At 37.1% G+C, this 243,793-nt stretch overlaps 8 protein-coding genes and 1 long non-coding RNA gene across 19 annotated transcripts in view; 6 read left to right on the top strand and 3 right to left on the bottom strand.

Annotated features, from left to right (window-relative positions):
• Positions 1-3,287: 3,287 nt before the first annotated feature.
• mybpha (myosin binding protein Ha) lies at positions 3,288-25,476 on the bottom strand. 4 transcript variants are annotated; one of them, XM_042750721.1, is made up of 14 exons: positions 25,222-25,476; positions 23,021-23,065; positions 22,728-22,793; positions 21,781-21,912; positions 20,322-20,489; positions 16,936-17,024; positions 16,657-16,852; positions 16,331-16,470; positions 15,000-15,159; positions 10,350-10,519; positions 7,039-7,225; positions 6,722-6,770; positions 3,754-3,800; positions 3,288-3,518 (listed from the first exon to the last, which is right to left on the bottom strand). In XM_042750721.1, the coding sequence occupies exons 1-12, from the start codon at positions 25,415-25,417 to the stop codon at positions 6,736-6,738; spliced, it is 1,584 nt and encodes a 527-aa protein (XP_042606655.1). In that variant the 5' UTR covers positions 25,418-25,476; the 3' UTR covers positions 3,288-3,518; positions 3,754-3,800; positions 6,722-6,735. The 4 variants fall into 4 exon arrangements, with proteins under 4 accessions (XP_042606655.1, XP_042606656.1, XP_042606657.1 ...); XM_042750722.1 differs by having other exon boundaries at positions 10,350-10,486; positions 25,222-25,474; XM_042750723.1 differs by lacking the exon at positions 23,021-23,065 and having other exon boundaries at positions 25,222-25,474.
• A 7,877-nt stretch (positions 25,477-33,353) lies between these two features.
• On the bottom strand, positions 33,354-140,036 carry LOC109057838 (neuron navigator 1-like). 5 transcript variants are annotated; one of them, XM_042750748.1, is made up of 32 exons: positions 140,001-140,036; positions 139,837-139,924; positions 129,653-130,417; positions 113,423-113,525; positions 107,617-107,982; positions 66,164-66,302; positions 63,206-63,503; positions 54,107-54,881; positions 52,665-53,096; positions 50,509-50,550; positions 50,248-50,387; positions 49,696-49,875; positions 48,522-48,574; positions 47,616-47,639; positions 45,628-45,705; positions 45,019-45,102; positions 44,071-44,182; positions 43,862-43,980; positions 43,747-43,755; positions 40,805-40,989; positions 40,490-40,652; positions 40,051-40,255; positions 39,824-39,921; positions 39,640-39,735; positions 39,041-39,209; positions 38,593-38,828; positions 38,346-38,500; positions 37,705-37,776; positions 37,364-37,560; positions 37,086-37,204; positions 36,055-36,264; positions 33,354-35,633 (listed from the first exon to the last, which is right to left on the bottom strand). In XM_042750748.1, exons 1-32 carry the CDS (start codon positions 140,019-140,021, stop codon positions 35,550-35,552), a joined length of 5,817 nt encoding a protein of 1,938 aa, XP_042606682.1. In that variant the 5' UTR covers positions 140,022-140,036; the 3' UTR covers positions 33,354-35,549. The 5 variants fall into 5 exon arrangements, with proteins under 5 accessions (XP_042606682.1, XP_042606683.1, XP_042606684.1 ...); XM_042750749.1 differs by lacking the exon at positions 43,747-43,755; XM_042750750.1 differs by lacking the exon at positions 43,747-43,755 and having other exon boundaries at positions 39,640-39,732.
• A 1,918-nt stretch (positions 140,037-141,954) lies between these two features.
• On the bottom strand, positions 141,955-166,950 carry LOC122141925. Of its 2 annotated transcripts, none has more exons than XM_042750754.1 (2): positions 166,720-166,950; positions 141,955-142,880 (listed from the first exon to the last, which is right to left on the bottom strand). In XM_042750754.1, exon 2 carries the CDS (start codon positions 142,859-142,861, stop codon positions 142,025-142,027), a length of 837 nt encoding a protein of 278 aa, XP_042606688.1. In that variant the 5' UTR covers positions 142,862-142,880; positions 166,720-166,950; the 3' UTR covers positions 141,955-142,024. The 2 variants fall into 2 exon arrangements, with proteins under 2 accessions (XP_042606688.1, XP_042606687.1); XM_042750753.1 differs by lacking the exon at positions 166,720-166,950 and adding an exon at positions 158,248-159,388 and having other exon boundaries at positions 141,956-142,880.
• A 7,058-nt stretch (positions 166,951-174,008) lies between these two features.
• Positions 174,009-175,060, top strand: LOC109091637. The gene is made up of 3 exons (XR_006158267.1): positions 174,009-174,504; positions 174,775-174,833; positions 174,921-175,060. It is a non-coding gene; the product is annotated as an uncharacterized LOC109091637 (long non-coding RNA).
• Positions 175,061-176,823: 1,763 nt separating this feature from the next.
• LOC109048632 (cysteine and glycine-rich protein 1-like) lies at positions 176,824-184,832 on the top strand. Its single transcript, XM_042750650.1, has 6 exons — positions 176,824-176,981; positions 180,635-180,744; positions 181,760-181,928; positions 182,610-182,739; positions 182,870-182,963; positions 184,145-184,832. The coding sequence occupies exons 2-6, from the start codon at positions 180,636-180,638 to the stop codon at positions 184,219-184,221; spliced, it is 579 nt and encodes a 192-aa protein (XP_042606584.1). The 5' UTR covers positions 176,824-176,981; position 180,635; the 3' UTR covers positions 184,222-184,832.
• Positions 184,833-200,845: 16,013 nt separating this feature from the next.
• LOC109048631 (pleckstrin homology-like domain family A member 3) lies at positions 200,846-204,109 on the top strand. The gene is made up of 2 exons (XM_042750908.1): positions 200,846-201,593; positions 202,752-204,109. The coding sequence occupies exon 1, from the start codon at positions 201,208-201,210 to the stop codon at positions 201,589-201,591; it is 384 nt and encodes a 127-aa protein (XP_042606842.1). The 5' UTR covers positions 200,846-201,207; the 3' UTR covers positions 201,592-201,593; positions 202,752-204,109.
• A 6,532-nt stretch (positions 204,110-210,641) lies between these two features.
• On the top strand, positions 210,642-217,486 carry LOC109067418 (troponin I, slow skeletal muscle-like). Its single transcript, XM_019084363.2, has 8 exons — positions 210,642-210,786; positions 211,734-211,755; positions 211,839-211,845; positions 211,943-211,984; positions 212,317-212,448; positions 212,857-212,946; positions 214,289-214,465; positions 216,819-217,486. Exons 2-8 carry the CDS (start codon positions 211,742-211,744, stop codon positions 216,921-216,923), a joined length of 567 nt encoding a protein of 188 aa, XP_018939908.2. The 5' UTR covers positions 210,642-210,786; positions 211,734-211,741; the 3' UTR covers positions 216,924-217,486.
• Positions 217,487-219,775: 2,289 nt separating this feature from the next.
• LOC109067417 (ladinin-1-like) lies at positions 219,776-232,597 on the top strand. Its single transcript, XM_042750923.1, has 13 exons — positions 219,776-219,928; positions 220,911-221,036; positions 221,851-222,151; positions 225,666-225,745; positions 225,919-226,087; positions 227,092-227,178; positions 227,452-227,495; positions 228,871-228,913; positions 229,006-229,049; positions 229,134-229,200; positions 231,383-231,511; positions 231,617-231,733; positions 232,510-232,597. Exons 1-13 carry the CDS (start codon positions 219,891-219,893, stop codon positions 232,579-232,581), a joined length of 1,317 nt encoding a protein of 438 aa, XP_042606857.1. The 5' UTR covers positions 219,776-219,890; the 3' UTR covers positions 232,582-232,597.
• Positions 232,598-234,933: 2,336 nt separating this feature from the next.
• The window catches only part of tnnt2a (troponin T type 2a (cardiac)), a 12,988-nt gene continuing 4,128 nt past the window's right edge, over positions 234,934-243,793 (top strand). Inside the window, exons 1-12 of one of the 3 annotated variants that reach the window (XM_042751296.1) lie at positions 234,934-235,070; positions 235,259-235,297; positions 235,580-235,590; positions 236,150-236,203; positions 238,762-238,812; positions 239,785-239,814; positions 240,226-240,250; positions 240,333-240,396; positions 241,828-241,944; positions 242,247-242,324; positions 242,716-242,823; positions 243,224-243,333. In XM_042751296.1, the coding sequence (XP_042607230.1) occupies positions 235,266-235,297; positions 235,580-235,590; positions 236,150-236,203; positions 238,762-238,812; positions 239,785-239,814; positions 240,226-240,250; positions 240,333-240,396; positions 241,828-241,944; positions 242,247-242,324; positions 242,716-242,823; positions 243,224-243,333 (680 nt within the window). In that variant the 5' untranslated portion in view covers positions 234,934-235,070; positions 235,259-235,265. The remainder of the gene's footprint in view (positions 235,071-235,258; positions 235,298-235,579; positions 235,591-236,149; positions 236,204-238,761; positions 238,813-239,784; positions 239,815-240,225; positions 240,251-240,332; positions 240,397-241,827; positions 241,945-242,246; positions 242,325-242,715; positions 242,824-243,223; positions 243,334-243,793) is intronic. The other 2 variants (XM_042751297.1, XM_019084365.2) reach the window with 2 other exon arrangements.

Below are 243,793 nucleotides of genomic sequence, written 5' to 3'. Positions count from 1 at the left end.
AAGAGTCCACTGCCATTATTAAGTGTACATACCACAATGCATGTGAGAAGAAATCATTGAATAAAGTTATTTTCAGAGCACTCTCAGATTTCCTAATTTGTGTTCCGAAGATGAATGAAGGTTTTAGGATTGGAACGACATGAAGGTGAGTAATTAATGACAGAATTTTCATTTTTGGGTGAACTATCCCTTTAATTGTCAAACTCAAAGAGACTCTTTCACCTAGATATTGTAATATCGAGACTATGTCTGACTCTGTAACCTAAACAAGGAAATACCTTCCAAACCCATTTAAGGGTAATAACTGAATTAATAGCCCCTTTCACACAGTAATACCAGTAAATTGCGCTAAAATTACCGGAACGACTTTACCGGTAAATTCAAAAAGTGAAGTGAAGTGACGTGACATACAGCCAAGTATGGGGACCCATACTCGGAATTCGTGCTCTGCTTTTAACCCATCCAAAGTGCACACACACAGCAGTGAACACACACACACACCGTGAACACACACCCAGAGCAGTGGGCAGCCATTTATGCCGCGGCGCCCAGGGAGCAGTTGGGGATTCGGTGCCTTGCTCAAGGGCACCTCAGTCCTGGTATTGAGGGTGGAGAGAGCACTGTACATGGACTCCCCCCACCTACAATTCCTGCAGGCCCGAGACTCGAACTCACAACCCTTGGATTGCGAGTCCGACTCTCTAACCATTAGGCCACGACTTCCCCCAAAAAATGGACTGTTCACACAGGCAACGTTGTTCCGTCTTTTTTCCAGAAAAACACCATTCACACATCAGTTAAATTAACCAGAAATGACCTCTAAATGGTTGTTCCCTCAAGAACAACACAAGTAATTTTTTCCATCCATCTTACCTCTCTCACTACCTGGAATGTGCATGCACACATTTTACGTCTAACTCAACACCTCGACAAAGTCTAAACTAGCTAATTGACTTCACTGACAATGAGCCAGTTCCCTTCTGCCCTTGAGCATCCTCCTTCCCTGCTGGTCCCATCCCACTGTTTAGATGTTCCAGTCCCATCTGAATTCCTTTCCACTTCACTGGTCTGTTTCGCTGATGATGCTCCCACCCAGTCTGCCACTCCCACCTCCTCCACCCATGCCATCCAGTAATGCGGCCCTGTCTCCACTGCCTACCTTCAGCGCTTTCTTTGATGGCAGTGCCTAGCAGCTTGGATCTGCCTCAGGCTTCCTGTTCACCTGCTCTGCCTTGGTTTGTTGATGCTCTAGCTCCATCTCAAATCTCAAAGCCCATCAATCCACCTCAGTCTGTCTGCTCTGCCTTGGCTCCTCCCTCCCTTGGCTTCAACTGGGGACATTGTCCTTTTGACTCCACCAGGCTCCCTTGTCTCTCTGGCTCCGCCTTGATCAGTCATTTTTCTGCCTTCAGCATGGACTTCTGGGCCTACATCTGCGCCTCATCCCTCTAACCCTTCAGCCCTGTTGGGCTCCTCTTTCTATCCAGCTTTGCCTTGGTCCTTAGTTGCACCGGATTTGCTTTAGTCCTCCTGCACCCTGGCTCCACCTCAGCCACTTGTCACTATGGGTCCACCTTGGCCTCCAGATCCTTCGGTACCAGCTGGTCTCTTCAGTTTTTTGACTCCATCTGGATCTACTGTAACACTCGATGATCTGACAAGTGTTTGCCATCAGTTAGGAAACTGGGTGTGCTATTTTGTGCAATCTTTCATTTGAAAGCCACAATTCTGTGGTTTTTACAACCAGGAAGTATGATCATATTAGCCTGGTTCTGTCAACACAGCATTGGCTCAGTATAAAAACATTGCATATACTTTAAAATCATGCTGATTATTTACAAAGCTCTAAAAGGTTTAGCTCCTCAGTACTTGAGTGATCTCTTATTGCATTATAGTACTTCACATATATTGCAGTCTGAAAATTCTGGCCAGCTGATAAAACCTAGAATATCAAAATTAACTGTGGGTGGTAGATCCTTTTCCTGATTAGTCCCTGGAATTATCATTTTCCTGCTTACCACCTTAACTCCGGAACAAACTTCCTTGCATTGTTCGGAAAGCATACATATTACAGTATGTCAGTTTAAGCTCTGAATGTCAGTGGAGACCGTGGCAACTAGACAAGCCCCTGTAAAGACCTCATCAACAAGAGCCATTGGCTCAGACAGTGACCACGAGAACCAGACAGGTCCCTTGCACAGCCCCTGCGGTCAGCTTCGATTCCATTACCATGTGATGTATGTTGGTTCACCATGTTGGTTCATTTGTTCAGAGGAGAACAGCTTGACTTGACTTAGTTGTTGTTGTCATATTAGAGAGTTTGACTCCTAACCCTAAGGTTGTGGGTTCGAGTCTCGGACCGGCCATACCACGACTGAGGTGCCCTTGAGCAAGGCACGAACCCCCAACTGCTCCCCATGACGCCGCAGCATAATTGGCTGCCCACTGCTCCGGGAATGTGTTCACGATGTGTGTGTGTGTGTGTGTGTGTGTGTGTGTGTGTGTGTGTGTGTGTTCACTAATGTGTGTGTGCACTTTGGTTGGGTTAAATGCAGAGCACTAATTCTGAGTATGGGTCACCATACTTGCCTGTATGTCACGTCACTTTCACTTTCACTTTTTTTTTTTAATATATTTAAATATAGAATTTTTGTAAGGCCTCTAATTGATATATGTGCCAAAGGGAAGTTTTTTTTTCTGTAATTATATAAGTTAATAAATTATCTGTCGTCAGTACAACAAATTAATTTTTAATCATTCATATTTAATCTTTCGCAGATGTGAGTCATGGGTAAAATGATTTTGCAACTCTCCAGTGAAAGGCGTACTGATTCTGTATTAAACCTTATTATGACCAAAGCTAATGCATCACCATTGTTAATCGAGAGACAGAGTAATAGTTTAGAGCATATATGACATTCCACAATATCAGCGAATGGTGAATAGCACACTATTAGCAGTCTATGACTAACGGTGCATATTGTCACCAGTGTTCTTATTAAATGGTTTCATCGGTAGTATATTTGCTGAGAATATCAGTGAAAGATTGTTCAAAAATCTATTTAAAACCTTTGCCTGGGCAGATAAGACCACATATTACATATTCAAACCTGTCTATGCCACTGTTTGGTGTATTAATTCAACCATCCTGCTGGTTTATCAGAAACAGACCAATGATGACAGCATATGATGCAGGACTCAGGCCTATTTAAAACACCTCTGTTTAAGTATGTTAAAAATGGCACGATATCCTTTATCATTTACACTATTATATATAATTTCATAAATATAGTGAGTTTATTCTTTTATTGGAAACACTCAATTACAACAAGGAATTTCAGGAATAAACTACAGTGACACCTGAAACACATGCAACAATATAAAACTAACTTATATGGTGTTGCTACTTTGAAGCAAAATGGGAAAATGGGAAACTATCCAAAGTTAATCACAGAAGCAAGTCGGAGACTTCATTACTGTGCACACATCAGTTCATCCACCCACACCACTGTAAACATCTACGACAAAAAGAGAGAAGAAAGTGTGTCAGATACCAAGAAACGCCACTACCCAGAATTTATCTGTTAAACCACACCACATCTACTGAAACAGCACTAGTGGGCACTTATTGACATTTCTAATAGATAAGGCATGCTGTTATAGTTTTCAGCATCAGGACACAAGTAATACAGTACAGATGATCCAAAATGAAGATGCTTTATGGATAAACAGGGAAACCGTATCTTTTCTCACCATTGTCATTCTACAGAACTGTGTCCTGCTGCTCCTCAACAGGAGAACTGCAAAAGACAAAGACTGATTTTTGACCATTTTCAAGACTAAAAGTACAGCAATATCCAAATTACTAAATTACTACATATACACACAGTACACATACTATGCTGATCAAGAAGTTTCTCACACAGGCTGTATGCAAAGATGAATTTCAAAAAATCTCCTCTATCCATAGTATTGCTTTTTGCAGATAAAAGTTCTCCAGTCTAAATGAAACATGCTCAGATCAAGTACCACTTACAAGCTAAAATAGTCCAAAACAGTCCTGAAAAATAAATAAATAAATAAAGTATATATATATATATATATATATATATATATATATATATATATATATATATATATATATATATATATATATATGTGTGTGTATGTGTGTGTGTGTGTGTGTGTGTGTGTGTGTGTGTGTGGGTGGATTTTGATGTGAGAGGACAAGAGGAGATGGACTTTTTTGCTGAAGGAAGCATTATTATGGCTTATGGAGTTGTAGTTTAGCCAGGAGAAACATAGTATAAAATGTCTTGATGGATTTGTTTCTTACAAGCACACAGCTTTTCACTTCACAAGATGCTAATTTACTGGAGTGGTGTGGGTTACTTGTGGATTATTGTGATGTTTTTATCAGCTGTTTGGACTCTCATTCTGACGGCACCCATTCACTGCAGACGATCCATTGATGAGCAAGTGATATAATGCTACATTTCTCCAAATCTGATGAAGAAACAAACTCATCTACTTCTTGGATGGCCTGAAGGCAAGTAAAATGTAATTTTTGGGTGAACTGTTTCTTTAAACATAACTACCACAAGGATGTGGGTTTTTTCATGCTTGATAAATTACCACCGTCTATCGTTTGGAGCCTGGCTATGTGCAATTTACACAATATATTTTAATTTAAAAACTTAGTGTGTCTTTGGGGGCTGATTGTCAAGTGAAAAAAAAAGGTATAAAACTGTTTTATATTTATATATATATATATATATATATATATATATATATATATATATATATATATATATATATATATATATATATATATATATATATATATATATATAATATATATATATATATTCTTACAGCTCCTAGGGCTTAGGTGTTGTTTGTATGGTATGTTAAACAAGCACAAATATTTCAGTGCTTGGAAACCAAACATACTGTAAGGCGTCAACTTAAGGTGTTGTCCAGCAGTGTGTTTCTGTCAGAAGTTATAGTGATGTGCTGTGTTCCGTTCTTTGCTCTGTGCAAGGCCACAGTTTCATTTTTAGCCCACACAGCCACTAACAGACATCTTTGAGTGTGAGCGGCTAAATTCTCACAGTTTGCAGGCTCCACCATGTAAGGGAGTCTCAGAGGGGGAAACAGCTGCAGTCACATGTCAGAGACTCACTGATAGGCAAGTCAGACATGCAAAGTGTACAAACAGATGTCAGCCATGAAGTTTCATCAGGTTGTTTTAAGCGGGTTTCCACCTCAGGTTGCTGTATTTTGTCAGTTGTAGAATATTACGTGACATTATGTATGTGAGTTTGTTTTAGTTGCATGTTGCAAATGAACCAAGCCTAAATCTATATAAAGTCAAAAAAAAAAAAAAAAAAAAAAAAAAAAAAATTCTGTCTCATGTCTGGTGTTTAAAACCATAACTATTTACTGTCACTTAAACCTCATGCTGCTTATGCCTTTCATAGATATGAGTGGTGAAACAGTGAAACCTTCATGAAAGCTTGGTGTGAATTCAACAGGATTTACAGACCTTTTAAAAACCATGTCACTACATAACAGACATGCTTTAGATGCACATTTAGAATTGTGGGATCAGCCCTTCAGAGTTATTTCAGTATGCAACTGCCACTGCATATACTGATATGAAGGCAAGTAATATTAATATTAAAGTAATATTGCATTGTTTTACCATTAGTGCTAATAATAAATAATAATAATTTAAATTTTTTTGTATTATTTTAAAAGGGTTAAATAATAATTATAATTCCGAGCGCGGAAATGGTACAGGTGACAAGGAGCTTCAGTAGAATGGCAGTGAACTGCGGTCAGATGAGATGTTGTCAGGCCATTTGTCAGTAAACATGAATTTTCCTTTCCTGTCAACCACTATACTGTGCTCATAGTGCGTGCTCTTCAGTCACACACACAAATACGGCAGCGCGCACTGTAGTCTGTTCATATTAAAGTGTGAATGAAACTGTGTCAGATCCACATCAAATACATCAGCGGCAGCTTTTACAGTAATAGCAGTCAAATAACCTAATAACCCAGCTGTTGTGATGTCTGTTAATCAAAGAACAAAAGAAAAAAGAGGAAATCAATAACTTTTGTACAGTAGCTTTAATGATTCATCTATATTTAATTTAGAATTAAGTGTTGATAACGTGCTGTAGGGCACAGGTGAATATGACATTTATTATAATGGGTTTATGTGTAGATTGTTTTAAGTTCAAATTAGAAGTTTAATAAATGTTAAAATTGATAGCTCTCAATTTTAATGTAATGTTGAATGGCTATAGTCAATGGTTAAATACTAGGGAAAAAAAAGAACAATTTCCTAGAGACATCAGTAATATTGGTATCAGTGATACTCACCTTCAGTCATAAAAAAGATGCCACTAAACAAATATTAAAAATATACTGTCTTTATGTTGTTTCTACATTAATTTGAAGATTGAATGGGAAATTATTGCAATATAAAAGTATATTTAAAAACGTTAAAATAAGGTGGGATTAATCATGATTAATTTCAGAAAAAAATGTGCAATTAATTAGTTAATTTATTTTAATCAATTGACAGCAATAATATTTATATGATGCATGCATATATATATATATATATATATATATATATATATATATATATATATATATATATATATATATATATATATACAGATTGAAAAAAAAATTATATACTGACCTGTGCACATAATTTTATTTCCTGTCTTTTTCATCTGGGATGATCACCTCTAGTGAAAGAGAAAAGCAGATGATCATCAGCATATCTCTGTAAACATCCAGTACACACACACGCACACACACACACACACACACACACACACACACATAAATACATGCTTAAAACCAGCTCAAATTAATCATAGTCAGCACAAATAATGCTTGCTTTCCATTCCTCTCCTGGATAAACACCTAAAGGGTCAATGTCACTATAATCAGCTGAAAATGCACCTTGTAGCATTAGCATGTCAAGCAAAGTGCAAACGATCCTGTACTTACGTTTGACCTCTAGCTTACAGGCAACTGTAGCCTCACCAAGGGCATTCTTGGCCCTACAAGTGTAGACGCCACCATCAAAGCTGGATGGTTTGCGGATTTCAAGTGAGCACACTCCCTGGTTGTTGATCTGCCTGTATTTAGGATCATCTCCTATGAGCATCTGATTCTTCAGCCACTCGATCTTAGGCTGCAAACAAAATACATATCATTTCAACTGACGTGACCACAACCAACATTAACATGTAATTCACAATTGGACCATTTAACACATTAACATTCAAACACTCCCTCAATTAAATAAAATAAATTTTAATAAGATGTAATTAATACACAGACAACAAACAGAGAGGCATTTATTAATCCACAGCAATGCTGTCAACTTCTGTAACTGAAGCTATTCCCAACTGCAGTGCTAATGCTCCAGTTGCCTCATTAATTTTATCCCTCACACACACTTAGAGGTGTCATGGTTCTTATATAAAATGTCACACGTCTCATTCACTGAAATTCTGCCTACTCGAGGTTCACCAGCAGGAACAGCATGTTACTGCACCTCATGGGTCAAGTTTACGGAAGCATTTCAGCATTCTGTTAGGACTTTAACCTTATGATGCTAACTGATGTCCCATGGAACTTTTAGCTGGTCTTCCAGTCTGGTCATAGCTCATTTGCAGGCTGGTTTTAGAGGGGGTTTGACCACTTCTTTAGCTGCTCAGACTGAGAGACTAGCTAAAACCAGCCATTTCCATCTTAAACTTCTCACACAGAACAACCACCTGGACAGCAACCAGTCTGGTTTCAGAAGTGGACATTCCAAAATATATAGCCATTCAACATTACAGATTCCAAATCTTCAATACTCATCTTGCTGGATCTGTCTGCTGCTTTTGACAATGTTAACCACCAGATCCTCCTGTCAACCCTTTTGGCAAAGAGTATCTCAGGAACTGCACTTCAGTGGTTTGAGTCTTAAATCTCAGATAGGTCCTTCAAGGTATCTTGGAGAGGTGAGGTGTTCAAGTGGCAACATTTAACTACTGGGGTGCCTCAGGGCTCAGTTCTTAGACCACTTATCTTCTCTGTCTACATGGCATCACTAGGTTCTGTCATTCAGAAACATGGCTTTTCATATCACTTTTATGATGACACTCAACTCTACCTCTCATTCCATCCTGATGGTCTGACGATAGCTGCTCACATCTCATCTTGTCTAACAGACATTTCTTGCTGGATGAAGGACCATCACCTTCAACTCAACCTTGCCAAGACAGAACTGCTTGTGGTTTCACTTAACCCATAGTTTCATTGCAATTTCACCATCCATTTAGGCATAAACCATAACTCCTTCAAAAACAGCCAGAAACATTGGAGTTATGATTGATGATCAGCTGACTGTCTTAGACCACACTGCTAAAACTACCTGGTCCTGTATATTTGCTTTATTCAACATCAAGAAGATCAGACCCTTTCTTTCGGATCATGCTTCATACCTCCTTGTTCAAGCTCTTGTTTTGTCCAGGCTGGACTATTGCAATGCTCTCTTGGCAGTTCTTCCAGCCAATTCTATCAAACCATTACAATTAATCCAGAAGATTAATAATTGATTAATTTTTAATGAGCCTAAAAGAATGCACGTCACACCTCTATTTATCAATTTGCACTGGTTACCAATAGCTGGCCACTGGCTCTACACCCCTTTACCTACTGTACATTTATTACTTCAGACTTATGTGCCCTCTAGAAGCTTCATTCTTCAAGTAAACATTCCATTAATGATCTATCCAAAAGAGGCACAAAATCACTTTCACAGACTTTTACATTAAATGTTCCCTCCTGGTGGAATGATCTGCCCAACTCAATCCAAGGAGTCCTTGGCCATTTTCAAGAATCAGGACTCTCCTGTTGAGTCAACCAGTGGACTTTCACATACTGGCAATATTAACAAGCCAATCACAAATAAGACTGTCCAAGTCATTAATCTGGACAAAAATATGAGCATCATTTCCATTAACTCATGAAAACTCATTCCATTAACTGAGGAACAGTTCCAAGTGCATTTCCACTTGAGCTTGGTCTGGCACAATATGATTACAAACCATTTCTCAGCACAATTCTCAACCATCCTGGTAGAATACTTGTAGCAGGGGTGGAGTTAGGGGCGGAAAAACCATCCCAACAGTTCTGGGACCTAACCTGGCTTCCCCTATGAAAACACCCAGGCTCCACCACTGGCTTGTAATGATGCAATAATGGTTTTGTAGTCTAGTACATTACAGGAGCCTGCTTACTCCAGTGTTTACTTACTGTCCATTATCACACTGTCAAGTACTCTTGTGTCTCAGACATATCCTGATTTTTCAGCACCAAAGTAGAAAAAGAAGGCATAATTGTGTTAACTGACCCGGATAAACATGGAACAGAATGAGGGTGAAAAATAATCTATGGCATCTTTCTATGAAGTGTATCTTGGGGTTCTCTTATGACTTTGAAGGTTATAGGTTTCCAACTCCATCCAAAAAGCTCAAGACACCATGGAACTCTGTTGGTGCCAAATGGAAATTGGGCCCCAGCACTACAAACCAGAGCAAGGACTTTTGAGTGTCACAGTCCTTTATGAGTCCCTGACTGCAAACTCAAAATCTGCCCATGTGTTACTGTATTGCTTGAAGTATGTTGTAAATACTGTAACCTTAGTCTTGCGGAAGCCATTATCGAGTTGTTCTTCTGTGAAACATATCACGTTCTATTGTGGCTTTGAAGGTTTTACATTTTCATTTGCATCCCATTGCAATCAACATGCCCTAGACAGCTCGGACATCTTTGGAACTTTGTTGAAATAGAAAGCAGGTCCCATCACAGCTAGATTTAATGAACAAGAATTTTGGAGTGTCCTAGAAGGCTAACTCACCAGGATTTGCATTCAGCCCAGATTTTGCATCCATCTCAGCTGTTCTCGAAACTTGATTCTCTATCCCCCTCCTTGGGAATGACAAGCTAACACAGTCTCCACATGACTGTCTAGCAGCTGGCCTCCTTGGTCAGCAGGAACAGCCGGCACTGGGCTTTTTGTACCTTATGACTACAGCTATTGGTATAATTAACCTATTTATTGAGCTTGAACTCAAGGATGTTTGGATATGTTGATACCATCATTGGATTATTAACAGCTGTTGTTGAATTACAGTGATACTCATCCAGAAGTATATTTGTAGCAATACATCAGCTAATTCTTGGCTACAAACATCTAGCCATGATAGACAACATGGAAGAAGGACAAGGAGGACTATACCAAATCAGCAGATGATCCGTACCTTTGGACTGCCTCGCACTGCACATAGTAGTTTTGTGGTGTAGCCCACAGTGGCAGCTCTGTTGCTGAGAGGTGCTGTGAACTTGGGAGCCTCGCTGAAATCGTGCTCCTTGTACTCCAGTGGTTTGTAGACAATACCTACAGGACAAGGGACAACAACCTCAGCCGGGACTGACAGTTGTGCAGAGTGTATAGCTGTTACATGGCATTAGGGATGGACGATTGGACACCCATGCACGATTGGACACATGGCTTGCAGGAAAAAATAGTAGGCTAAATTGTGCGCACAATTTACTTATTAAAATTTATAAATTGTGCACACGATTTAGCAATTAGAGGGAACAGAATAGTAATTGTGTGCACATTCTAGTACATCGAGGGAACAAATTATTTTTTTCTTGCATGTCATGTGCGGGGCTCCGTAGGGATGTGCAAAACTACAGGTTTTAAAAAGCGATTGGTGGGTTCCTAGTCGGCTAAATAGAGCCCCAGTCGGACCATAAGCGGACAGCAAAAGATGTCCGTCTGAATGTTTTTATTTGTAGCAGCTATGAATTTAAGGCATGGTTGTCCAATCGTGCTCCTGGAGGGCAACCATCCTGCAGAGTTTAGCTCCAACACATGTAGTCCACTTGAAGGAGTGAATGAAAACAAGCAAGGGGACTCTGAATGTGCTGGAAATGCTAGACACAGGAATTTATTCTGACAGTGCATGCATCTAGCTGTTGAATGTACATTGGTTGTAGACCGATTACTGAAGTGCATTATGGGATTTAATGAGTGCACTCAATAATGTTCACTATGGTCTTGGACACCACTAAAAATGGCAGTTCCCTCAAATAGTGGCCTATATATGAGTATAGTGGGCAAAGTGCCCTAAATAAGGGCACGGGGGCAATTTTAGACAGCCTTTAATTAGCTGGTTCAGGTGAGGATTGGAGCTAAAATCAGCTGGATAGTAAATCTCAATGGACAAATTTGCCTAGCTCTGCTTTAGCTGTTATACAGTTTGCATGATTATCGGTGAATCATTCTCTTCTGCCCTTAAATCAAGGGTGTCCAGTCTTGCTCCTGAAGGGCTACCTTCCATGAGCTAAAGCATAGCAAGCTGCATGATGCTAATTAAAGCATTCCAGCTAAACATATTAAAACTAAAATAAAGAGAATTCGAAGTAAACTAGTCAACCTGACTGTAGTTTGTTGGGTGACTAATTGAATAGTTGACCATTGTGATTCATCCCTAATTAGAATTTATATGAAATTAAGGCAGTGCATAGCAAAAGGCCTTGTGTTTGCAATGCTTTTGAAATTACAGGATGGAACAGAAATTTAAAACAGGCTGTAAGTTAAGAAACGTAACCAGTTCAGTGTCCACTGCCTCGGTGTAACAGTTAACTGATCTTATATAAACTCATGTCTAGAGCTGACTGATGCATGTTGCTAAATTATTGTCAGTTTTGCAACACTGCAGCATAATCCATGTTATGCAGATCCCATGTAGCTCTGATGTGAAGAATGAGAACTGTCATTAGCACTCAAGGCAGAGCCAAGTCTTATCTTCACACAGTGAGTACACTTATGTGCTGTCACCGTTTGCTGCCAACAAAATGGCCTCATGTGTTTACAGTTCACTAAGTATCATTTATTAATATCAATTATGTCAATTAATGTTAAGTTAAATTGTAGGCTGTTTGCAGTTGCCATGCAGTGTAACAACTTGGAACATTTACTATTGACTGTGAGGTCGTTCGTGCATTTATGTGCCTTATGGAGTCAGAACTACATTACTACATTGTGAGAAACAGTAAGGTCTGTTCAAGGTCTGTTTACTTCTGTCTGCCGTCAGCATTGTTATGGTTTGCATCTTGCTTTGGACTTGACTGACAGATTGGTACTCTGGCATTCACCAGCTTCATGCTTTCTTACAATATCTCTTTTTTCAACTTTATGTCTGCTTATTGTACATATAAAATACAAGAATTTTATATCAGTAGTACTATATTCATAATAGTGGCCAAACAGTCTGATTACATCTACCAATGTCTGTCTGTATGAGGTGACATTAAAGTTGTAACTTTAATAAGAAATATATATTTATTTTTATACAGTGAAGAATATGCAGCGTTTTTATACATTTTATGACTTTATACAATGTATGTAGCATTTCTTAATAATTAGTATTAAATTACTCCATTTCTACTAATCAACAACTACCTCTAATCTAATAAATACCTTTAAACATGCCAACAGTAGTTTTTTGTGATACTGACATTGGTATGTTGTTACCATGATATAAAACAGTGATGCTGGCACTGGTGACAAGAATTATGAATTTTTTATAGTATAATTTATATATATATATATATATATATATATATATATATATATATATATATATATATATATATATATATATATATATGATAAAGACCTTATTTAAAGCAAAACTATCTACAAACCCAATTCCAACAAATGTTGGGACACTGTACAAATTGTGAATAAAACCAGAATGCAATGATGTGGAAGTTTCAAATTTCAATATTTTATTCAGAATACAACATAGATGACATATCAAATGTTTAAACTGAGAAAATGTATCATTTTAAGGGAAAAATAAGTTGATTTTAAATTTCATGGCATCAACACATTTCAAAAAATTTGGGACAAGGCCATGTTTACCACTGTGTGGCATGCATTCTTCTTTTTATAACAGTCTGCAAACGTCTGGGGACTGAGGAGACAAGTTGCTCAAGTTTAGGAATAGGAATGTTGTCCCATTCTTGTCTAATACAGGCTTCTAGTTGCTCAACTGTCTTAGGTCTTCTTTGTCACATCTTCCTCTTTATGATATGCCAAATGTTTTCTATGGGTGAAAGATCTGGACTGCAGGCTGGCCATTTCAGTACCCGGATCCTTCTTCTACGCAGCCATGATGTTGTAATTGATGCAGTATGTGGTCTGGCATTGTCATGTTGGAAAATGCAAGGTCTTCCCTGAAAGAGACGACATCTGGATGGGAGCATATGTTGTTCTAGAACTTGGATATACCTTTCAGCATTGATGGTTCCCTTTCCAGATGTGTAAGCTGCCCATGCCACACGCACTCATGCAACACCATACCATCAGAGATGCAGGCTTCTGAACTGAGCACTGATAACAACTTGGGTTGTCCTTGTCCTCTTTAGTCCAGATGACATGGCGTCCCAGTTTTCCAAAAAGAACTTCAAATTTTGATTCGTCTGATCACAGAACAGTTTTCCACTTTGCCACAGTCCATTTTAAATGAGCCTTGGCCCAGAGAAAACGCCTGCGCTTCTGGATCATGTTTAGATATGGCTTCTTTTTTGACCTATAGAGTTTTAGCCGGCAACGACGAATGGCACGGTGGATTGTGTTCACCGACTATGTTTTCTGGAAGTATTCCTGAGCCCATGTTGTGATTTCCATTACAGTAGCATTCCTGTATGTGATGCAGTGCCGTCTAAGGGCCCGAAGATCACGGGCATCCAGTATGGTTTTCCGGCCTTGACCCTTACGCACAGAGATTGTTCCAGATTCTCTGAATCTTTGGATGATATTATGCACTGTAGATGATGATAACTTCAAACTCTTTGAAATTGTTCTCTGAGAAACTCCTTTCTGATATTGCTTCCACTATTTTTCGCCGCAGCATTGGGGGAATTGGTTGGTGATCTTCTGCCCATCTTGACTTCTGAGAGACACTTCCACTCTGAGAGGCTCTTTTTATACCCAATCATGTTGCCAATTGACCTAATAAGTTGTAAATTTGTCCTCCAGCTGTTCCTTATAGGTACATTTAACTTTTCCGGCCTCTTATTGCTATCTGTCCCAACTTTTTTGGAATGTGTAGCTCTCATGAAATCCAAAATGAGCCAATATTTGGCATGACATTTCAAAATGTCTCACTTTCAACATTTGATATGTTATCTATATTCTATTGTGAATAAAATGTAAGTTAATGAGATATGTAAATTATTCCATTCCTTTTTTACTCACAATTTGTACAGTGTCCCAACTTTTTTGGAATCGGGTTTGTATATTGTGATATATTGTTACCGTGACATAAAATTACAAAATAAAAAGTATAAAATTTTGGTCATATCGCCCACCCCTAATGAATGTTTGTGTATTTTTATTGATAGGTTATATATTTTCTTTACATATGAGCCCCTGTCCCCAAGAAACTCTCTGCACATTTGATTAATTTTAATAACTTTATAACTTCAATGTAACTGAAAAGTACATTGAAGCATGGCAGCTGGTTTATGCTGGTTATGTGATGGTTTAAACGGGTCATGTGCTGGTCCTAAGCAACTAGCTACTGCTCAGGACCAGCTCAGACCAGCTACCATGCTTCAAAGCATACCTAACCAGCATATGCATTTTTTATTATTATTTTTTTTTAACAGGGTAATTTGCTACATTGCTTGGCAACAGCAAACAGATAATAGCTAGCATAGTGAATGAACATGGGTGTATTTTATTATATTACTTATGCTGCCAGCAATAAGGCACTCAAGGCCATACTTAAAATTTTTTACCACCACTAAAATATGTTTGGGTTAATTTTACTTAATGAAAGAAGTCTGAAGTGCTGTAGAGTTAAAACAATGAGTTGTTGTGATCTTACCTGTTTTCTGAATATGAGCAGCATCTTTTGTTACAGCAGCAGTCTCACTCCTTCCAACCTTGTTTTCTGCAAAAACTCTGAAGGTGTATGTATTTCCCATCACAAGGTCAGAGACTGTAGCGTTCAGCCTGTGGAAGTGCTCCAAAACCATCAACCACTCCTGCCAAAAACAGCAATCCTCTCAGTATTTTCTTTTAGCAGATATACTGTATGCATTTAAAAAGAGAGGACAGAATGATAGGATAGTGATAGAACTGAATGTTGGCTTTTAATCAATTTTGAACAAGACTGAAAATATTTCTCTGTGGGTTTCATCCAGTAAATAGATCGTAAACAAGCAGATTTTCATTACAATGTTAAATATCAACAAGAACCAGTTGTGGTTTTGCCTAAAGTGTGTTTACATGATTAGATGTGTTTCTGTACTTTATGTTCTCTGCACATCTTGTATTCACATCAAGCTAGCTGTTTAGTATCATTCACATCATGACAGTGAGAGTTATGAGATGTCATCATAGAGCTCTCTCTCTATCTGTCAGCACTTTACACCTTCCCAACCTGATGATCTCCTGCCAAGAAGTCATCTGACCCATGCCTCGAACACCCAGATACAAACTTATAGATAGACACGTCATGTCCATATTCAGTGTCTCAAGACTCTTCATTTAGATTTACAGGTCTGACAGGTGGCTAAATTAAGCCTCGCTGAAGTATGACGATATACATGCTAAAAAATAATAACAAAAAAAAAAAGGCCTAGAGCATCACATCTTAATTTGTGTTCTGAAGATGAACAAAGGTCTTACAGGTTTGGAACGACATGAGGGTGGGTAATTAATGACATAATGTTCATTTTTGGGTGAACTATACCTTTAAGGATATGATTTAAGCTCTGCAAATTACTAGTGCAATTTTATTGAAACTTGTTTTTTTCAGTGTGGGATACTGATAAAAATAATACTAAACTAAATTTACCCATTGTGAAATATGTTTGGGAAATACTCACTGTGTAGATTTCTATTGAAAATTCAGAATTTTGCCCACAAAAATGTGTATGTTTGATGCAGCTGAGAAGATCTTAGATATGGGACAGATCATAATCTCCATTTGGGGGCAGGAATCCCAACATGTGATGTGTTTCATTTCACACTGTTATTTTAGATACCAGTTTCTCAAATGTGCAATTTTTCTCACCCTCAAATAAAACTGTTCCTTAAATAAAAAGGGAAGTGCTGTTAATTTTCCGAGTGGGGAACTAATACTGTAGATGAAGTGCTGACATATATTTCTTGTTACTGGCAACATTAGCATGACAGTAGGCAGTTACTTACTCCAGTTTTCTTGTCGGCCTTCTGAATGGTGTAACCAGTGATCTCAGTGTTGCCGTTGTCTTTGGGAGCGGTCCATTCCAGAGCTGCATTGAAGCCCCAAGAGTCCACTAGCTTGACAGAGGCAGGAGGACCGGGCAGATCTATACACAGATGGCCGAGCATTAAAAATGATTTAGCTTTCTTAGTATAGATCATTTTACACTGTGAGGTCTTACTTGGTCAACAGAGGTGTCAAGGTATGAACTAAGAATGAAAACAGGACACAAATAGACAAGGTCCAAGAAGAGCACTGAAACAAATGGTCTCTTGATCATAGCGCGTCTCACCGACAATCTGAATTATGAGGCTAGCCTTGTCCTCGAAGCTGTCGACCTTCACGGTCATCTCATAGCTGCCGGAGTCTTCTCTCTCAGACTTGCGGATGAACAGGATGCTATCCTTGTCGCTGTTGCGGATGTTTACCTTCTTCGTATCCAAAGGCTGGCCATCCTTGGTCCATGATATCACAGGTTTAGGTTTGCCCTACAAAACAGAGAATTATGAAACATATCAGAGCCTGCAGTGAAAGTACAGCTCTGTTTGCCATAAAAAAAATCTGAACTTACAATGAACGGGATGACAAGATTGATCTGTTCTCCAACATGCTTGACACATCTTGATCGCAGGGCACGGGGCAGGCGGACCTTGGGCCGATCTAGGGAAAAAAAAAGAAAAGAAAAAAAAACCCACAAGAGCAATTTTAGATGCACAAATTGCATGTTTATTTAGATTTCCATTATTTAGATTTAGAATATGGTCTTAGTTTGAAATAACACAAACTTCTAAAATGAACACTTTTCCTCAACTTGAACAAGAAAAAAAAGAAAAAGTGACACTCGTCCATGCAGTACTCACTGTCACAATGTTAAGCTCAAAGTATACTTCAGTTTTATGTGTACGTTTGCATGTTGTAAATATAATTATTAGCATAATATGTGAAGTGTCTTGTTCTAATTGTCTGATCTTGTTTTCAGGGTCTAAAAAGAAATGGATGCAACGGAAGAACACCAACAATAAACTAAACTAAAAAAAACCCAACATCTGTTGATGGGTGCTTGTGTGAGGCGGTTAAGAGATAAGAGAAGTGTGAAAACATTTCTATTGGAAAGACCCTCTGGACAGAAATAGTGAAGAAACTGGATGAAAATAAACCTTTCTAGCACGTGTGAAACGCCTATGTTTGAGCACACTATCAGCTCTCTTAAAAATAAAGCTTCTTTATTTGCAGCTATGGTTTCATGAAGACCTTTAAGCATTCATGGAACCTTTGCAATTCACAAAAAGTTTCTTTAGATTATTAAAATGTTCTTCACACTAAGAAAAAAAAAAAGCTTTTAAAAGCCATTCACTTAAAGGTTCTTTGGGAACCTCTATTTTTAAGAGTGAAATAGAGATGACATATAGTAGGCCATACCATGGAAATTAGTTACAGTAGCAGTTTAGCAAGTCAGTGTTTTTTTAGGGGGGGCTGGGGGTGGTTAAATGCCTGAAATAAGTTTTGCATTTAACACAAGCTGTGGATATTTTCACATTTTGTCTGTGACATAAAAGTCAAGATTAATACCCCACTGTGATGTTTTTTCAAAGCTTGAAGTGATTTTTCCAACAAGTGTCTAAATACTACATATGACCACTATGGGACTTTTTTATTTGTTTTGTTGTTGATTGTTTGTTGTTTGGATCAAATCCTTCTACTATAGTAATAGTTCATAATATATTAAAAAATAAATACTGGATAAATCCAGCATGTGCGTAAATAAAACACTTTCAATTTTTACTTTCTCTCCCTGAACAACCATGTGTCAGCCAGAATGTGCCATTGACCTCTCTGATCTAAATCTCTATTGGCTGTTCTCTCACAGCACAACTGTTACTATCAGAGTACAGCTTCCCAAATCTATAGCCCTCCAGACCTCTAATCCTCACTTCCCAGGACTCCAAAGAAACAAGTTCATTAATTATGACAATAAACAACTGACACCTGTGGAGCGACACACGTTGCTGATCCAGAGCAACTGCTGACCTGCTGACACACTGCTTGATGGGACTCTGAGTGCTCAGTTGGCTTTGAAGGTTCACATTCAGCTCACCTTCAGCTTACCTTACAATACCTGACCAAATTACCCCAAAGCCTGTGCTAGTACGTGTGAAAGACCTCATCCTTGTTCTTCAAACCCTTTTTACAGTCACTGTTCTCATATGTAATCTTGTGTGATGTCTTGAATCACTGCCATCCACCACATCATCCACCTGCTAAACCCAAATGGATGAACAGTCTGTTCTCTTTGAATCTCTAAGCCAACAGCCAGGCTTGTTTGACCTCATTACAACATTACGTAACAAGAATCATTTTATTCCAGGATCTTATTTGGGTTATTAATAATAAGATAAAAATGATGTTTGGTTAAAATGGTCCTAAGATTACAGTGGCTTGTAGATGCACAACACAATGGCCACAAGGGGGCATGTTGACCTGGAAAATATAAACACACATTAACACACACACAAACACACGCACACACACACACAGACACACACACGTATATATATATATATAAATAAAAAAAAATATATATATATATATATTAGTGCTATCAAACGATCAACTGCAATTAATCGCATCTAAAATAAAATCTTTTGTTTACATAAAAAATGAGTGTGTACTATGTATATTTATTAATTTATATAAATACAAACACATGCATGTATATATTTAAGAAAAATATGTTATGTTTATATATGAAATATATTTATATATAATATAAAGTATAATAATCAAAATATATAAATGTAAATGCATATGTTTGGCAGCACTATAGATACATTAATTTATTTTAAATTATTATATATTTAAAAAATATATTTCATAACAAAAATAATAAAATATTTAAAATAATTTCATATTGAAAATACAAATGTATAAGTAAAGAATTAACAACATTTTAAAGGGAGATAGTTCACCCCCATTCTGTCATCATTTACTTTAAGGAACATTATAGTTTATATTATAAGAAAATGGAAGTAAATGGTAACCAAAACTGTTAGGTTTTAAAACACTTATACATATCTTGAATATATTTTGGTTTTAAATATATTATTCTATGTTATGCAGAAGAGAGAAAGTCATACAGGTTTGAAAAACATAAGAAACTTATGACAGAAATAATTTATGACAAATGAATTGTTTGCTCTTTATGTTGATTATTTATGCAATAATATATTGCCATATAATAATTTTCACCTTTTAACAGTTAATGTAGAATCACTCTTGAGAATACTGCATTACCCCATATTAAAAAAAAAAAACTGTCTTGATCCAACCAAATAATAACTGTTTTACTTGCAAGGGTTATAACTATAGTAATAAATGAGTCAAGGTCAAGTTCCCCTAATGAAAGTGTTGAAGTGCAAGGGCAAAGAACCAAGCATTGAATATAAACACGTCTTGACCCTGCACCTGTCACCAAAGTCATACTAGCAACGAAAGCAGTTCATATGATCCTTTGATAAAAAATCTTTAAAAAACACATTTATATAAGTACCTTCGCTCTATTTAGGAGATAAATGTATGTGTTTACAGTGTTCCTCAGCTGTGAGCTCAGATTGCACTGACAGTCTTAGGTCTTTATGTTTATAATTTAAATGCTAATGAAAGCTCTTGTCGGCACAAACCAATGGGATTTATATACCCACAGCTGTTGAACCCATTGAGGGCAGGAGAGGTTGGCTAGCTAGCACTTCCACCGCTCCCCTCGCGGTGGGGAAACACATACTGTCATCTGAGCTCACGCAGTAAGCCACATGAGCCAGGGCTCAGAGAATACACTCAAAATGTATAACACTATGAAGTAATCAGTGTTTGAAGTAATCAGACCCTTGAAGTAACCAGAGTCGTCCCTTCACTTTCATCTGTCCCCCACACATGCAGGTCTAACAGTGCACAGACACTCACCCACGACCTCCCGGACGGTGACGGGCTGAGCCAAAGCGACGGGCTCACTGCGGCCTCCGGCATTCACCGCCACCACACGAATGTTAAGTAGGTCTCCGGTTGTCAGGCCGCTGATAACAAACCGGTTGTACGTGATGAGCTCTTTATTGGCAAGCACCCATTCAGAAGCTGTATAGTGTAAAAATGGACAGATGACGAGAACTTATGAGATTTAAATCCTCCTAGAGATCTGAACAAAAGTACACTCATAAATATATTTATATATAAGAACATATAACTGGTTATAGACTGACCAGCCCCGTACAAAAATGAAAAGAGTGATATTGCAGTATATGTTACCTATAAGGCACTTTATAATTTTCACATATGTACATTCTCTGGGTAGCTGAAGATATAAGATCATAAAATCACCATAGTAAAATATGTATTTGTACATATGCATATGATTGTTTTATATGGTATTATATGGTAGCAACCATATTTCAGCATTTATATATACAACTTTAACAAAAAATGCAAATTAAAACAACATATATACAAAAAAAAAAATCTGTATGTTTATATATGTTTTTTTGTTATTAATTTTTAAACATGTCAATTATTTATATTTACTTATATAATATAAATGTTTATTGACAGGATTTAGGATGGATATACATGAACATGACATATATCTCTTTTTTTATAGGTTAGATATATGTGCTATTTGAAATTGTTTCAATTATTTTTACTTCATATGATGATATGTTTCATATATGGTAATTTAATATATGTATATAATAGTAATAAATAAACTTTTGACAATATAAACTTATATATAGTATTACAATGTTCATAGAACTTAATATAACTAGGAAATAAAGGGTATATTTAACTGCAGTTTGACAATTTGAAATATTAATGGAAAAATGCTATATTCCATGTACAATTAAAAATATATATATTTTAAGCAAATATATAATTTTGCGCTAAAAAAAAAAAACCACAGCAACATATCAAATCCACTAGTAAAGGCAAAAGGTGATTATAAATTATGCATTACATTATTTTGATAATACATTTTACATCCTTAAAAAATTTAAACCTAAAATCTCGTTGTTTATAATAAAAACTTGTGGATGTTATGCGTCAACAACCCAGTTAAACATCAAATATGAATTTCCCAACAGACTAGTGGTGATGTCAATATACATCCACAAATCTAAATGTGGGGTGTGCAGATATGGTGACAGTTGGTTGAAAGCATCCCTTCCTAATAGGGAGACCTAGAGGAGCTGGCTATAAATCAGTCTGTGGTGACATCTCAAAGACAGGTGCTATAACAGACTGTCATATAACCCACTTTTCTGATGACATCTGATAGTTCAACATGGTTCAATTTCAAGAAGAAGGCACGATGATTGAAACACTATCCCTCAGCCTAAAGAGTTTATCAGCAATACTGAGAGAATATACGCACATCCTTCCTTGCAGTATTCCACAGTATATCCATCCAGCCCAGAGCCAGTATTCTCCGGGGATCTCCACTTAAGAGTGACTGAGGTATCATTGACATCATCCACACTGAGGTTCTGAGGGGCACTTGCGGGCACTGCACATTCATTAGAGACATATATACAATAAATTCATAGAAGAAAAACACATGCATTTCTTCAGTATTGAAAATATTAAAAGAAAGATATGATGGATGGATAGATGGATTTATTGATTGATTGGGTAGATGGATGGATTGATAGAGCAGATGAATGGATGAATAGGTGGGGTTGATTGGGTGGATGTATTGATTGGGAGGATTTGGTGGATGGGTGTGTGGATGAATGGGTGGATTTGTGGATGATGGATTGTTTGGGCTGATGGATGGATGAATGAGTGGGTAGATTGGGTAGATGGATGGGTGATTGGGCAGATTCAAGGATAGATGTATGGATGGATAGAGTGATTGATTGATTTATTGTTTGGGCAGGTGGATGGATTGATATGAATGGATGAATAGGTGGGGTCAATTTTGTGGATGGAGATTGGGCGAATGGATGGATGGGTAGGTGAGATTGGGTGGATGGACGGATTGAGTGGAGGGATTGATTGGGTGGATTTGGTGGATGTGAGCATTGAATAGATAGATGATTGAGAGGATTCGTCGATAGGTAGATTCTTTAGGTGGGTGGATGGATGGATGGGTAGATTAATGGATGGAAAGATGAATGAGTGGATAGATTGGGTGGGTGGATGGATGGGTAGATTGGGTGGATGATTGATTGACTTAGGGGATGGATGCATTGGGTGGATGACTGATTGATTGGGTGGGTGTGGGTATTTATGGGTGGATGGCTGAATGGGATGGAGGGATGGATGGATGCTTGGGTGGGTGGGTGTTGAATGGATGGATTTGGTGGATGGATGGTTTACCTGCTGGAGGAGGTGGTGTTGGTGCTTTAGGTGGCTCTTCTACAGGGGCAGCTTCAGCAGGAGCAGCTGATGAACAAATATGCAGGAATATTAGGATTCAGAGTTTGATTCATTCACATGCATCAATGATTTCAATGCTATATGTCAATAAAATCAAAACAACACAATCAAAGCATTTGAGAATGAGCTTTATGAATTTTCTTTTTCTGATGGGTGTATCTCACATTATAAAGTGTATAGATCCAAACTGAAATGGAACATTTAAAACTCATGACTAAACCAAAATGATGTAACCACAGCCGGAGCATCAGTGGAGGGAGCAGCTTCCTCAGCAGGGCCTGATAGCAAATCATTAGACTTCCATTAGCGCAGCGCCACTCTGGAGAGTTCACTAGATTAGTACTGATTATAAAAAGCATTTTTTTTTTTTTTTTTTTTTTAGTAATGGTAGTTTAGCGTCATGGAGCAACAGTTGCAGCTATACTTACTTACCGTAACCTAACATCCTAACATAACCTCCCCCTCATGCAGTGGTCACACTGGTTTCCTTGGCAGCAACTGAAGACGTTAATGAGTCAGGTGAAAAGTCACGCCATTTTATTTCAGCATGCAGTGAGGCATGCTCATCAACCACAGCCTGTTCTAGTAATGGCAGACATCACGCATTCTTGGTGATCAGTGGTTTTTGCACTCAGCAGGCCATCAGTTTCCTGAAGATGCAGCATTTCCTCTGATAGATGACGGCTTGATGAATCAGTCTTTGTAAAATGATGAAATAAGAACAATGTTAAGGTGTCAAAATTGGCAAAGAGATCAAACAAAATGCAGAAGGGGAAATGAGTTTGTTTTGGGTTAATGTAAAATTTGAAAACTGAAAATTAAATGTGATTTACATATTGTACAGGGGAGAAGATAAAATGTTATTTGTACACTTATGCAAAACCTAAATCATTTCAACAGGGTAATAATCATTCATATAGTCTATGCTGAGGTTCCGTCTCAAGGGGCAGCAGTTTAACCCTGAGCAGCAGGGGCAGAGGCTAGTGTTACATGTTAAATAAATGTTAGAAGATGTTAGTTACACGTTAGAGGAAGGTATAAATTACAATGCTGTTGTAAGACAAGGTTCAAGGATCAAATCACAGGTGCTTCCTGTTCAACTCATTTGCTTCTGAGGAAACACGGGGTTAGACACATATTAGGGAAATTTCTACACACATCTATAATAATTAGTATATTTAGTTTTGTAATAGTTCAGGCTATCTATTATAAGTAATTATTGTAATGCCGACACCTTAGTTAACTTTTTACAAGAACTTATCTTCTAGCATTATGTGGATTTGTAGAAAATTCAGTTTTCCTAAAAATATAATAATAATAAAAAAAACGCTGCACAAAAAGGACGTTTTATTCTTATAGCCTTAGTCTCTGCCAAAAATAATAGATTCTATAAAATAAAACTTTAGTATTTTGATATACTATTAGACACTTGCAAGTAGTTAGTAAATTAATAAATATATTATATGCTACCAGTAAAAAAAAAAATCAACATTTATTTTATAGAATTTTTTTCATTATATATTATTCATTACAATTTTGCAGCAACTAAATAGTATATATATAGCCTATATATATAGCCTATATATATATATATATATATATATATATATATATATGTACATATACACACACGCATACACACACATGTTTGTTTTTGTGAAAAGTGTGGACATCCCATAGGTGTAATGGTTTTTATACTGTACAAACTGTAAATTCTATCGCCCTCACAGGAAACTTAGTGCATTTTTACTTTCTCAAAAAAACTCATTCCGTATGGTTTATGAGTGTTTTGAAAAATGGGGACATGGGGTTATGTCCTCATAAGTCACCCTCTCCTTGTAATACCTGTGTCATACCCATGTCATTATACAAAGTTGTGTCCTGATGTCACAAAAACACGCACACACACACACACGCACGCACGCACGCACACACACACACACACACACACACACACACACACACACTATATATATATACACACACACACACACACACACACACACACACACACACACACACACAATACAATCTAAAAATAAAAACTCATTGTTGAATGAGAAAACTTAAATATTAGTAGGCTATCTCAATAAACAGCACTGGTAAATAACACTCTAAAATAACTTTGTAGTAACTGGTGTTTTGGCAGATTACCATGGTAAATGATAAACGTGTCAGACAGTAGCGCATGTAGTTCATTAGAGGGCGTGTGTGAGTCCTCGACAGAACTGATGATACTTTTATTCTTTCATTCAAATAACAGCTGATAGACGTCCAAGAACAAAAGCATTTATAACCGTTAAGGTGAGTAGAAATTTTACAGTTTACATTAAAGTGCGACGAATTGTTCTTTTAAATGAGATGTTGTTAGGGTTAGGCACACTTTGAGGTATGTGTTGTTTAAATAAAGAGCGGCGTTCAGATGCGTCGATACCTTCAGGAGCAGGTGCCTCGGCAGCGGGAGCGGTTTCCTCCACGGCCGCTCCAGCGGAAGCTTCTACCGGCGCCGCTTCAGCGGGAGGCGCCTCGGCGGGGACAGCCTCGGGCACGGGCGCCGGCTCTGCTGGCGTCTCCTCTTTTGGAGCAGCCTTCTTGGCTGACTTTTTGATAGGTGCTGGTTTGGCTGGCATGATGCTTGGGAAAAACTCAACAGGACGGCCGGTCTTTGAAATGACAATGTCTTTTGGGACGTTCAATTTATACCGCCTCTGAGTATGGACCTTCGAGACTCCTCCTCTTCTTTAAATAGCCTTGATAAATCTGGTCTTTCTTATCAACTCAGGGATAACCCTAAACGGGTCTCACCTCATTACTCAGACTAATAGTATTGCTTAACTCAGTAGGCTATCATATAGCTTAGGCCTATTTCGTGCCTTAATATTTCTGATTGTTCTTTTACTTAACTTTTCTCATTTTTAATATCACTTCTCAATGTCTTGAATTTAATCCAAGTTTTTTTTTTTTTTTTTTTTTTTTATTTATTTATTTTTATTTGGCGCCCTCTTTTGTCTAAAATTGCAAACGCAAAGTGCGGTCTGTACTGACGTTACAAAATTTAGGCAGCAGAGGGAGACAAACCTCAAAAAGAATTTTATAATAGGAACACATGAGTTGAGAATTTAGTGATGAAAAAATACAAACAGCTGTCATGTTTTGTATGCTGGTTCAAGGTTGGCATCATCTGAGGTCCTCTGGGGGGTTGGCATCATCTCTTCTCAGGTGTTCGGTCACCTCAGATCTTCTTAAGGGATGAGTCCAGACCATAGACTGTAAAAAAATATGGACGTAGTGTCCGTGACGTCATCCATAGACTCCTCAATAGCGGTTTTGAAGCTCAAAGTGTGCAGAAACGGATGAGTTATAAAAAAATTCACCCCCCTCACAGTTGTCACAAAGGGCAAAATTAGCAATATAGACCAAAATCATTTTTTGAACCAGGCTGTAAACATGTTTTTTTCTGCTGTAAAGTTGGGCATTTTAACATGGGGAGTCTATGGGACTGACTCCCTTTTGCAGCCAGCCTCAAGCGGCCAGTCGATGAATTGCAGTTTTAGTCACTTCCTTGTTGGCTTCACGAGAGAGAGCGCGAGGTTGCCGCTCGGTCCAGACTGAAGCTTGTGTAATTCCTAGTTACCTTGGGTTGCCAATCCCATGGCAGAAACAGAGAAGCAAAATAGAGAAAACATTGCGTATCCTGCTGTTCAAAAAAAACAAACAAAAAAAAAAAAAGGCAAAGAATGGCCATTTGATCAGATATAACTGAAATACAAGATTATGAGATGCATTATGTGAATGCTTGGCTGAAGAGATGTGTTTTTAATCTAGATTTAAACGGAGAGTGTCTGAACCCCAAATGCTATCAGGAAGACTATTCCTGAGTTTGAGAGCCAAATGTAAAAAAGCTCTACCTCCTTTAGTGGACTTTGCTCTTCTAGGTACTACCAGAAGAAAAGAGTTTTGCGACCTTAGGGATTGTAGCATGATAGAAGACTAGTACTAGAAGAAGTACTTACTTAGGGCCTTATAAGTAAGTAGTAATATTTTGTAACTGATACAGAACTTAATAGGTAGCCAGTGTAGAGATTGAAAAATTGGGGTGATATGATCATATTTTCTTGAAATAAATTAATGATTAATGAAATAATTATGACTTATGTAGATACTTCATTTTAGGTTCAAAGGACACTTTTATAATGAATAATAACATACATAGGCAACTTGATCTAGTTACTTTGTGGCAGTTAACTTGAGAGATAAGTGAGAGATTCTAGTGTTCAGTTTAGCTGAAAACTGCAGTGAAATGTATGTGTATGTATGTTTTTAGAGGTTTGCCAAACTGTAGAAGTATGTTTTCCCATTGAGCCTAAGTGCCACACAGTTAATTACATAACGGAATAAAAGAGAAAAACAACAACAACAACAACAAACAGGGTATTTAAAGCTGAGGACTAAACAGCTGTTTCAATTCAGTCTCAGAGAAACATTGTGAGCTAATTAGTCATTGTTTATTTTTCCTTCATTTATAGTAAGACATGGCCCCCTCTACTGGTCGGAAAGCATATAAACTTGCACAAAAGTGGCTGATGGTTTTGTAATACATCACTCACTAAATCATTTTGATAAAAAAGGAACTTTTAATATTTTATAACTTTTGCTGTGTTACAGTTTTTGCCTATTGCTTACACACGTTTTGTTAAATTTGGCTCATTGTGTCAAAACTCTACACAAGCAAATAAGACACAACACTGGGAAATAAACCATTCACATCTATGTCGAACTGAAACTCTGCTATCAAAACCTAACAATCCTTTGTCAAAATGTCACTCTGATGACAAAATGATACCCACTTGCATCATATGAATACACTTTCACATCAGCAGCAACACACTAGTCTACTTTATATAAAAAACTCCAGTCTTTTGTTTTCAGTTTTTGTTTGTTTTTCAGTTCCACAGAGGGCATGTTTTCACAACAACCAAAAAAAATGAAATACTGATTTCAAAATCACATTAGTATGTTTTACAGTACAGTAAATTCAGTTAAATCAAAAATAAAACAAACTATACACTACTGTAAACACAGAAAAACACAATTGTGCGCAAGTGGGCTTCTGGATCCTGCCGTCTGTTGGGGTCTGGCCACAGGATCTCATCAACATCACAAGCAATGTCTTCTCTCACTAAGCATTGGGGAAAATATCCCCTTGTGTGTCGAATCCATCCCCGGATAAACCTCACCTCAGTTCATACGGGCAAAGGCATACGGGCATGTGGTTGGCGGTCATATACGCGCCATCTCCAAGCGGAAAAAAATTCCTCTATAGGATTTAGAAATGGCGAGTAAGGGGGCAAGTACAGAACTTCAAAGTGATCATGGTTGTTGAACCAGTTCTGGACCAGAGCAGCCCGATGGAAACTAACATTATCCCAGACAACAACAAACCTGGGCTGCTCTGGTCCATCTGGTCCAACTGCATCATGAAATGTGATGTGTTGCGCATTATAGGGACCCAGTTTGGCATGATGGTGCAGTAGGCCTCAAAGACTTATGGCAGCACACAATGTGATATTTCCCCCGTGCTGCCCCGGGACATGCAAAATTGCCCTTTGGCCAATTATACTACGTCCCCGTCATCTGTTTTTGCTAAGGTTGAATCCAGCCTCTTCAATGTAAATACATTCATGTGGCTGGGCAGCTCCATCCATGTCCAAGATTCTCTGTAACAAAAAAATACATATTGTGGATGGCTTTACTCAAAGTACACACTTACACTACTACATATACAGAACCAACCCACGCCACCACAAAGGTACCTGTGTAGATTTCTGAATGTATCTATGTGGAACTAATCCAGTGGTACATATTCATCTGTTACTGGACTGCACCCATTCTTTATTGTAAATGTAAAGGACTGAAACGCTTACCTGTACCTATTCATGTCGAAGTTCTTTGACCCTGACACTGTTCCTCTCAAATGGGACCCTGTACAATTGCTTCATGGTCATGTTGTGCTTTACCAAGATGCGTCTGATAGTTGTAATGCTTACTCGATTTGTGTTGTTGAATACTTGCCTATCTGCAAGTATTTGTTGCTGTAGCTGGTGGAGACGGATTGCATTGTTTGCTCTGACTAGGTTCACTATGGCAAGTTCCTGCTGTTGGGTGAACAGGCCTTGGCGTCCACCCCCAGTAGGTCTTCTAGTCATTCTGTAGAAAAATGCAACCACAAATTGTTCTTGTTTGCTTCTTTTTTACAGTACTGTGTATACTGAACTTTACTGTATTTACCATACACAGTACTGAAACATCTCAACACGTTATCACGGTATGTTTCACAAAACTACCACTTTTGTTGGAAAAGGAGTATTAGCCACCCTGGAATACAATACATGTAATACAGTAACGTGATATGGTACAGTACTGTAAATACTCTAGATACAGTCTGAGTAGAGTAGAGAGTTGAAGACATACCTGTTTTCCAGTCGGAATATCGTTATTATGGATGAAACTGTGAAATGACTTAGATTAGGATGGACTCTCTGCCCAGCTTCCCTCATAGTCAGGCCATGGTTTATGACATTGTCCACCAAAGTTGCTCTTATGTCATCAGAAATAATGGTCCTTGCGTGGCCTCTTCGACCACGTCCTCCTCTCTCTCTCTCTCTCTCTCTCTCTCTCTGTCTGTCTGTCTGTCTTGAGTCTTCCTCTTCCTCTTCCTCTTCCTCTGCCTCTAGCTCTCCCTGCCTCCATGCTTGCAAAGTTCTCAAAATGGCTTAACTGAGACCTTTTTGTAGCTGGCTGATTGGTGTTCAGTTTTGTAAGTAAGTGTTTTCAGGTGTGTGTCAACGTCTTTTCAATTAACCAATGTGAGTTGTATTTTGAATAGATGTGTTTTCCCAATGGTACCTTGAGATTTAATTTTTGAACTAAGTGTCTTATGTATGAAATAGTGTGTAGTGTCTAGGAGCAAGTGTGTTGCAGAATTGCAACTAAAGTGCAAAGCAGTGCTTAAGATATGGTTACACTTTGTTTAAGGTATAGTAACAACAACTTCAAGTTATGTTACTTTGGTTAAGCATGTGTCTATAGTGTTCAAGCAACGGGCAAAAACTGTATTGAAACTTTGTAGATGAGCCTGTAGGCCAACTTCCCTCATGGTCAGTCCATGCAGAAGAATATGGTCAAAGTGTGCTTTGTATTTCATCAGGAACAAATTACCTTTGACCTCATCCTCTTCATTTTTATTTCCCCTTCCTATTCCTCTTTGATTCCCATTAGCAGGATTCATTTTGACTGCTGTGTCATTAGTTTTGCTACTGAATGTTCACACATGGATAAATGTGTGCAGTTTGAGTTCATTTTTTGATGTTTGATTAATTATATTGTGTGTTTGTGTTTTCTGAGTGTGAACATGCTTAAACCTGTGAAAAATGATGTTGTTTTTGTGTAGAGTTTTGCAGAAAACATTGAGCAAATTGGAGCGTGTGTGCAAACAGGTGAAATGTGTTAAAAGTTTTGAGAAATATGTCTTTGTTTCGAGAACTGTATGAATGGTTTGGAAAACTGGACCAAATGTATCAGTAATAGTGTGTTAGCAATCGAGAAAAACTGTAATTCTTAATGTCTTTTTTTTTTTTTTGGCGCCCCCTTTAATCTAAAATTGCAAATGCAATGTGCGGTCCATACTGCAGTTCCAAAATTCAGGCAGTAGAGGAAAACAAACCTAAAAAAAAAAAATCCCAGTAATAATTCCCAAATAGCATTTTTTTAACTTTAATAAATGCACAAATCCAGTGTAGGGATGGCACAAGTTTATTGGAAACGTGAGTGAATATTTGATGGAAGAAATTCTCTCAGATCAGCACATGCCTTTACAACCCCTTTCCAGCAGACAGTTTGCAAAAAATAAAAACAATAACAAAAGGTGTCTCATCATAGGGCCGGATCTTTTCATATTTTACTGTGATTGTGGTCGCAGATGAGTTTACTATTTACAATGTTTACAGTTGCAATGTTCTATACAAAATAGAAAGATTTCTTAAAGAAAGCAAGGAAAAAAAGGAGAAAGAAGAAGAGAAAGAAAAACATAGTATTTGTTTAAAATCCCAGTGGGACAGGTAGGTCCAATGTGTTTTTCCATTAAAACATTAAACATTAAAACATTTTCAAACCTGCACATTAGCTTATCACATATACCATTGTTTTCTGTCATTGGTACTAACAACTCGGCTCTACAATGTTATTCCAACGCTGCATAGTGACAAATCAATCTGTTTTGATTAAACAATATTGAACCGGTTTCATCTAAAACAAGTGAAAAAAAAAAAAAAAAAAAGTTTATTTATAAGAATTATTATTGTGCCTGTTTGAACATTCAGCGTTGTTAGTCGTAAAACAATAAAAATAATGAATAAATTAATCAAAACTTAGATAGACACTCCATTTTAGGTTGTCCAAACTTTATCAGTTCATATGCAAGACAGCAGATATGATAAAGCGCACTATAATATGATGGCAAATATATCTGTGAGATGAGAAGAGACGGTGGGAAATGGCTTTAGTTTGTGCTAGCTAAAGCTGCCTCAAATTTCCAGGACATCTGGAAACGAGACTACCGGCGAGCTCAAATCTCAAAGTTATTTTATAAGCTAGTATAAAAAAGGATAACACGTTCGCTCGCATTCTTATCCTACTCAGCAAACAATCCCTTGCAAAACATAATAGTTTAGGTATTGCAATGTCCAACGAGTTGGCTTATATTAGGCACATTTTCATGACAAACACCAGGGAATCTTCCCCAAAGCCCCAAACTATCCTTAAGCAATTAAGGGAAGTTTATGATCATACGATGAGCTGTTAAGACAGATTTTGAGGTACTTGTGTGATTTGAAGCACCACTGCCACTTATTTTTTTACTGTTTTTTTTATGGGTTGTTATGGCCAACTCAATCGTAAAAGCCATTCAATACCTTGTACGATCCGGAAGAGAATATAGAGGACACTTCTATAGTGAATAACGTACATAGGCAACATGATCTAGTTACTTTGTGGCAGTTACTTTGTAACTTGCCTCTACAGGAAAGGCGATAAGTGAGAGATGACTGCGATCCTTGCTGTAATGTATATCTAACCAGACACATTCAGTTTATACAGTAGTTGTTATATTTTATCCTTGCTCTGTTTGTTCTACCATAGATCTTTTTGTTTGCTTTTTTTTTGCCTTTTTTTTGTTTTGAAAATCTATTTACAAATGTCAGAATCAGATCTTTTAGTATTAAAAAAACAACAAAAAAAAACAAACAAACAAAAAAAAACGGAGAAAAAAAGACCTTTAAAAAATGCTCCTCTGGTTATTAATTTGGAGAGCTACGTCTGACAGTAACAGGACACGTAAACATGAGCACAAGAGTCAGCAAGCATCATCAAGAGCACTAGGTGTGTTGGCAAACTGAAGTTTTGATCCAATTTACATTCTCAGATTACGTTTCATCTGACATTGCTATAGCGCTAGTACTAACCGGTTAGTACATGTACAAAAGAAATTCAGTTTCAATTTGGTAATTTATGAAAAAGATCACTTTGCTCTTGTAGACTGGTTGCCAACACATCCTTTGGCGTCTCATGATAAGGTGCCTTTTTTAGCTAAAATTTTCCTCAGTTAAAGCTTTCATGCACATACAATTCTGGAGCACCTGTAATCAGCCAATAGCAAACATATTAATGAGTTACAATCCACCATTGATATTTTTAGGGTGTGTTGAATTGCAAGATATTCTGTCATCATTACAATTGTCACTGGAATGATTTTAGAGTTTGTAAAAGACCCTGATATGGGGTCATCCTGTGACTTAAAATGACCAGAAATAATAACAATGAAAAACAATTACGTATTTCCAAAACTGGCTACATTGTTACAGAAGACCAAAGGACATAAGTGTGTGTAAAACCATGAGCTAACACTGATGTGATTTAGCTTTGAAACTCTAGACATAACAAAGGCCAAACATAAATTGCTAAACCTCCTCTAGACATAACAAATTGTTTAAACCATTTTGGCTTTGTTCACACTGCAAACAATCCTGATTTGTTTCCAAAATCAATCTTATTTTGCAGGAGCTCAAATTGGCTTCATTTGTTCAGGCAGTGGAGCCAATATCCAGCATATTTACAGCCCTGTTTCCACCTTGTGTTAATATGCATTTCTGGTGATCCAATCACAAGTGTTAGGCACTAAATGCAGGTGTAAACATGGTCTAAAACTGTAATTGGATCACTGAAACCACATACGAGGTTGTCAAAAATGCATGTGACCACATCACATTAATACAGCCTGTCCTCCAACTAATACGCTCGTATAGGTCGTTTGTCCAAATCCCTGAAATACGACCCATCAGAGCGTATACTACAATTGCGCCCCTATCGGCAAAAGGTCGTTTTCATATTAATGTTTTGTACTCTTTTATTTGCACTTTGATTTGCATTTCGTGTAGCTCAGTTGGTAGATTATTGCGTTATACCTTGATATGCAATCATGCTATCATGGGTTCGAACCCAGAGAACGGACGTGCACGTAAAATGTATATGCTCAATAAATCATAATTTAGCATGATTTCTGTGAGGGTTAGGTTTAGGGGGTGGGGTTAGGTGTGGTCATTCGAACGAATAAGCCACCTAGTAAAATATGTACGAATTAATGTGAGATCGTTGTAAAAAGTCCATACATTGCATTTAAATAAACGTGCGTTTTGATTGGTAATGACGTTATATGTCATTTCATGACGACAGACGCAACGCGACTGTCATTATTTTTACGCCCGCTAGAGGCCGCTTAACTTTAAAATGTAAATATAGGTTGTAATAAGGTGCTTGCACAAACGACCTATATGGTCGTTTGTTGTTGGAGGACAGGCTCCATTAATAATATGAATCCTTATTTGTCCTGGATGTGCTCCGAAATGAAGTGAAGCATCACCTTCTTGCCACCTGCTCAACTAACACTTGATTGTTCTGGGACGTGTTGAGAGAAAGTGCACCAAAATAAGTAATTAAAACTTACTTGCAAAAGAGATGTTGAGTATCCCAAAATAAAAGGGGAGTTTCTCAACAAAACCCAAAAACAAGAGATCAAAAGAGATGCATTTGAAACATGTTAATACCAGGTGGGAACAGAGCCTACATTAGTTGCTACATCAGAACAAAGCCAGGTGAATTGGGTTTGGGGTGTCAGTGAGAACAAAGCCTTTGATTATCTTGATGACCTATGAGCACCTTTGGTACTGGATCTAAAGCTAAAAGTATACTTCCCTTGCCCATGTTCCACTCTGGCTCACACAGTCCATGTTAAGCAATTCTTGTCTGTGCACAACATCTGCGTGTAGCCCGTTTTTTTGTGTCTGCATGCCATGGACTTGTGCATGGACAACAGCAATTGCGCAAGAGATTTGAGTGCTTGAAGGCCCACTAGAACATGTTCACGGTCACAATGCTCAAGTTTATTTTGAAGGGCTTGAATGCTCAATGGTGTGTGAGATGGAGCAAAACATGGAAAATGAAGTATATCTGTACCTCAAGGTCAAAAGCACTGGACGCACATAAACGTTTACTGAAAGTAAGATGTTGCATACTGTTCCTATGCACCGGTAACAGCACCTTTGTTATAACTGACAGCAATTTATTCGCCTGAGGTCGCCCTCCAACTGTATCAGGCGGTGGATCACATGAACATCACTGCAGTCATTCCCAGCTTTACAGCATCTCCAAGTGCCACCTTAATCCAGCAACTTTTTTCAACAATATCAAGCGGCAGATCACATAAGCTTCATTATCTGTTCTCCTATTGGTAGACATTTGCATATAATTGAACTTCATCCATCGCCAACAGTCTCCCTCACTCATGTCGCCTCAAACTCTCACAACTTCTGGTGGTTTTGTTGCTGCAACTCTCCTTTGGAACGAACAACCTACGAATCTTGAACAGCCAGTCAGTGCTCTTGATTGAAAGCTACGAATCAAAGTGCATCCTCTCAGAGATCTACAGTAGACATCTGTCTGATGTCTGCGTGTTTGATAGGAATGAATGCAACCTGGTTATGGGTATGTACTGCACCTTGAAACTGCATCACTATGCAAACTGTGAGGTAATATAGATTAATATTCTGATTGCTATGGAACTGACTTTATGATATATGGAGGGACATCATTTAAGGCTGAATTCTAAGCACCATCTTATACATTACATTTTGCATCCATGCGAGTTGGTCTAAATGTAACCGCACCTTTGTGTACAGGGTTCAGGTGACTTGATCTTGATGATGGAGTGTCGGTACTTTTGCAAACAAGAATAAATAGATGTTTGGTCCATATGGTCAGATATTACTCAAAGCAAAAGTAATATCAAACAACTGTGGAGCACATTTTGTTCCCAGTATGGTAGACAAGAACATTTCATCTTCACAATCGTCCAATCTTCACAATCCCCAGTTGCAAGTATTGCCATGCCACTTGCAGGTTAAATAAGCAAAGGAAGGACCGGTTAAGACAACAGTGCAAAAAAGATTCTCGCTCAGATCTGGCAGGATCAGTTCTTTTGTTTTTCTTTCAGACTTAAGAGTTTTGTCTGCCTTGACATGGATGTTCTCGAGAGTTTCTCTTCTTGACTCTCACAAGCCTTTCGAAGGAGACAAGAGGTGCAAATCAGCTGTACAGAACAGTGTTTTGTAACAGCACTAGCCATTAGTAAGCTCTCGAGTCTTTTAGCTCAGCCTAGAAAGTGGGGTTGCCAGAAATGTCCCGTTCAGGCGATTCGATGTAGTTGGCGGACTCCTGGAGTTTCAGCAGCATCGCCATCTGAATGAGGGACAGAACAAGGTGAGCGTGATTTAACCAAGTACAACATGTTCCTGGATCAACATCCTTGTTTATCCTGGAACAACATTCCAATCAACCAATCAGGATTAAGAAATTACTTTTCAGGAAATGGCCATTTTAGGTTTACAATCAGGGTTAGGTGCTTCTACACCCTTGTTAATCAGCTATCATTTTCCTCTGATATTAGGAATAAATTATGGGTAAGGTTAGGTTTAGGGGTAGGGATTGGGTTAAGTCTGTATTTTTGGACAGTAATGTTAATCCAGGATCAACAAAAGATGTTGATCCAGGAACATGTCTTACTTGGCAAAATCACAGCGACCATAGAAGAAGGACAGCTTATCACAACACATGCAGATTTGTTCACAAAGGTTCTGGTGTAGTTGTACAAAATACTCACCAGTGGATCGGACTCCATTGTGGACAGAGATGTGTCCTTGTTGGACGTGTCCCTGTCATCACTGGGCTGCTGTGTTGGAGCAGAATTGGGGCCAGTGGTTGGCGGAGGGAGGTGAAAGAGTTTGGCCTGGTCCTGTTGAGCTGAAGGCCAGGGCAGCGTATCCCTCACCCACTCCACTGGATCCTCCCATGCTGATTTCTGACCATGGACCTGAAATATACCCATGCAGAGATTGAGGTTCAAGGCTCCACTGCACTTAGAGAAGATACAATATGTATCATATGATCCAATAAAAAGCAACTCTTTTAGTAACAGATGAACTCTGCTCTAAAACCTAGTGAGTTGCCTCATTTTGGCCTAGGTGTAAAAGCCACGACATACCAAGCGGACTTCAAAGAACTAATGCCAATTAAAGTAAACTTTTTGTCAATTCGCATCAGCGGTGTCTGGACCAAAATGCTATGCTTCAACACACAGCATAGACTACACCTGCATGTAAGGAGTTAACTGTCTATATCAGCACCTATTCATCATTCAAAAGGAGAAACCGAAACAAAGATATACACAGACATACGAAATGTAAACAAAGCAGAGCTTGCTTATCATTTTGAATATCAGTTTTGTTGATAACTTTCATCATTTTAAGCAGTTCACGTTGTTATAAAAATATTCACATATTGGAATGCTCAGGTAAAATACTGTAACATTACAGTACAATACAGCCATTTTGACTGACTTCCTAGCTTTCATCTCGTTTGCTTTAGTTCTTGTGCATTAACTTTTTCGTTAAAGTGAACATCCAATCAGAGTTCTCAAACTCACTGATGGCCATGGTGCTGATTCAACATTCAATTTCAAGTTTCAACCATCTTACTGCATAATCTAGCTCCTAAACACCTACAGTTTCTAGTGATCCAGAAGAGCTTGAAGTGTTTAGTTAGTGTTGGAGCTGAACTCTGCTCTATGGTGGCCATCCATGAGCAGGGTTAGAAATCTCTGCTTCTGTAAACAGATGCCTATGAGCAGCTTACCTTCACACCATCCTTAGCTCCCTCCTGGAGATAAGGAATAATGGACTGGTTCCAGAGGTCGATAAACCAGGAGCGAAACTCTGCTAATGATACTGGGCAAGACAAGAAGAAGCAGGGACCTGCAAAGACAGGAGCCAAAACTTAAGTTGCTATAGGTTATAACCTAACCTTTGAAAGGTTGTTCTGATTCATTTGCTAATATAAATGGTTAAATGTGCTTTTTTTTTTTTCTGAAGAGCACCATGTAAAACAGACATTCAGAACATGTAAAGCTGTACCTATGAGGAAGTCAGAGGTGCTGTGTTTCTCCAGGAAGGTATGGAGATGGTACCAGAGTTTAGGCACCCAGTCCAGAACCCTCAGCACCTCAGTGCTGTGAACTGTGCTTTCATCCTCCGCCTCGATCAACTTCCTGTGCAAGTAACGCACTAGGAAACCATTTGCAGGCTCCACGTTGTTGGAGAAGGTGACCATCTTCAGACAAACAGAAAATTACAAATAGTTAGCATATTGATATGGGATTTCACTTTTTTTTTTTCTTTTTTTTTTCAGATTTTATGTTGTCTTGCTACAATCTACAAACTTGAATGAAACAGTGCTAAAGAAATAAGGAACTTACCTGAAGCTGAGATGCAGGCCATGATTGGATGACATCTTAACACATTGATTGGTGGTTCCAATGACGTAAGGACTGAAACAAATAACCAAGGTATAAAATATAATATCAAAGAAAAATACTTCCCAAGAAAACGTGATTTTGAAAAAAAAAAAAAACCCTGTCAAAGAGTGAATCTCACAAAGTTTGTCAAGAAATTCTTCCAGGTCATTTTTCTATATTTTGCAAAAATATAATTATTATTATTATTATTATTTTTTAATTTTTTTTTATCATTTAAGAATTAATGACAATGACAATTAAAGAAAATTAAGAAAATGACAATTAAAAATATTTTCCACCACATTTTCTTTTCTTTATTATTTTTAGTAAGTATTTATAAAGTTATGTTAGCATTTGTTATACTGCCTCTAATGTATGCAGGTTTTGATTTTAATATGATTTGTATTATGTACTGTTTCACATTACAGTAATGAGACTTTGGGCAGAAATTGTCTTAATTGCCACAAAAAAATAAAAATAAAATTAAATTAAAAATAAAATCTTAATCGTAAAATTGCTTAATTAAAATATGATTGTGACATTTTTTTAAGAGATACAACATACAATACAATATTGCCTCCTTAACATAGGAGCTTCCTCACCATTTGTGATATTTGCAGGTCAGTGCACTATTGACCAGGTCAGTGATGGAAGACGCGTCACTGATATCGTCCAAGATAATGACCAGTGGAATGTCCTCAGTGCCACAATCTCGGTCAATCTGATTGGCCAGATTAGACAGGTACAGCTGGAGGTCCTGAGGGAGAGAAGACCAAAGTGAGGCATTACAACTGCTGGTCACACCAAACCAGTCAGTGTTTCCTGGGAAGTGTGATTTCTAGGCTTCACCTTGCAGGTCTGTTGGTGCATGTTGAAGGTGGTGATAAGGCCAGGGCCGGGCTCACGGCCGCTCCTCTCCAGCAGGTACTCAGCCAGTCGGGTGGTGAGATAGGTCTTCCCCGTCCCACTGGGGCCCGACAGGACCAGCCGCCGGTGCTTCAGAAGCAGACTTATGTAGTGTTGCATCATGGGCTTGGGGACGAGCGTCTCAAAAACCAGACTGTCCACACACTTCTCCTTAAAACCTGGAATGGAACGAGATTAGTTGAACCAGAGGTCAGTGACAAGTGCTATGGAGAACTGCACGTTTTTCATATAGGAAGTCAGAGATTCTAACATTATAAGGCAAATGAAGCACAGCATCTGTTCTGATGCCAATTCAAACAGAATTTCACTCTTAGTGAGGACACCTCATGTTGTGCCCGTGTAGGACAAGTTGAAAGTGTAAGTTTTTCACCTTTGAGGGCGACAGTGACGAGTCCAGGACCCTTTTTTAAACAGTCACAGGGTGAACTTTCTGGGGCTTCGTCTCCAAGCACCCTCCTGCTCTGATTAATACTGTAACTGTGGATAGAGTCGACAGACAGTCCCATACTCGCACTGGGATCCACCTGCGAAATATAGTCCTGATGTACGAATACAAAGAACACATTAGATTCATTAAGTATTATAACAAATACATTCATTTAAATCTATCTATCTATTACATAGTAAACACCTTCACACACACATATATATTTTAAATATCAATTGAAAATAGCAATTCAATAATTAAATGTCAATTAAAAAATAGCAATTAAATAAACAATTACATTTATTCCATGAATCATTATCAAAATCACCTACAGACTTTTGATAATATGTCTGCTATTAAATATCATCAGCAATCACAGTATTATTTGCATACTAAAACGTTATTAGATTTTTTTCATACATCTTTTGCATACTACATTATGGTTTTAAAACTATGACCTTCCTTTTTTTTTTTTTTTTTTTTTTTTTTTACATATATTTAAACATTTTTAGCGGTCTTTACACCACAGAATGAGATCTCACCCTGAACGCTGTGGAGATGTCCGTGTCTAACATAGACCATTCAGTTTTCCCATGAATCCTCACAGAGCCAATGTAGAAATCCTGCTGCCTCACCTGCTGATTGTACACCAGTTGGCTTATTTAGTGCATATGATCTAATGTTCATGTATGTAAAGCCATTTGCAATATGTTTTCATGTATTCACCTCTCTGGACACTTGCTGGTCAGCTATACGGACCACCACACGCGTAAAGACCTCATTCCTCTGAGATGACAGGCTCAGTAACTCCATAGGAGCAATGTCTGCTTGACAGAAAAAAAATATTTGACTTAATCCACCAGTGACATTTCTAGATCAGTACTGGGATGCAATGCTTGGAGCTAACAAGTTTTTATGTTTAAGTATGATGTGGCATGACTAGAGGAACTCACCAGTGTTGGAGCACTCACTGAGGCTGAGGCTGAAGGACTTGGTGAGGCTCATTGGTGGTTTGGTTTGGTTGGAGTTCAGGAGGCTGGCCAGACCAGATGGCTGGGAGGTGGAAGTAGAAGGTGGGCTGCAAGGAAGGACAAGGGATGATGGAGCACTTCCTGTTTTCAGCTGATCGTTCTCTGCCTTCAGACTCTCCACCATACTCTACAATGAGAGATTTTGATTGAAGTTTTGTTTTTAATGTAATGTTTGACATGCAAAGTCATGAACTGCAGTGAAGATATGCAAGGTTTCACATATTTGTGAAATTTCACAGGCAAGATATATCCATCGTCTACTGTCAATAGTGTAGTGATGTATGCTCACACAGAGGTTACTTGCCCATGAAAATTCGCAGAGCAAAGCTAACACCAAAACATTACTAAAGCAGTCACTGACCTGCATGTTGTTCATGGTCTCTTGTAGCTGCTCCAGCTGGTGTGCCGAGTTCAGCGCTTCTAGCCGAATGTCTGTCAGTTTCATCTCTTTCTCCCACAGCTCAGACCGCAGCTCTGACACCATCTTCTCATCGCTCTCGTTTTCCTCGTTGCTTTCATGGATCCTGTTAGAATGCAATGTCATTACTGTTTAAAAAGTGCTAACACTTAAAAGCAGTCTAAGGGGTGTAACAGTCCTATTGCTTCTGCATTTCAAAAGTGAAATTGCCCAAATTTTTGCCTGATATTGTGATTGGCACATGAGGACTTTACTCACACAGAGGAAGTGGCTGATTGGCTGGACGTGAGGGAAGTGGGCGGATTCTCTCCATCTTCATGACCCAGTTTTGGTGAGTTGGGTGCAGAAGAGTCTGGAGTGGCAATCTCTTCAATATCAGAGTACATGGAGCCACCTTTAGCGCCCTTCTTAATGCTGAATGCCTTGCCAAAAGAACTTCGTAACTACAGAGAAATCGAGAGAAAGGCAGAGAACTTAAAACACACGGAAGTAATTCACAAATATAAGAATAAATGTTTGTTTATTCTGATTTTTTCACTCATTTAAAGTTGATTAACTTTCACTATTGTTTAAAAATTCAAATTTGAAAGAAGCCTTATTTGATCAAAAATACAGTAAAAAGTAATTTGTGGAATATTATTACAATTTAAAATAAATGCTGTATGTGAATATATTTTAAAATGTAATTTATTCCTGTGATCAAAGCTGAATTTTCAGCATCGTTACTCCAGTCTTCAGTGTCACATAATCCTTCATAACTCACACCAAAATTCCGAACAAAAGCACAAAAACAATATCTTATAAAAATTAAAACATTATATCAATATAATAACACATAATTACCATTCTTTGATTAATAGAAAAAAAAAATGCATTTCTGTAATAAAAAATCTTTTGTAAAATTAATGTCTTTACTGACACTTTTGATCAATTTAATGCTGAATTGCTGAATAAAAGCATTCATTCATTTATATTTATTTATGTGAAAATGTTATCAGCTTCTTAATCATATTGTATAGTGATGTAACATTTGAGGTTAATTTTACATTCCGCAAACCTCCCTAGTTTATCAAGTGCTGAATTCAAGCACTTTTTATGAAGATACTTCAAGCACAAAAGGAAAAACACTTCACAGCACAAGAGAAAAGGACAGATATTTTTCTACAAGTGCACTTGAAACACTCAGGTGTTGGTGTGGATAGTTATATCTGATGCAATCATTCCTATAAATGAGCTTATAGACTTGAACCACAAAAAATAAAACACAGGTAAAATACCAAAGAGATGTAACAAATTATTTCAACATGCAAAGTGATGTGTCTCTACTATACATGCCAGAGTTAGTATGAGTGTTCAGCTGCAGCTTCATTCTTGTATGTGTGACAGAGTTAATAACTGCTTTTCTTCTTCTTCCATCATAGCCATATGACACATTCACAGTGTTACCACATGTTTACAGTATTAGTAAAATAGCATTTTAGAGGGAATTCACTAAGAATGATAGAGCTGGTCACTTGCACCACTTTATAAGTTGCTGATATACCTGATGCGCTGAAGTAATCAATGCAATTTAGGTTATGGCACAACTGCAAAATCATGTGGGTCCCCATTTTGTCAGTTCTTAGCAGCTGGTGCTAACTAGAGGTTGACCAATATGCATGGCCAGGGGTGCAACTATCCAGTGTTAGGGGGGTATGCAGCAAAAAATCCTACCTTTTGCCTTTCACCATCCACTTATTTAGCTGCTGTTGCATCCCCTGACATGTCATCTCCTTTTCCCTCTTTCTTTTTCTATTTTTAGCCCCCGATAGCTTTTTTGCTTTATCCATCCTTTTTGAGATTCACCGACAACTCACTAACGTTACTGCTGCACACTCAGCGCTCACGGCGCCCCGCCCACTCGCGATATTACCCTTCTATGTCTAAATTCTATGATGGAATCTTATGAGGGCACCGGCGCCTAGCCTGTTAGTCCTCTAAAATTGATATAACTTTTTTTATATATAACTTTTATATAAATTTTTATAACTTTTATTATTTAAAAAAAAAATGTTACCATCGCTTTTGCAAAGAAATGTATATTTGTTGTACAATATATTTATTAAAATTAGAGATAAATCATTTGAAAAAAATAGATAAATCTGTAAAATGAACAAATTTAGATTTTAAATAGCATCTTAAAGGGTTAGTTCACCCATAAATGAAAATTCTGGCATTAATTATTCACCCTCATGTCGTTCCAAACCCGTAAGACCTCTGTTCATCTTCTGAACACAAATTAAGATATTTTTAATGAAATCCGAGAGCTCTCTGACCCTCCATAGACATCAAGGTAATTACCACGATCAAGGTCCAGAAACGTAGTAAGTAAAATAATCCATGTGACAACTGCAATTTTATGAAAATTACGAGATAACTTTTTGTTCGCAAAGAAAAAACAAACAATGACTTATAAATATTAAATATCAAAATATCTTAATTTGTGTTCCGAAGATGAATGGAGGTCTTACGGGTTTGGAACGACATGAGGGTGAGTCATTAATGACATAATTTTTTGTTCATTTTTGAACAAATTTCAGTTTTGGGTGAACTAACCCTTTAATGTTATTAAATAGTATTTTTCACAGATAAAGAAATGAAAAAAGTAAACACTGTGAATAACTACATTCAGTAATCTGTTAAGTCTGTGTGAACTAGGAATCATATTTTCTCATTTCACATACAGTAGGCTACACAATGAATATAATATAAATATAACATGAATTTGATGTAGCGGAAAACTGGATATAGTACTGAAAATTTGCGGATTTTACATGTTTAATTTACAAATATTAGAGAGAACAACGACACTAAGCCAATAAAGATGGAGAAAGACAACTTCTGTCTCTGCACTCGCTTGGATTTCAGTGCTGTCAAAATAAAAGTCCTGCTGTCAACACTCATTGACCAAATAGAAAAAAAACATAATGGCTGATACCAGTAGTTAAAAATGACAAATATCTGCATTTGCGATTTATCGGTCAACCACTTGTGCTATCCGCTTATTGAATTCACCTCTTAACATTTATAACATAAAGTATTTTACACATATGAAAGTATAAGCGGCAGTGACTGTCAGAGGAGCTGCACCGATGATAATCTTTATAGAGCGGTTAGAAACAACAGATGAGGAACATTCCCTCAGAGAGACATAAACTTACCTCATAGACCTTAGAGATTTACAAAAGAAGAAGAATATGTGAAAATTGTGGTTATGCACTATAGCAGATAATAACAGTCACTATAATTCCATCTTAGGCTCTTTTTTCCTCTTACCCAGCTCTTTTTCTTTTTCTTCTTGGCGTCGTCTTTCAAGCTGCCAACACTGGAGTGACTGGTAATGCTGTTCAGACTAGAGATGCTCTCGGATGAGTTCTGCCTCCTGAGTCGCAACTCTGAGAGAAGAAATAAAGAACGTTTGTTTGCTAACATTCTTTGTATATTGAGCTAAAACTCAATTTGAGGTGCATGTTTGCTGTCTTCACCTTTGGGGGCCACATCTGGGTTATTGAGTGCGACTTGGATGACAGCTTGCGCCTCCATGTTCTTGGTTTTTAGGCTCTCGATTGTTTCTCTAAGGTCCAGTAATTCACTGTCCTATAGAGAAAAAACACAGATGTATTTAGTCTGTGCTCATCCATTTAAAGCATAAACATTGAAATAGCATTCCCCAAAGCGCTGCTACTGACGGTTGTCCAAACAAATGTAGGTTAACTTCTGATTTACTGCCTGCACTTGACCAATGACATTTACGGCAGACAAAGCCACAGGGAGGGACGTCTACAAAAGCTCCTCCAGCTGTGCATCACTGGTACATCAACATCATGTGCTTTCTCTGAATCACTGAAATGATCTGTAGGGTCACAGCCACTGAAAGGAATGCATGAATCCGTGTCGCTGGCTTGCAGCGTAAGCTCTCTAGACCGGCTGCCTCTTTCACAGAGGGCAATGTGGCATGAAAGTCAGCATTGCACTTCTAAACCCTTTTGCATGTGCGTTAATTTAGCCAAAGGCTAAAGTATTGCACAGATAAACACAGTGACCCCTTGACAGTAAATTAAAGCCAACAACCCCCAACATCCATTCAGTCATAATTTGACCCAGATTTGCTCTTTGGCTCTCTGTGACTCTGTGAGGTTACATTTATTGATCTAAATATGGGCGGTAAAAAGGACAGTTAAGGGGTAATATGTTCCAAACACATGGTCCAGTAAGATAAAGAAATTAGAAATACCCCCCCCCCCACCCCCCCAGCCACCCGGGAAAAAAAAAGTTAGCTTTTTTTATTTTTAAAACATGTTACTACACTGAAAGAAATGGTAAAGAATTCACTTTGAATTTATTTTTACTCAGAAAGTACTAGAATATTTGAAAAGAAAAATGACAAAGAAATGTCAAGTAATGGGAAATTAAAGATGAAATGAATATCATACCTTCTGCACAGCGCTGACAGAGAGAGACTGGAGTCGAGAGGTCATGAGGGCCAGACTCTGCTCAAATGCTGCCACCAGGTTGGCCTATAAATAAAAAAATTTAATAAAATAAAATAATAAAATCCACTGAATTGCATTACATATGATCATCATATAATTAAAGTAATATTAAATAAAGAATGAATGTAAAAAAAAAAATTCACACTACCGTTCAAAAGATTATTTTAAGTTTCAAAAAGAAGTCTCTTATGCTCACTAAGTCTGCATTTATTTGATAAAAGTAAAACTGATATTGTGAAATATTATTACAATTCAAAATAACTGGTTTATATTTGAATATGATGTAAAATGTAATTTATTTCTGTGATCCAAAGCTGAATTTTCAGCATTACTCCAGTCTTCAGTGTCACACGATCCTTCAGAAATCAATATAATATGCTGATTTGCTGCTTAAGAAACATTCATGATTATTGTCAATGTTGAAAAAAGTATTTTTGTGGAAACTGATTTTTTCAGGATTCTTTCATGAATAGACTGAATAGAATTACTGAATAGTGTACTGTACATACAAAATAGTATGTGTGTTCATATGTGACAGTGTACACTTACATTAGCAGACAGCTGTGAGGTCAGATTGGCCACCTTCTCCTGGGAAGACTCCAGCTCCCTCCTCAACTTCCGGATTTGCTGTGCAGAACCGCACAGAATTATTAACCAACATATAATTCAATGCATAAATCTGCATCAAATTTAGAGCAACAGTTCACCCAAATATGAGAATTCTGTCATCATTACTCTTCCTCATGTTGTTCCAGATCTGTATGACCGAGGACTGTCAAGCTCCAAAAATGACAAAACAGCAAAGTAAAAATATCTTGAAAGTACTCCATTCTTTTGAAGTACTCTGAAGTCCTATGATAGCTTTATATGAGAAATGGTCATTAATTGACTCACAATGTTCTCTAAGAAATTCTACAGTTCTTATGGGCTACTTTTATATTGTCATTTCTGAGCTTGCCATTGGATTCCACTGAATAAAAAAGCAATACACAGTAGACAAATAAATAAATAAATAATCTGATTAAAAAATTAGATCTGATCGTCTGCTTTTGTGGGAAGAAAGCAAATCATACAGGATTGTCGTTATGGGATATTCATAGACATTGCAGCAGTAAATGATGACAATTTTCATTTTTGGTGAACTATTCCTCTAATGATCACATTATTTACTCTGACATAAAAACATAATAATTTTTTTTTTCCCTAATTGACAGTGTTACAGTCAGACTGAACTGCTGAAGCTCACTGCAGCTGCTGGAAAACTGTGACAGATGATATTTAGCACTCCCAACAGCAACTGTGTCTGTTTATATTATCTCTGTTTGGAACAGGCTGATAAACTCTATACATGCAACTGAAGACAACAGAAAGACAAATGGTGAGTATATTCACATACTATGAGGCACAGCAGACCAGAACAACACACACAACGAGTGAAATCAGACTCACTTCAAGCCTTCAGGCTTGGAATGCAAAACTTCACCAAGTCCACTTTTTGTCCATCTCTCTAAGAGAGTTTTCTAAGTAACTTGGTGAGATACCTTCGTTTTGCATCCAGAGATCAAGTAGACACATCACGAAAAAATGAAGGCCTTTTCTCATCAGGATATGAAACAATAGCACCACAACTTGCAATGTGCCAAGTCTTAAAGATCATAATGCAGTCTAAAAGATCATATTACTTATTTTACTTAATCATATATATTCACGTAATCACATTGTTATTTTTTAAACTAATTAAAGATAAATTATAGATACAGCGTATAGATATAAATCTTTATTTAAATGACATACTTTATTTATAAATAAATTTAAACTCAGCAATTCGATAAATGTATATATTGATTTATATTTTCTTATTTGTTTGGATGCTGATTTTTTTTTTTATATTTCTATTAATATAAATTCTAGATATAAAAGTTTCATATAAAATGACAAACTTAGCAATTGCAATTTTAATCCAGCAATTAAATAGAATTTTTCATACTGAATAAAGGTAATTTTCTTAATTGTTTGGATGCTGAAAATCTGTTTATTAGTTTTATTCACATAAATGAAAGATATCCAAGTTTCATATAAAATGACAAAAATGTGGCAATATATTGCAATTTACAATTTAATTCACCAATTGAATGTGACTTATTTTTAATTATAGAATATTTCATTTTTATTCTGTTTTTATTATTTGGTGTTTGTCTTATCCCGTCTGATGTGAATATGCCTTCACATTATTGTTATGAAACACAGAACATGGAGGCAATTATAAATACCAACATGTGGCAAATGTTTAGCTAATGATTTCCTAAAGCCCAGAGATTGACAAAAACACAGCAGAGGAATCTCATAACAGCCTTCTGGACAGCTAATGGCAGTTAAAGGCTTTGAATCAATGTGTTAGTTCATTAGCTCCTAACATTAGCTGTCTTCAGCTGTTATGATCTCTGAGAACATGTATGACAAAAAGAGGTTATTAATATGACTGTCATTAATTTCTGAATGACAGAGAGGGAAAATCAGAGAGAGAGACAGACACTCACCTCGCCCTGTATTCTCTCCTCCGCCTGAGAGAAGCACGGAAGAAAAGAACGACAGATAGACAGTAAGATACTAAAGAAGTGGAAGTTTATAGTGATGAAAAAAAAAAAAACAGGAATACAAATGAAACGGTCTAAAACAGGGCTGCACGATTTGGTTGATTTTTTTTTTTTTTTTTTTTTTTGGACAAATATTGTGCTTTTGAACTGCAGCATAATAAAGATTTAATATTTCATCTAAGATGTCAAAACTAAATAAGCACAAGTTTGTTTACACTTGTTCTCTGTAAAGGAACCAAATTGAATTTGCTTTCAGCTTACCTAAAATTCTGTGGGGGAAAATATCACATTATACACACTAATATATATACTGTATATATACTGTATATATTTGTGTATATATATAGTTACATTAGACTTGATTTAAAAATAGACCCGATTTTAATTTAATTAATTGTGCAGCCCTAAATAGTAATGACATTAAATGCATTTTTAATAAAGCATTGTTTTACTATTTATATGCCATGTGGGTTAAACAGCTGTGCATGATAAAAGTAGTATTACTTATGAGTGAATCAGTGAATGAAATACATATTTGACACATTTTATTTTTAAATATCGTAATGCTATGACTTTTTTTGATTTGTTTATACTGTGGTGAGGACCTACAAAAACAGGTCTGCCCTTCATCCAAGCTATAGCTCACATCAGCACCCAGTCATGTGCAGCAGTTCAAGTAACAGCTCCATTTTTAGTAAGGAAAGCAGAGAAAGCTACTCTAGTTTTCCTGCTGTGAGGCTCCAATAAATCAGCAGTTCCAGCCGAGCGGCAGGCTGCACTCGTGACAGTCTAGCGCCGAAACACACGTGTGTGGAGCTCTGGAGGGAAGAAAATTGCTGGGATACTTACTGAGGAGTAGCTGGAGGAGGCATTAGACACCAGTGAGAGCACTGAGCCATGAACTGCAGGTGGAAAGAGACACACAGAGAGAAAAACACACAAGTGTGAGCTTAAAAGCAATTCAGTTGCTAAAAATTCTACATTTCAGCAAAATCTGATTATTTATTGTAACTATCCTGTGTTGGTTTATCATTTGTTGAATCACATATAGTTTACATAGCTATGTTTTAGCATAAAATTAGAGTTATTTTGATTCAAGGCCTAAGGCAACAATGGTAATATATTTGTTCCTTGAGGGATTCGAACTTGCAACCTTTACCAGTCCAGATATTTCATACCATATGTACCATATAGGGGTTGAAGAACTTCAGATTTTTTTAAAGTCGACTTTTATGTGATGAAAGTCGAGTCGAAGTCGACTTGTTCCTGATGACATCATTAATGGAAAAAACGAGTCTGGAGCTGTAAAAAAACACCTTGTGCTGCCCACGTGGCTATTGCTCGTATAACAGCAAATTTTTATCAGTTCTTTTGTCTTTGGGTCATTATACTTCTCTCAAATTTCTGCTCATTGTAAATCAGATATAGACAAAGTAGCACAGTAAAGATTACATTCATATGAATGCATTAATGAAAGCAATTGCGTGTGTGAATTAATTCTACCTGGCAGCGTCTCTCTACTAGTGAAGCTGTGTGATCTAGTTATTAAGAAATATATGCTTGAACTTTTCAGTTTCTAAGCTATTTTATTGAGAAATCACAGAACAGTGTTTATACATTTCCGCGCTGAATGATTCTGTGTGCGTGCGATCTGCGAGTGATGTACGCGCTACTGTCTGTAGCCTATGTATGTGCGTTACAGCGCAGCAGCGCATTAGATTAGAACGGCGATTAACTTACCTGTACAATAAGCGGTTTAAAACGCGCTTCTCCCATTCAATTTCGAGCATCCAGTAATATAATCACACATATCTTGTTGAGCGCTTTCAGAGTATGCATTTATTCGTCATTTTAACTGTTTGGAAAAGGAGCGTAAATGTGGAGGTCCTTCAAAGATTTCTTATCCTGTTGCACCCTCTATAGGACCTGCGACTAGTTGACGTCAAGCTTAAAGCGTCATGGCAGACCATTGAAGTCAACTAGTCAGTGCAACCCCTAGTGCCATATAAATCCAGAGTCTCACCGTCATCGCCAGCATCTCTGTCTCTGAAGGAGCCGGATCGGATCATGCTCTTGGGCCGCTCAGCGAGTGATAAGGTGCTGCCCAGCGGAGAGGCCTGATACAGCTCAAAACTGGCTTCGTGAGCGGGGATGCTGTTGGATCTGGTCATTCTTGGTGTTCCTGAGGTGGGACTGGGTGCTACTGCACATAAAAGACAGCAGAGGGAGCCAGAGGTTATATATGATATAAAACAGATAAAGGTGCCCAGCATACTGCCTGACACAGACAAAGACAATGCTTGAAATGCAAATATAAAAAAAACAACATACAAATATAGCCATTAATTCTGCTTAATATATTTTAAATTATGGAAATTGTTTAATAAATGTTGTTTAATCCTGTCTTTAAAATATATGTTCTTTAGAATATTTTTGGTTAAAAAGAAATTTGAAAAGAAACCATATTTTTTACAGTGATCAAACCCACTGAAATTAATAATCATCAACCATCTTGAGAATGTTCCAGAAATGCTCAGTCATCAGAGTTGAGACACTGAAGTGTTCAGTCACTTACTGATGCTCGTCAGTGGTGTTTTTCCTGTCAGTCTGGGTGAAGGGAACTGCGGCGGGCTGTTGGTCTCAGTCAGGCTCACTATAGTGTGCGAGTGACGTCTCTCTTTGCTGTCCTCCTCAGCCTGCGAGGACATGTGCTGGCTGATGGGACATGAGGGTGTGCGATGTTAGTTCATGGATTTATTACAACAGATCAAACCGTTTGCCCCATCAAGAGGAGCACCATCATGAAGCAGTGGAGGTGAAGTGAAATGAGAAGTACCTTAAGCCTTTCTTTGGGAGAGTATTTCTGTCCCTTTGTGAGCTGAAAGAAAAAAAAAAAGAGAGAGAGAATGAGAAACGAGAAAGTGAGAAAAAGTGCATTATTCAAATGAAAGGGCGCTTATGCATGGAAATGAAGAGATCAGACTCCAAAAATAGATCACAGTAATTTGTAAAGCAAAATGAGCAATTAGTAGGTCAGTCAGAGGGATTATTAGCAGAGATATAATCACAGTGTTAACATAATAGGCAATTGTTCAGCTTTGATTTTCAGGTGGATGTGAAGTGCAAATGTGCTGTAAAAAGATCAAGAAGCTGAATATTAAACTTCGGTGTGTATTGTGTAAGGTAAGAATGATTTTGATTGATAATCACTGAGGGAAGGTGTGCTGTTACTTTTTAAGTGATCTGACATATGATTCTTGCCTGGTAGACAACAAAACAGATGAAAAAACAGCATAGAGTTACATTTAAAAGTGCAGTATGTAATATTGATAGCTAGCGGTTGACATGGGTACTGAATGCTAAATTTAAAACATGGCAGAGAGTTGTTTCTCCCCAGACTCGTCGCTCACATGGGTTGCCGGATTGAGGACACGCAACAGGAACAACCACAAATGACAATAATATGCCTCTGGTCATAGAGCTTTTTAGATGTGTGCTGAAACTTTTTAGTTCAGGTAGAATCTGCGATCTCTGAACCAGTTTGTTTGCTGGCTTCCATGGCTGCAATACGCTGCGTTTTCCACCAACTGGCAACCCGGGGTGTCGGGTTGACACCAACAGTGACACCAAATATCCAATTTGGTAAACTGGCAGTGGGCGGAGTCACATAGACCAAAACAAAAGTGGATTGAGTGGGTTTGCCAACCACCATTAAAAGGAAAAGACGACGCTCAAATGTGCGTGTGACCCACAAGAAACACTGAGGTCAGTTCCAGCGTTCCATGTATCTGCCGTCAGACTTTCTGAGACACCGTTGTTATAATGCATTGCTATAGGTTGTGTCTTGATTTGGTCTTAACTGACAGACTGGCATTCTGACAGCACGAGCTTCATGCTTTCTAACCTTATCTCCACTTTATGTTGCAATTATTCTGCTTATTGTTCATATAAATTAAAAGAAGTTTATAGTGATTTTATTGAGGGATACATCATCCAACTCTTATGGCCACTAGACACAATTCTGTGCAACAGATATAGCCAAGTCTTCATTAATAACTCCCCAGCGAAGAAACAAATAAAGAGAGCTATAGATCAGAGCTGTGATGGAGGGAGATGAGCCGCTGAATTGAAACAATGTGAATTAAACAAATGGGAGACTTCCTGGCTCCTGACCCTCATTAGTCTTCAGCTCTGCACCGAGGCCCAATATAAATATGAGCAAGATTAAGGCCATGAGCTAATGTCCAGTTTTAATATGACTAAGCAAGCATTAACAAAATTTGGTGGTGGTTTTTATAAAGGAGACCACATGAGAACAGAGAGGTCATGTGTGGCAGAGAGCTGCATGAACCTTGTGGTGAAAATAACATCGGTATAACAGGAAGACTGAGCTGCTTTTAGATGTTTCCACTGGCACACCCAGTGATGAGCTGCTGCTTTGAACACACCACAGAATATGTTCGTTTTGGTCATTTACGTGGGAGGCCTGCTGTTTTAGGCCAGAGACAGGAAATGACCGCCATTACTGATGAAAGACGTCATTTGGTTTGTTTCTAATTTTTGGTTCTAAATAATATAATATAATATAATATAATATAATATAATATAATATAATATAAGTATAATATAATATAATATAATATAATATAATATATAATGTTATATATATATATATGGATGATTTTTAATAAAAAAAATATAAAATGATTTTAGTTTTAAAGGACAGATTATAAAAAAACTCTTTATCATAATTAAATTAAGTAATAAATTTTATATATATATATATATATATATATATATGTATATATATATATATATATATATATATATAAAACTAATGATTAGAAACAAGCCAAATGAAGTCTATTATGAATATAACAATGTAAAAAAAAATTATATTATATTGTATTGTATATTGTATTCAAATGTGTAATTGAATTTTTGCAGTATTTAGGAGTAGACTAGCATAGCTCAAGTGAGCACAGGCCTCACCTGTCTGTCGTGAGCGTGAGCGAGACCCTGCTTCCTGTCGACCAGCCACCATCCGTCCCTCTGTCCTCATTTCTGGGCCTGGGCTCCGTCATGCCACCCCCTGCTGGAGACACGCTCATCTGCAGAGACAAGGACTCCATGCTACGGTGCAGCCCAGAGAGGCGGGGGTAGAGCGAGGGAGAGCCGCCAGCGCTGCCCCCTCGGCCCACCGTGGCGCTGGGGAAACACTCAGAGGAGTTGACGTTGAGGATGGGAGCCGGACTGGGTGTCAGACAGCTTGTGCTGCTAATTCCTGATAGTTCTTGTAATTTGGAGAAGGGTGGCACTTTGGGAGGAAGCTGGTCCTCCACGTCGACTATCGCACAGTCCAGACTGTTGGAGTTGACCTTGTCCAGGTGAGCAGGTTTGGGCAGAGATCTGGCACTGGAGGGCCTGTGAATGCCATGATACACAGATGAGTTCAAAACCAGATGCACAAATAACTCACACGATAGAAATGGCAATGACGAAAATAAACACATGAAAAAAAATAAGATATATGGCTGATTTTTAAAATAATAAATAAATAAATATTTTATAAAAAAATAAGTACAGATAATACCACCTTTCAACTTTTGATTGTAGTTAAAGAGAGTTTTTAAGAGTGCTCAAAACTATTTTTTTTGTTTGTTTGTTTCCCAAGTGTTCAAATCAAATAAAATATATGGTTATCATGGAAAATGTCTCTACCATAGCAACATACTTACAATTTGAATAATTAATTTAATAGAAAAATAAATGAATAAGTATGATCTCAAAATATTAGAATATTAAAATTATTATTACCTGTACTATTTCAGTATTATTTATATATTTTCCGTTTTAATTTTACTTTTTGTTCAGATTTTAGTAATCTTATGTGCTTTTGTCATGTTTTATCTCAATAAAAATAATGCAGCTTTATTTCAATAAAAAATAACAGTTTTAGAAAATAGTTTAAAAAAATAATATTTCGGAAATAATTTCTTCCTTCTTCCCTCCCTCCTTCTCTCTTTCTTTCTTATATATATATATATGTGTGTGTGTGTGTGTGTGTGGATTCTTGAAATCCTGTGACATTTTGCACTTTTTGGAGAAAAAGCTTGTTAACTGGACTTGCTAACACAAGAAGTTAGACTGACTGCAAGATAACTTGTGTTAGAAAGTCCAGTTATCCATCTTTTTCTCCAAAAAGTGCAAAATGTCACAGAATTTCAAAAATCAACACAATGTACCAAAAATGTAAAACCATGATACAAACTTTATTCCAGGACACTGAAAAATTGTTTTAGCATAGATGAAACTGAAGAAGTGCATTTTTCTGTCCTTTCTGAAAGAATATCACCGTGTGAACGTGAAAAACCACAGCCAATCAGAGCAGATGTGAGGTTTAATAAACAGTGTGTGGAGGAGGTTCGTCTCACCTCTGAGAGTTGGGAGAGGGCAGCTCTGAATATTTGCCCAGGCTGGATGGCTGCCGAAGCCCAAGAAGTTTGGAAGGAGGCTCCAGCGTGCTCTGTGTTGGTGTCAATGTGCTGTTCTTTAGCGGGCCGCCTCCGCCGCACTCAGAATCAGACACCACTGCCTTGGCTTTGGCCTTCTCCTTCTCCCGGTCCGTCTGGTTGACTGGAGCACACCCTCCTGTACTAGCCCGATGGGAGCTCTTCACACTGCCTGGTTCCTTCAGTCTGGACGGGGCGGGCACTGTTTTTAGGCCCTGCAGACCAGCGTCCATGTTGCTGCTGACGGGACGAGCGCCCGGCCGTCCTCCCGTCAGACTCAAAGTGCTGGACTTGGCGGGTCTCGGGAGACTACGATACTGGATGTTGTTGCGTGCGTTCGGAGCCATGAAACCTTGATCACAGTTCGACACATCAAGACTGGTCTTGCGTCCTCCACCTCCCCCACCGGCAGAGGGTTTCACTGGGATACCAGAGGTTTTAGGAGTTTTGTTGACAATCGCAGAGTTTTCGGAGACGGTGTTTCCACTAGTTGTTAGCACAGTGGCGGTGCCGGTAGTTGGAGCGGTTTTCTTGTACCCGAAGGAATTAACTGTGCCGGCGGAGGGACGGACGAGACCGGAAGGAGGTTTTCTGTGCTCGCCACGATCTTTCCCTGCATCCGAACTGGAGCGCTGTAAGCCTGATGATTTCACTGCCATTTTGGCTTTATCCACAACTCGCTGATCGTTCTTTGGAACTGCAGGCACAACAATAAATACAATCAGACTTGAGTAACCAGTGGAGGACAGTAATGAAGCATTTTTATTATTTTACTTTTTCTTGAGTACATTATAAGGCATAATACTATACTTTTTACTCCACTACATTTCTTAAAAACATGCCATTCCTAGTTATTTTGAACTGGAGAAATCGCCACTTGCTCCAAGATGCGATAGTGGTGTCCGATTCATGAACGAGCTGATACTTTTCAATGAACCTGTTAAATCAGTTCACACACTGCACTGAATGATTCATTTGCGATTCATATCTTCTCAAGTCAACAACTCATTAATTAATTCAACAATTTACTAATAACTAATGCCGAATTTTAGGATTTATTATTGTGAATGAAAATCATATTTAGTTCACCTCTGTCAGTTGTTTGTGAACTAAATTTGCTGTAAAAGGGTGAGCTGTTAAAACCCACTCTATGAAATGCTTGAATTTGGACATGTTTATATTTGTACATCACCTCAACAGGGAAGGTTTTAGGTAAAACTGAAAAATAGCATAAAAAATAACGTAAATTAATGCCAGGCATCATCCCTACTGACAAAACAGTTTCAAAAGAGTTTCAAACTAGTATATTTGCATAGCGTTCTTCTTAAAATTAGATACATTTTGCCCTATGTGTCATCGGTTTATTAGTATATTGTTTGTCAACACATTTTGTTTTTCCTCTTTTTTTTAAATACTATATATTAAATATTTCATTTTTACTTGTTTGCACACATGAAATGTCAGTAACCTAAATTGATATTTAATTTATTGATATATATATATATATATATATATATATATATTTGTGTGTGTGTGTGTGTGTGTGTAAATATTTATTATTTTGATAATGTATGACAAGCCCCACCTGCTCCAGAAATTTTGAGTAGTAGAATTACATAAAATGTATAATATAAAATGATGCAGTATAAAAAGTATACAAGTTAAAATGACAAAAATAAACATTCATCGACATTTTAAACTTATACTTTTGTACTTTTACTTGAGTAAAATTGAAAAAGAGCACTTAATACTTCTACTGGAGTAATTTTTTATTAGGGTACCTACACTTTTACTCAAGAAATTGATTTGTGTGTGTATATTTGTATGTGGAACTATAATCAAGAAGAATTATTACAAACATCAGGCTATGATAGAATAGCTCTTGGGTCTTGAAGTTTGTTTTGTCACATTCCTGAACATACACAGTTTCAAATGTGATCCCATTAAACATAAAATCACACTGCAAATTAGAGGAGGTGCAAGAAGAAAAACAAACATTCATTACATGAAATCAGTGATACAGACATGAATAATGCCACAATCACATGTCTAATTGAGGAGAGATTAGATATGACTTTTATATGACTCAGTGATCTGATTTACAGTAATCACCCATAAGTTCAAAGCCACCTCTCAAAACACCTTAGTAACCACAAAGCAACCACTGATCAGCCACCAAAAACATCATATCAACCACAGAACAAACGCAGCCTTGTGTCAATGAGTTTCGCACCATTCACATTTTCTTTAGACAATTAATTAGTTCACTAAATTAATTTTACTCTGAGGGTATTGTGCAAGGTTTCTTAAGAAAGACAGATTAATGCAACCTCTTACCACACCCAGCTTTAAGTAAGCTTTTACACTTCATTTATCACCACATTGTATATGCAACACATGAACACACACACACACACACACACACACACCAACAGATGCACAAGTCCTCTTCATTAGAGTAATGTAGTATATGGACACAGTCCATCATGAGGTAAATGACTTTCCTGCTTATGCTGCTGACTTTAATTCACTCTGCTTGAATATTTAAGACGTTAACTTAAACCGAGGACCCCTGAAGTCACAGAGCTATTTAAGAAACAAAGGGAGTGGGTACAGCACAACTGTTACAGTACTGACAACATGAAATGGGTGAACTTGCAAAGCCCACCCTGACGGCCATCTGGATCCTCTCAGAAATATTTATAAATAAGCATCAAAAATGAGGCGAAAACCCTAGCGCAATCATGACTCGATCTCCAGGCGAATGGGAAAACACATACAGAAGAGATTGTTCACAAACTTGAAAATTGGCTTTACTCTAACAACGTTCCCCAGTGTATTGGAAAACACACTGCTGGAGTAACTTAAGCATTTAAACGGCTCAATTAGCATGATAAATAAAAATAGTGTAATTGTGAAACACGGCATGTATTTTGTCTGTCACGAGGCGTTGTAATTCACACCGCTGCCACCCAGGATGATGGCCAACACAAGTAAATACAACTGACATTAACTTGAGATGGAGATTAGATGTGAAAAGAAATGTGTTGAGTTGGAATAATGTAGGACATTAGCAGACGATGACTGTATTAAAAGCTAGCATGATCATATCAAAGGATACAAGGGGGAAAAGACCATTTTTTACACATTTGTTTAGACTGGAGGGAAACAGTAAAAGTGAGTAAATGGAAACCGGAAAAACTGGACAGGGAGGAAAAAGTGGCTAACAAAAAGAATGGCTATCAAACTGACAGAGATGCAGCTGTGAGAAGAGGAGTGGAGATAGATGTCATTTGTCTTCCTGATACTACATGACTATAACAGCAGGCTTGTACAGCAAAATACATGCTTTGTGTTAAACATGGTCTTATTATACAAGACTGTGTCTTAGAATAACAACATGTCAGTGTAGTGTGACATAATAAAGATCCATTTCTCTGACACCAAGGATTTGACTGTTATTAGCTAATGCAAATGCCAAAAACATGCAACCTCTCATGTTCATGTGGTTTTTTGTGTAGAGGGAAAAGAAAAAAAAAACGCAAATAAGATTAAGGCCATAATAAACCAAGAGCTTTATCTTGGAAATAAGCCAAAATATCATGACCTGCGCCAGCATACTTTAATAGCTTCATAAACCGGATAGCTTTATGAGTCGAGTCCAAACAACAACCCAAAGTCACTTAATAAGCATTGCTTATAATAAGTGGACATGGCAACCCTTGTACATGACACTGTGCAAAACACAGTGGCTCTGTCTACAATGGTTAAGTTAAAATCACCACACATAATGAGTCTTTGTTTGCTGTAATGTTACTTTGATCAAAAAATGCAGACAAGACATTAAAACATCGATATTGTTACAATTTAGAGGATTCACTCCTATATTTAAATATGGTTGTCACTCCTGAGATTTTACAGTATGTGGCCTATTCTAAAGCCCAAAGAATACTTCTGTTTTAACGTGAACAGTTATTTCACAACCAAATACATAGCCTTTCAGCATAGGTTGCATGAACACAAGTGATTCACAAATTTTCCTTCTAACACAAGCAATTGTCAACTGTGACACAAAAGTCATGTAAGAAATTGTATTTTAAGGAGGAAAAATCTGAATAAAAACATACTATATAAAATGTTTTATTCGAGAAGATTCACTCTAGATTTTCTCTAGTCTTGCATAGCCAGATCTTCAGACTAATGGCAGAAGGTCTGGGAACCTTGGCCACTCTGAATGTCCAAGGACCCCCCAAGAGGCCATACGACTGACAGGTAAAGCAACCAATCACGTTTAATTTTTTGCCACGTCATGTTTATGGACTTGGAAATGTCGCAACAATAACAGACTGGTAAGTAAAACTTTTGGACTTATTCAAATAAATGAGTCTATGCTGCAAACTTTACAGTTTTCTTCTTCCATGAGCATCTTTGTTTCCAGGCAGAATGTTAAAGAATGCGACACACATCTCCCAAAACTACTGCAGAATTCAACCAATCAGATGATGACTTCGAAACTCCTGAAGTGTTTCTAATTTTGTGTGCCATATGCACCCGGCATCCGGTCCATGGGTGTGACGTCTCAGGCTGAGACTACCTTTTCTCAGGTTACATCAGCAGATTAGTAGACAATGATTATCTTTTGAGTTCACTCAACTTATTCAGTGTGGTATGAGTGAGTCATTCTTAAAAAAAAAGTCCTTTTGTCTTCTTAATTGTATCATCATTAATTTTTATACAATCACTATTCTCCTATATCCTTTATCACGTTGTAAACCAGACTGACTCACATGATGAACTGAAGGAATTACATGTCCCTTCTCATACAGACATTCAGAATAAACAAGATTCACGAACAAAGTTCACGAACAAGATTCAATACAGGTAACCTTCAAGATGCTATTTACAGTTGCATGCTTCACAAGGGACTTCTGTAAATGAGTCAGCACAGCGAAGTGATTCATTCACTTGAATGATTCATTCTTAAACACTGATTCGTTCTTAAATACAGGGCCCTTTTACCACAGCCCAGAAAATCCATGAGATCAGCTTGCGCTGCAGCTATGGGATTGATCAGTCAGAGAGAATTACCATCACTCTGTCTGAGGAACAAGATCCCATAATTAAGATTGATCGGTTCATTTCTCTTCCAGTTTATGAGAGGCTGTATTTCATACACATCTTGCATGACAGGGATTGTGGTTTCCAATTCTCTAACTATATTTTCAAATATGGAATATTTGAGATCCAATTCCATCATAAAGACAACACTGAATAAAACCTGGAACTAATTCTCTCTGTTACAATATTAGGGTATAATCATGTTTTTCCAGTGCCATCTTGTGCGTTCAGTCTGTCCAATCAAAGTGTCTGTCCACAGGGAGAGGCAGATACCGCTGACATAGACGTTTGGCTTGCCAGTCGGTAACATCTACACACTCGCTGAAAGACTAATGACTGCTTCTGTGCTCCACTGTCTCTGGGACAAACCACTCCACAAGCGTTCAGCCAGTTTTCACAGTTCTGCTTGCTGTTGTTTGGCTGACAATGACTTTGGGACCTGCATGTGCATTCCTTTTTTTTCTGTGGATTTGAGAACTGGCTCTATTGGAAGCTAATTTTTTTGCCACAGAATTAAAAAAATAACTAAATAAATAATCATAATCGTGACTGTTTATCTCACTATTTTGACTTTTTTTGTTGCAATTCTGAGAAGAAATTTTAGAAAAAATAAGATAATAAATTAGCAATTAGAAGAAAAAAAGTCAGATTTGTGTGAAAAAAAAAGTAACTTTGTTGGTCCATTGCTGAACAAACAAACAAACAATCAAACAAACAAAGCCAGAATTGCGAGATATAAACTCAGAATTGTGAGATGCAAACTTGGAATTTAGAGAAGTAAACTCGAAAAAATGTCAGAATTGTGAGATCTAAACTCAGAATTCCAAATAAATTCCAAAAATGTGAGATTAAGTTGCAATTATTATTTTTTTTTAATTTCACAGGAGATACAAGCTTCCATAGGGTTTTATTCAAAATACCTAAACAAGATAAACAAGAAGTACTTATGAAAAAGAACTACTAAAAAAGGAGAGTTCACCTAATAAGAATGAATCAGTGTTTAAAGTGCCCCTGTTATGGGTTATGAAAGGTTCATATTTTGGTTTTGGGAGTCCACAACAAAAGGTTGACATGCATGCAAGGTCAAAAAACACTTTCATTGTCTTATAATAAAAACAAGTTGACGTCCATGACAAGCGGAGTCCCACAAGGCTCGATTCTTGCAACGCTCTTGTTTACACCTTTGAGCTACCATTGGTCCGTGGCGTTTACGCAGTCGGTGGGTGTGTTCTGGAACTCCACCTTATTTTACGTGCGATTCCCCCCCCCACCCACGTTCGTTTCTCAATCCAAAAAGGTCAGACAGGAGAACACATCTCGGCGACTATCTTGCGAGCTGTGCACGGTTCAAATCTTAAATGTTTCAGCCACACTTTGTTGCGTGGCCCCACAAACTAGTACTCGGAGTGTCAAGGCCAGCATCTCCGTAGAAATATATGCTGAAATAAGTTTGAATTTACTTGCATTGGACAGATAAACTCTTGCCTTCATAAAAGTAAAGATGAAAATGTATCTTTGCATCACAGCAATAAATAACATTTTAAAATATATTAAAATAGAAACGTTATTTTAAATGGTCATAATATTTCACAATATTACAGACTGAACTTTTTTATTTTCAATAAAGTAAATGCAGCCTTGGTGAGGACAAGCAATTTTATATTAAAAACAGGACAGGACAAGCTACTTTTGCTTTCAAGAAATTCCCATTCTTTGGTTCTCCTGAAAAACTGATTTCTTGTAGTAGCTGACATATTAGTTTCACTGAAGCAATAAAAGCGGATCGGTTTGCGCAGTTCACTGGGTGCAATTGCTTAAATTTCATCAATCTGTCATTCATCCTCTTCTGTGCGTTTGAAAGCTGGACCGCATTGGCCACCACATGAATGGTAGACATATGCACAAGTGTTGACATTCTGGCTACATGTCAACACACACTGACTGAATGAAAGGCTAAACATGGCTGCCTTTCATTAAAGTGACATCATGATGTGTTACTTTTCAGATAGATGGGTTTATTTTCCAACAAGTACAGTACAGCATGCATATGGTTTCTTTCAGGTCCAGCTGCATAAACGCTGTGCTCCCTACCACGTCTCTCGCATTGTTAGAAATGATAAACAGACCCCCGCGAGATGGCATTAAATGCACAAGAAAAAGAATCAACTGGTTTCTTGGAGCTCTTTCGATTTGAAGAGCTCTATGGTCATAAAGTGCGAATGAGACTGGGTTTAAAAACATTAGCTGGGGTGATGCATTCGCAGGAAGAGGAATAGGTGTTGGGTGATTTAGGGTTTTTAAGAGCTATCATCATACCCAACCCCCCGCCGCCACCCGGTGGAGGACAACAGCTGGCGAGATCTGATGCCAATCCTCCACTCAAACAGGGCGTCTTTCTCTAGCAGCTATTCTACCCATGCCAGCGGCAGAATCAGGCTTTGTTGGAGCTCTGCATTGGATGTAATGACCCAGCACTAACTGCCATCAGCTGAGTTTGCCATTGAGACAGAGGACTGCATTCAAAGATGAAGCCGATTAGAAGAGTGGCTTTGTTTCTAGATGAGGTCAAAGCCATTGATACTGGACTCTGTAATCACTTCACGGTTTGTTGACTCAAAGGTCACCTAATACTCTCAGATGATAACATTAAAACCCAATAGAAAAGAAGAATCACCAAAGAGATCTCTTTAATGCCTTAATTGTTTGCTTAAGCCTCATGCTTAGATTTTTCTCCAAAGAAAAGACCTACAGTTTCATAAGAAATATCAACAATGACACAGATTGTGCTATAAATCAAAAATCAAAAGTGAAAGATCCCAGTGTGAACTCAAGCATTCTTTCATTACAGTTTTACATTCAATATTACAATTCTTGCCAACGTGATGATAATTACTTGTATTGTTATTGCTGATGATTTTTTTTGAAAGATTAAAATTTCAGTCTACTATTTAGATATAAAACACTGAATCATAAGATCAATGACAAAATGCATATGCATTTGCAGATTACATTTAACTGTGTTATAAAATTTTCAGTTCTTAAAAATTTAAGTTTAAACATAAATGTAAAACACAAGATATCTGCTGAAATAAGTAATACCTGTATATCATATTTAAAAAAATATATTTAATAATTATATATTGGCTAAAAACATTAAATCTTAATGTAAAACACAAGATATATGCTGAAATATCAAAATTAATAAATATCTAATATTTAAATTTAATATTTATATATTGGCTAGTAAATATTTAACTAAATATATAGTTATATAATAAAAATTATTATATATAGTTCAATATTAAACCAAATCTTCTTTTTTACAACATAGTAAAATAATTAATAGTGTAGTTTCTTGCACAGACCAATCGTTTTGCTTCACAAGACCTCAATATATCGTCAGGAGTCACAGGTATTCATTTTGTGTTGCCTGATATGCTTTTTTTTTACTCTGACAGTGACGGTAACTATTGACTTGCATTTTACGAATCACCAACAACCACAGTTTCAGCAAAAAAAAAAAAAAAAAAAAAAAAAATCTTCTTTACTATTCAACTGATGAAAAAAAATGTGACCTACATCTTGGCCTGAGGGTGAGAAAATAAACAGCAAATTTTTATTTTTTGGTGAACTATCCCTTTAAAAAAAATTAAATAACTAAGAACTCAGTTTATTCTCCTGAGCTATGAATGAGTAACCTCTGAGCAATAAAAATTACCTCTGAGACAGTACATTTGGGTCATATTTGTTCATTAGATAATTTATACCGGTGTTGGCAGGATTTGGAGACTGGAACGTCAAGAATCATGGGAGATTAACGTCATGTGTTGCATGTTTCAGGATGTGTTTCCGTAAGATGTGATGTGTGTGTGTGTATGTGCTTGTGTGTGTGGCATCACTAACCTCCTGGCACTTTGAGCATGCTCTGTGAGGTGTGCGTGATGGGGGAGGTCACGCCTACAGGAGGGTTACGGCTCTTCTTCAGTCCGCTGGGTGGGTGGCCAAGCGTCTGCGGTTTCCTCAGCTCACCCTTGACTCCCGTGTCATCCTGAGATCGGCTTTTTTTCCACTTGCTGGACGACTCCGCCTTAAGGCTGCCCGTGTCATATCCTCCCTCATTCCGGCATTGTGCCTTCCCCTCCTCGCTGTACCAGGAAAGGCCACTTTCAACCAGCGAGCGCTTCTCAGCATCGGTGCGCAGCTGTGGGAAGAGTTTGTGTTAAAATAAACAGTCAGTGACCATTTCAGTGTAAAATATTGAGAAGAAAGGACCTAAGGCACTAAAGTTAAAGGACATTTTTTTTCTGTATAAATTTGCTAGACAGATGATTTCTTCCCTATTTGGAAACTCTGTTATTCCATAAATAATATAAAATTAATATTAAACACAAGACAACATGATACAAATTATTTTTGTCATTTTTTGTCTAAAAAGAAAAACACAATATAGCACACTAAAACCTATGGAAGCCCGTTTCCACCAAAAATAAATGATAGATAAAAAAAAAAAAAAATGACAAAAAGTCACAATCACCTTTATTATTATGTGGTGGAAACAGGCTTCTATAAAAATCAGCATACGATGAGAACCACTCCGGTGAAAGGAAAAAGAAGCAACTGTTTTATCTCAACACAAGCCACCAAACATGGAAGTTTTGTTTCAGGGTCCTGCTTTGTGAGATGTGTTGTAGTCACATTCCAACACGAGCAGTGGAGATGAACAGACATAACACACGCTGAGATAAATCAGCACACCACAGAACATCAGAGCAGTGTTTCTTCTCCAGAAGAACCGTCTGTTTAGTTTTGGCTCCATTGATCACTGGGTTTAAGTAAAAGACACAAAACTAGCATCTATCTATCTATCTATCTATCTATCTATCTATCTATCTATCTATCTATCTATCTATCTATCTATCTATCTATCTATCTATCTATCTATCTATCTATCTATCTATCTATCTATCTATCTATAGAAAGAATCATCTATGTCTTGGATGATTTGAGGGTGTGTACATTTTCAGCAAATTTTCATTTTTGGGTGAAATATATATATATTTTTTTATGTAGATCAAACCTTAAAAAAAAAAAAAAAAAATTGATTTGGTGAAAGTTAACCATGGCAAAAGAGCATTTAAAGTAAGAGGAGTCTGACCATGTTGCCAGGTCCAACGAACCATGTCCGGCTTAAGGAGAAGCTCTGTGGAGGGGCATATCTGCTTTATTAAATGTAAACAACCCTTCGTGAAAGGTCCATGTCATTTGAGGAATGTCTGCTCCCTTATACTGGGACCTGTGGGATACGGCAAGCTCACATATTTGACCAATTAAACCTGTCTGAACTTTGATGTTTGTATAACTGTGATATTGACATGTCATTTCCTTCTTCTGGCTAAGGCAGCCGCGTGGGTCGGATCAAGAAAGAAGTCAGGGATTGTTCCCTCATTCCTTCTTCATACCTAAAGAGTACAATAAAGTCAGCTGAGGAGGAGGGCAGGCTGGTATGAGAGTCTGTGGGGGGTTTAGAAGAACACTGTGATCTGTTTGATGGAGAAGATATTGAAAGGGTCCAGCAGAGCATGTGTGGTGATGCTGTAACCTCTTGAAGCAGATTACTTCATGAGAGGTTCATTTAAGTTTGGAAGGATGACAGGGACACAGTCCTCTTGATTTACTTCTAGAGAAGATTCCTGGGATTGCACTGGGAATGCGCAAATTCTTAATCTTTGAATGAAGCGTTTTCTGCTTTTTGTTTGGAATACATTGATCAAAAGCATCAAATTCTGTTTTTTTGAAGTTTTGATTCATAAAATAATTTTTGAGGAAACTGATCTCTTTTTTTTTCAAGATTTCTTTCAAGCATCTTAACTGTTTTCAACATTGATAATAATACAAAATGTTTCTTGAACAGCAAATCAGCATATTATACTGATTTCTGAAGGACCATGTGACACTGAAGACTGCAGTAATGATGCTGAAAATTCAGCTTTGCATCACACAAATAAATTACATTTGAAAATATATTACATTAAAAATGGTTAATAAACTGTAATAATATCCCACAATATTTTTATTGTACTTTGATCAAATAAATGCAGCCTTGGTAAGCATTAAAAAAAAAAAAACACCAACCCCAAACTTTAGAATTGTATTACATATATTTTCAATATTTCATCATCTGAAGGATGTTGAACTTTCTCTGCACTGTACCTCATAATTTTTTTTTTTTCATTTGCAACAAATTATTCATGTTAGAATCAACATAAGAGTGAATAAATGCTTTCATTTTTGTGCGAACTTTGTGTGTCGGATCTAACTAACATCTATAATGACATTCAAAATAAATACAGACACTGTGGCCCATTTGTACTGCAATAATGTGGTAAATGTTTCTCACAACGCCAAGAGACTGTGATTTTAGGTAGCCAGAACAGCTGAAATGAAACCAAAAAGCGGTGTGGTCTTCAACAAATGCTAACCAACACAAACACACATTCACACACAGAGGACTGAACCCGTCACTCTATATGGGAGTTCATCCTTGAGAATGAAACCAGAGACTCCCTGAAGACTTCTTGGCCAGGGAAGAGTCACATCACTGTCTTTGGGTGGGATAAACTGTGTCGTCTGTGTTGTGTGGTGATAGATTTCAGATGAGTATCGACTGAGTCAGTGCGCACTCTCTCACTCTAAAGCGGTTAGTGGTTTGTAACACATTCATCCCATTAGCAGTAAGTACTGTGTGCTCAGGCTAGACTGATCCAGTATTGTGTGTCACAAATTGGCCAACTGATGCAACAAACCTTGAAGTAGAAACACAGACTGAGCGAGCAATATTTCTATCCAATTAAAGTGAATTACCACAATGGCGGAGTTTCGTCGGGAGCCAATGGGAGTTGTTGGCAGGGAGTTGAGGGAGGAGCCTGCGTTGAACTCCTCTGAGCTGAGGTTGTCTGAACCGTCACTCAAACCGCTGCTGATGGAGCTGCTTTCATCCCAACTGCAAAGAAAACATGAGAAATACCATCACTGCACTGATTCAGGTCATAACTAAGTCGTAATGAATTATTAATTGTTTATGCAAAGCAGGCAAATGAATAATGAATTGCTATAAAGGAACATATCTTGGAAAACATAGTATTTCTTCTAAAAGAGCAAGAAAAAAAAACATGTACTACATTGACCTACATTGAACACTCAGCAGCCAATCCAGACTATTTATGAAAACTAAAAAGCAAAAATAAGTCATTATGATAAAGATAATCATCATAATCATGATAACATTACCGTGAGTGTGCATGTACGCATAACATACAGTATTTAGTATTTGAGTAATTAGTATTCCGCAGATCTGGCCCACCCTGATGATCAACAATGTGAATTACATATCTATAAACATATTAGCCAATCATATCAGAGATCATTTACATAGAGGTCTTAAAGGACGACACATTTTTGAAAAGAAGACAGGTTATGTTTTTGCATACCTCTACATTAAAATAAAGCACTGTGGCCTGCATTTGTCATTTTAAAACACCTGTTTTGGGAATAAAGGCCTTAATCTGAATATACTGTGTTTGCACACGTTGTCTGTGACACGACCTGCTACGAGAATAGAGTTGAGATGATCTCTGCCTATTCTTACATTCAACGGCAGGATTTCAAAGTAACTTTCAATGTTTTTCAATCAGAACCTTTTTAAAGATTCACAAGGATATCTGTTTTTTGTTTTTTTTTTGGGCCTGGTGTGTCAGGATCCTTAAAAAGCAAATGCTCCAGGATGGAAGGTGACTTTGAGATAAGAACACATCTTGTCACACAAGACCTGATAAACCCTGAGAAAATGATAAGGCCATCCTCACATCACTGAACATGTATGCTTAAAAAAGACAGCTGCAACCTTTCCAGTCAGAAGCAACAATTGATAAACTTGTTGAGCCACAAAGGAACCTGACCGGTTCCTAGCAGATAAAATTTGTGTTGTGTAACTGTTATCAGATATCAGAATAAAACACACAGTCACAGGGGTTCCTCATTTTTGTGAGGCTCTCAGCTCAGCTGTGGAGACCTATGGAATGAAACAGCTGACTTTGGGAAGACATTCTGCAATGTTTCTTTGAAAAAGGATTCACTGCTGAACCACTCAGATGTTTTGAATTTTATGGAAAGACATGTGGCCCCATCAAAGTGTTTAATGCTGTTTAATGTCTAATGAAACTGTAGCACTGGATGCATTTAAAAAGTCTTGTGTAGAATATTATTTTCTATTGATATTACATCAGACACAGATGAAAAAAAAAGCAAAAGCAAAACAAAAAAAAAATCAAAGCAATACAAAACAACAAAAAAGAGCAAAAAACAAATCACAAAACAAAAAACAAAACAAAGCTAAGCAAAACAAAAACCAGCAAAGAAACAGCAAAAAGTAAAACGATTAAAACAAACAAAAGCATAACACAAGACAACAAAGTAACACAAAAAAGAAAAAAAAGCAAAGCAAAGCAAAATAAAAAAACACAAAACAAAGCAAAACAATAGAACAAAACCATTGAAATGTAAATTAAGCTAAACAAAAAAATCTAATTATTCCACACAATTCTTCAGTGCCTTTGAACCTCATCCACAAAACACAATAGTTTCCACACTTTCCCTCTATTTCTACCTCCAGTCGCTATTTTCCAGATGCTTTAAATTCCTCAGATGTCCCGTTGACACCTAAATACTGGATTAAGTAGCAGCACATTGTGAGGAGTCTGTCATTATAAGATATCTAAGCACATTCAGCTGTTTTGCGAGACGGCCAGCCCTGAGGTGAAACACTGACGGTCTCTTTATGAACGATAATGATCAGGGTTCAAGTTTCAGGGCTGTTTGGAGCACCTCAAGCATCAAACTCTGTGATTACACTCAAAATCCTCATCTCCAGACCTGAAATGACAGCACTCCAGTGATGGATTTAAAGGATGAACGGCAGTCTCATGTTTACCTCTACAGCTGGGAATATTTGTGAGATGTGATGTCTCATTTGACAGCTGTTTTTTTGCTTTGATGCCTTGCAAGCATGCCATATGTGAGACTTAAAAAACTACAATCTTTCTTCAAGCCTGTAAACTCAACAGATATGATGTGTCAGTTGAATCACAAGCAACATCTCATCTGTGTGATCTGAAAGTGTCACTTTAATTGCGCAACATGACAAACAGAGCCTCCCTGCAAAATTTCTGCCGCAGGTAATGTGGAAAAGGAGGACGAGGACACCTTGAATATCTCTGCTTTGCCTACAGCATCCCACAGACACAGGCCTCACTTCAAAGGCATGCCACAGACACCATGCGGTTTCCGATAAACCTGGACTAAAAAAATGTGTGATTGATGTTGTTCTGTGGAAGGGAAAATGCAGATAATCACAGCGACCTTTTGGAGATGCTGCACTCCCTTGACCAGCCCTGTTCATAGTGTCAGTGGATGTGAATTTGGGATTTATTTTTTTTATTATTATTATTTTTAAATCAGATGGACTTCATAGGGCTTTAGTTCTGGTGGGAAAAAAAGATAATGAGCAGCAGAATCTCAGCAAGATTAGGCTTAACCAGCACTAACAAATACTGTACCATAACACTATGTGACCTCAGATTAAAGGATTATAAAAACTGCTACTGGAAGCAAAGGATTTATATTCAGCTTTAAAAATGACAAAAAACAACATTCACAACTTATTTCACCTTCATAATATGTATTTCTGAGTGAAACAATATTTAATGAGAAAAGTAGAGCCTTATGAAACCTGTTTTATTTATTTCCCCAAATTCCATTTTATTTCTTCAAAAATTCCCTTTTTCCATTTGAATTCTTGATGTCTGGATCCTGTTTTAGTGGTTAAATTACATTTTAGTTATCAAATAGCATGTGTACTAAATTAAAATGCATGTCTAATTAATTAAAACAACAAAACATATACATTTAAACATTTAACAACAATTTACTGCATTAAAAGTTAAAACACAAATAATGTTTAGGGCCTTATGCTTGAGTCCTATAAAAGAGTGTATGATGTAAAACGCATAGGTAAATTTTTATGTATTTGTGGTTATTACATTAGACAGATATATAGTAAAGAGTTAAAAGACATTTTCAGGGACAGAGCATAATGGTCAGGACATGTTGCAGTCTGGACTTAAAACTAGATAACCTGCATGAGCAGCAGAGCTCAACACGAACTGCTGCCCTACGGCTCCTACTTTAATTTTAACATAATTTTAGAGCCATATTTAATCAACTTCCATAGTATACCTTTTCAGAAAACAAATACAAAGTGCATTCTGTCCATTTTAAAGAAGAAAACAAAAGCCCCTGCTAAACAAAATGTGTCCGTGTGATCTTTCTCAAGGCTAAATAAAAAAAGACAGCTAAACAGAGACATCCCTGAGCTAATTGCGCTAGTGCTATTAGAGCCATCTTTCTCCAACTGAAGCACACTCCTCTATCTGTCCTCCCTTCCCAGAACAGGGCTCTGAAAAAACACAATAACATTGTGTCAAGGTTGCACTGTAATTGCAGCCCGAGCCCCGCCAGAAAAAAAAGAGAGAGAAAAAAAAAACATTTGGAGATAAAGTGTCCTCCTACCCATTCCCTCCACCCTAAACCAAACATTAACTTTAATTGCATGGATGCAAGGCAAGCAGATAACAGCAATAGTGCATTTCTAAAGAAGGCATCCACTATCAAAGTGCTATTTGAGGGTTTTTAGGGTAGTATGAATGAATTCTCATAACGTCTGTCTGCACATAGGCCTATATCAATCACAAAAAGTACACTAGACCAACATAAACAAATAACAATGAACAGTCTATACTTGGTGTTTTTATGTGGTGTTCCTCAAGGTACTATCCTGGGTCCTCTCTCTCTCTCTTTTTTTCTCTTTTTTTTAATCCAGGAAGTAGTTGATGAATCCAAAATAATGGAAATTATCCATAAACAGTTACCCCTGACTTAAAGCTAGTTGTTATAAATCAAATATTTACATATTTTGTTGCAGATAAATTTAACTAATATTAACATAATTTAACTAATATAAAGTCACAGCTTTTTTTTTTAAATAAGTGAATAAGTCCACAAAGATGTCAAGATATATATCAATATTACTAAAAGGCTGCAAAAAAGTAGTGTCCAGTCCTGCTTTTGACTCCACGTTTCTTTTATTTTATGCACATACTAGACAGCAACTGCATGTCGCCAGTAGCATATGGCCTTTATCTTCAACACATACATAAGTATATATCAATTGCCTAGATGTTCTACATAATTCGTGCTTTGCCCATCCCAATTTGCCCAGCTTAGCAAAATACTTGAATGCCAAATGACAGGTGGCAGATCCTCTTTCATCAGCACCAACTGGTCACACGCAATCCGCAGAGGGAGTGACGGCTCAGAGCGAAAACGACATGCGTGTCCAACACTAAACACTACCATGTAAACCATAAGAGTGTTCTTTATCAATCGTCTAGACTCGCACAAAACCAAAAGGACACAAGGCACTCTGACCACACATAAAAATGTGTTCAAGTAGATTTGAAAATGGATCGCTATTGCGTGAAATGCACCGTCGTTAAAGCAATGCTACAGTTGTCCCATCAGGCGAGAACAAAGGCACGGTTAAAGCCAACATATACTGCCAAACTTGGCTCAGGTGAACTGTAGACTTGGCTGCCCATCAAGAATTTTTTTTTTTTCATTAAGATAGCAATCTGTATATTAGGGAGGGTGTAATATGTATATAGACATACACTATTTACAGTGTACAACTCTGATGTGGTTTCTATATAAATAAATTGATAGCTGGCATAAAATACTTTACATGATCTTTACATGATTATGACATGCTATATTCGATCGCTAAATATTTTATACATATATATATTTTTTTTTAATATAATTATTATTATGTATGCGGCTTTTGCAATCTCATATTATTTGTCACCTGTGCCTTTGTTCATAATCTCCCTGTACAATATCCCATTTATTTCAACCCTCATTAAAGTGATCTTGAATTTAATATGCATTCTGATTATCATTTGTCTACTGTAGCAGGTACACTGTGTGTGTGAAGTGTTGAAGAGTGGGCGGAGAAATGGCTGCGACTGGCGGCACAGATGGTCCACAATACGGGGTGCAGGACCACCTAACCAGCTAAGCTTTGGAGAACAGATTGGCCTGACAACGCTGGACCAAGACAGCTTATCAAAGACGCCCTGCTTATGAAAGACGCATGCATTATAATTCAGTTTTGACAACATTGATTACGTTTCTGCAAAGCTTAACATGTTCAAATGGGTTTGACGGTAAATTTAATGGATAGTTGGATGACCTTTAAATGACACAGACACCTTATCCATATTCTGTTGTATGTTAAACATATGGAGACAGGTCGCAGAGGGTCTCTTTCTGCCAAAAGCTGTCTGTGGCCCAACAGTGTTACGCTGAGTGCTGTTCTCACCGGGACCAGTCATTTATCTGATCGGCCAGCTTGTCATGTGAAAACAGAAATGTATTTCCTCCCCAACATATTTCCATTGCACATATTAAAATGAAAAACAACATGATAGAATAACAGGCCCAGTTTCGCAAGCCTACCAAAGCAAATAAGCCTTACAAAAGGGATAAGTGAGGATTATATATCAAGTTAGAGCAACTTCCAAATAATGACACTACATACTCCATCTGTGCAGATTATGACAGATGTGTGTAAGTTCTGAGAGGTGCTTGAACTGTTGAAAAGAGGGGGAGTTAATGAACTACAGATAATCTCTCTGTGGATGCAGTGCTAGCTATCTCCTCTTTGAAAAAATATTGATGGCAAAACTACATATTTTCAAAATTAACTAGTTATTGTGCTGGCTGGATGAACAGCCAACTGGTCATTCTTAAGAAATCCTTGTATAATTCGGCTTGCACAGCAATCCATCAGACAACAATAAGAATTGTTTTTTCAAAAATTTAATAGAGTATCTAATAATGGACAAATATTCAACAAGTTAACAAATTTCACATAAATTTTACTTATTATAGCATAAATCATATTATTAATAAAATGACTTCTGAAAAAAAATATTTATTGTATTTTCTATTGTAAGTTATTCCGGTGATGCAAAGCTGAATTTTCAGCATCTTTACTCCAGTCTTCAGTGTCACACAATCCTTCAGATATCATTCTAATATGGTGATTTGCTGGTCAAGAAACATTTCTTATTATCGACTTTGGAGTTGTGCTACTTCAAATTTTTGTGTCGTGTCAAATTTTTTTATGCATCCTTGCTGAATAAAAGTATTAATTTCTTTTAAAAAATAAACTGAAAAACTGACCCCAAACTTCACAAATCTCAATAGATTGAGCAAATTCTTATTTAATGTTATCTAAAATGACTAATATGACAGATTTATACTGACTTAATGAGGATACACCAATAAAAGTCCATTTTAAGGGCCACAATCTGTTAGAAATCATTAAGCAAACAGTTCCTTATTTTCATTTTAGATGTAGATAAACTCACTTCTGTCTAGTCAGTTGCTGGATGACCATCCTTACCCATTCCTAATTTTTAAAAGTTATTATTTTAGACTAACTTCATCCATGTAATGTAATTTGCATGCAGAACAATTATTAGTATGATGCTGAGCTCCTCAATACCACAGACATGAGTCAGTGAGGTCAAGCTGGATATCCCGGCCTACATCTTCTCACTGGATTTCCTGTAGGCCCCTACAGATTCTCCACAGTGGTCCATTACTCAGTCTCTTGAACTCTGGAAAGCTGATGACAAAGTCTGTGAACTCAGATCACGTGAACCAGACTCTAGGTATTAAGCAACAGTCTGTACGGCGCAGAAAGCCAGGGAAAAAATCTAAATATTGAGCAAGCAGAACTCTGGAGACTCAGTCCAGATTTACGGTCTGCAAGTAATTCATTAATGCTGTTCTGAAGCACGATCCAACCTGTAATCATTTTCTGCTTCTCTGTCTATAACATACTCTCTTCTCATAGTGTGAATTTGGTGCTTAAGGGCTACCAAGATTAAGACTTGTTTTGATCTACAATTAATTGCTGATTGGGATTTTTGTGGCCATTTTCCCAGGCACAGATTAAGCTTAATAAAACTGCTCAGAGGGGATTCGCTATTGAAAATCCCTTGCGGTTTTGGACTAGGCTTAATCTGGGTCTTATAAACTAACTAAGCTATTCGTGTGGACGTCTTTTCCACCGTTAAATTACTTAAGAATTAAGGCCATTCCTTAAATTTGAGCACCCTGACACACAAACTCACTTTTTGTATATTTACTTCAAAAGATGTCCATGAGAAATGTCTATAAAAGACATAATACATATTATATTAGTGGTCAGTTAATACTGATGCTGATGCCATGTTGGCAGAACAGGGGGACGAAATGCCTAATATTTTAACAATAGCATATATAATACCCCCAAAATTGAAACTGTAAAAACTTACACTCTTAAAAAAAAAAAAAAAAAAAAAAAAAAAAAAAAAAGGTTCTTTATTGGAATCAATGGTTCCATTTAGATTTTTTTACATCCATGGAACCTCTCCATTCCACAAGAGGGTCTTTACAGTGGAAAAAGGTTCTTCAGATTTTTTAAATGTTCTTCAAACTAAGAAAAAAAATTGTTATTTTAAGAAATGTTCACTAAAAGGTTCTTTGGCGAACCAAAATTGTTCTTCTATGGTAGTGTGGAGTGTGGAAGGGAAAAGTAGCAGGCAATTATTTGCCCTTCACTTCAGCAGCTTATTTTATTCAACTTTTAGAACACAACCTGAAGGAATCCAGGGCATCTTAAACAATGAGCTCCATGACAAGTATACATGTGCTTTGAGTTCAAGTTTCCCATGGCTCCACTCCAGTGTTGTCGGTTGATTTAACGGACACACTCCCGTTTGAATCCAGGATGCTGAGGGAAATGTTTTGGTTTGAAAGTGGGGGACTGGTAAAGGGGAGGACAGAGAGGTAGAGTGAATGAAGCGCGCTCCTCCCAGACCTCGGCCTAACTCATAGCAGCTGTGGCCACTGTTAAACCCAGCGTGGCCTCTTCCTCCTCCTTCTCCTTCTCCTTCTCCTTCCAGCTGCTGAAGACCAACTGCACGCACTCCACCATAACAATACACAGGCACGGATTCAACTAATCCTCCTGTACCCCGCCACGGCTTCAGGGACACGAGGAAGCAGTGCTGCTGAGGTTAACAAGAATTATGAACAGCAATGGTCTAAAAACTGACTGCTGACTTCGGAATAATAAAAGTCAGTTGCATGTTTTGCAGAGGTTATTAGAGTCTCATGAATAAAAATTTGCCATGTTCCTCATTCTTCAATGCCAAATGCATGACAGTGACTAGTGTAATGGAGTGTTTGGTATCAGTACAGGTTATATATAGATATGGCCATTAAAACTTGGCCACCAGTATGGGTTTATAAGAACAGTGGCTCTTCTTATAACAACATAATACAATGAAACTAGGACTGCACAATAAATTGCATGCGATATTTAATGTGCATCTTGTCAGTAAAGCCGGTTCTGTAATCAGCTGTTAATCTGCATCACCTGCGTGGTTTCACATGGTGCAGCATTTACTACACAGAGCCGTTGTTCACTGACAAGCTGCGCAAAACCATGATCATATTTTGCGCATGTTTTGTGCAGCTTGTCAGTGAACAATGGCTCTGTAGTAAATGTTGAATCCTGGACTTAAAATGGACAAATACTTTTTTTTGTTTTTATTATACTTTTAACACTTTTATTTTATAATGTTGCAGAATATTTCTATTTCAAATACATGCTGTTCTTTTGAACTTTCAATTAATCTAAGAATTAAAAATAAATAAATTAAAAATAAGACATGTTTCTTGAGCAGCAAATCAACAATTTTAATAATTTAAAAAATAATATTAAATGAGGATTTGTTTAATCTGTGGATTATTGCAATTTTATTCAGCAAGGGTGCATAAGCCTAAATTGTACATAATTGACAGTAAATGCATTTTTTTAATGTTACAAAATTTTTGTTTCAAACAAATGCTGTTCTTTTGAACTTTCTATTCATCAAAGAATCCTAGTTTCCACAAAAATATGAAGCAGCTCAACTGTTTTCAACATTGATAATAATAAGAAATGTTTTTTGAGCACCAAATCAGCATATTATACTGATTTCTGAAGGATCTTGTGACACTGAAGACTGGAGTAATGTTGCTGAAAGTTCAGCTTTGATCACAGGAATAAAATACATATTACAATATATTCACATAGAGATATTATTACATGAATTGTAATAATATTTCACAACATTGCTGTTTTACTGTATTTTAATGGTAGTACACATATGAATTAAACACAAATGATTGTGTGATATATACATTATAAACACTTCAAAATCCATTCAAGACTAAACTGATACATCAATCTATTTTAAAGATTACAAACAAATCCTCCATAATCAGATGTCATGTCACAATGACAAACTGTTCAAAAATAATCCACTCAAAACCCAAAAAGATGCCAAAATGTGAGATTTCATGATGCACCATAAATGATTGCAAAAGACTCTCAGAGCAATATCCAAAACAGGATGTAGCGGGTGCTCTTTTCTTCCTGATGCTGGAGATGATCAGACCAGCATGTTGTTTGCAACAATAGCAAACAGGACAAAAGCTTCCTAGTAACTTTATTTGCTTTAATGGAGTAGAACATCCTCTCTACCCCCTGTAGCTACAAACAGTTCACTGCAGGAAGCTCATCCATGACAGCAGTAAAACTCAACAGCTCAAGAACAGAGCCTGATTTAAGCACGGTTCAATGACTCAAATCCAGAACCCACAAAGCCAGTTTGTGTCAAACAGGTTTGGTTTGACTTCTCAGGAAAGACTGACAGGTCCAGACAAAGCAAAACTCCCAGAGAGTGACTTATAGAGCAACTGATCTCTTTACACTGGCATAACAAACTGGCGCTTTGCATAGCACAAAAATAACTAGTCAGAACAGAACCAATAACTCTTATTCCTGTACAAATGACACACTCTGCCAGCTGCCTGACAGTATATCACCTTCTGGCAGTACTGTTGTTTGATTTTAAATGGCGCAACAACTTAAACAAACAGATAAAGAGGCTGAACCTGCCAACTTTGGAGAGACTCGCTCATGATACAACTGATAAGGCCGACAGTTGAGAAACTGGTCTTTGTCAAAGACACAAAGCAAACTTTTGCATTCACAATGGCTAAACGCACAGAGCAGTAACGGCTCGATCTCTTTGTTCCTAATGACTTTACATAAGAGGTCAGCCATCTAGAAAGAGCAAAAACAGGGTTGTGCATTTCAAGGTCAAAATCAATAAGGACAGCAGAGAAAGCGGGGGCACCGTCTGTCAGTATCGTGGGAAAAAGTCAAATTTTAAGTTAGTTAAGAGCTCCTCATATGATCACAGCAACTGGGTTTTAATAAGGGGGCGGAGATGAGGTCAAAAAAGTCATGTTTATTTAGATGAATGCTTTTTTTTTTATGTAAGTTCCTTTCTTGTGGTCTGATGTGTAAGATTGAATGGCAGGAACAAAATTAAGGACATTATTAGTAATAGACCAAAACATATTGGCCGGGACTAATTTTAAGAGTTGACCAGAAATTGAATTATCAGATTAACAAAAGTCTGAGAAGCAGCAACTTGTTTTCAAATCTTTTAATATTGTTAACTATCAGTTATACTTTAAAACAACAGTGAAGAATTTAGACAGAAACACATGTAAAAATTAATTAATAATTTACATTTATATAAATATACATTTAAAAATATATAATTTATCAAATAATTTTATATTATTGTTAAAATCTTATACTTTTTTAATAAATTGTTAGCACAATGTTTTTAATATAGAGTAAATTGTGTGTATGTATGTGCGTATACATATAAATCTGTTATTGAGAGTTTATTTTACTATAGAGTAAATAATTGTAGCAGAACCTGATTTTACAAAGTATGACACGTTCCTGGATCAAAATCTTTGTTGACCCTGGAACAACATTGTGATTAACCAATCAGACTTGAAGAACCAGTTTATAGTTTTTGTGAAGTTTAGGCCTACAATAAGTGTTTGGTGCTTGTACATCAGTGTCATTCATCTATCATTTCCTCTGATTTTAGGGAATACTCATGGTTAAGGTTAGGTTTAGGTGTAGGGATATAGTCAAGAAGACTTTTTTAATTAAAATGTTGTTCCAGGGTCAACAAAATATGTTGACCTAGGAACACATCTAACTCAGCAAAATCAAGACATGCAAATAATGTAAATATATATCACAAATTTTGCAACATATATTACAAATATACTCTCACACACAATATAATCTATCTATCTATCTATCTGATAGATAGATAGATAGATAGATAGATAGATAGATAGATAGATAGATAGATAGATAGATAGATAGATATTATTATTATTATTATTATTATTTATTTATTTATTTTTAATTGGCCAAATTAAGTCTTAGAAATAAAACCCACTCTTGGAAATGTTCACTTGAGACGTGACAACTAGCCCCGGTGTTCCTTATACAGACCTAACACACAGATGTACAGTATAGAATCATAGATTCTACGCAAATCTATCATTTATGGAAAACCACATCAATCCACCGCTAGTTATTAGCCCACTAATTATCATTCCCTTTGTGAAAAGGATGCTCTACTATGACAGCGGACACGCCCCCTGTTGAATCTGAATTCAAGAAGAACGCTAGAACGCATCTATAATGTCCAGATAGACATCTCACGTGGTTTTGAGACGCAGCCACCATACAGTTATTGAAAATGTGGAGCACTGGCTCAGCAGTACCCCACTCGCATCCTCTTATGTAGGTCAGATAGGAATTCAGCCCACGTTCCAGCCTACTGTATATAACGAAACACAGTGAAACAAGCACACCGCACGTCCTCGTCAGCGAAGAAACCTGTGCTTCGGGCAATCCACTAACAGTCATCAAACAAAAGGAGAATACTTCCTCCTGACGCGCGATATCCGCCTGTTACCCCCCTCCGCAATGCACCGACGCACACCTCCATTCATTCCCATTCAACGCCTCTGCCTGCGACACTCACAGACCGGCGGTGACACGCAACTATTCACGCACTCAACACTTTAACACAACTCACGGACACAAAGACATGCATGTCTCTCGCACAATATGCGCGTAGAAGAGCGAAATTAAACGCGCGTTTAAATATCAATTAATTATGGCCTGCTGCGAGAGCTATCAGGTAACAGGCAAATTTAATGAACACTAAATTATATTGACAACGAATGTTTATTTAGAAACGAATTAGCGCTATTGAGTAGCGCATACTATGGTAGCCTATATAATAGATCGATATTTAAATTAGTTTGAAGTGCACTGACACAGCTGAACTCTCATGCATTAAGAATCAATAAAGGAATCGCGTTGAGATTCAGATTCAGAAGTGTATCCAGCGTTACCTTGAGAGATGATAGTGCATTGTCCGTCCTGCTCTCTGACCCTGAAGCTGCAGCATTTTCCCGTTGAGAACCCGCCCGCTCATTATGTCTCACTGCGCTTTGTTACTCACATAGCCTACTACATGCAGTATAACATCCTGCGGTCGCTTTCTGTGGCTCTTTGGAGGTTTGAATGAGAAGCGGCTCTCTGCGCAGAGCTCCGGAATAACAATCATATATTTGAGGACAGACAAACACATAAAAAGAGAGAGAGAGAGGAAAAGAAACACCCCCTTCCCTCCCCTTCTCGTCTTTCTCTCCTCAGCTGTGAGTCTCTCACTCAGACTGACTCAATCATCAAACCGCTAATGACAGATAGCAGTGCTGTGTGAAGCATCCTTCAGGTCTTCAGAGATTTCACTGTAAAAATTTGATTTATATGGAAACAAATGGCCTGGTTCTATTCAAGTCAGAAATACCATTAGGACTGAATCGAATGTATTTAATATGATTGAATTAACTTAATTTCACGTAATCAACTGATATGACTCAATCAAATTAATCTGACTGAATCAACTGATGCAGTATGACTGAATAAACTGAAAACAATGGCATTTAACCGGTTTTAACAGTGCTACAGGCGGTATGGTGCAACGGGGCTAAAGGCCCACCTTAAGAAAAAATGTGCAATTCATTGCGCCTAAAATGTATAATTGCATAAAAAATATATACGTTGTTTTGAACATTAATGGAGCAACATATTTTGTGTGAAAATAAATCATTCAAGTTTTTTATTTTGTTTAAAAATCTTAGAAAATGTATGAAGTGGCAAGATGGCCACACACGGGGTAAAAGGCCCATGGCATTGATACAAATACTTCAGCTAAAACAATCTATTTTTTAATAATGTCTAAGTTAATACTTGTTAAAAACAATCACTTTAGCCAAGTTTGTATTATTTTCTGCTTATTTTGAAAAATAAAAGAATTAATTTTTGTTCAATAAATATACTCTCATTAAAATATGTATATAAAAAAATCAAAAATCATTTTAATAAGTAAAGATTCTGAAAGTATTAAAGGAGATCCAATAATAATTAAATTTACAGTAGTAACAACAAATGATATTTTTATTATACGATATGATTAATATTATGTTTTTAAATATGATGGTTTCATTCTAAACATGGTGATTATCTCTAATATGGACACCCAACATAATATATGATATTTACCACCTGAATCTAACCATGTCATGTTAACAAATGGAAAAGTTAGCCATCTATTAATTATCATGTTTATTACTGTGCGCCTGTAGCCCCAACAGCAGGGGTGCTTTTTACCCCAAATACAATACTTTTACATATTCTTTCATTATTTAAAAACTGCTACTTTAATTATCTTAAACAAAACTGAAAATCATAAAGTTGACCTTTGTCTCAAAATACATGCATTAATTTTAGCAATTCTCATTTGCTACTTAAATCTAAAACATTTTTAAAAACATAAAATATTAGATCAGTTAAGCACAGAATCAGCTTTGGACTGCTGCGCGCGATCGCATCAAGGATCAGACAATTATACACGTGCATCTTGAAAAGCAGATGTTTTGGAAAGTGCCACGCCACGTTTTTGTGCGATCTAGTGGTTTAGATGAAAATAATATCAAAGGCGCTTTTTACCCGGGGCGCCTTTAGCCCCATCGTACCCTACACTAATGTCTTCACAGTTTTCATGTCTAGTTTATTAGTTTATTTATGAGGAACTAAATGTTACAAAATTACTTATAAAGGAAGTACAATGTGCAATTTCAATCTGCACTACTTCTCAAAAAATTTAATGTAATAATTCAATGCACAATGCACAAGTAATAGCAGGTATGTGCAAGAACAATTCAGTCCTTAACTTCTTTAGACAACAAGACAACAAACAGCTTAAATGATAATTGTAAGATATTTATGAAAAATAATGAAAAGAAAACTCATTTGAGCAAGTCAGATGCCCTCATGAGTTTTTTTTTTTTTTTTTTTTTTGGTTCAAGGCAACTTTATTTACAATAAAATCATCACATCCTGATATGCAAATCTCTCGTGTTTTTATATATACAGCTTCCTCTAAGCTGGTGCAAATAAAGGTCCAGGACATGAAGGATGAAAAACCAACATGAATTTCCATAACCGTTCATAATGTGAATGCAGGGTGGATTTAAATTTTGTTTTTCTTAATTTTACTAATAATTCATTAAACTATATAATTTCCATATCACTCACATACTTGCTGTAGGGTATACAGACAAAATTTTGGAAATCGGTCATTGACAAACCCATATTGATTAATCACTAATCTTATCATCAGTGGGATTTGTCTCTCTCAAAGTCAACAGTCCTGCTATAAAACGTGACTCTTTCTTTATAAATCAGGATAAGCTTCAAATCTAATCACTTCAGCTGCCATATCCTGCCAGCAATTTGAATACTTTAAACTGTCGAAACGACATGCAGCCGGCTTAGCTTTAGAAATAGTTTATCACTGAAAAGATAACAGTAGAGAGAGGCACATTTCTCTGAACATGAACAAACCACACAGTGAAAAGACACTCTTCTGTATAGTCAATAGACTGCATTTCTAAATGAACAGTCTGCTTGAAGAAAGCCAAGACTCTGTTGGAACCAGTGAGACGATAGCATGAATAAACCTTTAAGAACAGAGGACAGGCCAGAGAGAAAGGGACAAAGAGGGTCTTCTTCCATTGCACACATGCACACACACAAAGCAGACTCACACATCCCAAGCATCAAGCAGTCAACACATTGCTGGTGGCCCTGATGTTGTTTAGCGCCTAGCCAGGTGTGTGTGTGCGTCTCTTTTAAGGATGTGACAGACATGCTTGATTGGACCTTTGGCAGCATGCACAAAGACAGCAACTGCAGGTGTGCCAGTCTCTTGCCCGCAGTGTTGCCTGGCACCAGTAGATGACAGGGAGAAAGGGCAAGAAACAAAAGAGACACTAATAAGCAAAGAGTCCTGTATAATGAATGATTTCCCTCCCTTGCCTCTCTGATCTCCCTCTGAGACGAGGGCTGTGGTCAGAGCCAGCATATCCAACACTGCTGTAAGCAAGTCGTTGCGGTTTTATTGCACTCAGTAAATGTTTGTGGAGAACAGTGTGTCTGGTTTTAGCAATTACGGCTGACCTGAGTAAATGATGAAGTTGCGTAATTCCAATAAACACCAGTATGTAAATGTACCAGTGCGTTACTTGGCACCAAACACTGTACTTTGAGGTGAAGTGGGTAATTCTGACTAAGGGAAAAACATCACTATGACTAGCTATTGCTCATATTTGGCATTAGAGATTTCAACAAGTCCCTAATAAGCATTAAACTGTGTTGTCCCACACACTTGGACATGAATGATACCTCAAACTGTGCTGTTTCTTGAGAAGACGTGTGCTTTTATATTTCTAAGAATTCAGACTAAGTTGTCCCATACATTTGGAAATGAATGAAATCTCAGTTTGTGCTGTTGGTTGGTTGCTTTTATATTTCTAAGAAGTATAAGTACAGGGCGCCCCCCTAATATAATGGCAGGGGAAACACTGCAACACACCAAAAACCATGCAATAACAAAGTGTGGGCACCCAAAACAGAATCATCATCAAGGCAGCAAGTTTTGCAAGGGCAACCATGACATTGTTCCTGGGGTCATGAAGAATTTGTTGCAAAACACCTTTGTTTCAACAGCATGCCTTTGAAGGTATCCACAGTTCAGAGGTAGCACGCTTCTCATCTCTAACAGTCTTTCCATACCCCCTACTTCTCCCAGAATCTGTACACTAAGCAGTCCTAGTGGTTGACTTAATTGGCAACTGTGGTGATTGTTACGGCCCCTTCCTCAACATAATGGCTGGGCACCGACTGGAGACTTTGATTTCCCTGGGAAACAGTCAGTGTGTGAGAGATGAAAGAGCAACTGAGCAGACCTGGGAGCCCTCATCCACCTTATCTAGAACTCATGAGCCACCACTCCCTGACTTATTCACTCCTTTCTTTCAGGAGCCGATCCCTTTCACAGCATTCTAAGGAGCAAACAATGCATTACTCAACTCGTGAGGATGATCAGGAGAGGATAAGGTAAACTTGAGTATTCCTGATGTGAAAGTATGCGAGTGGACTGATTTATCCCATGCGTGACTGTGCGGGTCAATGGACTAATTCACACCTATCCACATGTTGGCTTTCACTGCATGAGCTAACATTTCTCTACTGTCAGTCACCCTCCACAGTGCACAATGAGATCCATTGTAGGAGGGCACAGTACCGCCTGACGAAGAACAGACTATATTTTATTAACATGTTTCCCTAGATACACCCAAAATCTTGGACTTCTCTGGAACACCCCAAATGGAAGTTCATCACTTGAAAAATCCTAACCATTCAGCCCATAACTCCACCTTGAGCAAACTTGACCACTCACATACTGATAAAGTACATTGAAAAATATGGCCCCTGCATATTTGTGTTTATCCTCCCATGAGATCTGTACAGTCTCAGAATAATGGACTCAAGAACCTGCCATGGTTATAGAGAGTTTCCACATCTACATTACGTGCGTATCATTAACAGTCAATGTTTTCTTTGGATCCTCTGGGTCCTCTAGTGTGGCCCATGACTCAACAGCACAACTAATGTCCACATATATTTAAAGCTCACTTCCTCCACTGTATGATGTGGTCTTAAACCTTCTATTAGACAGTTCACTAATAGCATCTGTTTAATTACATCAGTGGCAAAAGCAGCATTATGCCTTCTGGTAATAATTAGCTCCTTTTTTTCTGTCAAGAATCGCAGAATGTTTTATACCAAGATACATATTGATATGGCATGATTATTTTAGATAAAAAGGAATGAATGTAGGAAAAGGAATCATTGGTATTTGTTCAAGTCGCATGGGACTTCTATGAGGTAACTTGCGTGGATGCTACGACCCAGACTGCTAAAAATGCCAAGCATCTATCCATCTGAATTAAACACAGCTGTATGAAACAAAATATTAAGTTATTTTACAATAGAAAGACAACACGACTTCAAAGCTGGCTCAGATTTTGGAGATGGAGGTCATACAGCTGACCATATTCCACAACATTGGAAAGGAATTATTGGAGAATAAATTTAACAAGAAGCTATTTCACCCTAATTCCCAACTTTCCATTGTAAATGACAGTAAAACTGACCTCAGGGGCAGGGAAAAAAACTTGCACCGCTCTCTTTAAACACTCTAATCTACTAAGTCTATTGCCACTGTCTATGCTGTGGTCAAGCAGAAGAGTCAAACTCAGGGTTACTCCAGAACACACCAATAGCTTTAGCAGGAGCCGCTGCACTTCAGTTGGTTGGCTTTTCTGCTTTTCCAGCCATTTCTTGTCCATTTAGTCCTTTTATAAGGGAAAGGGGAGCTGATGTGACTGAGTGGCTCTCCCACAGGGTATTTTAAAGAAGGACGAGTGTGAGACTGGCTGTAACAGGTGGACGGAAAGGAGAGAGAGGGAATGATGCATGACGGCTTACAGGGACCATCAGAGAGCCCCAGCAGGAGGGAGGGGAACCTCTGGTTTTCATATGCATTTCCGACCCCTTTAGATCTCATTGTTTGACCCTGCAAGTGTGAAATGTTGTGTTGAAATGTGTATTTGTGAGTATTCTTTCACGAATCCTTAAAAACTTAAACACTGGGCAATTTTTGCAGATTTGTATCAGCGGGAAAGGCACTCATTTCAGTCTGTTCCTTGCACAAAGTTATCACATGGCTTCAAAAGACTTGAAATACAGAGTTTCAAAAGCTACTTTTTTGTATGTATAACTTTTTGGCCCCTTGGTCAGTAGCTGTGCTTGCATTAGCCTTCAAATTACACAAATTGAAATTGCAACTTGAATATCTGCCTAATGGAAACACAAAAACTCAAAAAATAACAATTTCCCGAAAAAGTTTTACGCTCGCATGAGGTGGTTTTTCGGGCAATTCAAAAAAGGAATATATTGCAACACTGCAATGGAAACAGGTTTTTGGCATTTACAGGTCGCCTTGCATATGTAAAAGTCACATGATCATTCTTTAATGTACTATGACCTTCAAGAAACACCTCATACGTGGCCACTCTGTGACTGTCCATGTTGCTTCACTTACACGCATATGTCTCTGTCGATTAAAAATAATGGCTAGTTTCCTGGCAGCAATATACTTAAACCTACGTCATATGTAATCCATCGCCATGACTTATCGCGAATAAAAAACAAAAACATTTTAGTTGCATAACATCGGTTAATGGAATCGCAGTCAATTTGCAATAGGATTTTATTGACATTTATAAAATATTGCAAAAGTTTTGAACAAATCTGTAATGGAAACCCTGCTAGTGCCTACAATCACTGGAACTAAACTCCATTAGAAAGTGATGGGTGAGTAAATGATGACAATTTACATTTCTGACATTTCTTTAAGGCACATTGCCATGGCACACACTTAATTTAAACTAGAAAAACACATCCGCAAACCTTGAAAGTCTTCCTCTTCAATTTCACTTCCACTCTCCCTTGCACAATATTTTTTTTGCGTGGCCCCTCCACCCAATTATTCCCCTGGCCCACCCAGATAGCTTGGACCAGAGAAGTGGTCTGAGTGGGACTAGTTGACAGAGACTAAATCCTTTTGATGTTGTTACAGCCTTGAAAACTTCAGTTGAATCTGTGGCCATTCTGCCCCACTTTGGCCTCCTCATATTTTAAAGGAATAGTGAAATTCCCCTGAGCAAACTGTTAAGCTGAGGAGTGACAGGGGCTGATAGATTGGGTTTCTTCACTGAGTGCAGTAAGGTTGAGTTGAGAGTTAGAGATACAGAAAGTGTGCAATTCCAGTTCACCAGAAGAAATCTAAGGAAGTTTGTTTATTTCATAGCCTAAATCTCAAGTCTAACAGATGTCTTCCCCAAAGAGAGCACCGCTGAGGTCAAAACTCTTTCTGTATGAACAACAATTGAATATTTTGGTTCCATTGGCAACCCTTCTCCAACAAAAATGGAGCCCCCTGCTTCTATCACAACATACATATGGATTTTGAGCATGTGAAAGGAAATGTAGAACTAGTAAACTCATGTCTTTATCCACTTAGGAAGAGTTTGTTTTGATTGCAAAGGTCAGAGCATTTAAATGAATGGCCGTCCATCTCAAACTGGGCCAAGACAGAGGCCAAGTCACTTTATTAACTTCCTTCTCGGTTCTTCACGTCGTCACCATTGTGTCTAGTCCTCCAAAGCAATTTGCTCTCACATTTAGATTTTGTTGGCATGTCGAGAGATTTGCAGACTACCCCCCAGCCCCCCTTAACCACCATCTTTCAGGACATTCAGTTGTGCCAGCTTCTCTAATCACTCTTGACCCCTTCTATTCAGATCACACTCCTTTGGTGAGCTGAGAGGAGATTAGAGACCTTCCGGATCATTCAGTTCCAGAATACATGCGCATTTATTTCACAAGCTTAGAAAAAGGAGCATGGGTAGTTGAGGAAGGGAGGGGGTGGGATTTGGAGGGAACAATCGAGGCAAGACAATTTCAGGCAAGATTTGCACACTCCCAGCAGGAGGGTGTCTCTGCCGTACAGGCAGTCAGGCAGGCAAACTCATATACCCCTTTTTTTACTCCAACATGAGGCCATACCTAGTGACTATTTATGGTGTCCCTCTGGAGTCATGTGGATTAAATTTCCCCTTGAAAGTCTTCCTCTTCAATTTCACGTCCACTCTCCCTTGCACAATATTTTTTTTTTGCGTGGCCCCTCCACCCAATTATTCCCCTGGCCCACCCAGATAGCTTGGACCAGAGACCGTGGTCTGAGTGGGACTAGTTGACAGAGACTAAATCCTTTTGATGTTGTTACAGCCTTGAAAACTTCAGTTGAATCTGTGGCCATTCTGCCCCACTTTGGCCTCCTCATATTTTAAAGGAATAGTGAAATTCCCCTGAGCAAACTGTTAAAGCTGAGGAGTGCAGGGGCTGATAGATTGGGTTTCTTCACTGAGTGCAGTAAGGTTGAGTTGAGAGTTAGAGATACAGAAAGTGTACAATTCCAGTTCACCAGAAGAAATCTAAGGAAGTTTGTTTATTTCATAGCCTAAATCTCAAGTCTAACAGATGTCTTCCCCAAAGAGAGCACCGCTGAGGTCAAAACTCTTTCTGTATGAACAACAATTGAATATTTTGGTTCCATTGGCAACCCTTCTCCAACAAAAAATGGAGCCCCCCCATGCTTCTATCACAACATACATATGGATTTTGAGCATGTGAAAGGAAATGTAGAACTAGTAGTAAACTCATGTCTTTATCCACTTAGGAAGAGTTTTGTTTTGATTGCAAAGGTCAGAGCATTTAAATGAATGGCCGTCCATCTCAAACTGGGCCAAGACAGAGGCCAAAGTCACTTTATTAACTTCCTTCTCGGTTCTTCACGTCGTCACCATTGTGTCTAGTCCTCCAAAGCAATTTGCTCTCACATTTAGATTTTGTTGGCATGTCGAGAGATTTGCAGACTACCCCCCAGCCCCCCTTAACCACCATCTTTCAGGACATTCAGTTGTGCCAGCTTCTCTAATCACTCTTGACCCCTTCTATTCAGATCACACTCCTTTGGTGAGCTGAGAGGGGATTAGAGACCTTCCGGATCATTCAGTTCCAGAATACATGCGCATTTATTTCACAAGCTTAGAAAAAGGAGCATGGGTAGTTGAGGAAGGGAGGGGGGTGGGATTTGGAGGGAACAATCGAGGCAAGACAATTTCAGGCAAGATTTGCACACTCCCAGCAGGAGGGTGTCTCTGCCGTACAGGCAGTCAGGCAGGCAAACTCATACCCTTTTTTTACTCCAACATGGAGCCATACCTAGTGCCAGAGCTGGTGTCCAATCTGGAGTCATGTGGATTAATTTCACATTAAAGTGTCCTTTTTGGTCCCACTGACTTTCATAATATGAACTGAAACAGCTGAACCTGAACACTCTTCAAATATCTCCCTTTGTATTTCAAAGAAGAAAGAAAGTCAACATGAGGGTGAGTAAATGATGACAGAATTTTCATTGGTTGGGTGAACCATCTTTTTAAACTAGATGGTCCCAAATCAGGGCCCATTAATGTCAGTGGCCAGGGGGCTAGATAATGTCTACAATTGACCTATCGGTAAGCCCCACCCCCTGTCAGTGTGAAAACCTTGTCACAAGATGTTCTTGAACAATTTCGGACACAGAAGGATCACCATTCAAGTGGGAACTAAATATGCCAAGGAGGGATATATAAAAGATTTTAACATATGCATGGTGGGTAATTCTCAATTAATTAATTCGATTAATTCGGAAGTGAGGGTTTACAGATCACAATGCAAACAGGAAAATGCCTCATGTTACGGTCATCGCGATCGCGGATGACAACATGCAGGATCAACACTGTTCATGTATAGCAGGGTATGATTAAATTAATTTACATTTAACCACTTTAATATGGAGAGGCACTGAAATGTAGACCTTCGTCTATGTGTTTTTAACCTACACTGTACATGCCGTGAGAACAGTCTGCTATTTAGGTTTGTACGTTAGCATGGACTCATTAACTTTAACGTTAGCTACTTTTGGCCAGAGATACCTTGCTGAAGGACAAGATAACATTAATGTTCTGCTTGAGCAGATGAAAATTGTAAATTAATAAGAGTATGACAACCAGAAAATGAACATTTGGATTAGGGTTGAATGCTTACGGACATTTTGCTCTGTTTTGTTGGGGTTTAAGAAATGGAATAAAATAAATTTTCATCGCCCAGCCTCTCAGGATACCTGGAATCAGTGTTACAAGTACTGCAGGCCAACGTTTTTCCATTTTTGTAGCACAAAGACCATCAAACCGATGCTAGCTTCAGATCTTCCAATGTTTATCTATGGCGCTGAAACCTTAAGATGTCCGAGTTCCGCTCCCTGTGGAACTGATACTCGACTGCCATTGGCTCATCCGTGTTCGGGGGGAGGGGCTTACCGATAGGTCAATTACCAAAAAACAGCAACAGTAACTTAGTCTGGCTGTGACTGCATAAAAGCTGCAAAGTCCTACGTTTACTTTTTCCAAGCAGATGTACTGTATCATTACAAAGAAACTTGCCATCCCAGCACACAAAATATATTTATCCCTGCTTCTCCTCTTTTGCTTTTATATTTGAGTTCTTTTTGTGTCTAAAGCTATAGCTTTGGAATGGAATGGAATGGCGAATGGAGAAGGAATCACTGGTGTTTAACGTGGCAACCTTGAAAAGCCCATAATGATGATGCTGGAGGAAAAGCCTTCTGGGTAATGAATAAAGCAGCATGATGATGCAATAGCCGCAGTATAGTACGGACATAGAGAAACACGCCTTAGAGCCATTTAAACACAGCTGTTGATAGACCAACCAGACGGTAATAATATAGTAGAGCCTGTTCTTTTCCATTTGAGATTTTTTTTCACTTTCACGTTTCCCCAAAGGTCAATTTCTTTAGGAGGAACACCAAATCCCATTGAAGAACCTGTCACAATTTTTCTCCCCAAAACTCTGGTCCAAATTCATAAATCTCTATGGAAGCATATATGATTGACAGCATTCCTGGCTAATGACAGCACTTCCATCACTCAATCCCCATGTCTCACAAGTCAGGACATGTTCTAGACAATAGGGGGTTGTCAGGCTTCATCCACACGTAGCATCAGCTTCCCACAAGTCTTTGCTGAGCGACGACTTTCAACCCATGTGTAGGAGTGGTGGGTTTGTTAGGGTCACTTGACTCCTTTCCAGAATTCACCTGAGATCGTGGGAGAGATGTCAGAGGAGTCGTACCTCGGGGCATGATGAGAGGTCAACACCGCTGCATCAGCAGCATGCCAGCACAGCAAAAAGCTCCAGGAGAATACGGGAAAACAAACCAGAGAGTGAGACAAAGAATCTGCATTTTATTGCACTTGAGGAGCTGTAAGAGATGAAGCCACTAGATTTCATACAAAGCGTGAGAGGTTCTGAAGTACTCAATGCGAAGTGTGCAACACTAATGCATTTTATTAGCTCTGTTACAAAAGCTACTTTCACTGCCTGAATAGGCAACATCATGGTGAATGATTTGGGGCAATCAAATATTGCTTTTCATGGAAAAACCAACTCAGAACTGTGAGATGGCTTGTTTTTCTACTACCTAAAATCAAGTATAATTAAGATGTCTAGCTTTTGTAACCATCTTTGCATCATAAGCATGAATTTGATGTGAAAACTCACTATGTTTTGGGACAAAGCAATTGTGTGACTGGCACAATGTAAGCAGGTTTGACACAGCAGCACCGCTCTGTAGAATCATTATACTATAGTAGAGGAAAAAAAAAAAAACAGAAAAGAGAGTGTGGGAGAAAAAACAGTGGAAGCAGACACCACTGATATAATATTATGACATGTCAGCTGGGTTTGAACAACAGCCAGAGGCAGACGGCTCACAGGTCAACTCCTCAACACAGATAAGAGCTTTGTTTGTCTGCTCGTCACCACTTCTGCTCTACCTCCATCTCTTCACACTCTCATCTGTCACTCCCACACCAGCGATTGACTATTTCTCAAGCCAGTGGACATGGCACAGTAAAAGAAAAAAAATAATAGTTTTTCCTTACTGTGTCTAGACAATGGTTTTGGAAATGTATGATTCATTACTGGTGTTTACTAAGGCATGTTTTACTGCTACTATTGCTTACAAAATGACAAAATGATGTCTCAAGCTGCTACACTATTGACAAAAGACAATGAACCTTCTTTGGTGAAACCACACCTTTATGATTGATTTTAATGCCATTTCAATTGAAGGAGGGACTAGCAACTGTCTAGAATCATCATAGAAACCACCCAGAACATTCTAGAAATTCCATTGAAATGTGATAACAACCACCCTGGCAACCACACATAATACAAAATACATAATACAATATATATACATACAATATATATATATATATATATATATATATATAATATATATATATATATATATATATATATATAATGTTTGCAAGGTTTTAGGAACATTCTTCTGGGTTCCCTCTCTTTTTAACTGCTGTAACATCCAAGACCGTGAGAACCCTGGTTTTTCAATGGAACAAAGAATAATGGAGGGATACATTAACATATTACATGTTTTGAGTTACTTTAGCATATTTTTATGCTTATTTTAAATAATTTTAAGCCATTTTGGGGCCCCCTTAACTCTTTCAGCTCTATTCACAGAATTTTCTGTAATTTATGTTACAACGCTTCCCTGCCATTGATGGAATTTTCCGTCTTCAGTGTTCGCACTGTTATACGGTAGGGGGCGCTATTGCACATCATCTGAAAGAATACAGAATCTATGGATCAAAACACGGTAAAGAAGAAGCAGAAACAAGCAATGGCATATGTAAGCAGATGCATATGTAAGATAACGTGATCAAACAACATTAAACAGCATAAATCAAAACTGCTTTATGTTACCCAATAATACGCTGACCCGGGAAGTGGTATTGGACTGTGTAAGCTTAGGAGGTATTGATAGAAATTAATTTATCCGAATCTGACTATCAAAAAAAAACAAAAACAAACAAAAAAAAACCTGGCGGGAAAAGAGTTTAAAGTTTGCATTTATTTATCTATTTATTTTGACTGTAAACAATGTGGCCAGATGGGACATTTTGCTCAAAGACTCCAGACAAAAGAAAAGAGGACAAAGGCAGAGAATAAGAATTATTAGCCAGGACCTCAAAAATCCTTACATAAGAAAATAAGAGTTTTGCTTAATTTAGTTTAAAATACTTTACACAATGTCACAAATGTATCATTCACCTCTATTACAAACTATATTGCTAACATACACAGCATGACTCCTTAATCCACCTCTCCAGGCTCTAATGCACACTAAATGTACACCGCTCTGAGAACAGAAGGTCACATGACCGTGCCTGTACATCTGTATCCTTGCAGAAGCAAATCTCCTCCGAGTTTCTTGGAGGGGTTGAGCAAGAAATCCACATAGTGCTTTTGGTTTAAAAGGTTTATTTGAACAGAGATGCTCCACTGAGCTCGAGCACCATCAGGGCATTCTCAAGCCACTAATGACAAAAGCATTCACAGCATGAGGAGTTTTAGTCTGGAAAACCAAGCCCGGATATTTGCTGCGGCTTCCGAGGTGGCAAGAAAAGCAGGAATAAAGAGGAAAAAAGTGTTGGGTTTGGTGTGCGACGTCTGTAAAAGTCGGTTTAAAAGTATTTTTGTTTCCACGACAAGTGGCAAAATGACTAATGTAGGATTTTTGCAAATAATAAGGTATACCGTTACTGGAATATATACATTGTGATGAAAGATTCTTCAACATCAGAGCAGCAGATGGGAGGAAGATCAAACTTTCCTTTATTACATTTTCAGATGCATAGCCAAGACAAAAGACAATGCAGTGAAATGTGGGTTAATTGGACAATTAATTAGCTCTCCTATCTTCAAAACTAATGACTGAAAGAACTGCTGAAAATGGACAAAATGTTGATAATTAATTAATAAATAAATACTCTGTTATCCTAACAAAAGCTGCAATTGTTATTTCCCTCCAGTGTTGACACGAAGAAGAAACCCAGCTGTGCATTACAACAAAATTACCCCACCTACAATTTCTGTAATTATATTCAGATGAAATATTAGATGTGATATCTGAACAAAGACCTGTTCTTACCAATGGAAATGCATCTGTGTATTACATTTACACTTTTACTATCATCACTAAACTGGACAACATTAACTGCTGCTTCCTGCTCTTTGTTATTTTTCCTCTCAAAAGGCAGTATTGAAATTTTCATTAAAATTGCATGGGTTTCAAAGTGATTTCCCTTCCACCTGAACACATCATCATAATGACAGGAAAGAGAATTGATTTCACGGTGACATGAGCAAAGCAGTGGAGACCCCTGGGCAGGTACACAAAGACCCTCGGAGATGGGCACAGTAAAGACAAAGGGCATTTTAATTGTGAGAAAATAAAATTATATTGCTGAATATTACAGAATATTGATGTTTTTACTGTATTTCTGATCAAATAACTGCAGTCTTGGTGAGCAGAAGAGACTTCTTTTAAAAGTACATAAAGACCAACTCCAAACTTTTGATCGGCAGTGTATATAGGCTACAGAATAATAATAATAAAAAATATTATGAATATATTTTACAATTATAATAAATTAAACGCTTTGTAACACATTTTCTTTGTTTGTTTATGTCTTTGGAATTGATCTTTGTCCTTTTTCCAGTCAAATACACATTACTGTAGCATACATTTACATATACACTTGTTTGATAAAAAAAATAAAATAAATAAAAAACAGATTTTGTAAGTCACACAAATTTGATTGTCCCATGTGTATTTTCCTCTAGCACACCCACTAGCCATCCCCTCCATGTCTCCACAGGGGTAAAGAGCGCTGGCCAAAGAGGGCACGCGACAGACAAAAGCTCTCCAAGCTTATGGTCACTTTAATGACAGCAATGAAGCTGTTCTCCCGCGTCACCCCTGCTGATCCCACAGCGTTTACTGTTAAATTAGAGTGCTCTTGTCCTGTGTCCGCTGGACAGTTGTTACCATGGCAAATGTGTGCCCTTTCCAGTGCCCCGGGGACCTTTGTCCATTCTGTGGTGATTGGTGACGGGGGTGGGAGAGAAGAGATAAGCTTTCTTGCCCACAGAACTACCTTAAGCTTTACCTCCATGAAATCTGAGCCCAGTACTGGCCTTATAACAATAGAGAACAGTTACTGTCCTGTAACGCTATTGCACTGCCATTGCCATCATGCCCTGAAGCTAGCAGAGCAGTTTGGAGACAGAACTGGACAAAAAAAAAAAAAAAAAAAAAAAACATTTCAGCTAGGATGCATTAAAATGACCAGAAGTGACAGTAAAGACATTTACATTTTTATTTCTATTTAAAATAAATAAATGCTAAATTAAACCAGAAAACAGTTATTTTATATTTCAAAATATTACTGTTTTTAATGTACTTTTGGTGAGCATAAGAAGCTTCATTGACAACATTATATTAATTATATAATAATATATTTAATGGCTATAATAAATTAAAGTATTTGTACAGTAACAGGCTTTTTTCTTTTACTAAAGTTTTTTTTTTTTTTTCAACCAGACAAACATTATTTTTAGAATAAGTTTACTTATAAACATTTTTACTTTTTAAAATTAATTAATTTATTGATTATAAAAAATAATTAAATGAAAAAATAATAATTGTGATGAAAATAAAGGTCAAGAAATTTCATGAAAATGAATGTAAATCCTTTTTCTTTTTTTTTTAGCCGTTGACAGTATTTTCAGATTTATGGAGGGATAAAAAGGGATATCCTAAACAAATGAAAAAAAAAAAAATAATAATAACCTGTCTTTATCCAGTGTTCATATTCAGTATTCATAACCTCTCTTTATAAAGTGTTCCAGTGTATGCAAATTTGTGCATATTTAATTAGAGAATGCATTATTTACATATTTAAACATTACATTTCAGAAAACTTGTAATACAAAACAACTGTCTTAATGTACTTTGATTAACTAGGTGGTGAAGTATGGTGATAGATATCTGTTTATCCTATTATTTATATCCTATTCACCTGCAGTGTTTTGCCTTAATTGTTCACAATAAATAAATTATTATGCATACCATGCATCCATCCATCACATCCATGTACGTGTTTATATCTAGGTTCATGCATTAATAATCAAGTGTTTGCATGCTGTGGTGATTTATTAACATTCGTGATTGAGACTCTCCCAGATGAGAGACTGCAGAGCACTGCTGGAAAATTAGCTGAAGTCAGAGACGGACAGGTTACACCCTCAAAACACACCTAAAAACAGACCCCAGAGACTGTCCGGGGGTCTCAGTGTTCCCGCTCCGCTTCAGTGCAGAAACACACACACAGACACACACGCTGGGTGGTAGTGCATCACGCGTGCTGGTTTACATTAGTGTAGGTCTGATCGTGGGTTTGAGTCAGGGAAAGCTTGACTGAGTCCAGCTGTTGAAATGAGCTCATAACCAGCAGCTGTAAGATAGCACAGGACCTAATGATTCATCACGGTTACGCCTCTTTACTAACAACCCTAATTACCCCCCACAGCTCTCTGCTCCCACTCACTAAATTAACTCTGACAATGGCACATTACAACCAAAATCACCAGCGAACAACATCAGAACGCCATTGTTAGACCTCCATTAACCTCCGGACAGGAAACATTTTGAAACACAGCAGAGATTCAAATGTCATTTGTGAGCAAATCAGCTGATTCAAAAAGAATGAAAACCACAAATACACAGATGGAGTCAGTGACAGCTAAACCTCTGAAGAACATGTAAGTGCTGCTTGCCTGTAGAAAACTTTATGTTGCGGTCTTTAGCACATTGTTAACTGGCTGTTCACCAAGTTGAAGTGTCTCTAATGCTCAATTAGTTTTGTAGAGATAGAAATACACATACTAGTCATTCAAAATTATTAAGTATTAAGTAAACAACACATATATAATATATATATATATATATTATATATATATATATATATATATATATATATAATTATTATTATAAACATATACAATGTGACAAGTGCATTTACAGATGTTGTCCTGTAGAGGGAGTAGGAGGCAAATTATGGAAGCCTGACCTTTATAAAGCCTTTGTCTGGTCTCTGACCTCATTATTAACCACAATGACAGGCTTTTTTATCTATTTCCACAGCACTACAAGACTGCTTTTCTTCTTCTACTCTGAGAAAAGGAGGGTAGGATGTATGACACCCACAAACAAAACTCACAGCCGACAGTATTATGAATATCCTTGTTTGGCTTCAAGCTAGAGCTAACGCTGATATTCTTCTCATGGATGAACAGCCTCACACAACAACAGCATCACCGCTGACATGTCTGGACCTAAACCAGATGCAGGAACTCGCACGCTAATGTTGTCCCTGAAATGCAGGAATAAGAGCAGCCATGCAGAAGAGACAAACACACATATGATGTGTAATCAGCGGTGAATGATTCCTGGAGGTCTGAGGAGTTCCTGCATGCAGTCACTCTCCTCTTCTCCATCCGCTGATGTCTGCCTCCATCTTTCCCAGCTGTGTCTCATGTCACGCCTCAACATTTTCAAAACATTCAAGTTCACGCTCTCATTGTTTTTAATTCAGTCACAACATTGGTTTGGACTGATTTACAGTTATACAGTTCCATCTTAAATATAAATGTATTAGATCAACTTGAAGAGTTGCCTTAGACAACACTAGACTGAATTATTTGTCTTGCTGAAAAAAAAAATGTATTTATTCATTTTTTATATTCTCAGTTAACATTTTTATTTTAGCTTAAACTTCTATCTCCTTATCTGTTTTTTCCTTCTTTTTTTCTATTTATTAATATCATTATTTATTTTTTAATTTCTATTTAGTTTTTCTTTTTTTCAGGTATGGTAATTTTAGTACTTCAACAAACTAATTTTATTTCAGTTAGTTGCCAAAGCAACATTTTTAATTATCATTCTAGGTTTTTCATGTAATGTTTATATATTATTTCAGTTTTGTACATATGATTTTTGATCTCATTTGTATGTTTACATTTACATTTAAGGATGGACATTAATACTCGTTTTCTCATGAGATTATGTTGAATTGAACATATCTCCTGGTCTCATTGTCTGTTACTTTTTTTTTATTTTTATTTTTTTTGCTCTACAACACGACTTGCACTACATTTTGTCTCCAAAAACGGAAAGATCTTTATTTAGACATGCTCTTTAAAGTAAGCTGCTGCTAGACTTCACTGATGTGTCACTTCAGGTGTTATTATTCATCTGTGTCTTTCTTTTTTTCTCCCTGTTGATGTTGGTATTATTATTGTGGTGATTGCTGTTATGAATGATGATGATGATTATGATGGTTATGTTTCCCAAAGAATTTATAAAACCATTTTAAAAAGTGAAAAACTGATTACAATGCCAAACATTACATATGTTCTGATTGGATATGACATTTTGGCCTTCAGAGTGGACAGGTAAATTGTTACAAGAGAAGCATGTCACGCACAGAAAGGATATGTTGTAATGACCGAGTGGCAATAACAAAAACAAAGAGATTGAATTCAGCGTGCTTCATGGACTGAAGATTTTTTTTTTTTTTTTAATTAAGGGTGCGTTTACATAAAGATGTACTAGATTTTCCAGAAGTAATTCCAGTACTTCTGTGACTCAAGTGCTCATGGTGAGTCAGGATGATTTATTTGACACTAGTGTATAATGCCAGTCACAGCAGAAAGAGGCTTCAGTCTCTGTGCTGCTGGAGTAGATGGGGTTTCAAAGCAGCATGTAGCGTTTGAACGATGATTCAGATGGGTGAGTTAGCTGGGGGGTCTCTAAAACATATTTACTTTCCTTTTCAGCCGTATTTTTCCTTTTTACTACCTTCTCTTCACTGCTGGTCTCCTGACGGATCAGAGACCCCCTAACTGACTAATAACGACTGCTTCAGGTTACTACAGCCCCTCTGCACTGTGACCTTTTGACCCCACAGGGATCTTGGGTTTCTACCTGCTGCACAGGACGTCCTGTATGAGGTATGGCTGACTGTCTGTTTGTGTGTATGGAGGTAAAAGTCTATCCGGTGACTACATGACCCTTCAGGTGCGGGAGAAGGGAAACAGGAAATTTGGGATTATGTCTTGACTATTAATATGCCAGAGAAATGAGGTTGGCTGAAGACAGTTTGAGTTTGACCATGTGACATCTGGTGTATAATGATGAAGTAAGATATAAATATACTATACAACCTGAAAGAGACAAGTTTCAAGTGACAAGTCTTTTGTCTGTCCGAACTAAAAGTGAAAATGGCAGTTTAAATGTTTACTTATGTAGCACTAGAGTTTGGACCAATCATATTTCACTGTGGGCGGGGCTACACAGCACAACGCCACAGAAACAGAAAACAGCTAGTTTGTCTACAGATTTCATAATTTGCTTTAATACATCACATCTGTTTGCAACAACCTCTGTAATCTTAGTCTATGCAATAGTCAAAAATTAAGTAGTATTTTATCATTTAGTTTTCTAATATGACCAATGAATGCAAATCAACCAATCAGAACTTTTTTTTATCATGACATGACAGCTATATTTCAAAGGCCATGTTTGATATAATCAGTTGCATGTAATGACCTCATAATTATTCATTTCGTTTAATAACCATATCCGCTGTCATTATGCAGATTTCAGAATTATGCAGAATTAAAGAGAAGAATATTAAGCACATATACCCAATTTTTTAAGTCATGACAGTTACAATAAAACATATTTTTTGCATTACAATTTAAATGAGAATGCCTTTTAAATTTCACTTCTAATAACTGAATCAGAACCGAGTAGATTTAGATATTAATATTTCTATTTAATATTTCTAATATAATATAGTTAATATAATAAATCTATAATAAAAATAAACATTTTAACTATAATATAATATAATATAATCCAACATTATATAAAATATATATTTTTTATTTATATATTATAATATTACTGAATTTATATTTATATTGAACTCATTTTCATTGTATGGACCACTGTGGAACAATTTATCTGAATGCTATAATTTACTCCAAATAATATGTCTGTATTTATTTAATCAGTTGTGATGGCTGTGAGAATAATTCTATTTACTTGTTCAGTCAAACATTTCTAAGCAGTTTATTCAACCTACCGGGGAGCAAATTTAGTTCCAATTAATGATGCAAATATTTACATTTGATTATATGACTGTGTTGAATTCCTCTTAACTGCAATTCAGTCAATTCCACTTCCTGTCATTCCATCTCAAGTGTGACAAATTCAATTCAACTTCCAACTCTAAAACTGATACGAAACCAATTCTTGAAATTCCTAGATTTACCCAACCCTCATAGACTTGCATTAGGACAGTACAGAGACAAAACAACACAGAGGGAATGAAGTGGAGTGATGTGGTATGTATTATAAATGATGTAAAATATACATGATGAACCCGAGGGACGACCGTCGATCCGGCTGATAGAGAGAGAAGGAAAAAGGCAAAGAGAAAGAGAGAGCCATTCTGTGTCTCATCCTAGAATGCATTAGTCATCCTTACAGCAACCAAATCTCTCAATTACGCCCTAAAACTTCAGATATGATGGATGAGCGTGCAGCGGGGATCGTGGGATATTTTTACCTCCCTCATAGCTGTGATTTTTCTGCAAGCTGACAAGTTTCCACCCAAGCCCTGTTCAGCTTCACCTGGCTCTGTCCTCACCTGAGGTTACAATCAACGGGATTTCCTTTATGTTATTGAACAGGAAAAAAAAGTGTATTCTTCAGTGAATGTGATTTAGCTGAAGGCGGGCCGCTGCACATGCTCAGAGTTCCGGGCCAATTTGATCAGCATGTGGCACGTCATAAATCATTTAGCATTACTGACATTGTGCAGGTAGTTAGCATAAGGTTGTGACGGGGTGGACTCGTGGCTAATGAAGCTCTTAAACAGTTTCCTCCTCCTGTGGGAATCAGTTACTTGATCCTGGAGAGAGGGACATTTTTTTTTAGCATTATGCAGTTTTGCTGTATGAAAACAAAACAGCTTGAACATTCTTTGAATCATTTTTTGTGTTTCACAGAAGTCAGTCAGTAAAAAAATACGCTTTTGGAATGAGTACATGATATAGAAATGTTAATTTTTGGGTGAACTGGACCTTTAATTTGGACTCACACACACACACACACGCACGCACGCACGCACGCACGCACACACACACACACACACACACAAACACACGCACACACACACACACACACACACACACACACACACACAAACACACGCACGCACGCACGTACGCACACACACACACGCACACACGCACGCACGCACGCATGCACACACGCACCAACCAAACAACACACACACACACACACACGCACGCACGCACGCACACACACACACAACGTTTTATCTGCTTTTACCATTAATACATTCAATACTAAACATCATGCCCCAAACATTAAATATAAAAAAGAACATCCATTTAAATGTAAAACTCTGTTCTGCAGGATAGATGTTGTGTTTCTGCCCTGAGGGGAAGTTTTGTCCAGAATAAATTGATTTCCTGCTGGGCAGGTAGCATTGTCATGGTAACCACGGAGACGAGCCAGCTACAGCTAAAGTTATCTCACTGCTATGTGTTTGGGTTGTCATCAAAATGCTAAAATTAACAGTTATGAGGTACAAATTTTTGTGCTGTTGATTTTGTAATGAACAAACCTCAAACACTTTCCCTTTTGTCCCTTACAAAAAGTAAAGGCCCGATCACACAAAGAATGATAATTATAACAATAACTGATTTTAACACTGTTTATTATAATGGTATGCTGCAGTTCTGTCATCTGTTGCTTTAAATGCTCGAGCTCTTTAAAGTCAGGTGGATTCTGATTGTCTGTTGATGTTTTTATCATGTATGTAAAAAAAAAAAAAAAAAAAAAAAAAAAAAAAAAAAAAGGTTGATTACATTAGTATAGCTACTTTGTTTTAAGCATATTTGTCCTGTTGACCAATAGAAAGCTGCTTGGTTTTCATCACTACACTATCAACAATAGACAACAGATCTTTTTTGCCTAATACAATGTATTTCGGACACTACCATGATGGAAATACTACAGAATGCTTAAGAATATCATTTAAATATTATATTATGAATTTGCTAATCAAACCCTAGATAGCAAGCAGACATCGATTCAGCATAAATTTTTGGTTGTAATAAGAATGTTGAAATAAACATTCACTATTTGGTTGGGTAATTGGAATGTTATTAGGTCAAAAATAAAACATCCATTCAACACTGAAATAAGGTTGACAATCCACATGTACGGCCGCCCCATTAGGTCGAAATCATTGTTTGCGCTATGTTGAAACTTGACTGGAGAAATCAAAGCTGTCAGTTCTGCTCATACACATCATTATATTCGTACTTGACTGCCACTCTACGCCGCTGAGGTACAATTAAGCGATAATGTCTTTTAATTGGTCCTTTTTGCATATTTAAGGGCTGGGTCAAAAATATCGATATCTTGATATGAGTCGATTCTCATTTTTACAGAACGATATTGATTATTAAATCCCAAGAATCGATTAGTCTAGCTTGTTTTCAGTTAATGGATGGAACGTTGAAGGGCACTTCCCATCCAATAAATCGCGATAAGCATTGTGCTTTGGTATTTTTAATATGAAACAAAGTCTCAGAAAAATAAACTGTAGAGAGGGGCATTTTGCTAAATATATGCACCATATAACATATTCGTAATATGTTTTACTGTTCTTCAATGTTTAATTTATGTTTGAATAAATCCAAGAAGTTTTTATGATAGCCACCATTAGGTTTATATTTAAAAAAAAAATGAATTTAAATAGAAATATTATTATGTAATTGTAACTGTATTATTTTAAAAACTTCATTAAGTGTAATTTTAACAAATCAGTCAATTTTAACCTTCAATATTATAGTAATGTAGTACCAACTGACTCTCATGTATATTTTACAGCATTAGTTGAGAGATTTTTTTCCTTGAGAAAATCTGAGAAAATTAATTGGTAATCGAATCGAATCACAAGCTTGTGAATGAGAATCGAATCGTGAAATTTGTGCCAAAACCCAGCCCTAATATTTAATGTAAATTGTCACGTAAAGGGTTAGTTCACCCAAAAATGAGTAAAGTTCTGTCATTAATTGCTCACCCTCGTGTTGTTCCAAACCTGTAAGACCTTCATTCATCTTCAGAACACGAATTAAGATATTTTTGAAGGAATCCGATAGCTTTCTGAACCTTATTTTTTATTATGCACACAAAAAGTATTCTCATAACTTCATAAAATTACGGCTGCACATACTGCTTTTAATTCGTTTCTTATTCTTATTTAATCACTGACTGCTACTTGTCTTCAGTGAGCTAAAGGTTTTTTTTTTTTTTTTTTGTAGGCTAGTATTAGTTTTTTTGTGATATTGACAGTGGTGACAAGAATTATGAAACTTCCATGGTATCAAACATTTTCATATTATAAAGACCCTTATGTAAAGCAAAAATAACTATATTGTGATATAAATTGTTATTGTGAAATAAAATTACTCATATCATGATATAAAATTTTCGTCATATCGCCCAGCTCTAAGTGCTATGGGACACACAAATGGAATCTGAACAATACAAAATTGTATTTAGACTGATAGTCTGAACAAGCTGTAATTGTTAATATTTTAAAGCATTTAATACTCTTTTGCTTCATCATTATTATCATCTGCATTATCATCTGATTCCATTACTGAACAGTTGATTTCTGAAAGGCCAGTGAAACATTCCTGATAAAGACTAACTTCTTATGTTTTACATTCTAATTCAAATAGAAGTAATTGAAAAACCACTGCATGTGCATTACCAAGATGTTGTTTTGATCTATTAATTAAATAGCGAACAGTGTTCGTGTCACATCTTTTATTCAAAATTAGAGCTAATTGAAACGAGGGCCTTGATATGTTGGTCACAACAATGGCTGTTCCCACTTAAAACCACTGACCTAAATACACACACACTCCCACACGCTCTCTCTCCTACGAGATGTCTTTGTCTAGTTCAAAACCAACACGCAGCTCTGCTGATGGCTTTGTGGGTCGGTGTTGCTATAGCAACAGGCGAGCGCTGCACACGGTGGCGCCAGAATTCCCTGGCCTGCTTCAGTGAGCATGCCCACATATGAGGGACCCCCTGCTGAAGCTGAAACATGTCCCCCCCACGACACTTCACACATGCCTAAATCATGGGCGGCAGCCGTATTTGTTATTATCTGCCCGAACAGCCCACGTTTTGTGGAGTATTTCTGACATATGAATGAAAACGAGGCGAGCAGGCAGAAATTCCCTCACTGCAAAACAGAATTTGGCATCTTTATGTTCCCCAAAAGTCTGGGTACTGGGGTTAGTTTAGCATGAACTCCCGGGTCTTGGAGAGGAGCGCTTATGTGTGCAGTCCTTTGTCATGCACACATATACTGGAGCCTGTATAGGGCTTTATGGGGGGTAGAGTTATGACCCCTGTCCAGAGTATGGGGGACACTCGTTCCAGGCTGCTATGAGGCTTTTGAGCACCATGTAACAGGAACCCAATATAAACAACATCATATAAGAGTCACAAATCTCTCTGTGACACCTCTCAGTTCTGCTCTAAAACCTGGAAATCTGCAAGCTGAAAGCGAACTTCATAGCATACAATACAGGCTGCAACTCGGCCGTCTTTTAAACAAATTTTATTCACGCAATTACAACTCAAATTTATTTTATATAATTATTTATATTTAGAATAAACATTTCTGAATTGCCTTCTTCTTGAAAGACAAGTTTTGGGACAAAATTTTGCATAATAGAAGGCAACATAAAAGTTTAATTTAAAAAATGTTACACACTAAAAATCATATAAATCACACTACATAACATTTGAAAAAAAAAGTTTGTCCCTTAAAATGCTGTCTAGGTAGGGAGCTCACTATGTTCTGGAACACAGAGCACTTTTTATAGCTCTTTCTCTATGAGATGTGAAAAAAAAATCATTCCACTCACACTGTGACTTAGAGCTCAGTATTTGATGGCCATCTACCCCCTGCATATTTTGGAGCTTCTAATTAAATTGCAAATAATATAATCAAACTGCTGTTTTGTGTATAACTTGGCCCAATGGATATAAATTTTAAGATCTAATAATAAACCTGGGAAATGTTCATGAACTGAAGTCTCTGTTTGTAAGATACAGACATGTGACTCTAAATGCATACAAAAAAACAACTCTGTATGACAAAGCAAAGGATGCTGATTCTGTTTAGATGTTATGAATTAAACTTCAACATATAACTCATCTCACCCAAGCAACCACATACCAGTGCACCAAGAACACCTCAGCACCACCTTTGCCAATTTAGAGCAGTTTCATGTTCATTAATCCTCATACCCATCATCCACTGCATTCGCCGCATAACAGTAATGTGCTGAGCAGACAAAAGACACTGAGTTTTCAAACTCACTCCGTTTCCATGGCAACACACACACATATACACACACACACACACACACACCTGGGGAGGAGATATCAGAAGGGGTTTAGATAACCAAGCTCCTACACAGCTTACAGAAATGTGCCAGATTTGCATCTCTACATGTGCAGCACTGTGTATATTCACATGAGTGTTTTATTCTAAGAAGCTGCATAGCATTTACAAAACCCAAAGTAGGCTGAAACAGGCAGGTTGTTGTATTTGCACGTCTAATAACTAACTTCAATTCATAATCAAACGGAAGTACCTTTGAAGTACAATTGTGCATTAATCATGTGGGGTCAAATGCGGGCACACATGAGGATGTTGTTCAGTGTCCTGCATGTGCTCTAATGAGCTGATAACATTCATGGCCTGTCTGTGCTCAGTCACCTTGGCAACTCCAGACAGACCTCAGCATGCCTCGCAGAGGGACAGCGGCGCGCTAACAAATACAAATCAGCTGCTCATCCCAAACGAGTCAAGCCACACAGATGAATAAACCTCTAGAGCAGATCAGGTCTGAGGAAACATGCACAGAAACACTGCAATGACAACAGAAACCTTATACAGGAGAGAAAATCTCATTTCAAATTTGTCGAGAACAAGAAACAAGAAATTTTCTTCACAGTATTGATTGTAACAACATTTCCGAACCAAGTAGGACACAATCTCTTCGTGTAAAACTGAGTTTCTGTCTTAACCAACCAGAAACAGATCTTTGTTGTGAGCTTGGTAGAGTCCGGTATAAAAACAGATTTCACTTTTGAGATCTTGATTTGATTCTGATTCATCTGGGTATACTGTATTCCTGTCCAGTTTGCTTTTCTGTATAAATGTCTTTGCTAATGTTGTGAATTATACAGGACAGCCTTGCAGACCGATTCAAATCATCAAATGTTATCTACTGAACTATTTATCATGGAAATCGGCTCATAGATCATTTGTTTTGGGAATCAGACAAAAGTAGTCATGCTGTTTGTTTTGGATTCATTTGTTCATAATTTGTTTGTGACTCAGAACAGAAGACACTGGATGCACAGTATATTTATTTTATAAATAACAGACATATGTTTTACCATAATCTTACATTTTTATTGTATCCCATTCAAAACATAAGACTATAAGGCAGTCTTCAGTGTCACGTGATCTTCAGAATTCTTTCTAATATGTTGATTTGCAGCTCATGAAAAATTTCTTATTATTATCAATGGTAAAAAACAGTTGTGCTGCTTCATATTTTTATGGAAACGACAAGACGTTTTTAAGATTCTATGATGAATAGAAAGTTCAAAAACAGAATTTATTTAATGTTAACATTTTCTAACGATATAAATATCCCTGCTGTCAATTTCGATCAGTTTAGTGTGTTCTTGATGAATAAAAGTATTAATTTCTTTTTTTTTTTTAAATCTGACCCCACACATTTGAATGGTAGTATATATATATATATATATATAATTAAAAAAATATATATATATATATATATATATATATATATATAGTTAATTTACATTAAAATATGATATTTTAACCATTTTATTTACGTAGTATATGATATCAGCAAAAATGCATGACATTCAATACAGATTGCAAACTGAAATCTGCAATATGGAAGGTTCTGCACAAATACATTTTCATGCTACTACCGAAAATAGTTCATATTTGGGAAAACAGCTTGGGATTTTAAGATCATTCAAATATAGATTAATCAGAAAATCAGCACTGTAAACAGCACAAATATGCACTGTAAAAAGTGAATGTCTGAAACTTAAAAATGAAGCAAAGTTTCGGTAACAAAGAAAATACAGTAACACTTTACAATAAGGTGTAATTTGATAACATTAGTTAATGTATTAAGTAATATGAACGAACAATAAACAATATTACACTGTTTATTAATATTTGTTAATTAGTTAGTTAGTCGTGTGGCTGTTTTATGCATGCTATAAAAATAAAATAAACTTGAACTTGTTTATTTTTTTAGTTTATTGCTGTTTATAATTATTTGTGAAATTTACTAGCAATTTCTGGTTGAAATTTTTTCTACACCAATTTTTTGTGTGTGTGTTTGCTTAGCTTCATCACAATGAAATACTGCTGGAAAACACATGAAGGCTTGTTATTGTCTTCATCCAAGCATAACGTATTCATTTTGTTTTATGTTAGATTGTAAAACTGTGATCTGCTGGAGTAGCTGGATCTGAAGTGATGTCAAACCAACACAAGGTGAAGTGCTTTCAGATATTGAACTTTCTCACTTCGCAGTGACTCTGTGGCTGTTGACAGCGATTCCCCATCAGACTAAACCAACAGCGCAGGTTAAGAGAGGCCATCATCAAAGCCTGGCTGATGGTTTAAACAAACACATCTCATTTCCTCTGCAACTTCCTAGTTTTGTGTTCACATATAAACACACAGACATGCACATGAATTTAACACTGCATCTGCAACAATGAGCTGTCCTCTGCGCACAGCAGCAGCTAGCAGAAGGAAGGCTGCGTTCAGCAACATCAGGTGTTGTGACACTGAAAATGAGAGCCGGCTCCACGAGGGGCCCCTCGGGGGACATAGCCAAATCTGATGAGAACCTGAAGATGGCTCCAAAATGAGACCCTCAGCTGATTGTGACATGATTGTTCATTGGGGGGCCTTAGACTGACAGTAAATCAGCCAATGAAATCTTTCACAATGCCACTCGTTGGAGATTAAAAGCACTTAATCATTGCTCAAAAGACTTCCATGTGTAAAACATCTATCATCTTTAGAATTGTGCAGCTTTTATTAGACACTATTAATATAACGAGTTCTGCATTAATATTAAATTATTATAAATGTTATATATTTAAAATAAAATATTAAATGATATAAAATACAAACTACCTTCAAAAGTTTAGGGTTGCATTTATTATATTATTGTATTTATCTATTACATTATATTTTAATTGAAATAAGTCACTTATGCTCACTAAGGCTCCATTGATTTGATCAGACATTCAGTAAAAAAAAAAAAAAAAAAAAAAAAAAAAAAAAAAACAGAAATATTGTGAAATATTATTACAATTTAAAATAACTGTTTTCTACTTAAATATTTTTTAAATTGTAATTTATTCATGAGATGCAAAACTGAATTTTCAGAATCATTACTCCAGTCTTCAGTGTCACATGGTCCTTCAGAAATCTTTCTAATATAAACATTTACTACTAAAAAAACATATAATATTAAAAACAAAGATGATCAAAAATTTCTGCTGCTTCAATTTTTTTTTTTTTTTAAAAAAAACATTTTTTTTAGAATCATTTGTTGAACACAAAGTTCAAAAGAATGGCATTTATTTGGGGGGAAAACATTATAAATGTATTTATTGTCACTTTTGATCAATTTAAAGCATCCTTGCTGAATAAAAGTATTAATTTCTAAATAATACAATTATTAATTTTTTTATTTCTTAATTAAAACCCAAACATTTTAATGGTAGTTTATAATTTATATAATATATGCAATAGTTCACGTACATTAAAATACAATCTATTAAGCATTTCATATATATTAGCAAACAGCAAAACAAGTAATAAACACTTACCCATTGTCTAGGTCATCATCATCAACGTCTACATCAACGTCATCATCATCATCATCTTCATCTTCTGGTTGGCTCTTGCCCGTAAGGTTGCTGTCGCTGAGGTAACCAGACTTAAGGTCGGCCAGGTCATCGTCCACGGCGTCCAGGCCCTCCATGAGCTGGATGTGCTGCAGGTGGCTGATCTGCGATGTCGCTCGGATGGGCAGCGAGTGGGCGGTGACCCCGGAGGAGGGGGCGTCACCAGCCTGCAGCCGAGGGCTGGACTGGCCTTGGCGCCAGGAGAGAGGAGAGGAACGGTTGGACAGGCTAGAGATGCTGCGGGCGTTAGTCTCATCGCTGTCGTAGCACATGCTGTTCTCTATACAGCTGGAAGACAAGAAAAAGAGAAGGTTATCAAAGTCTAAATCAAACATTAATAACATACTAATATAATTATCAATCATATTTTATTAAAATTTTTTTTTCATAATTACATTTTTACATTCATAATTTAAAATTTACTAATTATATTTTCTTATTTTCATTTTATTATTTATTTAAAAATATTTTAATACATCATTTTAATTTGTTTGTTTTATTTTTAGTTATTTTAGTACATCATTAAATTAAATTAAAATGAGAACAAGCTATCCTTGGCAACTAGCTTAAATTAAAAAAAAGTTTTTAATATTTTATTATATTCATATAACTTTTATTTTAATTTAAGTTTAGTTAACTATAATAACCCTACATTGTTGTGATGGTTATCGCATAAATGTTTGAGATGGTCATATTAGCAAAATTTTGGCTTAATTTTGCTAACAAAAAGGTCCATTCTCTACTCAGTATTGTTGCTACTGTGTGTATGAAGCACAACTCACACAGCAGTCACTATCAAACCAAGTGTAAACTAAGTCAAAATGTGATCCATGTAACCAAGTTGAACCCACTACGAAATCTGTGTGAAAATCTTTCGCCCTCATACAAAATTCCCTATCGCATGGATTCCTATCGAAATGATTGGATTTCACTTGCGGAAACTCGCTGAACAGTTGTAATGTTGTAATTAGCAAATGTTGTAATGTTAAAATTAGCTGACTAATGTGGTCGGAGAATAAAAGCTTTCTCAATACATTCAAAATAAAAGTCCCATTTCTGACACTATAACTGCAAAAAATATTGGCCAATATATTTGTGGATATACAGCTGATTCCTCTTGAAATGACTGGATTTCACCTACGAAAATGTATCGAAGAATTGTAAATGTTCACCTTTAAAATGCTCGAAAAAGACGAGCAAAACTGAGTAAGTGAATTCACAATTGTAATAAGTTAAAAGGATAGTTCACCCCTAAAAAATTTAAATTTTGTCATTAATTACTCATCCTCATGTCGTTCAAAACCCGTAAGACCTCCGTTCATCTTTTTTACACAAATTAGGATATTTTTGATAAGATCCGAGAGCTGCATATACAGCAATGCAACTTAGAAGTTCAAGGCCCAGAAAGGTAGTAAGTATGGTTAAAATAGTTCATGTGACATCACTGGTTTAACTGTAATGTCACGAAGCTACGGAAATACTTCTTGTGTGCAAAGAAAACTAAATTAATGACTTTATTCAACAATTTTTTTTATTCTGCGTCAGACTGTGCATTCCTCTGCTTGTAAACAAGCCACAGCGCATCCGGTTCTACGTCGGAACACGGCTCTTGCGTTAGCAGCACCACATACATGCTGTCGCGAATGAGTGGCGAAGACTGACACGGAAGAGATCATTTTTTTAATAAAGACATTATTTTTGTTTTCTTTGCACACAAAAAAGTATACTTGTAGCTTCATAAAATTATGGTTGAACCTCTGATGTCACATGGACTTTTTGAATGATGTCCTTACTACCTCTCTGGGCCTTGATCGTCTCAGTTGTGTCACTGTCTATGCAGGGAGAGAAAGCTTTCAGATTTAATCAAAAATATCTTAATTTGTGTTCCAAAGATAAACAAAGGTCTTATGGGTTTGGAACCACATGAGGGTGAGTAATTAATGACAGATTTTTTATTTTTGAGTGAACTATCCCTTTAAGACATGCATTACAGTGTTCATGTAGTGTTGGAATTACAGTTTCTCACTAGAAAAAAAAAATAATCAGAATTTTATAAAACTCACTGATGATTTCAAATTTCACCAACCATTGGCAGATATGGCAAAACTTAATTTTGGACTTTGTCTAGTCAGGTTTTCAGCCTGGAATTGACGTGAGAAAACCTCTTTAACTCCACAGAGATGTTTCTGAGAGTGCAGGCGAACTCATTCGTCATACTGGATATAACTGTAGGCTTATCACACACCCCCATTTCATCAACACATCACAAAACTCATCTCATTCTCTCACATCTTGTGGATGTATGTCTATAGTCTCTGGTAAGTGATACATCACCCGTGGGGATTTGAAGGTAAAACATGTCTGAGGATGTTTAATTTCCTTCATGCCTGCTCTACACGCCGCTCAAGCTTTCTACAGGAAGTCAGTCGCGCACACGCTGACCCCTCGGGTGCCTTTCTCTGATTTTAAAATAGTAGGTCATGCTTTGGGCAGCTGGAGGAACTGGCTGACCTTCTGCTGATTCAACACCCACCCATCCCCGTCCGAACTAAAGCCCTCATCTGGATAAACTCATATCCTCCTGAGTTGTGACTGCCCTGCAATGATTTTAATGCTCTTATTTAGTTTCCAGGTGTCCAGGTTTGGTTTTAATACTTTTAAGCCCAGCGGATGGATGGAGATTATTTTCCGTTGACCTTGAGCTTAACTTTCAAAGTAAAAAAAGCTTTTGAATAAAGTTTGCTCCAATTTAAAAGAACTGAACCATTTAAAAGGGTTTTATCTGTGGCACACTGTCAATTGCCACAAAATAATTCAAACTCAATCAAAAACAAAAATAACAACAAAAAACCAAAAACATAAATATTCTCATATTGCAGATATCATTAGTCTAATTCAGACCCTCCATAGATAGCAAGGGTCCTACCAAGCTCAAGATCCAGAAACGTACCAAGAAGATTGACAAAATAGTCAATAGTATCAGTGGTTCAAATGTAATTTTATGAAGCTATTTTTTGTGTGCAAAAAATTACAATAACAACGCCATTTTGGAGAGTATCTCCTCTGCGTCAACCCAGCGTCATTTTGGAGAGTATCATGATGCATGCTCATGCTTTGCATCCATGTTCTCCATCAGCAGCATGCGTTGTTTACGTGCAGATCAAAGCATGCATATGCATTATGTTACTGTCCAAAATGGAGCTAGGATGACACGGGGGAGAAGAATACATACAGTAACATACAACATTGGTGTTGTTATCGCCATGCTCTACTGTTCAAGTTACAAAAACGCTACCATTTGATATACAGGAATACAACTTACAGCTCATCACAGCATCTCACTCGTTTTGAACTCAAATAACCCAAATAGCCACAATGCACTGCACACTTGTGGTTATCACAAATTCCTGTAGAATTTTTTTTACGAATAGCAAAAGGCTGAGGAAAACATCCCCAGAAAAGACGACAGTGGCTTTCAGAGCATTGACGTGAATGTGAATTAATCTTCGATAAAATGCCAGCCGCTTCTGTTTGCCTGACTTTTGTGCTGATTAACGATAATGATGGCTAAATGACAGTGATTATCGTTCCTTTTATCCTTCAACGGGCCTTTCTGTGAACACTTCAATCAGAGGAAGAGAACATGACTACTCAAGAAAGTAGCCATTGTTATGCATCATAAAGGAATGGATGGCCACACAAAACACTGACACACAGTATGTCTATTATAGAGTTTGGGCTCAGCACATTACAGACTTTCTCTCGACAGAGGCATTAGTGTTTATGTGCAGAAGATGCATTAAATCAGGCCAATTAGGTTAAGGTTTTAATAGAATGACTTTAAAGCTGCTGAGGCAGAGTAATTTTATACTAGGAGGCAGTACTAAAATCACTCAGACACACTGAAGATAGAGTGCTAAGATACACTACGCTGATGAAACTCTTATAGCTCATCTGTTCAAGTCTGTCTGAAGAGCTGGATTTGAATTCACATTGCCCATATGATCACCTCGGCTCAATGCGTCAGAGCACCTGCGTCCACCAGTAAGCCACGGCTCTGACAGCTGTTACACAACAGATTTAGGGTTTAGTTTGCAGGGATGGACTCTTTCCAGGCCTGTTGGTTTATAATGCACCATTAACAGCTTCCTTGAGCGACTTCCTCTGGATGCAGGAGCGCTTATTGCTTCTTTAAACAATACTCTAACAAGAACATTGCCAGTAGCTCTGGTTTCTAATACACTAACACAGCATACTGTGTGAGGTCTAGCAGAGGTTTGTGGTTATGGGTTTGTGATGAGAGGCTAATCCATCCTTTTGCTGTAGGGTTTGTATGTGTGTTTGTAAACCTTGGACATCAGGAAACAACAGGGGGAGGTGCTGATGTGAGAAGGACAGAGAAACATCTGCTGCTCTAGTCCACATCTGCTGACTGCCTTCCGTGATGTTTAGACTGAATTCAGTTGGAGATATGTAATATTCCTCTGAATGACATTTGAATATGACTTAAAAAAATAAACAATTAATTTAAAATAAACTAAAAAAAACAAAAAAAAAAAAAAAAAAACAAGTTTTTAATAATAATAATAATAATAATAATAATAATAATAATAATAATTATTATTATTATTATACTATTAATATTATAATATTAAAAATACATTATTATACTATTTTAATTGAATTTATTTTTAATCATTTAAAAGCTAAATATCTATCATTTAAATCACAACATAATAACAGTACAGTATGAGAAATGGATATTAATTTTAAGTTTTGGTAATTGTTTTCTTCATTTGTAACCTCAAATGAGCATTAAATTACAGATAAGTTAAATATAAATAAATACATAAATAATCCAATAAAGGAGAAGTACTATTAAATAGCCCAACATATCAATAAATCAGCCAATATATCCAATAATGACTAATATGATACATTTACAAATCTCTAATATTTTTATATGTTAAAAAAATTGCCAACCCTAAATTTTATTATATCATTACCAATTTGAGATATTATTTTAGTTTTAAAACCTGATTTGTGTGATTTACTAGCATTTAATAGCAAAAAAAAAAATAAAAAAAATAAAAATAACAAATAATAATAATAATAATAATAATAACAAAACTTTACAATACACAAATAATAATAATAATAATAATAAATGAAACAAATAAAATAAAATAAAAACCATAACAAAACTTTACAATACACACACACAACCACACACACACAGATAATAAAATGGAAAAACAACAAAAAAGCACAAAACAAAAACAAAAAGCAAAAAAAAAAAAAAAAAAAAAAAAAAAAAAAAGCAAAAACAAACAACAACAACAACAACAACAATAATAAATGAAATCAAATAAAAAAATTAATTAGCCAAAATAAAAAGGGAAATAATAAATTGGAAAAAACAGAACAAAACTTAACACTACTACTGCTACTACTTAAACACACACACACACACATACACATACACACACAAACCAAAATAGCAAAACAACAAAAAAAGAACAAAACAAAAACAAAAAACAACACAAACAGTAACATAGAAATAATAAAATTGCAAAACAAGCAAAAAAGCACAAAATCAAACAAAAAGCAAAGCAAAAAAAAAAACAAAAAAACAAAAAACAAAAGCAAAAGCAGAAATCAACACACAAAACCAAACAAAAAGCAAGGCAAACCAAAAAAAACAACAACAACAAAAAAATGAATGTACCTGTGGCTGAGCTGCGACCCCCGTAAGCTGGACATGGTATCTTCCAGGTTCTGCCGGAGGTCGAGGACATTCTGAACGGTGCGTTTCCTCTGGGACTCGGGATCTGCAGGAAAAAGCATAGAGGAGAGGATGAGCGGCCGGTTAATGCAGGCATCTAGCAGCGATGTGACCATACTTGAACAAGCACACCCATGTGCATTAGGATTTAACGCTTTGTGGAGAAGAGCCAAGAAAAACATTAATGTATAGATTGCATGTTATCGAGCCATGGCCCATGTCTCCACTCACACACGTACAGTATCGCAGTTTTCAAGAACAACACACAAACCTTTCTCTTGCGTTGTAAGAGTGCAGAGCAACGTAGCATTGGAATATGAAGATTCAGCAAGTGGGCAGCATTACAGGCAGTACTAGAATGAATTAAACATTACATCTCCAGCTTGCCAAGACGCCAAAAGCTCTTTGAGCTACTGTACTAGCAAGCTCACTTAAACAGGACTTTAGTATTTATAAAAGGTCTCCTTTCAGTTTAATTGCTTTCTTTATTAAGGCAAATGTGCTTATACAGATTTATTTGACATTCTAGTTGTAAAACTGTGGGGAAATGCATTATACGTCTTAACTCTGACATGCTGAGGACTGTTTTAAAACTGCTGACAGTAAAAGTGCTGTATTTCGTCTAATCAGCCTCCCTCCCTAAAAAAACAGTGCCACAGTAAGTCTCAGATCATAAAACCACATAGCGCAGGTTCCCCTCCGTTTATCAGTTCATCAGTTTGGCTTCGCACACACAGACTCATATGGAATGAAATACTAGTGTAATAATTATCAGATACTGCCTACAATTTATGTTAAAATGATGTGAAACTGAAGGAAATATACTGAAAATTTTATACATTAGCACACTACATTGTTGTCAAATTACTTCACTATGTTTAACTTAGCAAGTCCGCTCATAACTTTGGAAATAAAAATGTCTTTGTAAAAATGCCTTAGATTTTGACTGATCAAATAATAAAAAAAAAGAGACTCATTAGTTGATATTGCTTCATTTACACAGTTCATTTGTCACAATGGTAATTTAATGTAGAGTGCTTTACACTGTGGGATAAAGTCTTCAGTACAATCTGCTCTGGACGTATACAGCACATTTGAGCAAATGTGTTAGGTTTACTGGGTATTCTATACATATTGATCATTCCCATACTATATATATTATAGAAATAGTATGAACACATACACACACAATAAATCTCCTTTGTACCTCCCACCCTACTAGTGGCACCCTGTTTTTGCAAAATGGTTTTGGAGGGAATTTATTACTGACCAAAACAATTAGTGCTTCTCCGATAACATGTTTTGACTGTTTAAAGTCTCTGCAAACAACATTAATAATTAAATAAAAAATAAAATACAAAAAGTTTTAGCCAAAATGGTTTTGGAGGGAATGACTGACCAAAACAGTTGTCTGATCACACACTTTGACTGTTTGAAGTCTCAGCAAAAAAAAAACAAAAACAAAAAAACAAAAAACAAAAACATTCCGTTTTAGTCGAAATGGTTTTGGAGGGAATTATTTACTAACCAAAACAGTTCTCTGATGACATATTTTGACTGTTTGAAGTCTCTGCAAAAAATAAATAAACAAATAAATAAAATAACAAAAGACAAATAACAAAATAAAATAATAAAAGAACAAGACACACTGAACTGCATCAATTACCCAATTAGCCAGCATTATTAATTTTACCTTTTTAGGCTAAATGAAAGAAAAAAAAAATCTGTGAATCACTAAAGCCCCTTTCACACTGCGATTCCAGAAAATACATGGGTAATTTGTCCTGGCAAGTGTCTCTGGGTCGGTAGATTTGGTTCATTCAAACTGCCAGTGATTTCCCGGAATATGAGCATGCGTTCACACACAGCATGTAAAGGTCCCGTAATGACATGTGACATCAGGAGGTGACGTTTAATGTGCGAGTCAAAAAAGCTAGGCACGTTAAGTTTCACTTAAGCTGGCGAACAATCTCAGCTTCAGCGCGGATAGTGAGGAGCTAACTGATCTCTGCTTCATTACAGTTTGCACATATTTTTCGTTGCAAATGTTGATCTTCCTTCAAAACACCTTCATCACTACGACACACCCTTTATGGCACTGGCACTGGCTTTTGTTCACATAGAGCTCGTTCTGGGACTCCCCCCGGCAATGTTACTAGGTCCCCAACCCGGTGTGTGTTTGTGAGGGTGTGTGTGAGGGTGTGTTTAGTGGCTCAGCACATGGAGGTGGCCCATGGTTTTGTAATGAAAATGGAGAACCCCCCATGCGGCCCCCTGTGGAGTGTCTCTTCATTCAGGCATAATCTCATACAATTAGACTCATGAAATACAATGAGTCTCCCAGAGTTGTTCAAATGGGCTGCTCTGTAAGTTAGGCTGCTAAAGAGGGTGGTTTAATTTACAGTTGGCTTATACTGTACATAACTGCGGCCTTCTGCATTGGTCATAGATATGTCATGCTATGCTCTCTCTTAAAGGCTTTAAATACTAATGATAGTATGACATATAATACTGCATATATTGATCTGAGCAGAGACCAAAAAGGACTTTATATATAAGAAAATATCAACAATGTATTCTGCTAAAAAAGTGTGGTGAACAAGCCATAGTATCCATTCATGTCTCTATGTTCTCCTGCATAGTTGGATCTGCGACAGGGGTAAATAGCTACAACTCTGATGATGCAAATGTACCATGGTTTGGAACCAAAAACACTTTATGAACAGAATCTAGAGGCAGCAGGAGAGGGGGATCCATCAAATTTGGGTTCAGACCAAGCATAAGTGTGAAAGCAGCCATAAGTCTTGTTCAGGACATTGTTAAAATAGTCTATTTGTCATCAGTGGTTCAACCTTAATTTTATGATATTGTTTTAACAATGTTACTACCTTTCTGGGCCTTGAACGTGATATTTCTAATGCTGTCTATGCAGGGTCAGAAAGCTCTTACACAGCAGCACTGGCTCAACCAACAGTGTAATTTTGAAGCAGGCTGTCAGTTTGGCTAACCAATGACAGCTTGGAATCATGTTGCAAAACATTTGATTTCATTATTCTAGGCCATTCCTTTGGATATTACATACATCACCATTAATTTAGCAATTCTTGTGTCGTAAAAGCAAAGATGAGTTGAATTTAAAGCAGGCTTACAATATTCCCCTATTGACAAGATGACAGTGATGGTGTCTACAACAGTCTGTGGCTGAAAGGGCCATTAACTCTCTGTGATAGCACACAGCATTAAGCCATGATAGGGTAATTACCAGAAAATGGACAGATTTGAGAGAACATGTTGGATTCAGTGGACCTTTTACACCCAAAATATGCACTGCGGATTTGCTTCCATTCCTCACTGGATTCAGGTTTCATATCTCTCACAAAAAGCATACATTTTGAAGCATTTTATGCGTCCAAAAACAACATGTGTAACTGTAGCCACAGAGTTTCCTCTCAATAATATGGAACCGTGCAGGGATCGCTCCAGTTGGCAAGCGGATACATGTGAACTGTCCTGTTGAGCTCTAGTGTAACGAAAGGAGACTGAGAAGATCATCACACTTCCACCCCCACGCCTACGGACCCCTACGGATCAGTCCAGCTGGCCAGTACTGGAATGACCTATGCAGTGAGAGAGAGGTCATGAACCGGTGAGGAACCGACCATCAACCTGATGGTTGTAGACTAAGCACGGCCAGTCTGGCAACACCACTCAATGCTGCGGTGATGGCCAGAAACACGCTCATGAAAATATATCACATTGATTTCACCGTTAAGAGACGTGACATATAAGAACTATTGATTATAGTGGCTTTGGGAATTAGCTCAATACTGAGATGATTGAGTCGCTGAATGCACAGGAGCACTGCAGCCATGTGCCGATCAAAGTGGTCAAGCTGTTTGAAAGGTTATCTCCAGTTGAAAGCGAGGGGGGTGCCAGATAAATATTCATTCAATCATTTGTGGTGTTTGCCTAGAGTTTGAGCAAAGCCCTGATCCTAAATATCAAATTTCAACACATCAGAAACCCCATTTGTGCCAGCAACCACACCATAACAACAACCTCAGGACTCTGGCATCTACCCAGAACACCATGGCACTGGCCTGGAAATCACTCACAACAGTCTAGCAACCATGTACCAACAACCTAACAACCACACACACACACACACACACACACACACACACACACACACACACACACACACACACAAACACATAGCAACTGACAACCATGAACAACCACCTATCAACCACCAAAACACCTTAGCAACACCCTAGAAACCACCTTAAACACCATAGTCTGACCTGGCAATCACCCAGAACAGTCTAACAACCATGTAGCAACAACCTAGCAACCACAAAAACACATAGCAACTATCAACAACATAGCAACCACCAGAACACCTTAGCAACACCCTAGAAACCACCCTAAACACCACTGGCCTGGCAATCACCAAGAACAGTCTAACAACCATGTAGCAACACCCTAGCAACCAAACAGATCACCACAGCAACTGCAGAGCAACATCTTTGGCAATCATCCTCAACACATTAGCAACCACTTAGCAACCACCAAAGCTAAGTAACTAAGCCTAACACACTAATAGCGACTAAGCAACCACAGGAACACCTTAGCAACACCCTAGGAACCACCTTGAGCACCACTGGGCTGGCAGTCAACCAGAACAGTCTAACAAATATTTAGCAATGCCCTAGCAACCACTAGAACACCACATCAACTGCAGAGCAACGTCCTGAACCCCCATGAACACACTTAACACCTCTTAGCAACCACCAGAGCACCTTAACAACACCCTAGATACCACCCTGAGACTGGTCTGTCAACACCATAGCAATCACCACAACACCATAGCATCTGTATAGCAAAACCCTGGCAACCACCCTGAACATACTAACAGCCACTTAGCAACCACTGGAAAGCTTCATTAACACTCTAGCAATTAACCTGAACACCATTGGCCTGCCAACACCCTAACAACCATGTAGCTAAACCCTAGCAACCAACATATCACCACAGTTACTGTATAGCAACACCCTGGCAACCACCCTAAACATGCTAAAAGCCACTTAGCAACCACTAGAACAACTTAACGACACCCCAGCAACCACCCTGAACACCACTGGCCTGGCAATCACCCAGAATACTCTAACAACCATGTGGCAGCACTTTAGCAACCAACAAAACACCATACTAACTGCATAGCAATCACCCTAAACACACTAACAACCACATACAACCACCAAAAAAGGAACCACATAGCAATACCTTGGCAAACATCTAAAGGGCTATAGCATCCTAGTGCCACGTTTTATATAAGCAAACAAAACTCACATGTTAGTCATCAATCAGATGTGAATTTTTAGGATCATTCAGACTCACAGTATTGCTTGGGTATCATGTCTGATACCCTACACTAGATGGCACACATGCTTGGCTGGATCAGTGCTTTAAAGATTGGCACTCCATCCAAAATGCCCAAGAGTCACATTCATTCTCTGAGCAGTAGTAGTTAAAATCATATTAGACACACTTGAATCGACCACTCTAGGACAGCTCATTTCATTTGTGCATGATTTAAATCCGTTCCTCTCTACATTCATCCTGATGAATGTGCCAGCAGGGCAACCAAAACTACCAACAGAAAAACACTGGGGGGTGGGGGGGGTTTCCAGTGTTTATTAGACTATAATAAGCGGAACTGTTATGTCTTAATTAAAGGCGTTTTCTCAGAAAAGTCAAGGGAAGTAGTTTCCTTTAAAATCTGGATTTGGAAATAATCACTGAGAGGAACTTATAGTCACTCTCCAACAGACAGACTGCTTACAAAATAAACAACTCACAGGACTTTACCTCATTTCACACACCACTAATCTCAATGCTATGAAAGTTTGGTTACATGGGTTTTCTGTAACACTGTCTGTGTGTGCCGTTTGAAGCAGAATGAAAAGCTCTGTAAAAATCCTTTTTGTCCATGTTCAGTCATGCAACCACCTCTGATCTTTAGTCATATGACTTAAAGTGTAGACTGAAGAGCATTAACTAATTATTAAGCATTTCTCGCCAGCTTTAGCTGGTGGCCTTCCTGATGCAAATGTCTGCTCTTGAATCCAAAACAGGGATGTATAACACACTACATCCTGAAACAAAAGACATCAGCCGGTGTAGAAGGGGGGCTCCTCTCCAATCCCTCCGCTGCATCTAATCGATTCCACGCTGTTGTTAAGCACAACTCTCATTTATGGTAATTAAAGCCTCCCCACTACAGGGGTGAGGTTGATGGAAAGGTCCAAGGCCATCAGACTTCCTGTTTTCCAAATCGGCCCGGGCCCAGAGGACCCAGCTGCAGCCGGGGCGAGGGAATGAGGAAATTAGGGATGCAAATTTCACCCCCCGTCGCAAGTACATTCCCAGGGGGAAAGCTAATGAATCAAGGCTAGCTGGTTAAATGCGGCTGGGGGGGACTGCAGTACACCTGCCTCCCCCTCTTTACACCCTCATCTACTTGTGAGAGAAAGAGTTGAAAGCAGCCGCTACCAGCAATTCAGCCGTTTTCTTTTCTCAGTCTATTCAGGAGTATACAAGCTGATTCAGGACTGTCCATGGAAAAGCAGAGACTCTGGGAGAATTCTAATGGTACATGCTTTGAAAGAAAATGTGGAATCAGGCCGACGAGCAGAGAACCAACAGTAGCTTAGTTGGCGTGTTACAATAATATTGCCATGACAAAGGACTGGGAGAATGGAAGCTTCTAAAGGAATGGGAGGATTCTACTGTATATTTAGCTTAAAAGAGAACACAATAAAACAAAGGCTGTGAAGTGTGTTGCATTCTAATGGACTAAACACTAAACCCACATAAAGGACTTGTCAAATGCTTGGACTGGTGTAGTCACACCTCATTTAATGGGGTTTAAAAATTACCCTCTATCACAGGATGAAAGATTAACAGTAATACCATAATTACAGTTAGCGTAAAATTGGGATTTATGAGGCTCTAGAACTTGGACTATCATTTCATGGTCTCTATTGTTTGGAAAAGTTCTGGGATATGCAATAGATCACTGCCCAGTGGATAGCTAGATATAGTTTCCAAAATGTGGACAATGGGCCCCGCTGAGAACACAGCTCAACATTGAGGGTGACCTCACACAAAGGGTCAGTTAAATGAGATCACAGATTTTAATGAAAAGTAGTAAGTCATGCATGCTAACTATAATGACCAAATCTTCTGGATCTGCTCCAAATTCTTGGACCTCTAGAGTCTCCTGAGGAGATGAGAGTCGAAGACAGCGAATCACAGTTAGAGATTATGGGGTCTTCAGAACAACCGAGACATTGATGCAGAGAGTCTAACCTAATATGAAGTGTTTTCATCTCTGAAATGCACTACCAACTTAGAGCACCATCCGAATCTGAGACTGCCACATGGTTAAAAGACAGACAGTGTCTTCCTAATTAGCAACTGAAGCATAGCCTGTCAATAAAGAAGCTAATAGTGTGAAGACAGATGCTTACGGGAACCATCTTCTGCCTTTCTGAGAATGCTGTAAGAGCAAGAAGCAAAATGGACAAAGTAAATGGACGTCATAGAGTGCTGAAAGCTCTGAGAAGAATTTTTTGGCAGAAATAGGCCACTCTTCTAAGAGGTCTTGTCTGGAAAGTGTGCGAAACCAGTCACAGCATGGAGCTCTTGCTGGATTCATCAGTCTTTACAAATGATGATCAATTTCCATCCATTAATGTTTTCATTTTCCATATTTTATTACCAGAGCCGAGGAACAGATGATGTTTAATTGGTTAATTAGGGTATACTGGGTGACAGGGATCTAAATAAGGCCAAATGAATCCCAAAGGGATGTTAATAGAGTTTAATGGCGTAGCATTGAGCCAGAGAAACATTTGTCGCTACTTTGACAAGCTGGCTGATATTTTACTAACAATACACTGCAATGCTCTTAAATTACTCTGAGTAATAATCCATTTCAGATTCATTTGTGGTTTAGGGGAAAAGGGTATAGTTTCCAGCTTCTCCACCACAAGTTTGTTTTATTTCCAGTTTACCTTATGACTCTGTGTGTGTGTGTTTTTCAGTTCTCCTCCTCTACTCAAGTCAGGGTGCTTAGAAACAGAGTGGTGACCTCGACAACATGAAAACAGGAAGACATACACATGCAAGCATGCTGCATCTGGTGAATGAACGGACTCTTGAATAACAATAGAGTGTCCTGCAGACACTTCGGCCAAATGGTAGAAGACACACTGCAGGAAATGAGAAGACAGACTGGAATATCCGCACAAAAATCACAATAATGTCCTTGGGGAATAACTACAGAGAGGAAAGAAAGCTGTGATGCTCTGGTCTAATCATGCTGGTGTTGTTTCCAGAAAGTATTATAAGACTTCCTTATCTTGCATCACTCATGTTGCAATCCCATGACACTTTTTCAGAAGAAAACTGTTTGCAAAATCATGCAAAAGGCCAAACTGAATGAGAACAGCTGAGAAAGCGTCGCCAATGAAATAGACCTACTGCCATGACAAATCTGATTTGAAGTTCAGAGGCATTCAGCCAAGAAAGCAAAGCGAAGGGATTTCTCAAAACACTAAGGCTGGGAAAATTTTAGGGACATTTAAATATAATAATGTCAGACACAACACTGCATCCACCCTTCTGGACACAAAGTCTGGGCCCCTAACAAAAATAACGCCTTTTTTACTGTCACCTTGAAGAAGATGACTTCCTCTTCATGAATGCATCTGTCACAACGAAGGGAAATTCCCTTTCTAAACTTGTTTTAAGTCAGAGAGCTCTCTGCGGACTACAAGAATCTTTTTACAATATGTATTGTTGTTGTTGATGTATTATTATAACATGCAGTCAAAAAATATGTCATCAAATGGTCAAACTAAAAAGAATATTACAGATTCAATACAAGCTAAAATTACCACATTTGTATCATTTGTGTCAATGTTGATTACAAAATAAAATGTAAGAAATTTTTTTTTTTTATTCTGAGGCATTTAACAGTAAAAAGTAGATGTGAATGGGGCCAATTTGGCCGTTTAAATAATTATTTTTTGTTACAGTTGTTTTAGGGTCATAGAAATAAACTGGACAGAAAAAGTAGTACAATCGTAAAATGCATCATAAAATGCATAGTTTATTTCTTGCGTCTGTACTGAAACAGTACTTTAACATTAGATTGGCCCCCTTCACTCCCATTATTAAAGGAAGGACCAGTGGATTTATTTATTTATTTGCGGTAATAAACATTATTCAAAAAAATTGGTTGATTATGCTTAACTTATACTGAACTCAAGGACTTTAATGCATTGTGTGTGCCATTACTTGACAATCATGGTTATGAAAAAGTTCTGGTTATGCTAAAACATCTCCCTGCTCAGTAGAAGAAGTGGAATTGAACTTAAAATCAAGTTTTTTTTATTTTCCCCCAGGAAAAGTTTATTCCACACCACCCACAACTGACCAGAAGCAGTCCAGTTTGGTGAGGAATCCCTTGATACCCAGGGGCAGGGAAGTGTGAACTGGGAGAGATGCCCAGACAACTGCAGGGTTTATATTCTGACTGGCGCAGAGAAGCCTCCAACATCACAGCTGCATCTCTGGCAAGCCTCTCAGGAGCTGAGGAGGTCCACCCAGCTATTGTTGTCAACAGAGAGAGAGAGAGTTGTAAAAAAGGACCTTGTGGAACAATGTTTTCTTGCCAAAAATTGAGCACAAGTGTTGCTTAATGTCTTCTGAAGCTCAAGGAGGCAAGAGGTGGTGCAATGCTGTGTGACAAACAAAAACAGCATAACTCTGAAATGACCTCAGGCCAGAGTGATACTATCACCTCCATCACATGGAGGGCCAAAGAGACCAGCTGTGGAACTGGAGAACATGTGTGGAGGGAACACGAGATCAACTGCTTCTTTCTGCTTTGGGGCGGATGTTTGCTTTTAACAAGGGCTCTCCAGTCTTCTTCTCAATGCAATGATGAGGAGATTTGGCAGGTCTGAAATCGGCTAAGGATAGTACACATAGTTGTATTCAACAGAGAGGACACAAAAAAAGTCCTATCATTCCTAATTGCCTGTTATTCTTAATGTTTTAAGAATCCCTAAAATGTTCCTACCTTATGTATAAAGAACATGATAAGATAGGCCATTTTTAACACTTATTTGATTAGTCAAAAAGCTTTTTATTTGCAAAAAATCATACAAATTAAACCTTTATGCTGTGCATTTTCGAAATAAACTTCTTTTAAATAAGTTAAATAGTTCTGCTGTCTCAAAAAAAAATCAGGCCTGGGGTAAGTTGAGCCAGTTTGAGTATTGAGAATTTTTATTTAATTTAATTGAATTCTAGGCAATATCATCAACTTAAAGTTTTAAGATTTAAAAAGGAAACCACCTAAAAGATCCTATAAACAGCAGTAACTCATTTTACCCTGGTACAGACGGCGTGATATCAAAACCATTTTGGATGAGAATAAATCTGGACAAAGCTGCTGGCACTGAACGAATGTATGCAGAAATATTTGTCAAAGGGGATTTCAAGCAAATCTTCAGAATCTAAAATATTCTTCGATTGGATTCGATGGATTCTCATCATCTCAGATGAGTCATCAGATGTACAAAGAATCTTTTTAAAGATATTAAAATAAGAAACAAAAAGAACATCTTTATACTTACATTTCCTTCTCAGGCCATTGATTAAACAGGCCTGGAACTTTATAATCGGAAGACAACTTTAAGCCTCAACTGACATGCTAATGCATGGATATGGATGTCTGTGAGAATTCAAATAAAGTCTCTGAGGTGAACTCGGTCTGAATCTGGCCAACCTTGCATTTTGTCCTTATTCGAACCTAGAATCTGATGTGTTTGCTGCCACCATTTTGCTCATTGTTAACGGAGAATCAAGAGGCACTGGGATGTTTGACTTTATAATGGCTTGTGTAAAGATGTGGTGGCAGCTGTGTGGTGTGCCTTTATTGCTAGTGACAAACAACACATCTGTGGCAAAGGCCAACAAATCTCATTCTCTCAGAGCCTAAGTGTTTACTCTAGACCACTGGATGTGATCATTCATAATGAAGTTTCAACTGACTTGCTCTTCTGCTACTTCCAGACCCTAGTGAGCATCCAGTTTCATTCATTGGCAGCTAATGTTTAAGTAATTCCTTTTTAACAAAACCTGGCAATTTGAGGAAATATTAGCACTGGGTACCATTGGCAATGTGACAAAGCAGAACAGAGTTTGTTTGAATGCTATAGTTGCCTATTATCAGCAAGCACAGTGGCTTTTAGCACATTAATAATTAACATCGCTTGTTTCTACAAGAGCAATGAGAATTTTAGTAACCACTAGTGACTATTGGTAAAAGAGTTGATTTCTTGCCCTTTATTCACACAGGCGAACCCAAGATATGTCCTCACATAGAACTGAGAAAAGCTTACACAATCATTTCCCCATGACGGCTGAGGCCGTCTCAGCCGCAAAACAATTATGGCCTTCAAAAACACAACTGTGCCGCTACTGCACATAAACCACCACTTGACTTCAAAAACTGGACATTTGAGGGAGATCCACAAAGCAGCTCTCACTTAACTGACATAAAACTGGCTAAATATGAGCATGCATCCAAGAGTTGACCATTTTACATGGAAAAACACTGGAAAGTATTGCTCTTTTGAGAGTTATTTTACAACATGCTTAAATATAGGGCTGCTTTCAAGCACATGTTTGTTGACGACTAAAATTGTGCTTAACAGGCTGAAACTGCAGACATAAGGACATAAACAATATACATTTCGTAATATTTCTGGATGTTTTAAAAGATAAATTTACATTATTTCCATGTTGCATACTTGCATAAACGAGCGTGTTCCTTCCTCTTCTCCATTTTGCAGACATGCAGAAATTCGATTAGGACTTAGATTGCATTAGTCACACACTGCATGCTGAGGCATGGAGATGTTGGTCATGACAGTAATCACATTATGAATCTGTTGGCCGTCAAAACAGCACACAAGTCATTGTCTCCGTGCTCACATAATGGAGGCAGCAGGGTTGTGCATGTTTCCATGTTAACAGAGGTGTACGGACCAAAACATGACCTTTATTTGCAGTTCCTCTTTCAATTCCTGTTTTCACTGTGTTTTGTTATTATGTGCCATTTAGTCAGATTCACATTTTGGTGGATGGACATTAAAGCATAAATATAGCTAATTCTAATGTGCAAACACATCCAATAAACAATAAATGCATAAAATCTGATCAGATTTTTTTCATCAGAATTGTTTTTTTTGTTTTTTTTGCATTACTCATTATACAATCTATGATCCACTTGCTGTTCTGAATCTAGTGAGCTGCCTAAATAATCAGTTATCTACTAAGGGAGCATCCTGAAATGAAACTTCATAAGCAGCAGATTTTGAACATCATACAGTTGTGATGAAGAACCATGAGAATAAGATAATACCTTACACATAGTAAATAGTATAAATTTTGTGTAAAAGTTTACCATTTTCAACAGTTATAGAAAATTAAATCTGTCTTTATAATTATTTTATTTGGCCGAATAGCAGGTGTGTGTGTATACACACAATATATACTGAGCTTGTTGCAATACTGGTTACAATGTTAGTACTGCCTTCTTCCTTAAGTATAAATGTGACGTTACATTATAATTTTACTAAAACAGTATCTTGAACATATCATTATGCTGCCTACCTTTTGTACATTTTGTGTTGGACGTGTGACTACGATGCCTAAACTGCTGCCTATGTAGGCAGGTCACTAGGTTTGGGAATAAAGAACTAATGATGACCGGTCACTGCAAATAAAATATACTTCATACATTCAAAATGTGAATGTATGCATGGCTGTATGTATGTCTTCACACAGTATGTGTGTTTGTGTGGTTTCCCTTGAGATCTGCTCTTACACAACCAGACCTGGTTGAAATGAAATCATGCAAGCTGTGAAGAGAAGGCCTGCAGCATGCTGAGATGTCAATCAGGTTGACTTTAACCCTTGCGACAATTTCCTGGCTTGTCAAGCTCAGGCATACATAATATACACTGCATTTTAGTGATGGTTTCCGTTTAAAAGGGGCTGCTTGAATTTATAAAACCATTTCCTGCACATTGTCATTTCTCTAACTGCCCAATGCTCAATTCTACAGGCATTTTAATGCGGACACACACATTTATCACGCATAACCCAACAATAATCAAATACAGGAAATAAGGAAATCCTGTGCCATGACTTACAAAATGCTTCCAGGTCATTATGCCTTATTCCAGAGGAAATCGATTGTATTGACTGCAGTATTAATGTGAATTTGAGATAAGTGTATTGTCTTATTGTATCCTTATCACCACATTCTACTTTTCTTTTTTGTAGATCAATTCAAGCACAGCAACCTCGCTCTGAATCCAACTGTCAGCAGAAATCATGTCCAGTGTATCTACTGCACCACTAACCCAGACCAACCAGCAAGCTTAAGCCAGACAGAGATGGGAATGATGATGACGAAGATAGTAGTAAAGTGCCTCTGGTAAGGAGGCTCTCAGCTCTGAGACACACCCTTCAACAGCAGAATAAGACACTGAGCACCAGTTGTCTCAAAAAATCTAATTTACTTGCTAAGACCTCATTTTATGTCTGTTCCACTATAGTGTGGATTAAAAATGAATAACAAGATTTAAAAAAATTAACTCTGTAATTTAACAAATATCCAAAGGAAAATGGATATTCAATGCAAAATAATAGAAGGTGGGGCTTGATTTCATTCATCATAGAGAAAGAAAGAAATATCAGTATATTTTACTACAATATTTTAAACTAAACTACTGTACAAATATTACTGAATCTGGCACTTAAGTTGTAATTATATTCATGCTTAATTAATCCTCAAATCCAAAAGCTGTGGTTTTATTTATTTAAAAGGAGTTATAGTGCACGCGATTGGATATTTGGTTTGATAAAGCTCTTATCAACACAAGTAAGAAGCATCTGTCCTTAAGTATTTAGAAAACACTTTGGGGTTTTCCATCTGATCTTAGTAGTGATTCTCTTAACCCTCTGCTGGTGGCTCTCAACTGTCACTGTCTGATACCAAAGGCTTCTAAGCCTTTTTTTAATGTTTCTTTATTACCAAGTGGAGATCGAATTTGTATAATTATATAGATATGGCTTGACTTGCCAGTTATACTAATTACCCCATCATTCTGTCTATCATTTCCATTCTCATTTCTGACTATAGTTATCATTCAAATGGTAAAAATATTGCATTGCAAACATTTTGCATTGGGCAGTACTTTATATTCACAGAACAATCACTCACAACAACCAGTGTCACAACAGCACTGACTGGAGGAACAGAGTCTGGTGTAATTGAGTTTGTGTTGTGAGGTCAAAAGCAGAGGAAGGGGACAAGCAGCCCTAATGCATTCAGTCACACAAGCATAATAACACAGTGTTTCAAACCCTGGAGGGAAGCTTTGAAAACCTTTGCCTGCACAGCTAACCCCGATGGGCAGCACAAGCTAAAGGAATCAACAGTAATGTATGGCAGTCAAGAGGTTGAAAAGAATATCAAATCCAGATCATCCGTACAATATAAGACAATTTTTTTTTCAATTCTGCCCACCCCCACTTCTCAGCAGGTGCCATGCGGCAAGGTCAAAATAAGCTCCAGGGAAGGAGAGGAAATGAGTATAGCTAGCTAACAGACTGAATTCCATTTTCTAATATCTCAGCTCAGTGGATTCACTTCACACCACATCTCTCTGGTCACCCTAACATTAAAAAAAGCAATACACTGAACCGCTAGCTAGGCTATTGTTCAGTGGTAGATTGTTGAGAGATTGTTAATAGCTAATCATGCTCAATTCATCACTTACTATATTAAATATGCATTAAAGTACCATGCACAGGAGCATAGCTGACCAATCCCATAGCACAAAGGTAAATCGCTAATAAGTCACCGCACTGTTCATGTATTCTTAAATAAAAACAAAACACACAATGTTCATGTGTCGGTACTGCCTCATTCTGAGTCACTGACCTTCTCAAAGAGTGTGACACCCCTATTATTCTCTTTTGAAGTCCCCCGGTAACAGAAAGAGGGAGAGGGAAAGGGAGAGAGGAAAAGACAGGGGGACCATCTGTCAACTGCCCCAGAGATCAATGGCACCAGCGGCAAGGCTAAATATGTTGCCCACCATGCCTTGAAAACAATTCAACCCAGCGATGTTTATTTTTAAGTTCCTGCTACGACATCATCATAATTTATTTGACTGTTTCTATTGTGAACTTGCTCACGTTATCTACGATAATGCATACTGAACTAAGACGTATCATTGATGTAAAACTGGTAAAATATCAACAAAAACATAAGTAAATTATCCTAGCCATCCAAAACAGCTAATGCTGAGTTCACACTGTATGATTTTCAAAATCATCAGATCACCGTTGTTTTCACACTGGTCATCGCTGGTTCACATCGCCGGCATGCCAAATATTTCACAGGCATTGGCAACGCATCTATGATTCTCTCAGATCGTGCCTTTGATAATTCACTTTTGACTGTCAAAATTTGACTGTCACTCACGTGAATGAGCACCGATTTGCCTCCGATTTTGAAAATTTGTTGGCAATTTTGCAAAACTAAAATCATGCAGGGTGAACTTGGCATAAGGTGGCATATTCTGGAGATTAGGGCAGTGTGTCAACTCTGCTACAATGGTAAGGCAAATATACCCCTGGATCAACCCCCTTCCCCCCGACTGGAGCACAGATTGGTCTCACCCAATACGTGCACAGATGCAAGACATGAGCTTGCAATGTAAACAAAAAGGGATGCAACGATTGTTCAATGAAACCATGCAGTGTTTGAAATAAAACGACATTCATAATCATAAACGAGCAGAAGCAGCTTCAAGCCAAGAACAGATATATGAATAAAGTGTGCATAGTTATGTGAGAAGCACAGGATGAATAGGAAATACAAAGCGAGGTGGTTGCTAAGCAAGAGCAGGGCTGGGTTGAGCTACGGAAGTGATGCTGGATCCGTCAGCCAGGCAGCATTGCTCATTCTTCGGCATTGCAAGCGGATTAGTGGAACTTGTTATTACTTACCCAACATCTGACTGAAGAGAAGCTGCTCCAGGTCCCCAAGTACCGTTACAACCAGTTCAGGGTCCACCTTTAGGAAGGTCTTGTCCCCTTCCTCTGGTTCTGGTGCATCTTTGCCCCCTCCGCCCCCTCCTGGGGTGGCTGCCCCTGAGGTACCACTTAAAGTTTTCTTACCATTAGCTTTAGCCTTGCTGGACAAGATCTCATCATCTGACTTGCTGTCATCTGCCAGCTCTTGAGCCTTGCTGATGGGTTTGACCTCAGCGTAAGGACCCTTTGGTATCCGACTGGGTTTGCCCAGTTTGGAAGGTGGGCTAAAGGGTTTTGGCTTTCCCTGAAACAGTGAATGCTCTGACTTGGAAAGATTCTTGGAAAGTGGGATACCCTTGCCTGTACCCCCTCCTGCATCTTTGAGCTTGCCGGACTTGTTCTGACCTGCCCCTGGCTTTTCCATGTCGTCCGACCACTTGGGCTGGTACAGGTGCATCTTCTTCTCGGCATCCGTAAGCACGCATAAATTGGTCAAGGACTTTTGCTTGCGTAGGTTACTAGGCACTGGAAGACGACCCTCTGAGTTTCCCGCTCGGTAGACCTTTAGCTCAGCACGAGGAGTAGCCTGTGGGAGCCCTGACTTGCCCCTTTTCGCAGCCATGCCCCCAACTCCGTTGGCTCCCACCTGGCCCTGGGGGGTCTTGGCTTTGGACGTTTTGTCAGCTTCAGTCTCGAGATCTACTCCTTGTCCTCTTGGGCTACCCCCAAGCATTCCTCCTGCGTGAAACCATGTAAAAGCATCAGTGAGTCAAATGGTTTTACAATCGAGCAAAAGAAGAGAGCTCTGTTGCTTGCTGCCAGATCCTTATCACAGTGAGAACTATCTCTCCAATAACACACGCAGAAAGACCAGTCGCTAGATCCTGTATTGAAGAGGTAATCCGTATGTCTGGTGTCTTTAGCATGTAAATCCAGCATCTGGCTCCTCTCAGTTAGACTGCCTCAGCTGCAGCTGCTCTAGTGCTACCCAGTAACTCATTTTCTCTCACTCTCTTTCTTTCTCTCTCCTCTCTTCAGCAGAGTGTCTCGCTGCTTTGCTGTGCAGCAGCAGAATGACAGAGAAGACAGACGCAGGAACGGCCCCTCCCCTTGCTCCCCTACGCTCATTCAACCACACACACACCCTCCTCCCCCTACTCTTCTGGCTCTCTCTCTTTTCCTCTTTCTCTCTCCAACACACCCACTCTAAAGATTCTATACTGATCCCCTGCACAAGTATTACAGTATGAGGGACCTGTGATAAATTACAGTGTCTTTTTAAACAGTTGCCTGCCAGCATGCTTCCTCTGCTGGCCCTCTTTGGTTCACTAAAGTGCTCTGTTATCATAAAACCAATAATGTTTTCACTGCAAGGATATAATCACCAGTAAAATCATGCTGTCAGACATGTATTCAATTTAAAATTTGAACTTAAATGACTTTAGGATACTCTCTAGAAGCTTTGGGAAAAATTGTTTGCTGTTTATTGTCAAAATGAATCTTAAACGGTTTCTAATGGATTTGACTTGAAGCATTAAGTTGCACAATGTGGCAGAAATCACCCTAACTACATTTGGTCAGATCTTTTGGTGTGAAATGAAAAGTTCTTTTTTTTCACTATTCTTTAGTCATATCTTACCAGGGGAACCAAGTTTGCCAGGACAGCCACTGGTGGGCTACATGACACTCCAGGCTCTGACCAATGTACAGACAATTAGGCCTTGATTCTGATGTGCCACACTGAATTACCCTCAAGAAGAAAAGATTGAGCTTTGGAAGCAACAGCCTCCATTCTATCAGAGGATGGACCTAATTTTTCACCAGCTTTGGGAAGGGGATGTCACAACAATACGATGCACACAAGACCGCACACAGTTCCTTCCTCTGAAGCCGAAAGGGATCTAGGCTTGTTTGAATCAATTTTGAGAGTGCTCTACTTAGTTCTGTCATTTCAACTCAATAAGGCCAAGCTCTACCAAACAGACTATCCAAGTGGAAATAACTGACCTCCTACAAAATCTTAGCTCAAGGACACACTGTTGATAAAGCAGGATTAAGAGGAACAACTCAATTTAGTACCCTTTCTGCATTGTTAGTAAATTTGAAGGCACTACTATTGCGCTTTATTAAGATAAACTCAAATATTTCTCAACATTTATCTGTCATTGAATCAATAGGCTCAAGTAGAGTACATGCTTCCATGGTGGTGCATTACCTTATCCATTAATATGCTGGTGTTAATACCTCAGTTTTTTCCCATCATGCACTTGATGCATTAATTCCTGATGGCAACTTAAAACACAGTACTGAACAGAGTAGATATGAAAATCGTTGAACCAACGTCTATGAAAGTTCCAGAAATATCTCTGCAGATTCTGGCGGAAATCCAAAGGGCAAACGGAAATATTAAAATGCAGCACATAGTTTAAATGAAAACACTGTTGAACCAATATAAGCAGAATTCAAAATATCTTATTTGCATACCACTGCTCAGTCAGTTATTTTTATGATAACTTGTTTCCAAAACCTTACTGAAGACAACCAAAGCATTTAAAAAATAAATGACTTTTCCACCAAATTTTCTGAAGAAATTTCTACCGAAATGGTCTGGATGGTTTTAGCATATTGCTATGCAGCTGCAATGTTTTGGGTAGTTGCTTACTCAAAAAGCCCACCACAATGATACTTTGGTCTTTAGATATGGCTTTAGTAAGAGATTTTTTTCTTTTCATCAAAACTAGCAACACATGATTTAAAGTAGCTTTTAAGTCCATCTTGCAAAGCGTTAAGGATGACACAAAGAGTTTACACCAAATGTGTTAACCTCTCTTCATATTTCTAATAACAGCCTTTATACAAGGAAGCAAACAGATCTAAACCAGCAGGCTAGTCCAAAGTTCCTCCCAGTAGACACATTAATGTCACACCAGACATAAAGTGGAAGGAATAGCACACAAAGCTGGATCTGTTCATGGGGGAGCCCTTGCTTATAAACAGCACTCTGTTTTGAACATGGGCTCAGGATAGCTCCACTCACGTAAAATTCACCACAGGCCGCCACCTCGTCTCTCGCTCATGGGACTTCAACACTGAGCCGACTGTCTGGTGCTGATGACCCAGACACTGTTGCAAAATTGCTGGACAAACTTCAGAGTTACCTGAGTCAAATATTCAAAGTGCAATTATTCGTCCCATTTGTCATTTTGATAAGTTTCTGAAGAGACTACTGTACAAAAAGTATAGTTTCTAACATGTATCAAATTATTTTTAGTGGAAATTATTTTTAGCCTTGATATATACTGCAATTTCTCTATAGGGACAATAGAGATACCTACTACTAAAAACAATTTTCCAGCACAAGACTGCACTATAAGCTTTACAGAATCATTTCATAAAATGTATTTCATAATAAAAGTAGCTATTATTTATACCATTGCTGTAAGTGTCTAAAGCTCCCAAAATGTGGACGTAATATCATAAGGAAAGGAAACAAAAACAATTCTTTATGAGGTGATAATATTATGCTTTCATTTCATTCAGCTGTGTCTAAAATTTCCGTAACACTTAGTTAAATACATTTATGTTTACAGTTTCTCAGTTGTTAAACCGTTCATAAAAGGAAAAGGTCTATTACTAATGGCTAAACTACACCACACCCGAGTATGACTCAGTCCAACGGCCAAGCTTTCCAAACAAAGCCACAGAGACCAGAGAAACTAGCTTTTTACAAGCCAGACTAAAGCTGGACCATAGATTCGTGGCTTCTATTTCACTGGCTACCAACACATGTGTTCTCATACGGCCGTGTGTCATTGAGGAGAATTTCTGTAACATCCTACACGTACTACTACTCCCTCAAATCATTTCATGTCTGTAAGAGATGACTATGATAAGAAATAGCACCATTTCTCTCTACTCTCCCACTCAGCAGAGTAAAGTGTTAACTGATCATGACATGGGTCTGCTATTTGTTTTCAAATAAACTATGATGTTCTGCTGAATTCAAAAATATACTCCCGCAGGCTGTCAGGCAATGTTCTGAGCCAGAAACCAGTTTCCTTTCCAAGATATGAAGACAATTCTTCTTAAGACAGCTGCAATGAAATCATATAATTGTAGTCTTATATATATATATATATATATATATATATATATATATATATATATTACGGATTATTAAAGAAGCCTTTAAGTGTGTCCTATGTCACTCTTATACAGTAGCATAAAATGGAAGTGATGTTAATGGCTAATCATATCTATCACTAAAGCAAACAGAGGAAATTCCCATCCGTGCATGTGAATCCTAATGAATAATCTCTATGTGTCTCTTTACTGTGTTTGTTTAGCCACATTTTGTAAGACTAGGAAGCATTACTGCAGCGTTTTTATCTGATCAACCTTATATAACGTTTCCTGATGGACCCTTTTAACAAATTACCACTGTGATTACCAGTGAATGATTTAAAAGGTTGACAGAACTCTTGTTATCAGACTTGGTGCAAAAAAGCATTAAACATCAATAATATCTCCAGATCAAACAATATAAGTATCCACAAAAAATTAAAAAGAAATACACAAAGAAACACACAAAAAAATTAATTTAAGTATGCAGGACAGAGAGACCCACCCAGAATTTTTTTTTTTTTTTAAGGCTGTACATAAAACAAAGATTATTGGAGTATGTTTTACAAGAAAATACTATATCATTCTTTCTGCTTAATTTTAGGTTTAATTCAGTGTTATTTGTTTCTTTGTAATTATATGTTACATTTATTAATCATTTCTTACACCTATTTTTTAATTTAGTTTAATTTATTAAACCTATTTTGTATTTTAACAAATAAAAAAAAGGTTTATGCTGAAAACAAAAACGCATAAAAATAGCAAACGCACATAAAAAAAAGATAAAATGTAAACAAATTGAAATGAAAACTCAAAATTAAAAAAATGACTGATACAAATAGTAAATAAATAATACTAAAATAACACTGCACAAAGCAATGATCTGATACCAGAACCGTAGACACAAAATAGCACTTTAGTAACCACATCCTGGAAACCAAACACAACACCCTAGCCAACATACTGATAAATATATATATATATATTAAAATGTTCTTTACACTATGATAAAAAAAAAAAATAAAAAAAAACAACAACTCTACACTCTTAAAAAAATACATTTCTTTTAAAGGGTTTTCGACATCACTTTGAAAACCCTTTAAAAGAAATGTCTTTTTTTAAGAGTGTAGAGTTGTTGTTGTTGTTGTTTTTGTTTTTTATCATAGTGTAAAGAACATTTTAATGATCTAAATAACCTTGTTTCACTATATTGAACCTTTTGTGGAATGGATGTTAAAGGTTCTTCATGAAACCATCAATGCCAATAAAGAACTTTCATTTTTGATAGTCTAGCAACCACCTAAAAAAAACAAAAAAACAAAAAAATACCTGTGAATACCTTAATAAGTACATTCGAACAGCCTTCCAATCACTTTTGCATTTTGAAAATAACATCTGAAATGCAAACACCATTTTGTTTTTTCCAAAAAACACAAAAACCTAGCTAGTGTGACAAGTGTCCATGTCAAATTGAGCATGAGGCTACACAGCCACACACAAATGCACAGCACTCATGTGACACTATTACACTTGTCCCTCCTGGCATCAGGGCAATTAGCATTTATAGTGGCTTTAGCTTGAGGTAAAAGCTTCCCAAGAGCACCTGTTTTCCAATGCCCAGTCTCACGTCTCATCCACTGGAAACATTATGATTCTATTTAAAGAAATGAATGTTCCTCTTTCTTTGTACAAGCAGTCAATGAGCTTTTCACAGAACATCTTAGCTTTGAAACGGGTTCAAAACTATACTTTTCAGGAAGAAAAACACGCATTAAAACAGTGAGCGGTTTGTGTGCCAAAACAAACGATTAACAGGCAACAGGGATGATTTCCTTCAATCTGATTTTGGATGAACGTGCTAATAGGCTTTGCTGGCATAAGTTCATCACTACGTACTGTATGTGTGTCTGTGAAGCAATCCATCTTTATTGTTGATTTTATTTCACATGCATTCTACTTCACTGCGGTTTCTCAAATTCAACAGACAAAACGTGCATGCTGGAGAAGTCAGATCTGGAGAGCCAAATTGAAAAAGAGGCCAGTACTGATTTGCGATTTGCCTTAAAGCCAGCGGGTCAGTTTGTGCCTCCCTCTCCTCACCATATGCTAAATAATAATTTGGCCTTGATCTCTGTAATCTGTCAAAAACCTGTAAGCATAAACGCTAAAGATTTTCTCCCAATTAATTGCCATAAACCAGATCTGGCAGCATTTGGTCTTCTGTCTGGGAAGCATTAATAAAAGCTGCCATAAGCATTTTGACAATCTGCTCTTGAACAAAGGTATTACACTTCTTATAGACGGGTCACACAATATGTGACTACTGTATATGGTCATGCTTATGGACTGACATAAAATCAAATGTGCAAAATGGATTTTGCATTTGTAATATTATAGACGATGAAATCCAACATCAGCACCACAACCTTGCACTCAACCTAATTATTTTGTTAAGTATATTACTTGATAATCCATACATTATTTTTTTAGAAAAAATAAAAACAACATCATGTTAAATTATGTATCAATTATGATCCATCAAGCTTTTGAGGAACGTTTTTTTATTCATCTCTCAATCATGATTATATTGCATTGCATTAATAAAAACTACAGATACTAAAACTAATCATTTAAATATCATCTTACTAAGACATGTTATTAGAAGATATAGAGTGACAACTGATATTTCTATGCGTTTTATTTTTATATATGCTATAAAGATCTCATTCATTTAAATTACAAGCGATCAGAATTTCATCATACTTTTTGCCATATAAATATGTCTCTGTGCCAAATTGTATATTTTTGCTCAGTTTGTAGCCTGCTACTGTACATTGTTGTCACATAACAGGATGTGACCTTTGGGTTCATTCATCACACTGGAAACTGAAGGTCATGTTGAGTGCACAGAATTGTGGGATACAGTAACAGTATTCAATGCATACCAAAAATGTCATTCTTTGCATAGTATGCATACTATTTACTAGTATGTATAATATGAAATTGTATGTGTCAGATGCTACACTATTACACTATTAGTGTATGAGATGTGGTGTTAAGAATTGTTTCCAAACTAGTTTTTCATTACACCTAAAGTATCAATAATTAGCTAATTGTGCTAAGCACATTTAAAATTAAGTTAAATTAAAAATTTGTGTCGACACTTGTAATATTGTTTTATTGTTTAAACATTTTGAAACTTTTTTGAAGAAAAATGTATAACAAATGCTAAATAATATAGTGGATTTACAGTGTAATAATTTATAGCAATAGTAAATAATACAATGATTTTTTTTTTTATCTTTCTTGCAAAAATATTTTGTCAGATGCTATTACCTTATACTTTTGAAAGGTCAAAAAAAAAAAAAAAAAAAAAAAAAAAAAAACCATTAAGAAACATGCTTCTTGCAGCTAAATTGTTTAGTTTTAGCAACTACTAGCAGATATAAACTGTAACCAGAAGAAAAACCTGGCCTGCTAGTTCCGAACATAACTATGTTTACATATTGCCCGCTCTTATACAGTACAGCAGCCTTTTTGAAAACCTGGAAACAATTTAGCAATTTAGCACTTCTAGTTCCATCTTCCCAAAGTCAATGGGTTTTCTAAATAGGTATTTGGTCAAGATATTTTTATGTTTTTTATTTTTTTGTTTTTTTTTTACAACATTAAATACATCAGTAATAGCCACAGTAACAGTGTGTTTTTCTTTTTTTTTAAAGCCTTTGCTTTGTCTTGAAAAAATAGCTAAATCGGACTCCATTAACAAGCATCAGACTCTCTGCTGCCCCCAACAGCTCTGGAGATCCAGCTATACCCACATGTTTACTAACATAGTCTGTCATGTGACCTCAACATGGTGGCTACTATGAGGAGGTGAGATCATGATAAGACAGACACTAGTGGAACAGAAAAAACAAAAACTTCAGGTTTAATGCTTCAAAAAAGCCGAGATAATCAAAGCACATGTTCAGTGCAGTTCTTGACTGTGTTGTGATGTTTCATTGTGATTGTCTCATCTGCTGTGCTGGGTGTCGACACATCGTAGTCATAAATAACTGCTGTCTCTGCCTACGCTGGTAAAGATGTGATGTCTCTGTGTGTGAAAGATGAGGCAATGTAATGTGTCAGTGTACATTTGTGTGTGTTTGTGCGTCAGCCATCTGAGGTGAAGGTAGCCGGCAGATGTTGAAAAGGGAAAAGTGTAATTCAATCTGCAGATGGGCTTTTGTCGATTCTCAGGGGTGGATCTGATCTCAAACCCGATGAAACCCATGAGCCCACTTACTATAACGCTTATGCTCTCAGATCACTCATCACTAACTCACACACTCAGATGGTTCATCACTAATACACTTACAGATCACTTATCACTATCACACACTTATACACACATTCTCAGGTAGCTCAATGCTAATACACACACACACACACACACGCACGCACGCACGCACGCACACACACACACACACACACAAACACACACACACACACACTCTGACCACTCATCACCAACAGACAAACATACAGTATATACGTTCAGATCGTCTGTCGCTAATACACACAACTCTATGAGACTACTCATCATCACTAATATACCTACACACTCTCAGACCGTACATCACTAACACACACACCGTTAATGACTCTGGACCACATGCTACTTTGCAGGGAATTTTTACACAGTTTCCATTACAAAAGTGAAAATTCTGTAATCCTTATCAAGCTTAGGTCTGTCTAATAGTGCTGTCATCTGAAATATACAGAAAACAGAAAGACTTTAATCCTAAAGTACAGCAAAGACCTGTTTGAAAGCACATGTATGCACATACTCTACACTGTTGATATAGTCTGCGAGAGTCTCTCTCTAAAACCTCCAGGTTATCAGCAGCTGCATGTTAAACCAGACATTTAATCAAATTCAGCAACATTCTTCAATTGTTCTTTACAGTAGATTAGGTTTAGCAAAGACTTGTGAATCAAGAGTTACTTATATACTTGTTGAGCAATTGCTAGGTGGTTGGTAGGGTGTTCTGGATGTTTGCAAGGGTGTTCTTTGTAAAATAAATACTTTAAAGCAACAACATTGTCTTTGGAGCTTGAAGAGGTTCTTCTGTGGCATCAGACTGTAAAACTCTTTTTTTGTAACCTTTACATTTAATAGTTTAAAGCGTAACAGCTGAACTCTCTACAGTTGGGGGTGGTCTGGTTGGCATAAAGCCTGTCTGAGTGAGGGTCAGACTAGGACAGTGTGTGTCAGAGCTGTGGGGTGAAGACTGTCTTTGTGACTGCTGTAATCACTCTCTCTTTCGTGAATGGAAAACCTGCAGCCATCACTCTCTTACTGCACTACGCACCCACCGCCATGGGCAAAAGGGCACTTAGAGATGGAGAATTAGGCCAGAAAGTAGATGGAAGTACAGATGTAATACTTTCTGTCTTCAACTGTTAGGATTCCAATCAAGCCATAGGAAAGATCTAAACCTAATGTAACTGCATGCTTGATTTACCCTGGCATGAATGTTAAAGTAATTAACAAATCAGACTTTATGAAATATTGCACAGAGATGAACAAATATATATTTACACAAACACACACACACACACACACACACACACACACACACACACACACACACACATATATATATATATATATATATATATATATATATATATATATATATATATATATATATATATATATATATATATATATATATATATATATATATATATATACAGGTATAGTGATGTCACAAATGTGACTCTTGCTTTGAACTGTGTCAAACACATATATTAGCTAACTTTTACATTTATGAAAGTAGATTATGGTGAATGTGCCAGGCTAGTTTATGTATGTAGTTCAGTTCAGGAGCATCTCATATTGGACACATTTAAAAGGTCACAAAAATTCAAAATTCACTTTGTGATGTGTACATAACTTAAAAACATAACTGGTTATTTAGATTAATATTAAAGTCTATCCAAAAGGTAATAAAATGAGAGTCCAAATGAGAGTGCCAAGAACTCACCAGTATTGAGGTCATCACAGCAGACTTCTATTGAGTCAGAGGAACAGTCGCTGAAGTCATCCAGAGAAATGTCTTCCTGAATCTGCAGCTTCAAAAAATAAGAAGGATTAGTAAATTAGACACAATGCTTGCTCTTTCCAAGAGTCTCATAACCAAAAACCCACTTGGAAACATGTACCAAACATTCATTGAACGTCAGCCTAGAAGTTTAGACGTGGCATAATTCTTGGTATTTTTCACTGACTGATAACAATCTAGAAATACCAATTTGAAAATAATCAATGTTCAGTGCTATTTTCAGACAGCAGCTTTGTCCCTGTAATGCCTGGTTTATATTCAGCTACGCTAACATGGCAGTCGCCCTGTTGCCAGTGTATCCCATGCCCACCGGGTGTCCACTGCACTGAGTCATTAGAGCAGATAATTCAGAGAGTGTTTGCGCTGCCAGGAGAAGCTTTTTAAGCATCTACTCTGCCCCAGAAATCCCAGCAGGCATACAGAGGGCAGGAGCGACACAGTCTCTGAGAGCAGGACAGAAACTTGAACCGCATGACTGATTTGGCGCTGGAAAGATTACGAGTGGAAAAGGAGGCTAATCTGTCAGCGTAAATGATGGACTGTCAAAGTTGTCAAAACTGGATGAAATGGGGAGAAAAGGACAGACAGAGGAAAGACAAATTCTGCAGCAACAGAACTGAATTGCTAGAAAGGTAATGAACCATGTAATACAATAAATGTGCAGCAGTTAAAACAAGTTAAGACAATTTCAAAAACACTTGAAACGCTGTAAAAACTAATAAAGTTTCTTTCAGTTTGTTGCACACTAGCTTGGTAGAAAGATACAGTGCATTTTCACTGATCATTTATTCAAAACAGATCCTAATGTAATCTTGGGTTATCTTGAGTGAGCTGGATCTATCCTGGCTTAATTAAACCTGACACATGTAAACCCTGGGTTAATTATCTTATTTGCATATTTACATGGTTAACAATATTATATGCATTAAATTTAACTGTCTTGCATAGAGGACCTAAGTGGGCAACCCTCTTGACCATGGATCTGACTGTGAGCAGGACTTCTTATTACAGGTGTAAAGTGAAATCTTAGAAAAACTACTTTTTGAGATATAAAAATTTAGACCTTGGGAAGTACCCTCTAAGTGATTTTGTACCTTATTTACACCTACAAGGTTTATAGTAGTACCTTAATATCACTACTCAGTGGTACTAATATGCATCTTTTAGGGCTATACAAGGATACTGCCCCAGTGACAAACTGTTGTATCCCTAAAAGTATAATATCTGAATAAAATTGAACCTTTTAAAATTACATGTGTGAAACTTTGCTTAACCCAGGGTTAAAAGCACCTTTAATATGTTAGCCAAGGGTTAACTGAAAGGAATTAATGTGAGGTACACCTACTGTATGAAACCTCCTTGCTGAAAAGACCAACATAGCTAGTCATTAGTAGATATTGCGTTTAATATATTGGTCTCAAGCATGAGGTGCTGATGTCCTCTTTAGATGGCTTAAATAACAAGCCCTGCTTTGGTCATCTTTACCAGAGAAGACATCATGGACAGTTAGTTCTATGCTACACCAGGGATTCTCAACTCTGGCCCACAAGGTCCACTTTCCAGATTAGCTCCAACCTTTATCAAACTCACCTGCCTGTAACTTTCTAGTGATCCTGAAGTCCTTGATTAGCTTGTTCAGGTATCTTTGATTAGGGTTGGAGCTAAACTCTGCAGGAAAGTGGACCTTGTGGACCAGAGTTGAGAACCCCAGGGCTACACTACACTGGTCCATATTAAACTAAATCTGGACTAACCAAAATACTCCAACTTGGGGTGCATTTCCCAAAGCACTGACCCAACTAACTAATACCCAACAATGACCAAAAGTTCTATCCTTTCTAACGATTCAGCATTTCCTGAAACCATTGTTCAAATTAACCTTCACAATCAACATTGCAAATGTGTGCGGTTGTAATAGTTCTCCATCTGTGGTTTAAAGCATATTTTGTTGTTAATTTCTCCACTGATGTATCATACTATGGTTGTTAAGCAGGGAGTTACATAGTTGTATGGGAAACGCATCCCTGTTTTGTTTTTGTTTTTTTCGTACTGGTCTAAGCTGATTTTTTAATCATAGTAGCGCTACAATCATTCAAAAAAATTCCAGAACTTACCTGTATCTGAAAGGTGCCACAGCAGCCATGTTGACCTTTGGTAACTGTTTGGTTTTGAGCATCTCAACACTAGAGGTTTCCTGTTTTGGGACTGCAGTAGTCTCGGGGGGTGGCTTCTGTGGGACCTCGGGACTGAGGTCATCTGGAGTGCACATCTCCTCATCTGAAAAACTACTGGAGGCACTGTTCTGCAGGGACACTCTCTCTCGACGGACTCTGAGGAGACCCGTATCTACGGTAGTGGCCGCTGGACCAGGCCTCAAGTTTTTGTTACTAAATCTGAATGAAGGGATTCCTGTCTTGCTTTGACTGCTTCCAGAAGCAGCGCTCTCCTCGTGGCATTTGAGTTTTTCTGAGATCAAACTGTTATCGTTGTCCATTCGTCCCATCTGGGAATGAAAGATTCCACTCTGGAAGTTCTTGTTGCCATTGGACCGAAGGTCAAGCAAACTCTCTGTCCTGGACCCATCCATAGTACCCCTCAAAAGTGGGGACTCTTTCCGTCGAACTTGTGGACTGCTGTGGGCTGATCTAGAGTCTTGGGTCTGTATTTGAGAAGTAGTGGAAGCTCGTTGACTAGGAGGACTGCCTCTTAGTAGCAGATGCTGGTTTCTGAGGGTGGTGTCCCTTAGCACGTCTCTGGAGGAGACAGCTGTAGGGCTGCCACTACAGGAGGTTCTGTTGCTAACGGGGACATGTGTGGATGGTCTTGGAAGGCCACTGCTGGTGCTCTTGGGCTCAGGTTTTGGGGAGGGGAGTCTGGTCCTATGCAGAGGGATGCCGGAGCCCGGCTGGGCTCGTGGAAGACTCTTCACATTCACTCCCCCACTCATGGCTGCACCAAGTCAGAAGCTGAAAAAAAGGGAAACAAACATCATGAGAACCAGTGATTGTTGATAAATTGCATGCAACACTTTGCATGAAACACAATTTCAAGCTCAGTGAAAACTTCAGCAATATAAATGATACTAATAAGGACAATTATACATGTAAGACACAGGAATGTACAGCATTGGATGTCCAATGTATTATGCACTTTCGGGATCCATATTGGAGTTACAATGGTTTGAAGAACCATTTCAACCACATTTGCAGCTCTATACATGCAGTTCAACAATATGACCACCTTTCAAAGAAGATTCAAATTGTAAGCATTTTATGAATATGTGTTGCAATTGAACAATCTGATAGGGTGAGGTTTTGGGATGAGCAGTTATTTTTCTGTCATATATGCTAAAGAGGTGAAAAATCTTTACATTTCCTGAATAAACTGTTAAACTCTTGGACAAACCAAGGCTTTAATAGCCTACAGGGTTTCTCTACAGGGGGTTCACAAACTTTTAGCGGCTCATGATGGAACCGCAGGGGGTTCTCGACATTCCTGAGTAACAGAAATGCCAATACTGAAGTGAAGTGAATGTGCAAGGCACTGCTCAAAGTAGGTGGAAACTACTACAGCGCAAACTGTCTTTTGGCGTTAAAATAGTACTGTCAGATTTACTAAAGAAGAGCAGTGACGAATTAGCGCTGAAAAGGCATGGACAGCTATTTTTGTGCCTGACCTTACTGAATATGCATTTGTAGGAGTTTCCCTTTCAGACGCAAAATTTATGGGAGGAGACTACTCAAATGAATCACGCAATGAGATTTACTAACGTTTGCGACTTGGAACCCTCAACTAGGAGTCACGCAATACCAGGTCTATCAAAACTTCATGCAACCCTTCATTTTTTGGCCTCCGGTTCTTTTCAACATACTGTGGTTTCTTTATTTCTTAATTCTTTATTTGCGACTGTGCTAATTTGCACTACACTTGGTATATTGCATTGGTCGATATGTAAATGAGATGTTGCGTCTGTGTTCTTTATTGTGTGCGTTGTTAGTAAATTACCCGCAGAAATCCACACCCATCGGCACTGTTTTGGAATTGCACTAATATGCCCTGTTTACTAAAACTGCCCCTAAATGTCCTAAATGCCCTAGGAGGGTGCATAAAATGTTTATTTTGTTATTCTTAATATTAAAATCTGTGAAAAATATTGATATTTCATAAAGATCCTAGGAACCACTGGCCAAAGAGTGTCAAAGAAAGAGAAATGAAGTCTGTATAGAAGCTCAGAGTGACTACTCTAAACGGTACTTACAAACACATTGTAAATTCCCACCTGTTGAATTTGAACATAAATGGCATGGACTGTTCAACCAAATCTGGGAAAATCTACTCAAGAGCTTCTCTAAGCAAAATCCTGCCAAGGGGAAGGATTTGGCACGAGTGGTTAAGAGTCTTGTGAAAGAATACAGGAGAAAGGGCAGTCGTTATTTGAAATACTTGCTTTAGAATCAAAACGAGTGATTATATCAATCTCATTTTGTTAAGCCAACAAAACTCTTCCTAAATACTGTAAAGCTCCATCTGGTCACCAAAATAAATCTACTAGCAACAGCAATGCAGAGATTCACTGTGGTTCAGTCAAAGACCTTTAAACCCCTGCCAGTTCAGTTAGTCTGGCAGATATATCTGCAATTTAGTGCCCAAATGTCCTAAAGGCTTTCATCCCAGCCCACAGACTGGCCAAGATGGCCAAAACCCATTCGGTTTACTAATAGTCCCATGGTAACTATTGACCCCCAAATGTACAGGCAAAACTCAATCCATCAAAATCAGGGCCCTGCAAACAACAGGCAGTAATGCTTTCTGGCAAATCAGAATCAGAGCGAGTGTTACAACTCAGAGCCTGTGGGAGACCCCACGAGTGGAGGTGGGATGCAAGCCGAGACGACTGTGGCCTGAATTCAAGCCACAAACCAATCTCACATTGAAGAGAGAACGTAATACAATAGCCCTGCTTTAAAAGCTTTACACATTTTAAATTGTTAAACATTAGACTAGGGTATGTTCAGTTTTCCCTCAGAGATCTGATAGCACCATGGCAAAATCAAACAAGAGAACAACTTCACCTACAGGGAGGCAGTAAATATTTCTTCTCGCTTAATTTTCTTTTCTTCATCTCTTTTTTTAATGCTTGCAAAATTTAGTTGTGCAGTATTTAGCCACACAACTAACCAATCACAGTTGTCTAATCAACCAACATAAAAGAGCAGGAATTGGGCTCATTTTAAACAGTTGCGGAGGTTCTTTACTCCCGTGGGTTACAGGTTTGAAATATTGCATAAATTACATTTGACAGCTTGTATTGAAACATTTTGCATTCTACCTATGATAAAAGTTAGATGATGTAGTAGATGTTATGTTTTGTGAAGGATGGCCACTAGGAAGCTTTGTGTTTTTGATTAATCTGCATAATAGTGACTGTAAAATATATATTGAGTTTTGATATATATTGGAAACCAAAACCTTTTTTTTTTTTTTCACAATTTTGTTATGTTGTCAAAGGCATCTCTCCCTATGGTATACAGAAATGGAGTTTAATAAAATAAGCATTAAAATATTCACTGGAAACGGAAAAGTGTGACAACTAGCCACAGCCCTAGGCTCCACTATTTCTACAAATAGACTATCAAGAGCAGAGAATGTCTGATAAAACACAGCAAAATTTCATTACAGCCTTATCCAAATCCTGCTGTAATGTTATTAGGGTTGCTTTCACCCACAGTCCTGTCACAGCAGGGTAAGATCCATCCACATAAAGAGCAATAGGAAAGATTTCACAAATACACTGACACATAAGAATAAGGCCATTGTTCAAACATTCTAATCCAATAAATAAAAACTAGGATAAGCAGTTCATCTCATCATATGTTTCTTAGAAAACCATGTAAGAGGTTTCAATTACCATAATAAGCAATACAACTCAAATACTGTACATGTCTCTAAAATATTTAGTGTATCATTTAGTTGTTCAGCTGTACAGTAAATAATTTGCTTAAAATGATTTTAAGAGACAACATGAACTAATATTCCCCAATAAACTTAAGCAGACTGATACAAATAAAGAAAAAGTTAACATTAGGTCTATCAACTCAAGCCAGCATTATGTCCAATATTAAGTGACACATATTACAGAAACATGTAACCTTCACCTAATGATTTTTACAAACAAATCATAATTAAAATGCAAAGTGGATCACCAAAACAACTGGACAGAGTTGGAACAGAAACGATATAATAAATTCTCATCTTTACCTGATCACCTGACTTTGGCCCACAGCAAACTAACCCGATGTCCTTAATGTTTCTTGAGCTTCTGCTAGAGTAAAGAACTGAGACAGTGTGTCTACCATGTGAGTTCTACAGTCACATGATGCTCAAAACTCAGACTAAGAAGTTTGTTTTCACCGATTAAAGCATTAACAGATTGGCCTTTGAAAGCAGCTACTGGTTTTCATAGTGTTATATAACCAAATAAAGACAGAGTTTCCAGAAAACTCTAACAAAATTTCACCATGGTATTCAAAGATATGGCCAAAATAGTTGCTACAATTAATGTTTTTCAAATAGTGTTAGAATCTCTCAAAATCCTTCTTCCATTTTGTTACATACTGTACATTTTTTTAAATAATATAATTAACTTATAATTTTTTTATTTTATTTAAAAAAAAAAACCTTGCTATGTGTACTGTGTTAGGCTAACTGAGACTTGTCATAGCACTTGCATATTGCTCTTTTGTTGATTTTGATTGCTTCCATTTTCCTCATTTGTAAGTCGCTTTGGATAAAAGCATCTGCTAAATGACTAAATGTAAATGTAATTATAATATAATTTACTTATAATTATAATACACTAATAATTATACAATAAGTAAATATCAAGTGTGTTTAACAATTAAAATATAACCCAATTAACTGCATGATGTGCAGATTATTTAATCAAATTAAGTCAACTGAAATGACTTTGAATGTGACATGGGTGTTGGTGCCAGACGGGCTGGTCTGAGTGTTTCAGAAACTGCTGATCTAGGATTTTCACGCGCAGCCATCTCTAGGGTTTACAGAGAATGCTCCAAAAAAAGAGAAAATATCCAGTGAGCGACAATTCTGTGGGTGAAAATGCATTTTGGTTCCAGAGGTCAGAGGAGAGCTGATAGAAAGGCAACAGTAATGCAAATAACCACTCATTACAACTGAGGTATGCAGAAGAGCATCTCTTAACAAACAACGCTGAAGCAGATGACCTACAGCAGCAGAAGACAACGGGTGACACTCCTGTCAGCTAAGAACAGGAAACTGAGGCTACAATTCACGCAGGCTCACCAAAATTAAATAGAAGATTAGATGAATAGAATACAAGATCAGATGAGTCTTGATTTCTGCTTCAACATTCAGATGATAGGGTCAAACAAAATGAAAGGAAGGATCCATCCGGCCTTGCATCAGCCTTGGTTCAGGTTGGTGGTGGTGCTAGGATTCACCCACCCATTTTGCTATTTCCATGAATTACCAGTTCCATGAAAGGCCTGTATCAGTTCCTCTAAAAGCAGCAGTTGAACTGTAAATACCTATTATCACAGAGAAGAGCTGCAGTTTAATTGCCACCAAGAAGCATCATTTATTTGGGCCTTCATACGCCTGTGTCTTCAAACTCTATATTAGTCCAACCCTCAGCAGCACTGTGTTGGAAAGGAAAACAAGATATTGCTACTTCGCCTGAATGACTTTCTTACTGTGACAAGCCACAAACAGTCCAAAATAGATAAAGTGATGGGATGGAGATCCTTTTATGTGCACGGCATCTCTGGCTCTTGACCTTGTAATAAATCTCGGTCTCTCAAGTCAGTCCGGTATCTCTGAAGGAAAGGTTATCCAATCTAAGACAGACATTACAGAAACACTGTTGCGGGTCAGATCAGAGGCTAATGTGGAGTGAGTGTCTGTCTCTATTTGTCTATTTTCATGTTATATAATATTTCAATTCAGATCGAGGAAGTATGAGCCACATAGCTCGTAATTGACCGGCAGACGGACACTGAGCCCATCCATATCCATCCTTTTCTTTGTTTTTTAATAATCCTATAAATGTCAGGGGAGGTCTGGGGCTCTTCAGATGCCCTATTAATAATCATTAGGAGTCCAGCGGCAGCAGATGGGACCCCGCTCTGGTGTGTATGCCAAGGAAATTTCCATTCAGAAGAAAGTCAGTCAGACACAAGCCTAAACACAAGGTATGACACCGAGACCACCAACCTACACATACTCAACACCTAGAATATACAGCACGTTTATTAGCAAGAAAACAATTGTAAAAGTGAAAATCACAGGATATTTTTTTCCCCAGGTAAAACTTTAATCTATTTTTAAAATGTAATCTCTATTTAACTTAATACACAGTTTTATTGTGATAATAACTAAAGTATTTGGGCAGAGGTTATAGGTACCATGCATGTATATAATGGTATTATATATATATATATATATATATATATATATATATATATATATATATATATATATATATATATATTAGTGCTTTCAAACGATTAATTGCGATTAATCGCGTTCAAAATAATAGTTTTTGTTTACTTGTGTGTGTGTTGTGTATATTTATTATGTATATATAAATACAAGGGTTGGGACGATAGATGATGCCCTCTTCCGTCGCCAATGGCTGACAGACATCACAATGTTGAGCCGGCATCATGATCTCACCCCCCTCCCCCACCGCATCCCAACTCCGTGTTCGGAAAGGAAATTAAGTGTACTACGGAACCCCTAAAGGAAATAAATAGCCTATGAGATGGGAGGATTTATATCATTGGTTAATTATACTGTATATAAATTGTGGTCATCAGGGAGCCGCTACTAATATGCAGGGCATTGAAACAGCTTTTGAATGCGCACTTTGATTTTATTCTCATCTCACTTTCAAGATTTGTGATCACACGGACTCTATACTACGGAGCGGCAGTACTTACCACACATTTTACAAGATTAGATATTTGTCAGTGGTGCAGTATCTACAAATCATTCGCCATCGTCCTCAGTCATCTCTCTTTACTCGGTGTATGTGGTAAGTGAACTTTCATGGACTGTAAAGTAATGTTAGCAAGTGGCTGACCATGTCCCTTTAGTGGCTCCGTAGCACCCCCAACCCCATCCCCGATGTCATCCTCCATCACAATGTTTCACTGTAGACATCATCCGATGCTAATTTGGTAGACATCGGCCAACCCTAATAAATACACAAACGTTAAGTATAATATAAGAAAAAAAAACCATATAAAAACCTTAATATATTTATATTCATATAATTTATATTACATATAAACGTGTATGTATATATATATATATATATATATACACAGAGCTGGGTAGTAACGGATTACATGTAATCTGGATTACGTAATCAGATTCCAAATCTCAAGTACTTGTAATTAGAGTAAACTACTTTTTAAAATACTCGTAATCAGACTACAGTTACTTTTTTATGGATTACATGATTACATATTATTTACACAATGGTAATAAGTTGTTCAAAATTAATTGATTCTCCTAAATTTCCTTTTTTAACGTTTATATTTTTTCCTATTAAACCTGCCACTTACATACGTTCGTGATTCTTCAAGTTTTCCAGCGGAGAGGGAGAGGGGTGTCAGAATCGCACTCAGAAGAAATCAACAACAAGATAACGGAAAATGGAGGGGAACGCAGCCTTTAATCACTGGATGTACTGACATCATTTAATTTTTAAAGAAAGACACGGGAAAATGTCACTGTTCAGTGTAAGATCTGCCTACCACGGATTAATTTGCTGTCCACGGAAATCTTTGACCTAGCAAAGTTATTGCTGGGAATTTCATGTTCTTTAATATATTTTTTGTAATGTTGATTTTTCTTAATTGTTACTACCTTATGCACTTCAAGGCCCCGTCCACACGGAGACGCATTTCGCTGTATATGCATACATTTTGTATAGTATAGGTGTTTCGTCCACACGGATCTGGTGTTTTGGGAGAGTGAAACCGATATTTTTTAAACCGGGTCCCAGAGTGGATAAATTTGAAAATGCCGCCTTTGCGTTTTCATGTGGACAGCAAATCCGTATATTTTCTGAAACGATGACGTCATCAGCCCACTGCTACGTCACGTAAGAGCAACAAAAACATGAACAAACACTGAACAATTGTTTTTTTATTAATTAACATTAACACAAATGAATAAATGTATTGTTCCATGTTCGTTTTTATACCGAGCGCAAGGTTTATCCGCATAGTCCATGTCTTCTCCGTTCTTAGTGTGTCTCTGTGACAGAATTTCAGTGCCACATGCTGGTCTGGCATGTGTACTACATCGTTTTGTGTCTTTTCCTCATTAGTACTATGCACTTAAAATGTTTTGAGATGGATAGAAATGTCATTGCTGTGTGAATTTAGTCTTTTTTCAGAATTTATGTTTGCAATGTAGCTATTGTTTGATGTTTTTCATTGATACAGTCATATACACTTCTAGTGTTTTTTTTATTTTTTATTTAATATTTGACCTAGCAGGGATATTGCTTTTAATTTCATGTTTTTCAATATTGTTTTTTGTAATGTAGCTGTTTTTCTAAATTTACTTAATTCTAAGTAAATATGCTTTAAAATCATAAGATCTGATTTTGTTTTATTCAGTGTTACTAGCAAACACTTACAGCAAGGTACATTAGTGTTAGTATTTTTTTAAGTATTAACTTTCCATACATTGCACTTGAAAAAGAAGCTATTGTGGCTCTTGTTGGTGAATTAAATATATTTTTTGGAATATATATATATTTTTTATCTGTCAAAATAGCACAAGATTAGGGCTAATTCATTATATGTGATATCAAATAAGGGTTAGCACAAATGTAATCTAAATGTAATCCAAAAGTAATCAGATTACGTTACCAAAAATGTGTAATCTAAGAGATTATATTACTGACTACAAATTTTGTCATGTAATCTGTAATCAGTAACTGATTACAATTCATAAGTAATCTACCCAGCTCTGTATATATGTATATGTATATGTATATATATATATATATGTATATGTATATAGCATAATACAGCAAGTCAAACATATTTGACAACTGGGTGTGAGGTTATATATATATATATATTTATATTTATAGATAGATAGATAGATAGATATATAGCATAATACAGCAAGTCAAACATATTTGACAACTGGGTGTGAGGTGTCCCCCTCAAAAAAAAAAAAAATCGCATTCGACGTTATCCAGGTAAAGAAAAAAAAAAAAAAAAAAAAAAACCCTAACACCAGGCCCTTGGAATCGTCCTAACCTTTCCCACTCTTACGGCGCCCCTGGTGGTAGCAAATATTTATGTTTTATTTTTCTTTTCTTTTATATAAGATGGTAGCTAATATAGGTTTTCTTATTCATTTATTTTATGTATGTACACGTTTTTTTTATCGTACTTGTTGAATTTTAAGATAATGACATTAGCTAATTGTATATTTTTGTTATATTTTATATGTGATAGTAGCTAATATATTCATTTTATGTTTGTTTTACACATAATGTTAGCTAATATGTATCCTTTATTTTTGTTTAATATATGGTAGCTAATATTATGTTTTTATTTCATTTTATATACAATGGTAGCTAATATGCATGTTTTATTTTTGTGTTATTTGTATTATTGTAGTTAATATATATTTTTCTTTTTGTTTTGGTAGCTAATATGCATGTTTTGTTGTTGCATGTTTTAAATGTCCATGATGACAGCTAATAGGCATTTTGTCTTTCTTTTATTTTATGTATGGCTAATGTTGCATTTTTATGTGTGACATAAGCTAATATGTATGTTTTATTTTTGGTTTTGGTAGTTCATGTTATATTTTTGTTTTACTTTATACATGATGGTAGCTAATGTGTTTTGTTTTTGTTTTTAATGTATGATGTTAGCAAATATGTGCATTTTATTTTTGATTTATTTAAAGTATGGTGGTAGCTAATATGTGAATTTTATTTATATGTATGATGGTAGCTAATGTGTGTGTTTTAATTTTGTTTTATTTTATGATGGCAGCTATGTGTTTGACTTGTTGTATCATGCTAGCTAATATGTATGTCTTATTTTTGTTTTATTTTATGATGGCAGCTATATTTTATCATGTTAGTTAAAATGTACGCATGTACACCACAGAGACCATCAAACTATACTGTTTAGACTAGTCTTACAACTTGTCTCACAAGTCATCTAATTTTTTTTCTTTAACACAGAACTTTTTCAAGACAATTGCATAACATGCAGACTGGTCAAATCTGAGTAAAGCAAAAGACTGATTACCCTTTGAATAACTGTTAGATGGTCAGACACAGTCTTAACATAGTAACTAACTTTATTCAACCGGCCTTAGGAATAGAGACCTGGTTTATTAGCAAGCAAAGATGCTCATAAAGGTGAAAAGCACAGGATGTTTCACATGGTGTTTATCTCGGGCTGAGCTGACCATCACACCTGATGTCAACCTCCTTATCACAAGTCAACACATGGACTGATTGGACTGTTGACATGGAGGCAAACAACATTCAAGGCTGACATGCCTGCTAAACCTAACAGCAGACCCTCATCTACTCTCAGAGAACACATGAGAAAGTGCATCTGCAATCTGCTCCCTTTTGTCTTCCCTGCACTGATTACAAAAGGAGATATGGACAGCTTTTTAGCTCAGTTTGAATCTGTGTAAAGTCTGCCACCTACTGCTTGGCATGAGAAGTTGCACAGAACAATGAATCCAAACATGACACTTTCATTTAATGTCAGTATGTTCCCTAAAATACAATATGAGTGTGACCACCAAACAGTGAGTCTTCAGCACTTATCTGCAAGTGCTGTGAGTCCACAAACCCTGTTATCAAATGTAATTTGCATTTCAAGTAGGTCCTTGTTCCCTCTGGATGGCATAAAAACAACACAGAATTAGTTAGTTAGGTGGTTATTTGTGGTTGATATAATAAAAATTCAGAAAGTAGATGTGATGTATTATTGTGATGTACTCTTACAAAAAATGACCATGGCAACAATAATTTCCACCAGAAAACCATAGCCTACTTGATGCAGTTATTGTCACAGTAAAACAGTAATCAGATTTAATTGAATTTAAAATTTAATTTAATGTCAAATTTAATTTAAGTATTATGGTGACTAATATTTATGTTTTGTTTTATTTTATGTATTATGGTAGCTAATATTTATGTTCTGTGTACGATGGTAGCTTATATATGTTTTTTTTATGCATTATGGTAGATAAAGTTTTTTTTATGTTAAGTAGCTAAAGCTCTATTTTTGTTGTATTTTTTGTATGATTTTAGCTATTAAGTATGTTTTATTTCATTTGATGCATGATGTTAGCTTATGTGTATGTTTTATTTTTATTTTATGTTTGACAGTAGCTTATATCCATGTTTTATTTCATTTCTGTTTCATGTATGATGGTAGCTAATATGTGACCTTGGACCACAAAAAACAGTCATAAGGGCTAGTTTTGTGAAATTGAGATTTTTACATCATTTGAAAGCATTTATTTGGGGTAATTTGTTAGAATAGGACAATATTTGGCCGAGATACAACTATTTGAAAATCTGGAATCTGAATCTGGAGCAAAAAAATAAATAAAATAAAAAAAAAAATAAATAAATAAATATTGAGAAAATCGCCTTTAAAGTTGTCCAAATGAAATTCTTAGCAATGCATATTACTAATCAAAAATTAAGTTTTGATCTATTCACGGTAGGAAATTTACAAAATATCTTCATGGAACATGATCTTTACTTAATATCCTAATGATTTTTGGCATAAAACAAAAATCTATAATCTTGACCCATACAATGTAATTTTGGCTATTGCCACAAATATACCCGTGCGAATTAAGACTGGTTTTGTGGTCCAGAGTCACATATATATGTTTTATTTTATTTTTGCTAATTTTGTGTGTTATGATAGCTAATATGTATGCTTTTTGAATGAAGGAAGATAGTATATATGTTTTTTAATTTTATTTTTGTTTTATTTTATGTATTATGGTAGCTAATGTGTATATTTTGCTTTTGTTTAATTTGACTATTTTTTTCTTAATTTTTTTATCTAATATCTGTGTTTTGTTTTATTTTATGTATTATGGTAGCTACTAAGCATGTTTTATTTTTATTTTATTTCATGTATGATGGTGTCAAGATTATGGACCTGTTTTGTTGTGTTTTCCCTCCCCATGTGGTCCGTGACCCAGTTTCTTCCTTGTTTGATTGTGTTCATGTGATTCAGGTGTGTCTTGTCAATTGTCCTCATTACCCCACGTATTAAGTCCCAGTCTGTGCGTTCTTTCTTTGTCAGGTCTTGCATTGTGATGTACGTGTGTCTTCTCCCATTCCTGGTTTGGATTGCCCCTTGTGTTGATTCATTAAAGACGTCTCCCGATCTAAAAAGAAGTTTAATTGCGTGTTCCCCTCTGTTTGTTTTCTGTGGTTTGTACAGTGTGTCCCCCCGCCCCATTTTCCCCATGGATCCCTTTGACCCTTTATCCCATCCTGAATACCTCCTCCTCCAGCTGGAGCAGGGGGAAAGATCGCTCGGTGCCATACCAGAATGTTCCTAGCCATTGCTCCGCTTACCAGCTACCCACTCTGCACGTTCTATGACAGAAGCCTGAACCATGCGTGCAGCGTGCCGTTGTCCAAAGATGGCCCTCGAGCAGATTTCACCTTTATGGAGTGGATACTGGCGAGAAATGGATCTCCGTTTACTGTCTGTCCTGATGATGATCTCGCCAGTTCCACTCCTGACACAGAGCCCAGCCCACCATCACCCCGCTGCGCAGAGCTTAAGCCTGAGCCCACCGATAACAGAGTGCCCACCGTGACCGACAAGCCATCGCCGCAAGGAGCGACAGAGCTGAGGATCACCGCAGATCTGGAGCTGCTGATGACATCAGTCCAGGTGCGAGAGCCGGCTACAACTCTTCCCACGAGGGAGAATGCAGTGGACAGCGAGAGTGCGGCGAGGAGCTCCCCTTGCACGATGACTGAGGGTGAGCTTAATGTGGATCTGGGACTGCTAGACTCATAAGAAGAGGTTTTGGATTTATTTGCTGACCTGCCCCCTCTCCTCCCTCCTTCGTCAGAGCTCTCTGTCAGTCCTGCCTCCACATCTAGCCGAGAGAGGGCTGTTATTCCCATGTCTGGTGATTCACTCCCAAGCCCTATGATGACAGCAGCTATCTCCTTCATCTCAGCCCAAAAGAGGAGAATGAATAGAAAAAGACTGTTGGCTCAAGCCCCTGACCAGAGTTGAGAGATGGCTCGAGCCCCTGACCAGAGTCAAGAGATGGCTCTAGCCCCTGACCAGAGTCGAGAGAGGACTTCAGTTCCTGAGTTCAGCCCAGAGAGGGCTTCTTTTCCCGAGTACATCCCAGAGAGGGCTCCTGTTCCCACGTCCACCACAAAGAGGGCAGCGGTTTCCGCGTCCGGCCCAGGGTGGGCCTCAGATCCCAAGTCTGGTCCAGAGAGGGCTCCTGTTTCCATGTCCAGCCCAGAGAATAAATGAATGTATAAATGAATAAGGCATTTATATAGCACTTTTATTGTGTATTGCTGTACACCGAAAGTGCTTTACAATCATATGAGGGGGTCTCTCCTCAACCACCACCAGTGTGCAGCATCCACCTGGATGATGCAAAGGCAGCCACAGTTCAACGGTGCCAGTACACTCACCACACTCCAGCTACAGGTGGAGAGGAGACAGAGGGCTGCAGTTCCCACATATGGCCCAGGGAGGGCCATAGATCCTGAGTCTAACCCAAAGAGGGCTCCTTTTTCCTTGTCCAGCCCAGGGAGGCCTCCTGTTTCCACGTCTAGCCCAGAGATGGCTTTTATCCACGAGTCCAACACAGAGAGGGCTTCCGTTCCCAAGTTTGGCCCAGGGAGGGCTTCTGCTCCTGTTTACAACCCTGAGAGCCCAGAGGCTCAGAAATGATCACCCACCCTCCCACTCCAGCCTCCTCCACTGCTGTTGTCTGGCAGCCCCTCTGCTCACCCTCAGCCCACCATCTGTTCGATGCGAGCACCGCGGTTCTACCAGTCTCCATTGTCGCCGTGGCTGGAGAATCCCTTGCCTCCAGCCTCTGAGTCCCAGACTCCGCCTCGGCCCATCGGCCCAGAAGCTTCACCATGGCTCCTAGCTCTTTCCTTTCAGCCATGGCCCGGCAGTCCACTGGCTCCACCAGGCTCCCTCGTCCCTCAGGCTCTGTCAGGCTCCTCCTTCCCTTCAGCACCTCCTCGGTCCTCTGTCACTCCATCAGCAAAATGTCAGGATTATGGACCTGTTTTGGTGTGTTTTCCTCTTCCCATGTGCTCTGTGACCCAGTTTCTTCCTTGTTTGATTGTGTTCATGTGATTCAGGTGTGTCTTGTCAACTGTCCTCATTACCCAATGTATTTAAGTGTCTGTACGTTCTGTCTTTGTTGGGTCTTATATTGTGATGTATGTGTATTTTTCCATTCCTGGTTTGGATTGCCCCTTGTGTGGATTAATTAAAGACTGTTTATTCTAATCTACATCTCTGTCGTTTACTCCGACACAGTGCGTGACAGATGGTAGCTATGTATGTTTTGTTTTATGCATTTGTCTTAAATTTGCCATTAAATTGGTCTTAATTTGCTCAAATAAGATATGTTAATTAAAAAATTAACATATTCTAAAACAAATTAGTTGCTCATTAGTCAGCTGGCACATTAAAAGCTTTTATCTTTTATTGTGTCTAAAAAATTTCTAAATGTTCCTCCTATTTACTTAAAACCACATATTATTTGACCAGTTAGATAAAGTATGAGTAACACAGCAGACAATGAGCGGGTTAATCACAAACCAGTGTGTTTTCACTTGTTGAGTGACAGTGTGACTCATGAAGGCAAACACAATGGTCACCCGGTCAGAGGTCCTTCTCCCTTAAACTCAATTAACTTCAGTTCAGCACATCTGAAGAGACTCAGAATGAGCTCTGACCGCCTCCACTGCTCACCATTGTCATTACACACTCAGTGTGTGTGGGAAGTGTGTGTAATGATAAAAGGTTAAAAAGTGTTTCCCGCATGTCCTCATCAGCTGGTCTGAAGCTCTTCTGCCACATCAGAGCAGCATCTGACCCTGTCATTCACCAATTATCATCACTCCATATTTGATATTGCCACAATGTCAAATGCTTAATACAAACAGCATGTGTGACAGCATTTTAATTTAAAATGGATGGATACAAATATTTATTCTTCAAACAATTAATGGCTCATAACAAACAGATGTCGCTGTATAGCATCTCACTGTCAGGATATTAGTATGTAATTGGAAATGTTTGCACTCAATCTGTCACTTTTCCCTTCTGTGAAGAATTTGAACATTAAATCGAATCATAATAAAATACCTGAATAATATAATATAATATAATATAATATAATATAATATAATATAATATAATATAATAATATTTGCTGATTTCAAAAAAGACTGTGTCCAATCAAAATCTACAGTGTTTTGGCAAAATTGGGTAGAAATTACACAGTCAAAGTAGCCAAATGTAAAGCTGTTTGAACAGGTAGCTTGACATGCCCTCATCTTCAAAAAATCTGAACAAAATTACTGAAGGCAAAAGAAAATACGACCCACAGATCACATTAACACATTTAGATGTGGATAAACATGGTTTGTGACGACCATTCTATGGATTATTTGGATGCTGTGACCATGAAACCATTCAAATTCAAAAAGACATTTATAAACCAAATCCTCAAACTATAAAGACAAGCCTGTTGAGTTATTCAAAAGAAATCATCGGAATCTGAACACATCAAACAACCAAACTAAGCCTCAAATAAGTGTGCACTAAGCTACAAAGTCACTCATCACACCGCAAAGCGCAAAAGCCACATAAAAGAGTAGAATTAGTCAGATTCTCATGTAATTTTTTGATAAGTAACTCAAGTAGTTAAGTAGCCCTGAGGCAAAAAAAAGCACTTGCGAAGCACTGAAACAGCTGTGGATATTATGCCACAGTCAAGTAAGAGTACAGATGCTGTAAAACACATCCACTGCTATCACAGACCCATCAGGTATCACTGCAATGAAAAACCACACTATCGCCTGATGTGCATTTTTTAAACATTCACTCTTTCCTAAGAGAGTCCCCTTACTTGAGAAACTGTCATCATCTTCCCACACCACAGTAGCAATCACTCTCACACATTCACTAACTAAAATTACTGTAAATTACATGTCAGTGCAAAATCTCTTACCTTACAGCTTCACTGTACAGTGCGTTTCTTCGTAATGTCGTTGAGAAGCGCGGGCTACGGATCCGTGTGCAATCCTAAGAAACAATAGGATGTGTTTTTTCCTGGATTACACTTGCATCCTTTGGCGTGCTTGCCCAATGAAACACAAAGTCCACTTGGAGGAAACAGGAAGTTTTCTCGCAGGGCAGCAAAGCCCTCGGCCAATCAACAGTTCCCAGTTCTGTTAATGCGAGGAAGTCTTACTCATTCACAAAAGTTATTGAAAGCTGACCTAACTCTTCTGATATATGACACACAATGACAATCTCAAAAGAGAGTTCAAAAACCCAATAGCATCCAGTTAAACCAAACTAAAGTGAAGCAGAATGAAAGCATGGCTCTCTGGGAGTAAACACACTCTCTGCAGTCCTCAAACTCACTGTCCTGTCACACATACCAGGTCACTAACAAGTGCCACACTGACTCATCCATAGCCCTGACTCAGAATGACATGCTCATTACACCGCCAAACACAGCCGACTGATGAAAAACTACATCCACTTCTGGCACAAAGCGCTTCCTGTTTGGAATCCGAGCATCTCTGCTGCTTCTCTGCTACAGAGACTCTGCCTGAGGGTTGTATCTTGCCATCTCTCTCTCTCTCTCGATCACGTCACACCCCTCCTGCCGCAGTCCGCCTGCAGTCCGGATCCTCCCCCTCTCCCTTATCACTCCCTTTTTTGCTTTCTCTCTCCTCTCTATCTGCCAGTAAATGGACCCATTGGCTGGGTTCCTGCTTGGCGTGAAATATTAGCTCTCTCCTACAGCAGTAGCTACCTGGGCCATTAAGAGGATGAAGCTAACGGACATGAAGAACAAATTTGGGATGCGGTTGAAAGACTCTGATAAAGACTCCTGATGCTGCAAATACGAATGTGTACGTGGGGGGCTATAAAAGCAGTGGCAGAATGTTAAGGTTGTAAATAATCCAGGCTTAGTCTATCCGTGGGTTTTGAGGTTAAACACTACTGTTTGGCTTTGACATCACTTTTATGTTATAAATATAGCTGTGCACACTTTCTGAGTAGCTGACATTAAATACTTTTGGGAAACTGACATGCTTTAGACCTTAGTCAGGGTGGTGCCATATTTAGAGGCTGTGAGGGAAAGACATGCATTCAATGGACTGTACTGTTGTTTATAAACAAGCCAGTCATTCAACCAAAAGAATATTCTTACAAACAACTTCTAGCAGACAAAAACTCCCTAAAACAGTATTAAAAATTGTGAGTTGTGGAATGTGATCTAGGAACTTTATACAGTCCCTTACAGCCTCAATTTCGTCCGCATAAATCTGCATAGAACTGATAAAATGTAAACTTGTACCATGAATTCATACATGTAAAATTTAATTTAAAAAGGCCTATTCACATCAAGAACGATAACTATATCGATAACTAACTGTATCTGCTTCCAAACCAGTCCAAGGTACAATAATGTTTTGTTTATTATAAGCACACAGCGAAATTATGTCACCTGCCACTTTAAATGCTCTTTTAAAAGTGATTCAGATGATATTGTTTCTCTGTATCATTATCGCTATAGTTGTTTGAACTCTGCTATTCTTTCAAATTTAGAATGATTTTTGAAACTATAAATGTATGGTTATAATTATCACTGTCAATTTGCATTATTGACACACTGTTTTCCTAATTATTGTTGTTCAGTTGCTTTGACACAATCTTTTTTGTTTAAAGCGCTATATAAATAAAGTTTACTTGACTTGATTTGGTGTGAAGGGGCCTTAAGGGGCGTTCTCGCAGAACGTGTTCTACATTCCGCTGAGTAGCCTAACTTCTCTCTGTTGTTTTTCTATGTGGACATGGACAGAGGCATAACAATTAAAAAATGCAGTGCTTAAGGTAAAAGTAGTTTAACTTTTAAAAAACACAACTCAAGAAAGACCTTGCGCTTTTTCCCAATTTCAGTGTTCATGTCTAACATTTCTCAAAGCAAAAACTGCAAATGGCTCCTTGAATATTTGTAATCGTAATATTTGTACTTGTAATTCATTTTTCATACCACAACATCATTTAAAGCTTGCTCTACACAGTAGGGCTACCCTCAACTAATGATTTTTCTAGTCGACTAGTAGTCGTTCATTTTAAGCATTAGTTGACTAATCGCACACTTAAACCATTTAATTCATAATGCACAGCCTAATAAGTGCACAAGCGCATGCATAAAGCTTGCCACAGCACACAGAATTATTATGAATGTGTCAGGGAAAAACAAGGAGGCTGCATTAACATTTTAATAATTTATTAGTAAACTAGTGCTTTCTTTATTTTCGGCTTAAGAGATGAACTCAGGGACACTGACTTGTCCTATCTAGATATATTTTTTCATGTCTGTAAGGCAAATATACCCGGAGACTGAGACGGCAGAAAGCGCGTCCTGTTTGCTTTCATTATTTTAGCAGAAGCTTAATGTTTTGTTGTTATTGTGAGGGCACGCAAATAAACGTAGAGTCTTTACATATTCGAAAGATGTATTACTCTTATCTGTATGACCAAATATGAAGGAGTATTTTAAGAGCCATTAATAGTCTGACCATCATGGACTGCGTGACTTTGATTTTATTTATTTATTTATTTATTTTCTGCGACTAATACAGTTGACCAAGCTTCTTCTCATCGACTAATGGTTAGTCGACTATTAGAGGTCAGCCCTACTACACAGTATGATTTTTTTAATCCTTTAAGATAATGCAATGACACATTTGTGATACGTCATTAACTTGATAAACGTGACTAAACGAAAGCTTTCAAGCAAATAAGAAATGAATGAAGAGCAATGTTTTTCGTAGGCTTGAGGTATAAATAAATTAATTCATTTTGTTTGTCATCTAGCCTACATTTTATAGCCTGACATTTGTTCATGGCCATGAACAGTAATGTAATTGTTAGCATAGCACAGAGAACATATTAAGCTGTAGCTCTCAGAATCAAAATCCTCCTACAATCTGCAGGATTTAATATACAACATCTTCATCTTGTGAGTACACTGAGCAACATATTGTATCTTAGCTTTGACACTGGTCTAAAAAATAGGGAAGAATTAGCCTCCAGGGTGCAGAGCGAACAACCAACAGCCTCTTAATCTTGACATACTTAAAATATCCACTTCAGTCACTGTAATTCTGCATCAGAATCAAGTAAAATGTGCTGAAATAAGAGCAGCCTTTTTTAAGTGGGGAATAACAGTAATTTAGGCCCGTTTGATGGGGACAGAGTGTAAAATCCAGGCAATGCTAACTAGCTGTTAGCGACAGAGGGGATGTTTTAATGAGGACCGCAGGAGGGCTTTGTAGAGACACAGCTGTGCTTGTAAATGGGCATCTTCTTCGTTTCATTGAGATATGAGCTAAATAGGGTGCAGGAAACACTAATTAAAACAGTGGGTGATGAAGGTTTACAGAGAAATGGGCAGTCATTTCTAGCTGTGAGACTTGGATACTTTATCAACATACTTACAGGCTAAAGGTTAGAAAAATACAAAATCAAACAGTGCTTAATAACAATGTGGGAATTGGCCTGCTTAGATTACAGGGGTTAGCAGAGTGCACTGTAAAAAAAAAAAAGTGCTGTTTTTAAGATAACAATTTCAACCAAATGTGATATTTAAAGGAACAGTACATACAAAAAGAAATACTGCTAACAATGGATATTGACACTTTTTTGACATTTTCATGGTATTTTTGTCCATATCAGGTTTATTGAAAAAAACATTTTTGCAAAATCCTATTAAGCTGTTTCTTGCATGTTTTGCAATACTGTCAAAGTGAAACATCTAGTGAGTGGAACTAAAAGTGCATTTGGTTTTGTCCGAATCAGATGAATGTGAATCTGGCAACGTTTGTTGAATGTATTGCAGCTCTACAAGGTTGTCTTTATTGTCAAAGTCCCTTTAAGGCAAGTCATGTCACTTGGCTCCTATCTCTTTGAATGGAGAATCAACAAATTCTCCAAAACTGTTTGCAAAGCTTACGATTACATTTCATATTTGAAATCACCAATGAGATCTGATAACAACTGTCTCATAAATGTTGTTTATTTTGCTCAAAAAGCGTTTTAAAAAAGCTTATTTCTCAGGCTAGTTCAGCCAGTGCGCATGCACAGTCCTAGCCGCACATCTCAGAGCGCCGACTGTTTCTATAGCAACCGGGACTTCTAACGGCAGCTGCAGTGACACGCTGAATATACTGATTAGCTATTGGCTTTTTTGCTCAGAAGGCGGGGTTTCGTTCGATAGAGTGGCCATATTGAGCATTGCATTATTCCACATTCAAAACTATACGAGTGACACCTCTTGGGTTTTCTATAGTCTTTGTGTTCCAAAATAACATACAAATTACACTTAACCCTACTCTAAACCTAACCAAAATTGTTAACAAAAGCAAAACTGATATATAAATGCATTTGCTGAAGACATTGTGCCATTTTAACTTGTTTACACATCTTTGAGCTCTTTTATCGTGACTTGTGTTTTACGGGATTCATACCAGAGCACTTCATTTTACAAGGGCAATGCTGTACCAGGTGTGCTACCAAGCAAGTGTACTACTAAGAAAAGCCACAAATATGAAGCTGGTTATGTGATGCAAACATCAAAATGTATGTTTACAAATCATGCACTTTGATAAAAGTGTGCAAAAGCTGTGCATGGAATTGTGTGAAAATAAGTATTTATTAACTGATAATCTGTGAACAGGATTAAAGGTTGTGTTTTACTGCCACTACAATTCATTTCAGCTTGAAACTGCAGTGAATTATATGAACTGAAATGTTTTTGGAGTATGCAAAAATGTAGGTAGAGGCACATTTTTCCCAAAGAGCCTGTACGAAAATAACTTATTTTGGGTTTAATATACAGTAATAAAGAAAACATTGGGGTTTCAAAAAACATAAAGGTGATTAAAATATTTTGGGTGAACTATTCCTTCAAAGAAACCCCACAAAAGTCCACAAAATGCTGAGATTAACTATATTCATTAAGATTACTCAAGTATTCCATGCAGCCATGTCATAAAAGCCATATGGGTAGGTGACGCATGGCAACATGATGCTATCTGTGGTTGTCAGTCATTTATAGTCTAAACAATATTGTGTTCACCCGAAAAAGTAATTTTAACCCATGAAGAATGTTTTAATAATGTATTATTAATGTATTAATATTTCTCAAAAAAAAAAAAAAAACTAAGATAATAGATTAAAAACACAATGAAGTGACAATTGGCCGAGATTAATTTTAGATCATAAACACATCACATATCTATTTAGCTAGTCGTGCACAAACACCTACAGGAAAATAACTGCATAATTGTAGTTTACGATTTCCTCATTGTTGGAGAGGGTGATTCACTTGACAATGTTGAGTCAGACAGATATGAGTAATATTATTCTATAATCTATCGATCTATAAATAAGTGAGATACTGACAGATTCCTTTGTTTTGAACAGATTGTGAAGGTCACTGACTGAATCCCTAGGGATCTAACAATAGACGCTGCGCTCACTCTTGGATCATTTTACGGGCAATATCACCGGAGACCAATTTATCCCAGAAAGTGCTTAGGTGACTCAGCAGCTGAGTAACCGATCCTAATAAAATGGATCAAATTGACCGAATGGCTGTTTGACGATGACCAAACTGTTTGGTCATCAGAATATAAAATGCATCAGCAGAACATGCTTAAGATACACAACAGGGGAGCTGCCACCACATGCTGTACATCTATCTAAATGAACAAACATATACAGATACACACTTGTAGTCTGCATGGAGCAAAGAAAAGCCAGTAAACAACATCTATCTCGCAGACAGCTGTCTGACTGTAATTTACGGTGGCATTCCTGGGAGTCAGAGAGAGAATAACATGTCTTGTGCAAAAAACAGGACAGCTAACATACATTAGATATACAGAGAAATGTAACATGATATGCTCAAACAGCATTTAAATAGAGCAGAAATTATAAAATAACACAATAAAGACCTTTGTTTTGGTCTCTCTGTTGCCCCCTACATGACAATAGTGGAATTGTACACCCTGAGATGATTTTAAAATGATATCAGATAAAGAAAATGAAGAAATAATAATAATAATAATAATAATAATAATAATAATAATAATAATAATAATAATAAAAATAATAAAAAGTCTCCTCAAATTAATAAAATAAATATATTTTGGGATAATCTGAACTTCTGTTCGATGAACATAAATACATATTTCTAAGCCATTAATTTAGGGTTGTAAACAAGACTAAAACAAGTTGATTTAAACAAATAATGTTTTATTAAAATTTCACTTCTGTTTATGTGTCAGATAACTAGCTAGCAATAGTGGAAGTTGACATGCTAAATATAATTTAATTTGGATAGGAAAAACAGTTTTGGAGTTCCTCCTGTCATTAGCAACAATGTGATTTTTAACAGCAGAATGGAAAAAATTAGTTCTTCAGATCATATTTTATGTAAAATGTTAATATGTTATGCTTGGGGAATCTTATCAAGCAGGAAAAACTACAAATGGCTCTCTAATCTTTGGTGGTAAACATTTTGCACATCACAAGTTTTCAGATAAGACATAGCCAAACATGCCTTATCTTCAATTTCAAAAGAGGCGATCCATTAAAGAGACACAAAGCTGATCAAAAGCAATGGCAGTGACTAATCATCTCACCACATGGCATGAAGCTCTTACAAATCTGGCACCTCCTGACATGATGTGGCATCAGTGTTGAATCCAAAATGAATGTCATACAATGAATACGTCACAGCGCACAGCACGAGAACACAAGATGATTGATGAAAATCAGCACTCACACTCATTTAAAATGCTAAACTGACAGCAATAAAGCCTACTGCTCAAGTATTATGCACATTTAAACAGAGAAATGGTGAAAGTTCAGTCTTAAGAACATTTCTCCTTGTGGGACAAGCATCCTCTCGCATTGCATCAACTGAAACTCATCCATGATACATTATTGTGTAATACGGCACTATTGGATCCGTTTCTTCATGACATTGAAGGTATTTTCATGCACACTGTGAAAAGTTTCAACGTGCAGTCATATTTCTAGCTGAGCTGACTCTTAATGCTATCTAATCTAAACAACACGATTGCAATTCTGACATTGCTTTTATACAGTATGACAAAATATTGAGTAACGTACATTTTAGTCACAGTATTGCCAATTGTGTATGCTCCAAATAAGAAATCTATTCCAAACAAAGCCACTGCTGACTCGCACGCGCTGTTCATACCTGAATGAATTTGTTTTTGAACGAATCAGTTGGGTCTATGATTCAAAAGACTCACTCATGTCACTTGCTAAATCACCAAGTTTTTGAACCATTCTGTTTGGTTAATGATTCAAATGACTCACTCATAGCTATCGCTTGATAAGTTCTTAAATGAATAATTTTTTGAACTAATCCGTTGAGTAAATGACTCAAATGACTCATGAAGACAGTCGCTTGTCGACACCTACTGGCGTAACATTGTAATCCTCAGAAATAATTACTGAACCGTTGTCAGAAACACCTAAACACAGATGTGAAAACAGTGAATTAAAAAAAACAGTGAAACAGTTCAGCTGTTGGACTATTATATGAGCACTCGACCAATCAAACTGGAGAACCATAAGTATTGTATAATGTGGTGTTATATAAATAATTCACCCAAAAAATTTATATTCTGTCATCATTTACATAATTTTACCCCATTTTATTACAACCAATAAAATTTTCATCTGCAGAACATCTGAAGAATGTTGGTAAAAAAAACTATTTGGCTACCATTGATTTCTCAAAATATCTTCTTTTATATAAGAGAAAAAAAAGTCATGTTTGAGTGCATTTTTAGTTATTTCAGGGTGAACTATTGCTTAAAGGAATCATGTCCAGTAAATCATGCTTATAATTATTATAAATATCATCTTCTTCAGTGAAAAGTGATGTGACATACAACCAAGCATCCAAACCCAAAACAAAAATCTCAGCTCTCCACCTTTTAGCGCAGTGGGCGGCCTTTTAACACAGTAGTGAACACACACACACACACCATGAACACACACCCGGAGCAGTGGGCAGCCATTTATGCAGAGAAATAATAATAATAAAAAAAATCTGCTATGTACTGTACCTACAAATCAACCTTGTTGGTCCACACACAGCACATATATAACCATGACAATCATCAGTGGATAAAAGTGTGCAATAAAGAAAAAACAGTAGCTGACTGATTTCAGATCAAGCTAAAAAGGCTGTAAGGAAATATAGGATGATATATGGATGACTGTATGACTGTAACAGTTCAGAAGGTATCGATGTATTGATAAATATTAATACAGTTCAAGCATGCTACCAAACCGCAAATTAATCAGTCTATGCAGATTTGAGAGTTGTAAATAATAAGGAACTACTCACATCATGAACGCTGTCCGTTCACTGCAGAGCTGTGTGTGTTTCCACTCTCCTCTGAAGTGTGTGTGAGTGTGTGTGGAAGCAGCAGCTCTTCAAATGAAGGACGTGCTCACAATAACACATATGCACACACTGAAATATCTGTTGCGTAGCACCAGAAGGCTCTTAGGCACAAAGACGAGGCCTATAGAGTGGCTTCTCCACAGATTACACACATTCCCATATGACAGTGTGCAGAGCAATGGGTGGGACGCTGTGTGTGTGTTGGGGGTAAAGTCGGCTGAAGCCAAACTACTTGTAGCCCCCAGGCACGCTTTATGCCAGCACTTTTAGGGGAAGCCCGGCAGACGCCACCACAATGGTGAGCCTGTGCCAGTGTCACGCCGGGCCTTTGTAAGGGGCCCCCGCTTCGTTTTACAGCCCGCTAATGATGCCGTGAACACGGCCATCTGTGTGCAGGGGGCCTTTTCTGAGCACACACAAATGAGCAGATAACAAGAGAGTCAGACAGATTAAGGAAGCAGTACAAAGCAAAGTTGGTTTGAGATGATTATACGGTTCTTTGTCGTGCCCTTTTAATTGTTTTCGCAGTATTATGCAAATGACATGCAAATAAGGCAAGGATTGACTGAAGGAAATGAAATGATATTTTTGTCATAAGAGGATTTCACACAAACACTGACTCATATTTGAAAGTGTAATTCAAATCAATTGAATGATTCAGACATTTTTTCACAAAGCCTTCCTTACGACGCAAATCTCCTACCATATGCCACATTTACGCACAATTATCATCAACAGGGATTAAAAATGTAAATTCTGTCATCATTTACTCACCCTCAAGTGAAAGAAGATATTTTGAAGAATGTTGTTGGTAACAAACAGTCGCCGGTAGCCATTGACTTCCATAGTATTTATTATAATTATTATTATTTTCTATACTATGGAAGTCATTTGAGACCAGAAACGCCTTTTGTTTTGTTACCAACATTTTTCAAAATATCTTCTTTTAAGATTTGAAGTATACTACAAGTGCTCGATCAATAGGCCTACAGCCAAGCACACTTCTTTTTCATAAATGTGTATTAGGGTGCATCCAAAATTGCATACTTGTATTTTTTAAATAAGTAATTACACTTTATGAGCGCAAAAAGACTATGTTGTCTATAGTATTAATGTTGAGTAGTATGAATGTAATTTGAAAGTACTATATTCACCATCTTGTCATTCTCACATGACCTAATCCTCTCCCGTGGCCTCATGGGATAGTAAAGTGTTCATCATATGCACACTTCAGAATCTACTTGCTTTCTTTGCCTATTTTTATGAGTACTGTGAATTCAGGCATACTTCTTTTGTCACATCTTTTTTGCTTACTGTATAGTAGGGAAATATGCCATTTTGGATGCATCCTTAGACTTTTTGAAGTTTGTTTGATGGAAGAAAAAAAATCATGTTTGACACGTCATGCTTTCAGGGAGTTAAGATCCAACTGCATAATTGGAACATATCCAGGAAAACAGTAAAAACTGGAAAAAGCTATTTGAATCACAAACTCTTACAAGCTTGATATAATCTCAAAATTATTAATTTGATGCCAGAAGATGGCGACAGCGAGCCTTATAAACATGAATGAGCGGAATCAAGACAACATCTTTCACCAACAGTAGTTTAGATGTGATGTATAACTAAGATGTAAAATTTGTAATCTAATGTGACTTTTATTTAATCTCCAGGTCACAGTCATCAGATTTTGCATAACAAATGACCTCTAATCTACATAAATCCATTTTCCTATCGATTTCTTGTACAAATACACAATGAGGAAAGAGAAATTATGAAATCAGGACCCTGACAGCATTCACTTCAGGTTCAGGAGCAGATGTGGGAGCCAGCCGTTATGTCTGATCTTCAGTTTATGACATGAAACCATATGGGCCAAATTTTCACCACATATTTTGTCCATTAGGCCTATAACTGAAGGGAATTATGGATTTGTGTGTGTGTGTGTGTGTGTGTGTGTGTGTGTGTGTGTGTGTGTGTGTGTGTGTGTGTGTGTGTGTGTGTGTGTGTGTGTGTGTGTGTGTGTGGTTAACATTTGGTTTAAAAACAGATGTTTCTTGCTAAAATAATGCAAATAGCCAATATATTTGATTTTCTGATAGGAACACCTATGTTCAAAATACCCATACTTAATATAAGACAATGCCTTTACTAGGTGTCTGTTGCAAACTACAGTGTATGTTTTAATAAATGACTGCTCTGAATTTCCTTTTTGTTGTAGCCTTGAACATTTCAGCCAAATGAACTTTCAGTTATTATCTAAAACTGCACATTGCTTTCACTGGAGCTACATGTAATAGCCCCTTCAAAAACCGTCGCGCTCACAAAGGTAGATCATTCTGACACTGTAATTACCCTGGTACAGGAAGAGATGCTCTGACAACAGCAGTGCCTAATGTTAAATTTCACCCGAAGAGGAACAGTACATTGCCCACATGCTCGTGGCATTTCCAGACCCACCCGAGCAATATAAAATATGAAGGTCAGAGCTGCTTCGTTGGTTTTTAGCAGCTGGACTCCATCTGTTGATGTAATTGAACTATAAAATAACAGACTCTACATTATCAGCAAGGTCACTTAGCAAGAATCTTGACAGCACAAGTTCACAATTAAGCAAAAGTCTATTCCACAAGACCATTTTATAACTTTAAAGTCAACAAATATACTATTATAGAAAATATAGTTACTATTAAATATTTTATGCGCACTACATCAAAAGTTAGTCAGTAAGATTTTTTTTAAATGTTTTTGAAAGAAATCTCTTATGCAAGGCTGCATTTATTTGATAAAGAATACAGTAAAAACTGTAATATTATGAAATATTATTACAATTTAATATTTTTACATTTTAATTTTTTAATGTTGTCGAAGCTGAATTTTTCAGCCTCACTACTCTCAGTGTCACATGATCCTTCAGAAATCAGTCTAATATGCTGATTTGCTGCTCTGGAAACATTTACTATTATTATCAATGTTGAAAATAGTTGTGCCATTTAATATTTCCATGGAAAGTGTGATAAATTTGAACCCTTTGATGCACAAGCTATGAAAACCCCTTCTAATGCACAACATGGGTTTAAAATGACCCGTATTCATTGCCTATGTTATTTCATACTTCGCTGGGATTTTTTAAATCTTTTGAAATAAGTTTATTTCAGCATTTAAGATTTCATAATCTATAAATTCCATGATCCATGAATATTCAAAATACCTTTTTACAATGATCACAAAATATTATTTTTTTTTTTTTCTTAGGTTTTGTGTTACTACATCAAGTTTAGACACATGGGTCAAAAATGACCCATCTATGCAAGCATGAAAAAACAAAAGAATAAAGACATTCTGTTAAAATATTTTTTAGCAGTTATTTAGACCAACATATTTAACACTTTAAATGTTTATTTGCCACTTTGTAGGTCGCCGTGATTTTGCCAAGTAAGACGTGTTCCTGGATCAACATTATTGTCCAAAAATATAGACTTAACCCAATCCCTACCCCTAAACCTAACCCTACCCCTAATTTATTCCTAAAATCAGTGTGGATTGATAGCCGATTAACAAGGGTGTATAAGCACCTAACCCTGATTTTAAGCCTAAAACAGATATTTCCTGAAAAGTTATATCTCAATTCTGATTGGTTGATTGGAATGTTGTACTTGGTGAAATCACACTCACCCACTTTGTCACATATAACATAAACATATCACTGATAACCTATAACTCTGAAATTGAACTGTCTGTAGTGCAAATGCATCTGCATCTAGCTTCCTAGTAACCCTTAGACCTTGATTAGCTTGATCAGGTGTGTTTGATTAGAGTTTGAGCTGAACTCTGCAGGACTGTGGCTCTCTGGGACCACCCCTGGTGTAGGCTGTGATGGTGGTAACATCCAGCACATTGCACCACAGGCCACGGGCCACCTCCATGTTCTCTGCTTACATGGCTAGCTGCAAACCAGTTTTACTTAATCTATGGACTGGATCTAAGTTTCCTCTTCAGAGTACTCATCGGACAAGTCTTCAATGTCATCACAGAGTCTTCTCCATCTTGGAGAGCTGGATTTAAACCCACAACTCCAGATTGACCCTGTGGCACATAGTCTAGGTCATCAGCATCAGATATTACATACTCTGAATCAGGACTAAGAATTGCCTGATCTTCCTCATCATGCAGCATCTCTGTCATCTCAGTCATTAATCTATAATGTCTGGGATCAGCCAAACACTTTAGTTAAAGCGTGCATAACAAGCAGTTGATTCATGTATACACTGATTATATATTTTCGCTGTCAGACAGAAACCTTGCATGTCCAAAACCATTACTTTTCAGGAACACTGACAGACATAAAGGGTGACTGATTTAGGACAAAAAATAAAAATGATGAAATGTGGAGATACAAGGTTTCTGCCTGACAGTAATGATGTACACTGGTATGTAATAACATTACTTTGACTTTTATTTTGTTGACCTTTTTAACTTTAGCTAGCTAAAATAAAATGTCAACAGAAGCTAGCTAATAGTATTGGACATGTTTCTCTGTCTCACTAGTAATGGTCAAGGTAACCTTAGACTAACATTCAAATGTTATATCCAGTTATCTTTGACAATATATCAAATATTTTCTGTTGTTATAAATTATAAAATAAGACTAAATGCATCAATTATACAAAAGCAGTCATGTTGAGTTGTGAAATATGGGGCAGGTGAAAAAAAATTCTGCAGTAAATATGTTCCTACCTGCAAAAAAATATACAAATATTACAGGTTTCTGTATGGGTCATTTTTGACCCATGTGTGTAAAATTGATGTAGAAATACAAAAACAGTTGTTGTTGTTTTTTTATAACGTGAAGAAAAGAAAAATAAACATAATGATTTGTGGAAATCAAAACACACACACATACAGTGGGTACAGAAAGTATTCAGACCCCCTTAAATTTTTCACTCTTTGTTATATTACAGCCATTTGCTAAAATCATTTAAGTTCATTTTTTCCTCATTAATGTACACACAGCACCCCATATTGACAGAAAAACACAGAATTCTTGACATTTTTGCACATTTATTAAAAAAAAAAACTGAAATATCACATGGTCCTAAGTATTCAGACCCTTTGCTGTGACACTCATATATTTAACTCAGGTGCTGTCCATTTCTTCTGATCATCATTGAGATGGTTCTAATCTACACCTTCATTTGAGTCCAGCTGTGTTTGATTATACTGATTGGACTTGGTTAGGAAAGCCACACACCTGTCTATATAAGACCTTACAGCTCACAGTGCATGTCAGAGCAAATGAGAATCATGAGGTCAAAGGAACTTCCTGAAGAGCTCAGAGACAGAATTGTGGCAAGGCACAGATCTGGCCAAGGTTACAAAAAACAAAAAAAATCTGCTGCACTTAAGGTTCCTAAGAGTACAGTGGCCACCATAATCCTTAAATGGAAGACGTTTGGGACGACCAGAACCCTTCCTAGAGCTGGCCGTCCGGCCAAACTGAGCTATCGTGGGAGAAGAGCCTTGGGGAGAGAGGTAAAGAAGAACCCAAAGATCACTGTGGCTGAGCTCCAGAGATGCAGTCGGGAGATGGGAGAAAGTTGTAGAAAGTCAACCATCACTGCAGCCCTCCACCAGTCGGTGCTTTATGGCAGAGTGGCCCGATGGAAGCCTCTCCTCAGTGCAAGACACATGAAAACCCGCATGGAGTGTGCTAAAAAACAGAGAAATAAGATTCTCTGGTCTGATGAGACCAAGATAGAACTTTTTGGCCTTAATTCTAAGTGTGTGTAGAAAACCAGGCACTGCTTATCACCTGTCTAATACAGTCCCAACAGTGAAGCATGGTGGTGGCAGCATCATGCTGTGGGGGTGTCTTTCAGCTGCAGGGACAGGACGACTGGTTGCAATCGAGGGAAAGATGAATGCGGCCAAGTACAGGGATATCCTGGATGAAAAAACCTTCTCCAGAGTGCTCAGGACCTCAGACTGGGCTGAAGGTTCACCTTTCCAACAAGACAATGACCTTAAGCACACAGCTAAAATAACGAAGGAGTGGCTTCACAACAACTCCGTGACTGTTCTTGAATGGCCCAGCCAGAGCCCTGACTTAAACCCAATTGAGCATCTCTGGAGAGACCTAAAAATGGCTGTCCACCAACGTTTACCATCCAACCTGACAGAACTGGAGAGGATCTGCAAGGAGGAATGGCAGAGGATCCCCAAATCCAGGTGTGAAAACCTTGTTGCATCTTTCCCAAAAAGACTCATGGCTGTATTAGATCAAAAGGGTGCTTCTACTAAATACTGAGCAAACGGTCTGAATACTTAGGACCATGTGATATTTCAGTTTTTCTTTTTTAATAAATCTGCAAAAATGTCAACAATTCTGTGTTTTTCTGTCAATATGGGGTGCTCTGTGTACATTAATGAGGAAAAAAATTAACTTAAATGATTTTAGCAAATGGCTGCAATATAACAAAGAGTGAAAAATTTAAGGGGGTCTAAATACTTTCCGTACCCACTGTATATACTAAACTTTTGGACTGTGGTAAATAATTACTTTAATATTTTATTTAAACGTTTTCCCTCATTAAACTCATAATCTGCTCCTTATTTATAGTAAGTAAGGTTGTTGTTGTAGTTATGCTTTGGTATTCTGTGTCGGGGGTAACACATAACAAGTAATGTGAGTTACTTAATCAGATTACTTTAGTAACTAGTAAAGTAATGCATTACTTTAAAAATTTTAATATCTGAGTTACTTTTTCAAATAAGTAATGCCAACTACTTTGTTTTCCCATTTATTTACTGACAGCTCTCCTGTCCCATGTTGAGAGGAATTGGGACTGTGTGCAGAGGCACAAGGAATTCCTTCAACCGGAGGCTTATTCATTTCACTTTTGGTGTGAAAGGGCCTTTACAGTTACAGTTTGACACAGACCCCTCCACAGTTTCCAAAAATATATTAAATCTAAAAATATATATTGTTATTAAAGATAAACAAATAAATAAAAATAAGCAAGCCCAGACCAGGGGTGTATTCCAGAAAGCTGGGTTAATTTACCATCAGATTAACCCTGAACTCTGGGTTGATTAACCCAAAACCTGCTTACTCGGGGTATGTCGGTTCCAAAACACCTGTGTCGAGTTAGTTAGTTAGTACAGCTGCATATGCGAGGGAAAGACAATTGGCTTGGCAAAAAATAACTGACAGAGTAAATGCGTAAGTTTTTTTTATTACATTTTAAATATGCTTGCCTTTCTTTTGTTAATTTGCAAAGTTGAACAATTGTCTTTTTGAGCATGTGGCATGACTCGACAAGCATTTACTTTTCTCTACATCAGTTTCTTGAGAATACAGTGCAATGTATATTGACAAGAAGTATTTAGGCCTCTTGTTTTATAAGGTGTAATCCTTCTGGAGCCAAAAGAACTCTTTCCCAAGTCAAAATGAAACACAAAAACATTCTCCAAAAGGTAATATTTTATTTTAACTGTTGTAAGATCAATGTCTTAAGTTACTTTTACAGTATTCTTCCTATATAGCTAATAGAAAAAAGGCTGAGGCCCATCTAACTGGTGGGGGTCCACCTCCACCTCCTCTCACCCCATCTGAGGAGTTGGCTCTTTCACTTAATAAAGGTCGCCCTGTGGTCGATGGTATTCCAGAGGGCACTTCGTCAGACTTTGCTACCTCCCACAACAACTCAAGTGACTTGGTACAATGTAGGTATACCATATTAGTACTAATGATTATTTAGTCATACATTTGGACAAAACGATCATTAACTCTTGTCATTAGGAAGAAGGCTAAATGCTTCCCAAATGCAGTCATTGTTTCACTTGTGCATTATGCTTACATATTCTATTTTGCAGCATATGCTGTATACAGTAATCTGTTTTTTTTTTATTATTCTTTCATGTTCCTAATGCCTTTATTCAGTGTCTGTCATACTTTAGTAATTTACACATTGAGTATCTTTTTTTTTTTTTCAGTTGCTGATGGACGCATTGTATTATTGGATCCTCCTGAAACCACACAGTCTGTCACAATTGTTAGTGATGCATTTTAAGAACCACTTGCTTTTAGATCTTTCAGTTTGTCTGCCAGACAAAGTAACCTTGCATTTTTTCCACTCTAGGATGATGATGAAGAGACCACATCTGCTGTGACTGAATTAGAAAGTGCTGGGAGACCCACGGAGGTATGATGCATATACTGGACACTGCATAACTTTTTAGATGGAGTGAAAAATGTGTCATTTGTCCTGTGACAGAATCTAGCTGGTCTAGCAGATGAGGGTCCATCTACCTCTACATATAATCTTAGCAGTGTACGAACTTGTCCCTGGTTGTCCTTATTTACATAATGTTACTACTGTATGTGGCAGATTTTCTTCTTTAACCATCTTATTTATTTTGCCTTCCTAGTTGTCTGCAAAGGAGCTGTATAAGGTCCATCTATTAAGGCAAATTTAAAAAACTGACATGGACATGGACCTTATACAGCTTCAGCTAGAGGAGAAAAGGCTGACCATTAAAAAGGCCAAACTTGAAATAGAACTATACTGGAGCATCGCCTTAAGATGAGAATCATATGTGAACATGAATCTGTTTTTTTTTTTTTTTTTTTTTTTTTTGTGTATAAAGCAATAAATACAAATCTGTCATGTCTCTTTTGTTTCAGGATATGAAGAAATAGAACACATTAAATAAAGGGATTTTGACAAATCATGTCTCTAAGCATTCTGCCATCTCTGTGGTCTGCTAGATTCAATGGGTGTTGTTCTAGGTCATCTTCATCAGGACAGGTGGGATGCCTCTCTCCTCTTATTGTGGCAATGTTGTGAAGTACCGCACAAGCAACTGTGATGTCACATGCCCTATTTGGAGTGACCCTGAGCCCACGCAGACATTGAAACCTCGCCCGTGTTCTGCTGTGAGACAGGTTGAAGCATGTCTGTGGTCCAGGCTCAGGATCAGGGTAGGGTGTCATCATATAGGGGAGGCAAGGGTGTCCTCTGTCCCCCAGCAAGTAACCATAGAAGTGTCCTGTAATGTTTGAGGTGTTTTGTAAATGTAATAAAGACTACAAGCATTTGTCTAACAAAACGTACCCTGTTGAAATTTGTTGCACAGAGATGACTCTCTAAATATTCTGGCATCATGTACAGAACCAGGCCATTTTGCCTCAACATTAGTGATGAGGTAGGTTGCATCACATATTACCTGTGGAGAACAATAAGTTTATTATTTGTAACACCAATATTAAGGAGCCAAAATTAAGAAATGTCATTTAATTGAAGTAGATGACAGAATTTCTGAGAGCAAACCTGCCACCCTGTGGAATTCTTCTTTAATAAAGCGCACAGGTTTATGGCCAGGGAACTGTACAAAAGTGTGTAGAAACCGTTTCAGTGCCATGCATACTGTACGAACTAACCCTGCAACATAACCTGCCCCGGAGCAGGTTATCCTCAGAGAGTCAGTTGCAATGGTTACTTACATAAACTGAAAGTTACCTCCGTTTTTGGAACCGAAAGCAGAGGTTATCCGCTTACTTACTTCTAAACTTACCTGGGTAAGTCACATAACCTGCTTTCTGGAATACACCCCAGGTGACAAAAAGTTATGCAAAAAAAAAAAAACTGTTCAAATTCTTTCTGTAAAGAGTAAGAAATACAATTACTTAAGTTACTTTTTTGTGGTGTAATGTAATATCATAATTGTAATATAAACTTTATATTTAATATATTTATATTTAAAATTTAGAATAAGGTTGTGCAGAATGTGTGAATGAGAGGATTTATTGCTGTATATTCCCACATAAGGTCAGTTCCCTAAGGTATGAAAAAGGAAAGTCAATAAACCTCAATAAACGTTGACTTATTGCACTGTCAATGAAGGTTCAAAGAAACTTCTTGATTTTTTTGTATAGTTGTTTCTTGATGTTTCAGAGTAGCCATGTTCAGAGTCAGAGGAGGGGGCGTCAGTGAGCAAACACACAGTAGGGTCATGAGGTAGTGCTGTTCCTTTAACATCTCACCACAGCACATAGTTTGACTCACTTCCCTCATTGCCACACCCCAGAGCTCCTGTGCTGAAATTTGACACAGACCTCTCTACCGTTACAAGTGTTAGGACTCATTCCCACAGTCTGCTGATTTTCTGTCCATATCCACACACAGAGAAGATCACTTCAGGTAAGAAGCTCTTCACACTGTCGGATTTTGTCCCCTACACACTTTCCGCTTCTCTTTTGTAATGGCTCTGCAAGCTTGTGTGCAGCTCATAAGGGTGAAACTGTTTCTGAATTTGTTTTCTTGGAATTCTTTCCTCCTCATCAGACCTTCTCAATTTTATTCAGCTGACTAAATTCTTGGCATTTATAGAGAAGCAACAAGTTAAATTCTTCCCTTTCACAGTTCCAAACTACTACTAACTTTTCTGATCTAGAATCAGGAATGTGTCTTGCCTAGTCTTGTTTTCTAGTAGAATAACTGGACTCAATCAGACCAAAAAGCATTTAGTCTGAAAAGGAGTCTTTGGAACATTTTGACCAAGATTTTCAGTCCAGTCTTATTCTACACTGTTAAAAATAAAGTTTTTTTCATAGTGATATCATAGAACAGGGGTGTCAAACTCTTTAGATTCAACCCTAATTAAACACACCTGATCCAGCTAAACAAGTCATTTAGGCTTATTTGAAAACTACATGCTATGTGTGTAGCAGGGCAGGGTTGGAACTAAACTCTGCAGGGCTGCAGCCCTCCAGGAACGGAGTTTGACACCCTTGTCATAGAAGAACTATATTGGAACCTTTATTTATTTATTTATTTTTTTGGAAGAACATTTTAATCATAAGGACCAATCTTTTTTTTTTTTTTTTTTTTTTTTTTTTTTTTTTTTCTTTATTGGCATCATGTAACAATTGATGGCAATAAAGAACCTTTGTTTTTTATGTGTGTAGTTGTGAGTTTGGTTATTGTTTGTGGAACTCAAATATAGTCCATGTAGAAATGAGACTAATGCTGCATGGTGGATTTGTAGGCATGAATAAAGCTCAAGAATTCCTCACAGGAAGTGTGAAGTAGATTTTAGTAGATGTTTGTGACAGAATAAGGGAAAAGGCCATAAGAGAGCAGGCTTGTGTACTATATACAGAATGTTATCAGCATGTGTGGCTGTGTGCCAAATCATGCCATTTCCTCACATCCTTGACAACCCAACATGTTTGGAGTCAGGCCGGAGTAAGTGTTTAGACTGGACACAGCAGAACTATGCAGGAATTTCTCGATTACAACCAACCATCCCTTTTATGGACAAAATCAATTAGACATTTCCCAGCAATTACAGCATATCATGATTCACTGGCAAAAGTATACCCTTACCGAAAAAGTTTATTTTATTAAGTATACTTAAAGTTCAAGTATATCTTTAAGTATGCTTTATATAGCAAGTATACAAATATCAGTGTACTAGTAGTATACCTGTAAGTGATCTATTTCAATACTTCTTGGGACTAAATTGGCCCACTTTCAATTTTATTTAAAAGTATACTTTAAATATAACAGTAGTAAACTTTGAGTTCACAACTAGTTTACATCTATGTTTTTAGTTTGTACTGCAACTATCCTAAAAGTGAACTTATAGTAGCAGTCTATGCAAGCCATGGAATAAAAAAGAAAATTGAGTTTATATTTAAAAATTCAGATTTTTTTCTTTAAATTCCGAGATTATATCTGGTAATTCTGGTAAGAAAAATCAACTTGTCATTCTCTCCTTTTCCCTCGGCTCAGAATCATAAGTTTAAAATCCCACACTTTTTTTTCCTCAGAAATGACAAACTCGCAATTGTTGAGTTGAATTAAGTTATAAAGTTCGATCTAGGAGATAAACTTGCATTTGCAAGAAAAAAAAGCCAGAATTGTGAGAGAAAATAGGTAAATGTTATGTAAAATGTTATAGGTTTAAATAGTATTTCATGCTTTAACTGTAGGGCTAATACAATACAGTATGTCCCCCATGTGAATATCATATAGACCTATCGTTTAAATCGAATTTATACTTTAAAGTAGGGTAATCATAGCAGGATTTATCCATAGTTTGTCCATTTTAATGTCTGCGTTTAGCTTCAAATGGCGTCTTTGATGACAATATTATATAAAAATTATCAGCATTCCGATTCTGACATCCAAAGGCACGATACATTTTTTCTCCTATTCCATGGATTTTACCTGTTTCCCTCCACTTGTTCCCAGTGTTTTTCTGCCACCACAATGCACACGCAGCTGCATGTGACGTAACGGTTACGTCTACTCCAAATCAGTCTATAGGTATACTGAAAGTTTACTAATTAAATACTTGTAGCATTTTTTGTACACTCTGAAGTGTAGTCTCAGTAAACTACTAGTTTAGTAGTTTTATGCTGTACTGTATACTTGTAAATTTTCTTTAAGTATACTTTACATCATACTTTATGAGTACTACTATGTCCCTATTTAGGTATTAATTTGTATATATTTTGTTATATGAATATCTAAACATACAAAAAATCAAAAGTCCATCTACACCCCAAAGCTTGACAGTCATTACCTCTTCATGGGTCGACATTTTATTGCATAACGTTACACAGTTTTGATGCCTGTTTTATTTCTGATGATCGTGTTAGATTACATGTGGAAGCATCTATTGTTTTAGTTTCTTTTTCGCTTGTGTTTTGGAAATTCTGTACAGAAGGCATGTAATAGCGCCCTCTACCGTATAACAATGAAACCATGGATTCCTGAAGCACAAATATAGCTCAAATACTTATATTTTGACTTTTTCTAAGTATAAGTCAAGTATACTTGAATGTAATTTCTGAGAAGTACATATATATTAAACTAAAAGCATACTTTCCTATTTTTAGTAAGAAGTATACTAATATCACACTTGAATAAACTTCTTTTTCATAAGGGTAGGCATAAATCAAATTTTACAACCCCGAAACCACTGGGTCAAAAAACTAAAAACAGAGCAACATTGGTTTGTTTTGGTTTGTTTTGTCTCATTGGAGATTCTGGACAAAACAAACAAATTGATTCCTTTTGTTTTATTTTGCCTCAGTTTCAATGCAAATAACTGATTTCTCTTTTGTTTTGTGGCCTTAATGCAGGACATGGACACAACTAAAATATTCTGCACAAAACTAAACTGACTCCTGTTTTGTTTTGTGTCTTAGTATAGGTTATGGACAATACAAAAAGATTCCGGACACAACAAAACAACTGATTTCTGTTTGGTTTTGTTTTGTGTTGCAGTCTTAATGCAGGTTATGGTCAAGACTTTTATTCATTTATTTAAGGTCAGATCAAATTAATTCCCGCTGACCAGAGATCCATTGCAATGTTAGTCTAGTGAAGCGGGAGGCATAATTACAAAAGGGAACTTGTAAACTTGCCAAGCAGTGAAGTTCAAGTTGTACTCTGGAATCACAACAAGTATGTGCTTTTGCAAGTCCAACTGTGCTTTTACACCAGAACCGCCTCGTTTCAGATTTCAGACATGCATTCTTTAATAATCTCAATGCCTTTTTTGGCATTGCATTTCTCTTGTGGTACGTCATCACTTTTATGTAAAGTTCTCTTGTTTTTCTTTGCTATCTACAGTATAATTATACATATGCATGTAGTATAGAACTTCAGGTCTTCCCATTGCCTACACTTACACTGTTTAGACTGTTACACTGTTACACTTTACTACACACATTTTCGGGATTTGAATATTTCTAATTTTTATTGTGGGATGTCCCCAAAAATGAATGAATGAGGGACTGGTAGGTGATTTCAGGTCTGTGTGTGTGTGTGTGTTACAGAATGCCTCTTGGGGGTGGAAACAAATGTGGCTGCTGCCAGAAAACAGTGTATTTTGCAGAGGAAGTGCAGTGTGACGGGCAGAGCTTCCACAGATCCTGCTTCCTGTGCAGTAAGTCCCGTTCATTTTCATGTGCTGTCCAGTGCCATGAGTCCACACAGTATCAGTAGTTCAGCTGGTTTAACAAAGTTTACCAAGAGCAGACTCTTTCTGATGAATAAAGATTAATATATAATTTATCTGTTAATAATGATTCATCTTTTGAACAACTACAGGCACAACACTCAGTGCTGAAGTGAAAAATGTATTGAAAGAGCAAGCTGTCCGACGTTGGTTGTTTCATAGCTTACATATGTATTAAAACAATGCTTTTGAGTGTGTGAAATTAGGGTCATAAAACTGCATCTTGATACCACAGACCCTCCTGTCGAATACGTTTACAAGTTTGAATAAAGCATTAGCATCTAGATCATTTATTACCTTACAATTCATTATTGCTACCTTTTTCTAACATTTAGAAAGAATGGCATCTGCTATAATTCAGGAAAACTACTTTTAATTATGGATAATGTTAATGATGGAAAATATATGAACTGGGTCACAGTCATAGTTCAGGCGGAAACATCAGTTTTTATCTAGATTGTTCTCTGGCGCTCTCTTCTGGTTGTCTCTATAAATCACTTATGAAATATAATATCACCTTGCTTTGGGCCCTCAAAAGCTCTGCATTCCAGACAGACTGTCTGCAGGAAAAAAAAAAAAAAAAAAAAAATCAAAGCACCTTTAATGAAAAATGAAACACAGAACCCTGCCAAGGTGTTCCTCTAGACAGACAAGACTTTATGATCACAAAATGCAAAACACTAGCACAGTAGAGTTCATTGATATAGCAATAATATTTCTAATATGAAACTATGAAAAATTTACTTTCTCATCTAAATAGTGTATATTTATCAAACAATTATATATTATGATATCCTTTACTCACCACACTTTCCCACATTTATATTGCTTTGGTAACCAGGTTACTGTCATTGTTATGTTTTTGAAATCTTGAAGCTGAGAGTCACTGCAGAACACTTTTATCTATGTAGCTTTTCATATTCACTCATCTTTCTCATTTCAGTGGTGTGCAGGAAAAATCTAGACAGCACTACTGTAGCCGTGCATGAGAATGAGATCTACTGCAAAGCCTGTTACGGCAAAAAATATGGGCCCAAAGGCTACGGCTACGGCGCTGGCGCAGGAACTCTGAGCATGGACAAAGGAGAGTCACTGGGAATTAAACATGTGGAGTAAGAATACACTTAATTTGAACTTTGATTCTTAAATATTGCTTCAGATTTCATTCTTTTAGCATCTAGACTCACAACATTAGACTTTGGCTGTCGGCATAATGTATACTTCATAGCCTATTCTGGCCAAAACCCATGCATTTACATGGAAAGGAATCATTTGATCATGATATAAAGAACCAACTACAGTTTATGATATTTTACACATTTATAGCAGAGCATGTATGCTACTCTTAATAAAAATGAAGTTTAATCATGGCTGCAAAGCAAAAAAATTCAGTGAAGAATTCAGTGAAGAGAGAATTCCTCTATTCCTCACATAAAGTAAATAAAAATTATCATATGACTACAGAAGTTTTGGAATATATTACAGAGGTTGTAAGGACCACTTTATGATGCCTTTATAGATTTTTTTGTTGTTGTTGTTGCCCTTTATGGACTGACAGCTCCATTTTCATTCTACGGAAAAGAGCAGCATGAACATTCATCAAAACAACTACTTTTGTGTTTCACGGCAGAAAGAATGTCTACGGATTTGGAGCAAATCTTAAAGATTTAATGATAAATTTGGAGGAAAATATTCCTTTAAAGATTTGCTACTGTAAATCTAGCAAACTGTGGCCAATCTGGTGACTATCTGGTGAGCATCTGAATCTTGTGTTGTGTTTCTTCTGATTGCAGGCCTCAAGAACACCAGCCAACCAATAACCCCAACACATCTAAGCTTGCTCAGAAGTTTGGCAGCTCTGATGTTTGTCCACGGTGTAGCAAGGCCGTCTACGCAGCTGAAAAAGTCATAGGGGCAGGAAATGTAAGCCAGAAGCAGAAATGACAGGAGGAAATGCTGTGATGATGCACCAAAATTAACTAAGTCATCAGTTATGGTCCTGTTAGCTCTTGATATGGTCTTCATTAAGCGACTGTGTTCTTCTTCTGTCCAGGCATGGCACAGGGGTTGTTTCCGATGTGCAAAGTGTGGCAAGGGGCTGGAATCTACAACTTTAGCCGACAAGGATGGAGAAATCTATTGCAAAGGCAGAGTATCCAATGTTATCTTCTCTCTTCTGATTCATGCCAAGCAACCACCTAGAAAATGTTAGAAATGATAAAGCAGCTAGGGCTGAGTAAAGCTTCATTTCCATGAACCAATATCGAATCCAAAATCCCAAGATTGATCTTTATATCTGTGCTATGATTTTTCTGCAGATACATGAACAAAACTTCCCTTTACATCACTTGCAGTGTGCCTCCCATCCAATAATGTTAATAAGATTTGTGAGATGCTACTTTTGAGATGAAAAAGTATCTGCTTTAAAATTCTATTTTAACACATATGGATAAAACTTTAAGTGGTTTTAATGTAAACTGTAACTGTCCCTGTGGTTCTGTACTGGGAATTTGTCACCTTCTATTGATGGCATGTTAAAACCACTAAATCCTAATGGAATGTGGTCCAAAACACACTACTAGAGAGGGTTGCCAGGTCTGAGTAACAAAACCAGCCCAAAGGCCAATCAAAAATAGACCCAAAAAGCCCAACTATCCTATCCAAATATCATAACTCAATTTATGCATTATGGCAAATTTTTAAACCGTGAGCAACAAGTTACAAACAGTCCCATTCTGCAGGAAAACTATGAACCTGGCAACCTTGCTTCTGGAAACCATTAGTTAATGGTTTTAATTGTTAACAGTTGATGGTTTGCAATGTTTCCACAACAAATACCATTACAAACCATTTAAACTGTGAAGTTTTCAAAACATTTTCCAGCAGGGAGTATTTTAACCACAAAAAGGTGGCAATAAAACAGCTTGTAAATTAATAATATGGCTAGTAACGTTATAGTTACCTCTGAAAAGCCATCCAATGTCCATAACTCAACAACTAACTCTAGAGAGGAGTATTTTGCTAAATATATGCACTATATCACATACTCACTATATTTTTACTTTGAAAAGCCACCATTAAAATGTTTACATTTCAACAACAAATTGGAGTCTTCTAGAAAAAGTGACATGTACTGTACCTATATATGAGCTTATGAATTGGAGCTGAATTCTGTGAAGTCTTTAATAAAACAGCAGCGCCCTGGAAACAACCTAAAATCATTGTGGCGAGATCTGCAACAATACCACTCACATTTTCTGCATGATTTGTAAAAAATTGTTTACCATTGTCATGGTGCCATATTAACTCCATTTTGTGCTCTACACAGGTTGCTATGCCAAAAACTTTGGACCAAAGGGCTTTGGCTATGGTCAAGGCGCTGGAGCGCTGTCACACACTCAATAGATCAGCATGACACAATTTACCCAACATTCCCCCATTCGTAAGCATCTGTAGAAGCACCTAAACACCTCCTGCTCACGTACATGTGCATGTCAGTGTCTTCAAAAATGAAAGTCAAGTCAAAAAGGAAACCAGAGTCCAGGTGCCACTGTCTAAATCTTACACGCGACACATTCCACAAAATGTCATGTCATTGTCTTAAACCCATAAACATCTCTTCTTAACTCTTGAACACTGCCAAATGCTTTGAAGAACGTCAAGTATGCAAACTAAAGATGGGATTAAGACTTAATCTGCTCACCTAAGATGATCACTTGAGTTTGCACAGGTTTAGTGGAACCTGAGCTGTGCTGTTACGTCAGTATTCCTCTGCTTAGATGTATTGTCTGTTCTTAAATGGATCTGCATACCAGTTTACTAGTTTACCACATGCTTGTGTGGGCTTAAATCACTGTAAAGAATGTTTTCTTCAGCATGACTGAGTCACAAGTACTTCCTGGCTTAAGATGCCCTACATTTATTTCACTATCAATGGAAAAATATCCCACATATCCATTCTGCACGTACTGTACTTCAAGAAGATGTTATAGAAGTAAATGTACAAATATGCACAATTTTGGTGTCTCTTTTTATTTTTGTCCATTCAACTGAGTTGGTGAATGTAAATGTATGAGAGGTTTTATGCATGTAAAATGAATGTACCTTCCAAGTAAGTAGAGCTAGTTTCAGTATATATTTCTAGCAGAGGGTAAATTATTCTTGAGGTCACACCTACAGGCCACATACCGTTCTGTAGCTTTTACTAGAAAAGGAAAAGGATGATGTACACTAACCTTAAAATGTTTGGGGTCTCCTCTGCTCACCAAGGCTGCATTTATTTGATCAAAAATACAGTAAAAACAGTTATCCTGGGAAATATTATTACAATTATGTTTTCTATGTGAATACATTGTAAAATGTAATTTATTCCCGTGATCAAAGCTGAATTTTCAGCATCATTACTCCAGGCTTCAGTGTCACATGATCCATCACAAATTATTCTAATATTTTAAGAAACATTTCTTATTATCAGTGTTTAAACTGCTTATATTTTGTAAAACTTTTTCAGTAGTCTTTTATAAATATAATTTTGAATTTCAAAAGAACAGCATTTATTTGATATAGATATTTTTGTAACATTATAATTCTCTTTAGATCAATTTAATGCATCCTTGCTAAATAGATGTTCATTTCTTTTTTTTTTTTTTTAAATCTCTTCCTAACCTCAAACCTTTAAACCATAGTGTGCATTATACTGTATCACACATATAAATCTCATACAAACTATTGTTTCATAAACAGTACACCATTTATACATAGCATTTATCAAATTTTATGTATTAACTTGACCGAACAATCAACTGGTCAAATTAATTATTCATATAAAACTCTCAATGTCTACTGATTCGACATGAATCAACATTCCCTCCATTTGTTGCATGTGAATGGTCACTTTATTGTGTCCAAACATGGCGGATCAGGCGTGTCGCGGCTCAGCTGCTTCTGGGCTTAGTCGACCTAGAATCAAACCTAGATTAAAACCTACAATCTATGAGACTGTGGAAGGTAAAATAATCGTAGAGGGTGAATTTCTTAATTTCCTCTCGGTTAAAATAACAACAATGAGCCAGGATCAAATAATTCTGGTTGCTTCAAATACTTATGATTTTGAGTGGATTGAGTCGTCGAACAAAATAATTGCTGTTTGAGCTCTTTCCGGGCACTAAGCAATGGTGCGTGGCATGTAAAGGCGGTCATGATGTAAATAATATAAAATGTAAATAATATGTAAATAAGATGTAAAGATGTAAATAATATAAAAAGTTCTCCAAAAGTGCTTAATGAGTATGGCGAAAACATTCCCCGATTTGTGTCACATTCTTGGACGAGTTACCACCATTGACATTAACAACGTGGATGTTTCAAGCCTGCTCTGTAAAATGGAGCACCTGCACAGTGAGGTGAATGTGCTACAGCATGCAATGAAACAATAGGCAGATATCGGGGAAGATCTACGTGCTGCTTCTACAATCATTGATAACAGAGTGTCCAATGTGGAAAGGCAGCTAGAAATAAGTCGTAGAGGAGGGCATGGTCTGGATTCGCTGTGTAAGCTTAAAAATGCCTGTGAGGGAGAAATGGCAGGTGCCCCCACTGTGGAATGTGATGTGAGCCTGGAGGTGACTGCAAGTGGCGTGGGATCTTCAGCGGCTGAGGAGTCTCCTTCCATGACATCGGAGGAGCAACAGAAATCATTAGAATGGAGTCTAGTAGTGAAACATGGCAGACGCAGGAGGAATTATGTAGATGGCCAAACCCCTCCAACTAAACAGCGAGCTAATAAAGCTAAAGCTAAACAAAGGATGTCTAAGCCTATAATTGGTACAGGGGCACGAGGGAACATATGTGTGGTGAGAACGAAGCTGGTAATTGTGTTTGTTACTAAATTCACACCAGATCTTAATGCTGGAACTTTGTCAAACTATCTTAAAGAAAAACTTGGCCGAGATGAGAATTGGCAATGCATTGATACTATGAACAATAGATACAGTTCATTTAAAGTGAGTGATGAGTGCATTAATGTGGCTGAGATGTACAGCCTGGAGCTGTGGCCTGAAGGCTCCATTGTTCATAATTATTATGAGCCACGCAAAGTGAGAGCGTTGAACACAAGATCCAGGGGGTGTGGTTGGATCCACATCTAGGGTGTGGAGATGGGTAGGTTCAGGAGTGGAGCTCTAGGAGATGGGTGGGTTTAGGGGTGGGGCTCTGGGAGACGGGTGGGTTTAGGGGTGGAGCTCTGGGAGACGGGTAGGTTTAGGGGTGGAGCTCTGGGAGATTGGTAGTGTAAGGGGTGGAGCTCTGGGAGATGGGTAGGTTTAGGGGTGGAGCTTTGGGAGATTAGGGTTGGTTTTTTTTTCGGTATACGTAAGGTGGGAGGAGTTGGATCTGGATCCAACCACACTCCCTGGCTCTTGTGGTCTGCAGTGAGGACCATCTTGCCTTAGGCGCTAATATAGCTGCCTCCAGCTATAGGGTTAGTGTTAGGGGTGGAGCTCTGGGAGACGGGTAGGTTTAGGGGTGGGGCTCTAGGAGACGGGTGGGTTTAGGGGTGGAGCTCTGGGAGATTGGTAGGGTTAGGGGTGGAGCTCTGGGAGATGGGTGGTTTAGGGGTGGAGCTCTGGGAGATGGGTGGGTTTAGGGGTGGATCTCTGGGAGACTGGTAGTTTTAGGGGTGGAGCTCTGGGAGATTGGTAGTGTAAGGGATGGAGCTCTGGGAGATGGGTAGGTTTAGGGGTGGAGCTTTGGGAGATTAGGGTTGGGTTTTTTTTTCGGTATATGTAAGGTGGGAGGAGTTGGATCTGGATCCAACCACACTCCCTGGCTCTTGTGGTCTGCAGTGAGGACCATCTTGCCTTAGGGGCTAATATAGCTGCCTCCACGTCAGGTGTATCTGTGACGGAGGGGGCTGCTGCCGCTGAGTGCACTTGATCTGAATATGTGGATTATATCCTATAATTGCCGTGGCCTGCGAGTTGGTGACAGCGTTGGGGATAGGGCCCGACACACAGTAGTTGATAATTTGATGCAAAACTGTGATATCCTGTGCTTGCAAGAAACTTTTTTACCTAAACAGGCTTTCGGAAAATTTTACTCTTTTAGTGACAATTTTCATGGCGCCGGCACATCTACAACTGACCTTACTTATGGGTATAGTGAGAGGAAGGATATCAGGAGGTGTGGCTACCTTGTGGCACAAAAAGTTGGACAACAGTGATAAATTTCATTAAGGTTGATGTTGACTGGTGTTTCACTGTACGGATATGTTGCTCTATTAAAGAGTTAATTGTCCTTAATGTTTATGTACCATATGAATGTCAAATGAGGACGAATATTTAAATAGACTTGCTTTTATTGGCTCTTTTATTAATGAAAATCATTTTGCAAGTGTTTTTGTGGTTGGGGATTTGAATGGAGATCTTACTGACAAAAATATTTTATGTTTGCTAAGCATATGCTGCATTTCCATGTTGATAATAATTTTAAGTTATCTCGTAAACTGTTGTTACCTATGGACAGTTATACTTATATAAGTGAAGACTGGCATACAACTTCATGGCTTGATCGTTGTATTAGTACAGCTGAGGCTCATGATACTATACAGTCAATGACAATTTTATATGGAGATTCTACATCTGATCATGTACCATTCTTAATGCTTGTTGATTTTGAAAGTCTGCCCGAAATGAATTATGAGTGTAAGAGGGCTACTTTTAAATTAAATTGGTCTAAACTTACAGATGAAGATATTAAAACATACTGTTTTATGGGAAAATGGACACTCTGTTGAATAAGGTGGTATTACCCAGAGATGCATTCATGTGTACAGATGTGAATTGTAATGACATTTCCCATGGTACAGCCTTTTGTGATATGTATGATGATATTGTGAGATCTGTGCATGATGCTAGTAGACCATATCTTACTTGCCCTGACAAGAAATATCATAGTAAGCCAGGGTGGAAAAAGTATGTATCAGCATATCATAAAAAAAGCAAAGAAACCATTAAAGACATGAGATATAGCTGGTAGGCCAAGATAAGGAGCCCTTTTGGACCAGAAAAAGTTAACTAATGCCAAGTACAAATATGCAGCTCTTTATATTTGTAAACATGAACAAGTGGTGAGAGCTGATTCAGTGGCAGAAAATTGACTTTGTTATAATGTCAATGCTTTCTGGAAGGACGTAAGATAAATACATAGGAGAGTTGTGGAGACAACATTATTCTACTCTGTTTAATAGTATAAAGAGTGAGATTGTATAAAGTGGAAGTAGTATCTAGTATGGATACAGGGAGTATTACAACAAATGAGGTACCTAATAAGATTAAGAACCGAAATTAAGAATTTTGACATATTGGTACACTTATCAAAGTATGCAGATAAAGTGGGGTAATTGTGTCTCAAATTAATTTAGAGTAAGTAATGGAGTGAAGCAAGGAGGTGTACTTTCACCAGCTCTTTTTAATGTCTATCTATATACTGTAGGACTGGATGTATGCTTGGTAATACCACATTCAATCACACTATGTACTGTATGCTGATGATCTAATGTTTTTCCCCAAGAAGTGTTGGTTTTCAACAGTGTGTTCTAAATATGGGATTAGATATGATGTGCAATACAATACAAAAAGAGAGTTGCCATCATATGTAGAACCAAAGAACACAGAGATTTGAATTTCCCAGATTTGTATTTATCAGGGCAAGTTTTAAATGTATGTACTACAGTAAAATATTTAGGTCATATCATTAAGAATTAAATGAGTGATAATGATGATGATATGTATAGGCAACGTCGTAAGTTATATGCTCAAGCAAATATGTTGGTGTGAGTGTTCAGATCAGGTAAAGATAAACCTTTTTAGAGCATATTGTACTTCTTTTTATACTGCTCCTTTGTGGGTTAAGTTTAAGAAAGGCAAGAGTACAATAATTCCCTGCTTTAATGAGAAATTTGATGTGTAAATGTATTTGTCAGCTGGACGATTCACATAATAATATTATAATGTTGTTGTCAAATCCTAGGCTTACTGAAGTGCGATATCAGTCCTCTATGAGGAAGTATTGGTATAACTTTTTTTAATGTGTATTGTTTGGGTTTGTATTGTGTTGCTTGTTAATGGACCTTGAGTCTGGAAATAAAAAAAAATTAAAGTGAGCATACTTAACATAACTACAATCCTTTCACATAATCTCAATCACATGCTAAGTTCATGACCTAATCATTTTACAATTTTATAAATGTACTACATGAGTCACTCTCTTATTGAGTTTCACTGTGATTAGAGATGAACAGTCTGACACTTTAAGTCAGGCCGCTTCCTTTTGGGAAGTACCTGAGATGCCTTTAAAAAGTCGTAAACATTTCATTGATCAAGAACATTAAAACATTACATGCTAGATACAATGCACCTTACAATTTATAGTTGAAAAAAAAAACTATTCAATTTAAATAGTTATGCTTATAATTTTTGTCAACCAAAAGACAGTTTTATGTTACACTTTATGGTATTTTGCGCATTTATTGCATTATTGGTGTCATGTGTGTTATCCTGAAAGTGTTGTGTTGTGTAGGTTATATTCAACTCTATGTAAATACAAGCATTGTTCCTGGATATGCCAATTTCAATGAATATTATTTATTATTTTTCATTATATTTGTTTATTATTACATACCCGATTCCAAAAAAGTTGGGACACTGTACAAATTGTGAATAAAAACAGAATGCAATGATGTGGAAGTTTCAAATTTCAATATTTTATTCAGAATACAACATGGATGACATATCAAATGTTTGAACTGAGAAAATGTATAATTTTAAGGGAAAATAAGTTGATTTTAAATTTCACGGCATCAACACATCTCAAAAAAGTTGGGACAAGGCCATGTTTACCACTGTGTAGCATCCCCTCTTCTTTTTATAACAGTCTGCAAACGTCTGGGGACTGAGAAGACAAGTTGCTCAAGTTTAGGAATAGGAATGTTGTCCCATTCTTGTCTAATACAGGCTTCTAGTTGCTCAACTGTCTTAGGTCTTCTTTGTCGCATCTTCCTCTTTATGATGCGCCAAATGTTTTCTATGGGTGAAAGATCTGGAGCTGCAGGCTGGCCATTTCAGTACCCGGATCCTTCTTCTATGCAGCCATGATGTTGTAATTGATGCAGTATGTGGTCTGTCATTGTCATGTTGGAAAATTCAAGGTCTTCCCTGAAAGAGACGACGTCTGGATGGGAGCATATGTTGTTCTAGAACTTGGATATACCTTTCAGCATTGATGGTGCCTTTCCAGACGTGTAAGCTGCCCATGCCACACGCACTCATGCAACCCCATACCATCAGAGATGCAGGCTTCTGAACTGAGCGCTGATAACAACTTGGGTTGTCCTTGTCCTCTTTATGACATGACGTCCCAGTTCCCTTTCGATACTTCACTCATACTGCGTATGGGAAAAGCTCCTTTTTTCCTCGATACTGAAGCCTTTTTCAATAACGCAGTGCAACTGCACTGCCATTGGTTTAATCTGTAAACTTTTTTAAACCAATGACAGCGCTGCATAGATGCGCGAGCCTGTGGCGATGCAGCGCGCCAAAGCCCGCCAAAATGGGCGGGGCGAATGGCTATATAAGCAGGCAAATCACCAGAGGAAATCAGATCTCACTCCTTCAGCGACGACTTCACTTCGCTGGATTCCTACTGAAAGGCTTCGCAGGAACAAGCTTTCGCCGTCGAAGAGGCACCGCAGCGGACCAGCTGCGACTGCCGACCGCCTGCAGCGCCGGCGCTCTCGCAGACAGCCGCTCTCCAGCGCCGCTTCTCAGCTTATCTCCTGCCGCCATCCGGCGATCCTAAAAGAGCTTTTTCCAGCGGTTTTCACCGTTCTAAAAGAGCGTTTCTAACGCCGTTTTCACGGCGGCAGCCATGCCATGCCACAGCTGTGGCACATGCAGAGCCCCTCTGCATGACGATGACGGCCATGGTGAGTGCGTCTTCTGCCTGGGAAAACCGCACGCCGAGGCTGAGACTTCATGCTGCTTTTGAGAGAGCATGAGTCACGCCTCTCTGCGCTCGCGGATCGCTTTCTTTAATGAAAGCAATCCCACCCCTCGCGCCCCCCGTCTTCTTCCTCCTGTGAGAAAAGACAGCAGGGAAGAGGGGCTCAGCGCCTGGATTTGGGTGAGCTCACGCCGGCCCAGCACCCGCGTGCCTCACCCTCTCCAATGAGAGAGCTGTCCCCTGTCCTCTTCTCACGCCCAGAGCAGTGTCCCTCGGCTGAACTGAGTGACCTCGTCTGTTTTGGTGGATCGGAGGACGAGCCGCTTGATTACTCCATGTCGCTCGCGGCTTCTGAAACGGAGGATTGGGCCGGTGATTCTGACCCCGCCCACATGCCGTCACTTGAGCCCGTCAACGCCAGAGCTGGGATGGATGCCGAGCTTCTCCGCATCCTCTCCAAAGCCATCGAGGAACTCGATCTAGAGTGGGCCCCCCCTGAAGAGCCGACGCGCAGCAGGCTGGACGAGTGGTACCTGCCAGGACGCCGCCCCCACCAACGCTCTGCCCCGTTCTTCCCTGAAGTTCATGATGAGCTGACCAGGTCGTGGTGCGCCCCCTTACGCACTACCTCCTCTGCAGCTCTCACTTCAGTAGACGGCTCTCAGAAGAAGGGCTATGAGCAATTGCCGCCCCTGGATGAGGCCGTGGCTGTTCAACTCTGCCCCCCCCCCCCCCCCCCCGCGGCTGTGGGGTGGAAAAGCAAGAGAGCCCTTCCTTCCAAGCCCTGCAGGACTACCTCTGCCATGGCTGGCAGAGCCTACACTTCTGCGGGCCAAGCTGCTTCAGCGCTGCACACCATGGCCATTCTGCAAGTGTTCCAGGCAAAGCTTCTTCATTCCCTGGATGAGTCTAGCTCTGACGCAACTGCCTTTCGCGACCTCTGCAGCACCATGGATTTGGCCCTGTGCGCCACAAAAGCCACGGCCCAGGCCATGGCCAACCTGGTTGTGCTTGAGCGCCACCTCTGGCTCAACCTGACTTAAATCAAGGAGAGCGACAAAGTGGCCTTTCTATATGCCCCAATCTCTTCATCCGGTCTCTTTGGGCCAGCAGTAGAGGGATTCACAGAGTGTTTCACTGCAGCACAGAAGTCATCCCAGGCCATGCGACACTTCCTGCCCAAACGCTCCACACTTTCACAAAGTGCATGAACGAGGCGCTTTCCCCTCTGAGACAGATGGGAATCCGTGTTCTAAATGACTGGCTCATTCTAGCCCAGTCGCGAACCGAGCTAGACCATCACAGATCCATGCTCCTGAGCCACTTAGAGTGCCTAGGACTCAGGGTTAATTTTGGCAAGAGCTCACTGCTCCCCAGCCAACATATCACGTTCCTGGGAGCAGTCTTCGACTCAGTCCATATGAGGGCAACATATCACCAGAGCGCACTCCGGTAATTCAGCAGCTTGCGGCTTCTGCTAGGAGCAAAGCCTGTTTCCCTCTGAAGTTCTTTCAGAGGATGCTAGGGCTGATGGCTTCCGCCTCCCCAGTTTTACAGCTCGGCCTCCTACAAATGCGGCCACTGCAATACTTGCTGAAACTCCGGGTCCCACTTAATGCTTGGCGGCATGGCCACTTTCGCATCAGGGTCAACCAGGCCTGTCTGGCAGCCCTGGAACCTTGGATGAACCCTGTTTGGTTCAGTCGTGGAGTACCCCTATAGGCGGTTTCCAGAAGGACGGTGCTCACAACAGATGCGTCCAACCTTGGTTGGGGCGCTTTGTGCGAGGGCAGACCAGCCTTTGGCTCATGGTCACACGAGGAGAGACATCTCCATATCAACTGCCTCGAGATGCTGGCAGTGGAATGAGCCCTTCAATCCTTTCAGGCGATCCTGAAGGGGTGCAATGTCCTAGTCCAGTCGGACAGTATGACAGTGGTGTCCTACATAAACCACCAAGGCGGCCTTTCGTCCAGTCGCCTCTGTGCACTGGCAAAGCACCTCATGGAATGGGCATTACCCAGGCTGCGATCGCTCAAGGTGAAGCATATACCTGGCAAGACGAATCTGAGAGCAGACATGCTATCCCAGAGCAATGTCCCCTCGGACGAGTGGATGCTCCATCCCCAGATGGTTCTCAAAATCTGGGAGATTTTCGGGAAGTCAGAGGTCGACCTTTTCGCCTCAGATAGCAACTCTCATTGCCCAACCTATTTCTCGAAGGACACAGATGCGCTGGCCCACGACTGGCCCAGCCTCCTTCTTTACGCTTTTCCCCTGATCGCTCTGATCCCTCAGGTCATCAGATGAGTCAGGGAAGACAAGCAGAGAGTCCTCCTGGTGGCCCCGCTCTGGAGGAGCCAAGTTTGGTCCTCAGAGCTATTCAGGCTTTTCACGGAATCCCCGTGGCTGATCCCCCTGAGGCGGGACCTCCTTTCTCAGACGAACAGGAAACGAAGACCCTGTTGAGTGTGACATATCTCTGATACTGTCATTTCTCCAAGAGCATCTAGACAAGGGTCTCACCCCTTCCACGCTCAAGGTGTACATAGCAGCCATCGCAGCATTTCATGCTCCTATCGCTGGCCAATCAGTGGGTCGAAACAGCCTCATTGTGCATTTCCTGAGAGGTTCTAGGCGGTTGAACCCCCCGCGTCCTCTCCCTCTTTTCTCTCTCGGCACTGCCTCCTTTTTCAGGCGAGCGAGAGCTGGAATTACTCTGCCCAGTGATGGCTTTGAGGATATACATTGAGCGGTCAGAGCCGTTCCGGCAATCTGACCAGCTTTTTGTCTTCTTTGGTGGCCGCATCAAGGGGTCTTCGGTCTCAAAGCAGCACCTCTCGCGTTGGATGGTCGATGCTATCACTCTGTGTTACTCATCTATGGGCCTTGAGTGCCCCATAGGAGTAAGAGCCCACTCCACTAGAGGGACGGCCTCTTCTTGGGCCTGGTCTAGTGGTGTCTCTATCAAAGACATCTGTGAGGCGGCTGGCTGGTCCTCACCATCCACTTTTGTCAGATTCTATAACCTGGACATCCCGACCTTGCATGCTCGGGTCCTTTCGGTATGACAACAACGGCCTCTATCAGACTCCGTCATCATGCCACCTCCAGGGAGCTAGCTCCCTCTTAGCAGTGTGGCGTAAAGGGTCCGACAGCTCCGGCCCTCTCACTTGTCCCCTGGATCCCAAGGTATCCAAGATAAGTATTGCTGTTCCCTACCGTGGCACGGCGCCGTTGAATTCGTTCCCCATACGCAGTATTGAGTGAAGTATCGAAAGGGAACGTACTCGGTTACGAACGTAACCTCGGTTCCCTGAGATATGGTACGAGTACTGCGTTATATGCCGTGCCATGAGGCTGGGGCTTCAGTGTTGTCGCTTCAGTCGTATGACCTGATTTCCTCTGGCGATTTGCCTGCTTATATAGCCATTCGCCCGCCCATTTTGGCGGGCTTTGGCGCACTACAGCGCACAGCACTGTCATTGGTTTTAAAAAGTTTACAGATTAAACCAACGGCAGTGCAGTTGCACTGCGTTATTGAAAAAAGGCTTCAGTATCGAGGAAAAAAGGAGCTTTTCCCATACACATCAACCCTCCCACAAATCACATAACCCACTCAAAATACATAAACGAGTACATTTCCAAAAAGAACTTCAAATTTTGATTCATCTGACCACAGAACAGTTTTCCACTTTGCCACAGTCCATTTTAAATGAGCCTTGGCCCAGAGAAAATGCCTGCGCTTCATGATCATGTTTAGATATGGCTTCTTTTTTGACCTATAGAGTTTTAGCCTGCAACGGTGAATGGCACGGTGGATTGTGTTCACGACAATGTTTTCTGGAAGTATTCCTGAGCCCATGTTGTGATTTCCATTAGAGTAGCATTCCTGAATGTGATGCAGTGCCGTCTAAGGGCCCGAAGATCACGGGCATCCAGTATGGTTTTCCGGCCTTGACCCTTACGCACAGAGATTGTTCCAGATTCTCTGAATCTTTGGATGATATTATGCACAGATGATGATAAATTCAAACTCTTTGCAATTTTTCTCTGAGAAACTCCACTATTTTTACCCGCAGCATTGGGGGAAATGGTGATCCTCTGCCCATTTAACTTTTCCAGCCTCTCCCAACTTTTTTGGAATGTGTAGCTCTCATGAAATCCAAAATGAGCCAATATTTGGCATGACATTTCAAAATGTCTCACTTTCAACATTTGATATGTTATCTATATTCTATTGTGAATAAAATATAAGTTTATGAGATTTGTAAATTATTCCATTCCTTTTTTACTCACAATTTGTACAATGTCCCAACTTTTTGGGAATCGGGTTTGTACATTCAAAATAGTTCAATCAGTTTGCAGAAACTGTACTCACCCTTTGGCCATCCATTCTATTGTATCATCAGAACAGATTTGGAGAAATGTATCATTACATCACTTGTTCACCAAAAGATCATCTGCAATGAATGGGTGCAGTCAGAATGAGATTCCAAACAGCTGATAAAAACATCACAATAAACCAGAAATTATCCAAACCACTCCAGTCCATCAGTTAACATCTTGTGAAAGTGTTTGTAGTAAACAAGTCCACCACTTGCTTCTGATCTGTACATCATACATTCTGCACTTTTTTTTTTTTAAATGTATGATGGGTTCTGCCAGTTAAAAATCACGCTCGTGTATTTATGACATCAACTGCTACATTCAGAAATTAAAGTAACTTTAAATGTTATTGTGTGTTTGTACTTTTCATAGCCTATTTTTAGCTTTATACACCAAAACCAGGGAGCTTCCAGACTAGTAGGTTCTTTTTTAGGAGCTTTCAACACTGATTCGACTGCCTGCAATCAGTTGACGAACATCCTATTCATAGCCTATATAATTCTAGGCTAAATATTACTTAATTGTAGGCTGTAAATATCAAAGTATTTATTTACAACTACCCCCCATTTACAATTACCCCCAAACCCCCCCCCCCCCAAAAACACACACACAAAAAATGTGCACGCCCCCTTACTTTGTGCGCTGAGCCTGATAGAGGCATTTACATTTTGACAGCCTAAAAACAGACTTCAGTCACATGAATTACTGAGTGTCTAATGAAGCCCTAATGAAGCCCTAATGTAAAGTGTGAATGAACAATAAAGAATCAAAACACTTTCAAACAATATCTAGGGCATGTTGTAGTACAGATTAAAATGAAAAAAAAAAGTTTGAAAATAAATAGCCTATTAAGTCTAAATATTTAAGTATTTGGTGAAGATGAACACCATAGCCAATACACAAATCTGAATGGCTATTTAAAATTATTTAAATATGTTTTAGAAAGTAGCGCAGCTGCTTTATTTATGGAGTTTCCAGGGTAATGGCTGCATTTTCTGCAGTTTAGCGCCATCTGCTGTCAGAGAGTGAATGTGCTTTCATTCAGTGCGTCTCTCACTTGTTCCCCCCAAATGTTTTTTTTTTCTTTTTAATGTTTTTTTTTTTCAAATCTGTGCTTCTCATCCATTCTGCACTGTCTATGGGTAGCGTAGCTTCACTATACAGATGTAACTACGCGCACAGCTAAATAAAACAGGCTGGGTGCTGATTAAAAGTTCTGAAATAGGCCTACATATTTCTGTGAAACACGTTAGGTTGCACAGAAGAAAGTCCGATCTAGGACCTGCCCCATACAGCAGCAGAGGACTATTATTTTGCTGAACAAACTGAGGATGATTTCACAGGTTCATATCTGGTTGACCAGTTGGCGGAAAGGGGCGTGTCATGACCGCCCACAAGGGGAAAACGAATTTTGAAGCTGTTGATCCGCTTTCTACCCGCGAACCAAAAAAATGAAAATCGAGCCAAAATCTCTTTTTCATAAAATTGGAACAAAAAAAAAAAAAAAAAAAAAAGAGACAGTTACCTCGTGTCTACTTATTTCTTTTCAAATTGAAAAACAATCAAAACGTACATGGACCAACATGAACCACCTATACACATTCCGTATGTGAAAGACAGACAGGCAAATATTTACAAATTATACAGCCATTAATACAGGTTTCATTCATAGCATTAAAATCCTGCTGTAGCATTCTATTTGTAGCAAATGTGGATGAATGTTTCATCACAATTCAAGTAGCCGACATCTTTGTAATTTCCAGTGATAATGTAAGACTGATGACACTGGTTGTTAGAGCAATTTTTTATTATTATTATTTAATGTGTGGCCTGATACTCTTGAAACAACATGGCATGGACCCTCCTAATTGAGATTCGAATGCTAAGAAGAGTAAAGTAAAGTAAAGTAAAGATTGTCTTCTAGTGGACAGAATGCACAATAATGTCCTGCAATATCTCAGCTATGAAAAGAGCGCCTACTTCTCACGACCAACAGTGACTTTCAAACATGTTCATCATTCCATTTTAGTTGTATCAGTGAGGACAACACTATCGGATGAGTTTCACTTCCTGCTCACGAGTTTGAGACACAGAAGAAAGACTTTCTGATTTGAACAAAGTAAAAAGACTCTTTAAGTATTTTCAGCAAATTCGTAATGGATTTATTTAATCAGGCATTCAAAAACAAAACACCAAATAATAAATAAAGTGACAACGTCATACATTTTTACGTTACAACTATGCATACAGGCTACTTTGCATATTTGCTGACATGTACAGTCGTGGCCAAAAGTTTTGAGAATTACATAAATATTAGTTTTCTAATGCTAAACTGCTTTTAGATCTTTGTTTCAGTTGTTTCTGTGATGTACTAAAATATAATTCCAAGCACTTCATACGTTTCAAAGGCTTTTATCGACAATTACATGACATTTATGCAAAGAGTCAGTATTTGCAGTGTTGGCCCTTCTTTTTCAGGACCTCTGCAATTCGACTGGGCATGCTCTCAATCAACTTCTGGGCCAAATCCCGACTGATAGCAACCCATTCTTTCATAATAACTTCTTGGAGTTTGTCAGAATTAGTGGGTTTTTGTTTGACCACCTGCCTCTTGAGGATTGACCACAAGTTCTCAATGGGATTAAGATCTGGGGAGTTTCCAGGCCATGGACCCAAAATTTCAACATTCTGGTCCCCGAGCCACTTAGTTATCACTTTTGCCTTATGGCACGGTGCTCCATCGTGCTGGAAAATGCATTGTTCTTCACCAAACTGTTGTTGGGTTGTTGGAAGAAGTTGCTGTTGGAGGGTGTTTTGGTACCTTTCTTTATTCATGGCTGTGTTTTTGGGCAGAATTGTGAGTGAGCCCACTCCCTTGGATGAGAAGCAACCCCACACATGAATGGTGTCAGGATGCTTTAATGTTGGCATGACACAGGACTGATGGTAGCGCTCACCTTTTCTTCTCCGGACAAGCCTTTTTCCAGATGCCCCAAACAATCGGAAAGGGGCTTCATCTGAGAATATGACTTTGCCCCAGTCCTCAGCAGTCCATTCACTATACTTTCTGCAGAAGATCAATCTGTCCCTGATGTTTTTTTTGGAGAGAAGTGGCTTCTTTGCTGCCCTTCTTGACACCGGGCCATCTTCCAAAAGTCTTCGCATCACTGCCTGCTGCCATTCCTGAGCAAGCTCTGCACTGGTGGCACTCCGATCCCGCAGCTGAATCCTCTTTAGGAGACGATCCTGGCGCTTGCTGGACTTTCTTGGACGCCCCGAAGCCTTCTTTACAAGAATTGAACCTCTTTCCTTGAAGTTCTTGATGAACCTATAAATTGTTGATTTAGGTGCAATCTTAGTAGCCACAATATCCTTGCCTGTGAAGCCATTTTTATGCAACGCAATGATGGCTGCACACGTTTCTTTGCAGGTCACCATGGTTAACAATGGAAAGAACAATGATTTCAAGCATCACCCTCCTTTTAACATGTCAAGTCTGCCATTCTAACCCAATCAGCCTGACATAATGATCTCCAGCCTTGTGCTCGTCAACATTCTCACCTGAGTTAACAAGATGATTACTGAAATGATCTCAGCAGGTCCTTTAATGACAGCAATTGAAATGCAGTGGAAAGGTTTTTTTTTGGGATTAAGTTAATTTTCATGGCAAAGAAGGACTATGCAATTCATCTGATCACTCTTCATAACATTCTGGAGTATATGCAAATTGCTATTATAAAAACTTAAGCAGCAACTTTTCCAATTTCCAATATTTATGTAATTCTCAAAACTTTTGGCCACGACTGTATAGTATGACATGCAAATGATAAAATATAGTCCATAGGCAAATACTTCAATTATTTGGGAAGGTACATTGTTTAAGTGATGTATGACATGGCACCAAAAAACAAGCCACAAACCTCCACCAGCCGTAGACTATGTCCATTCAATGATTTGGTAAGGTTTTTTGGTATAGCTTAAAAATTGCAAGTGCACTGAAAGTTAATGGGAAAATTTGGCCTGAGTTATTAAACAGAAAAATATTTGAAGTAGTGTGTTTGAAAAGTAAATATTCAAACTATCCTATATTGTTTTCTTTCTTTCTATTTATTTATTTAGATTTAATTTAATTTAATTTTTACAGTTTTCTATGTGATATGTAATTTTTCACCAGAACCCTTTTATTTTAATGTTCTGTAATTACATGTTTTGAAACCTTGTTTTTAGTAGAACTGTAGGAAATAAATGATTATTTTTCTCGTATGGAGACTAATAAAAAAAAAAAAAGCAATTATCATCGGAACCCTATTACCAGTTTTACAAAAGATCTAGTTTAATTTTTGTGTTGTACTGGGATCGTAGGCTATATAAAAATATTAATAGGATCTTCTGGTTCTAATTTATGAAAGAAATTCTGTTTAAAAAAAAAAAAAGCGTTTTGACTGAGGGACTAATAATAATAACAGCAGTCAGACGTTAAGTGTCCCGTCAAAGTGATTCAGTGGAATAAAAGAAAGGCCCTGAAGTAAAGATGTCATGACATGAATGGACGCACGAGCTAATGTTTATCAGGCAACAGCAGCAGCATTCCAGAGTGCAGTTAAAGTAGGACTAATCCCCATGACGTCACGACCGGGTGGGGGGGAAAGAACCTTCAGAAACACGAGAAGAGTCGCTTTCAGGGGAGCAAGTACCAACATGCCCAGATTACGCGACTTCCAAGTAGACTGTAACAATATATAAAAGTCGGAAATTGATCTTTAGCCAATGAGGAGCCTGGCGGCAATGCAGCGACGATGCGTTAGAATCAGGAACGGGTTCTTTACAGGGCTCATTTTCAGCAGAAACGAAGTACATGAAGGCGTTGTATACTGTATGTAGTGGGCGCACAGCGGTTACGCGCGTTTGCGTGCAATGTCGTTAACGCTACGCGAAAACAGCAGCGAACGCTTCGCCGATTCTGATTAACGATAGTTTTTGGTTTCACACCAACCTTCATTCAGAATGAACCAGTGTAAAGTCATGAAGGACGGCTATCTGGAGAAGAGGAGTAATGGACTTCTGCAGCTGTGGAAGAAGAAGCGTTGCGTTCTGTCGGAGGACGGGCTCCGGCTGTACGACTGTAAAGGCGAGAGCAGTAAAGAGATGCGCTTCGAGCAGATGACCACGCTGGACTGCGTGGAGTATAAACGGGGTCTGGTGTACTTCACCATCGTGATGAACGGCGGGAAGGAGATTGACTTCAGGTGCCAGCAGGAGGGAACGGCGTGGAACGCGGAGATCGCGCTCGCGCTGGTGCGCTTCAAAAACCGCGTCGCCGTTCAGACCGGCAGGAACAGACATTTGTCACATCTGGGCAGCTGCGGCGAGGGAGACGTCGAGCTTTGAGGGTAAACACAGCTGATTTTGATGTTTATTCTGGAAGGGCTGCTTATGTGCTCCTAGTATGGAGAAGCGTTCACGCGTTCTCGGGAACCTATTATCCTGAATAACATCTGCTATTCATTTACTGGATCGAGATCTATGAAAGACACACGGAAATTCATGACTAAATATTCCTTTATAGTCCTAAGAGGCTTTACTAAAGGTTTTGCATGGAATAGCTGCCTGAGTCCCAAAAAAAAGATAAGAATTTCCAATTGGAATTTTGATGATAATTTGGAACCGATTCTAAAATTAATTTTTTTTTTTTTTTTTATTCAATTTGATGTTCCATGTGAGTAGTTTTCCTAATGGTGATGCGCATTAAATATTTTTGTAATAGGCCTACTTTTGTTTTATGTGTTGGAATTTTAAGCAAATTCCCAATATGATCCTTTAGAATCGGTTCCAAATTATCATCAAAATTCCAATTGGAAATTCTTATCTTTTTTTTGGGACTCAGGCAGCTATTCCATGCAAAACCTTTAGTAAAGCCTCTTAGGACTATAAAGGAATATTTAGTCATGAATTTCAGTGTGTCTTTCATAGATCTCGATCCAGTAAATGAATAGCAGATGTTATTCAGGATAAAAAAAAAAAAAAAGATTTTTTTTTAAAAAAAAAACACCAATAACTCACAAAGTAATTGTCCTGCCATTAATTAAATTCAAAAGGGTTTCCAAAGCACATACACTAATAAATGTATACAAAATTCTGTTGTGTTTTTCGTGTTATGCAATAGGATGTTTTAAAGTTATTATTTGATCCCCTTTGGTTCCAAATTTTATTAGAAAATCCAAAAGACAGTTTGTGCCCATTCTTTAAGTATTTAAAAGGCATTCATGCTTGATCAGCCCCCATCCATAAAGCAAAAGCAATTAGATAATGCTGAATGAAACGTGGATTTAAACTAGATATTAGATTTTCTTGGCTTTAAAAATAATTTGCAATCATGCATTACTAATACCCAATTTGGATAGCCAGAATTAGATTTTATGCCATTTCCATTTGTGCATGGAAAAATATGAATAAAAAAATGGATTTAACTGGATGCATCTGTAATTCCTTCCACATCTCATAAGTATTGAAATGTTCCACTAATGCAGTATAACTGTTGTATCCCCCAGATTTCTCCACCTAGACACAGGATTGGATCCAAAAGAGAGAGAAACTGTGGAAAAGAAAGTGAAGGCAGGAGCCCAATGTTAAGGAAACACCTGATGAAAAACGCAGAGAACTTTACAACTCACATATTTCTTTTCTTTTGTGCTTCCACCATTTTTCAGAGTGACAACTTTTGGCCTGCTCACAGACACAGCGGGGTGGATTTGTACATGTGGGTGTTGGGCCATAGATGTTTTGTACACAGTGGAGTTTTTCCATGCACTTTTACTTAAGAGGTCAACAACAACAGAGACCCAATGGATTGCTCTTCACCATAATTCAATGCTAAGTTCACTCCTCACAATGCCAGTGTGGATTTTGGCATGGACTTTACACTTTTAAGAGACACATTTACCTCATGCTAAATGGAGGACTTACACTCAGTATTATAAGTGAAAGCATGATGCTGCTTTAGGAGACATTAACCATAGATGAAGTATGACTCACAGCTGCACTGTTTAACATTTCATAAGTATTTGAACAGTGAATCTGGACTCATTCACTTGTAAAGGTTTTCATCTGCACACATAGCACGGCAGGAAAACCAGACTGCTGTTCCTTGGAATGTATCCTGACTGTACGGAAAACTTGATAGATGTGTTTTTATTTTCTTTTTCACTGGGCAATGCTGTTATTACTACAATTTTCTCCAAATTCTACCAAGCTGTTGCCAAAGTTAGAAAATAAACGTCTGTGTTGTGATGGTTAAAAAATATTATAGAGGAAATGTGTTCTGCACATTATGTGATTAGGTACACATTGTTTAAATAAAAATAATTATTTTGTGGCTTTGTAAGGCATATCGGTGTGAATCTCTCTTAATTAGTTTCTCGAAGCCCGAGGCGACAGCAGGATTTTTAATGCTAATTAGAAGAAGTGTTTTAGCTCTCAGTCGCTTTCTCGACTCTCAACCTCAAGTGTCTCTGCGGCACATGCCCGGACAATGGCCTCACTGACTAATAATGTCCCGCCATTCCTTCTTTTCACAGCAAGGCCATCAAAGAAGTTGTCAAACAGGGCTTTTTCGTCAGGATGAATATGTTTTGCTATTGTGCAGTAATATGTGCAGTGCTGCATTAACAAATTGAGGCATGAAGGGAAGTGTAGTATTAATCTGAAACATGTCATAACCGGTTTGTTATCTTAATCTTAATAAATCTCAAAATTAAATGAGAGACCGTGAAAGATCCGTTCAAAGTCACTGAGAATCTGATGAAATCCTCACATGTAGTACTTAAGTGAGGGGTCAGATCTGATTATGAAGAGCAGGGAAAAACAATGTTATATGCAAACTGTAATATACAACTAATTACTCTGAGGGGTTACTCAGTCTGAAGCATAAAGAGCATTGATAAATCACTACACATAAAGTAGATACTATCTATCATCACTGAGCATCAGTTCCAGTTTGACTAAAGTAAAAAGAGTCAGGGTCCAAAATGTTTATGTTGTTTTTACGCTGTTGTTCCAGCTGTTACAATGTTATTATGGTGGCCATGAGACACATAACAGTTAAAAAGACATATGTAAAAAAACAAACCATGTTTCATATTAAAGATAGCAACAAATATAGAGATATTATATAATTGTATGTTTAAATATGCATTTTTATGTTTATGTATATTTAAACGTCAAATTATATATTATATTTTAAATATGCAGTTTATATTTATATACATTTCACAATTACTACTTATATTCAGAAAACATTAAATTAAGAGATGGTTAAGACATTTGAATAGTTAGAAAAGATTTATATTGCAAACAATTGCTGATCTATCAAAATTCCCATTTATCAGAGAAACCTGAAAAAAAAGTATTGTTTCCACAAAAAAAAAAAAAAAATCATTATTGATTCAGCATATTAGAAATATTATATCATATATATATTAAAATAATACACACATATACACACCATATATATATATATATATATATATATATATATATATATATATATATATATATATATATATATATATATATATATATAACTGGTAGACCCGACAAAACTAAACTGAATAGACTAGGGCAGGGCTATTCAAATCTTACCCTCGAGGGCCAGTGCACTGCACAGTTTAGCTCCAACCCTGATCAAACACACCTGAGCATGCTAATCAGTGTCTTCAGGATCATTAGAAAATCACAGGTAGGTGTGTTTGATCAGGGTTGGAGCTAAACTCTGCAGTGCACTGGCCCTTGAGGGTAAGATTTGAATAACCCTGGACTAGGGTATTTAAAGGCAGGAATAATTGGGGAAACACAGGTGTCCGGAATGACTAAATTAACGGGGACATGGAACACAAGGGGAAGAAACTAGACACACCTGGGATCAAATTAACACAATCAATGGAAGACAAAACTGGATCACAGGGGCAAAAACACACATTGACAAGTCCATAATCCTGACAATATGCTAGGGGTAATTTTTCATTATTGTTTACAACAGTTAATTTCTAGTAATTTTTCAATGTTATTTCACTATTATTTACAACAGGATCTGCATGGGTTTAAAAGATCTTTGTTATAAGAGACAATTAAAACATCTTTGTTTGTTCATTATCCTTTCCTGGGAAAAAAAACAAAAACAAAAAAGAAACTCGATTTTCAGAAGTCAATGAATTTGTGACAGGTGAATATAACATTTTTTGACAAGCCAATCATGTCAGCCACTGAGTAACATAAAATTAATTTAAGCCACTAAATAAACTTCATTCTGTAAAATAAAGTATAATGAACGAGGCAAAGAACATTTTGAACGCCTCACCGCTCAACTCTATTCGTATGACTCTGCGATTATGACTTTGCCATCCGTTCCAAATTAACCAGTGCACTCAAACAAAGGGACTTTCCACTAACATCCCCTGCTGAGTGTGTAAGCAGCATTGAAGAAGCGACTGCCATATTCGACTGTCTCCAGTATAGCTCTGGTCTCATCTCCAGGCCGTTCAGTGCCCTGGGCTGTGCCTGCGGGCCTTGCAATAATAGACAGATTGTCTGTGTGGAAAACCCTAGAGCCAGAGCTTCTGAGGAGGCTCTGTTAAAAAAAGCCACAGTCTTGAGATGACTCAGCAGTCTGGCAGCTTCCTTACAGCCTGCTGGACCTCACCACATGTACGCAATGGCTTGTGCACAGCACTTTCAGAATAAAGTCCTCTTTGAGTGTGTGTGTGTATATAGTGTTTAACTGTAATTAGACCAAAATACAGGCTACTAATTGTTCTGTAGAGGTTGCTAAGCTTAAATTTGCTATGTCGCAATTCCTTCAGAAGTATATAAGTGCTATAAATGTGTAGTTATGTCATAATGTTCAAAGTGAATAAGGTTGCCTTGTTTGACTCCTCTTGAATGTCTCTCCCAGTTACATAATGCATCAGTCCGCACCTGGACATGTTGTGGCATCTTTTCCCAAAGGCGTGTCTCTGCGGTTTCAATGGGGTTAGAGGCGGCACACGGTGGCAGCCAGACTGCATAGATACGGATTCACGCTCAAACACACTCACGAGTCATGAGAGAAATAAGCTAGTGAAATGAACAGCTGAGCTCTGATAATAAACACTGCAGGAAAGGTACAAATATGTAGATTTTCGGTACTAATATGCACCCTTTAGGGTAAATACGGTACAAAGGTGTTCCTTATTTTCTCAGATTGTTCTGTTTTTATCAACATTCTTCAAAGTATCTTTTGTGTTTCATAGAAGAAAGTCATTCGGGTTTGGAACAACATGAGCTAAGTAAATGGTGACAGAATGTGTACTTTTGGATGGACCGTCTCTTCAAGCGAAATGAAAACACACACACACACAAAAAGAGCAGAAAGCAGAAAACTTCAGGTTATGATGTTTGTTTTTTTCTCTGGACTGTGGTTGTCCCGTTTCTCTCCAGACACATTCCAGAAGATTGTGTGCGTCATTGACAGAGGCATGTGAGAAGCAGAGAGACCATGTGTGTGTAAACTATGTTAAAATAGCAGACGAGTGTGAGCCTGATGAATTCAGCGCGCCTCTTTAACCTGCTGCTCTTGTGTTTAATAAACAGTAAACAGATACTTGCCTGAATGATCTCTGTTAATAAACTGCGAATCCAACATGTAGCAACGTTGCGCTTTGGGCGTCCCAAGTTCGAGTCCCAGCTCGCGGACCTTTCCAGATCCCAGCCCCCTCTCTCTCACCCACTTCCTGTCGACCTACTGTCCTATCTAAATAAAATGCATAAATGCCAAAAAAAAATATATATATATATTTATAATAAATCCTCCAGGTAACTAAAGCAATAATATGTAATAAATGGAAAGTAATAAGTTATACATAGTAATATATGTATAAATGGAAAGTTATGCCTAATTAGTGCATTGGTAGCCTTCATTTTTATACAGCAGCCAATGTTTGTATATTTTCATTATTCATTAATTTATTAATAATGTATATATGTATTTACATGTATTTACAACGTGTTAAATTTTTAAGAAATTATCGTACATATTTAATAATATATTATAAAGTTATATTTAATCAGTTATATTATATTTAGGGCTGTCAAATGATTAATCACGATTAATCACATCCAAAATAAAAGTTTTGTTTACATAATATATGTATGTTTACAGGGTATATTTATTATGTATATATAAATACACACAAATAAATTATGTATTTAGAAAATATTTACATGTATATACATTTATATATTTATATTCTTATATCTTATATTATATATAAATATATTTAATATATAAACATAACATATTCTTCTTAAATATATACATGCATGTGTGTGTATTTATATATACATAATAAATATACACAGTATACACACATATATTATGTAAACAAAACTTTTATTTTGCATGTGATTAATCGTGATTAATCATTTGACAGCCCTAATTATATTTTGTCAGGTTTCCCAAAAGATTGTGGGTGGGTTAGTCCTCATTAATTAAATATTTAAATATATTTATATAAATAAAAAATAAAACGATCAAAATAAACACACATACATAAGAAAAATTTAATATTAGCCAACATTACCCAACATTAGAGAACTCTGAAGATGAAAATGTGTTGTTAAATTATTAAAATATTAGCTTAAAATCTCAGGGGTACTTCGAATAAATATTTTAGATCAAAAGAGTTTCACTGACAAAGAGTTTGGGAATCCCTGGGTTACATAATACACTTCAAAAAGTCACAATTGATTTGATGACAGTGCAGATCCCCAGCAGAGGGCAGACTGACTCAAAAATCATGTGGAGTAATGTTTAGGATGAAGAATTTCAGCTGCTCAAATGTCTATCTAATGTAATATATATATATATATAATTTTTTTTTTTTTTTTGAGGGTGAAGCAACACTTACTGAGAAGCATCTGTTGACATGATCCAGATAGATAAAACCCTGATGCAGGTTCTCTGGCACACATGAGGACTGAATGAATGACTGATCTGGCAGAGTGTAGCTGCTGTTGTATGACGTCAGTCTGACTTTAGTCTAAATATATTTTTATAACATTGACCCTATGTGATGGAAACATGCTGGTTTGTTGATCTAAGGTCAGGACTAGTGTTACAGGCCACTGTAACAAGTGGCTTCATAAAACCAACACTGAAATATGATGAGGTGTGACAGGCAAAAACATTGATTCTTCATGCACTGGTTAGTTTGGAGATTTTGGGTTATACAGCTTTTCATAACATGAAAAGTTGTTTCAAACTAATGGAACAAAAACATCCAAAATACACTTTTAAGTGTTTATTACATCTATTTACGACTGTACACTTCAGATACAGTGCATATCTTTACAGTCCGTTTTCTCAAAATGAGTCAGAAATCTCCATATCAGCAGCACTTACATACACCATACATTTATATACTTCTATACTGTATTCATATTTATATTTACAGAGGAGTTTATCCATATATCAGTCGCCTGGTTTTATTCAACATTTTATTCCTAAAAACACGGTGACAGTATTTTCAGATTTATAAAGTGATAACACCGATTTCTAAAATCAATTTCCTAAAAAAAAAAAAAAACCTAACAGAACTTTACAGAAACTTCAGATTTCTGTTCTGGAAAATTATGCAAATGAGTGCATATTCAGTTAGATAATGCCACATTTGCATATTTAAACATAACATTAAAAACTTGTAATATAAAAAAGGTTTGCAATTCTTAATGTAATCAATCAACTGGGGAAATATGATGATATACAGTTTTTACCCTAATAAGCCGTGCTGTCTCTTCTTCAGGCATGCTCTATCTTTACTGTACTATTCCAAAAATACATATTCATAGTAATTGCACAAATTAAGTGAGCCCTTCATGCTGTGTCAGTGTTTTTCTAGGTCAGGATGAGTGGATCAGGGTTTGGGTGAGAAGCTTCAGCGCTGCAGGGGGGTCTGTGAGGAGAGGAATGTGGCCCTGCTGCTCGACAGCTGCTGGATTTAAAACACACACACACACACACACACACACACACACACACACACACACACACAATACACCCAGAGGAAAACATTCTTTCTTAAGTGAACTTTAATGTAAGCATTTATTAGAAATGTATTGCATCACTTGCTCACCAGTGGAGCCACTTACATCTGGTAACCAGAAAAATGTCAGAATTAAAGAAATACTTCACACAAAATATGAAAAATTGCTGAATATTTACTCACCCTCAGGCCATTCAAGATTCTAGTTTCTTTCTTCATTGGAACAGATTTGGAGAAACAAACAGCTGATAAAAACATCACAGTAATCAACAAGTAATCCACACCACTGCAGTACATCAGTTAACATCTTGTGAAGTGAAAAGCTGTGAGTTTGTGAGAAACAAATCCATCATTATAGACAATTTTAACTTAAAACTGTCTCTTCCATTTAAAACATGAGTCCTCAATCTGCTTTCTCCAGTAAAAAAAAATATTGTCTAGTCTGAATCCAATGAAATATGCACAGATCAAGCACCGCTTACAAGTGAAAACAGTCCAAAATAGTTCTAAACAAATACGTGGGTGGATTTTGATGTGTGGGGACAAGAGGAGATGGACTTCTTTCACTGGAGAACACAGATTATGAATTATGGATTCATTTTTTGTCTAGAAGCGACAATTTAAAGTTAAAATGTCTTAATGATGGATTTTTTCTTACACACACTCATATTCACTTCACATGATGGACTGGAGTGGTGTGGATTGCTTGTGGATTATTGTAATGTATTTATTAGCTGTTTGGACTCTCATTCTGACGTCACCCATTCACTGCAGAGGATCTATTGATGAGCAAGTGATGTATTGATACATTTCTCCAAATCTGTTCCAATGAAGAAACAAACTACCATCTTGAATGGCCTGAGGATGAGTAAATAAAAAAAATAAAATAAAATAAAACATATTTTGTTTGAACTATTTCTTTAATTTTGACATTTTTCTGGTTGCCAGATGTTACTGAAACATGTTGATAGTTCACATAATGATCTACACCTGTGGTTATTCCAATAGGACACCTGTGTGGAAAAATCTCTGCTTTAGAAAAGTGGTGTTAGTCCCGAGAAAAGCTTTAGCAACATTTGTTTAGATTTTTTTTTATATCTAATACAATTAAGATAGAATAAAATTCTATCACAAAACAATCCAATCTAATACAATTAAGATCGGCTTAAGAACGGCTTAAGTGTCCAAATACTTTTTGGAGCCACTGTATATTGACATTTCAGAGCATAGCAGACGACTCGGCTTTGAGCAGATAAACCAGACCAGTGATGGTCCACTGGCACAGCAGACAGACAGACAGATAGTAAAGAGCCGTGGAGCCATGAGATGAACCTAATGTGTGAGACATGGACAGACAAGGAGAGAGAGAGAGTGAAAGATTTGTGCTCTAATAATATCCTCCACTGACAGATTAGAGATACAGAGACGCTCTGGGTTAAATAAGGGAGCACATCTCTATTCCGTTATCGATTATCAGTTTGAGGACAACACAATACAAATACACTGTAAGGTAAGATGCTTCTACTGATTGGGAATCTGCTGATCACAATAGACATTTAAACATAGTATATTTCACAATAAACTACAAACTTAATTTTGATGTACTCTTTTTTTTTTTTTTTTTTTTGTATACATTTCTATATTTAGATGTTTTATTCTACATTTATTCTACATTATTCAACATTCTAGACTTAGATATTTTATCAGTGTTCTTCATCCTGAAATGCTAATAATTTTCATAATTAATAAAGTCTTTCATAATGGTCATGTGGGCTATTATGATGCATTAGAGAAATATAATTTAACATAATTAATAGTTTTATTAATTAAGTTGATGTAACTCATCAAGAGGACTACTGTTTATTGTGAATAATTTCTGCAGATGATATGTTTAATAATATAATATAATATAATATAATATAATATAATATAATATAATATAATATAATATATATAATATAATATAATATAAATCGATTTTGAGAACTGATGGACTATATATTGATATATTATACCCTACTATATTAAATATTGCATTATTGTCTTATTCTTTTTTTTTTTTTTTTTTACTTCTGTGTTGATATTTGTGAGTAATTGACCATATTCTTGCAACCTCAAGCATTTATAATTTTTTTTCCAAAAGTCACCCTTCATCAAATGCTTTAGCTCTTTAGATAACTTTCTATTTGTGGAGCCGGACAGGTCCAAATTCTTGCTCTTTGTGTTAATCCAGCTGAGAAAGTAGTAGGATCACTCATGACTTTGTTTGAGGGGCGTTTCGGTCACTGACTAGAGATATGCAGGAAATGTGAGTGGGTCAGAGGAGGACAGGATGTGGCCGTGATGTATTCATGAATTCAATCAGTGGGAATTCAGTGGGAGTACTGAGTTAAATTTGAATTTATGTGTCAAATTAATCTAGAAAACACTGAATAAAAGGATTTTGCTCTCTTTTAGTCGCCAAGATGCCTGAACAAGGGTAAGTGTGGCTCTCTGAGACCAACAATATCTCGTAATAAGTTGTCAGTATATACTAACGTACATTTTATGCTGTATTTTCAGGCAAGAGGTAAGTTATGCATTATTTTCTCTAATAACTAAAACTTTGATTATTTGATCATCTGTACTATCTGTACTGCGTTATAACTTTCACATCTCGTGCCTAGAGGAAGTCCAAGATCTCAGCCTCAAGAAAGCTTATGCTAAAGGTTGGTTTGCAGCTCATATAAATTCAACATTTACTTCATTATATATATATATAATTCACCCCTCTTAACAAGCTGCACTATTTGAGAATTAAGAGGTACGATATAAATTTTAATACTTAGAGGTAAGAGGTTTGTTCAAAGCACAAATTCATAAGAACAGTACAAACAATAGTATGTTTTATTATTATTCAATAACTCACCACTAGATGGCAGAAATGTGTGTAAACCAATGTTAAAAGTTCTCAATGCCCACTTGAACATTTGGTCAAAAGCAAAGACCAAAAGTGTGGATATTGGAGCAGTCCCACTTACATACAGTTGTGTGTTTTCAGAGTCTGATGGTGGCCAAAGCCAAGGAGGAGCTGGATCAGGAGGTGTTGGATAAAGAGGAGGAGAAGCAGAGGTATCTGATGGAGAAAGTTCCTCCTCTGCAGACACAGGGCATGTCATTCGCTGAGCTTCAGGTAAGTGCTCTTCAAATGAAGTCCACCACCAGACACCACCTCCAGTTTTGCTCATTCGGTGCCTCACGAAAATCCTCACGACTTGAAATCTAATGGTACAATCACTGCTGCTTGCGCCACTCTGCCAATTTATTTGCATAGTAGCTTTCATAGGGCTAATGCAAATGTCTTGCCCAATGCCTGTCTGTCTTAATTTGATTAACTGCAATGTAAAAAGCCAACCATGGGCATTATTATGAGATGTATGTTTGAGTAAAATGATAACTAGGAAAATTGCCATATGATATTTGGTTTCTCATAACAAAAGGCCTTTTGGTTAAGCTTTAATGTTGTCGGTCGGCACCCTGTGTAATATAACACACATCCACATCAAAAAGGATTCCTGATTAACATTTCTGTCTCTTTTAGGAACTCTGTCAAGAACTTCATGCTAAGATTGATGTGGTGGATGAGGAGCGCTATGATATTGAAGCCAAAGTCTTACTGAATAAGCGTGAGGTATGAAAATCCACATAAGCCACAGTTTAGTAACCAGCTGGACAATGGCACAACTTGCTGTCTTCATCTGCTCTATTTGTAGGATTCTAATATTAGTGTGCAGTTCTGAGTAACTGCGATTTCATGAAAAGGTGGAAGACATTTTCCACCTTTTGTTCCAAAACCATGTGAGCTGTCATGCTGTCTACTCCCTACATAGGCAACTGCCTTCTAAGGGAACATATGAACTGAAATGGAACCTAATTAGGAATAATGCAATACAAACAGTGCTATTCATGGGAATCAACTCCCAACTGATTCCAATAATGTTTAGCATTAGAATGTTGCTAAGCTAACAACATGGCACTCTGATCAGCTTAGAAAGTACATAAAAGTACACAAAAACATTAATTAAAGTAGTACATTTTAATTATTGTGAAATATATTTAGATGTACTGTTCACTTTTGAAAGGATTTTGCCAATAATTGACATTTTTTTTTGCTTAGTTTGTTGTTTTGAATGGATTTGTTCATTGCAGTGTATTATAGGATTGCCTTCTCCAAAACTAATTCATGTGCTGTGTCCGAAATTGCATACTGAGTACTACAGTGCTAGTATGAATTTAATCAAGATGCACTACATTCATCATGTTGCCCCTAGCTATTTTTCTATCCAAAGTTGCATAATTAACTTATGCACAAAATTGGAATATTGCATTAAACATTTGCACATAAATAACCGTTTCCATCCAGTGAGATAAAGAGAACAAATTGTCACTTCCTGATAAACTGGCGCCAAATATCAATAAGAAAAATGTAATTTATGGCAGTAGGAGAAGACACTGAGGGGTCTTTTTCATATATAATAATGTATTCAGTAAATTTGTTTCTATTGTAATTTATGCATGTTTTATTATTGGGTAAAACATTTACCTTTTTTTTTAGAATCTATGCATATCTTGTTGTTTCCATTCGGCATTTTTTTATGCGATATCGCAAAATGCACATAAAAATAGGCAGATGGAGCTACTTACAGCGTCAGTTGTGCCGCTTCATGGATCTGTCTACTATTTAATGAATAATGATCTCTGAAATACTCTTTATTTCACCTATTGTTTTTCGCCTATATGTACGTATAGGTAAGTTGGCCTATTCAAAAGCAGGAATACAATTCTACCTTTGAAACTGGAATGTATGATGGTGCCTACTTTTTGGATTACCTTTTCACAATGTATTATGCCGAAGAAGAAGGAGAATTCTATCTATGTAGTGAGCTCACTAGCTTTTGGAACAAAGCCTTAATGTGTCTTTATGCTTATAGATGTTTAATAAGTATTTAAACAAACAACTGTTCATTCTCTAGGTCAAAGACCTGAACATTAAGGTTCTGGACCTGAGGGGGAAGTTCAAGCGTCCCACCCTGAGGAGGGTGAGGGTTTCAGCAGACGCCATCCTCCGATCTCTCCTAGGCTCAAAGCACAAAGTCTCAATGGACCTACGAGCCAACCTCAAATCTGTGAAGAAAGAGGATACTGAGAAGGTATGACGTCATGTGAAGACAAATCACATGTCAAATGGGCATATCGATACAAATGAAACCTTATTAAAAAAAACTACACAAGTAGAAACTTTATGGAATGATAATGGGAGAAATCTGTTAATCCCTCAAGGTTATGCCAATGAAAACATTACTCACATTTCTAACCTTCTATCTGGACTGGCACTTGGAAAACTTGTGGATCAAGCAGTAGGCAACGAAAAGAAACAATGTACCCTGACTGTTCAGAGCTTAAAAGAGCTCAGACAGAAGGTTGACATCACCAGAAGCAGCTGTTTGAAAGGCAGAGGCTCATGGGATATGAAGCGGAGGAGTAAAAGAAAACATTTTCAGTGTTTGTCTTGAATATAATACAGGTTGGGTGTTGTATGACAGACACGAGAGTGGACAACAGAAGTATGGTACACTAGAAAAGCTTTTGTGTGGATGTGTAGCTGAATTCAATGGAAATAGCCTTTTCTAAATGAATTTATTTGATCAGAGATGAAACGCAACACAATAGAGAAAAAAACCCTGGATAGTGTAGTTAAACCAGAAGATTAAATGGATGTTCTAAGTTACTTTCAATTAAATCTCTTTGAACTGCATCAGTCACATGCCGTCAACTACCCAGTAGTGGCCAGTATTTGAACAATTTTTCAAGAATCTGTCCTTTGACTTGAACTCTACTTGTCTACATTCCGAAGCACAATACTGAACCTTTTAATCCACTACATTTCATAAAAGAACATATCCTTCCTAATTATTTCAACCTTTAGAGTTCAGCTCCCAATCCAACACATCATAGAGATGTCCGCTTTGTGAATGAGCTGATTCTTTTCAATGAACGTGTTGAATCGGTTTGCAAATTACACTGAATGATTCATGCGCAAATTTTGGGTTGTTCATGAGTCAACAAACAACTAACTGATTCAGTGATCCAGTTAGACGAGTCTCCAGTTAAATTTGGCATTAAATCAAAATCAAAACTCGCTTTCACCTGCGTTCATTTGAGTGCCACGCCGATATCTTAACATCCAATCAACAATGATCCATAGAACCAAGTCCCTGCCCTACATTTGTTCTTTTTCCACAATTCATTACACTTGAATTGCCATCACAATACGTAAGAAAAGATCTTTCGCTACTTCTGCTTCATTGCGTCTAACAGTCCTCTGAATTGTTCATGTCTGAAAATGTGCCAAGAACAGCGAGATCCTCAGAACTTCAGGAACTCGCAAGCGAAAAGTGAATTATTGATTTTGAATATTATTATAATTATTAAAACCTTTTAAATACATTTCATCAGAATACATGGCTTCTTTTGAATGACCTTCAATGCAGAAAGATGCTTTTTAGAACTATACAGTGTATTTACAACATTTACCAGCAGGGGCTAGTCATCTTGCTAATGTTTAATAATCAATGATCGCGTTATTTTACATATGCATCTGCTTACATATGCACTCACTTATTTCTGCTTCTTCTTCACTGTGTTTTGATCCAGACATTCAGTAATCTTTGTGTATGTGTGTAATAGCGCCCCCTTCTCTCTCATAAATGACAGAAAATTCTCCTTGCCGGCATTTTAAAAAAAGTTGCCAGCATTTTTTATCATTTTCACAAACCTTTCATGGCCCCTCAGAATAGTTTGCAGTGTTTACTATATGAAAGTTTTTATATTCTATGCTTTTATGTTTTATTCTAGTTTTATGCATTCATTTTTATCAATACTTGAATGTGGGTAGGTTTCATTAAAAAAAAAAAAAAAAAAAAAAAAAGCTAAGAAAATTGCGTTTTTGTCAAAGACTTAGTCTGGATGGGATTCAGAAAGATAATCAAAATATAGATGGAGTAGATCGCTTCCATCAGCACCTCCAAAGCTTACACAGTCCTATACCAGGACATGGTATAGGACTGTGTAAGCTTTGGAGGTGCTGATGTTGTCCTGGGTCAACATTTAATTCGGTAACGTTAGGCAGATTTTATTTATATGCTGTTTAATGTTTGATGATCACATTATTTTACATATAGATCTGCTTACAAATGTGATTGCTTGTTTCTGCTTCTTCTTCACTGTGTTTTGATTCAGACATTCAGTACTCTTTCAGGAGATGTGTAATAGCACCCCCTACCATCATGTAAATGATGGACAATTCTATAAATGAATAGTGAACCTCAATTCTTTAAAAAATAACCTGTTTTCCTTTCAAATCTTTCACTCAAGTGAAATCACCCAAAAGGCTAAACCCAAATTCAGTATAGTGATATTCAATGGAATTTCTATAATTTGCTGATCGTATAATTATGTTTAAAAACAGCTAGTTAGTAGTATCACTTCTGTCTCTTTCTGCAGAAGAGGCCAGTTGAGGACAGCGACTGGAGGAAGAATGTGGAGGCCATGTCTGGTATGGAAGGAAGAAAGAAGATGTTTGATGCCGCAAAAGGCCCCACCCAGTGAAACCTTGTCTAGTAAAGTTAACACTCAACATATTGTTTGACAAAAAAAAAGGATTAGGTTTAGAGTAACATACTAAATATACCATTAAATACCATATATACTGTTATTTCAGATGTTGTTGATATGTGTAATTCATTGCAACTGCTCAGCATCGGCGTAAATCATTACGCAACTTTCATGTGGCCAATAAGTAAATAATTACTAGCCTAGTTTATCTTTTATAATGTCAATATTCAGTTATTAGGAAGAGTCAATGGAAGGGCGTACCAATGTATTATGAGAATAAACAAAGATAAATATTTGTTGATGTACAATACTCATTATATATGTTTAATCTTTCCAAAAGTTTCCCATGCTCAGTTTGGCATGGTTTTCTGTGAATTATTGTTTACGAAAGCTCATAATTAAACATATAAAATAAAAAGCACAAAAAGCTCATCCAAATTGTATGTACTGTAGGTATGTAATTGTACTTGCAAAAAAGTGTATAATAACACAGCCAGGATAGTGTGATAATGTGTTTTTGCATGCTATATAACAGTAAAGTGCCTGAAGAATTTAAACAGATGTGCTGTGTTTCTTTGTTTAGGCTAATTTGATGCAAATTGTCATTGAATAAGATCGTGCATAAATGATGAGATAAAGAGCACATTCAGGAAGTAAAGCGTTAACTATGGAGGCTGTCATCTGAAGACAGTGGACTCCAACCCTTATTTGCATAATGGATATCTCTGTCTTCCCTGTGTTGGCATTGGGTGGGGTGTTCAGGCCACTTATGCATGCTGTACTTATTTAACGTTTAACAGTCGAAGTGCATTGTGACATTCCTCACTTGGAATTTTTTTTCTCTCTCTCTAATTGCATGAGTGAATATAGAGGCAATTGTAAATGAAACAATATAGCGGAAACATGCCACCAGATTTGTCATTCCAGTGAAGTTACCTATTATTTCCTTTAAGACCAAAACCTTTGGTATACTGGATATTCTACTATGTCTTTCATCTGGTCAAAGTACAGCAGGTCTAGCTGTCTCTTACAGGTGTGGCAGGGAATAAAGCAAACACCTCCAGCCTTTGAGCTTCAATGAATTTTGAACTTTAGAGCAAATACCACTGTGAATAATGACATAAAGTGATGTCCTGTATGCTTGACTTCATTTAAAATGTCGTATTCTAGTGTATTAAATTTATGTCTTACGGAACTAACGTAAGACAGTGTTTCAAAATGTAACATTTCACCCTGTCTACACTGCTACCTGAAATAATGTGACAAGACTAGATTCAAGACTGAGTTGACACAGCATGAAAATTACAAACAACAAAGATATTAATGTCTGTAAATGAGATCATTGACTAAAGTAGATACATTCTACTTCATCTATTAAAGTGGATAAAGTAGACTGATTAAAGTAAATAAGTCACAGTCTTATAATGACAGATTTATAATTCTATGTGACAAAATATTAAGATATAATATAGAATATTTATTTTAATGATATATTCTGCTTTTAGCTTTATGTCATTTCTTATAACTAAACAATGTTAGCATTGATAAGTATATGTAATGTTATGTTTAAAAATATTATGTATTTTAAAATATCCCAAAATATGCAAGTCAAATAATGTTGACTAGAATAGAATAGATTAGAATAGAAAAATGCGATATATTTTAGTTATGATAGATATTTTCAGACATTTATTTTATTGCTTCTAGTCTTCTGACATTTCATGTAACTAAAACAATGTTTACATTGATAAGTATATATGTCATCTGTAAAAAATAGTATATGTATTTATTTCATGTAACTAAAACAATGTTTACATTGATAAGTATACATGTTATCTGTAAAAAAATGTATATGTATTTATTTTATGTAACTAAAACAATGTTTACATTGATAAGTATATATATGTTATCTGAAAAAATAGTATATGTATTTATTTTATGTAACTAAAACAATGTTTACATTGATAAGTATATGTTATCTGTAAAAAAAAATAGTATATGTAAAACAATGTTTACATTGATAAGTATATGTTATCTGTAAAAAAAAATAGTATATGTATTTTATTTATTTAAAATATCCTACAATATACAAGGTGAATAAACAATGTGACAGAATATAGAAGTAAATATGTTCAAAACATGGGAATAAAAAATTATAGTATATGCCCATTTATTTATTTTTGCTTTTTGTAACTAAAACAATGTGTTTTTTTTAAGTTTTTTTTATCTGGGGTAGTAAAAAATATTTAGTTATTTTTTTTTTATGTATTTAAAATATCTTTGGCCATATAAGGTTAGCTAGAAGCCTAGAACAAAATAAATATAATTCAAAACATGGATTTTTCTTTAGTTATAGTTTGATTATATTTCATTCGCCCATTTATTTAGCCAGGACAATTGAGAATAATAATCTTTTTTCCAGGGACATCAAACTAAAACGGCAACACATAGTTTTTTTTTTTTTACATAATTAAAATCTGGGGTAGTCGAAGTTTAGATATTTTACAAGACTATTTTTTTGTAGAATTTAATAAATTTAAAAGTGCTCAAAGATGGCCAATTTTTTTTTTGTAGTCGTTCCAGCCCTTTGACATTTAAATAACTAAAACAATGTATTCAGTTTTACTCCCCAATCCAACATCCTCTCCCATTTGTAATTATGTACATTGAAAAAAAATATTCTACATCCCCAATCCAACATCCTCTCCCATTTGTAATTATGTACATTGATGTCTTGAGATGTGCAGATGTGTTCCTTCTTCGTGCCCACGCGCTGTAGAGCTGCTCAAGCGCTTTAACATGATGGTGTGTTAATAGTGAACAGGTATGATGCGCGCGCGCGGCGGGAGGTGATGGTGGTGGTCATGTGACGCGGCTCTCGTGAAGGTGGCACACAGACACAGGGAAGAGCGCGACACTTCATACACCTCTCCAACCGAGTTCAACACAACAGCAACAATCATGTCTATTAGCCGGAAAAACTGGTCTGCTTTGTCAACGTAAGTAGAAATATACATTTAGCGTTTATTTTGTTTAGCTAATAGTTTTGCGATTTCTGACAGGTTGCAGAAGCGCAGGTATGTCAGAGTTTATACTGACGTTATAGATGCTTATGCTATAAAAAATATAACAAAAAAAAAACAAAACAAAAATTCATCAAATAAATTTTTTTATGTTTTTTATTTGATCATATATCATATTATGTTTCTACTTTTCTACCTTCGCTCTAATTTTTGTAAATGAAAAAAAAAAAAAAAAAAAAAAAAAAAATCAAACCTTAAGACTTTCAAATAAGCAAAACAGCCAAAAAGGCACTTGAGTTTCAGAAATATAGCACCCAGGGCAACACTTCCAATGCATTGTTGTAATTTACAGTCGTCGTCATGTGCATTTTTGGACGGCAAATGTATGACTGAAATAAAAACTGAAAGTAACTGAGTCTGGACTGGACATGCAGTTTGAGTTTGTGATTATTTTGACATCTAGTGTAATGTCACACTATCAGACTCAAGGCAGTGAGTATCCTTTAACCAAAACAGAGCTTGAAAAACCAGTTAATGCACAATGAAACTGTTTTCAAACTGAAATACAATAGTCCACCTCTGGGATATATCATCGAGACCTTTGATCGTAATGCATCTTCTTATACTTTCAAAAAGACTGACAGTATAGGTTTCAGTATAGCGAGTATAGCTCAAAACATCCCTGCCATTTCTTTCCTTTTGCCTCCATGTGAATGGAGTATTAAATCAGTCAAATAAAGAGTTTGAATTCAAGGCTTTCACAGAAATCAAAAGTATTTGTAGCCAAAAGTTCTAATCTTTCACGCAATCTGGGCAAAACTATATTTTGGGGATGCAATAGAATAAATCAGTTAACCTTTCTATCTATCAATCAGCATCAGTGTTCACAGAAAACTGGAATGCTGAAAACCATATATGTTTATATGCATTTTAAACATGTGATGTGTTTGATCTTGAGGCTGGCTCGACAGTGGACTGTGGAGGATGAGGAAGAGGTGGAGAGAGAGAAGAGGAGGAAGACAAGGGAGTCTACAGCAGACTCGGATGAAAGTCCCACTGAAGAGACCAAACCACAAACCAGTAGGTGCGAGAACAAAAAAGGACAAAATTACAGAGAAAACCCAACTTCAGACAACATTAATGCTGTATTTATGCTTTCCCTTCCCTCTTCAAAATGCTTAAGAGCTGTAATTGGCTTTAGGACTCAGTGATATATATCAAATGCAATGCAAATTTTGTGTTAAGCATTTGCGTGAAGCAATTGACCTTACAGAACATAAGGATGAGTGCTTCAGAGAGCTTTAGATAAAGGTTTATGGTATCATAAAAGTACATATGAATATGATCTACATGTAATGTTGTAATTTGGTCTCATAATACCATATGTGGACACTCCCCATGCATGTCTATCAAGGAAAGCAGTTTGCCCCAAAATAAGATTTTTTTCTGAGAAACAAATTTACAAGAGTTGCATGTGATGTACCAGAATGTCTCCAAGTGGCATAAATGAGTGATGAATCCATCAAAATACAAAGATGATTGAATTCTGACAACATGTCAATTTAGTTGACATCTCTGTGTAAAAAAAAAAAAATTGCATCCCCTTTGTGGGAAAAAAGTGTGCTTAATTTGTATTGAATGTGCACTTATAGTGTACTTAAAGTATATCACTATTACAAATTAATATATATTGTATTGAATATAATATATTGAAATAAATGACTTGCGAGATTAAATAGAATAAGGAAAAATAAATAATATTCAGTTTGCACATATATTGCACGTTTACTTAGTTTTCACAAGGTTTTAACGCAGCCCAGTAAGAATGCATGAAAATGAATCTTCAAGCACTAACATGACATGACAACATGCCAAACACACTACTGTAACGTTTCCAGTGTTAGCGGGCCTGCTGATGCTGGCGACTCTGGCGGCGGTGTGGCCCAGCTGCAGATGGACTTTGTGGAGATGTTGCGAGTCCGTGATGAACGGAGGAGGATGAGGCACGTTGAAACCCTGAGGAAGAATAAGGAGGAAGATGATGGGGGCAAAGAGACCGGCCCGGATGTGGAGCCCCATGTGGAGCTGCTGGGGGAAGAGCAGGACGAGGAACTCTTCAAGAACATTCAGCGATGCGTGGAGACATTCATGTCACCAGAACCTCCCATCAACTCCAAAGACTCAGAGACACACGAGAAGGTAGGAAGACATGGATTCTCAATGTTCAGTAGTTCTTCTACAGTGATGTGATGCTTTTAGAGGAAGCAGAGGTGGTCCAAAACCTACAGAGCTGACAACTTAAGCCCGATTCGGACGGGAATTGTTTCTCAGGGGGACGTAAGTGATTTTCACCATTAACAGGGATTTAACTTAGTCTGTGATTTAACTGCTGTTCGAATCCACATCTCTGAGTTTACAAGAAGAAATCGATTCAAAATGCATTGCATAAACCCTTTTTGAGCCCTCACGAACACCATAAGGTACATTAACTGTTGTACTTCGGTGTAATTTGCATAGCCTACATATTTATTTCTAAAAGGCTGGAAAGTATTTAAAAGAATAATACTTCATAACTGCTCACAGCGACTGGGAGCAGAAAGAGAAGAAAAGCACACAAACATTTGAAATGGGTCTTTATTATGGCAGCAGCAGGTATGCAATACAGTTTTACAGTGTGTATTATAAACGGATATATAGGCTACATAACTAAATTGTGTATAATTATATACAACTATCACATCTTTTTAAACAGGAGATTTATATAATCAAACAATAAATAGGATTATATATTATAAAATATGCTTGGAATAATAAGAATACATTTGACATAATAATAAGTATTTTTAAATACATTTTACACAATAATAAGAATACATTTGTAAATAAAAATCAAATCATTAAGTTTCTCACTCTGTTTAACCAATAAACTGACTGCATTTTCCAGTTGATTTACTTTGATTTTTTTTTTTTAGTTTTACTCACACCTTTTACAGTACCTAAGAAAATATTTTAGATCTTGGCATAACTAGAAAAAAGTATATTGACTGTAAAACTTCACATGGAAGTTTTACAATCAATATACTTGGCATGACTTTTCCAGGTCTAGATATGATTTATTTATTTAGGCTACATTATTTTTTCAGGTTTTCCATAAAGAAATAAAATTGAGGAGAATTAAAATGAGACAAATTTGTATTTGTAGTCATATTAACTTATTTTACTACATGTTTTGTCTTATTTTAATCATCTTGAGGTCCCATATGAATTTTGGCCCTTCATTAGAGCTAGTTCCCCAATATCAGTTCCAAAATCTACCTGTTTCATCAAGAAACAATGTTTTTTCTTTTTTTTTTACTTTGAGTAGTAGTAGTTATTTATTTTTATTGTCATGCCAGCATCTAAGGCCATCTTCATGGCAAAAACTGAGTTGCAATAATACAAGAGTTCCATAAGCACAAAATAAAAACCAAGCAAACAGAGAAATACAGCAGTTAAAACTTATATAAGATTTTTTAATTAAAATATGATACAAAATCTAAAATCTTTTCTGGTAAAATCCTACTAAATGTACTTCATTTAAAAAATGAGACCTTAAAACAGTCCGATAAAATATGTTTAATGGTTTTGCAGAACATGCATAGAGTTGGATCTTCAGCATGGCATTGACAATCTTGTAAGACCTAATGACATCTCCCAAAACACCACTTGATCAAATCTTGTTTTAATGGAGAGAAAAAGTCTCTTTGATTACTTTTTAAGTATATATTCAAGAGAAATTATTATCTTTATTGAAGTACAGAATCTAAGGTAAACTATTTCACCCACAATCTGCATTTGCTTTGTAATTTTTATGTTTATTAGCATATCACTGTAGGCTTAACAACATATTAACGTCAGACTCTCCTGGAATCAACGTGCAGTGTCATAGAGCATTTTAAATCCACCAGTTATGGTTGTACTGCTGGGCTTGGTATGGTTTGGCGTTTGTTGGTAGAACAAATACGTTGCCATTAAGAGCAATTATGAGTGACTTCTTTAAATAAACCACTTTAAACCTTTGTATGTTTTGTCATGGGATATTCTTTGCAAAGGCTGCAACCTGAACTGGGATCTTGTTTTTTGATAGAGTTATGCATCAGTTCTCACAGCAGGGGAACATTAATGTTGCAAATGACATTGTAGCATTACCCATTAGGTGCTATATATAGTAGTGAAAGGGTTAGGTTGTATCGAAGGTAGACAGCAGTGTCTCATTGTTTTTGTCATTCTTAGACATGTTCATGTTTCATTATAAAATCCTCTCCTCTCCTAAGTTGTCAGTTCTGAGTAGTGTAAATCTGACAGGTTTCATCATGTGGCTAGGGGTCAGAGGGCATCTGCTTCTTACCACCCATAAAATGTGTGATTAATCATCTACAGGATTAAGAGAAAGAGCTGTGGGAGGCCCAGTCTTTCTTACACACACCTACAGGGCCTTGACATGAGAGAACATGAAGTCATTTGACCCACTTCTGAAGTGTGCCGTCACTTCTGTGAAAGCTTTAAAAACAAAGTGAATTCACAGACAGTGTGCAACCAATGCTGAAAGACTGTTAAAGGAATAAAATCAATATGTTAAAATGCCCTTTTGATGAAACTGCAGTATTTCCCTGTAATTATGAATCTGTAGTTTGTGTTATTTGTCTGCTTATGTTTATTCGAAGCAATATTACCAGCATCTACCACATACTGCACATTTACAGTATGTCACACAATAATTCCAAAGATGGTAGTGATCTCAGATCAAAAGTGCCTGAATTTAAATTTAAACATGAAATTTCTTAAAGATTTTCCCAGAAATTGTTTGGAAATATATTTGATGTCTATCCATGTTTACATTTGAATTTAGAGGTTGGTGGCGTGACTGAAATCTTATATCACAGTATACAGAAGTAATAGTAAAAAAAAAAATACTAAAATAAAATTATATTAAAATAAAAATAATATTAAAAAATCTAATCAACATGAATAAATTACGTTAACATATTAAACTAGAAAACAGTTATTTTACTAAACCATAAAAATATTATACAAAGATATTATTTACATTTTTCATTTATAAAATAATACAAACGTTTTTAAAAAAAGTTTAAAAATAAAAAAAACATAAATTTTTGCAGCGTTTTTGATTTAAAAAAAAATGCAGACTTTTCTAAAAATTGTTTAAAAATCTCACAGACCTATTTCAGAATATTATTTGTGTTTCCTTGTAATCCATTGTCAAAGTTTTGTATGTATTAAATAACCTTGTGAAAAGGTTAAAAAAAAAAATCTATACAAAAGAATTGTACTTTTTACAATTATTTTCTCTTTTCATTTGGAACCTGATGGATGCAAACCAAAAGATAAGATTATCTTGAATGAATGATAAGTCTGGCAACAGTGCAAAAACAACTTCCTATTATATAACAGCTGAGTTAAAAACAAGCAAACAGACCACACATAACTGATGAATTCACCTATAGTCAGGCAAAATGCATAATGCCGAACAATTTCCAACAACAAGACCACTTAATAAATTCTTCATCTTGACACATTTCCATCACAAAGCTATCCTGCACACTGGCATATATATACCACGGTGTTTTGCAACTTACGGTTAACACATTTCTACCAGCACATCATACTGCCTGGCTCATTTACATACTCAATGGCATGTTTTGTCTTTTTATAGGAAGAAAATGGAGGCACGAACCAAGATTCAACATCAACAAACTCCCAACCCCCCTCAAAAGCATCCAGAAAGTTTGTGAGGTATTTACAATTTCCACCCATTACAAATATTTGAATTAGTGTAAACCAGCTCTTTCATTATTTCTCTCACTGTGACTGGAGACACTGATCTGTTTGCAGTTGCTCACTGTGATAATGAAAGCACAATCTTTGCCCTGCTTAAGTTATATCCTACTGTTGTTCTCTTTGATCAGCTCTCTCTCCATCTCCTTTGATAAGAGTCCCACATCACCCCCAGCAACCAGCAGACTGGTTTCTCCTCTGAGCCCCAAGTCTCCGCCCCCTCAGTCCCCGAGGGCGGAGTCACCTCACAGCCCCACCCATTCAGGCTCAATGAGCCCCACACCGAATGGAGACGCAGCGGTGAGACTGCCACGATTCACCCTAACAGCACTGCTGTCTTGTTTAGCATAGTTTCCCGAACAGAAAGTACTAACGGCAGTCATTTCATGGTACTACAACATTTGTATGTCAATAGCATATATATATATATATATATATATATATATATATATATATATATATATTATATATATATATATACCAAGGCATTTATATAGTACTTCAAAGAATAGCATAATATTACCAATGTACCAAAGTAGAATGATGTTAGAGCTCCCTCTAGAGGAACATTGATGCTATGAAATTTACTGTTTTTATTGTGGCCAAAAAAAATTAAAAAATTCACAGATATTATAAATGATAAAGGGGATAAAGGAGACCATGTGCATTGAAAAAATTGTTGGTGTAGGATTTGCATTGACACAATTTTCACTCGGAAATTGCTAGTAAATTTCGCAATTAATTACGAAAAACGGCATTGAATTAAATTTTAATGTAGAGAAAGACTTAAATAGAACTTACTTATAAAACACAAATCAGTAATCTTTGTTTCACTTACAACTTCAATTTAATTTTACCATGATTCACTGAAACCAAATGTGTAGAATTGACTTTGTAATTATTAGTGAAATTAACAGCTATTTCTGAGTAAAAGTTTCAAATAAACTACAGGTCACACACTGAATTAAACATGAATTATGAAGTGCAAGTAATGTTTTACAGTGTACACTGGGAAAAAAAGGAAGGATTGACTTTGAAACAATTTGCTCCCAGAAATGACTAGTAAATCTCACAAATAATTACAATGTAAGCAATGCATCGGATCCCATTCTGTACACAGACTTCTATTATTTACTGGAGTTACAGCCATAATTCTGCAGCTGAATAATTTGAGTTAAGTCTAGAGATCTAAAACAGGCTTCATCGTTTATTGACTGATTATACTTGTGTAATTCATTATGCATTATCTTACAGTTTCTCCTCTTACTGCATGCCTTATTTATTTTATTTGCATGTGTGCACAGAGACATGAAAATGGGTCACCGAGCAATTTCGAACCAACTGCGAAACCTGCGTTCACACGCCAGAGCTCCAGAACGGTGTCCTTCAGGGTAAAGCTCTCGTTTGACTATATAAATACATCTGAGTTAATTAAGTATGAGAGTCAATATGTTATATAACACAGTGTCAACATTTGCATTTCATGTGGACAGTACAGCAAGCCAAATTTGCTTGTGTCAATAACCTTCAAGTGCTACGTCACATACAGCTTTTATTATTTATGCCATGTTCTGTCAGGACTCATTTGTTAAATATTTGACTAACTCAACACACAGACAGACAGACAGTACTGCTTTGTGCCTCAGTGTCATTATCCATTTCAGATGATGAAGAAGAAGGAAGAAGAAAACATGCCGCTACAGAGAAGGTACTGATCGATACACACACACACACACACACACACACACACACACACACACACACACACACAAATAAATAAATGAAATGTGCATGTAACATTTTGCTTAATTTTTAAAGTACTACTTTTGTGCAAAAGAAGTGTGCTCAACTGTACTAAATGTGCACTTGTACTTCAAATTTTTTTTTTAATCAATTTTGTACTTCAAATCTTAATAGAATATAAAAAACTGTAATTGCAGATAATAATATAATATTAATGAAATAAGGCCACTTACCTGTATTTAAAGAAAATTCACTTTCATGACTGTTTCTTAACACACTTAAGTACAAAAAGTGCACTTCGTAATTAAAAGATTTAAATTAAATACAACTAAAATCATTGTTTTAATTTTTTTACTTTAAAGACGTGCACTTATTTTGATGTGTCGACTAACATACTAAAGCACATGTAAAGTACTTGATTTTAATTTTAACTGTAGTGTCTTATTCAAGATTACATTTTAAATCTAGTTAATAGACAAGGTAGTATATTTTAAATCTTTGACATTGCAACTTTGTCATTACAAATGTGCAATATATTTAAATACATAGCATACAAGTTTTAATAGAAAATGACATTAAAGTATATTTTAGTTGACCATAAATGATTGCCAGTGTATTTGCCATTCAACTTGAATTACATATAAAAATTTCTACTTAAGTAAGTTTATAAAAAGCACTTCAAAGTTCAGTTAACTGCATTTAATATAAATTTAAACTATAATAGATTTTCATTTAATTGTAAATGACATGCAATTTAATTTCACTCAACAATTGTTCACAAATCACATTTAACAGTGGGCTATGTTCTTCTGACTAAAACAGTTGCATTACATCTTTAATAAAAATTCTCTTTTAGTTTCGTTATTTTTTTTTTTCTATGTACCATGAATGGCCAGAAGAAAATATGATTATTTTCTAAATATGGTAACACTATGTCTTATCTTTTACATGAATGATTAATGTTAGTTAAATACATTATTGTTCATTGTTAGCAGATAATGTATTAACTAATGTAAACATGTACGATGTTTATTAAAAATGTATTAGTATATGTAGAAATTAATATTACAAGATATCAATACATGTTGTAGAAGTATTGCTCATTGTTAGTTTGTAAATTATTGCATTGATTAACACACACAACCTTATTGTAGCATGTTACCCTGACAACAATATCAGATTCACTCATAATTCTAATACAAATTCTAAAAAAAAAGAAAATGAAATAATCAATCAATGACACTGTATATTTCAAAATTGATGTAATTAAGCTTCTACAGTGATGAGTTACAACAATCTGTATTTCCTTCTCTTCTATTAACATCCAATCTAATCCACAGTGCAAGTGTGCGGATTGCAGCGAAGACCTTTGAATCCAATGAGGTAAAGTTATTAAAGACAAATCAACCACAAACACCTTCAGTCCAGTCTCAATATAATACTCTCAAGCTTATTGTGGATGTTCTGGCCCACAGGGATCCAAACAAGAGGAGGAGCAGCAGACCCCGTTTCAGAGAAAGTGAGTGTGTCTGTATTAGTTTCTGTTTGAGCAGCAGTAAAAGAGGGTGTGTTGAATTAACTGCTGTCTGTGCTGTTCCTCAAGCTCCCGACAGAGGTTATCATCTCACTCCATTCAGGAGAAAATGGAACGACTGGCTCAAGCCTCACAGGTTTGAATCTGAAATGACTAAAAACTTGGCACTTTACCACGTTCCATAATTTTTTTTAAATGCATCAGAGAGAAAAATTATATATACTGTATATATAAGAACTATTAAATGTTACATGCACTGCAAAAAAAAACAAACATTTTTTTCCAATACAAATATTTAAACATTCTTAAATCAAGATACATTTAAGTTTCATATGCACACTGCAAATTTAAACATTCTTAAATCGATACATTTATGTTTCATATGCAAATTGCAAATTTAAACATTCTTAAATCAAGATACATTTACGTTTCATATGCACATTGCAAATTTAAACATTCTTAAATCAAGATACATTTACGTTTCATATGCACATTGCAAATTTAAACATTCTTAAATCAAGACACATTTACGTTTCATATGCACACTGCAAATTTAAACATTCTTAAATCGATACATTTATGTTTCATATGCAAATTGCAAATTTAAACATTCTTAAATCGATACATTTATGTTTCATATGCAAATTGCAAATTTAAACATTCTTAAATCAAGATACATTTACGTTTTATATGCACATTGCAAATTTAAACATTCTTAAATCAAGACACATTTACGTTTTATATGCACATTGCAAATTTAAACATTCTTAAATCGATACATTTATGTTTCATATGCAAATTGCAAATTTAAACATTCTTAAATCAAGATACATTTACGTTTCATATGCAAATTGCAAATTTAAACATTCTTAAATCAAGATACATTTACGTTTTATATGCACATTGCAAATTTAAACATTCTTAAATCGACACATTTACGTTTTATATGCACATTGCAAATTTAAACATTCTTAAATCGATACATTTATGTTTCATATGCAAATTGCAAATTTAAACATTCTTAAATCAAGATACATTTACGTTTTATATGCACATTGCAAATTTAAACATTCTTAAATCAAGACACATTTACGTTTTATATGCAAATTGCAAATTTAAACATTCTTAAATCAAGATACATTTACGTTACATATGCACATTGCAAATTTAAACGTTCTTAAATCAAGATACATTTACGTTTCATATGCAAATTGAAAATTTAAACATTCTTAAATCAAGATACATTTACGTTTTATATGCACATTGCAAATTTAAACATTCTTAAATCAAGACACATTTACGTTTTATATGCACATTGCAAATTTAAACATTCTTAAATCGATACATTTATGTTTCATATGCAAATTGCAAATTTAAACATTCTTAAATCAAGATACATTTACGTTTTATATACACATTGCAAATTTAAACATTCTTAAATCAAGACACATTTACGTTTTATATGCAAATTGCAAATTTAAACATTCTTAAATCAAGACACATTTACGTTTTATATGCACATTGCAAATTTAAACATTCTTAAATCAAGATACATTTACGTTTTATATGCAAATTGCAAATTTAAACATTCTTAAATCAAGATACATTTACGTTTTATATGCAAATTGCAAATTTAAACGTTCTTAAATCAAGATACATTTAAATTTCAAGAACAAACATCTGCCGAGTATCTAAACAAAAATCTGTATTTAAGTAGATTTTTCTGTTCCCACTGACAGATGTGACTATCTTTTTTTTTTTTTTGATCAGTTTCACATAAGCATGTCTTTTGTCATTTTGAGTCTTCAGTAGATATATCTTGATTTAATAATGTTTGAACACTTTCACTGGAAAACAAGACAAAAATACAGAGGTAGAACGGCACTTTTTTCCTGAGATCTACTTTGTTAATAAGAAACATTTACATTTAGAGACCATATTGACATATCTCATTCAGTTTATTCTTTATATTTTCTTTACTTAGTCTTAAAAAATCTTAAATTTACCATTATAAAACCTGCAGAAAATTAACCTAGCATGAAAAGTTGCTCATAATATGTCTGTATGCCACTTTATTTCATTCTATTTTATTTCCAGTAAAGTTTTTAAACTGCATTGATTGGGCGCGAAAATGCTGCTAATATGGTTGCAATCAATAAAAATAGAACTAATATCAAGTTGAAATACAATTTAGAATAAAATGTTTATCAGGTTAAGCAGCTGTTGAAAGAGTTTTAGGCTCTTTTTTGTGAACGGTGGCAGATATTGCTGAATGTAAGACAAACAAAATGTATTTTGTTGCTCTTTTCAACTTTTAGAAATGGGAAATATCCAAATCCCCAGTGGTGCACCAGACTGTGTGTTTAGCGGATGAGGTGTCAAGGAAGAGGGAGCTGTTTGAGAAAGAACAGGAGGGATCCGACAGAAGCCATGTGTTCTCCAAACAGGTGAGGACCATTTCAGTCTCTGAAAAATGAGTTACTTATTTACCTGTTTGAGCTCATCTGAACTGACCATTCAGTCATTTGTTAAGAACATTTACTTTGTTTCAGGAATTCCGCAACTTTTCTTCAGGAATCTCTGATCGGATTAATCGCTGGGTTCAGAAGAAAACATTTACTGTGTCATCATCATCCCCATCATCATCATCATCATCTCATAGTCCTTTGGTAAGTGCTGCATTATGTAGGCATAAGCTTACATTTATCCTTTTCTTGGTTGCACTTTATTTTACAGTATGTGTACTTACATGTACTTATAGTGTACTTACAGTGTATTTATCTAAGAAAGTTCTGGTAATACAATGAAACTACATGGGGTAGGGTTAGGTTTTAGGGGTAGGGTTCAGGGTTAGTACCTAGTTATTACATAGTTATTGTAATCACTATAATAAGTACATAGTATGTACATGAGGAACAGGACTGTAAAATAAAGTGCTACCCTTTTCTTTTTTAACTTTGTTTTTAATTTATTTTATTTTAATTTTATCATAAGGAGGTCATAAGGTGGTACACACTGGGGAAAAATGGCGTGAACCTTCTCACGATTTCCACTTCTTCTCCAGGCTTTGGCTTGGTGGCAGTATTTCACTTTGCACTGAGTCTGTTTCATTCACTCATCTGACCTTGTTAGTCATCACACAAATATGTGTCATGTATGTGGTGAATCTGGAGTAATTATTTGCACAAAGAAAATGACAGGTTAAAGCATGATTTATGTAGTCTAATCAGTCTATGTAATGGCCTCCACATATCCTCACATAACCTTTTCCATTCCCCAAAATAGATTTTTTAAACAAACAATTCTGTACAGAACTATAAATTACATTTTCAGCTTTGTAATGTGGAAGATTCTCGCCAAACTTAACTTGAATGAGTTCAAGGCTTTAAATATGGAACATTGCCTTCTCTATGTTTTCTCTCATAACTCATTTGTTTACGCTCAGGATCTGAGACATGTGAGCATCTCCAGTAAGAAAAGTTTGTTTGAAAGAGGACAAGACCAGGACCCCAAGTGACACTCTCACGGATAAAATATAGAAGATATATAGAAGTTAATGAGGTATAAGAGCATACCTCATTAATGTACTAACAAAAAAGAACAAACCAAAAAAAAATATTAAATATAATACAAAACATACCTCATTAATGTACTAACAAAAATGTATCATTTAATAGTAAAGTTTCATTATACATCAGTAACAATTGTTGTAATAAAAATAAATTAAGTACATTTTAATTTTAACAAATCACTGTATCCATATGTTTTTTTCTGCATTACAGGTTTAATGAGATTCATTTGATCATGTGTCTCTGCAGATTTTGAAGGAAGCTTGATCGACTCTTTCAGACACTCAGTGCCAAGGATTGTCTCTTAACTCCTTTTCCTTCTGCTTCTTTACGTTGGCTAATTCCTCAGCACTTCTAAGGCATAGTACTGATCTACATTATTTGGGTAAATTCAAGGCTTATGTTATTGGTTGTGAATGTGTGTACTGATGGATTGCGGAATGCAACAGGACTGTATTATAGAGTCTTTACATAGAAACTGAACATCACAGGGTTTATCTGACAGCAGGAATACAGACATACAGCTTCTTTGTGTCTGTGCCAGACACTCCTCTTCCTTGTAGCTTGATATTTGTGCTGTTGATAAGGAGAAAGAGGCGTAATCTATGACCTGAGCCATAACTCAAGGTACAAGGTACAACTGTAATATCATGAATGTCTGTTTCAGTGAACCAGACTGGAAATAACCTGAATGATTCATTTGTTATGAAGCTGGAATCGTGCTCTGAAGCTGACCTATGCTCTTGCTGCTGTTTTAACTTGCCGGAGACTTAAGTCATAATAAGTAAACGTAATTTAGACGTAATCTATAGAGAAATGTTCCCTATCAAGCCCTTTGCAAACTGACTTCAATCCATTCAATTCAACCAAGCTTATGTTTCCTTTTTTGCTAACTGACCTGTCATGTAATTATATTTTCTGCCCAGGAGGGTTATGCTGTAGATTAATAAAAAAATGTTTTTTACTAGTGATTGTGTTGTCTTATGTTTTCAAATGATGCAGACGTATGATCTGAATTTGTGAGAATAGGAAATATAATAATAATAATAATAATAATAATAATAATATAGGAAATAATAATCATAATACAAATAAATACAATTGTATTAATAACAACAACAGTCATTTAAAACTACCAGCAATACTTAGTGGTAATTATCAGTGGTTACATTATCTCTCACGTTTTCAGTAATGGCATGCTAAAATATTTTAATTATATTAGCATTATAATGTTTAAATGAATTTATAAAAATCAATTATTAATACTATGTTGTCTCATATTTACAGTGATATGCTAGAATAAATATTTTTATGTTATATAATAATAGTAATAATAATGCTTAAATGATGGAGGCTCGAAATTGCGTGACTTTATGAAAATAAGACCATATATTGGTAACACTTCACTTAAAGCCTTTATGTATAATGTGTTATAAAAGTCGTTTTAATGCATTAATTATGCCTTGCAATGCACCTTATAATGAATTGTACAATCTCATTGTACAGTTAATACATTAGAACACTTATTTCATTGTTACACTATGCACCTTCAATTCAGTTATAATTATTTACGACAAGATATAATGTATTACAACACACATAAATAATCATAATGCATTATACCCTTTAACAACTCTTTATAATGCATTGTACATAAAGGCTTTAAGTAAAGAGTTACACACACACACACACACACACACACACACACACACATATATATTTAAATAATAACAATTAACAAAAAAAAATTATATTTCTAACTGTTTGTGCAGATCTTTGAGCTTTAAGCATCTAGTAATCACTCAAAGCACATTAGCAACTGCATAGAGAACTCAGAACATCTAACAAGGCCTACATTCTTACAATATATATATATATATAATATATATATATATATATATATATATATATATATATATATATATATATATATATATATATATATATATATATATATATATATATATATATATTATCTTCAAAATACTGAAGTATTCAAACAACATAAGGCCTAAGTTCAAATAAACCTTGAAACTGTTTTAAACCTTCCAACATGACTCAGTCATGGAAACAAAGTAAACTGCACATCTGATGGCGGTGCAGGGGTGAGTGAGATGTGGAATGGTAAGTGAGTCAGACTGGTCAGAGACTAACCAGTCCCTCGTGTTATCAGAGGACACCTCGGAGAGACTCATGTTGATATGGACATTAGCCATCGCCATTCTCTGCACCATAACAATGCCAGCAGCCTTTTAGGGAGTGCAAGCAAGACTGTTCTCCACTTATCTCTTGAGGGTAAAAATAAACACACTGAGTGAGATATATGACCCCCAGAAACAGCCCCAGCCACAATAATATAAGCATCAAGAGGAGAGCCAGAGCTCGCCCCTCGGACATTAACACAGCCTTTCTTTACACATCTCTGCTGGTATATCAGGTAAGAGTATTATGTGTTATGTAGTATATTCCTGATGCATTATGTACAGAAAAATGGATGTTTATAATTAGAATAAAAAGCAAAAAAGAACCAAATTTTTAGAATGTTTAGAAAAACAATTTATTTTGGGGTCAATTATGATATTATTCTTTTAAATATTATTATATTTTAATGTATTTTCATTACAGAATAAAAATGTCAGACATCGAAGAAGTGGAGGAGTACGAGTAAGTGTACCAGTTCATTGCTCGATTATCAATCATCCATCTGTGGCAAATACTCTTACAATATTTCTTTTTTTTTTCAGTAATATTACCTTGTTTAAATAAGAATACTGTGCATTAGCTGCATACTATAGTGACCAGTGCTATTGGTGATTTGAATAGCATCTGCTTGTCATATACCCCACTCATCTGATAAGTATATTTAATCTGAGAGTTCAGGCACCTGTTGTGCTTGAGCTATGAGTACACATGGAAATAACAGCACTATTCTGTCTTGTTCTCTAGGGAGCAGGAGGGTAAGTCTTGTGTTTCGTAATATTACTTTCATACTCCCACTGTAAACAAGAAAATACTGCTTTTATTTTAAAGTAGGTCATAAATAGTGGCCTTGCAGCTACATAGTTTTATGTAAAAGATACAGTGTGTTTTTAATAGGGTTGTTCAAGAATTATGTCATTACACTGATATTTGAAATAGGAGATAACAACACAACACTACCATAAAACCCTTAAAAACTACCCACTTATCAGGTTTTACACCTTTGTGGATTAAAACAAAAATCTTCTGACATGTAAAAGTGCGGTTGCAAGATATGGTGACCTGTCATGTAGATTTATGAGCGTGAAAGCTGAGCTTTTCTTGTGAGATGCAGCAGTTTTGTTCACTCTGCTTGTCAGCTTTCAACAAAACACACCCAAAAATGCCGCATATGGAATAAGTAGAGCAGAAAGTCTGAAGCATCTGCATATCATCACTAACACATAACTGTGTTTCAGTGTCGACAGATCTCCTAGCTTCCATTTTTGTGATGTGTTTTTGTTTGTTTGCTTACCTGACCTGCATGGTGTGGCTTAGAGGTGCAAGAGGAGGAGCAGGAGGAGGTGCAGGAGGAGGTGCAGCATGAGAAAGGTAGCTACTGCTTATCTGCTAAAGGCAAAGGGCACTAGCCATTCACTAACACTAAAATGTACTACAGTAGCATGGCAATACCATATTTTCTTTTTAATATAATATCTTTACAAAATCTTTTTGTAATATTGGCCTTGGGTGTCCCCAGAATGTGTCTGTGAAGTTTCAGCTCAAAATACCCAACAGTTCATTTATTATAACAACTAGAAAATGCCATTTTTGGGGTGTGTCTAAAAAAAAAAAAAGAGCTGTTTTGGAGTGTATCGCTTTAAATGCAAATCCTTAGAATATTCCCATCCCCGTCTCCAGAAGAGGGCATTGTGTATATGTTCTCTGCATTGAATATCTACAACAATAAACAGCTGGTAGAAACAGCATGACTGAGAGCAAGAGAACCAGTGTTTAGCCATACATATGCAGTACAATCAACCCCCGTGACCTTGCCCTATGTAATGTGACGTCACACTGCTTGAGACTCAGAATGGCAGGCCTAGTGAGACTGATTTAGGCTAAAGGGGATTTTAAAAAAAAAATGAGGAGTGGGTGGATTGTTATCATTGTAGGCTGGTTGTGTTCACACACTGCCAACACACATTTATGTCCGAAAAGTGGATTTTACATGATAGGTGTCCTTTAAGTGTAGAGGTGTTAGAGCATTTTCAGCGGTGGCCCCTAGACTATGGAATGAGCTTCCTTTCTCTGTGTGATCGTCGACCTCTCTGCAGATGTTCAAATCACGTCTTTGTTTTTGATATTCTTGTACAGCACTTTTACACACAAAAGGTTTTTAAATAAATTCCAATAATTTTTTTTAAAATCCTTTTAAGAAATTTTCGTACAACACATTGGTATACCTTCATGGTTAAGGTACTTTGTAGAAAATGATTGATTGATTGATTGGTTGAGTTCATGGAAATTAGTGGTCTTCTTTTTAATATGTGACTCCAGTATCACTAGCAAAGCATCAAACTAAACCACTAACATCCTAAAGTAAACTTTGATTCGCATGGCTGGAGGATTCCTCTCGCTATCTCAGGATTGGATGGACCCAATATTTTTAATTATACTCATGGATCTCAGGATTGAATGGATGGATTTTGGAATATTTAAAACGCATACAAATATTTTGGAATATTTTCACACAAATATTTTGGACTCAGTTTGCAAAGACCTTCAGTGTTGCCAAGACCTTGGTTTTCTCGTGGGTTTGGGCTAGTTTTGTACTATTTCTGTGGGGTGTTGCAGGTTGAAGTGAACCCCCCATGCCTCCCTGGAATATTTAAACTAAGGTAGAACCCCCCACAGGAATTTGATTTTGATAGCCATTTCCCCCAGAATGTGGGGGAATTGGGCTAGATCTGAATATTGATTGGGCTGGTTTTATTTCATAGACCTGGCGACCCTGGTCAACATGGCAAATCTGTGATGTAGGGAAGTTTTTCTCCCTTATGCAAAAACTCCAAACTGCACAAATTCCTATTGGATTTCATCTGCGACAGAGCAACAGTTATGAGATGAGTGAAAGCAAATTTTTTGTGCAAGCTGCTTTACCATTGTTCAGTAAACTCCCAGTCATTTCAATTGGAATCCACACAGCTGGGAATTTCACACAGATTTTCAAACAGATTTCACTCATGTTCAGGTTGGTGACGCAAATTTGCAACAGTGACCAAACAGCAAGCTGCTTGATTTGAAAGTGACTTCTGTCTGAGCTGTGCTTCATGTCGCTACACTATCGACAATAGACATTGGACATTTTCGGCCTATTAAATTTTGCTAATGTGATGCACCTTAATTTTTACACACTTTCATTGACTGCTTTTGCTCTGTCAAAAAACATAACACATCCACAGCAAAATCCAACAGTGCATAGTACTCAGAATGAGTGTTTTGGAACTAATTGGTGAAGTGAATAATTCAATGATTCATTCATTAGCTCCATTCTAAAACTGAACAATGCTGCTTCCATAGGCAGCATAGGACCTCAATTTAACTAAAATGAAGAAATAAATGCCATTTTTATTTAATGTTCAGCATGAAATTTGCATTATAGTAATTATTAGCTTTGTTATCACCAAAGCTCTTTCTATTCTTTTAACTTTACTCATAAAGTTACAAAGTAAAATAAACAACGTAGCATTAATCCACATTTAGTAATATCAGATTTGAGGAAAGGAACTAACTCAAAGAATAGTACTACCTTCTGTACTACAATACTTTTTAAGGGTGGTCTGACTTCAGACATGCTGACATATTTATATCATAGACAACAGTTGTGCGGCTGGGTAGAGACGTGTGTTTTGCTGTGTGTAAGAGTGTAACCATCTGAGAGATTTGAAGTATGCTTTAATCTAACAAGCCTGCTACCAGTACCCATTATACCCAGGCTGGTATATGGATCCTTTGCCCTATTAGATTCTGTGTTATTCACACTTTCAACTGAATGGTATGACTAAACTCAAAGGAATCATTATGCAATTTGATGAGGGAAACAATGAATCATAGTTGACGGTAATGCAAGCTAAGTATACCCATCCTTTAACTTTCCCCATGTTCAGAGGCTCATGAGGAGGAAGCAGGAGGAGAGGAAGAGACCACTCAGGAACATGGTGAGTACTGTCGATGAGACCCCCAGTTTGACCTCAAACCCCTCCAGATCTGCATTTCAAACAAACAGATCTACTCAAAATATATTCAAAAAGAGATGTCGGTCAATAAACAAATCAAAAATAATGTGAGGAGATCATGAAGAGTTCTTAAAATCAGACTGAAGTAATTTAAAGAAATCAGGTATTTCTTCAAAAATAATGGCATATTCAAGAACATGTTGGCATTCGAAAATAAACACTATATGCCACTATCTTCCAAAAATCAAAACCAATTTTTCAGTTTTTATAATTCCAAATAGCGCCCCAACTGAACTGAAATATTGTATTGAATTGAAAAATTTGGTATTATTTTCCGAAGCGAAAGGGATTAAAAATTCATTCATCCATTTAGTCTTAAAGTTGTTTAATGTTGTAAAATGCACTAAATCAAACTCCACTACAGCTTGACCTGCCATAACATTTTAAAAAACAAGTTTAAGTAAATGTATAATGTAACACTATGTCTACTTTATTTACTTTAAAGAAGATTTAGACAAAGACAATTATAAGCAACATTGACAGCTGTTGGAATTTGGTGTTTGTTTTTCATTTTCAGTCATATCATCTGCCAACTGGCTTATCAAAACTGATCAGCAAGCCACAGAAATACCTTCTGCATAGGTAGAAGCAGAAAGTTTTGAATTATTAATAAAAAAATAAGAAAGAAAAAAAACAAAGAATACTACAAAAAACACTTCTTTGTGTTTATCATTTAATTTAACTCATAACACACAAACAAACTCATGACACACACACACAAGGGATAAATCAAACATTCTGCTCTATGTATAGTCAAATTGACGAGTGTTTGGTATGTGATGGTAATTTTTCCACCATTCTTCCGTTATCAGTTTCTAATTTTGTCTCTGTGTTCTGGTACTGTCAATGATGCCGATTACCCACTTGTAACCTCCTTTCCTTCCCTGCTTTCAGATGGTGAAGAAGAGACAGAAGAAGGAGGAGGTATTTGCTCTTTATTGCACTGGCTAAAGACAGGAAACCTGAGATTTACAGCTCTCAAGTAATTGTCTGAAACATGTAGAAACCCGTTACGACACACACACCCTTCTGGATAACTGTATCTTCAAAGCAATAAATCATGCCCAATCTTCTTATGATAGCATTCATTCCATCAGAAATAAAATCTAGTTTACAGCTTTAATGGCGCATTCTTCAGCATCTGTAACCGTTTGATATTGTGAAGTAACTGCCATGAGAACACAAAAGAGGAGACGTATGCAAATTAAGCTTCCGGTATTTAAAATCAGACATATGCCTGATTGATATATGCAACAAGTTATAATTTTAAAAGTAAAAGTCTCTCATATAACTTTGTATAACTTCTGTTGTTTATTTGTATGTTTGATTTTTCAGAAGAAGCTAAACCCAAATTCCTAAAGTAAGTTTAGATGAATAACCAATTATTGGTTTTATGTTTTTAAAGTTCATACACAATTTTGAAACATCATTATATTTTTCAGACCTTTTATGTTGCCGAACCTGGTGCCCCCAAAGATTCCAGATGGAGAACGAGTTGATTTTGATGTGAGTAAAATTACCATTGCAAGACCCATAGAGCCATGAAACCTCTCGCTCTCTCTTGTGAAGCCAACAGAAAAGTGACTAAAACTGCAGTTCATCGACTGACCGCTTGAGGCTGGCTCCAAAAGGGAGTCAGTCCCATAGACTCCCCATGTTAAAATGCCCAACTTTACAGTAGAAAAAAAATTGCTTACAGCATTGTACAAAAAGTGGTTTTGGTCTATATAGCTAATTTCTACTACAACTGTGAGGGGGGTGAATTTTCTTTTTATAACTCATCCGTTTAAATTATATTAAGACTTAAAGTTCTGCATAATTATGGGCGTAGCCACTTGAGTGACAGGTGGATTGCGCTGCTGTCACCACCGTCGAGCTAGGTGGGCGTGGTTTCAGCAACCAGCTCCTGCCTCTTTGCCCATTTTCGATTATCTGGGAGTGACGCACTGCCAAGATGGCAAAGGCATGCTCCACCCATTTTGAGCTTAAAAAACGCTCTTCAGAAATCTATGGGTGACGTCACGTACACAACGTCCATATTTTTATACAGTCTATGGTTAAGACTGGCATTTGTCTTTTAATAAACCTTGCCATCACTTTGTCATCCGAAGCATATATTCCATATTATTTTGGAAATTAAGTGGATAAAAAATATATATATTTTTTTAATAATGGATGTCAAACTACTCTAGAATGCAAATTAAAATCAGTAAAAAAAAATCTGTAAAAATTAAGAAGAATTTTATTTTTATTTTTTTGATTCTTTGATGAATAGAAACTTCAAAAGAGCAGCATTAATCAATTTAATGTGTCATTGATAATAATAATAAAAATCTTAGCCCAATCTTTTAAATGGTAGTATTTTGCATATAACAGTCAGGGCTAGGATTCTATGAAATATTAGATAATAAAAGATAAAAAAATAATAATACTACAATGTTTTATATTTTATAGGCCTTATTAATTTTAAAGCATTCAATATGTTAAAAATATAAATTTATAATTACTGTAATGTAATTATTATTATTATTATTATTATTATTATTATTATTATTGATCATTTTAAATATCTGGGGTATTTTCTAAAAAAAAAAAAATTGCCTGGGCTCTGGTTCATTTTGACCCAAAGTCAGACACATTTTCTTTTCTCTTTTTCTTTCTCACTAAAAACATTCACGACTGAGTTTGAAATATTCTCTAATGACCCATTTACTTAATTCGAGAGTATACTGACATATCTTGACAAACCAAAACATGCATTAGAAGATTTGTAGAAACCAGCAAATCTACAAAGGCATCAGAATCCAGGACCCAGACATTTTAGATGGCAGTTACTGAAACATGAGCTTCTGATTTATGCTTTTGTCTACCTGAACTTGCACATGTTGTTGCTCATCAACTGTCTCAAATCTCAAAGGTCAAATGCTTTCCCACCAGGACATCCATCGCAAGCGTATGGAGAAGGACCTGAATGAGCTCCAGACTCTGATTGAAGCTCACTTTGAAAGCCGTAAGAAGGAGGAGGAGGAATTCATCAGTCTTAAAGAGAGGATTGTAAGTCAGCAATGTTGTCCTACATTATAGCTGCCTATTATTTAAAGCTACTAACCATAAATGAATTATTTCCTAAAGACAAAAACAGAGAAATGATAAATATGCATTCATAATGGCAAATATGTGAACCAGAGTAAAAACATTCCAGCAGGTCAATCAGTGGTCAGTTCAAGCCTGAATGAGCCTGAAAAACACTCAACAGACAATCATCAAATCGTGCAGAATAAATGCCCCCATGAGCTCTTGTTGAGTGATCTTTCACTGAAACTGCCATCAGAGTTGTAATGTGAGTGATTCCGCAGGATAACCGGCGCTCCGAGCGAGCAGAGCAGCAGAGGATCCGCAGCGAGTACGAGAGGGAACGACAGAAGCGCCTAGAGGTGAGTGGAAACATTTCCCTTAAAGGGATAGTTCTCCCAAAAAAGAAAATTCTGTCGTCACATACTCATACCCTCCTGTCGTTCCAAACCTGTATGAGTTGCTTTCTTATGTTGAACATAAAAGAAGATATTTTGAAGATTGCTGGTATCAAACAGTTGGTGGTTGCTATTGACTTCCATAGTAGGAAAAAAAGGAAAAAAAAAATAAAAAATACTATGAAAGTCATTGGCAACCATCAACTGTTTGATTACCAGCAATCTTCAAAATATCTTCTTTTATTTTTTAATTTACAGAATTTTCATTTTTGGGTTAACTATCTCTTTAACCTCACACTGATGGACACAAACTGGTACGAGCTTTGCAAATCCTTTCCTGTTTTCAAACGTTCAGGACGAAAGAGCTCGCAAGGAGGAAGAGGAAGCCAAAAAGAAAGCGGATGAAGATGCCAAGAAGAAGAAGACGCTCACCAGTCTGCACTTCGGTGGTTACATGCAGAAGGTCAGAGCTGAGAGATGAGAGACTAGGACAAACACCTACTGAGTTACAAAAATATTTAGTGAGAGAAATCTGAACTTTATTTAAAAAAAAAAAAAAAAAATGCCATGTCTGAGATGAAGATTCAACTAATATATATATAAATGCTACCTAAGAAACATGATTAAACATGAAAAAACGTGTATCACAGTTTCCCCTAAAATATTCAGCAACACTTAACAACTACTTTTAACATTGCTAATAAAAAATTAATAAAACAAACAGCAGGAAATCAGCAAATTAGAATGATTTGCGTTTTAAAAAATACTGACAGTTTAAAATGGTTAAACAAAAAATTCCTCATCAATATCAATGTTTTATTAAAATACATTGTCAACAGGTTCTCTGTAATTTTGTTTTGCAGTTAGAGAGACGGAGTGGAAAAAAACAGACTGAGAGAGAGAAGAAGAAGAAGATTCTTAGTGATCGGCGCAAACCTTTGGACACTGACAATGTCAGCGACTCTGCTCTCAGGTTTGAAGAGTCATTCTGCAAATGCAACTAATTCATATGCCACAACAGTTCAAGCAGTACAAATTTACCACAGTTAAAAAGTTGATTCACTTCCAAACCTGTATGGCTTTCATTCTATGGAAAACAAAAGAAGATATTTTGAAGAATGTTGGCAACAAAACTATTTTGGCTTCCATTGGAGAAAAAAAAATGAATAGACTTCTTTTTGATCCACAGAAGAAAGACATTTAGATTCCGAATGGCATGTTGGAGAGTAAATAATAACAAAATTGTAATTGTTCCTAAGCACACGAAGCAGAACAGTAACAGCAATATGATAATTACATATGTTATTTATAATAACCAAAATAAACAAATTCCTCCACCAAGTAATGTAGTTGATAAGGGTTAACTCCATCTCATTCAGTAAGACTTCTTTTACCACTCTTTAACTTCTGTAATAGTATTCTATAGAGTACAA

This window comes from Cyprinus carpio, chromosome B23 (assembly GCF_018340385.1).
Source record: "Cyprinus carpio isolate SPL01 chromosome B23, ASM1834038v1, whole genome shotgun sequence".
Lineage (NCBI taxonomy): Eukaryota > Metazoa > Chordata > Actinopteri > Cypriniformes > Cyprinidae > Cyprinus > Cyprinus carpio.
Note: the sequence above shows the minus strand (reverse complement) of the source record. Positions and strands in the feature narration are given on the sequence as shown.

Coding starts and splice junctions, on each gene's coding strand:
- mybpha (XM_042750721.1), bottom strand. CDS start 25,417: ATGCCAGCCAAACCAGCACCTATCAAAAAGTCAGCCAAGAAGGCTGCT. Junction 23,066..25,221: donor CGAGGCACCTGCTCCTGAAG/GTATCGACGCAT, acceptor ATTTGCTATCAG/GCCCTGCTGAGGAAGCTGCT. Junction 15,160..16,330: donor AGGCCGACAAGAAAACTGGA/GTAAGTAACTGC, acceptor TGTTTTTGGCAG/GAGTGGTTGATGGTTTTGGA.
- LOC109057838 (XM_042750748.1), bottom strand. CDS start 140,021: ATGTTTGGTACATGTTTCCAA. Junction 53,097..54,106: donor CCCTCTCCCAACTCTCAGAG/GTGAGACGAACC, acceptor TGGCATTCACAG/GCCCTCCAGTGCCAGATCTC. Junction 47,640..48,521: donor CCTCCTCCAGCTACTCCTCA/GTAAGTATCCCA, acceptor TGCTTCTCTCAG/GCGGAGGAGAGAATACAGGG.
- LOC122141925 (XM_042750754.1), bottom strand. CDS start 142,861: ATGAGTGGGGGAGTGAATGTGAAGAGTCTTCCACGAGCCCAGCCGGGC.
- LOC109048632 (XM_042750650.1), top strand. CDS start 180,636: ATGCCTCTTGGGGGTGGAAACAAATGTGGCTGCTGCCAGAAAACAGTG. Junction 180,745..181,759: donor CAGATCCTGCTTCCTGTGCA/GTAAGTCCCGTT, acceptor TTCTCATTTCAG/TGGTGTGCAGGAAAAATCTA. Junction 182,964..184,144: donor TGGAGAAATCTATTGCAAAG/GCAGAGTATCCA, acceptor TGCTCTACACAG/GTTGCTATGCCAAAAACTTT.
- LOC109048631 (XM_042750908.1), top strand. CDS start 201,208: ATGAACCAGTGTAAAGTCATGAAGGACGGCTATCTGGAGAAGAGGAGT.
- LOC109067418 (XM_019084363.2), top strand. Junction 211,985..212,316: donor CAAGAAAGCTTATGCTAAAG/GTTGGTTTGCAG, acceptor GTGTGTTTTCAG/AGTCTGATGGTGGCCAAAGC. Junction 214,466..216,818: donor AGAAAGAGGATACTGAGAAG/GTATGACGTCAT, acceptor CTCTTTCTGCAG/AAGAGGCCAGTTGAGGACAG.
- LOC109067417 (XM_042750923.1), top strand. CDS start 219,891: ATGTCTATTAGCCGGAAAAACTGGTCTGCTTTGTCAAC. Junction 221,037..221,850: donor ACCAAACCACAAACCAGTAG/GTGCGAGAACAA, acceptor TAACGTTTCCAG/TGTTAGCGGGCCTGCTGATG. Junction 225,746..225,918: donor GCATCCAGAAAGTTTGTGAG/GTATTTACAATT, acceptor CTCTTTGATCAG/CTCTCTCTCCATCTCCTTTG.